This window comes from Candoia aspera, chromosome 3 (genome assembly GCF_035149785.1).
Source record: "Candoia aspera isolate rCanAsp1 chromosome 3, rCanAsp1.hap2, whole genome shotgun sequence".
NCBI classification, from domain to species: domain Eukaryota; kingdom Metazoa; phylum Chordata; class Lepidosauria; order Squamata; family Boidae; genus Candoia; species Candoia aspera.
The window spans coordinates 103,556,803-103,821,919 of record NC_086155.1 but is presented as its reverse complement, the minus strand read 5'-3'; the positions used below and the strand labels follow the sequence as shown (position 1 = coordinate 103,821,919).

Genomic DNA, 265,117 nt, shown 5'->3' with positions numbered 1-265,117 from the left:
AGACGTGAAGGCCGAGCTTTCTTTATTCTGTGCAGAGCGGTGCAGAAGTGGAATCTTTCGAGTCTCCAATAACTGTTCTGAATGGACGTTCTTTTTCTATTCGTTCGAGGCAGATACGAAGCTGAATGGACTTGAAGCTTTGCAACATCTGGAAAATGCTTTTATTTCAAAGGATGTTTTTGGGCTGGTCTAAACCAATTTAACCCAGTAATTATATTGGCAACTTTGCACATATATATATACAGTGTGTATATACATATATATATACATATACATATGCACGCCCAATGGTTACTGAAATATATACACATGCTTTAATTTTACTTGTTTGAGTAATATACTTCCTAACTACTTTTTGAAAACATTTTGCTAATGCTCAATAAGTATTCCTACTTCTAAGAAATAGTGTCTGATTTGGAGATTGTGAAAAAAGGGAATTACTGGTCTTTTGTTATTTAATTTAGTTCCATACAGTCTGTCTTTATTTCTGAACAGGCATGTGCAAATGAAACGTGTGTACAATTTACAGTGTATAATAATATAGTGGCCTAAACTGAAAGAGAGAAGCATGAAATAGGTGATAAATTTGAGCATGTTAATGAAAGTATATTTACAACCGTGCTGTCACAGTTTCTTTGGGGGATGACACTACACAGATACACAGGATAGATTTTGACCCCAAGAACGGCTGTTATTACTTAAGTACATGATAAATGTTTTCTTACAAAACTGAATTGTCAGGTTTGTTCTTCTCCTTAGAAATCAGTGTTTATTCCTATAGTTCTATTTCTTGTACACACTTACATAGTTCCATAATCCTAGAAACCAGAGGCTGTGAGTTCTAGTCCTGCCTTAGGCATGAAAGCCGGCTGGGTGACCTTGGGCCAGTCACTCTTTCTCAGCCCAACCCACCTCACAGGGTTGTTGTTGTGGGGAAAATAGGAGGAGGAAGGAGTATTAGGTATGTTCACTCCCTTGAGTTTTTATAATAATAAGAAAGGCGGGATAAAAATAAAACAAATAAAATATTGTTCCTATATTTCTTTCCTTAAACCTAGATTTCTATTCCCATACTTACTTTCTTAATTTATGAGTATTTTTACTTAATTTCTTAATTTTATGAATATTTTCTATACCATTTATGATAGCTTATATCATAAGCTATTTGTTGTTTATTCGTTCAGTCGCTTCCGACTCTTTGTGACTTCATGGATCAGCCCACGCTCATGCTTACTTTCTTAATTTTATGAGTATTTTCTATACCTTTTTTGATAGCTTTAAGTAGCCCTTAACACTCCTTTTCTTCAGAAGTAGGTACAATTCCCTCCTCTTTAAAGTTGCAGCCACATGTGTGGGGTCTCCTCACAGCTCCCAGAACTGCATTGGTTTGGTTTGGCTGCCATTGCCACAAGCTGCTGGTGGCTATGCAGGAGATGCTGCTGTTGCTGCTGATCTGGTTTGCTAGCCTCTTGTTCTGTGGCCTTTGGTGTCTGCTTGGTTTTCTGGGAGTGGAGTTACTTCTGGTAGCATTGCTGGCTTGGCCCTGCTGCTTCTGGCAGTGCTGCTAAGGTACTCATTTATGCCTCTGTGTTGAGCCTCTTGGCTCTGCTGGATAGCGAGAACAGAAAACTGCAGCTATTGGCACCACCACCATCTCTGGCTCTTCAAGCCCTGTCCACCCATTGCTTTCTCAGATACCACCTACCTGTTTCCTTGGCATCACATTGCGTTGCCACCTTTGCCTCATTTCTGGAGTCTTCCGCAGCCTCTTTGACAATATTCTGCTCAGTCATTTATCTCCTGCACTTCTTGCTGCTTGCCATTATTGCTTGCCCTCTCTGCCCAGACATGTCTTCTCTTTGTCTTTGCCAAATAGAAGAGCCAGAGAGTTCCTGGAAGCCTGGCACTCAAAGGAGATATCACCAGATTATCCACTACTAGATAGTGGTTACCAGATAGATATGATCCACTACCCAGTCAGGCACCTGATTCAAACCATACACAACAGGCCAACTCCATTCCCAACCATCAATCAACCAATATTTCCCAAGTAGCATCCAATCACCAAACCCCATAGAATTCCAGTTCTGCACAGACTATAAATACTGCAAGGCAATCTGTATTTCTGAACCATTATGCTAAAGAAGCCTTGCCAGGATGCAAGGTGAAGTTTTGCAAAAAAAACCTTGATGTCTATTTTGATAAGCCTGGAGAACCCCAACTAAAAGTACATACTCCTGTATTGTCAAAATGCTTACCATACTGCTTGATCCCCAATGCCAGCAGTTACCTCCCTTGAGTACTAGCAGCACCACCTTAAAAGAGGGAGGAAGCAACATGAGCATTTTCTTCATTCCGTGTTCCTTCCTTCCACACATACTCTTATACCCTTTTGGAGTATACAGTGTTATACTGAACCCAGAAAAAGTGTCAACATTACTGAGCATATATAGATGGATGAATGGTGGAAATGAAAAGGAAACTTTGCTAAACCTAGTTTACCATTCACTATATACCTTTTTATCCTTGCAAATCATCCCTGCTTCAACTGTTTCCATATACTGCATTATGTTGTTTATTCGTTCAGTCGCTTCCGACTCTTCGTGACTTCATGGACCAGCCCACGCCAGAGCTTCCTGTCGGTCGTCAACACCCCCAGCTCCCTCAGGGACGAGTCCGTCACCTCTAGAATATCATCCATCCATCTTGCCCTGGGTCGGCCCCTCTTCCTTTTGCCTTCCATTCTCCCCAGCATCAGCAACTTCTCCAGGGTGTCCTGTCTTCTCATTATGTGGCCAAAGTATTTCAGCTTTGCCTTTAATATCAGTCCCTCAAGTGAGCAGTCTGGCTTTATTGCCTGGAGTATGGACTGGTTTGATCTTCTTGCACTCCATGGCACTCTCAGAATTTTCTTCCAACACCACAGTTCAAAAACATCTATCTTCCTTCGCTCAGCCTTCCTTATGGTCCAGCTCTCGCAGCCATATGTTACTACGGGGAACACCATTGCTTTAACTATGCGGGCCTTTGTTGTCAGTGTGATGTCTCTGCTCTTAACTATTTTACTGAGATTTGTCATTGCTCTTCTGCCAAGGATTAAACGTCTTCTGATTTCCTGACTGCAGTCAGCATCTGCAGTAATCTTCGCACCCAGAAATACAAAGTCTTTCACTGCCTCTACGTTTTCTCCCTCTATTTGCCAGTTATCAATCAAGCTGGTTGCCATAATCTTGGTTTTTTTGAGGTTTAGCTGCAAGCCAGCTTTTGCACTTTCTTCTTTCACCTTCATCATAAGGCTCCTCAGTTCCTCTTCGCTTTCAGCCATCAAAGTGGTATCATCTGCATATCTGAGATTGTTAATGTTTCTTCCAGAGATTTGAACTCCAGCCTTGGATTCCTCAAGCCCAGCACGTCGCATGATGTGTTCTGCATACAAGTTGAATAGGTAGGGTGAGAGTATACAGCCCTGCCGTACTCCTTTCCCAATCTTAAACCAGTCCGTTGTTCTGTGGCCTGTTCTTATCGTTGCTACTTGGTCGTTATACAGATTCCTCAGGAGGCAGACAAGATGACTTGGTATCCCCATACCACTAAGAACTTGCCACAATTTGTTATGGTCCACACAGTCAAAGGCTTTAGAATAGTCAATAAAACAGAAATGGATGTTTTTCTGAAACTCCCTGGCTTTTTCCATTATCCAGCGGATATTGGCAATTTGGTCCCTAGTTCCTCTGCCTTTTCTAAACCCAGCTTGTACATCTGGCAATTTGCACTCCATGAATTGCTGAAGTCTACCTTGCAGGATCTTGAGCATTACCTTACTGGCATGTGAAATGAGTGCCACTGTTCGATCGTTTGAACACCTTCAACTCTATATTGATGCAAATAATTCCATATACTAACAAAACAGCTAACCCCTTAGGTTAGAAGGCTAGAAGTATCTTATTTTCTCTCTCAGAAGCCCTCTTTTTCAAGTTGTGCTGAAAAAGAGCATGTGGCCCAAAGCTACAGGATGAGTTATACAAATTGCCTATCTTAAAGGGAAGCTAATTGGCGTCGGTTATTCAGGATGTAGCCAGTGTTGTTTTCTATTTATAACTTGACCTCAAACATGTGCTAAAGCTTTTTATGTACTTACTTTCACAACATATTTAAGTGAAACCTAGGTTCTATCAGGATGATTCCATGAAGTGCTGCTAATGGAACAACTAGAGATGAGTTTTAGGTGGAACTGTGAATGCAAACTAGAGGAAAAACACATTATCTTGGGTGACGTGGGAACAACATGAGAGAGTACAGAAAAAGTGATTTGGCTATTCAGAGACTCAATGAATGAGAACGATGACTGATTACCATCTGCTTAGAAAAGATTCTATTTGTTTAAAACATGTGTTTTAAGAGTTTATTCATATGTGCATATGGCAATGGGGTGAATATAATTCTAAAAAGATGATTAATTTGACTATGATGAAAGGAGGAGAAAGAGTTAGTGATGGATACATGGGTGATGAAAGGTTCTGAATGTAGGGCAGACCATTTTTGGTAGGGTCAAGAGTGGATCTTGGGAATTAAAATATAGCAGAGAAAGAAATTAGAGTGAAGGTAGAATGATTTCAGGAAAGTCTTTTAAGAAAAAGGAAGACAGAATAACATCTCAGATTGAATGGAAAGTTGAGGTAAGGAAAGAACATGTGGAACAGACTGAAAAGAACGTTACAGAGTTTCACAGGATTGTGTGCCATTACTCTATGGGAAGGATGACAAAAGATGCTTAGCAGAATGAATAAGAGAGCTAAAGATGGGGCATCCAGGAGAGGAATGGAATTTAAAATAAAAGCAATTAAATCATGCAGAGAGGGCATGCTGTGGACCCTGTCTTTAAGACAACTCCATTTGGCAGGGTCCAGGAAGTGGGCCTTCTCTGCAGTAGCTCCCACCCTGTGGAACATGCTGCCCCCAGGGGTGAGACTGGCCCCATTGCTCCTGGCCTTTTGGAGGAGTCTGAAGACCTGGTTCTGCTGCCTCGCTTGGGGTGGAAAGGGGAATAGATCTCCTCCCACACTTGGACTGTTTTTAGATTATTTCGCCACTTGGACTTTTTACCTTTACTCTTATTTATATTACTTATTATTGTAATTTTATATTGTATATTTTATTATTGTTGTTTTAATTGATTGTTGTAAACCGGCCAGAGTCCCCTGATGGGAGGAGATGGGTGGGGACAAATTGGATAAATGAATGAATGAATGAATAAATAAATAAACGGTTGGGATGACACTGAAGTAAGGAAATGCTGGAAAAAGTATTTTAGAGATTTGTTTGGCAATAACAGTAAAAAGTTGGAGATGAGTTGAAATTGATGTTATAAGTATTAGTGTCCAAGAAAAAAAATGATGAAAAGAAAGTAATAAATGCTGTGAGAATGTTGAAAAAAAAAGTTAGATTGCGGGTGTAGAGGATATAACTGAAAAAAATGTTAAAATATGGATGCAATTTGCTTGTGGCATAACTGTGCCTCTTGTTTAACATGTATGTAACATGCGTGCCTAATGATTGGGGAAAATGTTGTTATTGTTCCCATATACAAAGGGAAAGGCAGGAAGAGTGAATGCAAAAGCCATAGGGGGATTAGTTTGTTACGCATGCCTGGGAAGATGTTTGGTAAAATTCTAATCAAAAGGATACAAGAAATGACGGTGAGTAAAATTTGAGAAGTACAGTACAGCTTTATGCCAGATTAGCTCAGTCCCTCTGGGGGCAGCTATGGCACATTTACTGGGAAAAGACTAGTCCCTTTAAGCTAGAGGCAGAGTTTAAGGATCTAGACAGATGTACATGTTAAACCTCCTCCTTTTTCTGTGTGGTGCTAAGTCAAGTCTCCCTTACTTCTATGTACAAATTATAAAATTAAGTTTGTAACCTCAGCCTTTTATCAATCTTTCAAATTGGACATGAAAATATTTAGAATATTCTTGTAGTCTGTAATATTAAATCGTAACATTTCCCATGTCACAGGGAGAACATGCCATCTTGCGTCTGCCAGGAGTATTTCATTTTCTTCTACAAATTTTCTTTGAAGTTGGTAACTATTTCACGGGGATCTGGTTAGTTCTCTAATTTATCTTTTACCAATATGGACAATTTGCATTTAAATATTTACAGCTAAAAGGGGGTTATATTTTATGTTTTCTTCCTTTTTAAAAAAAAAAAATGATTTTGTTTATCTCTGAGATTTGTCAGTCTCCCAAAGAGGGGAAGGAAAGCTAAATCTTGTAGTCACATGCTTCTATGCAGTATAGCCAGGAGATTGCATTACTGAGATTATTTTACTTTTCCCCCCATTGTTAACTTTTAATCACCAGAAAGGCATCTTGAGCTGTGATAGCAAGAGGAGCTGGCTGAAGGTGGTAGCAATGGGAATGACCAAGATGCTACCTTAAAGGAGGAGGTGAGGCCAGATTTTAAAGATTCAGAGGGCTTCATGAGATCTCCCTTCACAACAACCCAGTAAGGTAGGTTGGGCTGAATTTGGATGCTTCCAAACTCCAACAAAATAATTATGAGATGGCAATCAGAACAAAAAAACAAACATAAAACGTCACAAATAGGGGTGTCCCATGCACCCTACCCCCAGGCCTGGGGAAATAGCTGGGTTTTCAAGGCCTTCTACAACATCATCAGGGTGGTAGCTAAAGGGATCTCATGGGGGACCTCATCCCAGAGAGCAGATACTGCTACAGACAAGATGTGCTTCCTGGGTCCTGAAAGATGTCGTTCTTTAATCAAGGGGACCCAGAGTCTGCCCGCTTTGCTGAACCATACCAAACAGGCAGAAACCATAAAAGACAGGGGGTCCCTTAAATAGCTGGGTCCTATGCCATGTATAGCACTTTGAATAGCACCCAGAAGCATACTGGCAACCAGTGCAGCTATTGTAGCAAGGGTGACATATGGGCATGCCAAGGGAAGCCCATCACTGCTTTCACCACTGCATTCTGGACCAGCTGAAGCCTCTGAATCATCTTCAAAGGCAGCCCTATGTAGAGTGCATTGCAGTTGTTGAGTCATGAGGTAACAAGGACATAAGTGACTGTCTGGAGGGCTAACCAATCCAGGACTGGGCACAACTGGTGTACCAGGTGGAGCTGGGAAAGGCCCCCTTCACCATAGCTGCCATCTGTTCTTCTAGCAGGAGCTGTGAGTCCAAGAAAATCTCCCCAGCTGCACACTACTCTTGACAGGGAAAGTGCAACCCCATCCAGGAGTAAAGACGGGAAATCCCCACATCTGCACAGCATCCGGGCATTTCAACAGTCTCACTTGGGTATGTATGTATGTATGTATGTAGTCCTTGGTTAACAACTACCTTGTTCAGCAACCATTCAAACTTACAACGGCGCTGAAAAAGTAGATACAATCGGTTCTTGACTTATGGCCATTGCAGCGTCCCCATGGTCATGTGATTGTGATTCAGGTGCTTGGCAACTGGTACACATTTATAACAGTCGCAGTGTCCCATGGTTACATGATTGCCATTTGTGAACTTCACAGCTAAAGTCAATGGGGAAGCTGGCAGGAAGTCACAAGTCATTGTCATGTGATGTCGTGCTTAATGACCACAGGTGATTCGTTTAACAACTGCAGCAGAAGTGAGGTCATAAGTCCATTGTGGTCACATGATGTTTAACTTAACTGCGTCACTTAGCAATGGAATTGCCAGTCCCAATTGTGGTTGTTAATGAGACTACCTGTACTTGGATTCCATCAGCATACTGGTAACATCTGGGACTTCTGGGGGAGATATGGCAACTGCAGACATCTCCGTGAAAGTGGAGCTGATGAATGCGGCAAAGACCAAGGAACCAGTGAGTAGACCAGTTCCTTGGAACTTTTCCGGATAAAGAGAAGACAGGAGATCATGTGCTCCGGACAGCTGCTCCTCATGAGGAGACCACAGAACAGTGGTTTTCCACGGGTTTGAGTGCCGGGAGACAAAGGGATTAGCCAACTTGCTCACAACCACAGTGCAGCCTTTTAAAGGACCCTAAGTTTGCAAACCTCAGTTTCTAATCACTTTTGGAAATTGCCTCATTTAACCATCTTAAAGCTATTGGAGATCTTTGGAACGACAAGTTTGAAAAATCATAGGGTGAGTTTTATCTTCAACTCTAAACAAAAGAAAAATTAACTATAAGCTTAAGAACTTAAAGAATTTGAAATACACAGCAAAAAGCTAAACAAAATTTTGATCTAAGAAAGTTATAAACAGACTAAGGGTCCAGTTAAAATTGGAATATTAACTTTTACTATAAGATTTTGGAATTAATTATAAAAAATAAATAGCTTCTCATGGGAAACAGAAGTTTTTTGACTCTTCTAGCTATTGCAACAGTCCCCAGTAGGGGCTGGGTCACCCTAAAGAGGGCCTCTGGACAATTATTGGTGGACGCAGTAAGAGTGGTGTACCAGATGGAGCTTTGCTGTCCTTATCACCACAAGGTAGTCCCTAATATGGGCTCTTACCCATATTCATGCAAGATGTTAGGCTAAAGTGTAGCTTAGGGTGTTGTATGCACGTAAGCCAGAGTAACATGAGGTTCTCTAGGTAGCAGTAGAATGACAAAGCTAGGAAATACATACATGGTTGCTTAGAAGCATTGAGGGATACTTCATGTTTACAGGGCAAGAGCTAATATAACAAGGCAAATGCAGTCAAACTCAATACATGTGCCAAACCTTTGCTGAAACATTATACATAAAATACCACACAAAGACCAGGGTACTTACTGAGGCAGAAAGGTATTAACAATAGGGAAAACAATTGTTATCACAGAACCTCTTGTCCTTTCCCAAGGCCTGAAAACACATATTTGTAGCCTCTTCACCAGCTGTGCTCTGAACAGTTTCTCTTGAAGACTTAGCAGAAGGTTAGCTAGTGCAGCCAAAGAGATTCAAAGGCTGCTCTGCAAGGCTTTCTGTTCCCATCTATTAGACTTTTTTTTGCAAAGCTCACCCTGCTTGATCAATGTTGGAGAGCATTAATGAAATGTTGCCTGTTCCCATCAGTCTGAAACAAGGAGTCCCAGAGATTCAGCAAAATTCTTCCATCTCATTGTTGGGAGGGAAAAGTAGCAGTTGCTTCAGACCAGGGCCTTTTGATATCTCCCTGGAGTTCCTGGAACAATAAACACAGTCTCCATATCAACCACATCAATATCTCACCTTTGGGGGAGTGGTTCTTGCAACTGCATTTTAGAAGCATGGAAATAAGAAGAGAGGCAGTGCCAATTCATACCAAACAGTGTTTTCAGGAAATGCAGAAGATATTAATCAACATTTGCATTCCTTTCTAATGTCTTGAATGGTTTCTCAACAGAAAATGCATGTTTTGACAAAGCCTCTTTTGTCTGTAATTTCAGGCTGCCAAGCTGTATGCCGCCACATGAGGGCAGTCAGTCCATCTTTTTCCTTATTGATTAGCTATTTGCTTTTTAGAGAATGAAAGCTCTCTCAGCTAGCCTTCTACTTCTTCTAGGACCAAACTGCATGCAATAGCCACCATCACACTGTCTTTTAATGAGTGAGTTGCTTGATGTTTAAACTAGATTAGAGTAGCAGCAGGAACAAAGGTAGAGACTTAATATAACAGGAAAAAATGCACAAGGTAAAACAGCTGTATTGAGTGTAGCAGGAATATAGTGTTTAAACAGAGGACATAAAGAGGCACCTCCACTGGAAAATTCTGATTTAATCCAGTGTGTGGGTCCACCACAATGAGACATAAGTCTATAGTTTCTTGATATATTTTAAAGAACATGGCTGTTTTTTGTACATAATACTTCCAGACATAAGAAAATGTGCCATCCACCCACCATGAAGTAGAAACAAAATCCCTGAAATGATCGAAGTGTGTATACAATATGGAAATCATAGTGGATCTTTTTTCTCACTGGAATTTATACTTCTTGGGAAAACAGGCAATAAAAAAGCTGCACAAAGAGCCTAATAGGTTTTGCTGAGTTAGGCAAAGGAGATGGCTAAAGAATCAGAGAGCTGTGCTTCCATCTCACCTGGAGGACACCAGGGAAAGTACCTGCTTTCAGTGCATCTGTTGAATGGGTAGGGAAAGGTATGCAAGATGCTGAGAGAGGCGGGACTGGATACCACTTAGGACATGAGTGCGCACTCTAAGAACCTCATTCAAAGTTGCTGCTGGAACTTACGTTTATTTATTTATTTATTGTGGTGATTTCAAATCATTTTTTACTCCTGGCAACATCCCCATAGTTTTCTTGGCAAGCTTTTCAGAAGTGGTTTGCCCTTGCCTCCTTCCTAGGGCTGAGAGAGAATGACTGGCCCAAGGTCACCCAGCTGGCTTTATGCCTAAGGTGGGGCTAGAACTCACAATCTCCCGGTTTCTAGACGGGTGCCTTAACCACTAGCCCAAACTGGCTCTCTTATTTATGTATTATGTATTATGTATTACTTATTACTTATATTCCACCGATTCACTGAATACTAAAACAGCTAACTCACATAATGCAACATTACAAAGACAAATGGCAGAAGAGATGTATCTTGGCCACCCTTCTCAAGGTAGGGATAAGAGGAATTGAGCATAGTGGCTCCACAAAGAAATCATTACTCCCATTGAGAGTAACGCAGAGACTCCTCACCCAGAATAAGCCTCTGGAAGCACAGAGTGTTCAGAAGGGTCTCTCTTGCATATCTTTAACGTCCCAACAAAGGTTTATAATAAGAAAGGAAGTCCCCCAGAGACTTAGGATTTAAGCCATTAAGAATTCTAATATCTGCAACTTAAAAATTATAGCCAGAAATCAATTGGCAACCTGTATAGTTTTTTTTACTTTAACTTCATATGATCCTGATAGCAGGCACTGATTACCAGTCTAGCTGCCATACCTTATATCAATCAAAGCTTCCAAACACTTCTCATGTAGCCCCATGTAGAGCAAATTGCAATAATCAAGATTAGATGTAACAAAAGTGTCAATAAATCCAACCAACTCAGGAGTGGCCGCAGCTGGCATATTAGACATAATTGCAAGAATGGACTCCTTTCTATACCGGCCACCTGGGAATCTGGTGACAGCCAAGAATTAAAGAGCACTCCCGGATTGAGGACCTGCTTTTTCAGGAGAAATGTGACCACATCCAACAAAGGATAAAATCCAAACCCTAAATCTGGGTTCTTATTTACTAACCATACCTCTGTCTTGAAAAAAAAATAATCTAGACTTATTTTTCCTGGATGTCATCAGCATATCCTTCTGCTCCATAGCTTCAGATGATCGTCCCCAGTAGTTTCATATAGATGTTGAAACCAGATACAAAACAATAGACATTCCTGGGAGATACCATAACTCAAGATATAGGTGCTAAATAGCATTCCCCCAGCACCATCTTTTAGAAATGGCTTGGTAGGAAAGGCCAGAATGACTGCCCTGAAGTTTCAACTGCATTGGGTTATCTAAAAGGATATTATGGTCTACGGCAGTGTTTCTCAGCCTTAGCAACATTAAGATGTGTGGACTTCAATTCCCAGAATTCCCCATGCTGGCTGGGGAATTCTGGGAATTGAAGTCCACACATCTTAATGTTGCTAAGGCTGAGAAACACTGGTCTATGGTATGAAAAGCCATCAAGGGGTCCAGGATTAATAGGCTGCACTTCCTCAGTCCAGTTCCCAATTCAGGTCACCCATCTGTGGAATTAAAGCAAACTCAGATCTATATCCCTGTCAAAAGCCTAAATGAAATGGGTTCAGGTGGCAACCATCTCTCCTAAAAGTATTTGCAGCCATGAGGCTGCCATCTTCTTGCATATCTTGCCTATGTTTAAGGCTGACTGTAGTTACTCAGATCTCCCAGGTTAAGGGTTTCTTCAATAAATGTGAAAAAGAGACAATTACAGAAAATAATCACACTAACTGGATTTAATTGAATTTACATGGCCATTTAAATTAAATTTAGATTTTGTCCTGGCCCCACCAATACATAAATAAAAGGCCAAATTGACCCTTGGTTCAAAAAGGAATATGGTAAGGTAGTGGGACATGTTTGTTAATAAAGATATAGTTAGCATATTATCTCAAACAAACACAGCCAACAGTTAACTTCATAAAAGTTTCCAGATAACATAGTTACAGATGAACACTTGCACCATTTCCTTTTATCCACTGTTTTCTTTTCTTTTCTTTTTGCAAATAAATCCATTATTTCTTGCAAGTAAAGAAGAACAGATGGCAAATAAATACAGTTTGCTTTGTTTTTATTTTGATCATCAGAACAGATTTCTGTACTGTAGAACTTGGATATGTGGTTTTTTTTGGGGGGGGGTGAAAATTCAAGAAGTCTTTTGAGAATATGCTTAACTCTTCATGAAGTAATAAATGTATATATGGAGTATAAGTGGAAATATTCACAAGAGGGAATATTTATCCATACAGTACCAAGAAATGCCTTCACATAGAAAGCTGGCAGGTTAGAAGAATGGGTTTTATCTAGTTTTTTCTCTGACATACCAGCAGGGAAAGTGGGTTTGCACAAGGGCTCCTTTCCTTCAGCCTGTAGTGAAGCTGCTCACTCACAGATCTGTAGCTTTAATGGGAACCATCCTCTTCTTCCACTTAAGAAAAAAAAAAGAGAAGAGGAAATATTTTTCCTTAGTTCCTCCCCACCCCCCACCCCCAATTTCTCATTATAAGGAACAAACTTTCTGATTCACACTAGGAAAATCCAGCTTGACTTTTTCAGCTCCAAATAGAATCCAATTACTTCTCCATGTGAGCGATGAATAAACATCCAAAGCCCAAAATAGACATTAATATTTAGAGAGAGCCATTGCTGATCCAGAAGTCTGGAAGAAATAAATTGCTTCCACTCAGGTTGCCCTGAGCACTGCCCTCCTTCTGTTTTTCCCTCAGCTAAACTAGAGTTTCACTGCACACCACTGCCTTTGCTTCAAGGGAATGCACTGCAGAATCCCCTCACAAATGGGATGGAGAACTTCCTAAACCATCTAGCACAGGCTTACAAACGCCTACACTGCAATCTGGTTGACTGACATGTCAAAGAGATATTGCCTTGTGGATCTCAAAAGACGATCCACAATTTCTGAGCATCAAAGTTCTATAAAAAGAGCTGAACAAAACTGGAGTTATCCAAACATCTGATAATTGAAAGCACACCCTATGTTTCACATTCACACTTGGCTTTTCAACTATAATGTATTTTTTTCATTGTGAAGGTCAAAGAACTGTTCACCCCTCCAGAGAAATCCATTTCCTGCACTTTTATGGGAGTCATTATTTGGGGTATAATCCCCCTCATTCAGAAATGCAAATAGGCAATACCATCCCGAAGTCTGAATTGTTTCTTTTTATCAGGAATTATTATAGAGACGTAAAATTCCCAGAAAGCCTCTTCTTTGGACCAGAGCTTTGGAAATTGGTGCTATTAGGACAGGATTGAGGGGCAGCTATCAAGGACCCCACTCAGTAGACTGAACAGACATTCCTACAAACACTGCACCCCAAAGCCATAAATATATCATGCAAATACACAAACAACCAATTCTTAATTACCATTAACTGAGAATTTAAAATAATCTTACTGTCTTTGGGAATTCTCTAGCATTGGGTAAATTTGGCAAACACCTGGAAATTACCCAGTTAAACAGAATTCTTCCACAGGCAGATAGTAGATTTTACTACATTTGAATATACCGTCTCTATCCCAGGAAAACCTCAATTTCTTTTCAAGGGAATGTAGTGGGAATTATGGGACTGTATATAAACATATACATGTTCTAAAACACACAAGGTCTTTAAACTGTTTCAGGATTAAGCCCGGTCAGCTCAAAACATATAGTTCTGCTTCATCCTTTGTCTGAATTGAGTGCCATCAGAAGTAAACATAGGTCACTCTCTGAGAATCCAGAACTCACTGTTTTTCTTTTCACTCCCTCTCAGAATTCTGCCTGGCACTTCTGCACCATTGGAGCTCCAGCAGAATAGCTGCTGATGCCTTTTATTTATTATCTTACCTCTTCCCCCCAAAAGCCTGCACAGTTGCAGTGCTCCTGTTTGGCCCCCTCTGGGACATTCCTACAAACACTGCACCTGATGGTGATGTTGAGCTCTGCATTTTGTATAGTCTAACTTGATGATTGGCCAACACAGTGTGAAGCTGGAGGAGCAGCTCCACTTCTGAAAGGGCTACTGTATATCCATGTAAATATGTCCAAAAGGGTGCACACCAGCAAGCAAATGTGCTGGCAGAGAGACGGTAGGTTGGGATACAGCAGAGGCCTATCAGCCACAGTATAATAAAGGCTCCTTTAAATCTCGTATCACTACTTTCTCAACCCTTTGACCCTGGAGGAACCCTTGAAATATTTTTCAGGCCTCAGGGAACCGCTGCACATTCAGGCTCAAATATAGGCCACAAATTATGCAATTATTATATTCGTTTCATGTGTAGGCCTGTATAGATGCATTAACAGTGTTCTTAAACTAAAAGTAAAGAATGAAACTTACTGCTTTAATGTGAATGCCTGAATTTGAAATAATTTTTTAAATAAACCGTGATCTCCCAGGGAACCCCTAGTGACCTTTTGCAGAACCCTAGGGTTCCCCAGAACCCTGGTTGAGAAACCCTGCACTACTGCATCAACCATCATTGAACAAGCAATGTCCAGCCTCTCTACTGAAAACAAATAGCAGGCAGGAATGGTTAGGCACCCAAAAGCTTCTATAGCTCTTCTCAGACCACATTTGAACTTTCTGATGCTCCCTCTAAATTAAAACAAAAAATGTTTGGAATCACTTCACAAGTTTTCATTGTCAGGCTGTATCCAGTTTTGAGCGCTTAGTTAAACCAAATAACTAAACTTGGGGGGTCCTCCTGGACTCGGGTCCTCCTGGACTCATGGCTCCTGCTCAAAGAGTCCAGGAGGGCCCTGTGGAACATACTGCCCCCGGAGGTGAGATTGGCCCCATCGCTCCTGGCCTTTCGGCGGAGTCTGAAGACCTGGTTCTGCCGCCTCGCTTGGGGTAGAGAGGGGAATAGAGCTACATGGGGATGGTTGCTATAGACCACTCCTCCCACACTTGGACTGTTTTAGATGTTTCATCGCTTGGATTTTTTATTCTTTATTTCTATTTATAGTATTTTTACTATATTTTACTTTTTGTATTATTATGATGGTTTTAATCGCTTGTTGTAAACCGCCCAGAGGCCTCTGACGGGAGGAGATGGGCGTGGATAAATTAGATAAATAAACAAACAAACAAACCAAGATGGAGAAAGGCCATCCCCCCTGTTTAGAACCATTAGACCAGCTTTTTCCTTAGTTGTGTCAGGCTGCTGTGCCATCACATCCAGCCACCAAGGCCATTAGCTGGGCAGGATTGGGATAATGGTGCTATTGTCTAACCTATCTAGAGCACCTGAGTTGCAATAAAGGTCAAGATTCTTTGCTAATAGACTAAACTACCAGTTTAATTGTAAAGAATCTCTGGGCTTATGCTTTGGAACAGCAAATCCTTGCAATCGTCTCTTGCTAACTCCCTCACTGGTGTTCCTACTGGTTTCCTAAATATAACAATATGGGGTGAACTCTCCCATTATTCTCTTGTGTTTTGGATTTTTATTCCTCTTTTTAATATAAGCAAAAAAATTGGTATTTCTGATGTTTGATTTTTCCTCTGATTTTAGGTGGTGACTTGTAGAATTCTTGGACATTTGGCAAAGCTAGTATCTGATCACAGCTGCAAGTCTATTCTGCATTCATGGCTCAAGCAGGAATATTGCATGTGATGAGAGCATATACAAGGAACAACAAATTAGCTTTAATCACCAGGTGCAATTTTTTTTTTCCTGGTCTCCATGGTGAATATGCCTTGGTTGCTTAGTTTCATACCTGTACAAAAATGCTTATAGTCATAATGTCACTCCTTCCCTTCCCTTCCCCTGTATTATGTCTATAACAAATTCACACTGCCATTTGAATAATGCAGAAAATTGTATAGATGTATAAGAATGGGACGGAATTTTAATTTTATTTTTAACTGGTGGGACTGCAAAAGTTAACTGCCTTTCTCCACAATAGAAGTCATATATATCTATCAAGAAAGTAATGATAGTATGTATAGAGTCTATATTTCAATTTCATGGGAAATTTAAATCAGAAGAGATTTTCAGTTTTGACTCAATCTATTTATAGTTTATATATAGCTTCTTGTGGCGCAGAGTGGTAAGTGGCAGTATTGCAACTGAAACTCTCCCCGTGACCCGAGTTCAATCCCAGCAGAAGCTGGATTCTCAGGTAGCCAGCTTAGGTCGACTCAGCCTTCCATCCTTCCAAGGTTGGTAAAATGAGTACCAAGCTTGCTGGGGAAGGTGACTGGGGAAGGCAATGGCAAACCACCCCACTATTGTCTGCCAAGAAAACATCGTGAAAGCGGCATCCCCCCAAAGGGTCAGACATGACTCCGTGCTTGCACAGGAGACCTTTCACCATTATAGTTTACAGCTTTTATTGGGTGAATCATACTGTGTTGACTATGGTTCTTGATTTTCATCCTTGCTTAGAGCCTGGATGCTTAGTCTGGTGTAGTGGTTAAGGAACCAGGCTAGAAACTGTGACACTGTGAATTGTAATCCTTCCCTAGGCACGAATCCAGTTGGGTGACCTTGGACCAGTCACTCTCTCTCAGCCCTAAGAAGGCAATGGCAAATCACTTCTGAAAATTTTGCTAAGAAAACTGCAGGGACTTTTCCTGGCTGTTGCCAGGTATCAACACTGACTCAAAGCCCCCACCCACCCAAAAGGTGGTATATTCAATTGATCATAATTCTTTAATGACATATTGGAAAATTACAGCCTCCTAGACAGTTTTGGAGTCATTGTTTACTTATTTGTGCTTTATTTTCTTATTCTCTATATCTGTCTTCTTTTATCTCTATTATCTTTGCTAAAATGTTGGATAAAAATAAAGAAAAAAGAAAGTAATGACATTAAACTAGGATTGAAGCCTGATTATAAATGTTCAATTAATAAGGTGACTTCTAAATAATTAATCTATTAATTGGATGTGCATTTAGAGCAAGAAGCCTATTTTGTTTATCGGAATGGGGAATGATTCTGCTTTTAGGGCTACAATCCTAAATAGAAGGAATCTATTCAATACTGCAGTTAAGGATGAAGCCAGTGGTAGATGTGGCAAAATTGAGCTGGGCCATCCCTTTTCTCACAAAAACCCCATTGGTGCCTTCCTTTTTCCCTGCAACAAACCATTTACAGGGTACCCTTCACATTTTATATCGAGGACAGCATGAAATTAGGACAGACCCCATACAGAGTGCTACCATCTCTTGTCCTGTTTTAAAAGATGAGCAACTGTCATTTCAGGAGACTCTTGGGGGAGAGATATGACAAAATGTTTCCTTTGAAAGAGCTTTGATCTCTAAGGAACTTTAGCAGCCTCTGTATTTAAAAGTGTGTTTTTGGAAGATGTTACCGTCTGATTTGACATCCCTCTTTACTTCATTCAAATGTTTCCAATAGGAACAATCTTTTATACTTTATATCCCTCCTCTCCCCTAAATGGGTGGAGATCTTCCAAAATTCTTGTGGGACATCTCCCACTTTTAATGATTTTACAATTTTGGGGGAGGGGGAATCAGGATAACTCTCTGGGAGGTGGCAGGCTGGAATCCTGCAGGTGCTGTACTACTCATGCCTGCTGCATTCACTCACTCTTAGTCCTACAAAGCAGCCATTGAATTTCCCTTTGCAGAAGGAAAGAGGAGGAGAAACAGGAAGAGGAGCTCAAACCTAGCCAACTGCAGAGGTAGGGCTGGAAGACCTCTGAAAAAGAAACGGGGGACTGCACCATTCCAAAGAGAGAGGGGAGCCTGAATGCCATATGACTATATATAGGCTGTCTTTTCCACCTGTTTGAATGCTCATTTAAGTATGAGCTGAAGATTTGCATCAAGAACCTCCAGCAAGTAAACAAAGGCAATGCCCTTCTCTTTAATCATGTTTTCCCTCTTCCCTTTCTTTTTTCAATTAGAGAGAATCTACCCTTCGGCCCATAATGGTAGAGCCAACAATTGTAAGAATGCCGGGGTCATGCTGATACACCACCATTTGAGGCAACAGCTTTGCTTCCAAAAAGAAAGGAGAAAGAAAAGGTTACAATTATCCCCATTTACCTAGGAGCGCCCTGCACAGCAGCCAAACACATGCTAGCCAGCGGCAGGTAAAAAACCACAATTGCAAACACTCTTTACATGACCCCACACAATGACAACTCTTGCTTTACAATAGCATAAATAAGGGCAAGTCCAGTGTGTTCTCTCCCAGCCTGTCATTTAATTTAGCTCCAAGTAAGCAGCTAAGACAACGTGCATGCTAAAACAGATGCAGCTTGAAAAGCTGGTCCTTGGAGCTGAAGCAATTAGAGAGAAGCTCTATCAGCTTTTAAATTTAAATCCAGCTGCTTAATCCTGCTAAAATAAATGTTCAAAAAACAATTAGGGAGGATGTGAAGCGTGTTTCAAACCTCAGGTTACTCTGATGTTTTGGAACACAGCTGCATTTTTAGGCCAGTTCACTAGTTCAACAGATTATGAACAAAATATGGGCGATTAAATGGGCAATAGGGTTGTGTACTAGGCATGCCCATCAGAGGCACAAACCCTTGCCATCAAAAAGTCAGGGCTGCTTTGCCCTGTGTGAAAGTGTTACTGTAACTATTGAAAGTTTTAAAATGTTAAAAAATCCAGGGTCCTGCTGCAGATTCTCCTGCATCCAAGTTCCCATAAGCCCACACTGCCCAAAAGAGAAAGGAATAGCCAGCAGGCATTGCAGGTAGATTCCACCAATGTGAAGAAAAGGTGGAAACTAACAACACTTGTCAACATCCCTCTGGATTTGCTGAGGATTCTCACAAAACCATTAAACTAGCTGGTTCAGGAGTTATGAAGAAAAATAAGGCTGAAGGAAATGGAGAAAGGGGAAATGGAGAAACATAAAAAAGCTGGCTTTTCAGCTTTAATGCATTTAAACTGGAGAGCAATAATCTCAGTGTTCCAACATTGCTAATGTCCTGGGAACACAGACATCCAAAGCTGTTTTCTAAGTGATGCCAAATCTTCTTGTGGAAATGCCCCTGCTTTACATTACATCAGTGTTTCTCAAACCTCGGCAGCTTTAAGATGTGTGGATTTCAAATCCCAGAATTCCCCAGCCGGTAGGCTTGAGATGAAGTCCACACATCTTAAAGTTGCCACGGTTGAGAAACACCACATTACTGGTTTATTTTTTTGGTTATGGATTGTGAATAAACCACAGTTGGATAGTTTCACACAACACATTAAGCCAAAACCAAACAAACCACATTAAAGCTTAGTGTATTATGTGAACTCAGCTAGGATAACAGACCTGAAAGATGGCCCTTCGATAGAACCTGCTTTAATTTTTCCCCTTAAGCATGCAATTCCCTCAATTTCAAATCCTTGAACTGAACAAAGCTTGACCAGAAAGCAAAACTAACAAATTGCCTCAACTGGAGCTAGTCTGTGGGAGTTTCTATGATACTGACTTGCCCTATAGCTGAAATCTAGTCTATCTGGGCAGTTATGCTTTAAACGCCACGTGGATCAGGTTGCACCATCCTCTTTATGTGCAGGGTCTGCATGCCAAAACAGTCCACAGTTTGGTGACCTTCAGCCATAATTTAGACACAGCGTGAATTAAGAAACCTATGAAAGGGACACTGGACTTCTGGGACATTGCCTTTTAAAAATTCCACATCTCCCCTAAATCGCAGCTAGAGTTGGAGGGAGCTGAACCCCAACTTCTCCAAGGACATCAGGTTCAGAAAGGCTGGTCTACACATTCAGTTGTGAGTCATTCTGAGTATTCAAAAAAGTACAGCTATGTATGAAGTAGCTACTATTCTTTTTTGTAATTGTTTTTGCTACCTGATGAAAATGTTCCTTTCCTTGAAAACAGATGACTGCAGAATGGCCCTTCCAGTTCTTCCCCTCGATTTACAGTCATGCCTAAATATATTCATATATGGTAGTCGGTAGCCAGGCATTTATCAGAGCTATTTCACAGTAAATCTATTATTAGAGAACCATCCTGGAAAAGTCAATGCAAAGATTAGGATTAAAAATAAAAAACCTAAAGCTACAGTATAAGGAACAACAACAACAGCAGCAGCAGCACAATAAAAACTCCAACAAAGAGTGCTAAGCATTATATTTACCCCATAGGAATAAAAATACCTTCATACAATTAACTTCATACGGTTACACAATGGAGTTTTGCAATCTCTAATTCTGCATTACAGAGGGAAAAAAGGCCTTTTCAGGGTTTAGGCTCTAAGTTGTTTAGAAGCAGGTTGAGGGTCCCATTTCAACTTTCCTTTCATTTGAGAACAAAGGTATAATTTTCAAACATTTCCACAACCCCAAACAGGTTGTTAGGGGAACAAGGTTGTTTTGTTTTTAAACCAGTTGGCTTCTGCATTCTCACTCCGCCACGTAGAAAAGGTAATGGTGACGGAATGCAGTTGGCTATGAACAATGGGATGTAGCTGTGCTCAGCAGGAAGAGGATGGGAGAAACAACCAATCGTACAATTCACAGACAGGTTTGTGTATTCAACTGAGCCATGGTGCATTGCCTTTGGCTTAAAATTTTGGGTGACCCCTTCTCCTGCAAACAATTGTCTATGATATGAATCTAATCACCCTGTTTTCTAAATGCTTCAAATGTAAGTGATGGTTCACCCAAAGTGAAACAATATTAAGGAATCCATGATCTATAATATGTAAAACAAAGCTGCTCATAAATAGTCTCTGCCTCTACTTTCACTACTCTGAATATTTGCTGAATATATGACATGTATTTGATACCTGATTCTGTTTATATCTAAATGTTTTTAATTGTGGACCAGCAGGGTAATTTTGTATTTGATAGTATTTGCATAATTATAATTTTTAAATTTGGTTTTCAGTTTAAAATATGGGCAGAATGTAGCATTTAATAAAGCATGTGCTTAATTCTGCTAAATGGGGAATGTGGTGGATTTGGATTATTCTGAATTATGCATCATTTATATTAATGTAGGGACCAGCAGTAGGGACGCGGTGGCGCTGCGGGTTAAACCGCTGAGCTGTCGATCGGAAGGTCGGCGGTTCGAAACCGCGCGGCGGGGTGAGCTCCCGTTGCTCGTCCCAGCTCCTGCACACCAAGCAGTTCGAAAACATGCAAATGTGAGTAGATTAATTGGTACCGCTTCGGCGGGAAGGTAACGGCGTTCCGTGAGTCATGCTGGCCACATGACCCGGAAGTGTCCTATGGACAACGCCGGCTCCAAGGCTTTGAAACGGAGATGAGCACCGCCCCCTAGAGTCGGACACGACTGGACTTTACGTCAAGGGAAACCTTTACCTTTACCTATATTAATGTAACTCTTTAAATTTCACTATTATTGCCTATGTCTAACTTAGCCTTTTAAAAACCAAAACTCTTTTATACAAATCCTCTTGTTTCCACACTTTTTTTTTTTTAAAAAAGCTATGTTTAGTTGCATTTTCCTATGCCAGCTATGCCTTTTGGAGGTAGCAAGTATTAAAATCCTTTAAGGTGAAGGTGTGCAAGATTTGAATCAGTTTAAAGTATTATTTGCAGTTAATTCTTGCCATCCATTAGTCAGCCTTCATAGCAATCAATGCCCATTTTCCTCTTTAAATTGACTTGTTCTGAAGTTCCTAGGATTCCGTAGTTACAACACTTCTGAAGACCACATTGACCAGTACACTAATTGAGGTGCTGATCTGACATAGTTTTCACCCAATATTAAACATAGCCACATGCTTTCCAGAAGCACCTTTGATTTAGGGCCCATTTGTCCCAAGCAGGCACAGCTATTTGCTCTCTGGAGGCATGTGGAAAATTGAATCTGGGAATGTACATCATCTGTTTTCTCATTGCTGTATATTATGGTAGAAATCAGTTATTCCTGAAAACAGCAGGTCTGTGTCTTCTCATCTCTGCTGCAATAATGTTATAAAGTGTGCAGTGTAATACAACATTTTGTGCATTCTTCTTGCCTTTTGCCATTGGCTTAAGATTTCTTTGTATTCTGCACAATTGGCACCAAACACACAAAAGGTGCAATAGCACAGAGACGGATGATGATGGATGTGGAGAAAACTGGTGATAGAAGGACTTAAGCATCCTGCATTTTAAGAAAGCACTCCATACACTGAAGATAGCTAATGCATACATCATCACAGTGCTCCATTTACTTCAGAAGGCAGGGAAAGCTGAATGCTTGCAAGCTTATCAGTGATTGGCCACCTTATAAGCAGAAAGGACAATCAATTATTTTCTTTACCACCCATCTGCAGATCCCTCCTCACAGCATCTCAGCCAGCTTCCATGCCACCAATGGCTTCATCCCTCAACACTCAGAAGCATTTTCACACCACTGTGTCTTTGTCCTCATCATTGCATCCATGCAATGGTCAGTGGTTCCTGGGAGTTAACTGTACTTCCTCCAGCTGACCAATGATGGAACACTGAAACTGGAGCTTTGTCATTGCCTTGCTGCATTTGTTGCCGCAGCAAGGAAAAAACAGTCATTCAATTTAAAATGTGCAAGGAAGTGGCACATGGTTATGGCTAACCCTGATTTCAACAGGCTGGAGGAGAGCAGTTTAGTTAAGAGTAGCAGAGTGAAGAAGTGGCAAGGAATGACTTCAGCAGGAGAGGGAGAACTGAGAAGGCAGGAGTGACAAGGCTAACCCTAACCCTAACTCAAGCTGTACATGTCTGATCATTGCCTTGGTGATGGCTCTTCCTCCTGTCCTTCAAGGCCATTCCCTATGCCCTCTTCAGAAATTGCCTGCCTTGCAGCTCCAATGTTAACACTACAAAACTACTTTTGCAGCTTTTCTTTCTGCTGTACAGCTGACCCTGAAATTAATTAGCTCAAGTGCAGAACTGCTGAGAGCTGTCACATCATAGGAAAAGGGAGTCAGTGCTGATCCCAGATTGGTGCAAATCTGGTGCGGAGAATTGGCTGCTGATTCTGAAGAACTCCTTCAGCACCGAAAGATAGGAAAGGAATTTCCTAACAAATGAGTTCTGAAAAGTGGGCTGGGGAGGAGAGAGATGTGACTAAATCAGAATCTGTGTGAATGAGAAGGCAGGAGAGACAAGGCAAGGATTTTTATGGATAGGAAACTGTCAGCCCTATAAGGTAGACCAGACTAAGAAACCAGAAGGTCTGTTCTGTAGGAAAGAACTATTCTCCAGGGAGGGAGAAAGATTGTGAAATGTCTAGAACTTTGAGTGATTTTAGGAATGGGACAGGAGATGGATACGTAATGGGCTGAATAGTGGATGATATTAGCATCATTCGAGTAACTAATAAATTGTGGTAAAATGGTTGTTCAGGAGACTTCTTGGACCTTAGTACCAGTCTATCTGAACATCCCACCAGCCGATCCTCCTACAGTTGAGATGGCCTGGTTCACATAACATGCTAAGACATAACGTGGTATGTTTAATTTTGATTTAGCCATTATATTTTCTTAACTATGGCTTATGATTAAATGTGTTCTGTGAATATACCTAGACTTTGTTTTGGTAGTTTGGTTGTTTTAATAATAATCATGTCTAATTTAGTATTAAATTAGCAATGTGGTAAATTCAGACTAGAATAATAAGATCCTTAAAAGTGTGTTCTCTACTCAGATCATGAGAAAGTTGATAAAAAATCATCTCAGATGACAATTTGTCAATTATTTCACTTAATTTGTATTTAAAAAATCTGTTTAAAAGCTCTTCTCCCTGTTCACTTTTATTGAGGTTAGATCTGGGGCAATAAAATTGATATAGCAGAATGTTAAGGTAGTGGAATGTGTATTATTAAAGTATTTCAAAAATGTGCATGGCCATAAAAATAAATGGAATTTTGTGTACCATTAGTTTTGGAGGAGAACCAGTTGATCAGCATGACTGATCTCTGAGCATGTACACATGTGGGGGAACGGGGGAGGCAACATAATAGTTTGACATTTTGTACATTAAGCACTCTGTTTCTGGAAACAAATATACAATAAGTGTTAGTATGAATTTAACTCATTGTAAGAAATCCGGAATCAGTACTGGAGTAACTTATGTCTGTTTTAAATTGTGCCATCTCTTCCTTTAACTCCAGTAATTTCAATGCTTCATTTGGCACAAGACATTGAAAGATGCCATCTGTGAGTTCGTTCATTCAGGTTTCTATAAGAGTGAGCCAGCACAGGTTTTGAGCACTTCCTTCCTTAATCATGTATGACAAGACAGATGCCATCCTAGCATTGCTTGGACAGCAGCAGAAACAGACAGGGAGGAAGACAGAACGTGGCGCCAAATGTGACAAAATATGTGGAATGCAGCCAGGCCTGGTTCCTTCACCTTCTGAAGACACCCCAGAGTCCAGTACAGCGAGTACATAATTTTTGTCTTGATGATAGCTGTAACAACCCTTGTACAATAGACAAGTAGAAAGGAAGGATTTCCCTAACTCTTGTGTTGTAAGCTATTGCTGGAAAGATAGTTGCAAAAATCAAAGAGTTTCCTGCAATTCAACAAAACGTTGGCTGACGAATTTAACTTAGCCATCATTTCTAAAAATGTGATGATGGCTGCTAGCTTAGATGACTTTAAAAGGAGCTATATTTATTAATCGCTGTTGACTATAATATATAGAAATGAATCATATATCAAGAGAAAGTATATTTCTAAATACTAATATTCACAAAATGCTAGCTGGGGAGCCTGAGAGTTGCAGCACAAATACACGTGGAGGTCAGCAACTGGATGAAGATGATCCAAGGGTATATGGTTAACCACTACTGAAATGGGAACTGTCTATGTAAATGTGAATCTGTCAGATTTTCATCTGTAAATGCTGAACAGGAACTATCAGAAGTGAAGGAAACTTCTAGGCACTTCCAGGAAGCTAGTCTCTCTCTCAGCAATTCTGAACCCAAGGTTCAGAATACCCAAGGAAATTGATCTGGGTTGTTTTGATTTTTTTTCCAGCTCTGTTCAGATCTTCCTCAAGTGTGAGAAAGAGGTATGAAAATATGAATTTGATCTGATACATCGCAGTCACTGGAATTCTTTCATAATGGTTTCTTAGTTTTTATACAGTAAATTATGTATCAGAAGTTCCTAGATTCTTGTGTACTTTAATTGGTTACAGCTCCCATGTCAGGGGGAAGTCTGACATGCTGCTGTGTCTGGAGCACCTCCATAATTAAAAACCCAGTAACTAACTCACTCTCTATCTATCTATATATATACTTTCTGTGTGTGTGTGTGTGTGTATACTATGTATGTGTATGTATGTGTGTATGTATGTATACACACACACACACACTGTGTGTGTGTGTGTGTGTGTGTATGTATATATATAGTTATATAGTTTAATAATACCTTGCCTGGTCATACTGGATAGGCTAGTGACGCAAATCTACTTTATGTGGGAAAAAATGGACAGCTAAAATTGGCAACAGTGAAAATATAGGAAGGCAAACATTTAGCAAGATGGATTCCCTATAAAAGTGAGTAAACAAAAAAATGGTAATCCCAAATGAAATATCCATTGTCTGTATTCACATAACATGCTCACCATGGTTAATTTAATCATGGCTTATTCAATCCATTTTTCTGGTTTGCTTGCCCTACTGAACTTCATGGACTGACTTCAGACAATATACTAGGCTAACATACAGTTGAGTCATTTCTGATTCAAGTGTGTCCTGCAAACACTGTATAAGGAACCAATGTGAGTAGGGCAGGAGAGTCATATCTGAAATTCCCCTCATTTTAGGTGACTTATGATCTGACTCATTTTTAAAACTGGATATAAAGATTCATAAGTGAAATAAGGCCATTCTTCCCTCTCCCCAGAAATTTAAGCACTGGAGCCAAGAGAATCTTATGATGGGTAGAAGAACCACATGTCTGGAGCTGAAAATAAATAGTGCAATAAAGCCTAATAAGTAGTATAATGGTACTTGCTGGAACTACAGCCACACTGTTACGTTACTGCCTTTGACACATGCTATATGCACATGCACGCATGTGCATGCAGATCTGTAATAAATATATGCTTGGAAGCATTTCTTTTCCCCTTCCTCTCTCTCCAGCATTTGGGTAAGCAGACAGCCCCAGGGCCCCCCACTCCAATTTGCAATTCCCTTGAGCAGGCAGCAAAGCACTGCAGTAACTATTCCCACCCCCACATCATGGTGCTGGTCTAATCTTGGTCCCAGGGCATTTGCAGCAAGGAGAATTTCTGCCTCATGTGTTTTTAACCTCTATCTATCTATCTATCTATCTATCTATCTATCTATCTATCTATCTATCTATCTATCTATCATCAATTTTTTATTAAGAATTTTGATTACAATAGTAAAATCTAATACAAGCCTCTAACACTTTTCCAGTTAAATCAGTTTTTCAGCCAATAAGACACATATACAGTATATTTCAATTTTGCTTCATCTAGCACCACTTAATAATGCCCTTGCATTGTTAAGACCTCTGTAGGCAGGAAAGCAAACCTTTTTGCTCTTGCTTAAAAATGGGGATTTAAGAGTAAAGAGGATGCTATATTCTCCAACAGAAGGGAAAATGTTTCCAAAGGCTCCCACCTCTGATAATTTCAGAACTAAAAAAAGGAAGTTATTTTCATAAATAAAACACAGGGTAAAATAGGGCAACCGGAAAAACCGTGTGTTTATTCAAATGGATCTGATTACAAGAGCCATATTTTCAGCTGTGCTAGCAAAGAAGGGGAAATATAGAAGTGACAAAAAGGTCTTACAAAGACAAACACTTCAAATTCAAGGTCCAGGGAAGTATTTTTGAACTCCAGAAAGAATGTACAGATTAATAAATGTAAGAGCAATTACAATTGTGCACAACCCTTGTCTGTTTCAGTTCTTACTTATTTCAGGGTGTCTGTGGGAGGGAAGGATGAGTGTGGCACAGGAGGAGGTTGTCATGTGCCTAAGAACACAATACACTATTGAGAGCAAATGAAAGTGGAACATAGCAGGACTGTAAGCAGCCCAAGGCCAGGCAAGACCTTGAATCTTCCTGCACAAACAGAGGAGACTTCAAGGCAGGAGCTTAGCCAGATGCCAAACAATATCACAAAAGGCCTTAACATCAGGCCATATAACATCAAATTGGCCAACAGCAGCGGGCTGCATGGATCCCATGAAACCACATGGAGATCTGTTTGGTTCCGACCTAGCATGGTTTGTGAAAAGTGGAGTGTAATGTTCATATACTGCATGTTGTTTGTTTATTACTGCATTTGTATCTTGCCCGAACTTCTTACAGCTCAAGGTAGTTTGCACAGTAGTAAAACCAATTCACCAGTACTAAAAATATATGGCCTCCTGGTGCATATGAACTGGACCATCGTAAATTCTTTAACAAACAAGGATGAAGATCAACCATAGTATACTGTGATGTATGAAAAGATGTTTCTGAGTTGGCCCAGACTAAACAAACAAACCCCACCTCCCCATATCTCATTTCCTCAACAACCAATTGCCACAAAAGCCTGAAAGAGGTAGCCAGCAACCCCTGGGAAGCCTGCTTGGCTAGACTCTTCCCTTTCCTCTCTTCTACCGCCAAACCATTGACATTATTGGCCCTCGAACTTTAAGGGTTTGTTTGAAATAATCCCTAGATTTTTATTTACAATGATTTGTATTGATTGTGAGCTACTTTGGGAGGACTGTTATCCTGTAAACAGGTGATAAATAATTTTGGTAAATAAATAATAAAAAGAAAGGCACTCTCCAGGACTTGATTTTGGTATGGCTGCACCTAGCTGTAGGAATTGAAGTCTTTTGCAGATATTGCCTGCACAGATTCAGTTACATTCCCTCCAAATCTTGAAATGTGCTTTTTTTTCTCCCCCTTTTTTCAAACCAAACCTTCAAGGACACATACACCATGATAAAAGCAAGACTGATTTTCCAGCATTCAGATTATATAGCTCTCCTTAATCTTTGTGGAGGAAAAGAGATAAAGTGCATTTCATCCTTGCTAAAATACTGTCAGAAAAGCTCCCAGAACTTTTTTCCCAATAATCCAAGATCTTTTAAGCAAAACCTTTTCCCATTTTTTTAAAATGAGCAAATGTGTATGGTTTCCATTTTTTATTCCCTCTGTGCCACTCTGTAACTCAGATTTTAGGTTTACTGTGTCATTCATATTGTTTACAGTCTTGGATTCCACTAAGGTGGATGCAGTACTTTAGATTTGTTGCAAATTAAGGAAATTAAATCAAGTTAGTAGGATTCAATGGCATCTGTGTTTCAAAGAATTTAAAAAGTTGTCATGTTCATTCTTGCCTACTAAGGTGTTTTTCTTGGTGTGGCATTTGAAGATGGCAGTAGTTGTGTTCATATATTGCACTAATTTGTATTTTGCTTAACCATAGTTCATTAACAACCACAACTGTCTCACTTTACATAACAATAAATTGTGGTATACAAACTATAACACCTGAATTCATACAACAGGCTAATCCAAAGCAAACAAACCACATGATGGCTTAAATGCAATGTGTGAACCCAGTCAATGTTGATCTTACAAAAATCTCTGTCTTGCCTTTTAGATGTTTATAGGTTTTTTGCTTTGAAGGGAACTAAGCTGAAGAATGATTCATAAATACTAAGCGTTCCCCTCTTCTCTTCTCTTCTCTTCTCTTCTTAATAATATCTGCCGGTTTAAAGCAAGAGAACTGGGAGAAGACTGCAATTCCACCTCACATACTGGTATAGCAAATAACACGATGACCCAGTATTTAGCTTTTTGGCAAATATGTCTATTACACAAGTTGCAAGGCTCAATTTATATTACAAATACTATGGTCCCAAGAATTTAAATAATTATAGTTATTTTCTGAAATCTGGGAGGAAAAGAGCCAGCAAAAAGGTGCTTGAATTGGGCTAAATGGTTTTCAACCTTTAAGCAAAGCATGTTTTACATAATAGTTAATTCATATTCTGTTAAAGAGTTAATGGTCAATGACATTTGAACAAGGTTGAATCAAGATTGGAACTTGGGTTTCAGAAATACAAAGCTCATATGTAATTGTAAAGTATGGACTAGATAGGGTTATCAGATCTGCACTGCAAAAATCCAGGCAACCACTAGATGAGAGCAAAGTGATACAGAGAAGTAAGTCTTCACTGCCACCTAGTACTCAGCCAGATGTTGACAGCTCAGACCTGGTAGTCCTAGAATAGGTAGGATGGCCCTAAGCCATATTATTATTTTTTGGCTTGTAATTAATGTGGTTGACTAGGTTATGGTTCTATATTTTGTGTAGTGTGGTTAGTTACAAGTCAGTATAGAGTGTCAGCCAAAGTAATTGTGTTAATTCAGTAAATCTTAGTCATATTAACTAAACATGTGATATACACCCAACTACTGTGGCTAGTTTATTCCTTAGTGTTCTGCAAACCCAGCTTGTCCTTTTTTCAGCAACCCCAACATAAAATGACCCATGTACTTAGGATTTAAATGTCTGATGGACATGTGAAAAATCACTCAATTGTTTCTCCTCTGCTGCAATAAATAACTTTGATTAAAGTTTACCAAGTTTTATCTGAATCATATCATAAAAGTTTAGCTTTTCTACTTAAGAGCCTTCTGCTGTATATGTTGGCTGTGTTTTGCATGAGATGTTTATCCATAGTTTACCAAGCCAAGGGTTACTCAGTGAGCCAATTTTCTGCATTTGCATGTCACACTAAACCATACACTAACCAAAGAGGCTGAACTAACACAACACAATGCTAAAATACAGTTATCTGTGGGTAAACATATCATGCAAACACAGTCATCTGGTCCTAACAGGGTCAAAATAAGCTCAAATTATCCAAGGAATCCTAAGAACAACTGAGGGATGTTATATTTTCAGGACTAGATTATTCATCTTTGGCTTTACCCTTTCACTGAAGAAAATAATGTCTTCCAGAATAAGGCTTCTGGCTTGGACCCTGGAATAACTTCTGACAAGTCCCTACAGACTCTTTGGCTGCACGACTGCGTCAGTTGCAGGCTGCATTGACGTTACTGGTGGAACGGTCACTTCCTCTGGAGCTTCAGCCTCCAAGGTTACAGACAATGGAGCTTCCAGCTTTATGGTCTTTTTTTTTTTTTTAAATTGAACCTTGTTTAGATTCCTTCAGAAAATTTCGAAGTTCTCCTTAAAATGCCTGGGAACCTGGAATATTTTAATCTGGCAATAAAAATACAGAACCTATGCTAATGCTTTTCCCCAGAGGCCATTTCAGATTGTCTCTTTTGCCCTCAATCTGTCAAAATGTGGTTCATCTATTGTTCTGTGCAAGGTTCTTCTGGTTTTATAAAATCCATCTACATTAATCCATAATAATTATACTTCATATTGTTATTACTGTGTGTGTTTTTAGAATGGGTTTTAATGCTGTAGGGAGATGTTGCTCTGAATCTGTGTACACTGGCTAAAAGAAAAAAAAATCAATAGAATGCCACTTGCTCCTTCCACCCTCACCATGATTAATGCAAATTATTCAACACTATTAGAAAAACTGCACTAAACTCTCAAAAGCACATAAATCAAACCCCAGCATATAATTAAATCTCTCCTATGGTTAAAGCCATCATTCAGCTGCCAGCCATTACCTCTACTTTCCCTCCCCAAAAGTAAGGGCTTTGTAGGGCAGTTTGGACAGCAACTTCCCTATTATTCCTATGCCCATCTGCAACATCTGGTCAAATGTCCAGCTGGACAAATGTCCCACATGGCCTCTGCCTGCTCTCTAGGTATATCCATTGCCAAATGAAGCCCATTGTTCTATCTTACACCATATGTATTGCTCGCTAGCAGACATTGGACAGCCATCGTTTGTTATTTAATTATCATTACAGCTCATGGCTGTTTTCTTCCCAGGAAAGCCCTCTACATCAGCTGAGAATGCATCTAAGCCCAGTTACAAGACAGTTCTAGGATCAAAGCAGGTCATGGTAATATGACAGCAGATGTGGGAATACAAATAGCACCTCTAGGACAAGATTGGCCTGTAATTTTTTAAAGCTTACTCCATGTCTGAAGAGTCAGGTTTCAAAGGTCAGAGTTGTGTCTGTTTTTCAGTCAGATCTAGTTGCTTCCTTAGTAACAGCCACACATGTTCTTGAGGGAACTAGAGCTAGTACATATGTCTATATATCTCTCAAAGGAGAGTTGGGCCAAAAGTCTGGGGAACCTGCAGAGCATGACAGGATGTGTACTGGTTTGGATGCAATACAACACACATTACAAATGTATTGTACTGTATATTATTGTAGCTAAGGTTGTGTGCTGTGTGCCAAAGAAGTCACCAGCTGAAATCTTATCTCAATCATGAATTAGGTCATCCATGAGAAGTTACTATTTTCTCAGCTTCAGCCTCACATCAATAATATAAGAATAATAACACAGGGCTGCTGTGTGAATTACTAAAAGCCAAACTGTTAGTGATGCAGAAGATTCGTGACTAGAACTTACCAAAAATGGGAATGAGGTGATTACAGATCTTCCCAATCTTACTCCCAGGTAATGTGAAATATTTTACACATGCCAAATTCAACAGCAAAAACAGGTTTTGTTACCTTCTCTCCTTATTCCAGGGGGTGATGTACTTGAGCATGCTAGCTTCTAGCTCTCTACCCCTTGCTTTGCATTCTTAGGGGCTGGGAAGCCTTGTGTCTAATTCCAAGTCCAAAGCCTCAACATTAGAGACAGGATTAATAGAGCCTGAATCTGGCTATTCAGTGTTAATAGCATGCGAACTATAGTATTACAGTGGATATTAATATTTTTATTCTATTTTTATTTTATTTTTATCCCACCTTTATTATTTTTTTAATAAATAACTCAAGGCAGTGAAAATACCTAATATATATCACAAAAGTGGCAAATGATTATGAATCATTGCATACTGAGCAAGAAAATATGATTTTGCCAGTGGAGTTCAACAGGAATAAGAAAGGAGGTGGTTTAGAAAAGCTTAGGAATGTGAGCTTAGCTATGAAAAGTAAAAAAAAAATGTAAAAAATCTATCTCCTAAATGATTGCTGGTCACAAAGGGTGTGTCCTGGGTGACTACCCAAATTCAGTCCCTACTGAGTAAGCAGAGACTGTAGGATGAACATAAGACAACCAAGTTCCAAGGAGCAAGCAAGTATTAAGTAGATATAAAGCAAGAGCAAACAAAAGTTTGCCAAGGGAATTCCTAAGAAATTTTCCTTCTAAATGAACAGGATATGCATGGCTAACCTGAGAATGGAATATGAAGACATAAAAACTTTCTACTGGTGAAACCTTAAGGAACAAAGGGAAGATGAATGGAGAGAAGGCTGCTATTATAACCTGCAGTGTTTGTGGTATATTTGTGTTCCTGACTGAAATAAAGTTTGCATATATGTGCAACAAGTGTAAGCTTCTAGCAACTCTTATAGGAAAGCCAAAGGATTGGAACAACATGTAACCATACTTCCCCCTCTGAAGAGAGGGAATGAATATTTATCAGATCAAAGAAAGGAGGCACTACAGCAGAAGTAACTCCACAAGGAAGAGAGCTAAGCAAAGGAGCAAGCCCAGCTGAGAGTTGCTATCAGAAGGAAGAGACTTCATAGAAATTTCATAGAAGAGTTAAGCAAAGCAGCCATAATTCATTTCATTTATTACTGAGCCTCCTCATAAATTCATAAATCAGTCTGTGGTCTTTCATCATGTTTGAAAGTTCCAGGTAGTTTACAGCATCCAGAATTTCAGAAAACGCTCCAACATTAGGTCACAGACATTGGTCAAGATGCCACATAAGGAACAAGAGACTCTCAGCACCAAAGATAAGCTAGCAGCCTTAAATAACTCAGTCCTCTATAATCCTCACCCTAGTGAAGTTGAAGCTCTACAATCTTGATTTTACTTGGCTGCAATCCTGCAAAGCTTCAGCTTTCATCTCAAATCTTCCTTAGTAGGCAGCTAACCCTTCATCATGCTAGCTTCTAACTTTCTACCCTTTGCTCTGTATTCTTAGGAACTGAGGCCTTGTGTCTAAATCCAAGTCCAAATCCTCAGCATCGTAGTCAGGAGTAATAAAGCCTGCATTTGTCCTTTCAGGGTTAATACTGGATCTTGGCTTCTTTGCATCTTAAATACCAGACTCCTCTGTGTTGCTGTTTTGAGGAAAATGAGATGTCTGGCTGGGCCCTGATAGTAAACCGCTTTGCAGCCTTCACAAAAGAAATAGGCTCTGAGCCTTCAAGGAGAAAGAAAAAGTCATTGCTCAACAAGATATAGGCTGGTGCCCTAAACTGCAGTGAGAATCCAGGTGCACCTTTCAAGGAGCCAACTTAGGTGATTCATTTCTATGAAAAACCAAAATAACATGTCTCAATGTTGGGCTCATTTGCTTGTGAAATGTGTGGTCTGTAAAGATAAGAGGGGTAAGAAATGTGACAGAACAATTCCTAAGATGTATTAATTCCGCTGACATTTATTGTTCAGTTGTTCTGTCACTCTGGACTCTTCATAATCCTATTATCATCATTTTACCAGGACACTCTATCAGTAACTGTTTCTCTGACTTCTTACAAGCTCACACTTGTGACATCAATCTAGCCACTTTTTTTCTGTCAGCCTGATATTAGTTCTTGAGTAGATTCTAGAGCAGATCATACAGATAAATCTGTATGCACAGTGGATTTGCCAACTGTATAATGAACTTCATCTCATTTTTTGAACAGGCTTCTTTAGCATATGAGAAAGCTATATATTATATATCTTGATTTCAACAAAGCACTTGATAACATGGCCCCATGATATTCTGGTTAGCAAATGTGGGCTGGATGACATAATAATTAAGTGAATACATAGCTGGCTCAAAGTCATGCTCAAAGAGTGCTTATGAATGTTTCTTTATCAAACCACAGTTTGATATCAACTAGAGTTCCCCCAAATACTGGGCTCTTTGAACATTTTTACTAGTAACTTTGATGAAGGGTGGAGGTAATACTTATCTGATTTGCAATGTCACAAAATTGGATGTGATAACTAATACTGTAGAAGACAAAAACAATCTTGATAGATTGGAAGAAGTAGAATGAAAATAACCAAATAAAAGTTAACAGAGACAAATGTAAAGTTGTTCATTCAGGAAATAAAAATCAGTGTACAGATATAGGATGGGGCATACCTAGCTTGGTAACAGTATTTGTGAAAATTATCTTGGAATAGTGATTGATTGCAAACTGAATATGAGCCAGCAGTGCGATTTGTCTGCAAAAAAGGTAAATGAAATTTAAGGCTGCATCAAAGGAAGTACAGTTTCCAAATCACAGAAAGTAAGCATTCCACTTTATTCTTCTTTAATCAGATCCCATTTCAAATTCTCTGCCATATCTGGGATTCACACTACAAGAAGAATTCAGAGAAGAAGAACAAGAATTATTGGGGGACCAGAAACTGAGTCCACTGAAGACAGAGTGGAGGAATTGAGAATGTTTAGCCTTGAGAACACTAAGTGGAGATACAGTAGCATTGTTCAAATACTGGAAAGGATGTCACACAGAAGATACTCAAGGCTTTGTTCTCTATCATTCCAGAGTGCATAACATAGAATAATGGATTAAAATTACCAGGAGGCAGATTCTGATGAAACATTAGAAAGTTTTGTATGTATTGTTACAATGAATGTTGATATGCTTCATCTTTCTTTCCTTCTTTCCTTCCTGTTTTTTATTCCACCTTTCTACTTTAATGAATGCTTGAGCGTTCAAGGCATACTCATTTTGGTTTTTATCTATATAATTTTTATTAAGGACGTTTTTTACGAAGTTAAAAGATAAACATGAAAAAATATAGAAGAAAAGTAAGAAAGACAGACAAAGGAAAAAGTGTTGAAAACAATAGAAAGTTTTCAGGGGGAGATGGGCAGTGATAGAAATTAGAATAATAAATAAATGAAGAAATAAAGAAGAAAAAGAAAAAAAAGATACTTAAAGAAGCAACTTCCAATCTTTTTTACAGCAGTTATAGTTAAAGGCATGCTTGTTGTATATGGTTCTGGAACATAGCCAGGAGATGAAAAGTACAGCTACTAACAGGATCATTGCTGGAGAAAATACACTTGATGGTGATGAAGATTCATTTTATTTTTATGCCACTTTTCTTCCCAAAGTAGCACAACAACTGATCACTTCCGCTTGCTAATTTTATGCTGAATCAAGTTGTTTTGGAAGTGAGTCAGGGTTAGATAAAGAATCCACCAACACTGTCTAAACATCAGAAACAGTGGAAGGTATTTATGTCCTAGACAGGAGGAAAACCCATTGAAGCATGCCATCACTGAAGAAGTCCAAGGGCAAGATTATAGCCAGACTATTGCTCCAAAACACTGTTCTGGAAATATGAATTCAGAAGGTAGGAACATGGAAGATATGAGTGGCACTCAGTGAGATTTTACAAAGTACTGTGGCATTTACAACACATTTGGAATAGCCAATCCAGGCTAGAACTGAAGGGTGGCCAGAGAGATCTGAGGATACTATGGCACCTGAAGAAAATGTTGATCCATGATACCACATGTCCTGTTTAACTCACTGATTAAAAAATCAGGAGGAATCTGGTAACACCTTTTCTGATCAACAAATTTTATAAAAGGCATAAGCTTTCGTGAACTGCAGCTCATTTAATCAGAAATTTAATGTTATTAAAATATTAATTTTATTAAAAGGCTTATCTTAAGAGAGAGAAAAAGAGAGAAAGAGAAAATTGTTCTATGCTTAAATGGAAAAGAATCTGACTGTATATGGCTGAACAAAATGGTAAGATAGAACTAAAGTAATTGTATAGTATGCTGTAGAGGTAGAAAAAGAGTGAAGGGGAGAGGGAGAGAAAACGTAATTTTTAGGAATAAAACCAATAGTATTAAATGTCTTTATTTAGTACTTTGGGGATGAGGCTATTTCATGAGGGTTGGGGTTAGGGGATCCATTTTATTCCTTCAGGAAGGTGTTTCACTGCTACTCGAAGGTTGATCTATAGTCTAAAATCATAACTCTGAGATCTGATTTCTTTTCAGGTAAGACTGTAGAAGTGCCTATTCTATGTGATAGATAGATAGATAGATAGATAGATAGATAGATAGATAGATAGATAGATAGATAGAGATTTCCTAAACATTCCCCAATTTTTATTTTAAGGGCTCTTATGGGCTTGCCCATGTAAATTTTGGGCATTGTATTACTATATTTACACTCTTGTATGTGGTAAAACTTATCAAGAATATCTGTGTCCATCTCCAAGTTTAATACAACAAATTGTTTTATTTCTTTGCTGCAGACCCAATGGCCACAAGGAGGTGGCTACATTGATAGAAGGTCCTATGATGGTTCTGCTCAATTATGAAATATTTTTTACATAAAAATCACTTCTAATATGTAACATTCTTGGTTATCCTCTATGCAAAACCTGACTGTGTTTCATATCCTGTTATGTTTCTAAGGAGTCCCCAATATTTTTTCAATGCATCTGTTGGTGAACAAATGCATGTCATGACATCAGTGGGTTTTCATTAATGGATAGTGTTCACTGTTGTCATGGTTGAAATAAATGACATTAAAGGCAAATGGTGATCAAAGAATGAAGGGTAAAAAAATGCTCAAAGAGTACAAAATGAAAGCACTGTGATTACACTTGCTGCAAGATCTGAAAAGTGTTGAAAGGAAGAGCTTATTATACTTGTAGAAGCAAGCACATACTTTCTGCTCAATTCTATTAGCAAATATTTACTGTGCAAATGACTTTTTAAAATCATGAACAGAAAATCTCCTGTAGTAGCAAGTACTGCTGCTGAGTTTCCAAGAATATTGTAGTTTCTACTGATGGAAATTGATGACCCAAAGGAACAACTGTAATATAATACATGACTTTTCCCACTTTAGTAAAGTGAATTTCACTATACAACAGAAGGTTTTTAATGTGAAGTATTGTGGTCTTACTACTCTACTTCCTATTAGATAGCTCTCTTGAATAAAAAGATTGCTGTAACAAGTGAGACTGTTAGAATTTTAATAAAGGTCATTATAACAGCTGATCAACAGAAGCGAATACTTATATGTGAAAATAAATCAAGGTTGCTCTCTCTTTTCCTGTTTTGATATACCTTTTTCTGCCTTTAATAATGCCATAAATGTAGGAAATACTGTACATCAGGAGCTACGTTTCCTATGACTTTAGTAACATGAAGGAAAGTTGTATCCAGTGGATTGCTCACTGCCATGACTCTTCCTTGACTGGAAATATTGAGGATCATATATAGGATCTTTTCTTTGTGGAGAAGTGGCCACAATACAGACTGACTTGGCTTTTCTAAACAAAGCATACTATCCACCATCTACCATGAAGCTATTGCCCTCCGTAATAGAACCTTCTCTTATTCTCTAGCAAAATGAAAACCACTAGGCATTCTAATTTTAATTGCAAAGGATAGAGATAAAAGGTAATAGGAAGGAAGGAAGGAAGGATCAGGCCCCTCCCCCTTGTGAGGAGGTATGTACCACTCAGTCAAGCTCACAAGAAAACTAAGAATTTCAGATACGTAATATCTCTTGAAGAAGGTTAGAGTCCATCCATAAGCAACTGGTACTTAAAACCACAGTTACTGTAATTAATCCACGTATCAATATAACTATATGCTTTTTCTTTCATTGCACTTTTATTATTTCTAACCATATCTTTTAGAAATTTTACTGAAAATTTCTAACAATAGTAGTCTAATATTTCATTAATACCACTTATGATATCTCTCCAATTTTTTTTATTTTTTATCACCAAATACATGCAAATGTATCACTGCACACATGCCTCTTTTTCATGTACTATATTCACTGGAATGTTTTTTTGCCGTTTTTACTGGGATACAATTAAAAAGCTTCTTAAAACTACATTAACAGTTCTTGAAGAACAATACCTAACAAGTTTTCTGTTTTCAGTTATTACATATGCATGTTTTTGTATTGCGACAGAAACTCTCCCCACAACTGAAGTTGGATCCCAGTGGACGCACACACACACACACACACGCACACTCTCTCTCTCTAAACATATGCATATGGGATGGGGAAAATATATATATTCAAAGGAATAACTATTAATTTAAGGTTACTTCCTTAGGTATAAGTCTAACTAAACATAGCTAGAGTTGGTTTCAAGGAAACCAGCAGAGGATTTTGCTGTTATGTGATAACTTAGGACTATGTTCCATCCCATGGAGAATATTTAGCATAGCTTTCCTCAACCTGATGTTGAGGAAAAGAAAAAATAAAACCATATAGGAAATACCCTAACAGTGGAGAGAGGAGGGACTTCTTTAACAAACCAGGGATCAAGTGGTTGTGGAGGCTGAGAGTTTGGGGAGGGGAATGAAAACTGGCTGGAGAAAGGGAAGATAAGGTGTATCCTGCAGAAGCTAGCTGGAACCTTCCTCAGATGGTTATAACAATTGTTGTAATAGAAGGTCGGCCCAGGTTTAAATCCTGGCTAGGTAAATCCCCCTCTCCCCCAGAAGAAACCCTACTGCTTGGCAGTGAAAACAATAGTAAGCTCAGCTGGATGGATGAAAGGCTCTCTTGCAGTTTAAGGCAAACTCCTGAGCAGCTATAAAAAGTCAGCCATTTTGGATGTTGTTAGCCCTTCAAGGTAGTCCAGACAGGAAGCACAACAATGAATGGCTCTATCTTTATTGTAAGGTTATATTAACACAATCTTGCAAGTCTGAAAGGGTTGCTCCCCTCCTCTCCCTTTACTCTCTGTAAAACTAGGGAGGGTCCCTTCTGAAACACTTCCCATGCCCCCTCTCCTTCTGCAGACTGAGATATCTTTTACATGTCACACGTTCAGTCTGTGGCTCTCCCTCCTGTCTCCCAAGGTCATTCCTACATACCATTACAGATGTATATTCAGGCAATTCCCCGCACAATCACTTCCTGCAGTTTGTTTTGAAAATGGCAAGGCCAGCACTGTCTGATGTGGAGATTTATATATTAGATTTATATCCTGCCTTTGGTTCAGAAGCTCAAGATTCATACATAGTGCTCCCTCCTCCCACCCCCACCCACCCCCCTGCAACAATAAACAACATATATTATACCAGCAACTCTAGTGGCTTTCCAGGTTACTAGCCTTCCTGGACAGTGTGAAAAGTGGAGGATGATCGAAGGGGAGGAGATGGGACCTAGGGGAAATAGCGCAGATGCAGCTTTTGTTAACCAAGAAAGAGAAGGGAGGTTGCTTTACAAGGATCTGGGATACTGGTGAGGGACAGTGGGAATATTATGGTGGTCAGAGGTAAAGGAAGATATTACAGGAGGCACTGGGCAGGCTATTTCAGGCAGGCCCGCAACTAGGGTCTCTGTCACCAGGGCAAACATGGATTCCACGCCCATTTTGGCACCTCCCCAGCGCAGCGCCCAGGGCACATGCCCTGCTTGCCCCCCACAGTTGCAGCCCTGATTTCAGGGAAGGGTGACCACTAAACTGATGTGGGTTATGACTTTTGGTGACCTTGCTCTCAGGCTTCTACTGGTAAACTCCAGTAAGCAGTAAGGCTGTATTTCAGCATGTCATGGACAAACACATGGATTGGAAACCTGGTTGGGAGACAGCACCAATATTGCCTTCTTGGAAATTTGCCCTCCTTCCACCAGGCTCAGTGTCAAGGCAGCGGGAGAGGAGTGATAATAATCCTCAGGGAGAGCTTGAAGGTGAATAGTTCTCTTATAGAGGTGGTGGGTTGTAAATATCTTTACGTACTATTGGGCTGTAGAGACAAGGCTTCTGTCTATGCATTGCTCACCTTGCTGCATGGCAGAGTTCATTCCTAGGCTCCTAGACCTCATTGCAGGGCTGATTTTAGAGTTTCCCCAGGGTTGGTGGGTACATATCCAGATGGATCAGGTGGATTATCAATGTCTCACTTGGAGTGGAGGTAAAAAACTCCTTTTCTACATCCAGCCATGTTGCTTTGCTCAGCTATGGAAAGTGTATCAGTTGCAGTCTTTCTTGGAGAAGGCCTTGGTGACATTGACTCATGCTCTTGTCACCTCCTATATATACTACTGTAGTTTGCTTCTATGTAGCTTTGACAACTATTTAGAAGTTGCAGTTGACACAAAATGCAGCAGCCTATCAGCTGGCAGGTAAGAACTGGTACTGTAGCCAAGTACAGACATAACCTTGAAGAAGGAATACAAGGGCAGTTACATAATATCAGCTTAGCCCAGAAAGAGAGGAGGAAATGAGAAAGAAACTCAAGGTTGCCCTGCCTTGATTCACTTTAGTATAAGAGAGGGGAGAGAGAGAAACTCTGTCAGGCTTTCAAGTTTCTGTAATTATGCCCTGCAACAATAAAGTAGAGCTCCAGTAATCTTTGTGAAGTCTGTTTCCTGCTCTGGCCTACCTTGAAGGGCTGACAGGCATTCACACATTACAACAATGCAATGAGTTCTACATTGGCCACCAAAAGGCTCCTGCTAGTTCAGACCTATAAAGTCCTACTATGGCTTGGAGTCCAGGTACCTGCAGGTCTGCCTGCTTCAGTTAAACTTATTCTTCAATGTAGTTTGTCCGTCCTACATTGGTTTGCTCTGGGTTGCCCCCATGAGAAACTTGTTGGAGAAGATACATAGTGCTTCTCTGTGATGGGCCCTAGCTCCTGGAATAATGTCCACTGGAGAATCCATATAGTGCCCTGCCTCTTAATATTTAAGAACGTGGAGCTGTTCAGGAGAGCTTTTCATGGTTAGATGTTATTATGGGGAGACACCTAAGTCACTATAATTCTGGTAATTGAAGAGATAATGCTGTGCAATTTTGTTCTGTGTTTTTATGCTGTACACCACTAGCAGCCTTTTGGGAATGTGGTAGTGTATATATAACTAACTCTTCACATTCTCAATCAAAGGCTAAGTTGACTGGGAATTCTGAGTTAAAGTTCCAACATATCTGTAGAACACCAAGTTGTGGAAGGCTGATCTAGAGAAGAAATAGGTGTGTCTTCACTCTGTTTTCCTCTTACTTGCTTTAAAACATAATGTAGCAATACCCAATATTAATCAGGGCTCTGGCTTTTTATTTCCATCCTCTTTTTGTTGTTGCTAACTCTGCTGTCGAGCTTAGCAACTTACCACACTAAAAATAGTTTCTTATCTTGCTTTCTTGGAAAAGGAAAGCTAGGTGGAGTCTTTAGCAGACTTAGCTTCAGTTCTTTGATGGCTGCATTTGTAGTTATTTCATTTTAATGACGTAACTATCTTAAGTGCATTTGAGAACAGGGTTGAGTACATCGATTTCTTGCTCTTTCTTCATCCGATCAGCAATTATTCATGCCTGAAAATGTAGTTTAGTATAAACAAGCTTCAAGAAAGAACAGTAATGTAGGGCTTTTTCTCTGTTTTGTAATAACTGCCATCTCATAAGCAGGGCTAGAAGCCCTAAGGTGAGCCTGTTAAAATGTTAAACTATGTAGCAATCCAGCCAAATGGTGATCAAGGTATGAGTTAACATCTTAAGGGCATCCTGGTCTTGGAAGGATCATATCTTCTGCATCAGCCAAAGCTTCCACCTTCTATTGAAGCAGGAGCCAAACATCCAGAGGGACGTCCAAATCACAAATCACAACCTTTAGAGGGAGTGTGACTTCTTCCAGAATAACTATGAGGACCAACATTGATAAGGTGCTCCACTATTGACAGAAAGCAACTTCACTGATGAATAGCAACTCTCTCTGAGAAGGATTTAATCTAAGCTTGTTTTCCCCCATCTAGATATTCATAGCCTCCAAGCCCAGGTTCAGAACTTCAACAGCGTCTCCAGCTCAGCCTGAGATGGCAGTGTAGAACTGAAAGTCATCGGCATATTGATGATGCCTTACCTTGGACCTTTGGATGACCTCTCCCAGTGGTTTCATGTATTTTTTGTGTTGGCATGGCTGGCTGCTTGGAAGCAAATTAGCAGCTATAAATCTGCCACAAGCCAGAGGTAAGCAAGGATTTATTGCAGCTAGCTAGAGCAAAACAGCCTTTGAAAAAGTCCTTTTGCAATATTTTGAGGATAGACTGTGCTTGTGGTCAGACAAGCAACAAATCTGAAGCAGCAGCAAGAGATGAGGTCAAAGGAAATCCCAAACACAGTGATGCAGGTTATTCATAGACAGGAGCTACGTTTTTGATAAGTTGTTTTCAGCATTGCCCCAGGTGAGTGTATGCAATAAATAAGCCATGCTGAGCCTCCACCCAGCACATAGCAGAAATGCCTCAAACAGCAGCTGCAGAATCCCCTTCTGTTAGCACTGGCCTCTCGGATCTGCAAAATTCAGCTTTCTGGTCCTGCATCTTCATTAAGCACCTTAGCCTATGACTAAGTGGTTGAATGTCTGAGTCTGAGCTACTGTCTGCGGTGCAGGAAAGAGGTCCTGTGAACTTGCTGTGTCTATCAAAGTTAGAATAGGGTTACTGGCTCCTGTACTTCTGAACCTCCAGTGGCAGAGCTGCTGCTGCTGGATGCCTCTGACTCCACTTCCTGCCAATCTTCCTCATTGGAAGGCATTCCCCCTAGTAGGCTTATAGCAATGTAGGTGTTAAATTTCATATGGATGTCCAAGCACTGTCTTGAGAAAGCCTACATATATATAACATAACATCTTTACTAATCAAATCAATACCAATTAAATTTTATCAATAGATTTGATAAAGTCAAGCTGCAAATGAAAGAGATCACAAAAAACACCTAGAAGATATTTTAAATGATGTTTTGGAGTCTGACAGCCACAGTGGCTAAGCTGGTAATGTGATAATGTTCCCTGAGTAGTCTCAGCTGAGATTTTTAGTCAATTTTTCAGTTTTGGGAAGTATAGGTTGACCTCGCTCATTTTCCTAGATGTGGTAAGATTATGGGTTTTATCTCAGTTCCCAGTTTTTCTTCACTTTCTTGCCAAAAATACTTTTGTCATTAAATTTGATGGCAGATTCTTAGGGGTCTCCAAGCAATGGGTTGCCCACTCTGAATCAAGAGTTTTTAATGTAAATGAATATTAATCCATACTGAAGAAATAGAGACCATTTTGAACATCAAACATTTGAGTAGGCTGTTTTTTTCATGGAAAGTTACTGCTTGGGCTAACTGTGCTGAAAAGTGGAACCAATTAGCCACACAGTAGAATGTTTGTTCTCCTGCCAGCTAATTTCTTCTGTGCAGTGACTTTTTCATGGCTGTATTTCATGGCTGTATAATCAGAAATAGCCACAAGGGAGCAAATTTGGCAATCATGAATGGTACCTTAGCTGAAGAGCCACGTGCTTGTCATTGTGAGTCATCTCTGACTACAGATCAGCTTGGGTGGCTTCACAGTGGCAAGGGGAAAGACAGAGCCAATTCCTGCAAATGTACATTACTGTAAGGGGAAATGCTGGGCACTTGGCTTCTAGATATACTGATGTATGCCTCAATAACACACACACTTAGCTAGATTCAAACTTTGCACTAACCTATGGGTGGGCAGCCTGAGGCTCCAGCTCAGCCTCAAGACCCTTTTCCATGGGCCTCATAGTTTCCTCTAACCAAAATAACCCATTCCTTAATCCAGAAAAAACAGCAAGCCCTGCTCCTATCTATCCTTGTAGAACAGTTTATCGCATTAGGCACTGTTGCTCTTCCCACTGTGTCCTTGCTTTCTTTTTATGCTTGCTAAATTATGTTAAGTCGATCAAAAACAAAAAGAATGCAAATATATACAGCAGCATTAAAGGATCAACATAATTTATGAACTGGTAAGCCCTGAGAATTACAACAGAATAACTCCAAAAACTTTGCCCTATTGCTTGGAAGTCTTCCTCCTTGCACTTTTGCTGAAAAAGACTATAATTAGAATGTTAATAGACAACACACATCAACAATTCATTGCTGCAAATCAAGTGTAGATTCCTCTTTCCACTATTGTATAATAATTCTCTTAGCCAAGTCCCATGCTCCCTAGATGCATAATTCTTTATCTGTTAATATATTGCAAATACTGGTGATATAGCCAAGAAAAACATGTGTCATAAAGCAATTGATTCAGAGCCACATTAACAATCCTCTTGGATAAGAGCATACCATATTAATTAATGCTCCAACTCCTGAGTTTCACGCCAGTGGCAGAGCAATTGTAATCAACCATTACTGAACATGCTTTGTGGTGTCCATATATGTTGTATTAACTTCATGTTAAGATCAAGGGAAACTGATTTCATGCTTTTAATGCAACCTTCTATTGGTATGCTATGATAGGATATTCAACATTGTTATTCCAAAGGACACATAAATAACTAGTACCTATTCCATTAACTTTCTTCAAACACCTATAAACAAGCCACAGTTAATTCCTCCAGAATTTCTAACCATTGTGGAATTTAAAAAGTTGTGATCGTATTTGGATCAGATAAACCAGATAACAAATGCTTAAGTTGAATAAACTGCCAAAAAAGCACACAAAGGTAAATCAGACTCATGTTTTAATTCTGCAAAATTAAAAAACAACAACAGTTTCTTCAGAGCTGTGTTCATCCAGAATAAGATAGATCCAATGTAATAATGTTGTGCAATGCTCAGTTTGCCCTGACAAAAAGAGAGACAATTTATTTTGTATTCTTTATTTTTGTATGTCTATTTATTTTAGTACATATTTAAAAATACTATCAAGAGGAAATACAAAAAAAAGTAGAAACATAGAAAGAAAAGAGATTTACAAACTGTATAAATTTAAAATTTCAAGCTAACATTAAAGCAGTGCTGCATACTGTATTAAAGTTTCTTATATTAATCTGAAATTTCAAGATCATTATTAAGATAAATAAGTAATTAAAGTGGCCAGTATAGTATGAGGCATAAGTCAGAATGAATTATTAATAAAAGTTTCTATTAAGTCTAAACATTCTATACTTATTTATCATTTCATGCAGAAGCTAATATATTAAAGCCTCCTGTTAAGAGAAATCCAAACTTTGGATGTAATACAAGTCATTTTCCAAGCTGAATTAAATTTTGTGCCAGACTTGTTTTTCAGGTATGGAAGTATTTTTCACATTGATGCATAGTTCCATACCTTAGTTCTCCTTTCTTCTAAAGCAGTGTTTCTCAACCCTGACAACTTGAAGATGCGTGGACTTCAACTCCCAGAATTCCCCAGCCAGCATGCTGGCTGGGGAATTCTGGGAGTTGAAGTCCACGCATCTTCAAGTTGTCAGGGTTGAGAAACACTATTCTAAAGAGAGAATTACATCGGATTTCCAATAAAAGGCATAAAGTGTCCCCTGGCAGCTGTTATCATATACAGAACTAACTTGTTATACCTTGTAGGAATATATGGGTCAGTAATGTTAACAGAAAAATAGCTGGCAGGAAAAAGAATTAAGCTTTGAAATTTGTTTCTTCTTCCCAAATGCTACAGAATTGCCATCAAATATGAAAGAGTGACCTGACCTAATAACTGTATCTCCAACAGTTGTTAGAAAATGAGTTATCTATTTTGGCAATCAGCACTGGGGCAATACACCAGTGGTAAAACATCTTGTACCAGTTTTCTGTAAGTGTAATTTTCATGGTGACTTTAATATTTTTCTATTCATATTGCCCTTGTTGCCTGTCAACTCTGCTGTTTAAATTCAGCAGCCATTTAATCATACAGCATTTACTTGTTTGGTTTCTGAATCATGTTTCAATAACATCTTGCAAATAAGCCCCAGCAAACGTTCTCAGTTCTGCATTACAATTTTTTTCCCCCAAATTCAGTCAAGTTTCTAAGTATATTGCCCTGTTTTTGAAATTCCTTTTGAACTATACTTAGTATTTATTTGAGATACCAGTAAGGTTATTCTGACTATTCCAAAGAAAGCATTCTGAAAGTGTTCATCTTTGTTTTATGAAGAATTAGTTCTTACAGTCTATACAAAATATCATCTCACAATTGATCAAATTATTATGTACATTCACCTTCATGAAATTAAATATTTAACACTGAAGCATATCTGGGCTGATTCTTTTTCTGTTTTTCCCATAAATCCATCTTGGAATTAGGTTCATTCTAATAACATTTATTTTACTCAAAGGAATTCTAAACCATATGTCTAGATCTTCTTTTATTTCTATCAAAACAGGGGAAAAGTTCAAATCTACCAGTTGAGAAGTGTTCCTGATGATTTTTGTAACAAGATAAACAAAGGAGTCTGAACATAATCTAAAAATCCAATCCTTATACTTTCTAGATTTCAGCAGTGTCTGGTCTGATTTTTTTAGACTCTGATGTATCTTCTATGCTTTTTAATTGATTGTACCCCACCCTCCTTATGCTGGTCTATGACTGTAATAAAGATTTGATCTGATTTGATATAGTTCAGTTTGTAGAGTAGTCAGACAGGTTTCCAAACACATGTTTTAAAGAAGTAAGTGTCGTGAGTACAGATGGTGAGCAGGAGGAGGCCCCTATCCAGGGGGGAAAATGCATGCGTAGTACTGAGGAGTTAAGCAGCCATTCAAAGAGACACAGATCAGACCCGCCTTGACTTTGGGGTTTATCTGTCTGGGTTTTCCCATGCTTCTTCAGTTTGGTAGGATTTTCTGTCTACAGTAGCAGTTAATAAAATACTAGAGACTTTCTCCTCATCTCGGTGTGGTCTTTGCTTAGTCAGGACATCAATCCTACCAAACTCCTACTCCCATCGAAAGAGGGAGGAAAAAAATTTTTTTTTGGCAAAATGTCTTCAGAAAACCAGGAGCTATGACAAGCCATACAACAACTGGAAGCAGCTTTGCAGCAACACCAGCAGCAAGTAGATCTCCAGGTCAACACATTACAAGCGGCTATGCTTCAACAGTTACAACAACCAGCTCTGATCATCCCACAGCCGGTGCCAGCAGCAGCAGCAGCAGCAGCAGCAGCAGCAGCAGCAGCAGCTCCACCAGTAGTCCTGAGATCCCAGGGCAGCTTACCGGAGAAGTTTGGGGGAGAAGCTGGACAGCTGAGAAACTTTCTTACCCAGTGCATGATGTTTCTCGACAGCAGACCTGCAGAGTTCCCAACAGACCGAACCAGAGTCACCTTTATTTTAAGTCTGCTAAAGGGTCCACCAGCCAAATGGGCTATTCCTATGGTAGAGAACAACGACCCAATTCTCAATGACTACCAGAATTTTCTGGCAAGGTTCCGAGCACACTTTGATGACCCGATCAGAGAGGTCACTGCCAGCCAGGAAATTCAGAAGCTCAAGCAAGGCAACAAGAGAGTGGGAATTTACATTGCTGATTTCAAGCTGATAGCAGGGGATCTGGACTAGAATGAGAGTGCCTTGAAAGACCAATTCAAACATGGGAGCTTAGAAGAGGAGATGGACTCTCATGAGACTTTGGAAGGAGGAGGAAACTCTGGAAGGGAGGGGACTGAAATGGAATGTGAATCTGGAGGGGAGGGTGATGTCATGAGTACAGATGGTGAGCAGGAGGGGGCCTCTATCCAGGGGGGAAAACGCATGCGTAGTTTAGAGACTTTGAGCTGTCATTCAAAGAAACCCAGAACAGACCTGCCTTGCGTTTTGGGGTTTATCTGTCTGGGTTTTCCCATGCTTCTTCAGTTTGGTAGGATTTTCTGTCTACAGTAGCAGTTAATAAAACAGCAGAGACTTTCTCCTCATCTTGGCGTGGTCTTTGCTTAGTCAGGACAATAAGTTTACAAACAGAGATTCCTGGTTCACATATACAACATATAATTTCCATAGGTATCTGCATGGAGTAGGGATACAAGTTACAAAATGGGCATCATGATGTCATGATCCAAAAAAAAAAAGATTTCATGTACTCTTATCAGACATTGGGATGTAAGCACATAAAGGCAGGGTTTGCACTGTGATATCACAATGCATGTATCACCAATTTTCCAATGTTGTGGTTAGCTGCAGACTCATCAGCATATAATAACATTTTATTTTCTCCACCCTCCACAGTTCTTTGAATTTCTAATTATGCAGGCAAGAAGTTCTAAAGCCAAATTAAAGAGAAAAGGAGAAAGATGGCATCTTTGGTGTGTACCCTGATATAAATTTAACCAAGGAGAAGACATGCTATTAATAATCATCTGTCATTTAGGAATTGAATAGGTCATATCAATCCAACACATAAAAGTTTGGGGAAATCCTAAAGAAATCAAAACCTCCTTCAGAAATGCCAAGGGACGATATCAAAGGCTTTCTCAGCATCCAAAAAAATTATAGCTGCTGGGTCTTGTCTATTTTGGGCTAAACCAAGAACAACAATTAAAAATTTGATATTGTCAGAATCTTGACTGCCCTGCATAAGTCTAGCCTGTAGTGATGCACTATAGTTGGAAGAATACCCTGTAATCTACAAGCCAAAGTAGCTGTTAAAATCTTAGCATCCACATCAAGAAAATGTATCTATAGTTAGCACAATGAGTAACATTCTTGGCAGCTTGAGAAATAAATGTAATATTTGCCTCATTAAAACTGAAAGGCAGAGGTTTATTTGCAAAGGCTTCACTGTAAACCTGTACTCAAATAGGACACAACATCTCAGCTTGCTTTTAACACCAATCATATGGAAAACTACCAAGATCAACAGTTTTCCTGAATTTCATGGATTTAATTGTAGTGGCAATGTCTTGAAGCAAAAGAGGTGAAGTCTTCCGTTCCTCCCAAATATTAACTGCAGCTCTACAACCAAGAAGTTGCCTATCCCTTCACTCAACCATATTATTTTTAACCATATTTTATTGGATGTAGTGTCAATTGCTGGTTCACACATCATGCTGAGCCAGAGGTCATGATTTAAGAACCATAGTGGCTACAGTATGTATACCACAACCCAGGGCTGGGGAGCCCCCACTAGTGGTCCTACCAGTGGATTTGGCCCACAAGGCAAGGGCATTGTATGGGTTTCTAGAGGACAGCGCTCCGATTATGTGCTTTGGCATCTCAAATGCTGACTTATTCCAGAAAACAATTTAAGACATGCCTGTTCACCTAGGTATTCATAAATAATAAGCCTTTCCAAGATAAGAATAATTTTTGTATTATTTTAAAACAGTGTTTCATCGTGTTGGTTTTAATTTAAGTCTCTGAACCGCTTTCCTGAAAATTTTCACCAGTCCTGTGGGAGGAAAAATTGCACTGTATAGCAAATACAATAAATAAAACAGATCTACATGAAAACCTTTCATGCCAGTTTGGAAACCCATAAATCTGTTCTCAGAGTCTTTGCACGCTGATTGCAGTTTAACCTTAATCTTAAAGCCTGCTCTTTCTTTCTCCTCAGGTACACAAACAGATAAATCAGGACTTAAGGTTGCTCTATTCAGCAGGTCCAGCGGAGGTGGCAGCAGCTGTCATTTACTGAAGATGCAGCCAAGTCCAGTGACTACTGGTCCCTCATTCCCAGCCTCTACGTCTCTGTCTATTGGAGAAGAGCTCTTTGCCTGGAGTGGGGGGAAAGGAGCTTTCTTTGCTTTATGAGACATTTCCTGACTTTTAGTCATTAAAATATGACCTTATTCTGACAAAGTAAACTTCAGAGAACAGGGCATAAACAACCCACTGAAGTGATATTATCCACAGGGTCAGAGTGAGGTAAAGAAAAGCAGCTGCTTCAGCTCTCATTAGAACAGCATGTTCTATCTCCTTTCTTTTCATCTCAAGCTATCATTCCTTGTCCTGTTTTTAGTTTCAACAGAACTAGTCCACTCGTTCTTGCATATATTTGTAAACTCCTATTTACTTCTTACTGTATTTGGTTTCCAAGAACCCTCTACAGCCTTGTACCTTCTCCATTATCATGTGCAGTTATGGTTCTAGTGCCAGTAATTCTGTGAATCTGTGCCTCTGTCTCCCTGGTACAGTTTAAAGCCCTCATCGTGGGGTTGCTAAACATGTTTTTCCCTGCCCTTTTTAGAAAAAGCCCACCGCTGCCTGTGAGCTTCTTATGCTGGTAACGGAGGCCGCAGTTGAGAAATCCAAATCATTATTGACTTCATAGCCAGGTGTTTATTTCCGTGCTCCTGCTTTGTCTTATCCCTTGATAAGGGATAGATATGCTTCCAGTTCATTTACCATTTTATCCAGGGCTTTATAGGTGGTAGTAATCCTCTGAAATATTAATCCTGTCCTAGAGGTGTCATTTGTCTCCAAGTCGATTGGCAGGATCGGATGGCAATCAGTCATTCTGATGAGCCTTGGTAATCTTCTGGGAGTGTGTATGGGGGAGATAAGAGACAATCAAAATATATTTTAAAAATGCATCAAGACACAAGGAAGCCTGGTGCAAGGACGTCACATGCCACAACTAGAGGGAGTGGGAAGAGCTAAGGAGCTGGGGACTGAGGACAGGAAGACAAAAGGCAATCATAGTACCTGACAATGTGAGACCCATTCCCAGGCCCTGCTGAGCATCAGTGCTACAAACCATGGCACAAGACCTGGATAGACAAGGGACCGCCTATCTCCAATCATTTCTGCCTACCCAGTACATTCTAGCAGAGTGGGTGCACTCCAGGTCCCCTCTACAGTATTAAATATTGTCATCTTACAAGATTGAGGTAGTGGGCCTTCTCTGTCATGGCCCCCACCCTCTGCAACAGCACCCCCCCAGATATGGATGACACCATCCTTTCTGGGGTTCTGAAAAGCACTCAATACCTGGCTTTGACCTCAGGCTTAGGGTTAATATGTTGTGGGACCCCGTTGTGATTCTTTGTTATTATGATGATTGTTTTAGTTCGGGCTGTCTGTGTTATATGTTTTTTAACTGATGTTATTGTTTTGGGGTTGTGTAAGATGCCCTGAGTCTACTAGAGTGGGCAGCTGTAACAAATTTAAATAAATAAATCACAAAACGTTGAGCTGCCTTTTGGCTGAGCCAGAATGCTCACACTGTTGTGTGGTTACAGGAATGCAGCACCAAATTAGATGTGCCACCAAAGCTTAGTGTGGAAGTGCCCAAGGATGGAACTGGCTGCTTAATCTTTGGCTCAACTGATTTGAATCCAGATTCAAGCAGGTCAGGTGGGAAGGTCTAGAAAAGAGAATATAGGAAACTTGAAAAGGCAGACTGAGAGAACAGTTTGCAGAAAGTGAGGGGAGAGAAAGTAAACTTGAAAGTGCAGCCTGATGGGGAGTGAAACAGCGATCAGCGATTTGAATGCTATATCAGAGCTTTGAATAGAGGTGTCTGTCTCACAGTTGCCCCATCCACAGAACCTGCTGAACCACAGTCTAGCCAACCACATTTTAGCCTAGGATATTGTACAAATCCAGCCCTGTGTGGTCAGTTTATGGTTTGGAATAGCATACAACATTAGAAAATTGGGTTAATTGACTAAATCCTGCTTACCATGGTTGAGTGGTAACCCAGCCACTATTATCACTTGTCTTCTGGAGGTAATGGGTAAGTGGAAGGGTGGAGTTAATAAAAATATATTTTTTTACCCTTTGTGTTTAGTTCAGGTAGTTCCTTGGTGGTGTATCTCACTAATTCCTATAGTAATTCCTGGCTCAGATCACTTGCTTTTAAAAACCATTAGCACCATCACCATTATCATTATTACATACATCAGAACCTCTTTGTTTCTAGAACTCCCATTACTCCCTTTAAGCCCAACAATTCTTGTCTCAACAGGCTGAAACATCTCCATAGGCAGGCATGTGGAAAAAGTATTTTCTTTTGGATCCCTGTGTTAATTTCTTTGAAAAAATACCCTTTTTTTCTGAGCAAGATCAGGAAGCTACATGGGTGGCAATGTCTATGATCCTTGGTTGGCCTAATGGGATACAATTGCTCAGGAATATTTGTTTAAACTTGAGCTTAAGCTTTGCTTCTGTTACCTTTTGTAATCTGTTAACTGTAATAGCAAAAACCTGGACCTGGATTTTTGAAATAATTTCTTTTTCAAAAACCACTTAAGTGCTTACTGCTGAGAAAATAACATGGGATATCAGAGATAGTTTATTATTCACATGGAGCAAAGACTTTGGCCTTGTGCTAGCTTTAGGGCTGCAACTGAGGCTGTCCCAATTCCCAGTTATCTTGGCAAGAGTCCGTGTTGGGGGATTGCGTAAACCTCAAGCTGACCTACAGTTAAACCTCAAGGAAAGCACTCTAGCTAGAGAAGAACAACTTGATACTTGCCTTTGTTCATGAAATACGGAGCTCAAATTCCTCCAACAGAGAACAGGAATTTCTAATCTTCCACTTTACCAATTGCCCTAGTCTACTTTCAAAATGAAGACAAAAGTTTCCCAGCAGTGCCAGAGAGCAAGGCTCCATCCTAGGCGCTGCATCTGGATATTCCTGCTTGTTTTCAATCCAGAGGCATGGGGACTAGATGTTCAGCATCACAATATTGCATTTCCTCTCAGATACCAGTGGAAGCCATGTATGCTCACTCGGAAACTCTTTAGCCAGTCCCTGCAGTCTTGACCCAAGTCCCTGAAACCCAATGGCTAGGTTTAGACATAATGCTAAGCTAGGGGTGGTCAACATTTGAAAGGTTGGAGGCAACAACCTCCAATATGTGCATGTGTGTGTATGTGGTTTTCTGGAAGATGGGGATATGCGCAGGAGATCTCCCATTCCCATGGTTAACATCATTCCCAAACCTGCTGAGTAGACTAAAATCATGCAGCCAAAATATAGCCCATTTGCCACTGAACTTTGATAGTGCAATCTCAGGTTGTTGTAATATTGCATGCAGCTGGGTTACTTTCCATTGGCAGGGATTCTTGCCTTAATCCCAACCATCCAAATCAAATCAAATCAAATCATTATTACGGTCATAGACCAGCATAAGGACAGTGGGGTACAGTTAATTAAAAAGCATAGAAGATACATCAGAGTCTAAAAAAATTATGAAAAGATAGAATATATAAAATATATATGTATTAAAACAGAAAGTATATATAAAAAAATAGGAGTCTAAAAGAATCTAAAAGAAGGGATAGGAGCATTAGATGGGTGTAGGGGAGCAAACAGGTTAGTATGTGGAAGACTATATCTATCAAATTACAGAGCACTCCAGTATGGCAAACTAGATGCTCATTACGTCTAATTTATGGTACAGGTCATCATCTGACAAATTTTAAGCACTGCTGCACAGAACCTGGCAACATTGTATGTAGTAGCAGGGTGGGTATCTGAAAGCAGCAGGGAGGTAATCTCAATCTTTAATCTCTTTCCCCTCCCCCAAGTTCAGCATCTTGTTCCTGAGGCTTCCAATTTCACTTTCAATATACATTATATAGAACTTATTTTTCCCCTTCTTCCGGTCTAAACCCAACAGCTACATGCAGCCATGCTCAGGGCTAAGGGGAAAATTGCAAACTGGGAAAGTGGTTGCAAAATTGCTATTATTCCACTTTCATAATTCAGAGAGCTTTTAAAAGTAAAAAAAGGAATGGCGAAAATGCTGCTGGGAAGACTTTATTGAATTTCAGTGCATTTATTTACATTTTTTACTACCAATCCGAGCAACCTCTCAGACTTCTTTTTAAAATGCCAGACGAATGAACACAAATGCATATACTGAAAAACTTGGAAGGAAGAAATACCTGGTGATTTATTTTATTTGTTTTTTTTATGCGGAGTGGGGGTGATAGGATTAATGTTACTGTATGACTGGTAGTAACTCACTGGCCAGGAAATTGTTGGATGACATTCTTTGCACTTCACTGGAGAGAACTTGGATGAGTTCTAATTGGCTCACAATATTCTCTGCCTTCTCTCTGGGTATCAAGAATGGCAGATGTGAAGATAATCATGGGTTCCATTTTAAAATGTTTCATTCATTCATCCATTCATGCATTCATTCGTATATCGGTATTTTTCAAACATTTAAACCGTCCATGGTAAATTAGGACTAATAATAGAAATAAAAATAAAATAAATACACATTCCCAATGAATCAGCATTTTCATTTTGTCAATAATACAATATATCCAGATAGCATGGTCTCAATTTATACATACTCTGCAAAAGTGATTTTCCGAAGGTTATCAAAGGGGAGCAAATTGAATGTCAGCTGGGCACTGTTCCAAAAATCAGATGCTGCCACAGATAAACAGTGCCTCCCAGATTCAGCCTTTCTCACTTCTTGGAAGTGGGGTATTTCAATCTGCTTTTACTGAGATGACTCAGTAGCCATTGGCTAAGATGGCTCTACTTGCAGTATATGGTCTTGAAGGTGCCTGTGTGCCAAGTCATATCAGACTATATAGGTCAAAACCAGCACTTTATATTCTACCTGGAAGCATCCTGGAAGCCAGTGGAGGGCCTGTGACACAAGTGTAGTATGGTCCTGTTGATGTGTGCCACTTAACACATGAGCTGTGCATTCTAGATCAGTTGTAACTTCTGAATGGCCTTTAAAAGCAGCCTCCATGTAAATTTGCATTGCGGTAGTCCAGTTGAGGAGTGATGGGGGCATGAGTTATAAAGGACTGAGAGATGGAAATGGTGTTGGTGAATACAGAGTGACCTTCTCCTTGGCTGGGTTTCTATAATATTGAACCACTGACTATCAACCACATTTTAGTTTAATGTGTTATGTGAACCCAGACCATGGCATTTAAGGTTCATGCGTAAATCCAAAAAATTATGTTAATTAAATGAGTTAACAAATGTTGTGAGAACACGGCTTTCTTCTCTGTCTCCTCTATAAAAAACTGTCAGCAAAACTATTTTAATTGGGATACATCAGGCCAGTACTCAATTCATTTGTACTGGTCATATCCTATAAGCTGAAAAGCAATAATTTAAATTTCATACATATACACACTTACCTTTATAATCCATATATGAATCCAACCTTCTTTAACATAAAAAGGTTTTTTTCCCCTTTTGTTCTCTAAACTACATGAACGCTCTAGAATTACTCGAAAGACTTATTCTATTTATAAAGGATTCTACATTAATTTGAAGAAGCAGGTGCAAGACAGGAGCAGGAAGCTGATTTCTCACCATTCTTTATATATATTTTTAAAAAAGCAAAGAATGTTTTTGTAGGGAAGAAAACCATAAAAATGAGCATTATTAAGGATGGGAGGGGCATAATAAGGATATGTGTGAGACATCTGTGATATACAGAGGACATTTTTACACCAACGTTATAAAGAAAACGTATATGACAGAGGCTTTGCTAAGCAGCATTTTCATGGTCTCTCCTCCCAGTTCATAGAATCCTAGAATGTAAGGGTTGAAAGGATAATCTCATCCAACCCCCTACTCAGGGGACAAATCCATCTCTTAATTGATCCATTTATTGGATTTGTTTTCTGCCACAATCAAAACCAACTCTATCCCAAGTCTATGGCAGTGATGTAAACTCTACTCTTTAAAAAGTTCATATTGAGAGATACTGAAGATCCACGTGCTGGATGTAAGGTGTAATTCTGAATTGCATAATTTATTCTATTTTGCTTTTTAATTTTTTAATTAGAAATTTTCAGTGTAGTAAAATCTACAAAACAAACAAGAACAAAGATAGAAAATAAGAAATAGAGAAACAAGAAATTAAAGAAAAAAGAAAAAAAAACATACAATTGTGCCTTCCGCCCTTCTTTTTATCAAGTAATTATCATCTTAAACTTTTCCCCGACTTCTTTGTCTTATTTTTAAGCCCCAAATCCCAAAATCATCAATTCGTTTTTTATTTCTTTCAGTCCATATAAGGGTTCCAGTCTTTTAAAAAAGCCTATGGTTTTCCTCTGACCAAACTGGTCAGCTTCGCCATTTGCATTGGATTTTATAATCTAATCTTCCACTATAGGCATTTCATTGCTTTTCTAACTTCTTGTGTACAATAATCATGCTGCAGTTACCATATACAATATTAATTTCCAAATTGATTCTAGTTTGCATATTTAGAAATAAAGGCCTGTATGGGATGTGCTCCTATGCCTCCTCCATTAGAGAAAAAATTACAACTGCTATAAGCATTGAGCCTGGCAAGCTAATGCTGACTGTTCTATAAACATGCCAGCTTTAAGGCCATCAAGCACTGGGCCATCTATCTGTTAATTCAAAAGGGTGGGAGGAAGAGGTCTGGAATTTAAACCCTTGAGGTAAATGTAAAAGTCCTTGACTTTGCACTGCAGCAGCCAATCTACTGTTGTGGGGCAAAATGTTGATTGCAACTTTAGCTCATAGGCTGCAGAATATGTTACCATCCCTCCAGCACAATCTGGTTTCATAAAAGGACACAAAGCCTCTAATAATATTAGATTACTTGCAGACTTTTTAACAATTCAGTCTGAGAATCCTGAAACTGCTGTAGTGGCAATTTCCCATTAGATATGGGAAAAAAAATTATATGGTATAAATTAGACTTTTAGAACATGTTAGGAAAAATGTGGATTTCTTTCATTTCCTGGGTTATTTCTTATATTAGTCCTTTTGCTTTGGTTATTACAAACGAGTCTATATTTTTACCCTCTAAGACATATTGTGGAACCAATAAGGATATTAAATCTGGTTTTGGAATTGTTGGCTTCTCTTTTTAAACAATCTGGTGTCATTCAAAGCATACAGATGGCTATACGTGAACATAAACCGTTATTGTATGCAAATGCTATTTTGCATTATATTAATCTTATATTCTAACTTCATAAATATTAATCTTATTAATCATTATCAATGTTATTTATTAATTCGATTTGATGCCACCCCACTCCAAACATCTCTGGGTGGCTCACAATACACCAGAGAATATAAAAACACTATAATAGGAAACAACAAACCCAAATTAGAAAAAAAGAGAAAGACAGAACAGCAAGATGGCAAACCCAGCAGGTAACCCCCAAACATGCCACCAACATGTAATATTGAGCGGAAGGGGCTCCAGCCATCTTAGCTCAAGGCTTGGGAGAACAGCCAGGTCTTTATGGCCCTTCAGAATGACAACAGGTCTGCCAAATTCCATGGAGGTTGCACAGCAGTATGGCATTCTGGATATACTATAAATTGGAGGAAAGCTAGGATTTTGCCAATTGGTAATACGGTTTCTATAGAAGTATGTAAAATGGCTTTTTGCTTATTGTTTGGATTCTCTTAAGTAGCTGGGATGATTATTTTTTTAATATTTTTTTAGAAGTAAACATGTTAACTTGTGTAACACAGATCAGTAATGATATTAATAGATGGCTGAAAACACATTGTGAGGTTTCAGCCTGCGTCTGACTCCGAAAATGAAACTTATCCGGAGTCAGAGGAGGAAAACGAAACTGATCAAGAGAGGGTTGAAGAAGCTGAACCAGGAAGTGACTCAGCAGAGCAGGAAAATTTGCAAACGTGGATTTGCAAACTCCTGTGGGGGATTTGAACTCTCCAATCAGCACATGAGACAGGACAGCTGGGAAGCACGTGAATCAGAAAGCAGCCTGATTGGCTGCTGGAGAGAAAAGGCGTGGAAAGGATCGGCATAAAAGGCAGATGCTTGAAGAGCAAGCTGCCAGAGACAACCGATCCTTCGTGTCCTAACAGCCAGGAAACACACTGAGACAAGGAACTGGTCTCTAATATTTATTGCTAGTACTTAACAGGAATCCTAACAAACTGAAGAAGCATGGGAAAACCCAGACATATAAACCCCAAGGGTTAAGGCGGTCCCGATCTGTGTCTCTTTGAATGGCTGACCAATTCCTCAGTGCTACGCATGTGCTTGACAGTCTGGATGGGAGCCCCCTGCTCGCCATCCTTATTCATGACACTTCGAGCTCACAGCCATTGCGGAACAGTCCTTACCTGAGTCGGATGCCTTGCCTGTAGCATGGAACCAGCACCAGCATCTTCTGCACAATTGCCTTCTGCACAAGCTGCTCCAGAGGATCCCCCTCTTGCTATCCCTGCTGAGCACAGCCTCACATCTAGCTCTGGACCTTGTTGCCACATTTGGAAACAATCCAGGTGTGCACCCAGCCTTGCTCTCAGTTCTCAGCCTTACCAAGGATCTTCAGTCCAGTCCAGTCATGCCTCAAGCTCTCAGCCTTGCTTAGGATCTCCAGTCCAATCCAATCTTGCTTCAAGTCCACAGCCTTGCCTCGAGTCTCCAGCCCAGTCCAGCTGAATATCCAGTCCAGCTCAGCTTAGCCTTCAGAGCCAAGTCTTGCCCAGAGGTTCCAGTTCAGTCTTGTCTAGCCTCCACGTGCCAGTCCGGCCCTATCCGCGTGCCATCTCACAGAACCTTGCCTCCAGCTCCTGCCTTGCCATGCACTCTAGCTTCACCACACCTGACAGCTTTGATCAGTGAGTTAGCTGAATTCTGCCTTGCTGTTCTGCCACAGTCTGATCCTGCAGCCTTGCCTGTTCATCCATCATTGTCTGGGTGGTCTTGATTGAAATTGCTTTGCCTTATTATTCACCAGGACTTTACTACTGTAAATAGTTGTTTTTAATAAAGAGTTTGATAATAATTCTGTCTGGCCGCCTCATAGCCTGAACAGGACATACGTGACTTTTTGGGGTAGAATAAATGTGAAAATGAATATAATTCCACAGTTGGTATTTAATCTAAAGGGATGTCTATGCTAATGCCACTTAAAGGTTTTAGACAGATTAATTGGTTAATGATTCTCAAGATTTTCTCTCTCCAAGCTGTGACTCCAATATGAACATGGGGGCTTTGAATTTTCTAGACTTTCCTTTGTACCAGCGGGCTTACATATTAACTTCTGGAGGTGGGGATGTTGGAATGAAAATGATATGGAATGGGTACCACTATGGGCAGAACTGGACAGTTATTATTTGAAACCTCTGAAATCTTGGCAAGCACTTTGTTCTAATTATAGCTGGAACTTTTTGTATTTCCAACATTAAAGGCAGCTAGACATATTTGGAAGCTATTGGGAAAGGAATTAAAATTTGACTTTTCTCCTCATGAGAGATTGATCCTTAATTAAAATAGGCCAGTAATGGCCTTTTTTCTTATGGAAAACCTGGGCTGCAAATGGGGTTAATACTCCAGACTAGCTTATTGCTAATGATACCTTTAAGACTTCTCTAAATGGATATATTCAATTAAAACATCTGTTATATTCCCAGTTTGGAACAGATGGTGGCCACAGAAATTCCTGTGATTTTGAATATATTAGATAAAATGTGTGTATGGGGGGCAGCAGAGTTTAGAAAACCAATAATTAAGTTTTATCAACAATTAAAATGTTATAAAATACTGATAACTTACAAGAAATTTAGAATACAGAAATGGAGTTTCCCATTCTAACAAGTCAATGGTCTCAGATATAAAAAAATGTTGAATGTTTCTTATGATCTTAAGGTGAGATTAATTCATCAAAAAATCTTTTTTGGATTCTTTAGATGTTTAAAAAGGATTGGTTAGCTTGTTGTTTATTCGTTCAGTCGCTTCTGACTCTTGGTGACTTCATGGACCAGCCCACACCAGAGCTTCCTGTCGGTCGTCAACGCCCCCAGCTCCCCCAGGGACGAGTTCGTCACCTCTAGAATATCATCTATCCATCTTGCCCTTGGTCGGCCCCTCTTCCTTTTGCCTTCCACTCTCCCTAGCATCAGCATCTTCTCCAAGGTGTCCTGTCTTCTCATTATGTGGCCAGAGTATTTCAGTTTTGCCTTTAATATCATTCCCTCAAGTGAGCAGTCTGGCTTTATTTCCTGGAGGATGGACTGGTTTGATCTTCTTGCAGTCCAAGGCACTCTCAGAATTTTCCTCCAACACCACAGTTCAAAAGCACCTATCTTCCTTCTCTCAGCCTTCCTTATGGTCCAGCTCTTGCAGCCATATGTTACTACGGGGAACACCATTGCTTTAACCATGCAGACCTTTGTTGTCAGTGTGATGTCTCTGCTCTTAACTATTTTATTGAGATTTGTCATTGCTCTTCTGCCAAGGATTAAACGTCTTCTGATTTCCTGACTGCAGTCAGCATCTGCAGTAATCTTCGCACCTAGAAATACAAAGTCTTTCACTGCCTCTACATCTTCTCCCTCTATTTGCCAGTTATCAATCAAGCTGGTTGACATAATCTTGGTTTTTTTCAGGTTTAGCTGCAAGCCAGCCTTTGCACTTTCTTCTTTCACCTTCATCATAAGGCTCCTCAGTTCCTCTTCGCTTTCAGCCATCAAAGTGGTATCATCTGCATATCTGAGATTGTTAATGTTCCTTCCAGCGGTTTTAACTCCAGCCTTGGATTCCTCAAGCCCAGCATGTCACATGATGTGTTCTGCATACAAGTTGAATAGGTAAGGTGAGAGTATACAGCCCTGCCGTACTCTTTTCCCAATCTTAAACCAGTCCGTTGTTCTGTGGTCTGTTCTTACTGTTCTACTTGGTCGTTATACAGATTCTTCAGGAGGCAAACAGGATGACTTGGTATCCCCATACCGCTAAGAACTTGCCACAATTTGTTATGGTCCACACAGTCAAAGGCTTTAGAATAGTCAATAAAACAGAAATAGATGTTTTTCTGAAACTCCCTGGCTTTTTCCATTATCCAGCGGATATTGGCAATTTGGTCCCTAGTTCCTCTGCCTTTTCTAAGCCCAGCTTGTACATCTGGTCCTTGCCATCTTTGTTTTTGATCATACCCATTTTTGCCTGGAATTTACCTCCGATGTTTCTAATTTTCTGGAAGAGGTCTCTTGTCCTTCCTATTCTATTGTCATCTTCCACTTCTGCGCATTGCTTGTTTAAAAATAATTCCTTATCTCTTCTGGCTAACCTCTGGAATTTTGCATTTAATTGGGCATATCTCCCCCTATCACTGTTGCCTTTTGCTTTCCTTCTTTCTTGGGCTACTTCTAGTGTCTCAGCAGACAACTATTTTGCCTTCTTGGTTTTCTCTTTCTTTGGGATGTATTTTGTTGCCGCCTCCTGAACAATGTTGCGAACTTCTGTCCATAGTTCTTCCGGGACCCTATCTACTAAGTCCAGTCCCTTAAATCTATTCTTCACCTCCACTGCATATTCCTTAGGAATATTAGTGAGCTCATATCTAGCTGATCTGTGGGTCTTCCCTAATCTCTTTAGTCTGATCCTAAATTGTGCAAGAAGAAGTTCGTGATCTGAACTACAGTTAGCTCCAGGTCTTGTTTTTACTGACTGTATAGATGTCTGCCACCTTTGGCTGCAAAGGATGTAGTCAATCTGATTTTGGTGTTGTCCATCTGGTGAAGTCCATGTATAAAGCCGTCTCTTAGGTTGTTGGAAGAGCGTGTTTGTTATGCAGAGTGAGTTGTCTTGGCAAAATTCTATCAGCCTATGTCCTGCTTCGTTTTGTTCTCCCAGGCCATGCTTACCTTTAATTCCAGGTGTCATCTGACTGCCCACTGTAGCATTCCAGTCTCCTGTGATGAAAATAATGTCTCTTTTAGGCATATTGTCCAGTAGGTGCTGCAGATCCACATAGAACTGCTCTACTTCAGCTTCTTCAGCATCTGTGGTTGGGGCGTATATTTGGATCACTGTGATGTTAGATGGCTTGCCCTGAATTCAAACTGAGATCATTCTATTGTTTTTTGGATTGTATCCAAGCACTGCTTTAGCCACTTGACTATTAATTATGAAGGCTACTCCATTTCCTCTGTGGTCCTCTTGTCCACAGATCTGGTGGTCATTTGATGTGAAGTGGCCCATTCCAGTCCATTTCAGTTCACTGACGCCCAAAATGTCTATCTTTAATCTTGATATCTCACCAATAACCACATCCAATTTGCCCTGGCTCATAGATCTTACATTCCAGGTTCCAATGGCGTGTTGATCCTTAGAACATCGGATTCGCCGTTCACTACCAGCACCGTCCCCAGCTAGCTGTCCTTTCGGCTTTGAGCTAGCTGCGTCATCATGTCTGGGGCTAGTTGAACTCATCCTCTGTTCCTCCCCAGTAGCATTTTGACCATCTTCCGACCTGGGGGGTCTCATCTTCCGATGGTATATGGACATACCTCTGGTTGTACTGATCCATTGAGTTTTCACGGCAAGAATACTGGGGTGGGTTGCCATTACCTTCCCCAGGGATCGCATTTAGTCTGACCGCTCTGTCATGACCTTCCTGTCTTGGGTGGCCCTTCATGGTTTAGCTCATGGCATCATTGAGGTGCTCAAGCTCCAGCACCACAACAAGGTAACGATCCTTTGCTGAAGATTGGTTATCTACTTTTCTATATTGTCTATATTTCTGTACTGAAGATCAGTCAATCTGTATACTAACGCATATGATCTGGTCATGCCCACTTCTTCCATTGCTTGAATGTTCTTAATATTATGAATCAGGTTTCTGGAAAAGATTTACAATTTAAAGAAGTTAATATGTTGTTAAATTATGCTCCAAAATTTTTGAATCTTTCTATTATAACTTTGGATCTACTGAGTCTGGATTGTTGCAAAAAGATTGTTAAATGTTCTTGGAAAGAGACCCAAGTCGAAAGGTTGACTTGACTGAACCCTTAATATCTGCACTCTTAAGCCTTTGAATTCCCTGTTTATCAATGCTATGAAAGAAGCTGAAAAATATGATTCTGTGTAGTCAAAATTTAAGTTTTTGTTTAAAAATCCAACTATACTATTGTATAGTATATATAATTGTTGTATTTTGTTGTTACTGGTGGTTTTTTCCCCTACTCAAATGTCTTTTTTTTTTTTATTTTAAATATAAGTCAAGCTGAGAAGTTAAGAATGACATGTCAGGAGATCAGTAATTTACCACTGAGCCTTGGTTTGAAGTTTGACAGCTTGATTGCTCTACTGTTACTCCCATTGCTACGGGAGGAGAGCCATGACCTAGAGGTCAAGGATTAACACAATGGCAACCAATCCTGTGGTGGTTCTATTAACCATCAAATTGCCAGTGCTTGCTCCAGTATTAGAACCAAGTAGTGACCCAGAGGGACCAGTTAATGCAGACAATGACCCAGTTAGCCCAGCAGGTGTAGTAGAATCTACTGGTGGTTACCATACCAATCCCAGTTACTGGAGCAGCTCCCCGTAGCCAGTCTTCTCCTTACCTAACAAATATGGGAATCTAAGCAAAATTGTCTTCTTTGCTCAATGTGAACTGTACATTTCCATGAGACCACATAACTTCCTCACCAACCAAACCCATTTAGGGTTTATAATCAGTCCCCCAACTGAGGGAGCTGTAAAGTGGGAAAGGGACCATCCCTAAGGAATTCAGATTCTGACATGTTCTGGGTGGCCAGAACATTTAGAAGCTCTTGTTACAGGCTTAGGATCCCATGTAACTGAGGCCTCATGCCTGCTTGATAGGCCAAGACTGAATCCTTGAAACAACATGGAAACCTAAAATCTGTATGGTACTGAGAAATAACACAACCAAATTAATACAACAGGAAGTAGAGTTTCCCTCATTAAGGGCCATTTTATTCAAATCTGCTCCCAATTTTTATTATGTCAAGAAAGTCATTCATAGTAGGTTGTCATTAAAAATATCCTCCTGGACTGAAATCATGAATACAGATGGTTAAACTTATTTTTAAGTTTATCAATTTTTTTTATATACACACTAATACATTTGTGTGTTTAATATGGCTTTCTGTCTTTTAGTTCTGTAATTACTCTTTAGAATAATAATTACCTTTAGAATAATACTTATTCTGTAGATTTTATTACTTCTCTTATTCTATCAACAACTCTGATAGTATGGTGAGATGCTATTCGCATTTATTTATTTATTTGTTTGTTTTTCACATTTCTATTACCGCCCATCTCTCTCCAAAAGGGGGACTCTGGGCAGTTTACAATAAAATTCTCCTTAAAACTTTATGATGTTGAAGTTTTAAGAAGAATTTAAGGAGAATTTTATTTGCATTAATAAAAAAGCAAAAGAAATGGCGGAGAACAGGGTTCACTGGTAGTAAAAATGGCACCATTTGTGCACTCGCTAACTGAACTTACAGCCAAATGTATTGTGCAAACATAGCCCTTAAAAATGCCCTAACTTTGCCAGGATCTATAGTGCCTATGTATATGAGTATGCATAAAATGCAAGTAATTGAATGCTAAGAACAGGGGAGATGATACAGGCTAAGATTTTAGTTTGTTATTTCTATGCCCTTAATGTTGGTTCTAGGAAAAACCTGATACATTGGTGCAATATCAGCATAATTTGTTTTCAAACAAACCAGTTTGACCCCTGAAAATTCAGTGAGACGATGCTGTTGATTTTCCTGACTCACATTTCTACAAAAAGTATATTAAAGTACAACTTGTTCAGGAAATGTGTATCAAGTAGTGATAAGATTTTGTTTTGTCTAAGGTCAGTATTTCTTCACCTGCTGATACTAAAGCTTGTTGAAAATCACTGAACATCACTCAAAAATCCTTCTACGAACCTAATATAAAGATAATATCATGCTCTAATTTAGCACAAGGTAATCTGCTATTGCAGTTGGTTCAGCCTCAGGAGGAGGAGATTGTTTGGTCACAGATTATAAGGAAAGAAAGTAAAAGCAGCAATGTTTGCAAAACTTATGAAGAAGTTTTGCATAGGTATATCTTGTTCCTCTGCCTCTGGCCAATACTTTTGTTCTTGGGACAGTGGGAACTGAAACAGAATACTTCAGAATACTTGTGTTCACACATGACACCTTGAATCACAAAGTAGCCAATCACATTTTACCGTAGCATGTTATGGGAATACAGCCTGTGTGGTTATTTATGCTTCAATGTTCACATAAAATCAGAATATTGGGCTGATTAAACTGTGATGAATTTACATATGGGTAAGCATGTCCTGCATACACAGTCAATATTTTCTAACAGCAGTAGCTTGAATAATTCAGTAATCTCTGATATCTGCATTGCAATTTTCAGTCTCAAGTTTATCAACCAGTGGTTTCAAGAACTTTTAAGAGAGAATATGAATACTGTAGTATTGTTCTCTTCATTAGATCCACTACATTACAAATGCTAATCAACTACTGATGGTGTGTCGTTTCACACTGGACTTCACTCACTTGTTTCTTACCTTCCCAAATCCTTTCTTCCTTATGCTTCCTCTTGTCCATCCTATTTCTCTATAGACAAACTAATCTGTGAGTAGATAAACTGATGTACATATGATGCAAAACATGGTAGAATTCTGAGCTGTTCTACTTCAGATGGAAAGGTAGTGGTGGTAGGAAGGAACTGACAATCAGCTTTTGCCTTAGCTCTCTCTCTCTTTGGCATGTGAACTTTGATTCATACCAAGGGAGAAAACATTCTACAGCATAACTACTCCCCTCTCCTAAACAGTGAAGCAATAGAGTCCAGGGTTCTAGGATCTCATTCTAGAACAGAATGAAGTGGCCAGTATTCCATACAAGATATAAAAACTGGTGGTCCCATTAAGTGTAACTGGTGGTCACACTGAATCAGTGTGAATGGTGTGGAGGAATGCGGAATATCCCTCAGCTTTTTAAGATCCTTATTTAGTTCCATCCTCTAAAACCCTTGTGAGGAGTGAAAAAAACAGAACAGGAAGCAGCTCAGATACTGCGGATTGAGTGGCCCTGTTTTTCTCCTTGAGAAACCTGAAGAAAGAGCAGTTCTCTGAGCTCCAAGGCAAACCTTCTGAAGAGGCCCTCCAATGATGAGAGAATTCAGATGCCCTCAGTCACAGAATACAGCCATGCATATGTGTACTCATACCTGCACCCCTCAGAAAAATCCCCTCTGTTCACTCACCTGAAAATCTTCTCATCCCTTATCAAGCAGTGTCAGCACTGTGAGGTAATTCAGACAAGAAGCACACCCAAAAGTATTAGTTCTAACTTTATTGTAAGGTTACATTAACAGAATCTTGCAAGTCTGAAAGTACATCTCTCCCCCTTCACCTTTACAGTCCAAGAAACTAGGGAGGGTCCCTTCTGAGATGTTTTTGCCATGTCCCCATTCCTTTTGCGGACTCAGCTGCCACTTATCTGACCTAGACCTTATCTAGTCTGCGGCTCTTCCTCCTGTCTCCCAAGGTCATTCCCACATATCATTACAAGCAGGAAGGAGGAAGGAAATGGCTATCAGGAAGCACAGGGGAAGCTGCCAGGACGTCTAAGGGCTCCAATTTCACTGGATGATCCAGCCTTTCCTCACGCCATTTCTAGGTAATCCAACTGAAAAGAGGAAGAGGAGATGGGTGGTGGTGCAGTTGAGGAAACAGCTGAATCAGGAGCAGCAGTGGAAGAGAGGATAGTGTGGTGGCAGCAGTACCAATTGTAGCTCCTTCTCTCTTTTCTTCTGTACTGCTCCTCCAGTAGGGTTCCTGCTGGTGCCACTAGCAATCAGGTTTGTTGAAGGTATGGCAAGAGGAGCCAAGGCAGGGCTTCCTTTGCCCCTGCAGACTTCAAGACTCCCAATTCCCAATTATCTTTGCTATTTGGACACCCCTAAAGGGGATGTCCTGGCCTTATTCAGATAATTTACTAAATATGGGTACAAATTGTGGCTAAGATGTAACCTTACCCCATGATTTAAGCCAGGGTTTGTCAAATGGGGTTCCACTGGTTTCTACCAGGTTTTATCTTATGAAACATCATCTTCATTTTACCAGCTAGTTTTAAGTTTTTTCTTCTGATCTTTACCATGAATTATCTACTTAAATAATCTCTACAGAGATACCATAAAATAGTTCCTGAAGACACAGCACTCTCAGTCTGGGAAAAGAAGAAGTATCAAGAAAAATGTGCTCATCATAGTTATCTAAGCTAGATGTATTTAATTCAGAACAACAAACAAGTGAGATGCTTTCCCGTATTATGCGACAGGTGGCCAGGCTGACACAAATGCATGCCTCACTTTTTCATGGCCGCAGTCTTTTCATTGCCAACACACTTAGCTCTGGACTCTTACTAGGAGGTGCAGATATAATACAAGTAGTCTTTGGAGCAAAGGAGAAAGCAAAGTCAACAGTGGAATAATGACCCTACATTTCGCATGTTTGTCACTGGATGTACTGTAGCCTGGGGCCGCCCCTGCATTATTGGTATTTATGGATAGACAAAATGACCCCAAGAAAAGGAGTTCTTAAGGTTGTCATCATGAAGGTAACAATCGACCAGGCCTCTCTCCATTTTTTGGAGGTTGGTATTTCATTATCATGCTGCTGCTTCAAGGCCATACTTTGCAGACGGCACTGATGAATTTAGGGATAAATTCTGGGACTATTACCTGGTAGAGGTCCTTCTTTGGCCAGGAGCAAAAACGTTAAATTTTCTGTATCTCCTTTCACAGTACTGAGTGCTGCTTGTGAACGTAGTGACTTTGGGATGGAAAGTCTACCTTTCATATCTGAAACACCAAAGGTGAGGACTGCAAAGATTTGGAAGCAGAAGAGCCAAAGAGGAAACTCTTTCTTTAAAATGATTGCACTAGCTAAAATATATATATGGATATGATGCATTCTCAATGGAATTGTATTCTTTTGTTCCTCTTATCCTTGTAAAGGTGAAGCTAGATAAAATAATGTTTTATTATGCTAGTTTTCCTGAATGATAGTTTTCCTGAATAAACCCATTTTTAATGAGCACTGAGGCATTTATTGCATTAACCTAAACAAAGCAAAGGCTTTATTTATTTTAAAGTACATACCTGTATACATCATTTTTCAATGATAAGCACTCTCTAAAAATCCTTAAAATGATACAGTTTAATACAGATCTGATGCAAACGAATTTAGTCTGTTTGAAGGCTGGTCTCCAGCTGACTTGGAAACATTTCATCAGAATGCCTACCATGCTATGAAAACCAGTGCAACTTAGTAAAAATTGTACTTGAGGTGACATTTGACATGGGAATAGCTTGGCAAGCATTCTTCCCACATATACTATGCCAGAAAATTCTCAAGAAACACAGTTGAGCAGACCTGGTTAAAAACAGCTTTACAATGATACTTCCTGTCTACTGTTTGAGCAAGAAATTGGGATGAGCATAGAAGGAATAAATATCAGGCTCCCTCAGTAAAGAGGGAATGCAACAAACAGTTCCAGTTTCAGCCTGGTCTCCCGTTAGGAACACGACCCAAACTGAGAAAGGAAACTTCAATACAAGAAAAATGTGGCAGGGTAAAATAGAATTTCCTCTAGGCTATTCCTTTGTTGGAGAGCCAGTTTGGCGTAGTGGTTAAAAGGCACCAGGCTATAAACCGGGAAACAATGAGTTCTAGTCCTGCCTTAGGCACAAAGCCAGCTGGGTGACCCTGGGCCAGCCATTTTCTCTCAGCCCTAGGAAGGAAGCAATGGCAAACACCTTCCAAAAAACCTTGCCAAGAAAACTGCAGGGACCTGCAGTCTCAGAGTCAGACACGAATGAACGGATTAAAAAAAAATCCTTTATTACAACAGCATACAGATTGCTCAGTTATGTTCAGCTGTGTGCTTATGATGTATAATTTGTAAGTAACTTATACAATTTTTATGGCTAATAATTATAATGATTAGAATGAAACCTGCCCTCTAAAATTAAGAAAGTGCAAAGAGGTTGCACACAATTCCAGAGGCCATGTAATTCCATAGTGAATCAATGACACCCAGAGAAGCAGCTTAGAGGGGAAAATCCCGAGTCTATGCCTACATTTTGACTCAGAGCTGAATGCCTGATCAGCTGAGTGAGCCTGTCCTTGAATTATCCTAGAAAAGAACTGTTATTAAGTCCCTTAGAGTTGAATGAACAGAAAGTGACACTGCCCCAAAACATGAAACCATGACAATAATAATTATACTGCTGAGCCTTCTCCAGCCTGCTACGTTCTAGTTCCAAGACTTTCCAGAAGCTACTATTAGCACAACTCTGATATATTGATGGATTTTTTTTCAGGAGATGAGAGAACTCTACTGGGTAGAAAGAAAAACTGGAAACAGTGGAAAATATCACTCATACGGGTTGGTCCTGCAGGTCTGTAATATTATATCTTCAGCAGAGGAAGCATGAGGTGTTACAAAGTGCCATGCCTCACCAGATTTCATTTTTTGATAGAACGGTGATGATGATGAATTAAATATACAGTACTTCCAATTATCTATTCTACCTTTTTTTGCAGGAGCTCAAACAAGCTTACATGGGGATCTTCCCAGGAAACAGGATGAATAACTAGCCCAGTCACATAACAAGGTTCCATTACTGAGTGTGGACTTGAACCTCTGTTTCCCTAGTCCTAAACCAACTTCAAGGCAATTGTGCCACACTGACTTTTAGGAGAAATATTTTTAAAAGTTCTCAAACAATTGCAAATATGAAACAAACATATCTGGAATAATGAATTCTGTGCAATATTTGCCACTGCCATCATCTGTGACTCTGGTGTCAGTTGAGAGTCAAGCAGCAAACTGCTGTCCCCCTCTTTTAGTGGGATTGTAACTGCATCTAGCTTAATCTGGACATCAATCCCAGAACTGGTTTCCTATTGACTGATAACACCTCATTCTGTCTGGTTTTAATTTCAGTTGCTTTACCCTCTGCACCAAACTTTTATCATAGGTCTTTTTCTGCAGGGGGGATGGTAGTGGTATTGATAAACTTTGATATAGTTTACCCATCATGTTAAGCCATAGTCTGTTCAAGCATGGTAATGGCATTCATATTATACAGAAAGCCAAACAAACCACATCATGGCTTAGCACAATTGGAAAACATAGTGAAGTTCAGTGTTGCCAATACATTTATGTAATATCATGTGGCAATGCGGTCCTGAGCATTTAGAGCTCTTTTTAATCTGTGTCCCCAAGGCAGCTTCTAGAAACTTTGGCAGCAGTGACTTATTTGCAAAGATAAAATCACTTGCAACTGTTCTGACTTAGATGCCAAAGAGTTTGAAGATTTGATTCAGGACATTTACTTGCCTCCTTGCATTTTCTTGCATGGATTTATTTCCCATATATCACAGGTTTATCTGTTGGTGGTGGCAAGCTGTGATTGATGCAGTGTGTCTGAATTAGTCTGGATCTTATATTTGATTCTGGTAATAGTTGGGTTAGCACATGCTAAGGTAAAATGTGGCTGACTAGTTTGTGGTTCAGTGTTTTGTGGGAACTCAGCCAGTATACTCTCTGTAGGTTTTGGTTCAATTAATTGGGTGGAGTCATGCAATCAAATGAACTGAATAATTCACAGTTCAGATAGCCATGAATTAGAGTGTTGTACAAACACAGCTAGTGTAATTAAGCAGAGAAGGATGAAAATGATTTTTTCCCTAACAATCACTTCTGAAGTTGGTGCAACAGTCACCAACACTGATATAAGGGCTGAAGCTGGTGAGGTGGGAACCAGTGGTTCCCAGGCTACAAAGAACTGTTATGTAAACATATCATGATTGCTCAAGGCCATCAAGTGACTCACCAAGTACAGGTTAATTCAGAAAGGCATAAAAGCTAAATTTCTGCTCTTCAGCGGCAATCAGCTCGTGCTAAGGCTTCATCCTCGTGTGATACAGATTCTAATCTAGCTGGTCTTATCAGTCTCTTGCCAGATCAAGTTTAGCACTGAATAAGGGGTTAATTGTTGGGAAGGTGATTTATTGCTGAGTCCTGGTATGAAGCCTGACAATGGGGTAGTATCAGAATTTGATGTGTGTAGGATTCACTATATGGCTGCTCCTCTGCTGTCCCTGCCCTGATTTCAGTACTCAACCAATGGAATTTTTGCAGTCATGCAAATAAACCATTTTAGAATTGCACTCACATATCCACAGAACGTATATCAGCATATCTCCACCAGTGGAGGTATATTTCAGGATAAGTGGGCTAATACATTTTCATCCACATAATCTAGCTAGAGTACCTAAGAGTATAAGATTGTGCCCTAAACTACCTCCATGCTCTTCCTTTGCTGCTAGGGAAGATTTTGATTGCTTTGCCAATATGAAAAACTGCTCTTATAGATAAATGAATGGCTTTAATTCAGCAAGATAAGAAATAATTTAGATAGCTTAGTTGATCTTTTTATGCTACTTAAGAGTTCTTTTACATTCGGGCTGTTTCAGAAGGATTATAAAAACGTTAATCCACTCAAAATGTCTTTTGCGCAATGAGAGCCATAAGGTCTTTATCATATATTGTGCTCTGTGTAGCCAGTAAATCTCCTTCCTCAGTGTTGTCCCCCACCCGGGTATGTCAATAGCTATGTTGGTTGGAAATTCTAGGGGCTGAAGTCCAATCCATCAAGAGAGAATGAAATTGAGAAAGGCTGCAGTGTAACCCTCCCCACCCCCCCGTGCTTCCCATAAATATGAATTTAGATTTTCTTGCACAAATTAGGACAACACTAAGTGGCTATAGTCTTCAGCTCATCTAGATATAAGCACCTAACTAGCCATGGCTGATCTTGGAAAAAGCTAACCAGAATTAGATATGATTAGTCCTTGGATGGGAGACCACCAGGAAGTCCAGGACTTGTAGGCTTGACCCAGAAGTCAGAAAAACTTCCCAGAAGAAGGTAACAGCAAACCTCTTCATACTGTTGCCAAGAAAACTTCACTGAGCAGTCACTCACCAGCTTGACTTAAAAGATGTTTGCCCCTTTCAGTGTCTATAAGAGCCCACTATAAGAGCATAACACTATAGTATTCAAAGCAGGTCATCAACCTGGTTTAAGTTAAATCATGGACAATATGGCTGTTGGGGACTATTATTCATGGTAGCTATTTACTAACTCCTTTACTAGAAGCTCTAGGCCTCTCAGTGACAGTAGTTGAGGGAAATTAGCAGGAAAATTATATTATCCTTATGTTGTGCTTGTATTAGCAGTTGAGAGGTTATTGGAGACACAGTGCTGGGCTAATACACTGCTTAGTCTGATCTAGCAAGCTCTGGTTGTTTACATGGGGATGAGCAAGGTTGTTCCCCTGGGGCTCATCCTCACACCCTCCTAATCACAGCCCAAACATGCCCTGCTAATTGTTTTTATATGACATTGCTTTCATTTGTCTCATCCCCAGCCCACAGCTGAAGCAGCTTTAAGTCATCTTTAGCTGTTCCAGCTTTAGAGTGGTGTTTCTCTTCTTTTGGAACAGTTATTGCTGTCAACATGACTTAGAATGGTTCACTGATGATACATCAGTGGTTGATCTGCCCAACTACTTTGCCCACTTTAAGCTGCTGTGGGCACATCCCTTTCCCTCCAGTTCCTGGGCAGGACTTAAGTTAACTTAAGAAAATTGAGACAAAATCCAGAACTGCCTGCACTATTAGCTGCAGCAGATACTGTATCTTCCTCTTCATGCTTACCTATTTGTTCTAATGGACTGGAGTTTAGGGATGTGTGTGTGTGTAATTTCATCTGGAAGGAATGAAAGATCCCGTGTAATAATTACACGTACAGAAGTCACTCTCTGGAACCAGTATCTTAATAACATTATTTTACAAAATGTAGCTTTCCCTCCCTTCAAGCGAGGTTTTCGGGGAACGTAACCCTAGGATAAAGCGAGGGGAACCTACTATTCCAAGTCCACTTGCTTCAATGTTAGCCAAGGGCGCCGCGCGGAACATTTCCGAGCGTCCCCAACTCGCTGCTGCACGGCAGAAAAAGGGGTAACCAGTCCCTAAGATCCCTTTTTGTTTGAAAAGCCGCTACCGCTCAGGGCGTGCCGTGGGCGGTTCGGAATGACAGCTCCGCCCTCTTCGAGCTTCTCACACCCCTCTTGCTCCGTTTGTGTAGGATGGGAAGAAAGGCGGTGAGGAGGGAAAGTGGGCGTGGCCGGTGGCAGTGTTCGTTTCCCCCCCTTTGTTTTCGCCTTACGTCTGCTCTTTGGGAGGGAGGCGGTTCCTGGGGCGATGACGTCAGGTGTCTCAGTGTGGAAAGGCGGGCCTAGGCCAACCGAGGAGAGGAAAGATGGCGGCGGAGGTTGCCGCTGCTTCAGGAGCGCAGGAGGAAGCTGCGGGGCCGCAGCGGGCGACAGTGGCAGCAGCGCTAGGGCATTCCTGAGTGGGAAGTGGGAAAGCGAACAACCCTGCGTTGTTGGGTGAGAGGGATTCAGGGACGGGGCTCATGTGCGGCGGAGGTCGCAGGCGTCCGCCGCCCGCAGCTGAAGCGCCGACAAGAGGCACCTCAGCCGGCTCCTACTTCTGCTGAGCAGGCTCTGGGGCGCCCGAGCAAAGCTGAAGAGGGAGGCAGCGTCTCCGCCAGGCAAGGCTGAGAAACCCAAGGGGGTAGCGGTGGCAGCAGCAGCAGCATGAAATTCGCCGAGCACCTTTCCGCGCACATCACTCCGGAGTGGCGGAAGCAATACATCCAGTATGAGGTACCTGCATTTTGGAGAAGGAGGGAAAATAAAGGACAGGAGCAGCCTTGGCGGGAGAGAGCGGGAAGCATCTGAGAGGCTGGCTCTTTGGATTGCATTCGGGGCCATGGAAGAAAATGTGGCTAAAATGCGCGCTTGAAAGGCGGGGCGGGGGGGACTCACCTGGTGCAGAGATCGAATACTTAAAAATGGTGAAATGTCTTGGGCCGAAAGAGTTGAATGGAAATACAGTATTGCGATTTTGGTGGGAGGTGGGTCGGATGCAAAGGCTTTCAGTAGTCTCCATTTGATGTCGTTGGAGCCCTCGCCCCCACCCGCGGTTGGGCGTAGCGATATCGCAGATGCTTCAGTGATCTTCCAGCTCATCGTACCTTCCCTAGTACGATTCCACCGTTCCCTTCCTGAGCTGCATTCTGCTGTTTTGTTTGGGCTCATTCAGTTCACATGCATTTACCAAGTCTACAGGGGCAACCTTGCTTTCTTCCTTAACTTGTCCCCATTTCAGCTTTCTTTACCACAGATTGCCTAAAATAATGCCCCTTGTGCTTTGATGCTCCACTTTGGGATGCTGTATTAATGAAGACAGAAAGGAATATGAAAGAAGTGCAGGAGCTTTTGCTAAGGAGTCTTTCTTTTGTTGAAGGCCAGAAGACTTCTGCTAGTAGGCAGTTGTAGCAGATCTTCTGTTGGGATATTGCTATTCCCAAAGAAGACAGGATGGAGAGGAAGGCACCTGAAAAGGCTGTCTGTGAACTGCTTTGGAAGGAAACTAGATGGCACTGTATCCCAGGGTTATTCAGTCTCCACTTTTGACATTTGGGGTTTTTCTCTATTAACTACTGATGATTGTCCTTAATTAGTCACTGAATTTGCTATATGCTGATGGAATTCTGAATTTTAAAGGTTTTCATTTCTTGGACTTGAAGTTAAGGTGTAGAGATCCTGGTCATGGTGTCCTTGTGGGTGTGGTGATTCCTAGAAATAGTTATAGAACAAAGCTTGCATAGCTCATAGTTTCAGCTTTTCCGTGATATTTCTTTGGGTGTGATGGATTGGGCATCAGGTTCAAGGTTTGCATCAGTTGCTCTAGTCCTATTTTTTTTTTTGCAGTTTTTTCATTATGTTTTATTCCTTTGAAGCTTTCAGTGATTAAACATTTCAGTTTCTCATTTATATATCTGGCATGCTTTTTCTTACCAAAGTAATCTGATATATAGGGTTGTTTTTTTTTGGTGGGTAGGGATCCTCTGTTCTGAGCTTTAGCTTTCCCTGATCTTAGTGGTTTTTATTGCACTGGACTGTGTAAGTCCTTTTCCTACTGGAATCATTAGCCTCTGAACTAATTGGGAGAAACTGGTTCTAGATTTTTTGGAGGGTTAAGGAATGAAATGGGTACCTTTATCATAAGGTACTGTGGTGCATAAAAGTTTGTGAACCCTTTTGAATTTTCAATATTTCTGTATAAATATAACCTAAAACATCTGTTCTCCACATAAGTCCTAAAAGTAGATAAAGAAAACTCAAATGAGTCAAAAATATTATACTCGTTTATTGATTTATTGAGGAAAATGATCCAAAGCTACATATTCGTGTGTGGCAAAGGTATGTGAACCTTTGCTTTCAGTAACTGGTGTGCCTCCTTTGGGCAGCAGTAACTGCAACTAAATGCTTCCGATAACTCTTAATCAGCCTGCACATCAGCTTGGAGGAATCTTAGCCCATTCCTCTTTACAAAACAGGTATAACTCAGGGATGTTAGTGGGCTTCCTTGCATGAACTGCTTGCTTCAGGTCCTTCCACAACATTTCTGTAGGATTAAAGTCAGGACTTGGACTTGGCCAAAACATTAACTTCTGCTTTAACCATTCTTTGGTCGTACAACTGGTGTGTTTGGGGTTGTTGTCTTGCTGCATGACCCACTTTCTTTTGCGCTTCAGTTCAAAGACAGATACCCTGACATTTTCCTGTAGAATTTGCTGGTACAATTTAGAATTCATAGTTCCATCAATGATGGCAAGCCGTCCTGGTCCATAGGCAGCAAAGCAGGCCCAAACCATGATATTGTCCCCACCATGTTTCACAGGGATAAGGTTAATGCTTTTCATTCAAGCCATGAAGTTCTGTTTTGGTCTCATCTGTCCACAGAACATTCTTCCAATAGCCTTCTGGCTTATCCATGTGGTCTTTTGTAAACTGTAGACAGGCAGTAGTGTTCTTTTTGGAGAGTAGTAACTTTCTCCTTGCAACCCTGCCATGCACACCATTGTTTGAGACCTCCCAGAATATTACATGCCTTGATCTTGGTTGGTCAACCACACCTGGGGAGGGTAACCTTGGGGTTGAGTTGCCTCCATTTGTACACAATCTGCCTGAGCGTGGACTGGTGGAGTCCAAACTCTTTGGAAATAGTTTTGTAACTTTTTCCAGCCTGGTGAGCATCCACAACTGTTTTTTGGAGGTCCTCAGAAATCTCCTTTGTTCCAGCCATGATACACTTTCACATGCCTGTATTGTGAAGATCAGACTTTGATAATGAATAATCAGAATTCAGTTCTTTTAAGGCAGGACCTCCCACACTTACACCTGCTTATCATCCCATTGATTGAAACACCTGACTCTAATTTCCCCTTCAAATGAACTGATGATCCTAGAAGCTCACATACTTTTGCCACACACAAATATGTAGCTTTGGATGATTTTCCTCAAGAAATTAATGAACAAGTATAATGTCTTTGACTCATATGTTTAATTGGGTTCTCTTTATCTATTTTTAGGACTTGTGTGGAGAACATACCACATTTTAGGTCATATTTATGCAGAAATGTTGAACATTCAAAAGGGTTCACAAACTTTTTAAGCACTGCTGTACATATTTTGCCCTGCAAAAGCACTCCAAACAGAAAGGTTAAAAATAGTAATGTTCACTATTCATTGATCCAGGAACAAAATGTTCTGGAGAACTCTGGAATGTTCTGCTTCCTGTGGACTGTGTCATTTCAGGAGTAGTTTGATGGTTTCTAAAGTTAATCCTCTGAACTAGAGGATGGTTTGGCCCTGAAACAGATGTGCTTCATCTAGAACACTGTTACCTGTGACTTAGCTGGTTTGAAACCGGTTACTTGTGGTTTATTCAGTAAAGTATGGTTAAACAAAATATTACTTACTAAGAGGTGTAAACTAGACCATGCCTTTTATGTCACTCAAATGTGTTCATGCTTGTTAAAGATTCAGTGTTTGCTGAAATGCTTGCTTATTCTTGATGTCCATTAAAGGGAAAGTGAGCTACTCAAAATGTCTCTGCTTTAAAGGGTACATTCACTTAATACAATTTTGCCATATAAAGGAAATTCAGGTTTGTTAGGTATGATGAAATTTTCAAGAAAATCATACAGTCTAAAAATTGATTTGCATTTATTTGTGAGCAAGGAGGCAGTTTGATTTGATTTTGCACTCTTAGTGGGACTACAGTTGAATTCTGTCCAGAAGCTGCAGTTGGTGCAAAAGAGGGAGGATGGCGAGAAACTCAGGACTAAGAATGTTGCATGTATTGAAGCATGGTTGCAAGTTGCTTTACAAGCAATCACCTTTTTTGTTATGAGCCTGTCTGAATATTAAGATTTTGAGAAGGGGGGGGTTCTGAAGATTCCCCCCCCCCTTCAAGAGGCTTGTTAATCATGCTTATGGGGGGAAGGCTTTCTCTTGCATCACTCCCAGACTGTGGAATGAATTCTCACAGGAAATAACATTTGACCCCAACTTGTTCTCCATTTAGAGGATTTATAAGGACACATCTCTCTTTCCAGGCTTTTAAGGGGCAGTGATTTTACTATTTGGGTTTTAGAGCAAGCTTGAGAATAGTCAGTTTGACTTGAAAGATGTATAAATCTATACATATAAATCAAATAAATAGAATAGATAAACTGAGATGTTAAATTTATCCTCACTTCTGGCCACTTTCTAATGGAAGGTAGCACTAGTGTAGACTGAGGTGTTGTAGCAATGTTGCTGTCATATATACTGTGTGGGATTTATCTCCTTTATTAAGACATAATCGTATTCAGTTACTGGGATTAAATATTTGTATCTAGTATTGGTCCAGAGAGAAAGTTCTATTTGTCTGTCAGTTTCCCTGCAGGAGCTATCTAAGGTATCCAGGTGAGGTATCAAAAAAAGTTATGTCAGTGGTCCTGGAAAACTGTAATACTGCTTTTGGCAACCATGAGATAAATATGTGACCAACCTGATGCATAATGCAGGACTCACTCTTGGTCTAGTGTTTTAAATCAAGAAATAGTAGATCTTGTAAAATGTGGAGTTTTTCATGAGCCTGTTATGATCACAACATTTCCTAGTGAGCTTTTTTATTGACCATACTCTTCAATAGGGATGATCCATCCTGGACACCTAAGAAATCTTAGAGATTTCTGGATGCTCTCTGGAACATTCTGAATGAAGTAGGCATTCCAGTTAAAGCCCTAGAATGATGAGGTAGAGTGGGCCATAGATCTGATAGTTCCCAATTATTGTTGAATTGAATTCATGAAGTGGATGGATTATAATCTGAATGCTGATGGCACAAACCTCATAGAGCTGTGCCTCATAGAGCAAGTAGTTGTGTGGCAATGATAGCTATGAAACTGTCTTCTATATCATTTAAATCTTTGGGAGCTGTCCAGGAACTTCCGGGAGAGGTGTGGCGAACTAGAGCAAATGACCACAGCAAAGATCAAGGAACGAGTGGGTAGATCAGTTCCTTGGAAACTTTCTGGATAAAGAGAAGACAGGAGATTACCGACATGTGCTCCGGATGGCTGCTCCCTGCTAGGAGACCACAGGACAGTGGTTTTCTGCGGGTTTGAGCACTGGGAGACAACTGGATTAGCCATCTTGCTCGCAACTGCAGTGGAGACTTCTAAAAGACACTAAGTTCACAAACCTCACTATCTAATCACTTTTGGAAATGGCTCATTAACTATTTCTAAGCTATTAGAGACTTCGGAATGACAAGTTTGAAAACGCCGAGTCTGCCTTTAATCCTGAATGAAGAGAGAAATGTTTGTAACTTTAGAGGGTAGAGTTACTAAATTTGTTTGTACTTGTGATGAAAGTTGGAAGTCTTTATATATTTCTCTTTATTATATTCTTGCTTTTCTTTTTCTTTTTCCTTGCACTTTTTATTCCTTTCTATTCTATTCTCTTTTCTTTTTTAAAGTTTAGTTTTTATTAGATCTTACTATTATAATCAAAATTCTTAATTGAAAAATCACACGAAGTCTTTGGTAGCTGTCCAGCAGAACATCTAAGTTGTAGATGCTGTTGCTGTTGCCTCCTAGTAAGAATATACTGGAATCTTTGGAAACTTACTCTGAGTAACTTTGAAAGCACATAGAGGAGTAAGTTTCTTACATTTATTCAACTCTTGGTTACATTATGGATACAGTCCTTATGGAAATGTCTGGAGCCCGCTCTGGATATATGGGATCACCTCTGGTTGATACAGTTTAAAGAGCTGGACATTTTTCCAAGGCTGATCAACTATACATATATTGGCTGTTAAGTAGCATTGATTAAGTGGACATATCTGGGATATTTTATTTATTTATTAAAAATTTTATACTACCCAAGTCCCAGCAGCTCTTGAGAATGGGAACTCACAAAAATGGTTCCTATGGAACATATGATCAGCCACCAAAACAAAACCTTTTGCTAGGATGTAAACTGGAAAGGTTGCTCCCTGCTATCCTTTGTGGCATTTTTTCCCCCTGCACATGTGGGCATATGTCTAAAGAAAGCACTGTGTGCAAATGCCCACATTTTCATTTTTTAAGGAAGTTTATAGGGCCAAATTAGGTCAATAAGTTTTTTAAAAAATCTAATGCTGAATGTGGTACTTTCATCTGCAGTGTGCTAACTTCTTTAATTTATGTAACTAAAACAAAAATAAATAAAATCAGGTGGGACATGGAGTATGACAGGCACCAAGGAAAATTTTGCTGGGTGTATTTGTAGTTATCACACAGCACCCTCTTCTACTACTATATAGGAAGCAGAGGCATTTTTTGTTCTACTTTAATGTGACAGAAGTTACTGTTTATAAATGCTGAAAAAAGTCCTTTAAAAAAATACTTTTCTTCCAGATAAAATTACTGATTTGTCATTACTGGTAGGCTGAAAACTTAACAATATACTTTCTTGCAGTCTAAATAATGTTTTTTTAAATAGTTTTTATTAAACTATTTTACATAGCTAGTAAGAAATACATTCAAAGAAAAGAAAAGAAAAATAAATGTGAAGAATAGAAAAGACAAAGAGAAAAGAGGGTAGGGAAAAAAAAATAAACAGAAAACATGAAAAAAATATAAAGTGGCTTCCAATCTTCCTCTCAGCAGTTATACATAGAATTCTAATCAAACCTCTCTAAGATTTCATCATAATTCCCTTCTTTCTATAATCTATTTTTTTCTAATCATCAAAACCATAAGTTACAAAAACATTTCTTATGCCAAAGGCGAAAGGGAGTTTCCGGTCATTGATGAATGTCAATAATGACCTTTCTCTAATTAAAGAAGTCAGTTCATCCATCTCAGCAAGTTTTGTCAATTTTACCAACCAATCCTCCATGGTGGATAATACCAAATCTTTCCATCTTTGTGCATATTGTAATCTTGCCACAGTAATCATATACTGAAATAATCTTCCATGGCTCTTTTCTAATTGTTTTATCCATCAGTCCTAAAAGGAAACGTTCTGGCTTCAACTGAATATTAATCTTTAAAATCCTCTGTATCAACGTATGTATTTGAATCCAAATTTTTTAGCTCTTTTACATGTCCACCAAGCATGATGAAATGTCACTTCATGTTGTTCACATTTCCAACATACATTTGAAATATCGTTATACATTCTGGATAATTTCTTTGGCATCATGTACCAATGATACATCATTTTATAAAAATTCTCTTTAAGATCATAACATAATGTAAATTTCAACCCTTTATCCACATATTTTCCCATTGTTCCATCTGTATATTATAACCAAAATTCTTAGCCTACTTTATCATACATTTTTTAACTTGTTCTTCGTCCATTTCAAATTTCAGCAAGAGTTTATACATTTTAGCAATTACTTGTTCATCATTGGTATACAATTGCACCTCATATTCTGTCTTACTTTGCTCCATGCCGTAAGTATTTTTATAAATTTTAAATCTTTCTATAACTGTAAATGAGAAAACCATTGACAACTATGTCCTTCTGCCATTAGTTGCTCTCTTGATTTAATTTTATATTCCCATTGGTGATTTTCCAATAATTCTTGGTATGTTAACCATTTGTCTTTGCCTGTTGTTTCTCTTCTATAGAATGCTGCTTGTGCTGAGATCCATCGAAGTATTTTTGGGCACAGCCTGGGTTTATATCTATTCCATATTCTCAATATGGCACATCTGATAAAATGGTTTTTAGAATCCACATTTTAACTTTATCGTACCATAAACATCCATGCCATCCAAACCTCAGGTCATGCCTTTCTAACTCTAGAAGTCTTTTATTTCTCAGCAACACTCATTCTTTCATCCAAACCAAACAACAAGCTGCAAAATACAATTTCATATTCTAGAAAAAGGGTTGTGTCTTTCAGAAAAATATATTCTTTTGAGTCACCATTTTCATATCTCCATTTGTCAACAAGCTCCAAATCAGTCTAAATATTGTTAATATTATAGGTTTTACATACACACATGTCGCGTCACGCGACCAGTCCTTCGCCCTTCGGTCTATGGGATTCCCTGGGGGGGAATGAGCCAACGATTCCCTCGCAAGGGTGAGGTCGAAAAAACAACGGTAGGCACAGGATTCTTTTGTGGTGGTGAGTGACGCTACATCTCAGGAGGTTGCTGGTACTGCCTCCTGGTGCCACGCCCCCACCTCCTTTTATTCAGCAGTTCTATCAGGGCGGGGGAGTGAGTACAAAGAGAATAGGGAAATACAAGTCATGCCCTGAGGCTACGTGAGAGACATGCAATCTAGCTGTGCAGTAATGGAGTCAGATACGTCACAATTCCACCTTTTTTATTTAATTTTGTTCCTCCCCCAGAGGGTCTGAGTCGGGGAGCCAGGGACTCTTCAGTCCAAGGAGACCCATCCCAGCGTCCTCTCTCGGGGGGTAGTGTGACCGGGGGTCCTTTTCCACTTCCGATTCACTATCGGAGGACCATTCCAAGAGTGGTGTTTTCTCCATACCTACAGCAGTGACCAGGTGTTGAACAGCAAGCTTTGTCTCGGATACCTCTGAGTCCAATGTATGAAGTCTCTGCTTTAAGAAGCGGAGAACGCGACCCAGCACACAGGGGCCTATGGTGCATACGAGAATCAATAACAGGAGGGGCCCCAACAGAGCGGACAACAGTGTGGTTAGCCATGGAGAAATGCTAAACATATTTTGATACCATGACATGGATTGTTGGCGCTCCAATTCCCTTGTTTTTAAACGGGAATTGAGCTCTTTCATAGAGTCCAATACTACTCCTGAGTTGTCGGCATAAAAACAGCAGTCTTCCTTTAGAGCAACACACAGTCCCCCTTGTTTGAGGAACAGAAGGTCGAGACCCCTACGATTTTGCAAAACCACTTCGGATAGAGAGGTAAGGGAATCTTGTAGCGCCACAATAGATTGTTCGATGGCGCGAAGGTCAGTGTCAATGATAACGCTAAGGTGACGCAGGTTCTGATCATTGACAACAAGGGCTGACACACCAGTGGCGGCTCCAGCCGCACCTAAGCCCAGTAGGACTGATAAAGTTACAGCAGTCACTACTTCGCGCTTAGCCTTGAGGGGATAATGAGGGGGCTCTAAAATGGAGAGAAGTTCGTCAGGGGAATAGATAGAAATCTTGGGGAGTAGGAGCACCTGAATACAAAAGGCGTTAGTTTGTAACAAGGTATCACCATATACACATGCGGTGAGGCCAGAAGAACATGCCCAAACAGAGTTGTTCCCAGGGATAAAGTATTGCCCTGTCAATCGGGCAGAGATATTACCAGAGGTAGTGTAGAGTACACCGTAGCCACCATGGCCGGTGTGACCGTTGATGTTCAAGCGATTTTTTGGAAGATAGAGGGCACAGTGATCATGAGAAGAGTTAAGGCAATATTGAATATAGTTAGCAGGAACACGGCCAAGGCAGCAGCCCTGCCCTATTATAGAGGTGATAGTCAACGTGGTGTTTTGCCAGCGGCAGGAGGCGGCTGAGGTAGAGTTTCGGATAGGGTCAGGAGAACCGACTGCTTCATAGAATGGTGGAGAGGAAGACAAACAAAGCCAACATCGAGATGTGTTAGAAGCGGTGTGAACAAGGGAAAAGGAGGAGTTAAGAAGAGAGACAAGGGGGTTTTTTTGTTTGGTGAGGGGTTTAAGAAAGGTGGAGTGAATGTCGTCGGCATTGGGCCCAACAGGTGGGGACTGAGGGAGAGTGACCTGTCGTTGAATGTAGAACATGTTGCCATAATGAAACCCGGGCCATCTGGCATACATACGACCTCCCCATTTTACACCTGAGTCCCAGGCATTCCCCTGAGCTTTTCCTGCAGCAGTGAATTGTACAATAACCGGATTACATCTATTCCAACCCCCCTGTCCTGCCGCATTCTTTTTGGTTGCGGTGCACCTAATGTCCTTTCTCAACCGAGTGAGGGTGATGTAATCAGTCTTATAAGGAGGGGTCCAGTAGATGTAGCCAGTGGAAACGCAGGACCAAGATTTGCAAAAGTAATCTGCTATGCCTCCGCAGTCGTGCACGTGATCAGGGCTGGTGTCATGTCCTGGGCACACATACAGGGGATACCTTTTAACGGTGGAGTGGCTGGGCTCTGGGAAGCCGGCCAGCCTCCTGTAGGCTGTCACTCCTAAAAGCATTTCTGAAAAGTCAAAATACAGGTTAGGGAAACAAGATATAATTGGGCTATAACAAAAGGAGGTATTCAGGATCTGTCCCAAGGCATCGCGGATTGTCCAGGTGATATTGTAAGGGCGATGCGATCCCTGGGCGTCAAATGCCAGTAGGCGTCGTCCCTGCCAACGGGCGGGCTCAGGAAGGGAGAGTAAAAATAAGGTGAGCGTAAGGCGAGATGAGGTGGCGAACCCCTTAATTAATTTTGTTATTTCACAGTGATATTGTCCTAGATCGGTCAACTGTACGTTGGTGATAGCAAGGGTAGTTTGGCGAAAGTGATAAGTGATGGAGTAGGAATCGCCATCTTGGAGAAGGGTGTTGTTGCGGAACCAGCGCCAGAAGGTGCCTTTTCTTTTGATGGGAGAGCGTTGAAGACATTCCATGGCGTTGGATGCTGAGCTGCGGCCAATGGTGGCAGGGTAGCGTAAACGATGGGTTCGAATGAGAGAGGTTGTTTTAGGGTTCGTTGTGAGGGGAGCAGAGATGGAAGAGAGATAACAGAGAAGGAGGGTCAAGAAGGTGCTTGTCAGGAGGCTGCCCATGATATGGCCGGATGCAGCGAGCAGGAACCCAGAGCACTCGATCAGGAAGTTGCACAGCAGCGTAGCCTTTTCCCCAGGTGACGAGTTGCGCAGGGCCTTTCCACTCAGGGCTGGGCAGTTGCCTAAAATAAACAAGGGGACGGGAAGAGGGAACTACTGGCTTGGAAAAGTGTCGAGATGCAGCCGTAGCAGGGGGGGTACCGGTAAGATTAAGGAAATTCAAGGTAAACAAGGTGAGATTAAGGATATTTTGTAACATCGGGAGGCTTGGGGGGCCTAAGGCCTTTTTCCCCGTTTGCCGATCAAGGGCATTCTTTAGGGTCTGGTTAGCCCTTTCCACAATAGCCTGACCTTGGCTGTTGAATGGTATACCGAATCTGTGAGTAATGGACCACTTACGGCAAAACTCAGCAAAGGGAGTGCTGACGTAAGCGGGGCCATTGTCAGTTTTCAAAGTTTTGGGACATCCCGATGTGACGAAAGTGCGAATACAATGATTGATTACGTTTTTCGTGGCTTCTCCTCTTTGCAAAGTTGCCAGGATGAATCCCGAATAGGTATCCACAGATACATGGATATACTTCCAAGGTGCAAAAGAGGGATAATGAGTGACATCCATCTGCCATGTGTCACAAGCATGGACACCCCTGGGATTAACTCCCTCAGGGATGCACTTTGCCTGCAAACTGCAGGTTGGACATTGTTGAAGAATGGCGGTAGCTTCTTGATATGTAATGCCAAATTGGCGCACCAAGGCTTTTTTATTTTGATGGAAATAAGCATGGCTGTCCCCTGCTGAAAGCGGCGGAGGAAGAGGGGAAGAGGCCATAATTTTGCAAGCCTCATCTGCCATGTGGTTGCCTTCGGACAGGAAACCGGGTAGCTGTTGGTGGCTTCTAATATGCGCTACAAACAAAGGGGATGTTCTGTCCTTCAGGAGAGTTTGAAGCTGCAAAAAAAGCGTCATGAGAGAGGGGGGGGTAACAGGGGAAATATATGCATCAAACATGGCCACAGCCATTTGAGTGACATACATACTATCTAATATAACATTCAAAGGCTGTTCTGGGAAAAGAGACAAGGCTAGCAAAAAGGCGGCTAACTCAGCCTGTTGGGCAGATGCTTGTGGGCCTGTTAGGCGTTTATGCCATTTGCAATTATTTTGCCATGTACAAGCCCCTATGGTTTTGGAGCCGTCTGTAAAAACAGTGAGGGCTTCCTTGAGTGGCTGCTGAACGAACGGCGAGGTTAGTGTAAAGGGTACTGTTCGCAACAGTTGCAATCGAGGATCAGGGGGAAGATGGCATGACACCTGGCCACACCAGTCCTCCAAGGCATCCTGCAGTGCAGTGGAGTTTTGTAGGAGGGGTTCCCATTGAGTAACCTTAAGGGGAATGTACAGGGTGGAAACATCCAGTCCCATTAGGGCTCTAATCCTCTTCCGGCCTTTCTCAACAAGAGAGGCCATTTGTGCTGCTCTGGTGATGATGGATGTCTTAGGTGTGTGTGGCAAGTGTAGCCATTCTAAAATATGTAGATGTTTGTTATCAGACGTTTGGACGATGATGGCAGTTAATAATTGATGTGTTGAAAGAATGGCAAGAGAGGGTGGTTTGTCAGTGAGCGCACGGTCCACCCATTGGGTCGTAAGGACGGCATTGACCTGTTGTAGGGCATGCAATTGTTGTTCTGTAAGGTATACCTTGTCAGCTGGGTTTGTCAAACCCACTAACGCTTGGAATAAAGGTGATAACATGGGTGTAGTTAAAGCAAGGTATGCGCGGGCCCAGTTAATGACCCCCAGACATTGTTGTAATTGGACCAAGGTGGTCGGCTGGGGAAGCGTGAGCATAGGTAGAAGTGGGGCAGCTGTGGAGGCTAAAACTTTGTGGCCTAGATATTGCATTGGATAACGAGACTGGACCTTTTCTGGTGCAACGTGCAACCCTGCCGTTGCTAGGGTGGCTAAAAGAATAGGAAAAGTTTTTTGAACTGTCCCTTTCGGGCCCTCAGCAGCGACTAAAATGTCATCCATATAATGATACACAAGAAAATGCGGAAATTGGGATCTATAGGGTTGCAATGCTTTATCGACAAAAAATTGGCACATTGTGGGTGAGTTCAACATGCCTTGTGGGAGGACCTTCCACTGGTACCGAGCAGTAGGCTTTGAATTGTTAAGTTCCGGTACCGTAAATGCGAAAATAATTCTGTCCTTTTGTGCCAAAGGTATGGAAAAAAAACAATCCTTGAGGTCTATTACAATAAGGTCGTGTCCTTCCGGAATCAAGTTGGGGTTGGGAAGTCCACACTGCAAAGGTCCCATGGGCTGAAGGATGGTGTTGATAGCCCTAAGATCCTGTAGGAGGCGCCATTTGCCAGACTTCTTTTTGATGACAAATACCGGAGTATTGTATGGGCTGGTGGAGGTTTCGATATGGCCTTCAATTAACTGCTGTTGGACCAAGATATGTAAGGCGTCCAGTTTCTCTTTGGTGAGTGGCCATTGATCAACCCATACCGGCACAGAGGTTTTGAGAGAGAGAGAGAGAGACCCTGAAGGGTCCTGTAAAGCCATTAGGGAAGTTGAATAAAAGCGTGGAACTGTGAAAGCAAGTCACGGCCCCATAGGTTACAGTGCAAAGGCAAGATATAAGGCTTTAGATACGCTGTAATATGAGAATGAGCAGTCACAGCAGAAAGCCAATGAGAGCTGACCTTAGCGGCCTGTGCTCCGCCTACTCCTTGCACCGAGGAGGCTTCAGCGATAGGCCAGGAGGAGGGCCATTCAGCGGAACGAATGACAGAGACGTCGGCGCCGGTGTCAATCAAGCCTTCGAAAGAGCGACCATTTAGTGTGACAAGGAGGGTGGGTTTAGAGGTTTGGACTGGTTGCTGCAAGGCAAACAATGATGGCATATCAGGAGAAGGGAGAAGTATGAGCGTGGCGACAATTGTTCCTTTATTTAAGGAAAAGCACCTATCTCCCACTCCTGCCAGAGCAATTTGTGTCAAATCTGATGAATCATACAAATAGGGAGCAGCAACCATCCCCTCAAGCGTAAGCGAGGAGTTGGGAATAAGCAAAGCAGGGGTAAGAGGAGGGAGGGGTTTATGCAGCGTGACAACAAGAGGAAGGGAAAGGACAGCCCCCGGATCGTCATACAAAAGATCCTCTGCCAACTCCACAGGGAAGCTGGTGATGGGTAATTCAGCCTTTGGGGCGGGGTTAGCTGACAACCCCCGATCTAGTTTTCCGAAGGCTGGTGAGGGGAGGAGTTATTGCGACATTGCGAGGCCCAATGATAGCCTTTGCGGCACTTGGGACAAGGAGTTTTAGGTTTGGAGGGGGGGGGCGGCCCCCTTTGAGTGGAAGGGGGAGCCCCACCTCCCCCGGGTGCACGGCATTGATTCTTAAAGTGGCCCGGCTTCCCACAATTGAAGCAATTTCCATGACGAGTGATTGCGAGGGCTTCCGGGGAATGGAGCTGAGGGGAGGGGTTAGTAGAAGGCAGCGAGGTGGTAATAGCGGCAGCGAGAGCGCTCACTTTGTGAGAGGTGGTACCAACGATTCTGCAGAGTTGCAGGAAGTCTGCAAGCTTTACACCCGGTTGATTGACTGCGGGTTGCAGAATGGTCTGGCAGTCATGATTAGCGTTAGAGAAAGCAAGTTTCATTAGCAGCTCATGTTTAGCCGTGGCATTATCAATTTGTCGGTCTAAAGCAATCTGAAGGCGACTTATGAAGGAAGCATATGGTTCATTTGGTTCTTGCATTATTTTCAAAAACGTTTGGGTGGATTGAGAGTCAGAATCATCCACTCTTTTGAGAGCATTCATGGCGCACATGTGAATAATAGCAAAACAACGACGGGGGGAGTTCTGTTGCTGGACTAAGGTTGCGAATTGTCCCTTTCCTAATAATTGATTTGCGGTCACCCCTGCGGGAAGACCTCTTCTAATTTCTACTTCCACCCCTTTGTCGTATTCAGATTGCCACACAACGTATTGCGCCGGGGTCATAAGCATAGAAAAAAGCATTTTCCAATCATACAATAACATAACAGTGTTAGCAGTAACTAAAGAGTCTAAAACTCCCCTAGTAAAAGGAGAGTGCAAGCCGTAGGTGGTTACAGCATCTTTGATTTGTTTCAAAACCTTAAGTTCAATATTGTTATACAAATTTCCTCCCGCCGCCCCTAGGCCGATGGTCATGGGAAAGGCAGAGGGACTCTCCATTTCCAATGAGAGGGGGGAGGAGAGGAGTTCAGTGATGGCGCCTCCTAGGGGGTGGTGTTGAGGGGATCCGGGGGTTGGAGCTGAAGGGGGAGGAGGAACGGCTGGGTATGGAGGGGGTGGTGTTGAGGCAGCATCGAGATGGGCGGCAAGAGGGGGTGGGGTTTTTGGGCCGGGAGGAGAAGGGCAAGTTTCCGGGGAAGACGGGGGAGGGTAAAGAGTGTTGATGGCCGCCATAACAGCCTTCCAGGCAGTCAGAATAGGCACGGGTGCTCGTGGGGTATCATGAAAATATTTTCCTATCCTTTCCCAAGTGGATGCTTTGAGCGACCCCTCTGAAGGATAGACAGGGCAGTGTCTGTCCATGTACAGTAGGAGTTGAGTCACCGATTTTTTTGAAATGGGAAAGATGGTCGTACCGTTAGCCTTTTGACAAGAGTTAGCCTTCTTCACTAAATCATAAAGTTCGTCCCTATGAACTGACGAAACTTTGGAGAGTGGGGAGCCCATTACTTACGATTGCAGAGCCTTTTCCAGGTGCGTAGTAACGAGAGTGAAGGCAGTGCACCTCTAGACAGAGATCACACCGTGAGACCGAAGGGATCCCGGACGAGCCCCCAGTTGTCGCGTCACGCGACCAGTCCTTCGCCCTTCGGTCTATGGGATTCCCTGGGGGGGAATGAGCCAACGATTCCCTCGCAAGGGTGAGGTCGAAAAAACAACGGTAGGCACAGGATTCTTTTGTGGTGGTGAGTGACGCTACATCTCAGGAGGTTGCTGGTACTGCCTCCTGGTGCCACGCCCCCACCTCCTTTTATTCAGCAGTTCTATCAGGGCGGGGGAGTGAGTACAAAGAGAATAGGGAAATACAAGTCATGCCCTGAGGCTACGTGAGAGACATGCAATCTAGCTGTGCAGTAATGGAGTCAGATACGTCACACACACACACACAGAAAGACAATCTGTTAGTAATAAATTCCGTTAGTAATAAAACTAAATATCAAATTACGGTTATATAATTATATTATCTTTAATGTATACTGTGCAATCAATTGCATAGAAGAACATCAAGCATTTGGTAATATTAGATTGGTAGTAGATGTACTTGATATACAAAGTAATAAATTGGATTCAGCTGTAGTTGTTTCATTGGATATAAAAAAGCCATTGATATGCAACTCAAATTCTTGGAAATGTTTTGGTTTTTAAGGCAATTAGGGTATTAAGTTGCCAGAGTGGAATATAAGTCATTGTTACATACAGTTTAGTGTAGTGGTTATGGCACCAGGCTAGAAACTGGTTGACTATGAGTTCTAGCCCCGCCTTAGGCGCAAAGCTAACTGGGTGACCTTGGGCCAGTCACTCTCTCTCAGCCGTAAGAAGCAGGCAATGGCAAACCACTTCCAAAAAACTTTGCCAAGAAAACTGCAGGGACTAGTCCAGGCAGTTATCAGGAGTCAACACTGACTCGAAGGCACACATACATATATACAGATAAAATACTGTGCCTTAATGATAACTATTAGAGTTTGGGGTTCTTTAACAAAATTTATGGATACAGTACAACACTATCAGTTTTATCCATTTTTAAAATTTATTAGGATAAATCTAATATACCTTCTTTTGGTTCTAAACATTTTATGGGTATTTGTGAAACATTGGGCCTCCCAGCTGCCATGTGTTAGCTGGAAGGACTAAAAACATGCCTCCCAGATGAGCAATCAAATGTGCTATTGGCCCATAAAGGTACATTAATTGACTGAGTGAAGGGATGACTGGATTCACATTTTAGGAATAAGATTAAGGAAAACAAAATGACTTATCTATTGAATAGGGTTTTTTTCTCAAGCTATAGCAAAACATAAACATGGATCAATCCACTTTAAGGATATTCCCCAGTTGATAACATTTCTTCTTTCTACCCATTAATTGACTGCATTCTAAAGTCATGGGTAAAGGGAGAAAAATTACAGAGTTGATACTGTCCCTACTTCTTGTTCTTCCCCTAACTGGGAGTTCTTGATGCACTGCCAATTTCCCACTGTTCTTACACTGACCACTAGTTAATGCTAGTTTGGTTTCTAATAAGTCAACTGAAAGAGGTCCAGCCTGCCTAGATAAAGCAGTGGGCAAATTATGGTCCAATTATATCTGGCTGGTTATAACTAATATCAGGACATCTGTTGTGACAAACATGGAATCTTCCCACTGGTCCACTTAAGTATATGACATGTTTTGTTGGTGGTTATGCTTACATGACATACTTACCAAACTTCAGTTAACTACAGTTAGCTCAATTTTATGGGTTCACAGGATGCATTGAATAATAAACTGTAGGCTGGATTTGCACAGCACTTTAGGCTATAAATGTGGTTAATTTGTACTTCAGTGTATTGTGTGGACACAGATTTTCTGTATAGGGGGAAGCTAATTGGGAAAGCAGTCCCAATTAGCTTCAGCTAATTAACAAAATGCATTGCAAACCATTGGTTCAAACTGGCTAGAAATGGCTTCATATTCCAGAAAGGAAGTACAGCAAAAGTCTGTGAATAAAGGGTAGGGCAGACAAGTATTTGGTTGGTTGGTTGATTAATTGATTGATATAGGCACCAAACAAGTAGAACAAAACTGAATTCTTATAGTGTATAAAATATGATAACACCAATGCAAGAATACTGCTAAAATATTATAAAGCTAATCAAAAATTCTGCCAATCCAGCAAAGAAACAATCATATCAGACAGAACCACAAATCATCCTGATTAAATGACTGGGGGAAAAGCCAGGTCTTTAAGACTTTAGAAAATACAGGCAGGGTCAGGGCCAGGCTATCTGTATCTTCCGGCTGACTCTGTTCCATAGGGCAGGTGTGGTGACAGGAAAGGCATGTCACCTAGATCCCATGGCATTAAGAGTTCGGACCTAGGGCATGCTGACCCTATTGAATTTTATTGGATGGGAAGAACTTATCAGAGACGGGTGGTCTGTCAAATAACCCAGCCCTATGCCTTAAACACTTTAAAGGTGGTAACTGGCACCTTGAAATATTGTTTCAAACAATGGCAAATTGAAAACAGTAACACATGGCTCATATTGAAGCATGAAGATTTGGCTTAGATTTGAAAATTGTGGAACATTTCACGCTGATACTCTGGAGACAGTGTCTAGGTCTACAGTATTGTGGTTCAATATTTATTTATCAATTTTTTTATCACCGCCCATCTCCCCCGCAAAGGAGGGACTCTGGGCGGTTTACAATAAAAACGGAGTTAAAATTCAACCAATTATAAATACAATAAATACAATAAGAGTAAAAAGAATCTAGATGGCAGAAAGTTCTCAGTCAGTCCGTAAGCATAATGGGCCCTTTTAGCATCATTCTGTGGTGCTAGCCATCCCCAGGAGTGGCTAGTCCCCTTCCTGCTCCAGGCCTGCTAGCAAAACCAGGTTTTTAGTTTTTTATGGAAGTCCAGGAGCGAGGGGGCCTGTCTCACCTCCGGGAGAAGAGTGTTCCAAAGGGTGGGAGCGACTAGAGAAGGCACGCTTCTGAGACCCCGCCAGACGGAATTCTTTTTGGGTGGGGTCCATAACATGCCCTCTCTGTGTGACTGGGTGGGATGGGTTGATGTGATGGGGATGAGACAGTTCATCAGGTAACCTGGTCCCATGCCATGTAGGGCTTTAAAGGTGATAACCAACCCCTTGAATTGGACCTGAAAGCAGACTGGAACCCAGTGCAGCTCATGCAACAAAGGTGTTACACGTGCAAACCTTGGAGCACCCAAGATTGTCCGCGTAGCCTCATTCGGGACCAGTTGTAGTTATTAGTATATAATTATACTATATTATTAAATATTGCAGAGATGTATTATAGGATAGTTATTTATATGATAGTCATGGCTGTGAGTGGCCTGGTTACTTTTAAAATTATTGCAGAGTTTGAATTACTGTTCATATATTATTACTTTTTTCTTTTTGCTTGTATTTGATTAGAGAAGAACGTATCTAAAACGATCTTCATGTTCTTGATTTAGTCCCTATGGAGAAAGTAGTCTGTCGGAGAGGAGACAGGAGTTTTCATGAACTGAGTTGGCTTATTTTAAGTTTAAGAATGAGAACCTGAGAAGGTTTAATTTGCAATACTTAATTCTAGCTCACTAATATTTAAAAATTGGGGTAAAATATACAGGTGATCCTCACTTAGCGACCAGTCTTTCAGGGACCGTTCAAACTTGCGACAGCACTGAATGAGTGGTACTTACTGGAGTTCTGGCTGTCACAGTGTCCCAGTGGTCACAAGATTGTGATCTCCGTGCTTAGCGCCTGGCTTGTGATTATGACGGTCACAGCATTCCATGGTCACATGGTGGCCACTTGCAACCTTCTTTGCCAGCTTCCAACCAGTAGAGTCAATGGGGAAGCTGGTAGGAGGTCGCAAATGGCAACCATGTGACATCCTTGCTTAATGACCTGCAGTGATTTGCTTAATGACAGCGTTTGGAAGTGTTAGAATTGCTATTGCTAAGCGGCATGGTCATGTGATGTGCTTATGACAGTGTTGCTTAGCAAAGGCAATTCTAGTCCCAATTGCTGTCGTTAACTGAGGATTACCTGTAATGGGTGAATGCTTCCATCAGCAGTGGTGGTGGTAGATTGTTCCTTCTCTCCTACATGTTCAGTTTGCCTCAGAGGATCTTTAATCCTTCAGAGAAGATTCTGAAGGAACATGGAAGATGGCAAGGGAAAGGAGAGAAGATGATGTCATCAGAAATCTGCTAGTACAATCTTGTCTTCAGCATGTGCCAGGCTACAAATTGAATTCTAAATATCAAGGTAGTTTTATCAGTTTTGTAGTTTAGCAAGTTAAGTTTCAGATATAGAACTAATGCAAGACATTATTTCTTCTTTTTAACACAATTTTTTCCATTGGTTATATGGAAAACAGTGTTATGTCTAGGCTGTTAAATGTCTTGATTTTAAGCTTACACGTACAATTTGTACAGAAACAAGGAAGTTAGATTATTTGAACCTTTGGCTACATTGGTAGTGTCCTTTTCTGAAAGATACAACATTGACAAGAGCTATGCAAACTAAAGCATGGAAACAAAATCCTTCCCACCCTTAATAAAAGCAGCCCTGCCCTGCCTGTGGTAATTAATTTAGTGAAAAATACTTCCATTGGCACAAATAGAAGTTTCAAGTCCTGGGAAATAGATTTGAGGCTGAGGCCCTATGTGCCCTTGCCTAGTAATTTCTATCCTTCTTTTCTATCTCTTTAAAAAGAATATAACAAAATGTTTTTGAGCCATTAGTAAAACTCAACAACAGATGTGGTGCAAATATACTGCTTGTTGAAGCTTAGTGTAAATTAATATTGCAAGGCATGGAGTTAGTGATAAAGAAAAAAAGTGATACCAATTTTACTCTGCTCTTTTTTCCTGATATAACTTGTTTGACTTGCTAAATGTAATAACAGTAAATGGAAATGTTGGAAATGTCCCAGCTGATGGGGAATTGGCTTTGGCTCTTGTAATTGTATAAATTTTTCATTTAATAAAGCATAATTCTAGAATTAGTATGAAACTGTTGTGATGTAGATCAGTATTTAGTTAATCGGTTGCAATTTGGAGGTCAGTTGATGAAGTTTTGAAAGCAATTTGTTTTTCCATTTTTCCATCTTCATTTCCAGGTGTCCTTTTAGACTTGGTATCTGTTTTGCAAAGCCATAAACTTCAGCTAATAATTCTTCAGAGCTGTTTTGATACTGCTGTTTGCTTCCCTCTAAACTGTGACTGCTGATCACTCATTGCTTACTTTTAGATGAAAAGCTAAAGCCTTAAAGTTTGATTTGTTAAGTTAAAATCCATAGTTCAACATTTAGTTAGATGCCACATGAGTTGAACTCAACTTCTAGTGACTGCATGGACAAATGCTTGCAATCTCACCCTGTCTCCCGCAATATTGCATACCTTTTCCAAGGACGGTCCTGTCATCTCTTTGATCTTTTCCATGTATCTTATCTGTTGTCTTCCCCTGTTTCTGGTTTTCTCAACACCTCCAAGAATAATTTTTCTAGTTCATCATTTGTTCACATCACATGTTTAAACTCTGAGCTTCTGCTTGCTGCTCACTAATCTTGAGGGAGCACTTTTTATGGCCCAGGACTGATTGTTTTTTTCTTGCATTCTATGGTGCTCTTAATAATAATCTCTAGATACACAATTTGAAGATATTTATCTTTTTTTCTCTCATCCCTTCTTAGTGTCTGGCTTTTATAACAGCTCATTATAATTGAAAGAGCATAGTGTTAACTATTTGGATCTTCATTATCATAGAGATGCCCTTATCTATAATTTTGTCAAAAGTTGTCATTGATTTTCTTTTTATTCTTTCTCTAGCACACTTACCATCTTTATTTATTCTTAAGACCAAGAAAACAAAACCATCTATCATCTCTTCACCATCAACTGGAAGTTCACTAAGCATGCTGGTTGACATTATATTTGGCTCTTAATATTTAACATTAACCTGGCTTTTCATAACCAGTTTGTCTGAGTCTTCCATATTTTCATCTAATGATGTTATCTTCTTTGCATGTCTTACATTTAAAGTTTTTTTTACTTTCTGATGACTTCAGTTGTCATCTCTTTCAATCCTGCTATTCTTACAAACATTATCACTAAATAAAATGTACCCTATTGTAATTTAGTAGAAAATGTACCCTATTGTAATTTAGTAGAAATATGACAGAAAAAATAACAGTGACCTTAATTATTTTAGTGAATAACATTATAGACTACTATTGTGGTCATTCATGCTGCTAATATAATCTGAGATGCTTCTTCTCTTCCTCAACTCCCAACTAACCTTTCAAGGCTTAATTTGAATAATCATAGGAAATGGAGAACCTTAAAAATATAGCAGAGCTTTGCTTTCTATGGCAATGTGTTCCTTGTACTAAATGTTTTTGGTCAATGTGTAGAATTTATCTCATTTGACATTGGGAATAAGTAAAATAACATTAAATTCACATTCCATGGTTTTGTTTGTTTGCCTTAAGGGATGAAAGGATTTAATTGCTAATTGATTTAAAGTAGGCAGATCAAAGTGACTTTGCTTGTGCTATCAAATTTAATTTTCCTCCTTTCTTGACAGGCTTTCAAAGAGATGTTGTATGCTGCTCAGGACCAGGCCCCTTCTATAGAAGGTAAGCAAGCTATAATTCTTTGAGTAATTTTTAGTTCAGTAGTTCCCTGTAAGCATTCAGATATTACCCTTTGTATAGACAAAATTATCTCGAACTGGCAAGGTAGTAGCGTTGTGCAAAACTTCTCAAATTTGGAACTTTTTGATTTTGAAATGTTCCATTTCACATTCAAAATAGTTGTTTCAAGTTCGTTACAGTGGTTTGGGGTTGAAATGGGCTTGTTGCATCATTGTGCCGGTATTGTGATTGTGTTAATTGTTGTTGGGTGGTCTTTTTATCTCAGCTGTATATGTTATTTATAATTTTGTTATGTTTTTATTCACTGTTAGCTGCCCAGAGTCATGTATTTGAGATGGGCAGTCATATAAATTGAATGAATGAATAATTAAAATAATACACTTAATACTTTAAAAAGTGAGTTGCTTCATTGTATACACAGGATTGACAACTGACCTTTAAGACTTACTAAAATATTGATTGAAAGGCAAATACTCTCTTGAATTGCTCCTGATGACTACATGGACATGTCTATGTAATTTTTGTGGCAACAATATGAAAGTAATTTGTCATTGCCTGTCAGCCTTCCCAGGTAGACCAGACAGGAAACACAACCAGATGAGCTAATTCTACCCTACTGCAAGGCTACATTAACAGAATCTTGTATGTCTGAAAGTACAAATCTCCCGCTGTCTCTTTTTACAGCCTGATAAGTTAGGGAGGATCCTTTCTGAGTTTCTTTCGGTGCCTGTTATGCAGCTGTGGGCTCTCGCCCTTCTATCTGATCGTTCCCTAGGCAGCATCTCTTCCTCCATCTCTGAAGGTCATTCTCACATACCATTACCTCGCCTTCTTCTGGGAAAAAATTAATTAACTGCAAAGAAAAAAAATGTGCGGTCAAGAATTCTGACCTCTAAGAGAGTGTGATAACAATGTCACAGTATCTGTGGCATATTAAATATTTAATTTGAAATGTTAAAACTTCATGGGAGCATGGTCTGTGGTTCTATTCTTCTCTCTGTCAATTTCTTTTAAGAGGAGCCTTTCTCCTTTCAGGAATAGAACTGCAATTACTTAAACAATGATACACCGTATGTGATGGTGATGCACTAACCTAATTTCTTATAGTGCTTCCTATGGTTCTCGGATTATCAATGTTTATTTCCTTACTGCTGTTTTCAAATTTCATAATTTACAGAATTTTCAAGGAGTTACTTTTGAGTGAGGTGGATTAGGAGGATTATAATTAAAAACAACCACTTGATAAAGGAATGGAGTATATACTACAACAGCATTTAATAGCTTATGAAATATCCAATTTTGCCCTGGAGCCAAAAGTTTAACAACCCTAATTATGTAGTTATAAGGTAGAGGTAGATTTAGTAAAAGCACTGTGTTTAGTTTGGCTAATGTTAGAAAGTCTGCTACTGTTTCCCCTATCAGTTTTAAATTTGAAAAATCGTGAATTCTTTTTTCCCCTGGTGAAATGCATTTATCTAAATACTAGTTTTCATCAAAAGTTGTACATATTCATATACAATAGTCACTTACTTTTTTGTTGGATTTGTATTACACCTTTCCTTCAGATGCTCCAGAATATACACAGCATTCCCTCCTCCCATTTTTTCCTAAAACAGCCATCTTTTGAGGTTTGGCTGAGCGAGAATGACTATCCCAAAGTTGCCCAGTAAACTACAAAGGTTGAGGGTGAACTTGAACCTAGATTTCCCCAGTGCCAGTCCAGTACTTTAGTCATTACCTGTAGTGTGTCTCATTAAGTAGTCTTGACTTTGGTTGCAGTAGGTATGTGGAATCTTTTAGTGGCTGGGGCTGCAGATTTTTAAATATTTGTGGACTGCAGGGGTATCATGGAAGTAAACTGACTTCATTTTTGCTTTTTGTTTTAGAAATGTTTAAGTGTTCTTTTTGCTTATATAAGTGTTAATATGTCATAAAATAAGGCCTCAAGAGTTGCATGTGGCAATCAGGTCATGAATTTTTATTTTTATTTTTAATAATAATTTAATTTTAATAATGATTGTTTTATTTCTCACACTCTCTTCTCACACTCACTTCTCACAAGAAGTGATACCCAGAGTCACTTCTTGTGAGATGGGTGGCCATATAAATTTGATTAATAAATAAATTATTCACTATAGTTACACTCCTCTTTAAATCTTTTTCACATTTCTATCCCACTGCAATCAAAAGACTCTCAGCAGCAGGTGATAGGTATTTTGCTTTCTTTGGCTCAAGAATAGATAGTATTCTGCCTTGCTTTCTAGATTTAATGACAGATATAGACAAGGTCATTTCAGTGACAATGAAGATTGGAGTTGTTAAAGCAGTGTTTTTCCATTGGTAATACTGTGCTGTGAGAGCTGGAGACTGAACATGTAAGAAAGAAATAGGTGTCTTTGAATTATGAATTTGGAGGCAGTTACTACGTTTCATGGATTGCAAGAAGCAATCAATCAATCCTGGACTAAATAAAGTCTGATTATTCCAGTGCTTCCCAAACTTTTTCCTTCATTACCCAAAACCACATATCAGAAAGTCCTTTTTACCCAATGTAGGTAAAACACGTTAAGTCAATTTAAATGTCCCTGTTGTGATTGGGTAATGGGTTAATGTCTTGTTACCCAAGGAAAAACCACTTTTACCCAATTTTGGGTAATTTACCCAGGTTTGGGAAGCATTGGATTATTCCCTTGAGGTAATGAAATTCACATAAGTTCAACAGGTGATGCAAGCAGATGATTATATTTGGCAAGGTTATGGGAAGTAGAAAGAAAAGTAAAGCAACCAATAAAATAGATGAACAGAAACAAGGAAATTACTGGGGTGGCCTTGAAAGAGCTGTGAGTTGATGTTAGAGACAAGTCGAGATGAAGAACATTTGTCCATGCAATCACTGGGTGTCAAGCCTGACTCAATAGTACCTATCTAAAACAATTACATATGAGATCAACCTGCATTTTAACTGAATAGACTAGAAAAAGCATAACTATCTAATTTCCAAATATTGACTGACAAACTTATGTAAATGGCTCTTTTGACTATAGTACATTAACATAAATTCAGAAATATTTGCCAGCATTTCCTCAGCGATGTTCTGACAGGCAGATTAAATGAATGTAATTCGATATGAACTGTATTTTGGAAGCTCAGAGATTTGATTGATTTTGTAGTTTTCTGCAACTTTGTGTGTACTTTTTAAAAGTCAAATGAGTGTTCTCACCTTGCTTTGAGAAAGTTATTAATATGCTTACAGCACCTTTGATTTGGCTTAGATGGGAACATGTTACAAAGTGGTATGAAGTGGTAGAGCGAGGGAATCCAATTCTATCCTTGCAAATGCTCTTAAGCTAGATGGCTTGCTGGACCCTGATTATCTTTATTTGGTTAGTAGAATACAGCTCTTCTCAGCATCAGGGAGAATATATAGCATGCCTGTATATTATTCATTCTAATTATCCATACTTGAGAAATGTCTTAGTATCTTTGTTGCTCTAATGGGACAATTGGATGGGTTAAAATGCATGTAAAGGAGCAGAGATGGGTACTAAGGGATGTGCTGCCTTGGATATGGTCCTAAATAACAGAGAGAAGTTGACTGACAATATTAAAGTCTTGGAACTGTGACTACAATTGGCCATGCATTGTTAGAGTTTTTGATTTTAACAAAAAGCTTGATTAAAAAAAATAACAAAACATAAACCATATATTTTTAAAAGGTTGATTTTAATACACTAAGAGAAATAATGAAGATGTAGTGGGTAAAAAACCTTAACGGCAAAAGTGTAGCCAGCTGGGATGTCTTGAAAAAGAAATTACAGAAGCACAATTTCAAACAGCACCAGTGTGGAAGAAAACCAGAATGCATCTAATGGAGCCAGTGTGATTGAAGAGGCAGCTTGCCAACAAACTGAGACTAAAGAAGGATGCTTCTTGGAAATGGAAGGAAGGTCTAACAACCAAGGAAGTTTACAGAGCTTGAGCTCAGAAATGTAAGAAGAGGGAATTGTGGAAGGTTTAATGCCCAGATTGGAGCATTGTCCCTATATATGTTTGTTAGAGCTATAAAAAACAAAGAATTCACAGCTCCCTACCCCATAAACCAAATGCTCACATGTAAGCAATAGAATTTTACTGATAAGGCATCTTAAAATTGCTGCTATTTCAGTAATTTGCCACTTCAGAATTAACATTTCTTTATGTTAATCCTATGCTTGGGCTTAACTGTCTATGTTTGTTAAAACTTGAAATAACTGTTCTCACTTTCCATTAACTATTTGTGGGACATTATAACCCTGCATCATGAGGATACAGTTTGTCAATAAACATTTATACTATCACTTCTGATTTTAGCATGGGCCGTCACTATGGGCACTTTTTTGCCTACTTTGTTAATGAGATGTTAGTGTTTTGCTGTAAAAATACACTTCTGTCACGTTTAATTAATTCACATTTCATCCTTTTCTCAGATTTAAAGACCCACTACTTTCTACTCTTTGAAGGATGATGAATATATTTTAACAGCATTTTGTAGCTTTTTAAATAATCAAACTATAGTTTGCCAGCGGCCTGTGAAATTAAGAGCCCTTGTACTAAAAATTAAGAAAATAGAAATGATTTAGAATTCTTGTAACAATATGAAAACCCTCCAAAGAAACCTTACTCTCCTGTGATGTAGTTCATGACATAAATGCCAGTTTCATTTTGTTGATTTGCTTTGCTGTTGTACCCCATGGTGGTTATTGTAGGAAGAATGCCAAAGGGAGTATTTAGGTAGCTGCTTTTACGATTCTGTGGTTTTAAAGTAAATAAATAAAGTAAGTAAAAACATACAGAATAAAAGTCAACTACTTCCTGTTGTCCATCTTTTTCAGGCTTGAACATTTCGAGATTAACCTCAAATTAACCTTTTCCCCCAGATGAACATGCCCAGTGCTAAATTAATTGTGACAGTGTATGGTTAATTTGTGAACCTGTGTTCAGGAGCTGCAGGAGTATCTATGTAATGACAAGTACATGAAACAGGAGCATTAATATTCTTGTACCCAAAATTGGCATATTGGGACTTCAGACATTGTATTTCATAGTGAAAACTATGCATTGGACATTTCATTGGTTATTAAGCATGTTAGGGGTTTTATGCTACTGTGAACAATAAATGTAGTTTATTGCATTAATGCCATCACTTTATACATAAGAAAGATGGGATATGTACAATACATTTTTAGTATATGTGTGCTTTGTTTTTCTACTGTGCAGTTAACTGTAGTGAGATGGCAGTACTTTGATTTATATTTCAGTAACATTTGCCCTGGGCAAAAATTTTTTTCCTTAGTATAAATCAAGTTTTTTTAAGTACATGGCATGGATTGGGAAGGAAGTTTAAAAGTTATGTACTGTATGATATGCATGTTATAATACTGCTAATCTTACTAGTATGTGAGTAATCAAGCATGAAGTTTGGTGATAAGCCGTTAGAGTACTTGTCTGTCCTAACAGCCAGGAACCACACTGAGACAAGGAACAGGTCTCTAGTGTTTTATAACTGCTACATAACAGAATCCTAACAAACTGAAGAAGCGTGGGAAAAACCCAGACATATAAACCCCAAAGGTTAAGGCGGCCCGATCTGTGTCTCTTGGAATGACTACCTAATTCCTCATTGCTACGCATGCGCTTTACAGCCTGGATGGGAGCCCGCTGCTCGCCATCCTTACTCATGACATTGTCCTTAATCTTTCAGCAATGTGAAGGATAAAAGTAACTAGAAGAATAAGGTTACTAGGTTCATCAGTTCATATATAGTTGAATCTTGCAAGGGCCTTGATTATGGCTGAAGTCCAGTAGTAAAGAAAAAGCTCAGTGCTGCACATTTTTATTTCATTTTTATTGCACTATCATACTTCACACTGAAATTTAGTGTCTAGGTTGTGTTTTGCAGCAGGTATCTCTGGTGGTCAGAATGTTCCTTCTTGTTTGCCCTTGAATGTAAAGCCACTTAAAAACATTAAATGTGACTTTGCTTCTAGCTGTCTGTTCACATCTTAGTTTGAAGGGAAGTCTGTGAAGACATGTGCTAACATGTAGATGTGCTAAAACCTTTCTCTTTGCTCAGGCTTGTCCAGCTGCAGCTGTGTTGCTACTGGGTTATAACTCTCCTTAATAATCTCTGTTTATATCAGACATGGTGTGTCAGTTTGAATATAACAATCCCAACTTGTTAAACTACAGTTGACAAAGAAACAAAAGTCAACTTGCATACTAACCAGGTTCTGAAATCTTTTTTTTGGGCGGGGGGGTTGTCTTTGAGTAAGTCTTGACTCCTGATGAATGCCTGAACGAGTCCCTGCAGTTTTCTTGGCAAGATTTTCAGAAGTGACTGGTCATTGCCTTCTTTCTAGGATTGAGAAAGAATGACTGGCCCAAAGTCAGCCAGCTGGTGTCCTAATCACTACACCAAACTGGTTCTCTCAGACATCATATTAGGCTATAATGTGACTTGTTTTGGTTAACAGTGTTATATGAAGTTAGTCATTATAATGTGCACAAGATAGCTTTGGAATGGATGAGTTACCTAGTAAGAGCTGTTTATCCTATCCTTGAAACTTGGAAGAGAGAGAAAAGAATACTAATAAGAAAAGAAGTGGTATTGGTGAGATAAGGGATTTCTGTCCAGTTTTGGCTTTGGACCACTCACTGTTTTTTTCAGCCCCCAATAGATCGCTGTTAAGGATGACAGAAAAAAGGTTATCCACTCCTCCTTTATGGCTTAGCTTGCTATATGAACCCTGCAAGTTGCAGCTTACCCTGTGAACAATATTTAAGCAGGTCATAACTTAATGCAGTGTAGAAACTCAATCATCTTCAAGTGGCCCGCCCTTTACATCTGTAGTTACAGATGCAGCTGGCATTTGTAAAAAGGGAATAGGGAAAGTGTACACTTACTTATTGTTAATAAAATGTCCTTTTGGGATGGTGGACATATTTGGAGTTTTGAGACTTTGTGACTTTTTTCATAGGGATGGGAAGTTATAATATAGGGAATATTGTAAGTTGAACATACACATGTTATGGCCATTTATGATCACAGCATGCACTTCAACTCCCCCACCTTCCTATTTCACCACCATCTCTGCCCTTTTGGCCACCCTGAACTCTGCTTCCCTGCTGCCTCCAGCTGACCTTTGCCATCTTCCTCCTCCTCCTGACGAGGAGCACCCAGCTGAGGCAGCTACCAGCCCTTCGTGAGGCTGTGGGGAGATCATGTACAGTGTTGCAGAGGCCTAGCGAGGCCCAGCAGTTGCCTCAGCTGGGATGCCTCATCATCAGCAGGAGGAAGATGGCAAAGGTCAGCTGGGGGCGGTGGGGGCAGCAGAGTGCAGGGCAGCCAAAAGGGCAGAGATGAGGGGGGAGATAGGCAGGTAGAGGGAGTTGAAGTGGAGGTGAGCATGGCAGGGCAGGAGAAGCATGAGGTCCTTGTCTAATGACGGAGGGGCCCTGGCCTAACAATCACAACTGGGACTACCAGAACAGTTGTTGCTGAGTGGTGCAGTCATGTGATGTTTTGCTTAGTGACCACTTCGCTTAGCGACAGAAATTCTGGTCCCAATTAGAGTTGTTAAGTGAGGACTACCTATATTTCCTGTTTGTCCACCACACCAACCACAGTTCTATATCAATGTGCAAATTCCCAAAGCCAGAAAGATCAAGATAAGCAATGAGTTGCAAGAAAATTATGTTAACCAATGTATCATACCTGGAACTCTTTTAAAGCAAAAGCAGTACTGAAACAAACATATTCTCTTTTGGATTATTCTGACTGAAACATGGCAAGATAGATAACAGCTGACTTGTAACAGAAGGAGCAAGTTGTTTAACTTTCATGGGAACTGGCATTGACTAAATTTTGCACAGTTTCTTGACAGAACATGATGTTAAGAACAAGACTAAAAAGTGACCTGATCTCAATATTTTATTTAACAGTTTAAGTTTTGAAGGCTTAAGTAACTCAAGTTTAAATATAATAAATCTCTGCTTATTTATTTATTTGATTGATTGATTGATTGATTTCTATAGCTGCCCATCTCAGCGAGTGACTCTGGGCAGCTTATAATAGTTCCAACACAAAATTGCCACCTAAATCAGTAATCAAATATATTTTAATAGGTAGACAAGATTATTAAAGTTTAAGATGCTGTTTTGTATAAACTAAAGTTCATCTTAATTGCTAAAATAATGCTGGTAAGTTGATTAGTCATAGTTAAGAAAGGACTTTGCTCTAGGAGTGAAGGAAATGCATAATTCTAAAAATATTTTCCAATTTGTTAATTATGTTTAGTTGAGGATTAAAGTAGCTCTCTACCAATCCAAACTATTGATGGAGGATCATAAATCACACTATTTCAATAAGGTTGTATGCAATGGTATCAGTTTATTGGCTGTTTCAGATAAGTTTTTTGCCCCTTATAGTATCTTCAGTTGCTTGTCATGCTGATTCACAATTCAAAATGCTGTCTTATAAATAAACACTGTGCTTAATAATTCTGGCTAGGAACTTCTTGCCAATGGGAGCAGCTACACCAACTTCTGTGGTTTGTTTCTTTAATATGATGTACAAAATGGGAACTCTCACCTGTTCACTTCCTAACAAGCCAGAATTTGTTCTTCATTTCCAATTTTTGCTTATTAAGAGGGAAACAGACTACAGTCCTCAATTTACGTGTCAATAAACAAGCTGTAAAAGAAGTTTCCACAATATGTTCCAAAATCTTTAAAGTTCAAACCTCCCAGTCCATGAGGCTTGTTGAATGGATTTCATGAAATCATATTAACTATTTGATCACTGATTGTTCTATTTGATTCATGATTGTGTTCTTCAAAATGTAGTTAAAACTGGAAAATTAAGCATATTAAATATATGAATATTTAAGGTTATTTTTGCTCTCTGGCATTGACATCTTTTCCAGAATCCTCTTCAATCTGGTACAGAAACTAAGGGAAGGATAAGGTATTTATGGGCATGGGCAGTGAGTGGGTTACATTGAAGTACTGTATCAAGCCAATAAAGCATTTAACTGAAAACGTGATAATTACATCTCATTTAGTGTAATCATTTCCCATCAAACACCCCTTCTTTGGTCTCCAAGCATATCAGGCTAAAGAAATACAGTTGAACAGGCTAGAAAACAACCTTGAAATATTAATATTTTAAAGGTCAACCTTCTTAAGCATGTTTGATAGGCAGTTCACTGCCTCCCCATTTGAAGCTATATCCTTGGGTATCAATAAAACCCATCTGTTTCAACAAAATAATCTTATTTTTTAGCAGGTAATGAAGCTACACTAATGACTTCTACTGCAGAATACATACTGATTATCTAGGGAATAAAGGAAACAACATCAGCCTAATAATCAGTGATTTTAATTTGAGGATACTTCAGACAACAATACTCCTCCACTTTTTTTCTTCTTTTTTGTGGTTACCTATGGCTTTTCTAGAGCAGTTGACATTAACAATAATCTAAATCCAAGCAAGGTAGTGTTTAATATTTAAAATACATTTGTTCCATACAAAGCTCTTGTAGTAGCTGGAGTTAGCAAGTTTGGACTTGAAGCCAGTATATAGATGGACAGTCCTTCATGTGATGATCATTGGCTAGTATCAGAAATAAGAGGGGATAGATGGCCAGTCATTATTTTACTCATGGTTGTATGCTTACCAGTGGAGAGTTTAGAACAGTTCATGTTGAAGGCAGTGCAAAGAGATGGAATTGTGAATATTAACTGCAAGGCCCAAGATTTTCATCTTGCTATGAAAAATGTTCTGGGTTTTAATACAGTGCAGTGGCTGAACATTTTTTTGCATAGAATTTCATTAATACTGCAGATCACTACAATCACAGCATCAGGAGTAATCAGCTTCTGTGTTAGAGGCAGTGTTTGGCATTCTACAGCCCCAAGGTTCAGATATGGGGAAGTCTGTATTTCTGACACTGGATTCATGATAGCAGAACAAAGACTTGTACATAAGTTAGAATTTTGATATGCAATACCCCGATTGTTCAGGATCAGCAGGATGCTCTATTGCAACTGATAGTGGTTGTGAAGTCCATCTTGAAAGCCACCAAAATCTTTACACCAGCACTATTTTCTTCTTTAGGTGATCTTCACTATTACACATGAATAACAAATTTATTTACTTATTTATTTAATTTTTATCCTGCCTTTTATTATTTTTTATAAATAACTCAAGGCAGTGAACATACTTAATACTCCTTTCTCTTCCTATTTTCCCCACAACAACCACTCTGTGAGGTGAGTTGGGCTGAGAGAGAGTGACTGGCCCAAGGTAACCCAGCCGGCCTTCATGCCTAAGGTGGGACTAGAACTCACAGACTTCTGGTTTCTAGCCCAGCACCTTAACCACTAGACCAAACTGCCTCCGTATTTGGGATTGAAATTCTCCAAAATAATTGACAATTGACAATGCTGTTTAGGTTTTCTGGGAGCTGGAGAGCAAAATAACTGAAAGGGACCTGAATCAAGATGGGTAGATAAGACATGTAGAAGTACCTAAAGCAGTTGTGATTTCTATGAAAACTCTCCACTTCAAACCAGAAGTGGGTCAACAAATGATGAAAGCATAATGGACTAATTTGAGCAGTTATCTAGGAAAAAGGTATACCAACTGGTCATTGTATGCAACCCTAAATTTCAGGATAATATTTCGAATGCCAGCCAGAGGATGAGATGGTAATCCTAATGGCAATGATGAGGAAGACCTTGGGAAAGAGGAATTTACCAAGAGGAGAAGAGGTATCCATTTTGAGCATTTCCAGCACAAATCACTAGTTTGTGAAGTCGCCCAGAAACAGTAAAAAAAAAAAAAAATGTAGAGAAAAAGACAAACTATCCCATTCATTAAGTGGTGGCATACAACTTGGTGAAGTATCCTCAGCTATGGGGCAGTTTGCAGCCAGAGGCTTATGATATGGCCACACTTGTCCAAGAGTCAGTTTCCTATCCACTAACAAGAGAAGATGGTATCTTCATGTCATTTTACTCAACTGAATTCATTTGGACACTGAGTTGGTAGATCACTTGGTATTTAGAAAAGGCAGAGATCTGTTCTTTGGCTTTCCTACTGAATTGCTGTACTTTCAGCTTAACAACTCATTTTCCCTATGCAAATTGCTTAAATTTTTCTTCTTCATGGGTTTTCCCAGCTTTCTGAAAATTAAGAAATGTTTTTGAGCTTTCCTTCAGTTTGAGGCTAGCTTTGGTTGCATTCCAAAAAGTTGCCTACTCACCTTTTCCCAGAAAGGGGGTGGGGGTGGGAACTATATTCTTCAAAATATTTATCCCAGCATGCATAGGATCCATCATACTTTGGATTCTACTGTTCTGCCACTATTTTCTACTTACATGGTTTATAGGTAGAAATGAAGAACTTCTTATCTTGAAGTTAATCATAGTTCACACTGAGCTTTGGTTTTGAACATTGGTTATAATTGTGCATAGCTATAGAAAGTTTTTTGTAGAGGAAATAGTAGCCCATGTATGGCAACCAGAGGCTTGCTGAGAAAGTTATAGCAGGCAAGGTACTTGTAGGTGACTTCAGGAGAAAAGAACAGTAGACAAAAATCTGCACAAAGACCTTCTAGTGCAAAGGCAGCAAGAAACAGTACCTTGGATAGCTCCTCTGGATGAGTTTTTTCTCTAACAGCACTGTAGACCGTATAATAATGTTATATGCTCAACCAGCTGGAACTGTATATAAGTAGCTGCATAAACTTATAGACAGTAACCTCTCTGAAGGAGCTTTTCTACTGTTAAAAGTCCTAACTTGTCCTGAATGCAGAATTGAGCATTCTTCTCCTGAATACTTCTGAAAAAATCCAAGGGTTACCAGTTACGATAGATAGTATTATATGCCCCAAGCATGTTGCAGTTCAATTGTTGTTCATCTCAGGGTCAGAAAGCAAGCCCCGTCATGTAGAAAAACAAGTTTTATCTATGAGTGTTCGGCCATTTTGCTCACACAGAGAAATTTTCCAGTGCTTCCTATTTTCAGTCTGCAATTTATTATAGGGATATGGATTCATACCGAAAATCATTCAGACTCCATCCATGAAAGTAAACACAGATTTTCCCCATAATTACTGTGGTAGTGATAGCCTCAGCAACTACCATCAAATGTTGATTGGCCAGCCAGACACTTATATATATAGGCAGTGTCACTAGATTTAGATTTATTTCTGTACTGTAGGATAAACAAACAACTATAATTTCCTTTCCATCTGAGGCAAAAAGATTTAGAATCCAAGCTATTGTAGATATTTATGTTTTGATTTAAAATGACATTGAATAATTTAAATCTTTTTATTGATGGATTGGATGATTAAAAGTAAGATATCATCCAAGCTTATACCGGATCAGATTTCCTTCTGCAGATAAAAGAAATGTTAGCATTAAGCAGATATCAGTATTTTCGAAAAGATATAAAAGTACTGATTGCATGGTTCAATCTTAGGCTTATAAATGTGCCAACGACATGATGGTGCGTGCTGCTCTGGATCTTTCTTCTATAGAACCAGCAGTGTGGTGTTACATGCTTCTTGCATGTACTTCTATGGACTCCTTCTGGGAGAAAAAAAGCAACTTGAGGACAATCCATAATTTCTTCAGAAAAATTCCTGGTTTATTAGCTGAGCCTACCCATAAAAAGACCCAAAGGGAGCAATCAGAGCAGCATGTTCCAGTATATTTCTTGGTATTGTCCAGTATATTTCTCTGGTATTGTGTAAATACTGTCATAGTCCCATTCACAGGGAATTAGAGAATTACAAGGCCACTTAAAAAAAGTCTCATACTGAAGCATTATTTCTTTTGGTAGCATAAGTGCCCCCGTTGTAAAAGCAGTACTATGTCTGTACTTTTATAATAAAGGTAAAGTCTGCTTCAAGTCAAGCTCAGCTTCTGTTACTTCATACTGTAGATGCACATTCAAGCAGGGTTGTTGATTTTTGGCAGCAACACAGAAGTGATTTGCCATTGTTTTATTCCAGGATGGGTGCTTAGTTGCTATGTGATGATATAAAATGTCAGCAAGTTTTCTTAATACACTGTTCAAAACAGTAGGTATAAACTTGATTTGAGAAATAATCTATTTCTGGAAGTAGGCTCCTGAAAAAAATGTTTTCCATTATTGGATATGAGTTTGCATCATATCTACAGATTTTCATAAAGGTTAAACACGAATATCTTTCTACTGGAGAGAGAGATAAAATAATATATACAGTATAGAAGCCTAAGTGAAATAATAATTGCAATTTATTTCATTGCATGGGAACTTTTGTAGAACACAGTCAGTGGCTACCTGTGTTATGCATGGAGAAGATAGATAATGAAATATATTGCATTAGCTGTTTCATATAGCTAGAGGAGCTACTGCTAATCCATTTTAAAAGGGTATGTTTCAGGTGAATTTGCTATATTCACTCACCAAAGATAAATCTCTGTGGTGTCTTAACACAAGTCTTTTGTTACAGATCCCATTATTTCAGCTTGCTTATCAAACAGAAAGGTATAACTTTTGTAGCATAATGGAGGCAGTCATAGGACTTGTCAATCTCATTTGTGTCTTCTTTCTTAAATTCATGCTCATTCATTAAGGAAAAAATAGTATCTCAGGTGATGTTGAAGAACATGAAAGGCTTTTATTCAGTTGGGTTCATGGCTATTGTCCAAAATTGTGTGCCTTCTCAGTACTGGAAAACATTTATCCACTGTTGCAGTTGCAGGATTAGAGCAGAATATTTGCTGCATATTTTTCTCAACTGTAATAATTATTTATGTATTGTGCAAGATGTGCTGTTAGCAACCTCTTTATCAACTACTCTGTTTTGCATTTGAGATCTATCATATTGAAGGTATGAGTGTATATAGCTATCAAATAAAGGTTACTTCTGTGAGTGTGAATTTTTATGCTTCTTAATTATTCTAATCTAATCCAGATGTTTAGAAACAGCTGCTGAATATAATGTAGATGAAAAGAGTTATGATTATTAAAAAAATGGGTAAATGAACATTACTTCCCAAATCTCAATCACTACTTGCCATCTTGATAACTGTCTTTCCCTTCTTTTTCTATATTATCTGGATAATGTATTTGTACAGTTTTTTAAAAAAAATCTTGGACTAAAAAAAGCAGCATATTCTTAATTATAACTCATCTGCTCAGTATAAACTACTCCAGAAAACCCCTTCATTTAGTTTGCATAGTTGTTGCTGAAATTCCAAATCATGTGAGTAAGTGCCTGACATAGATCATACCTGGCATGTTTACTGTAGAGTTGGCTTTTCTGGCTTGGAGTGTTATGATTTCTGGCGCCAACTTCAAAACTTAGCTTCCCGGTTTGTCTATCTAAATTTTTCTAACTAGTAATTTAAGTACACTTAATTGGTAGAGTGCAGTGAATCCTGTCTATATTTGACTGTTGCTTATTCATGTTAATTATAGTAAGTTGTTTCAGAAATAAAATAAAGACCTATGCTGCCCATATTGCCAACTTAATTTAAGTAAATCCAGTGTACTCATATCACTGCCAGACCTGTCAACAAATGCACATTTTCAGAATAAAGGCTTAGCTTTTTATATTTTGGGTTTACAGTTCAAGGAAATGATCACTTAACATTGGCAAAAAAGTAACTTTGGACTTAATGTAGTAAGACATTCATTAACTGAAATTGTTTTCACTATTTAAGCTATGGATGTATTTGAACAGAATCATAATCATTGGTATCTGTTACTTTTTTAACATAAGATACAGTAAGGATTTGTAGTTGAAAAATGTCATTAATAGGTACTTAACATTGTGAGAGGAGGGTATACTGACTTGTAACTGGAGCTGTGAAATTGTACACACATATAAATGCTGATTCAATAATAGAGCTATGGTTTGGTTTTGGTTTTGTTATACAAATGGATAGTGCTAACTGCTCTTTTAAGTTGGTATCTTAAAGTCTAGGAACTCTTTTGTGGTCTGCTTGACACTATTTTGTGTAATACTTTGTTCAAGTTCTTTTTTAACTGGGCAATAATCTTTTCATGGTGCTTCTCTGAACTGAATTTGTTCAAAGTCAAGCTGCTGCTTTCCAGGTGCTTAGAACGTCTCCTTCTATAAACCCTAACTATAAACTTCAAGGTATTGGAATAAATTTTATCTGTCTTAGCTGTTTGTGCACTTTGTGCCGCACTCTTTTTATGTAAATTGGACCTTAAATATTATACACAAAGGCTCCAATTTGCCTTGGAAGTTCTAGGTAAGATAGGAAAGAGTACTGAACAGCAGTCTGAGTTCCCATTAGGTTATGATTTATGAGCATGTTGTTGCACTTAATTGTCTGCTGATTACTCAGTATTTGTTTACCTAAGCATATGCTGTTAGTGTGAACAGATCAAGACAGTTTATTTTTGTAATTTACTAGATTTCTTTCTATACCGTAAACTGGGTTTTTCCTGAAAAATCTTGAAGAACAGGGCCGAATTCAGAAGTGTCTAATACTTGATGTCTAAACAAGTTTTAATCTAGAAGTTCAATGGTTAAGATCAACAAATCTCTGTGCTGTGCCCTGCTTTTCTGACCTTACTTTTCACTGCTGTTCATAATAGTGCTTCTGGCTGAGATTCAGGTGACTGCTATTGCAGCTGTTAAAAAAAAAAAAGAGAGAAAATCCCTTGGATTCTAAGTATGCTGTGGAACATTGCTCAAGTCTGAAGATTTATTGGGACAGGTTGCACTCAGTAGTATCTGTTTTGACATGTTTCATGAGATACACTGATGGGCAAGAGCTTAAGCAAATACTTTGTACCATACCCTATTTTAACACAATTATGATTTTAAGAAGTCAATTACATCGTCTTATAATAATTTTGTGGCTAAAAAGGCTTAATTATATTGTTAGAGTAAAATTATCACTTTGGTTACAGAAATATTCCATATTAACAATTAAATAATTTAAGTTTTATCATTCACTATATTTTGGATATATTTCCATTGTCTGCTTAATCTGTATCTTAATAGTTATATGATAGTGAGATCATTTGATTGTCACATAACTTACCTTGCCTTGAATAAAATAATATAAGATCTCTACTAGGTGAAGGAGTTGTCCAAATACAATTAGCAGCCTCCTGAAGCAAAATCTCAAAACTCAGACTGTAAGTTAATTTTTAAATGTTTGGAATTGTATAAGAAAAATATGGAAAGGGTTTACAATACTACATCTGATAATACTATTTGCAGATATAATTATTTATTGCATACATGCTTCACATGCTGAGGTGTGAACCTAATACCCAGGTGAGACAAAAATAAGGAAGGTGTGATTTTGAACCTATAAATATACAGTGCTGTACACCTATAGCATTCTCTCTCTCTGACTTGGAAAAGATGTTTTCTGCTATATTATGGAGAAGGAAAGAAATACTAAGAGTTCCTGTTTCTTTTTTTTGTCTAAAACACAAATGAAAGATTTGATTTTTCCCCCAAGAGCTCCAGAACAGGATTTGAACATTTTTTCTATTTTTTGTTAACATTTGAACAATGTAAACAATAGCAATTGGTCACAAGAAAAAATGCTACCTAGATAATTAAATGGAAACCCCGTCTGTTTTGATAGATCTAGTTGCTTGTGACCAGGATTTGGTATGCTTTTTAACACAGTGAATGAATCAAATGCTAGAATCTATACCATATATAGAATCTGTACCAAGAATCTATACCATAAAATATGGAACAGCCTCCTCACTGAGATTCAGAGGGCACTCAATTTATTAGCCTTTCAGAGAGCTGTGAAGATCTGGCTCTTCACTCAGGTTTTGGGCTAGGATAGTAGTGAAGCAGAGCAAGTTTGGTGTAGTGGTTAAGGCATCAGGCTTGAAACCAGGAGGCCAGGAGTTCTAGTCCCACCTTAGGCACAAAGCCAGCTGGGTGACCTTGGGCCACTCACTTTCTCTCAGCCCTAGGAAGAGGGCAATGGCAAACCACTTCTGAAAAACCTGCCAAGAAAACTGCAAGGACCTGCCAAGAAAACTGCAAGGACTTGTCCAGGCAGTCTCTGAGAATTGGACACGATTGAATGGATTAAAACAAAACAAAACAAAACAGAAGTGAAGCAAATGTAAGAAATAAATGAAGCAAATTTAAGAGCATGGGAGTCTATGTGATGTTGTGGCACTGTGCTTGGGATATGTGGTGTTGTGAGGTTGTTTTGTTTTATTTATTCTGTTTTTATTATTATTGTGAGCCCCCTAGAACTATCTTGTATAAGGTAGAAATGGCCATGTACATTTCAATAAAATAATATAACATAACATAACATAAAATATACAGTACTGTGTTTTCTTTCCTTCCTCATGCTCATGAAAAAATAATGTGGCGTTTTAGAGGAAAAATATGATTAATTTTAATATTTTTATCAGTTTAAAATTTCATTACCTACAGTATATCTTGTTTTGTATTTAATTCACTTTTTATGCTTGCAAGAAATAATAAACCATTTAGGCAGCATGTAAATCGAGCATGCATATTTTTGTGTTTGCTCAATCTCCTTTGGAATCTGTGTAGTGAGATATTTTCACTATTAAAGCTATTATACAACATCTAATGTCAGTCAGCTGTTTTGACTATGTACAGTATGTTTTTTAGAGCCTTGCTTTGGCTCTCATCCTATTCTGTGGTATACAGTTTTCTTAATAGCAATTGGTTTAAATGAAAACAGGCCACATCAGATTCCAGCTGAGACACTTAGCATTATTGGACTGGAAAAATAGTTTCAGGTTCTCCTGTCATATACTTGACTTGTGAAATTTGAAGAAATGACATAAACCATTACTCCCTCTTCATGCTTTTTGCATGCCTTCATGGGATGTCATTAAATAATTTGCCGCTAAGATTGTAATACAGTTACTTGTAAACAGGAATATGCAACTAAAAGCTCTATTGAAGTATCACTCAGATGGCTTTGTTGTCCTTCTTGCCTAGCTATTAGAAATTATTCAACATGCATAATGAGCCACTAAAAAGCTTCAGGTGGTAGAATATCATCTCATTATGCAAGTTTGAATGAGTCAGTTTAGCAGGCAAACTATAATTAATGGTAGAAAGTAACAGCACCCCAGGGATATTGAGAAGTCAATGTATATATCACTGTGCTGTGAGTTGGCTAATGCCATAGCTTTCTTTATTTCTCTTGACACGTTATTACAGTTTTTTTAATTGAGTAGGATTATTATGAATTTTGATAGCAACAAAAATATATGTAATATATACAACAGGAAAGTAAAAATCAAACAGTTAAGCGTGGTAGGCATAAGCTTCCTATATTGTGGTTAATGCCCCCAAACAAATCTTATGTGGAAGAAAAAAATGTTTTATGACTGAGCTAATTCATTTTCCCTTCTCAGAGTTTTCCCCCAGGCCTTATCATTTGGGGTGGGGGGGGGTAGTACTGGAGGTTGAACTACTGGCTGAAACAACAGCAGATTCAATAGCCAGGGGTCACCTTTTCTTTGCCACGTACAGGGGATCCCAGCCACAATTACAGCCAGAATATTCCAATAGAAAGCAAGCTCCCCATCTATTTATCTAGGATGGCTGAGCATTTATGCACAGTATTTGTTGTCTTCATATTTAAATGCATCCATGTATTTAGTTGCATCCATTTTTTTCTTTTTTGTTACTGTTGCTTGCTTTTCTTTTAATTTCTTAGAGCAAGATGGTTACATTTTCTAGCAGTCCAAAGTTTTACTGGAATTCTATACAACACACTGGATTATGGGCATTGAATGTGCAATTAACATCTCATAACAATGTGCAAACATACATAGCCCTTTTGTTCTTCTGATCTATAATATATTCTCACTAAGAAATCTCAGAGTACAGGTTAGATAGATAAAGCAATTTTAAGGCTCTTTTCAGTCTCAGTTTTTCAAGTTTTATTCCTTCCTCAGCAACAACTCAGTTATGTTATTAGGAGGCAATTTCTGCTTATTATTCAACACAGCATCTAATTTGAGTCAGTTTGTCTAGGAATTAGGAATTAGGGATGTGCAATACATTTTGAATCTGAAAAATTTTGAGCTCAAAACATCTCTCAAATTTGAAATAATTGTTTTGAGCTAAGGTAGGTGCATTTTCCAGATAGTTTAAGTTAATGTTGCAGACTTTCCACTCTCATAGCATGATTTCACCTCTGCTGACTGAAGGCATGTGAGTACCTCCTGAAGTTGACAGTAGATTTTTTTTTCCTTACACAAAGGTTTCCCATTAATAGTATTGTTAGGTCAATTAGCAAAGAGTCTATTTCTTAACTTACCTAGGAGAGGTAGTGATTGCTTTAAAAACCACTGTCATAGCTTGTTCCATTTTAGAGATGACTCAGTCCTTGATATTTGTACTTGAAAATTGTGTTTGTGTATCCATATTTCACTGATTTGTATTCTCTGTCCCATGTTCAAAAATGCCTAAGGAAAGAATATACATTTTGTGTGTGCAGAAATTTTGTGGGGTATATTGTAGGAAGATTAATAGTTTGATAGATCCCTGGGAACTGTCATTTCCCTGACCCAGTTACCTACAGTAAGTATTGTTTCACTATACAGGTCTTTGCCCAGTGTCTTTGCCTATTCAGTGGAGAAGCAAAAGTTCTGTCACTTTCATCTTAGTTTGATTGCATTTTATCTCTTATTTTTACAATAATTGTTTAATCACAGTAAGTCAACTCACAACATAAGGTTTTCACAGCCACATTATCAAAATAAATTCAGTCCTATGCTTCCCTTTCTGACGAAACTTTGCCTGTTGCTGCCCCAGAGAGTCACAGCCCAATCAATAAGAGATGCAGAAAATCTGAACTTCTTTTTCCAATCAGATAGGAGATTAGGAGATACATGTAATGAAGGAATATGATAACATTGGTTTCTTTATCTTCCTTTTTGTGGACATTTCCAAAGTTCTTTCAGAATTGCATCTCCAACCATTTCACTTCCAGTTACAGGCTTGAGAAGTGATAGGAGCCTCAAAGAAAGACCAAACACAGTTAGAACACACATCCAGAGAAAGAGAGAGAGAAAGTAAGTATCCTTTTTCATAGCTACAATGTCAGGTAGATGTCAGAGTTGCTGCCATATATCATCCAGGGAGTTGCTCTGCTACCTTTTACGAATACCCAGCCATTAATCGCCCAGAGTCCCCCTTTTGGGGGAGATGGGCAGTAGCAAAATTTGAATAATAAATAAATAAATTTCCCTTGTGAGGTTTTTTTTTTCCCTGCGAAGGAAGTTATCTACTGAACCAATCGGTGAAGATCAGTGGTTGTTCATCTCTAAATGTGCTTGCCTTTGTGGCTTCCTTTCTTCCATCCAACACTATTGCACTTCTACTAATATCAGTTACTTAACAGATTAAGAGATTGCTCTTGACTGTACCTAGGGGCTAGCGGTGGAAGGAGCAATCTGACTAAGCATGCCTTCTAGCCACAGTAAAAAAACGATTTCATGATAAATTGGCAAAAAATTGACTATTCTAAAGCCTTTGACTGTGTGGACCATAACCAATTGTGGCAAGTTCTTGGTGGTATGGGGATACCAAGTCATCTTGTCTGACTCCTGAGGAATCTGTATAATGACCAAGTAGCAACGATAAGAACAGACCACGGAACAACGGACTGGTTTAAGATTGGGAAAGGAGTACGGCAGGGCTGTTACTCTCACCCTACCTATTCAACTTGTATGCAGAACACATCATGTGACATGCTGGGCTTGAGGAATCCAAGGCTGGGGTTATAATTGCTGGAAGAAACATTAACAATCTCAGATATGCAGATGATACCACTTTGATGGCTGAAAGCGAGGAGGAACTGAGGAGCCTTATGACGAAGGTGAAAGAAGAAATTGCAAAAGCTGGGTTGCAGTTAAACCTCACACAACCTAAGATTATGGCAACCAGCTTGATTGATAACTGGCAAATAGAGGGAGAAAATGTAGAGGCAGTGACAGACTTTGTATTTCTAGGTGCAAAGATTACTGCAGATGCTGACTGCAGCCAGGAAATCAGAAGACATTTAATTCTTTGGAGGAGAACAATGACAAATCTTGATAAAATAGTTAAGAGCAGAGACATCACACTGACAACAAAGGCCCGCATAGTTAAAGCAATGGTGTTCTCCGTAGTAACATATGGCTGCGAGAGCTGGACCATAAGGAAGGCTGAGAGAAGGAAGATCGATGCTTTAGAACTGTGGTGTTGGAGGAAAATTCTGAGAGTGCCTTGGACTGCAAGAAGATCAAACCAGTCCATCCTCCAGGAAATAAAGCCAGACTGCTCACTTGAGGGAATGATATTAAAGGCAAAACTGAAATACTTTGGCCACGTAATGAGAAGACAGGACACCCTGGAGAAGATGCTTATGCTAGGGAAAGTGGAAGGCAAAAGGAAGAGGGGCCGACCAAGGGCAAGATGGATGGATGATATTCTAGAGGTGATGGACTCGACCTTGGGGGAACTGGGGCAGAGAGGGGAATAGTTCCACTTGGGGATGACTGGTATCTTAGTCCATGCCTCCTACATACAGGCTGTATCAGATTCTTCTGCCACTTGGACTTTATTCTTATTCTTATTCTTACTTTTACTCTTTTTTTTATATTTATTTATTAAGAGTAATGCTATATTTATATATCGTATTTATACTGTATGTTTGTTGTTTTGATCGATTATTTTATTGTAAACTGCCCAGAGTCCCCCAATGGGAGGAGATGGGCGGGGACAAATTTAATAAATAAATAAGTTCCCCCACACAGACTATATTAAAATCTTAGATAAATAAGTGACAAATTGTAATGATTGCCTTATCCCAACGAAGTCAGTCTCACCAGAGTTTAGTGAATAAAACTGATTTATTGAAAGGATAGTATGCAAATACGAAGAAAGCTGAGAATAAGCAAAAGCGCGCCAAATACAAACTAAAAACCCTCGCCTCCAAGCCGATCCCGCCCCCCACCCCAACATCGCAACCACCCCCTCCCAGCATTGGCAAGCGTCACACATCTGCCTGGGAAAGTAACCTTGAATACATGTCATAACCCAAACACACATTCCTTCAGGGTAACACAAAGATAACAGCCTGGCAGGGCTGGAATTCCCCACCCCACAGGTGATAGACACGGATCAGAAACATGACATGGGAAATGTTACGATGTATGCAAACCATTGGAACGATGAACATGACATATCACCCCCCTTAAAGAAAGGAAATGACTTCACGGAGCAGGTTTAGTGGGATAAGCAGCGTGGAAATGGGCAACTAGAATAGGGGAGTGAACATCGTGGGCAGCAACCCACTCAGGATGAGGGAAATGTTTCCAGCGAACCAGGTATTGTAAGACAGAACGACATCGTCGGGAATCCAGGATTTCTCGGACTTCAAAGTGTTGACCATCAATCATGATAGGTGCAGGGGGTGGAGGTTGAGGATGCCAGCGGGCTGATTCGTGGAAAGACTTAAGCAGGCTGCAATGAAAGACAGAGTGTAAGCGTTTAAGATTTGCAGGCAAATCTAATTTAAAAGTAACTGGATTAATTTGAGCAATAATAGGAAAAGGACCAATAAACTTAGGTGCCAACTGTTTTGAAGGTTGTGTAGACTTGATGAACTTGGTGGAAAGATACACCTTATCACCCACTTGGAAAGGTGGCGAGGTGGAACGTTTGGAATCTGCATGTCGTTTGTAAGTGGCTTGAGCATCAGCAAGCGCCTGTTGTATTGTTGGCCAGGCAGCTGCCAGCTGCCAGATGTGTAGCCCAATCAGCAGGTGAAGACGGGGGGGAGGCTGGCTGAGGCAGATCTGGGATCGGTATGGAATGGCACCTGGCCAGTGCTTTGATGAACAGCGTTGTTGTAGGCAACTTCTGCAAATGGTAGGAGGTCGACCCAATCATCTTGCTGATAATTGACAAAAGCACGCAGATATTGTTCAAGGGTAGAATTGACCGCCTCCATATTTCCGTCAGTCTCCGGATGCGACGCAGTTGACAATGCTTGGTTAGTACCCAGTAATTTCATAAATTCCCGCCAAAACTTGGACGTGAATCGTGTACCTCTGTCCGTCACCAAGCGGGCGGGGCATCCGTGAATTTTGTACACGTGTACAATGAAGAGGCGGGCCAGCTGTTGTGCAGATGGGATGGAGGTACATGGGATGAAATGGGCTTGTTTAGAGAAAAAATCTTTCACCACCCAAATGACAGTTTTCCTCTGGCTAGGAGGTAAATCAACAATGAAGTCCATAGAGATCTCCTCCCAAGGGCGGGAAGGATTAGCCACTGGTTGTAACAAGCCCTGGGGCTTTCCCACTTTTCGTTTAGAAGCAGCACATACTGGGCAGGAATTGACGTATTCTTTGATGTCGCGCCGGAGCGTTGGCCACCAGAATTGGCGTCTGTCATGAGTAAGGATGGCGAGCAGGGGGCTCTCACCCAGACTGTCAAGCGCATGCGTAGCACTGAGGAACTGTTCAGCCATTCAAAGAGACACAGATCGGGACCGCCTTAACCTTTGGGGTTTATATGGCTGGGTTTTCCCACGCTTTCTCAGTTTGTTAGGATTCTTGTTAAGTACTACTAATAAATATTAGAGACCAAGTCCTCGCCTCAGTGTGTTTCCTGGTAATCAGGACAGCGTCTAACCAGATGAAGGGTCTTACCAAACCCCAAATGCCCAGCCATTCTGTCATCATGGGATCGTGACAGAATGGTTTTGCGCAATGTCTCAGGTACATAGAGACGATCATGCTTCCATGCAAAAGCTTGTTTAAAAGTAACCTTGTTGAGGTTTGCTTGCAACCAAGTGTCAGTTTTCAGCTCGGAAAGAAACTGTTGTTGCAAGTCTGAGGGAACAGGCAAGCGAGGTGAAACTGAAGCGTCTGTACGTTGCGCTCGAGTTTGGCTGCGAGTCACAGCTGCCAGACTCATTTGGGGTTCTGTCCAGAGAGTTCCCACTAGATCTGGCACCGTACTGGCATCCTGAGGCTGGCGCGAAAGTGCATCAGCCAGGAAGTTGGTTTTTCCAGGTATAAATTTCAGTTTAAAGTCAAAACGACTAAAGAATTGAGCCCACCTAATTTGTTTTGGGCTCAGTTTACGAGAGGCAGTCAGTGCCTCCAGGTTTTTATGATCAGTCCAAACTTCGAACGGGTGGGTAGCCCCCTCCAATAAGTGACGCCAGCTTTCCAAAGCAGCTTTAACAGCAAAAGCCTCTTTCTCCCAAACGTGCCATCTCCTTTCTGTCTCTGAAAATTTATGGGAGAGGTAAGCACATGGCTTTAACTGTCCGAGGTTGTCCCTTTGCATTAACAGAGCTCCAATTGAGAAATCAGAAGCGTCCACCTGTACCACAAATGGTTTGTCAGGATCAGGATGCTGCAGAATGGGTTCGGACGTAAACAGCTGTTTAAGGGTCTGAAAAGCCCTCTGGCATGCAGGTGTCCATTTCAGCAGCGCTTCTGGATTTTTCACCCTCCGTGTGTCCCCCAAACCTTTAGTTTTGAGCAACTCAGTGAGGGGTAGCGCAATTTCCGCGAACCCCTGGATGAAGGGCCGATAAAAATTCGCGAATCCAAGGAGACTCTGGAGCTGCTTACGTGTGCGTGGCGGCTCCCATGCCAAAATGGCTTCAATTTTAGCGGGATCCATTTCAATTCCCTTATCGGAAATCCTATAGCCCAGATAATCAATTTGTGACTTATGAAATGCACATTTTGACAGTTTAGCATACAATTCTGCCTTTCTCAGTTTGCTCAGAACTTGTCTGACTAGATATATATGTTCCTCCATCGTTTCAGTATATATTAAAACATCATCTAAATACACCAATACCCCTTTAAATAGGTGGTCATGCAAGACCTCATTGATAAGTTGCATAAAAACCCCTGGTGCCCCCGCCAATCCAAATGGTAGCACTTTATATTGAAAAGCACCCAAAGGACAATTAAACGCAGTTTTCCATTCATCCCCCTCCCGTATGCGTATATGGAAATATGCCTCCCTCAAGTCCAGCTTAGAGAATATTTTCCCCTTTGCCAGATGTGTCAGCATGTCCTTTATCAGGGGCAAAGGATATTTATTTAATATCGATACTGCATTGAGCCCACGGAAATCTGTACACAGTCTCAAAGTGCCATCCTTCTTTGGTCGAAACAGTACAGGTGCGCCTACTGGAGAGCTGGCCGGTTCAATGAAACCCCTAGCTAGATTTTTGTCAATGAACTCTCGTAGTGTTGCCAGCTCCTTCTGGGTCATAGAATAAATTTTTGGACTAGGCAATTTTACATTAGGAACAAATTCTATGGCACAGTCAGTTTTGCGATGAGGCGGCAGCCAATCCACCACTTTTTCACCAAACACATCTGCAAAGTCCTGGTATTGCTCCGGCAGCCCTTCCAGCGGCTCGAGGACTTGCAGAGAAGTGGTCGCTGCCCGTCCCACCTCGTTGTCGTCTAGTTGGTCTTTCGCAGGGGCTTTATAAAATCCATCTGCGAACGTCACCGTTCGATGCACCCAGTTTATGGAAGGATTTTGCCGTACAAACCAGGGCATCCCCAAGATGACCAAAGGTCCCCCTACCGGTGCCACAATAAACGGTAATTTTTCCCAATGGCTGCCCATTTGCAAGGCAACCATCCCGGTAGAGTGGGTAACTGGTTTCCCCCCTGCCATGGTCCCGTCCAACTGGGTAAAGATCATCGGCCACTTTAAAGGGAACGTGGGCAACCCCAACACAGCAACCACGTCAGGGTGCATCAAGGACCGTGAACACCCCGAATCAACCATGGCCCACAGTTCTATGGTTCAGGTGCTGGACCCCAACTTCACTCTAATGGTCAGGGTAGGGAAATCCCCACTCACCGAAACATGGTCGCGCCCATCTTCTTCTTCTTCCACCTGCCCAACGGCACCCTTCAAAGCAGGTGGCTGGCGTTTCCCGCCAGCTCCTTGGTCTCCTGTCCCCTCTCTTCTCCAAAGAAGGGGATGCCTTCAGGTTCCGCCTCGGCCAGGGCGGCTTTCATCTTCCTTGGTAGGGATGGCGATTTCCCAGCCGGTTTAGCTGGGCAATCCTCGGCTCGTCTTTTTGGGCACGCCGCCGCCCGGTGCCCTTCCTTCCTGCAGCGCAGACATTGCCCCTTAGCAAAGCGATGCTCCCTCTCCTCTTCCCACGCACGCTGGCTGGGTCGTCCTGAAGAGATCGGAGCGCGGGCGCTTTTGATGGTTTTGCCTTGCTTCACCGCCTTACGATGTGCAAAGGTTTCCAGGGCGTTTTCAGTGCTGCCCGCTAGTTGAATCCACCCATACAAAGTCTGTGGGTCATCACGCCCCAGAGCCCACTGAAGGACCTCAGTTTCGAGCCCATCTTTAAACAGCTCTACTAGGGTGGACTGGGACCAATCCTCAACTTTTCCGGCTAATGCTTTGAATTCTAACGCGTAGTCTGCCACTGAAAACGACCCTTGGGCCAGATTCTTCAGAGCCCGTTTCGCCCTTTCTTGTGCCAGAGGGTCCTCAAAGTGTTGTTTTAGCACCCACAGGAACTCCTCGAAGTCTTCTAGCTCTGGGGCCTCTGCTTGACACCGCTGGACGTACCAATCCGCCGCCCTCCCCTTCAGCCTATTTGCAATGGCATTGATTTTCCCCCTCTCGGAGCGGAAGCTCTGCTCCCAATCCTCCATGTAGCTATTAGCATTGGTAATGAAGAAAGACAGCTTCGTAGGATCACCGTCAAACTTCACAGGAAAGGGGGGGTGTCTCGCCGCCTCCAGCTGTTCGGCTTTTCCAGTCACATCTAGGGTCGTCCTCCCTGTCGCTGACTGTCGGAACTGAGTCCGACCTCTTCTCCGCGGAGATCGGGGTGGTGACTCCGGGTTAGCGCTCTGATCCCTAGCGCCCTTTCGTCTTCCCTCAGCCGACCCCGACTTCCCACGGCTTTCCTTTAGCATCACCGCCAAAGACTCCAACTTCTCCTCTAAAGCCTTCATTCGCGCGGGGGTGACCGATTCTTCGGCCGCACCGGTTACCACTACCACTGTAGGTGACAGTGGAGGTCCTGGTTTCCGGACCTCTTGGGCGTCCCCTACAGTGGAGTCCTCGTCCCCCGTTCTATATTCGGCCCCTGACGTGCCCGTCGTTTCCGACGTTACCAACTGCTCGCCGGGTTGTAGCCCCAGCTGCTCTCGGCAGGCTGCCCTCTCCGCGCCACCCGCACCGTCGTGGTGTCCGGCTCCTCTTCAATCCACTCGGCTTCTCGTAGTACAGACATCGCTAGCGCTTCCCGTCACAGGTAACCTGGCTAGGGGCTAGCGGGGTAAATTTCTTTGATGATTCTCAGCTTTATGTAATGATTGCCTTATCCCAACGAAGTCAGTCTCACCAGAGTTTAGTGAATAAAGCTGATTTATTGAAAGGATAGTATGCAAATACGAAGAAAGTTGAGAATAAGCAAAAGCGCGCCAAATACAAACTAAAAACCCTCGCCTCCAAGCCGATCCCGCCCCCCACCCCAACATCGCAACCACCCCCTCCCAGCATTGGCAAGCGTCACACATCTGCCTGGGAAAGTAACCTTGAATACATGTCATAACCCAAACACACATTCCTTCAGGGTAACACAAAGATAACAGCCTGGCAGGGCTGGAATTCCCCACCCCGCAGGTGATAGACACGGATCAGAAACATGACATGGGAAACGTTAACGATGTATGCAAACCATTGGAACGATGAACATGACACAAATGCAAAAATGGGGATTGCCTTTCTTGGGAATTTCACAGGCAACATTCTCATAATTCTTTAGAGCAAGTGCTAAAGTGTTTTATGTTTGAGTTAGGAATTTAATATTTTAAAAAAAATTAATTTAAAAAAAAATGAAAGCAACAGTAAAAGTCTGTTCTCTGATCAACAGTTCCAGAAGCTAATCCTATATGTGATTTGACTATTGGTTATTATCTAATTGAATGAAACAATACAATCGTAACCACAGTCATAACATTTTAGAACCTGAGCTACTTAAAATATAATAACTAATGCAGACATTAAAAATAATTTCTAAGAATGGCCAAAAATTACAGCTCTAAAAACAACAAAATAAAGCCTAAAGCTACAACTTAACCTGGCATATAGTAAGATAAACAATTTTATTTGTAATTTTAACAGACAGTAAAATAAAGTATTTTTTTATTAATAAAAGCAAATATAAGGTGCCAGTAAAGAGTTAATGCTCCCTGTTTTAAAGGCTGGAGAACTGCCACTAACATGGCCTAGCATTTTTTTTCTAATTGTTCCATAGAAGGATAATTGTGAACATTTTTTTTAGAATAAAAAATCTCTTTGATAGTATCTGCTTATACATAAGTCTTCAAGACCCAGGTGAAAATGTCTCCTGACAATCTCTTATTTTTCCCCAGTATTAGTGCTAACTAGACAAACCTGTGACCCATTGGTCATCCTTTGAGAAAAAAGTAGTGTAGTCTGATGTGACCAGAATGAACATTAAATTTTAGGCTGACCGTATTGTTTTTTTACCCGAATGCTGGATGATCCTGTGATCATCTAAGAAAAGTATATATCTAAATAGAAAAATAATTGTAGTGGCAAACAAACTTCAGTAATAAGTCATTATTAACTTACCTAAACAGATAAACAGAATGACCACGGGCGGGCAAAAAAGCAGTGGGAGCGGGAGCGACTTCTGACTTCGTGCTGGCTTCTGCATTGGGTTTGCTTGTGGGAAGTTGGCAGGGGGCGTCAGAAATCATGATCACGTGACCACGGGGATGCTGCAGTGGCCACAACTTTGCGAATAAAACTGGTCTGAACATTGTAGAAATCTGTTGGATTTTTACTCATTCTTTAACTTAGTGGATTTTAGGTACCTTGTGTCATGCGCTGCCTACTACTGAGTAAAACACAGACACTAATTTAGGGAAGATCAGGTTCTGGTTTATTTCAGCATAGTGCATAGCTAGAAAGAGCTGAGAGTGAAGGGAGCGCGCCGGTACGGGGTTTAAATAGCCCGCGCCGGTCAGCGCCCCCCCCCCCCACCTTGGGTTGTGTCATCCCCCCAAGTCCTGTATGCTTCGTTGCCGGTAGGTGAGGGGTCGCGGGGCCCCTGCTGGTGCCCCGGGCTTCTCTCGTAATCGTTTTCTTCCCCCGGCCAGTGATTGCTTTCAGCTGGGCGATATCCTTTGCGTTCCTGCTGACAGCTTCAGGTGTGCCTCGTGATCCGCCCTGTCTTTGTCGCTCTTTCTTCCCCCTTTGTGTTCTCTTGACTGGATTTTCCGGCCGGGGTTGTTCCCTTCTCCTCGGGGTCTGTGTCTGTTGTTGTGCGTCGCTTTGCTTATCTTTTAATCCCTTGCTCTTGTTTCCGTGGTATTGTTATGTGTGCCATTGTGCTGATGCATTCAGCTCAACGGTGCTCATGACACCTTGATTCAAAAATTGTTGCGGTATAATGCACCGTTTGGACTAAAGGGTACAGACAAACAGAAAAACACAATGAGAGTTTTAGCAGTATATCGATTAACCAAGCCCAAGAAGATTGTTTCACTTAACTATCTTGCTCTTACCCTCTCTCCTGCATCCCCAAACAATATTTTGGGAACAGGGGAACCCTCTTTTTAATAGTGTTAGGTAGTTTAGCTTTGAAAAGTTCTGTACTGTACTTATGGTCACCAAATTAGGTAGCAAATTACTTGAATTTGCATCTCCTCCTACCCCCATTTCCATGTGCTTCGTAAGTACTAAGATTATTATTATATTTTTGCCATTGAGTTGTTTTGGTTGCAACTTGGCTAGTAGACCAAAGAACAATTAATTCTTATCAAAGATTAGTAATATGGCATACTATTGATAAGAAATAAGAGCCATATGCATGCTGAACAATAATTCCAGGCAATTTATTATATGGAGACTTTCTAGACAAATATGAACTTTCCTTGAATTATTATTAGATGTTAGAATCAGACTGAACTAATTTTAAGATAACTAATTCAGTAATTCCAATAAGAACTAGATTTTCTGTTAACTTAATAGATAGTTTATAATTTTAAAGCCAATACTGTAGTGTTGATTGATTGGGAATAGTGGGCAATGCTTCATTGACTGCAAATATCTAGAAGATAATTTTCATTCATGCACCAACTTTGACTATTGTGCACGTTTCCTGTCAATCTTACAAAAATAACAATAATCAACAGTGAAAACTACAATAAAATATAGAATTAAGGAACTAAGTGCAAGTATTGTTTACAGCTTGTTCATTTATCAAGGAAAACGGAGTAGTTATATTGGTGGCTAATGGCTGAACTAGATAAAGCTAGAAAATACTGTGTCATGTTCACTGATTCAGTGTAGTTTATACATTGTAACATTTCACATGCCATGGCGCTGATGCGCGTTTCTGTTTGGGAGGGAGCTGCTGTGAGACCTTGCGCCAAGCTCTGTATGTGAAATCAGTACAATGGAATGTGTTTGGGTTATTTTCTCTGCTCAAGGACTTTTCCTGCAGACCATCACAAACCGTTAGGAGCACCTGGGATTGTGGACTTGAGAAGATTCTACGGGGGGAGGGATTTCATTTGCACCGAGGGTTTTTAGTTTGCATTTGGCGCGCTTTCATCATTCTCAGCTTTCTCTGTGATCCTGCATACTATTCTTTAATAAATCAGATATCTTTGAATTCCTACTTATGAGTCTGATGGTGTTTTAGAATAGGCAACCATTACGTACTGTAGTTTTCCTACACATATAGTGCTATTGGTATGAACACCATTAAAAGGGTAACATTGTGTGCAGGCAGTAATGATATTATAGGGTTGGGGTTAGAGTTTGTGGTGAACTGGATGAAAAATTATTTTGTGCCATTAAGTTGGTGTTGACTCTTAGTGATCACTTAGATCATCCTTGTACACGATGACTGGTCCTCAACCTGGCCATTTGTGTCTTCCAGTGGTGCACCCATTGCCGTTGCAATCAAGTTCATCTCTTTTGCTTATGGCTGTCCTCTTTCCTTTTACCTATCCTAGCATTATAGACTTCTCAAAAGAGCCAGGTCTTCACATAATGGTGACTTCTTTTTAGTATTCTTTGGTTTTCTCAAATATCCAGCATGCAGTTCCTTGGCTTTTTCTAAAACAAGCTTGAACACTTGTCATCTCTGTTCCTCCAGTAGAAATATTTTACTGGATCAGAAGCCTTGTCTAGAGGGAAAGAGCCTTCCATTTGCAGAAAGTGACCCTGCATCCAGGCTGATGGTTTTAAAGACTTTTTATATGGTTTATTCCAGTGTGTTTTCAAAATATCTGAAAGCGTTGACTCTATTCTCTTTTAACAATAAGATCTTGATATTAGGTTACATGTTTGCCCAGATTTGATGTGTGTTAGCTTCTTTGTAGCTTGAAGACAGGTTCTGTACACCTATCTTGTAATTATTAGAGATTTGGGATAAAGTAGCTCTTGCTTTGGTTGTGAATAACCATACTGAATACTGAATGAGCATATTAGTATTTGAAGAACAATATTATGTAGATGTTAAATATCATATTCATTTGATTACTTTCATGAAAATGTGAATAAAGGAATAAATTACTGACTGAGGCAAAGTAGAGAATGCTGTTTATTAACGTTAAAGTAAAATGTCAAATTTGGGCCACCTACTTTAAAAAGCAGGGGAGGAATTTGGTAGAAGTTCAAGATTTTGTTTTTCCTGAAAGGGTTTCCAGCCTGGCTAAACTAATATCTTTGCAAACACGCTGCTGTTTACAGCCTACTTTTGTATCTGTAACAATATGACTGGACAGAGTGTCTCTCCAAAACATTTTTTTATCCCAGCTGTGGAATGAACTTTTCAAATTAATGCCACATTTCTGAGAAATATTTCTCCTTTGCATTTTGTTTTTCAAAACCTTTTTTTTTCTTCAAACAAGGATGTAGTTCTGTTATAGAACTGTGAATCTTTAGAACTAGTACAGTATAATTTTGCTTTGAGGGGAAAATGTTATTTTCTCCAATTATTTTTGTAACATTACAGTTTGCTACATGTTTGCTGAAATGAGACAAATAACCAAACTCCTGTGTTGTAATCCAGTTGGTATGAATGTTTCCTTCGGAGCTTCTTCTAGCTCACGTTTTCTCAACCTTCTGATCCTGGAGGAACCCTTGAAATATTTTTTCAGGCCTCGGGGAACCCCTGTACATTTAGGCTCAAATATAGGCCAGAAGTTGTAAAATTATTATATTTGTTTCATGTGAAGGCCTATGCATATGCACTAGTAGTGTTCTTAGACTAAAATAAAGAATGAAACTTACCTGTTTAATGTGAAGTTGCTTGAATTTAAAATAATTTTTTAAATAAATTGTGATCTCCCAGGGCACCCCTAGTGACCTCTCGTGGAACCCTAGGGTTCCACGGAACCTGGTTGAGAAACCCTGTTCTAGCTCATGTGAGTTAATACATTCAGTGTTGTTTTTAACAGTTTGGTAAGTTTCAGGTCACTACCTGGAGCTTTCCCATTTTTTAACTGATTTAACAATTTCCAAATGAGAGTGTGTGGCCAAAGGAGAATACTGTTTAGAAACATAGGTTGAAGCAAATGGCTAGCGAAGAGACCATGTATAGCATTCAAAGCCAAGTGGATTACTCTTCTTGGGTGGAATCTTAGTTTCCAGCCAGGTCACTCTTTTGGTTGAGATGCTTGCAATTATCTCCCCAAAAGGGTGGCATTTTTATCCTCTGTAGCTTGAATAAGTCATTCTCAATTAGATGGTATAAATATGTGCTTCTTTCTTTTTATTAGGCTGTTTAGCTTTTTTTTTTATTAGATCAAATACCTGATTGCTAATAGTGGGACCATTGCTGAACTTGTAATGTTTGAAAGCTATCATTAAATCTACCCTGGCTTGCATGCAATCTTGATCAAACCTGGGTTTCTGCTCAGGGAAATTTGCTCATGAGGTGCTGATGGGTTCATAATGGTTTCTGAAGGTGTATCAGAGCATTATACGTGGCTAAGGTTTCTTCAGGATTTGAAGTCTCAGGAATCCATGAAGCTCAAGGGACTCATCTGAGAAATGAACATATAACTCTTTCAGTCTTTACAGACCATTTAACTCTAGGAATTTATGTGAAGACCTAGCTCTCTGGAGATGGCTCTAATGCTGGGAAAGGTGGAAGGAAAAAGAAGAGGGTGACCAGCAGTGAGGTGGATGGACTCAGTTACAGAGGCAATGAGACCTGAAAGAACAGATTAGGGATAGATCGTCATGGAGAAAATCAATGTGGTTGCTAGTAGTTGAAAACGACTTGATGGCACTTAGGAATGAATGAACCTTTGTCATTGTCCTTAGCCCCGGTGGACTGTCCAAAGAGGTTGAATGGGGATGAAGTCCCAGATGAAAGGCTTCTTTATTCACACATATTAATAACACATTCCAGATGACTAAAGACTGGAATAATTCTATTACTGCCCATTTTTCAAGAAAGGTAACAGCATGGACGATTATCATCCAGTCAGCCCCATAAGTATTCCCAGCAAACTATATGCATGCTTTCTGTTCTATAGGTTTCTAGATTGGCTAGAACAGGAGACTGGAGATTCTTTTCATTATTCTCAGAATTCAGATCATATTTTCCTTTCTCCTGAGAATGAATACTTAGAATGAAGTATTGTTTCTCCTCCTCCTCCAACTTTACAAGAATATGTTAAGTCATACATCAAAAGCAAAGTGTCTGCTCTGGGGGCTATGGAATAAAGAACGATGGGTGCCACTTTCTTTTGTCAGTTTCAACTTATTTTATGTCAAATTGGGATTCTTTGGGAAAAAGTGGAGGAGTATTAATACTTTTGGCTGCATCATAAAGACTAGCACTGCAATGCAGGCAGCTGTCCCAGCTCCCACACACTTGCCAGTGGCCACCAGAGAAGGTTACCAGAGTAGCAATGAAGAGCTTGGAAACAATGTTCATATGGCAAATCAAATCAAATCAGGGATATCAGGTCAATCTACATTTTGCCCCTAATAGATAAATTCCCTGGGTATTCAGATAATTTTTATGTGAACTATCTACTTCAGGATCTAAAACCATACATTATGCGTATGGTTGCCAAATTCTGTGTTGCTGCAATGAAGATAAGACAAAACCAGACAAAGAAATAACTCCCTATTTTAAAAAGTACTTTTAAATTTGAAATATCTTAATAAATTGTCAGGGGATATAATTTTTTACTTTTATTTTATAATTCCTAATGTTCTAGGCTCATACCACTAAGGTAACAAATGTATTAATATAGTAATAGAGTGAATGCTATATTATTATGTGATATATCTTATTAGTAGTATATTATTGTATTTTTTTGTTTTTCTTTGTTTTTCTCCTTTTAAATTTTGCCGGTCATTGACTGAATAAATATGATTTGAATGTTCAGATGGCATGATATGTCCATCGCTACAAAGATCAGAATAGTGCAGGGGATGGTTTCCCTGTGACACTCTATGGAAGCAGAAGTTGGACTTTGAAGAAGCAAGATAGAGTATTGAAGCTTTTGAACTTGGATGTTGGAGAAGCCTCCTGAGAATACCATGGATAGCCAAAAAACAGATGAATCATAGACCAAATGAATCTAGAGTTCTCACTCAAGGCACAAAGTATCTGGCTCAGTTTACTATATTCTGGACACATCATACAAATGCCTAGTTCTCTTGAGAAGTCTATAATGCTGGGAAAGATGGATGGAAAGTGAAAAAGAGGATGACTAGCAGCAAGGTGGATGGACTCAATTACAGGAGCCATAGGTGCACCTTTGGAAGATCTGAAGGACCAGGTTAAGGACAGATCATCCTGGAGAAAATTGATTGCTAAGAGTTAACACCAACTTGATAGCATATAATCAATAAAAGGTAACAGAACTGGGGTGAGGGAATATATCTGATCCCCTGGTGAGTTGCAAGTGTGCACTTAATAGGTGGAGTCCGACACCAAAGAGATCTTCTCAAATGAAAATATATATTAATTATTTTTCATGATCTCCTTTACATATTTTAATTAATAGCCATAAAATACAAGGTTAAATATGTTAGCAAAACAGAAAAGCAAATCAATTAAAAAGAGATTGGTAAATATCAGCAGCAGCCACCAATTAAAATTTATTTCAGCATACTAATGTCAATTTAGAGATTAAAAGCTTGTCTTAATATGAATTTATGAGGCTGCCTACAAAAGGACATAAAATGAAATTAGTCTGTCTTCCATTGACAAGCACTTCCAGAGCTTGAAAGCAGCAAGTGATAAGGCCCTCTCAAGTGCTCCCAAATACAGCATAAATGATTTTACATCTATTACAGCTACATTAAAAGCATTAATGAGATTTCAGTGCAGTTGTACAGCCTACATATTGTAACCTTTAACTAGTTTGGCAAACTGTCTCCTAAACCAGTCAGTTCCTCTTCAGTGTGGCACATAAAACAGATCATTAATACATAGCAAGGTTGTGCAAAGTCTTTAAAAGGGGCTATTTGCATAGCACGTTGGCACACACAAATTATCCCTCCTCAAAATGTTGAGCAGCCACATTCTCTAGAAGGAGGATGGTAGTGGGAAGGAGTACTTTTTACCTGCATTGGCTGCTTTGTGAGCTGCTATTTGTGTTTGTTGCAAGTGGACTTTGTGAGCTTACCCATTCTTGCCACCACTTCACTTGCTCCCTATAAACACTGCCACTGCTGCCACTCAGTGCTCTCCTCTCTCTTCTCTTGGTGACAGCATAAATGTTGTGGTTATTCTGTGTCAACTTTCAGCCCATCTTTCTATGAAATGTCAAGGGAGTTGGGTCAGATTGCTGTTGAACAAATTTGATGAATGGGAAACTTTTAGAGAAGTTTGATCGAACTGCCACTAACTTGATATACTCAAATATGATTAGGGAAGAATTCATTCCTCTGGTCTTTCTACTACTGTAGTCCCTGGCAGTTTTTCCTTGCTACTTTCAAATCCATCATCCCCTCTTTAAAACCAGCCTGAAGCCATCACATTAGTTGGATTCAAGCCCTCCACTGTTTCTCTGGTGGCCACTGGCAAGTGTGTGGGAGCTGGGACAGCTGCCTGCATTGCAGATTTGATTACTTTTCCCTCTGATACAGCAAAAGTAAGGTTGCAGATTTAAGGAATGAACAGTTTTCAAGGGAGTCTTTGGCACCATGATCATGATAGTAAGGAAAGAGGGCTCAAGACCTTCTATAGCTGCCAAGTGTCTGGCGCCAAATGAGCTTTCCCTTGATCCATATCAGGCTGTATGATTTGGTGAAACACTTCTACACCAAAGGCTCAGAGTATGCTGTCATCAGTAGCTGGCTTCTTGCCTTGGGAGCAGGGGTAATTTCCCAGTTCAACAGTGTGGGGAAAGTGAGGTTCCAGGTCCAAACCAAATGGAGGCTGGCAGATGGTACCATTGGACATTGGATGCATACAAGACCACTGCCAGGGAAAAGGGGCTCAGAGTCCTCTAGAAATGGTATTTCCCAATATATCTCAAAATGCCACTGTGAATTCCACTGAATCTGTGACCTATGATCTAATCTTGTGTAACCTTCTGAAGTACTACCTCATGACAAATAACATGCCATGCCACTCAGCATTCAGAGTTGGCTTCTGCACCATTGTTATCGCCCCCTTAGGTCAGTGTAGTGAGATCCATTTATATGGATTCTGCTCCAAGCCAGTACAAAAGCGGTATGAATTGTGCCCTGGCAGTGCTCCAAGTGGTGGGATCCCTGGTTTTCCAAAAAGTCTTTACACCCTTGTTTCTTCAGCCAGGCTCCTGGAATGTGGTACTGTTTGTGACCAATGAACAGCTGAAGCATGGTCTAATGGTGTCTTTTAGACTCTCCCTTCTCAGCCAACTGGCAAAGCACAGCTTATCTCTTGTACACATGCCTGAATCCTATGAATGGATTTTACCCCTCTTGATCTACGTATTTTTATGTCTCCACAGAGCCTTCTCCATTTTAAAATACTATAATTCTTTCAGAATTATTTGTGTCATAACATGGTTGGAGCTGCTAATTCAGGACCTGCAGGAACTCCAGCTGGTTGTCTTTGTAAAAGTGACTTGTTCTTCCTATGCTGTTGTCCAGTCTTGTCTTGCTTTCCCCTTTTAAGATCTGCCTTTTGGATAAAGGCAATTTATTAAAATGCTGGAGAAACTAGAATGCCAGGGCTCAACACTCAGAAAGTTATCTGCAAGCTCCTGTTTCTGTGTTACTTGCTTTGCATACCCATTAAAAACAAATGGACAGATTGTGTTCAGTTGCCAATTAATTGGGAGTCCCCTCCAGAACTCAGATGAGAAGAGATCAGCTTTTCCCAGCTTGATATTCTCCCAGATGTCTTAGAACTGCAGTCTTTCCCCATCTATTGGAATTGGTAGATCTTTTAGAATTGCCCACTTGCATTTCAGAGCTTAACTGGGGGACTGGGGCTGCAAGGGAGTTTGGCTGCTGTCCATTTCCCATCCTGTTCCTCCATCCTTCTCTCTTTGAGCAAAAGCTTCCATTTTCAGCAGTTCTCTGGAGGGCTAATTTAGGGTTCTCACCTACCAGTAGTTTGTTTAGTTTTAAAAATTACAGAAACTGCCCCTATGTCTTCTTGTTTGTGTGAGCTTTCTGTGAAATCATTTGTGATGTTGCAAAATGATAACAGATCTGTTAAAAAGAATTATGTACTGTGCATCTCTCTCTCCCTCCAATAATGCTGATGCAGAAAAGTTTTTTTTTTAAGTGGACTTTATGCTCTGGTTACATCCAGGCTGGATTATTGAAACATGTGCTGTTTAAGGGATTCTTTTAAGGTGGGTTAAAGTACTTCAGATGATGCAGAATATTACATCAAGAACAAAATTAGGGATTATGTAAATGGAAATACTGCAGGTTTTCTGTATCTGTTACTCTGCTTGTCTTTTTCTCAGCATAATTTAAACTACCCATTAGTGTTCCCCCAATCAGGGTGCCTTACAGAAATCTACAGTTCTCAGCAGTAAGTATGCTGGCTAGGAATTCTGACCATTGATGTCCACTCTTTCTGGTTTGCGGAAGGCTGGTGTGGATACTGACCTTTAGACCCTGAATGTTTTGAGACCAGCTTATCAGAAGGATTGCCCGCATCCATTAGAGTCTGCCTGGGCTTTCCAATTAATAAATGAGGTCCTGCTCTTTGACCCATTGATAAAGAGAGATTTGCAAGACCTTTTTGTAGTCATAGACTGTGCCTTTTCCACTCAAAAGTAAAGAGCTGCTGCTTTGAAAATTTTAAATATACATTTACCTATTTGTTTCATTGTACTTCTTACTAATTGCGCTTATAGATTCTTATTGGTAGTCTTTTTAAAGTGTGTGTATAATATGGCTTTAAACTGATGGTATGTATTACGTTTTATGATTATTTAAAATACTGTGCATTGTCTTGAGAGGGAAGCATAATCGTGACTTGAAATATTGTTTATTCATTGATTAGGCAACAGTTTTATAAACAATTTGGGACTAGGTTCCTTTAAACACAGTAGAACTTACTCCTGAATAGATATCCATAATATTGCATAAATTGTGAATTCCTGCAGTGGCAGATCCAGTAACAATAAATCAGAGGTCCTGGTTTAGAGGTTTTAGTTACAGAGAGGAAAATCTGTATCTTACTAGTTAAGGTGTCCTAGTTAAATATTAAGTAGCAGAGCATCCATTATATTTTTAATTTTTATTTATTTATCATATTTTTATGACCGCCCATCTCCCCCGCAGAAAATGTTTAAGGCCTTCCAGTATGCACAAGTTTAGTTTTACTCTATGAACAGGTTATACAGTGCTGTCGCAAAACTTGTATCAAGTAAACTTAGCTTGGCCACATCTTGCTGCCTACTGTATGAGATGTTTGCAATAATAACTTAATCAGATTTGCGTAGTTTTTAAAATTTCCCTGGAAAATAAATTGTAAAGCACATCCTAAATAGCTTAATCATAGCTTTGAAATGTACATGTTTATAAAATATCTGTGTTATATTGTGCACAGATACAATAATAAACATGTAGATGGAGCTTTGTATGTTTAATAAATGCTTAGATGAGATAGGCTTTATAAATTTAAGCAACAAGTTATGGTACTGTTCTGATTGCTTATTAAGCCTGCCATAGTTTGCTGTTGTATGATTGTGACAATAGAAAAACCCTTGAACAATTTTCTAGGTAAATTCACCTTTAAATATAGCCAGGGTATTTATTCTAATAAAAACAATTAATTTACAGGATAAAAAGAAAGGGAACACAATCCCCACCCATTAGAGTGATTAGCTCAGTAATAAACTGTACTTTGTGCCTTTATTGACAGGTTTTCTGCTCTCTGTTATTAAACAAATAAGGGAGAAAATTCAGCTACAATAATTCTTGTGTCCCTGGCCCCTTGCTTTGTCATGAGTACCTTTTAAATGGCTGTAATAGAAAAACTAAGAGAAATACCCATTTAAATTTCAAGGCATTTTTTTTCCTTCAGGAAGTGTTATAATTTTATTTTTCTTGACAATGTTGCTGTTCCCAAGAAATGGCTTGTCTCCGGGGGAAAGGTTCCATGGATACTAATTGAAAAAACTAAGATTAAAATCAGGATGGATTTCAACATTCTCAGTCCTTTTACAAATTCTATTTCTTTCTCTTTCCCCAGTCACAGATGAAGATACGGTAAAGAGATATTTTGCCAAGTTTGAGGAAAAGTTTTTTCAAACTTGTGAGAAGGAGCTTGCCAAAATCAACACATTTTATTCAGGTAAGAAGTCTTTTGGACCATCAGATTCCTAAGAGGCATATGTCATATCAAGGATATGTACCATGTTCTGCAGTAGTTCCTCTTACCTTACCCTATTTCAGAAGCTCCTTTTACTCTGCCAGGAACAAGAATATATAGCATATACAAGAATTCTCTTGAACACTTCATTCTAGGACAGATTTTGCACATAAGTTTGTCTATTTCATAGGGTTTAGCTATAGATAGTAAAAGTTACAATATTTTCTGATGGAAGAAAAGTTCTTAGTAGATGTAGTGGTTGGTAGGTTTTTGCTATAAAGAAATGCTTATATGTAGATTGCAGTTATATTTTACCATCAGGAAAATGATTTTCTTCTGTGTACTAGGCTTTGGATGACAATAGGTGAAAGTGAGTTCTTACTTCCTGACCCCTTTTCAAGGAGACACATCAAAAACTTAGGAGTTACCACAATATCAGACAGATACAGTTGTAATCGAAATTATTCAACCCCCATTGCAAATCAGGTTGATTGTCAAAATATACAGACTTCCAGCTGTTTGCAATGAACAAATCAAACAAAAGCAATTGAAATAGCTCAACACAACGAATGCTTCAAGTGGTGTCCCCAGATTCAACTGAAAATGCAACTTATGACTTCTCCCATCTCAAAATTATTCAACCCCCTGAATAGTATCCATCACAACAGCACACATACAGTATGCAAAACAGGTGTTGTCTCAAGCACACCTGATGCAACTAGTCAAGGGCTTTATGAGTTGCACCAGGTGTGCTTGAGCTGGAACACATGAAATACCTGAAATGGCTAGGGGTTTGTTGACTGTCACGTTTGACTGCATGTTAGAAATACAGTATGGCTAATTCAAAAGAATGGTCCAAAAAGGTAAGAGAAGAGATCATCACCCTTCACAAACAAGGAACAGGATGCAAAAAGAAAGCGAAAGCACTGAATGTTCCTAGAGACACCATTGGAAGTAATGTTCACAAGTTCAAAGTTAAAGGAACAGTGGTGACACTATCTGGACAGGGCAGAAAAAGGAAGCTGTCAATGGCTGCAACCAGATTTCTGAGAAGGCAGATTGAGAGAAACCCTCGAGTGACTGCAAAAGACCTGCAGCAAGACTTGGTGGCAACAGGCACTGAGGTTTCAGTAAGCAAAGTAAGGCGCGTACTAAACACAGAAGGTTCCCATGCCAGAATTCCAAGACATACAGCACTACTGACCCAAAAGCACAAGAAAAGTTGGCTCCAATATGCTCAAAATCATATAAGCCACAGAAGTTTTGGGATTCTGTTCTGTGGAGCGATGAAACAAAACTGGAACTTTTCGGCCCGATGGATCAGCGGTATGTCTGGAGGAAGAAGAATGAAGCATACGCTGAAAAGAACACTCTGCCTACAGTTAAGCATGGCGGTAGCTCGGTGATGCTCTGGGGCTGCTTTGTATCCTCTGGCACTGGAAACCTGTAGTGTGTGGATAGCAAGATGGGTTTATTGAAGTATCAGGAAATCCTAGGAGAAAATGTCATGCCGTCTGTAAGGAAGCTGAAGCTTGGGTGTCATTGGACCTTTCAACAGGACACTGATCCCAAGCATACCTCAAATTCCACTAAGGCTTGGATGAAGAAGTAGTCCTGGAAGATTCTATAGTGGCCATCAGAGTCACCTGACTTGAACCCCATAGAAAATCTCTGGTGGGATTTGAAGGAGGTGGTTGTAGCACGCAAACCCAAAAAGATTACTGAACTGGAGGCCGTTGCTCATGAGGAATGGGCTAAGATTCTTCAGGAACGCTGCCAGAAGCTGGTGTCTGGCTATGCATCTTGTTTGCAGCAGGGAATAACAGCAAAAGGGTGCTCTACTAAGTACTGAAGATGCTTGCCATGAAGGGGTTGAATAATTTTGAGACTGGCGAAGTCATTATAAGTTGCATTTTCAGTTGACTTTGGGGATACCACTTGAAGCATTTGCTGTGTTGAGCTATTTCAATTGCTTTTGTTTGATTTGTTCATTGCAAACAGCTGAGAGTCTGTACATTTTGACAATCAACCTGATTTGCAATGGGGGTTGAATAATTTTGCTTACATCTGTACATTTTTATTATATCATCATGTAAAGTTGTATGTTTACAAGATTCTTAATGAGACATGCTTGCATTATGAGTTATGAATTAGTTATTCCCATACCCATTATAGTTAGATTAACTACAGCCCCCCACCCCATCAACTTATAGGGAAAAAAGCATCAAATGAGAGTTGAATTCTCTTTATTTCAGCATCCATATATGTTGTAAAACACCATGGCTGCATACTTGCTCCTTCTGGGGAAGAGCAACATGATTGTTTATGTTGAGCTTACTTAATATATTATATAAACATATTCTGTGTTTTCATTCCACAGAAAAACTGGCAGAAGCTCAGCGCAGATTTGCTACGCTACAGAATGAATTGCAATCAACTTTGGATGCACAAAAGGAAACCAGTGGTCTTACTACCCTGCGGCAACGTAAAAAGCCAGTCTTCCATCTGTCTCATGAGGAACGAGTTCAGCATAGGAACATCAAAGACCTGAAACTGGCCTTCAGTGAGTTCTACCTCAGCCTCATCTTACTGCAGAATTATCAGGTATGGATCATACCATTAAAGGATGTTTCTAGTGATTAAGATGGGATTAATCTTGATTAGAGTGTGATGTGCTGGAATTTTTGTGTTCCAGATTGCCATTTATCTGGTTCAACATATGGCTATTAGATAAGATTCAGTTAGTTCAGATTCTTCTTTACCCTATAGCTTGTATGGTTACAAATGAGCTGCAGATTTATATGAAGAGCTTGAGCCCATAATTAATTTCCAACATGCCATTTCACCTTTTAGACCAGGTTCAGATAAGCTTTCAATGGGCATGCTTTAAACTTAATGGCTAGCAAAATCTTCTTTTGTTTCCCACCAACATTTGAAAAATCAGGTATTAGGTTATTACTGCAGTCAGGAAATCAGAAGACGCTTAATCCTTGGGAGAAGAGCAATGACAAATCTCGATAAAATAGTTAAGAGCAGAGACATCACACTGACAACAAAGGTCCGCGTAGTTAAAGCAATGTTGTTCCCCATAGTAACATGGCTGTGAGAGCTGGACCATAAGGAAGGCTGAGAGAAGGAAGATCGATGCTTTTGAACTGTGGTGTTGGAGGAAAATTCTGAGAGTGCCTTGGACTGCAAGAAGATCAAACCAGTCCATCCTCCAGGCAATAAACCCAGACTGCTCACTTGAGGGAATGATATTAAAGGCAAAACTGAAATACTTTGGCCACATAATGAGGAGACAGGACACCCTGGAGAAGATGCTGATGCTAGGGAGAGTGGAGGGCAAAAGGAAGAGGGGCCGACCAAGGGCAAGGTGGATGGATGATATTCTAGAGGTGACGGACTCATCCCTGGGGGATCTGGGGGTGTTGACGACCGACAGGAAGCTCTGGCGTGGGCTGGTCCATGAAGTCACGAAGAGTTGGAAGCGTTATTTATGTTGGTATTTGATTGTTTTGCAAAGAGCAAGCCACTAAGTTACTATGGTAACAAATCACTCTGGCAGGGTGAACAGGTTAAACTTAAGTATCCTCAGGTTGGGGTGTGAAAAGAATGACCATATAAGGAAAAGCTGCCGATTTGCCTGTGAAAGGAACTTGCCTGGAGTTATTTAGTTTCCTTTTACACAGCCTTCCTTCCAGTCCTACTCAGAGCGTGTGTGCGTGTATGAGCTTATAAAGCTTCTGTGCCTATCCAGGATATCTGGATATGAAGCTGTTTAGGTTTTTATGCTTTCTGTAAATATGTTTATTTTTGTAGAAATGCCTGGTGTGTTTTTTTCTGATCTCAGGCCAAAAGCTTTCCAGCACTCTCAACAATTTATTGCCTAGTTTTACAGATACTGTCTGGAATAATAAGAAAGGCTTAATAAGAAAGCTGCATGCTTCTTCTTGGCCATAGGTTGCCAGATTCTGGTGTAGACATTTGCATTGCCACAAAGCCCTTGAGCTGGGTTATAATGGGTGTGAAAATGGTGTCATTGCAGATAATGGAATGTCTCTTCCTACCTATGATAGATATGGTCCCTAGTGCACACTAGAAGTTCCTTTGAATTAAAGAGATGGACTTGCTACCAATAGACCTTCATTTATATAAATAATTACATTGTTCTTTATCCTCAGGCACTGATTAGTTACCACCTTGTTATTTGATAAATAGGAAAAACTTTTCAACAGTGTCCAAATACATATTCTGGGAAGAGAGAGGTTGGGGAGAAGCTCTGTGATAGTTATGTCTGGTAGTATTCCATACCATATGGATTGCTTGAGAAGCAGTTAACTTTTTTCAAAAGTTTAATACTCTTTATGATTAACTCCTTATTGCTCAAAATCTACAGTTGGAGTAGAAAGATTCTGGCAAGAATTCAACAGCATAATGTAGTAAAAGGTTTGCTTGCTGTAGTTATTCCCAGAGCAATCAGAATTATTCAACCCAGAAAGAAAAATCTATGCCTGAAATCATGACTTCATTTTTTTCCATTTAGGCTTGTGAACAAGGTATAGCTCTCATGGGAGCAGGAAGGCAGAATGCTCGGTTTCTTCAAGATTGAATAATTAAAATTACTTATTAAAGATAATATAGATCATTAATATATTGGTTTCCTGTTCCCATCTCCAGATTGTTTCCTTGCCTTTCCATCCTACTGAGCTCCATTATGAAACCACTCCAGGCATGATTTAATTGAAAATAATTTCAGTCGAGCTGTTGTAACCTTTCCCATAGGCACCATATTTTGATGCTGTTCTTTGTTTTGTTTTGGAATTGAAATTGAAATTGAAATTGAAATTACCAACCTAGCCTAAATGGTATCACTTTCCAAATAATATTATCTTTTGGATGTTAGTTTATAAGGAACCTCTTTCCCACTATTTATATGATTCTTTCCCTCTTTATTTTGATTTTTTAAATTTAGTTTGGTTGTGTGTGTGTGTATTCTTTTTACCATATAGTTTTTTTAATATAACAGATTTGGTTTCTTTTTAAAACTAAATAGTTTTTATATAATAGTGATACAGTGATATAGTTTTATTGCTATTTAGTTTATATATAATGTCACAAACTATTAAGGACTTTTCTTAAAGAAATTTAATTGTACTACTTTTGAAGTTTAAATAAAAAAGACAGAAATGCACAGACACAGACACAGATATCTTCAAAATTAAATTATGCCTTCAAAATAAATTATACTTTTCCATGTATCTGGTGATTAAATGCGATATAATATGCAATATGATATGCCACAGCCTTAAGATGACGTAACAGATTTTTCTACCAATATTTTAACCCATTCCCATGTACTACAGTGAGTTAAAAACAAGTGAATATTGGCATATACTTAATATTTAGTTCTTTATTTGCTTTTTTGATAATCCAATTGCTTTCTTTTTTAAATACTTCCTGCAATAATGATTATTCCCAGTAAACAGCACTTTATATGCCAGGTGTTCTAAAAGGTATTCATCAGTCAGTGAGTTGGGAATGTCAGCTTGTTTTCTAATCTTGTGTTTCTGTCTGTATGAAGTGTGGAGTTGCTGTTAGTAACTATAATCAATTTTATGCATCTGAGATAATGTATAAAACTGAAAGACAGCCAAATGTGTATTAAAGGCAAACTGCAGCTCTGGAACTTTAATTTAAAAATGGAATTTTCAAGATGAGGTTACTCCTCTAGTAGCAATATCCTATGAGGGAATATATGATTTTTCAAAGCTGATCTTTTGTTAGTTTTTAAAGAAAAAAAAAAGGCTGGCTTTATTAGCATGGATAGAAAAAAGTAAAACATGTTTCTTTTAAAAGAAATGGAAAAGATTTTGTAATTTTTTCCTCCAGGTGATTTATTACCCTTCCCAATTCCCTGATATCAAACAAAAGGGAAATATGTACAGACACCAAGAAAATAACATGGTTGTGTTTTATCTTTACCTTTAGAATCTAAATTTCACAGGGTTCCGTAAGATTTTGAAGAAACATGATAAGATCCTGGAGACACCACGAGGTGCAGACTGGAGAGTGGCTCATGTTGAAGTGGCTCCTTTCTATACTTGCAAGAAAATCAACCAGCTCATCTCTGAAACAGAGGTAGAGTATTGTGTAAGGGTGTTTTCCTCTTCCAAAATGGGCCAGCAGTGGTTCATGTTACAGTATTTCCAGAAATGAACTGCCCAGACCACTATTGACTACCTCTGTTTCTAACCAGTCCACCTGGAAATAAACAAATCCCTCAGAAAACACTCAAATCAACCCATTCCAGGAGAATGAAATAGTGTGTTCATGAGCCAGGTTGTTTCAATGCTAATATGGTAGATTTTTATTTATATTATGAAATCGTATTAACTAAAGTCATTTTTGATATATTTTTAAATAAGCTTTTGAACTTTAGTGCCTCTTGTGTGTGTGATGGGATGACTACATTTTCTGTTACATAACTTGTATAAATGTGTGCTCTGTAATTTTTTGAAAAATTATTAGTTATAACTTTTTATCTATTTGGTTTTTTAGACAGTGGTAACCAATGAGTTGGAAGATGGAGACCGACAGAAAGCCATGAAACGATTACGTGTCCCACCACTAGGGGCAGCACAGGTGATGGAAATATAAGAAGTGCTTCACTATATTTCATTTGATAGATGAACACTCATTGAAGAGTTGGCATCCACTTCATATCTTGAGTTAACTTTCACTTTTCACTTTGTAACTTTCACTTCAAAAATCTTGGAAGTAGAGAGTACATTAATGTGTAATGGCAGAATAGAAAGAATGCTGGAATAAATGTGTGTTCAACTCAGTCCTTTTATTCATTCCAGTTCCAGTTAATTATTTTGTTGTTTTCCTCTGCTGTTTATTCCCATGAAAAGTCATAGGTGAAGAGCTCTGTAAAACAGCTACAGAGAGCCACAGAGGGTTTTATTTAGCTAAGCCATTCTTAGAGATTTCAGTCATTCATTCTAAGACATAAAATACGCCTTCAGGCCATGGATTTTTTCGATGTCTGCTGAGGCCAGTTGAGCCTGATTCCTTGTCCAACGCTGTTTCCCTTTCCCAATCAGCATTGTCTTAATCATGCAACTGCTGCTTTGATTTTGATTGGATGCTGGCTCTAGCACCATTCCAGCTGCTGGTCAGCTTCTCCATTCAAGAAAGGTTTTTCAGTAGTAGCATTGACACAATCATGTCATGAGAGCTAAATGGTTTCTTGACATTAAACAGTTGCCATGTTTTATCAACAGCAGTACTTGGCATCAAATGCTGTGCATAGCACTGTCTGAACTAAAACATGATAGATGTCTCAAGTCAATTAGAACTGAGCAATTATTTGATGCTTATCCCATTCAACACTGTTATTGGATAAGCCTGCCATAGAAGGAGAAGTGACTGTTGGTTACAGTTACTCCATTGTAAAGAAATCATTATAGTAATGGAGTATCACTAGTACAGTGCTAAGGCCCACACAAGCCTGTCAGTGACTTCAACTATTTGATTCCCTCCCCGGTGTTAGGAAAAGCTGTTTATGTATTATGACATTTCTGTTTATGTATTGCTGTTGCTTACATCCATATACAATAGCTTTGCAATATTTTACAAAGCAGAACTATGACTCGATCTTTTCATACATTTATTTGTACTTTGGAACAAGTAAACAGCTATAGTATTTGTAAGTCTTCAGTCTCCCTAAACTGGACTTGTTTTCATCCATAAAAATGCCAGAGTGTTGCTGTTTGCCCCGATAACTGCATTTTTTCCTCACTGGAACAAACAGCAGCTGGGACACAAACCTTGGAGAAAATTACACTGGGAGGAAAGCATTAATCTTCTTCATCCCATTCCTCAATATTGCTTTGCCAATCTAGTAGGACAGTTAGTTGCTTTTAAAGTAAAAGTAAGATTCAGGAGAGGCAGTCACATATCTTCTTCATAATATATAGTCTAAGATTAACTTTCATTAATAAGCATAGCAGGTGTATAAAAGATAATTCATTTGGCAGAAAGGGATTCAGTCATTGGCTTGCCTGTATCTTAACTCAAACTTACATATTGGTAAGTTTGATTATGTCAGCAAAAGGCTTTTAAAATCTTATAAGGAAGTTAAAAATGAATGAACAATGCTCTGTTCTCTCTGCAGCCTGCACCAGCATGGACTACTTTCAGGGTTGGGTTGTTCTGTGGAATATTCATTGTGCTGAATATCACCCTCATACTTTCAGGTTAGTTTTTAATAGTAAACTTTACTTGCAGTCTGGATTCAGGATTTTGGATAACTGTTTTTCTTGTAGGTTTAATATTAGCATAGGATGAGTTTTAAGCCAAGCTCACTTCATAATCTAAATAAAGGCATTAAACTCACAATGATATTTTGAATAAACTTTTTTTCAGTCAGACATTATTGACCCTGTAGAAACAGTGTAACTGAGTTCTCTGATAACACTCAGCTGTTCTCATACATCAAGTATAAATTAGTCTTAAGCCAGGGGATCTCAAACCTTGCAATACTGTAACCTCTTAAAATGAATTTCACAACCCTCCATGAATAAAGTGAATGCTGTCATTGGGTTTAGGGTTTCACCAAAAATAATATACCACTTAGTTTTAATAATTAAATAGTAATATATCAGATTAAACTATCACAGAGCCTTATAACTTTATAAACTTAGTACAACTTTAAAATAATATTTTTCATATGAGTTTTGTTTATTTTTTCATAATTCTTGAAATTTCTCATTTTATTTTGAAGATAGCTGTTCTTATTCACCAGCATTGTGAGAAAAAAAAAAAAAGTTATCCTTGCCTTAAATCAGTTTTTCTTAAACTGTTCTCTGCAATGATTTTTCTTTGGTACATTTTCATTCTTTAAAATCCAAGTGCTTGCTAGTTTCTGCATCTGATATCTAGAGAAAACTTTTTAAGGGTTGTGCATGCCTTGGAAATGTTTCTGGGGAAGTGTTTATGACCATTGGTGAAGACCTGACCTCTGCTATTTGGGGTTCCACAAGATGCTGCTCCTTTAAGGGATCTACTCATTCAAATTCATATAACTATTAAAGAAGTCACATCTTTTTTTCAAGCTTATGCAGAAACCTGGAAATGGGCTATTTTAATGAGTAGCAGAGAAATACTGCCTAAGATCTAAAGCTCTTCTTCTGAATCATTTTTGAAGCATGTGTATTTTTTTCCTTTATTCACATCCTGTGTTGCTGTTATTGACTAGATCATATGTTCCACTTGCCTCTCTTCATTTTAGTAAAATTTCCATTTTCCAAAAGAATATTTCTGGCCATGTATAGCTTCTTTGGTTCTGCTTATTAGCTATGCTGGAATCCTCTGGGACTTATTTTTCCCCCTATTACACAATATGCATTCTAGCAGTTTCAAATAAATAGCAAGCATTTGGATTTATTTGACTGTCTCATTGTTGATCCCAGAGTTTTGGGATCTTGTTCCCATTTTGAAATCAAATGTGACTGTGTTATACATCTCTGGGAATTTCCCATTTCTGTTTCTCATTTCTTGTGAGTGTAGTCATTCCCATTCATTTTAAAAATATTTGTATCTAGCATTAGATCTTGATGTGACCATGTAGGATTTGTAACAGAATTGCTTCCCTTTTGATTTTCTGAGCATCTGTTCTAAATCATTATCATATATAAGATATATAAGAATGTTGTCTTTGTGTCATAACCTGGCATTCACTATATGTAAAAATATTTGAAATTATCCATTTTATGCTTTGCCTTTTTGGTCTTCTTGATTTATTTTTCTATCATGAGATTACCTTCCATATTTTGGTTAAGGAGTTGAGAGGAGATAGTGTGTTCCTTGTGCCAAATTGCTACTTAGGTCTGCCACTATGTAACTGTACTCAGAGAGGCTCATTAGAAGAGAATTTGAAGTGTTCTCAGTTCTTTTGTACTTACTAATTTATAATCATCACCATACTTAAAATACTCATGCTGAACATTCTGAATATTCCTTATCTTTCCAAGGCTAGAATTATGTTCATTTTTCTTTCAAGGAGTCATAATTTAAGGTACTTGACAACATTGGAGATCTAAAGATATACAGAAGATCAATTATTTCTTACTACTGTTTAAAATTTTCAGACTGAAGTAGTATTAAATGGTTCAAGGGACAGCTGATGCCAGTCATGAGAAATCTAAATGGCACTAATTAATTCAGCTGTTTAGCAGTCTTCTCACTTATACCTGCTTTTTAAAAACTGAGAAGAATAGAAATACTGTTTTTCAGAGGCTCATGAAGAAATAAAAGTAGCCTATAAAGGGAAACAGCAGCAGGAGTAACACTCCTAAGTATATTCTTCTACATTCTCTTGAAAACCAAGTAAAGAAGTAGAAGAAGTAGTAGTCCTGCACCATTTGTTCTGAATGAAAACTCTATGGTTCTTACCATTTAGATGGAAATCCTGTGAATGTTTGTTCAGAAGCAAATTTTAAATCGGATCTATTACAAAGAAAGCATAGATAAGAAAAAATAAAATAAAATAAAATAAAATAGATTACATTTTTTTAAAAAATGAATTCATAGAATAAATGAATCTAGAACAATTAGCATTTACATTAATTACAAAATATAGTTTCCACAAAGTTTCAAGAGTAGTTTTATTAAGCATATTCCACTATGCTCATGTTATCCTACTTAGGATACAAAATACTATTTCTGGCAAGATGTATGTTGCAGTTATAACCCAAATTTTAAGAATTAGGCTAAAGCATACTGTAGGATAGTCAGGAATTCTTTACCTTTTGGGATTGCTGTGAAAAGTAAAGCAAAAGAAAGCCGTGGGAAGCTCCTCAGTTTGTGTGTACATTACTCTGTGAGTTACATATTCATGTTTCATGCAAAATAGAAATTCTTGCTAAACATATGCAGTTTGGAGCATGTACCCTCTGGAATTTTAGATGCACATATCTTAGAAGTCTGCTGTATAAATTGTAGCACCATGTAACATGTTGAGCTAACCTGTCAGTTGTGGAATAGGGTTCTGGAAGTTTTCATTTTTTTCATTTTCAGTTTTCCTCAAAGAGCAAGTGAGTTATTCGGCACAGAACACTTTTAATGTTGAACTGTTACTCAGACACTACAGAACATCCCAATTTAGATGAATGCCACAAAATTATTCACTAAACATCCTGGTGTCCTCTAGATGTTTTGAATAACATAACCTCTTGCTATGGGCCATGAAGGCTGATAGTGATAGGAATTAGGCCAAATATTTGGCATGTTCCAGATTGCCTACTAGATTGCATTATCACACATGACTTTCTGGAAATTGTCCAAAATTGCCAGAGTAGTTTTAGCACAGTTATCAAGTTATCCATTATATCCTTACTTCAGATATTTCAGGAACTATAAGGCACATAGTCACTGCCAGCTGACAAAAGCAAAACCGTCTCTTCCCAGAATAGCAATTTTAACTATTATCCCAAACATTTTGCCTTGCTTTACTTGTTATGTAAGGCTATGTGTTTGTTTTCTGAGAAATTTTTAAAATAATTTTTCTTAGATTTTTCCAAGATCATGCTCTCTTTTAATCCTTTTTTTTTTGCTCCTAATAGATTCACATTGTCAGTTGTCCCTCCTGTATTGCTTCAATTTGTTTTACTTCAGTACATGTTTTGTTGAACAATCCATATGCTAGCCTTCACCTAAAAAACTGCAATCATTAAATTATTTTGTACATTATATGAAGTTTTGTGATTAAATTATTAATACGCTAAGTAAATAAATTGGGGAAATTTAGTTAAGATCTATCATCAGCATGCCTAATATTTTTAAAACAATGTTATTATTATTGATGGCAATGAGTTCATATGGAATATGGTGGTATATAAATAAGATAAGTAAATGCATTCCCCTCTCATAATGCTACAACTAGAGGTCATCAAAGAAAACAGATTATTAAGGCATTCAAGGTAGAAAAGGGAGTATTTTGCATAATGCAGGTGTGATTTACTGCCATAAGATGGTGATAGGCATTATCTTGGTTGGCTTTAAAAGGGGATAGATTATATCCATAGCAACTGATCATGTGGACTGTATGGAATCTCCAGCTTCAAAGGTAGCATGCTTCTCAGAATCAACTACTAGCGAATGTTAAAGGGAAAGAACTTTCATACCCTCGTGCTAGTGCTGGTAGTTCTGTTGAAATGGCCATATTAAGAATTTTGTTCTTGCATGGCAGTTAGGACTCTATATTGTAGTAAATTGAAATGGGGAGCCATGTGTGAGTCACCTTCACGTTTCCACCAGGGTAATGAAACTTGCTCAGTATAAACATGGCCAAGGAGTCTGTGGCCTTTGCATCAAATGTTAAAAGGTAAAGATGCCCTCAAGTACCTCCTGGGGACTCCATGGACACAACTATGCAGGTTTCTTCCAACAGCATGGAAGTAGTTTGCCATTACTATCACCCTGTTATTCCCTAGTGGTTTCTCATCCTGGTACCAAGGCCTGCCCCTACTTACCTTCTAAATCCAGACAAGATCAGCCAGGCGTTACTACCTGCTGAAACTTTCCATAAGTTGCTGAAATATAATTCCCAGCATTCATTACAATTTCACATGTTGGGCCAGGCTGCTGGGAAGTGTAGTTCAGCAAATAAGGGGGAAAGCAGGTTCTCTGCCCTGATCAGAAAAGGAATATAATTGCTGAATAGGTTGAAATTAAGCAGGTGTGCCTTTTAAAGATCATTGCAGTATCTGGATTTTCTGGCATCAAATTTTAATACTTTTTCTTAGGCTGCTCAGTATTAGAATTCTAGGCATTGAGAAATGATTTCAGTAGCTTCAGGTTTTACATGTTATTGATACTTTAAGTATAGGGGAAGGAATATGTCCTTTGTTATAAAGAAAGAGTTGCTTAGATAGCTCTGATAGGTTGTCCATTTTGTATATGTTTGATTTGAGTCTTTTACTTGATAGGTGTGTTTAAAATGAACAGATCGAATGTGTGGCCACTGATAAGAATCTATCGAGGTGGTTTTCTTCTGATAGAATTCCTTTTTCTCCTTGGCATTAACACATACGGCTGGAGGCAAGCTGGAGTGAATCATGTTCTTATCTTTGAACTCAATCCCCGCAGTAATTTGTCCCATCAGCATCTTTTTGAGGTAAGTTCTATAATTTGAGGAAGGCTGAAATGCCTTAGTAGGTAATAGAATACACTTGCTCATTTTTATCTGATAAAACTGTAGCCTAGACAAGAAGAAATTGTTGAAGCTAAATAATAATGTTATATTTTCTTTAAAATAAGTATCATAGGTATGTACTTCCTCTGCTTTATCAGGAATATGCCTAGGTAACCATTTTTGAAATTTAAAAGTACGGCCTCTTTTACTACAGATGCAGGCAACATTTGCTATTCTATGCCAGGTTAATTGTAAATTGTAAAATTGAGGGTGGCCGGCATGGTTCTGCGCTGGTTCACCTCCTTCCTCCAGGGTCGGTCCCAGTCAGTGTTGATAGGGAGTGAGAGATCCGGCCCGCGGCCCCTCCTTTGTGGGGTGCCGCAGGGTTCGGTACTCTCTCCGCTCCTTTTTAACATCTCCATGAAACCACAGGGCAAGATCATCCGTCACTACGGGGTGAGGTATCATCAATATGCAGATGATACCCAATTATACATCTCCATCCCGGGTGAAGTAAGTGATGCTGTGGCCACCTTTTCTGAGTGCCTGGGGGCTGTGGGGGCCTGAATGGGGGCAACAGGTTGCGGCTGAACCTGGGGAAGACAGAGTGGCTGTGGATTAATGGCTCCTCAATTTCTGGGAAATTGTCATCTTTAGTTCTGGATGGGGTTGCACTGCCCCAGACAGACCCAGTGCATAACTTGGGGGTCCTCCTGGACTCACAGCTCCTGCTCGAGCAGGTGGCAGCCGTGGCTAGGAGGTCCTTTGTGCAACTTCGTGTTATGCGCCAGTTACACCCCTTTCTGGAGTGAGAGGCCCTTCGAACGGTCACTCATGCCCTGGTTATCTCCCATATAGACTACTGCAACGCGCTCTACATGGGGCTACCCTTGAAGAGTATCCGGAAGCTACAGCTGGTGCAAAATGCAGCTGCGCGGGCGATCTTGGGTTTCCCAAGATCAGCACATGTCACTCCTTTGCTCCGCGAGCTGCATTGGTTGCCAATATGCTTCCGGGTCCAATTCAAGGTGTTGGTTATCACCTTTAAAGCCCTATATGGCATGGGTCCAGGTTACCTAAGGGACCGTCTCCTCCCCATCACATCAACCCGTCCCACCCGGTTGTGCAGAGGGGGCATGCTATGGACCCCGTCTGCAAGAGAATTCCATCTGGTGGGGTCCAGGAGGTGGGCCTTCTCTGCAATAGCACCTGCCCTTTGGAATATCCTTCCCCCAGAAGTGAGATTGGCTCCCTCTCTCCTGGACTTTAGGAAACAGCTAAAGACCTGGTTCTGTTATCATGCCTGGGGCGGGAGGGAGAGTAGCCATTCTTGGGGATGGTTAGTTTCTTAGCAGGACCCAGCTCTGCCTGCAAATCATAAAGAACATTCAGCCATTGAGGTTTTTATTATATTTGTTGTATTATGTATTATAGTGCTTTATAGTTTTATATTTTTATTTATGTTTTATTGTAAACCGTCCAGAGTCCCTTTTGGGAGATGGGCGGTGATAAATTTGATTAATAAATAAAGCTTCTACTAACCAGACATATGTTTATAGTGGGGAAGTATACTTGTTCCCAAGTATACTTGTTCAAGGGTGTGTTTATTTTATCATAAAGACTTAGAAATTCTGGAAACTTTGCATTAGAAACATGTTTGGATGAGTAATAAGGCACTATTTTTTATATTAGCTCATTTGAAAAGCAACTGAACTTACCCATTAAGCAGTCATAAGTGTGTTACTTGCATTAGATTTATAAGAAGAGGGAAGTACAACAAAATAATTCTTTTCAAAATGGAGAGGAATATATCTCGTTTCTTTTCCATGCTTCCCAAAGCATTCCCTTGCTGTGGTATGTACTGTAATGCTACATGGCTCAGTTTTAGACTCTGGTGATCTGTTCCTCAAATGATACATTATGTAGCTATATAACTTCTGAGTATTTAGGGGAAGAGGACACTTATTTGTCCTAAAATATCCCAGTATAATACAGGAAAGAAGCTTTGTGACTGCACTTCATCCATTACGTCTCTCGCCACCCTCATGCTCTTCCAGTGCTGTATGTGCCACTTATTTTTAATTACTTCAGTAGGTCAATTTCTCCTCCATCTTCCCCATCTCCCAGTTTCTTTTCCTCCATGCCTAATGTTTCAATACAATACACTCACAACTCCTTGTTAAGCTTTTCTGGGGGGAGAGGGGAGGAATATGTCTTTATTTTACAAACTTAGGGTCCCCAGACTACAATCTACTACTTCATAGCAAGTGAAATCTTTAGAGGATATTCTAAAATCTTATAATACATGTTCAGGGTGTATAAATATGATTTTAAAAATAATGTAATTCATGCTGGAAATTGAAATCTTGCAGTTAAGGTAGCAATTATGAGATGAGATGCTCAGGAAAAGAGAGATGAAAAATTTAAAGAACAAAAGGCAATGTATAAGTCAGTGTATGGATATGATGGAAGCAAGGATGGTTTGCAAGGATAGAAGGATATGGAGAGGTATAGCAAATAGTGTGGTGTAAATTAGGTTTAATTTGATTGACTTTTCTCTTTTTTCCTGCCTCATTCTTCTGCTTATTGCTTTTTACACTTTTTCTGTTCTTTGCATAGCATTGCAGCATTGCTTGATGGGTGGATATTATGTAATTTTAGTAATTACAGCACTAGTGTTGCATTTGAATGGCTTATTGAATAGGTAGCATTTAAGATTTAATGTGTACAAATATATTACATTGCATAATACAGAACATCTTCAGGTATGTTTGCTTTGTTTGGGAGTCTGCCAAGCATATTCCTCTTGCAGTGTTTATTATGTGTCATGTTAATGTATTTATTTAAATGTATTTATAATTATGTTTATAAGGCCACCCAATTTAGGATGAATCTGAGTGACCTTATAAATTAAAATTATCAATCAATAAATAATTCTTTCTTCATCCACAAAATATGTGTTCCAGGGTAATGTAGAAAAGTAGAATTATATCAACAATAAAATATATACATAAAATTAAATTTGAGAGAGATAAAATAGCAACATATCAGTCAACTAAAAACAATATGAAACATTATAAACCAGCTTTGGTTTCAAGCTGTTTAGAAGTATAAACATAAGCAACAGCAACTCAAAATGTATAGGCAGCCAATGTAATTATTTCCAATTAGAGTCTGCATAGCTGCCAAATTCTGTATTAGTTGAAACTTGTAGAATATCTTTTTAGGTAGAGACATGCATGACATGTGGGAGCCAGTTTGGTGTAGTGGTTAAGACATCAGGCTAAAAACTGGGAGACCAGGAGTTCTAGTCCTGCCTTAGGCACAAAACTGGCCGGGTGACCTTGGGCCAGTCACACACTCTCAGCCCTGGGAAGGAGGCAATGGCAAACCACTTCCAAAAAACCTTGCCAAGAAAACTTCAGGGACTTGTCCAGGCAGTCACTGAGAATTGGACACAGTTGAAACCCCCCACCCCCCAAAAGCATAACATACTACAGTAATCCAACCTCGAGGTTACTATAACATGAAATTTGGTATTGAAATCTCTCTACCATCCACCTTATTATTAATATGCTTCAGATTCGTCCCATCTTCTGCATCCGATGGGGATAGGGATTGGGAAGAACTGAGAAATATTTTTTATTTATTTATTTATTTATCATATTTTTATCACCGCCCATCGTCCCCCACATGGGGGACCCTGGGCGGTTCACAGTAAATATATATACTTCCAGTCATGGGATAAACTAATAAGTTGAAAATCTTGAGCAACTTGTTCCAATTCATTAAAATTTCCATCTTTTGAAATCACAAATGTCCAAGTTAAAAAGTATGACTGTCAAACACTGATCTGGTTAGAGAAGAAAAATTAACTTATTCCAGTATTTTTGAGTATCTGTTTACTAGACTAGAGCTGCAATATAATGAACAAGACACAAGCTCATTATGGTTAATTTTATCAAAATTACATGCCCCTGTACTTATTTTGAAAAGCAGGACCTCATAAATTCCGTTGCACTGGTTTCCAGCAAAAGTATACAGGGTACTCGGAGCAAAAAAAAATGTACTGTTAAAAATTAAGTGTAAGTAAGAATGCCAACCTAGCAGTTCGAAAACATGTAAATGTGAGTAGATTAATAGGTACCGCTTCGGCGGGCAGGTAACGGCCTTCCGTTTAGTCATGCCGGCCACATGACCACGGAAGTGTCTACGGACAAATGCCGGCTCTTCGGCTTTGAAACAGAGATGAGCACCGCCCCCTATCGTCGGATACGACTGGACTTCATGTCAAGGGAAACCTTTACCTTTACTATATTTAGCTTACTAATTATCTTGTCTGTTTTAATTATTAGGATTAATTATTATTAGATGAGATTTTTCTTTAAAATAGAAGTATCTCTCATCTTTGGCCATACTGACTAGGTAATTCAGCATGGCCACAGGATTCTACCCATAGAAGTTTCTGTGTTAGATAATGCTATGGTCTAAATATTGGCTATGACTGAAATGTTATAATTGTCCTACCTTTCTGTTTTGGAAATAGTCTTAAAACAATTCACTAATCTTAGTAAAACATTTACATACATCAAAATGTACCAGACAATAGAAGCACATAAAATCATAAGCAATACAGGAGAATAGCATAATACAGCTTTTTGATTCCCATTAAAATTCTTTTTTAAAAAGGACTTTGTATCAACAGCAGTGAAATGAGCTGATACTTTCTTGGAAGGCATTCCATAGGTACACATACTACTATAATCTAAAATATCTTGCACCTACCCACTGAAGCTTAAGTGGAGGAATGAGAATTGTTATTCAGTGTGTTGGGTTGGTATGGATGGTTGAAGACATATTTACCAGATAAGTTGGTCCTAAGTGACATAGGACTTTAAAACTTAAAATCAAAGTTGGAGCTGGAAATAAATTAATAACCTTTTACAGTAATGTAATATTGCAGTAATATATTCCTTGTATATATTGTGTTCTGCCTTATCTGCACTTAAAGCTAATTTTGCATTATTTTAAAAATTTAATCCTACTAGATTGCTGGATTCCTTGGAACGCTATGGTGTCTGAGTCTGCTGGCATGTATATATGGAGATAGCACTGGATTTCCTATGCAGGCAAACCCACTTATCTTGTATGGATTTATGCTGCTGTTCCTTATCAATCCTACAAAAACCTTTTACTACAAATCTCGATTTTGGCTGCTTAAACTCTTGGTAAGTCGAGATCTGATTAATATCCATCAACAACTGACTGTCTCACCACTCTTCCTATCAAAACTATTATAATTAATTATTCTCAAATTTAGTTATGTGGGCTACCTGCATTGCTTATCCACAGGCAGTTTGTACATTAAACTTGGTATGGGTATTTAGAACAGCAAATGCTGAGTTGACAGAGTTAGAACATTTGTGACTGAAGATACTACAACCATGTCTTTGATAGCAAAATCATTACATTTTTGGGAATACAGCAGGTTCCCAGTTTAAGAATGTCCCAGATTATAGACGATTCCTAGGTAAGAATGGACTTCTATGAAGACTATTATATTAAAAATTCAAGTTAAGTACAATATTTCAGATTAAATACACAATAGTACTTTGTGTATTATTATGTTTAAGATATTTTAGTATATTTGGAAGTGTTTTTTAAGTGTTTTATGTGCATAGAAAGGTAAAATATATACTATATACTAAGACAAACATTTGACTAACTGCTGCTAAATAACTGTTCTGACTTATATACAAATTTGACTTAAGAACAGATTTAGGAACAGAACTTGTTCTTAAACCAGGGACTTGCTGTATAGTAGTTCTATCACCATTGCAGAAATAAGTATAATTTTAGATATGGCTGATCATATGTATTGTGAATTCTTCTGTTTTACCTATTGAACTCTTTAGTGGAAAAACTCTGACACTTGTAAAATGATTTCAGTGTACACTGGCACTTTCATAACCATCTCAGTGGCAGTGTTACTCTTTGAGTAATCTTGTCTTGATCATAAAAATGTAACAATTGTATTTTGTTCTTGTATCCAACACACTGAACGCCTGTAATAGGTATGACTTCTCATTGCTGCTGCAAGTGTAGTAGCTGAAGAACTCCTTTCCATTCCATTGTATCCTATACTTCCAGCCCTGAAAGTGTTGTTTTGCTCACGCATTCCCTTGTAGGATTTGACTCAGCTCCTTGAAGGAGCGAAATTCATTGTTAAAACTGAATCACTGAACTCTAGCTTAATGTCCATAACATTGTTAACTAACATTTGGACTGAGATTGACCATTTGAAATTGGTGGGGAACTGAAATTTAATGCAACTGCCTCTCAGCAAAACAGTATATAATGGATAGAAGGGGAGAAGATTGAAGGAGGAGAAAAATGGTTTATGAAATCATCAGTTCTTTACAGTTACAAAGTTCAAAATGATGGTACAATGTAGCCTAAACTGTAAATGAATGTACAGGTAGTCCTTGTTAATGACCACAATTGGGACCAGAATTTCAGTCGCTAAGCAAAGTGTTAATTAAGTGAATCTGACCTGATTTTATGACCATTTTTGCAGTAATGGTTAAGCAAATCACATGGTCATTAAGTGAACTGCATGTTCGTTAAGCAAATCATGTGGTTCCCTGCATGATTTTGCTTGCCAGAACTTGGCTGGGAAGGTCAAAAATGGTGATCATGTGCCCGTGGGATGCTGCAATGGTTGTAAATGTGAACCAGCTGCCAAGCTCCCAAATCGTGATCATGTGACTGCAGGGATGCTGCAACAGTATATATATTTCTGAATAAAGTTCTTCATAATTACATTTTGGCAAAATGTGTTTAATTTTTGAGTGGAGGAATCTAAAAGACATATGCTTGTTTGTGTTGTATAGATCTTGGTGTTGCCATTTTAGCATTTGGATGTTGATGTTCTAACTAACCATGCAGGAAGAGCTATAATCCAAGATAAATGGAGCATGAAATGGCCTAGTTTGAGAAGCACATAGCTGAAGGCAGAATGGACTGAGATGGAGAAGCATCTGTTTTTACTATTTCCTCCATTATGGTTGCAGAAGTGTGTGAAAGCAAACATTTCCACAGCTGTGGTCCTTAGTGCCAAACAGTTTTCCTACACTCGATGCTTAAAGATAGACAACTTAAAAATATTTTATAATTCGTTACAGAATTCTATAAAATTGTTAATGTCAACTAATGCTGTAGTGCTACTAAACCATTTCCCCACTGAAATTAATGACAAAACTCTTAATTATAATGCAGTTTTAATTTGAATGCCTATTATGATACTGTAAATGTAAAGCAAGATTTGAATACAAATTCCCAGTCCAACACAATCTGCAAACTTCCCATACTTTTTATTTTTGTCATTTATAATAGTGAAGTATAACAGTGGAGATGATCAAAGCACTTTAAAAGTTATGTACTTCACCTCCCTCAGTCCAATATCTTTGGCCATACATACTGAGACTAGTGGGAGTTTAAGTTCAAACTAACTAGGGCATCTGGTTGTTGTGTACTCTGCATTAGGACGAACCAGGCTCATAATAAATAAACTTGCTATTTACATAGAATTGCACTGAGAAGTCCTTTAGCTTCTACATCTGCCTTGTAATATTGAATGATAGAATAATTTCCATAATGCGGTTTTATCATTTAAGAGAAAATGGTTCAATTTTTTGGGTCTGTGTTTTACGATGTTATATTTGAACCTTCTTATTTTTTGTAGTTCCGGGTATTCACTGCCCCCTTCCACAAGGTGGGTTTTGCAGATTTCTGGCTCGCTGACCAGCTTAATAGTCTGGCTGTAATACTTATGGACCTCGAATACATGATTTGTTTCTATAGCTTTGAGCTCCAGTGGAAAGCTAAAGATGTGTTGCTGGAAGATCCAGGTATGTCAGTGAGAGGAGATTTGGTAACTGCCATATAGATTGGTGTGTACTATATATTTAAGACGAATTTGACCTTTATTTATTCAGTGAAGCCATACAATCACATTTATTATACATATTCAGTGTCTCTTTTACTGGGGGTGGGGTGGTAGAAATAAAGAATGGTTTTTGTTTGCTAAGTTTTCATTTTCCAAGATTCCCTTATCTGTGAATACATATATATTATGTGTGCCTGGATTCTTTAAAGTATTTGATTTGTATTGTTGAATCTTAACTGGAATTATTTATCTGCAACTCACAAGACCATTTTCTTAGAGATTTCTTGCCTGTTGAAAGGTGTCTTTTTTATAGGAAATGATATTTGCAACAACTATGCTTATGGTGTGCGTGCAGTTGTTCAGTGCATTCCTGCTTGGCTGAGATTCGTCCAGTGCCTGCGCCGATACCGTGATACTAAGCGGGCCTTTCCCCATCTGGTTAATGCTGGGAAATACTCCACTACCTTCTTTATGGTGACATTTGCAGCCCTTTACAGCACTCACAAAGGTATTACCTTAGTGTCTTTGCTGATGTCTCTGCTTTTAAGTGCCGGTTTATTTCAGATTTCTTAGAATTGTTGACAGTGTATCTTTATGAAGTATTTGTAGTCCTTGGTTAATGGCGATAATTGGGATTGGGAACTCCATTGCTAAGCAATGCAGTATTAAAGTGCGATATTACGTGACCACGCCAACTTAAGACAGCTTTTCCAATAGTTCCAGTTGTGGTTGTTTGGTGAATCCCACATGGTCATTAGGCGCAACGTCATGTGACCACCAATTGTGACCTCCTGCCAGCTTCCCCTTGACTTTGCTTGACACAAATGGCAATCACATGACTGCTAGATGCTGCAACCATCATAATTTCAAGTCGGTTGCCAAGCACCCAAATTGTGATCATGGGGACACTGCAGTGACCGCAACTTCTAGGACTGGCCATAAGTCTCCTTGTTCAGCGTTGTTGTGACTTCAAATGGTCACTGAACGAATGGTCATTAACTGAGGACTACCTATATATATTTAAGAAGTTTATATTAAATTTCAAGAGTAGCTTCTGAATAAATTAAAAGAAATTTACAGTACTTAATTTTTTTCCCATTCTGCTAAGGAATTTGATGAACTAAGCAGCAATGACTAAGTAAAACAAGTAAATCCTCTGTAGTCACTTACTAAACAATTGTATTTTTATTATAATTATATACAATCAGATCATTTAGTTCCTTTCTTCCAAATTATTACATATTTTTTCTATAGTACCATCAGGATTCATGATGCATAAACACACACATACACAATTTATATAAAAAGATCATTTCCTATTCCCAAAGGAGTTTTCAGTCAAAATTTTAATTATGAGGAAAACCAGTGGAGGAAGGATATCATCATCACCTTCATTTATTAAATTTATTATGTCTGCCTACTCCAAAAGACTCTGGGTGGCTTACAACATATCAGAATTAAAACAGCTAAAAACAGAACAGCAAAACAGAACAGCTTGGACAAAAAACCAAAACAAAACAGCTATAACAATCAAAGACACAATAGGAGCTCCACAATCTAACCTAGTCCTGGGAAGAGAGCCAGGTTTTAAGAGCCTTCCGGAATCCTAAGCTAATAGGTGCCATGCGTATCTCGGGGCGGATGCTATTCCAGAGGGCAGGAGCTGTGACAGAGAAGGCATGCTTCCTTGCTCCCACAACATGGAAGTAATAGAGATGGACACAAGTAACCATCATATATTTGCAATAGGAGTTATAAAGTAAGCTCTAAATCTATTAGGCTTGTAAATTGATTCTAATTGTTTCCCATCAAATTAGTTGCTTCGTGTTTATAGAGTCGGTGCCATTTTAAACATCTTTTAAAATGTATGCAAATATATTTTTTCGTTACAAACAAAAGCAGTTTAGCTCATAGATGTTTAGAAGAATCTGTGGTATTTCAAAAAGGTATGTAGTAATGACTACCCTTTTGATAGCAGTTACACTGCTCTGCTACCTAATGCTGAAATATATCAGTATCTGATGAATGTGAAGAGAAATACTGAGTTCTAGAAAAGTGCCTATTGATTTTACACACACACAGAAACAGAAATATACTCAGAATGATAGGAAATTGCTTTTAAATTATTAATCCACACTGAGATCACTGAACCATCATGTTCCCACATCTCTGTGGAAACCACACTGATTTCCTTTTGCTGTTCTCACAGAAGACTAAAGCATTTAGTAACTTGTGCTTTAGGCATTTACAGTATCTTTGTCCCCCCACCCCACCCCTTTCAACTGTTATGCCTGCCAGGAGGTTTAAATCTACTCTAAAATACGTCCTGATTTAACCACATTTGCGCATATTTTACTTACATATAGGTAGGCAGAATTGGAAAACTGCCAACTTTGTTCTACTATTTTATACCCAATAAACTTGTAATTTTCTTCAGTTGATTTATATTTTCTATAATTTTAAGATAACATCAGGCTTCATGCAGAACCCTGGACTACCTTGCCAATTTGATGGCAATGAAGTGGGATCAACACTTGAAAATCATAGTAAAATCCACATGTTTACATGCAAGTTTGAGGGAATTAGCATTACATTTGTAGTATCGAAATTAACAATATTGAAAAGAAATTGAATGGCCGTTCACTCAAAGGTAGAAACAGGTAGAAAAAAATAGGATGCAATTGTAGTAGAGGTGGAGCCTCTTTTTCTCCTTAGACATTGAGAAGAAACAAAATGAATTCTTTTTTCAAATATTTTTATCCTCATCAACTATAACTGTTAATTATTATAACAAGAATTATCACCAGAATTTATAGTTTATTTATTTGGGGACAGAAACAAATTAAATGTGTAGTCTAGCATGTATCTAAAGAGATGAGAGATGTGGGGTATAGAGCCAAAATCAACAGTTTATATTACCTATTTATTTTACAAATTATTATACCTTTTTAACTAGGACTACCCATGATAGCCCTAGGTAAGTTACTTTCAGAACACCAAAAGAATATATGTGAGGGTTAGGGACAGACTTCATAAAAATTAACTAGCTTTTCTTTCAGATGCAGAGATCAGTCCGAACAGGGTAAGGCCTTAAAGGAAGGTGGTACTTGGGGTGTATCTGTTTGAAAATGAGTAGAAAGAAAGTATTCCCTGGGGAAAAGCCAAGATGGAAGGGAATGGTGGATGCTGCTGCTTGAAGGTGTGTGTGGTGTTTTTAAGAGGAAACATCCCACTTTATCTTTACCTCCAGAAGCATAAAATACTTAACACCGCACACTCTAAATAACCCTTGTCTTCAGAAAGATCATGGCAGAATGTAGGGAAATAGTTTATAAGATTTATTCAGTAAGAATACTACATATGTCAAGAGAGAGAGAAATTCCTAGTATAGTGAATTATTACTGAACAGTATTTGAGACTTTAAGAGAAACTGTGTTCAGCTAGTTTGTACCAAATTCACAGGCAATGCTTTTTTATACAGGTCTACCCAGAAGTAAGTCTCATTCACTTTAGTAAAGCTTTACTTCTAGGTTAACTAGATACTGAAATGCAACCAAAATCTTTTCCAGAATTGCTACAATTAGAAGCAGTAGAAGTAGAGCATGAAAAATGGTTAGAAAAAAATTCTATGATTAGATAAGGAAGCCAGTTTCAAAAATCTGCATCCCCTTCTCTGCTGTTTTCCCTCTGTGCCTGGCCTGTTTATGGGGTACTGAGAAGATTATAGTTAGAGTTACCTGAATTCTGGAAACAACCCAGAGCAAAGAAACCTAATTCCAGAGTTGTATAAATGATTATGTAATACCTGAACATTCTAACAAAAAGAAAATAGAAGAAATGTTTTCATGACCTGTTAAAATCATTCTCAATGAGCAATAAACATGAATTAGACAGTTGTTTAACATAGGATAATAAATGGCAAAGATACAATGTTTGGAAGATTTTTCTCTTTGGAATAGAGTTTTCACTTGCCTCTTTGTGTGTGTATATGCCCAATATTCACTTTTCATATGCTTGGATTTTATCAAAACCTCAAGAAAATAAGTGGTCTGATTTCAGTAAAATGTCACGTTTCTTTATTATAGTCTACTACATCTTCAAAACAAGTATTTTATATGTCAATATAAAACAAATACAAGGAGTACATAATTACTGTATCAGAATTTATTTATTTAAAGATTTTTTAAGACCACCCAACCGATTGGATGACTCTGGGTGGCATACATCAGTCAAAATCAAAGAAAAGTAATAGAAACCAAAATAGCAAACCACGATTATACATATCTACATAATTGAGCCTAGGCATGACAGAGACTTTCTCAGTGGAATAGGCTCTGTTACCATCCTGTCCCAATGCACAGGAGGAAAGTCAAGTCTTCATGGCTCTGTGAAAGGCTAATAGGGTTGGACCATCTGAACAGGGGGTGGGGGCGGGGGCTCATTCCAAAGGGCAGTGGCAGCAGTAAGGAAGGCAGGTCTCTTAGGTCCCATTAGATGACACTGCCTCAGAGAGGGACATGGTGCGTGCCCACTCTGTGTGACCTAGTAACTTTTGTAATTCTTTACTTTTTATTATTCTGACTTAAAAATAATGTTTGTGCAGTTCTGTTATTACTGACACGTGGTGCGTTTGGCTGTCATTTTGGATCTTTAAATTGCCATTTTCTCATCATTGCAGTATCACAGAAGGCTGATTTTTATTCAAACATACTTGAATTCATGCCTAAAACTAACATAATTATTTGATAATGTATTTTGTAAATTTTAAGTTGCTTACATTCTATGATTTTTAACCTAGGCTTTCAAAAGCTTGCATAAAAGGCTTGGTGAAAAATTAGCTTGCTTAAAATTCGTTATGAAAATTGGTTAAGCCATGTGGCTGAAAGAACAATTTTATGCTGTGGAGTCTTTGGTGCTCTCTGAGCTTGGTTGTTGGCTTGCAGACATTTCATTACCTGAGTAGGCAACATCATAAGGAACTACCTGATTAGCTAGTTGGGTAATGAAAGGTCTGCAAGCCAATAACCAAGCTCAGAAATCACCAAGGACTCTACAGGTCAACCCTGAGCTACAGATATTATCTTCTATTGGAATTTTACGCTGGTCAGGAGCTGTTGTCATATATCTTGACTTCTATTCATTCTAAGGTAAAAATTATATTTTAAATAGATTTGGATTCAGCAAGTCAAAAAGTATAAGCACTCAAAGAGTAAAATCCCTGCCAGATAGTATCAAAACTTGGAAACTTTCCCTTTTAGTAATAATTATTGCTATCTGTTAAGTAACAGTTTTATTTTGTTGTAACCAAAATCCTCTTTCTTAGAATGCATATTTCAAAAATGTGTTTGAATTATCTTTTTCTTTCCTTAGTCTTTTGTTTAACCAAAAATTAACACTAAGATTAGTTTAGAGACAATTATGACGTATCAAATTAAAATCCTTAAGACAGATGTTCCAAGGCATTGATATATAAATGACCAGAAAAAAAGCATACAATGCTCTTTGGACTTTAGAATTGATGTGTTTCTGAACGGAAATTCACTTGAAGGAGAAGGCAGGGGGGGAGCAGGTTGCTTACTGTCAGAATACTGCCAAAGAACAGACCTGTCATGGTTGTTATGGTAACCAAAGTATTCATTTTTTTTAAACCTTCCTATCCCCATCATTGGCCTGGCCCCTTATACTCTTACATACCAGTTGCTGACTTCAGGAAGAAGTGAGGATGCTAAACTTCTACTCTGGAAATGAATACTACTTTGTGTGACTGCTGCTTCAACACATTACAATGGTTTTGATGGGCTTGTTTTCCTTCACTGATTTTTGAGGTTGAAATTTCTGGCTGTATTCCAAAGACTGAATTCATGGGGGTGGGGGAGACAGGGAGAGAGAGTAATTAGGTGTGGAGTTCTGTGGAATCAAATAAATAATAAATCAATATTGAATGGGCCTGGCTTCTATGATACAGCCTGAGGGGTGCTTCTATATTAATTAAAGAGATGGCAAAAGTAAGCATAGCACCGCGGCTTACCCTGTAGGATTCAGTATAGGATTTTGTTTAACCAAAACGTAACATTAAAATTAGTTTGGAGACAGTTATAACATATCAAATTAACATCTTTAGGACAGATATTCCAAGGCACTGATATATAAGGTAAAGGTAAAGGTTTCCCTTGACGTAAAGTCCAGTCGTGTCCGACTCTAGGGGGCGGTGCTCATCTCCGTTTCAAAGCCTTGGAGCCGGCGTTGTCCATAGGACACTTCCGGGTCATGTGGCCAGCATGACTCACGGAACGCCGTTACCTTCCCGCCGAAGCGGTACCAATTAATGTACTCACATTTGCATGTTTTCGAACTGCTTGGTGTGCAGAAGCTGGGACGAGCAACGGGAGCTCACCCCGCCGCGCGGTTTCGAACCGCCGACCTTCCGATCGACAGCTCAGCGGTTTAACCCGCAGCGCCACCGCGTCCCTTCACTGATATATAAATGACCAGAAAAAAGCATGGAATGACAGGAAATGGATGAGAATGACTTTCATTTCATTTTTATAAGAATTTACCAAAATTTGCAGATTTCTTCATGAGTGAGTCAAGTTAAAACTGAGAGCTCTGTCCATTCCTATTCTTAGGTCTTTTATGTATGCTTTTCTCCCCAGTTTAGCTCAAACTGGTGATCAGATAGGTGATAGCCTAACCTGAAATTAAATTGGATATAGCTTGGATATGCATATCCAAGCTATACAGGACTTACAGGTGGCAGTGCTGCAAGATTAATGTTAATTCAGGCAGCCTGTAGTACTTAACTTTAAAATTAAGGCAGATTTTGATAACCTCTCAGTTTCTTGGTCTCACTATCATGGTTCAATATTTAGCAGAAACCACAGCTATCTACAGTGGCTGACCCTCCCAGAAAACTTAGCATAGCCAGTTTTTGATAGCACACAGCATTGATTTTTTTCCCCACCTCAGCTACATTGAGCAGAATATATTGTTTGCCTTTCCTAGATAATTTAACAGTAAACAAAGAACATTCATTGGCAGCAAATCCAACATTAACAGTTCGTAGTATGGAAATGATTCTGTATGCATAGTGGCTATTTACATAATATATATACAGGTAGTCCTTGTGTGGCGACCACAGTTGGGACTGGCAAATCCATTACGGTTGCTAAGCGAAAGATGTGATCCCAATGAGCTTAAGACCTCACTTCCGCCACGGTGCTTAAGCGAATCACCCACAGTTGTGAAGCGAGACATCACATGATCACAACTTCCAATTTTATTGTTGCCTTCTCCATTGACTCTGCTTGTTGCAAGCCAGTTGTGAAGCACACGAATGGCAATCATGTGACTGCAGGATGCTGCAACGGTCATAAATGCCCGCCAGTTGCGAAGGGCCCAAATGTTGATCACGTGACCATGGGGGCACTGCACGGGTTGTAAATGCAAGGACTGGTCATAAAGTTACTTTTTTAGTGCTGTTGTAACTTCAAACAGTCACTAAACAAGGCAGTTGGTAAGTGAGGTCTACCTGTAATGAGAATTAAAAGGAATAAGTCACATAATAAGTTATACTGTCTAGAAGGAACTGTTAGAATTCAAGATATTCACCTGTGCTACTTTTTTGCCTTGTTAAAATACCACTGTAAACTATACCTACTCTATTAGACTTGAGAGACTATTGTTGGCTTGAGGAATGCCTCCATCCTTGCACCTCTTTTTGATCTTTGGTATTTTGTTGTGTTTATATATGTATTTTAGAAGTCAGTGAACATGTTTTGTGTGATTGTTCAGTATAGAAAAGAGTGAACCTTTCATTGCAACAACTTTCTGACAAATCCTGTCCACCAAAATAATTGTCGAGTAATGACAGCATGTAAACTTGTGCAAAAAAAAAGTACACTCAGATACTATTTCCTTTCAAAACTATTGTATAAAAGTATTTCTCATTTTGATGAGATTAATATCAAGGCTCTGTTAATGGTACAAAAATTCCTGCCAAACTTGGGAGAATTACCTAGACAGGAGGGCAGAAATGCTGAGAATGTAAAAATTCAAGTACCAATGGAAGGGAAAGAGAGAAGTGAGAAAAGGAAATTGAAGAATTCTCTTCATGGAAGAGATCCCATTCCTGCCATAAAAAGAAATGAAGAAATTGAAGTATGAATGGATGCAAACATCTCTCCTGCCTGCTCAGAGACTGTCAGCTGCCTGATATGGCTGCTAAATCCTATGCTCAATAAAGAGATCTTAGCTTCCTTATTTCTACTACCATTAGAACCATTGGCAAGGAAGATACAAGAAGAAAATAAAATTTTAGGAATAAAACTAGCAAATCAAAAACATAAATTAAAATTATATGCAGATTATGTTCTTATACTCATCCAAAGAATTCTTCAGAATTTACACACACGCGCGCACACACACACACACACACACACACACACAGACATTACTATTGCTTGGTATCAGGACATCACATTACCAAGAACAGGACCTAGATTTACAGCAAATAACAGGGTTTAATACTACTGTTAAATGGATTAGTTACCTGGGAATTTAGTTTACAAAAAACGACTTATTTAAAAGTAACTATTCACAGACTTGAAAAAACATAATGGTGGATATTTTAAGATGCAGAAAGCTAAAAATGTCCTGGCTGGGAAGAAGAACAACAGTCAAAATGAATATATTACCTAGACTCAACGTTTATTTCAAATTATTTTAATAAGAATTGAGGACAAGGTATTAAATGATGGGGAGAGATAAATAACTAATTTTATATAGTCAAATAAAAACCAATATTTAAGATTTTACAAGACCTGAAAGAATGAGCTAGATCATTAGTGACAAATTTCAAACTCTATTATTAAGTCTGCTGTCTAACTCAGATTGCAGTGTGGATTGTATTGCTTTATGACTGGGTTGCTCCAACTGAGGGCACAAGTCTCCCAAATGGTTTCCATATGTATCTTTGGCATGATACAAATATAAATGCACAGTCTATAAGAGATTATGCAATCACAAGCAATGTATTAAAAGTATGGAATAAACTTAGAAAAAAATTACAAAAGTGAATATACAAAAATAATGACATGTGGAGCAATAATAATTCATACAGACTGCAAGATTTAATTCTTAGCAAAACATAGATGAAATTTTTCAAGATTCTTTCCTCAGAATGGTCAGAATCACCTTACTGGTTTCAGTATCTTCAGTATCTTTATCTTCAGTATCACAGTTTTAAAAGAATTATATAAACAAAGCAGAATCCTTACAGACATGACCAAATTTTGGGGGGGAGGGCAATCATAACACACAACTCAGAACGTTTCTTGGGGCTTATTTACAAATTTTATTGAAATACAACTCAGAAACTGAACAAGTTAAAGGTCGTGTGATTAAATGAATCCAGAATTTAAACAGGACAATTGGTATACAACAATCGGAATATCAATGGAAGACAGGTATTAAATTTACCATGAATATTTTACTTAGAGAAAACTGGCATAAGCTGTTCTACCACTGGCATATTACCCCAGTACTGATTGCCAAAATAGATAATTCATTTTCCTGAAAATTACTGGAAGTACAATAATTAGATTGGTGGCAATGCTGATTATTGCACTCAACGGTTTTAGAAAAAAATGTATTACAGAACAAAACTAATGTTCTTTTTCTTGCCAGCTGTTTTTCTATTAAACATCACTTTGTATACCCCTCAAAGTATACTCAGTAGGCTTGTATCTATCAATTTAAAAAACAAAGACACACTTGAAAAACAAATCTGATACGTAATTTAATTCACTTTGCAAACTCTACATGGATTATAATTCTATAGGCTTCTATCACACTCAAATTTTATGCTTCTCCTAACATAATGTTTTATTACGTTATGTTTGTTTCATTAAATAAGGATAGAATTTTTAGATTAGGCAGAATTTTTTAAAATACTTCATTCTGGCATGATTCATACTATGCTGGCTACTTTAATTACTGAATATTGCATTGGTTTTAATAATGGTCCTGAAGTCTTAAATTAATGCAAGATACTTCAATATGCAGCACTAAATTAATTTTTATTCAACCTGATATTGTTTATAATCTCTTTTCTACTTTCTTCTTCTTTTTACTTTTTTTCTCGATTGTATTTTTTAAATACTATAAATATCCAAGCAAACAAGCAGCAGATTAGGTTTATAAAAAAGAAATATTTCCTAATAAAGCAGTCTTTGCTTCTGGAAGGGACCTGATAGCAGATTCATGTTGCTCAAAGTGCTTCCAGGCTGGCCAGCTTCTGGATTTCTTGCAACTGGATGGAGCCACCAAGCATATAAAAGTCTTTAAGCACATACATGAGAGATTCCAAGATTTTCTCCCAGAACGTAATGGAGCTACCTAACCTGGAAGACTTTTTCAGTCCACAGTACTCCCAAAAACACCTCAAAAGAAGATAATGGCAAAATATTTATATACGATTGCCAAGAAAAATGCAGGAACATACCCATGTAGTCCCCAAGATTCTAACTTAACTGCAAGGAATCTATTATATCAGTTACTTATTTAATTTCTAAGTATTATTAGTTTTCAAGCAGTTTAGAACTAGCAAATATATTGTTAATATAGTTATCAAAATAGTCACTTCATCAGGTATAAGTGTTAAGTTACACATTTTTAAAATGTCAAAAGACTTTTTTTGTTCTTTTGGTTAACACATTCTTTGCCACATGGATAATAATCATATAAAATGAATTAAGTATCCAAATCATAGCTAGAAATGTCATAGTAAAATTATTATAGCAATAGGAATAGAATTTCCCATGTTTCATACAAAAATCCCATAGAAATAAGGACTATGTTGAAAGAGATAAGAAAATAAATCTCAATTTGCTGCATTTTAAACTGATATTAGATGCCAGGAGTTAAGCATAACAACTTTTCCTAAATCTATTTTATCTAGTGTGTTGATTTAGTTTCAAATGCCTTTGTACATGGAAGTCCACAAGCCGAAACGCTCTATTTTTTAATACAGACAGACATCGTAAGTGCATGTACCATGGCATATTTCAACTAATAAAACAGGCATGTAGTGCTTGAGGGCTGTATTTGGAATGCCAATGCCCTGATTTTCTGAACAGCACTGAAGAGAATTGTTAGGATTCGCTAGTGGAGATTGAGATATAATTGCTTGCCTAGAGCAACAACATTTTAGTACATTACCTGAATACCAATGAGGAGGAACAATAGGGAAGAAAGGTGACAACGGAGTCCAGAAATGTGAATGTTGAGAGGGAAGTTAAGGGCATTGTAGGCAAACATTTGGAAGGTGAGACCAAATGGTTCAGGAACTGATACCTTTTTATAAGGTGTTTTCTTCGGATGCTTACTGGTTTCCTTATATTTCATAGTTGTTGTTATGTATGCACTGTAGTAATTCTACAGGACAACATCATGTTTCCTGATTGCTACTGAAGAGAAATTGTAGTCTAAGGATCCAGTAGAAGAAAATGTTGATTCTGCAAGAATAATTTAATAGATGTGTCTCCTGTTTTTCTGTTTTCTCAATTTAACTTAATCATTTTTGAAAATAATTTAAATGTGTATGGAGAATGGATCATTTGAATTCTAGATCCTTTATGTATTCAGATGTTCAGTGGTACAGTTTCGAAACATACAGAAAAATGTCGGCTCTTTGGGAAATTGGGAAAATTTGTGATCAATGTTTGTAATACTTTTTTAAAGAGTATTTTGTAAAAGACACAAGGAGTGCTCCCGTGGTTTAAAACCTGCAATCTCTTCTTAAAGTTGAATGATTCTGCTAATATTATATTCATGTAGCAGTTTATATTAAGTGCCTGAGCTAACTGTTTAGACACTTCCTTTGATATTTGACTAGTTTTCCTGTGGGCACTGCAGACACATTTGATTGCAGGAAAAACAGTTTGTACCCCAGGAGGGTTACGGTTTCATCTGTGATAGCTGGGGTGCTCTCTTAAAGCACATGGTTCCAGAATTATCTACTTTTTTTTAGATTTTTTTTTATCCCGCCTTTATTATTTTTATAAATAACTTAAGGCGGCGAACATACCTAATACTCCTTCCTCCTCCTATTTTCTCCACAACAACAACCCTGTGAGGTGAGTTGGGCTGAGAGAGAGCGACTGTCCCAAGGTCACCCAGCCGGCTTTCATGAACTAGGTCTCCTGGTTTCTAGCCTTGGTGCCTTAACTGCTAGACCAAACTGGCTCTTTTAGTTAGGTATTTTAAAAATATTTTTAGATCTTTTAAAATATTTAAATCTTTAAAAAAATTTTTTTTATAAAAGATCTTTTTACTTAGATCTTTTACGTAGATTTCTAAAATTGAACCCCAATACTAAATATGTAATATACTACTACAACAGGCAAGTGAAGCTCATCTTATTTTTCAGCTTTTGTTCTTTGTTTCCCCAAAATACAGGTTTTGAGAACCATAAGACAGCATACTTCATTTGTTTTGTTTTAGTTTCCAGTTGCAACTAATTAAATCTGTGCTTTATTGTTAATTATTATAAATGATTTTCAATAATTTAAACATAATTTAAGGAAAAATTAAAGCTTAGAAGTTCAGTAATACCTTCCTATTTTTCCCTTAATGTATTCAAATCCAAACCTCTCAAAAATTAATTTTTTTAAGGGTGTAATTGGATCTATATTAGTTTTGTCACCTTCCAAGGGGAAACTGAAGAAAAGTGTGCAGGGTTTGCATGTAACAGTAAGCCATAATTTAAATTTGTGTGTATGACCAGGAATTTGTGCAGTGGAGATGTTCAAGCATCCACCCTCCTATTTTCTTCTCTCAGGAAGGAAAAATGCAGCCAACAATAGCATAAAGCAGAAATAAGTATAATTTTAGCAGATAGTTATTATGGTTGTGCTCACAATAGTGGTAAGTAATACTGGGTGTGTTCACATATTAACTAAACTTCCTCCCTTTCAGAATAGGCAAACTGCATCATGGCTTAGCATAATGTGCAAACCAGGTATTGTGGCTTAAAATTAATTGTAGACAAATGCTAAACAAGCCTACTTCAAAGCTAGCATTGTTTCTGTGGTTTGTTTAGCAAAGTCAGGTTTATTTTAAATTATAGCTTCTGATTTTTATTTTAAAAACAATCTATTACAGTGAAACTGAAGCTCTTATTATTTGTTCTCCATATGCATGTAGAGAAAAACCGCTGTTGTGAAATTTTGGCACTCTGCATTGGATCACTCCCATACATTAGAGCTGATCATTAAGTGTGAATGCAGCCATTGTCATTCGTCTTTAAAGTCTGATGTTGTTACTTTATGGCTAGAAACATTCTTTTAGTAAAACTGGCGTGTTGAGCAGATATACAGTGTTGGTTTTATTTGTATCAAAAATATCAAGATGGTAAGTATACCAATTTATGAAAATATGCTGCAAGGTCTAATAGGGTGTCTTGATCTGTTTCAGCAGAACAGGCATATTTGTTAATTCAGATTTATGATTACAAAGTCAAAAACAAAGTACTCTGCTGTATTGTAGAACTGCCAAGTGGAATGATGAAATTCTTATTATTTAAACAAATTTTTCACATGTGACATTGAGTTTCATGTTTTGGTATGTGAAAGCATCCGTTTCCATCTACTGGAGAAAATGTGAATGACACCCTTATTGGTTACAGTAACAAAGGCAGTCTCCATTTATGCAATATTTTTCTCTAACAGCTTAATGCATTTCACATACAAGAACTTGGCTATCTTATTATTACCCTACTCTTGGAAAGTACCTGGCTGTCTCAGATAAATGTTTTGTTGTCAGATAAATTATTTCTACTAAGGGTATGATTATTTAAATCAGGTTTCTCATACATACTGCTTCATAGGTTTACTAAACAATGGTCCAGAATTAATCAAAAGCCATGTTAAACAAAGTTCACTTAAGTGCTTTGTTCTAACAACCAGAGCTGGCATCTCTGTGTTGCATGTGAACATCTTAAATACTTTCCTTTTTAAAATATTCCTACAGAATATTTTTACAAGTACTCTTAAAACAATATGTGATGTTTTAGATAAAACAATTGTTTAGATGATAATTGTTTTGTCTTCCTTTTGTTATTTCCAGTGTTGCTCTTTTGGGGTTCTTTCTTCCTTGACCCAACTCTTTTCCATAAAAAGAAAGAACAAACTTTGATGACTATAACTGAAAGCTCAAAGTAAATTCTGATAGTTTCTTGACAGAGTGGGGCAGTTTGATAAACATAGTTAGTTGAGAAATGTTCTTAATTTAGATAGAAAAGGCTTCCTTAATTAAAAGTTAAAGGTAAAAGCACTAACTGCATTAGAACATTATAATAAGACATAATTTTCTGGGATGCTGGCTTAAATGTGGATGTGCAGGATGCCATGTGTACTGCTGAGCTATTCCAGTTATTATCTCCTGCCAGTAGGAATTGATGAAAAAGCCCAGATGGTTCTTGTCATTTGTTTAGTATTATGCAGAAACAGGGAGCTCTGTTTCATTCCTAGCAAGCTAGAACTGTAAGCCATGGCTATTTATTTGCATATTTGTTTATTAGATTATTCATCTTTTCACTAGAAGTTTAAAGCAGCACGCATAGAACTCCCTCCTCAATTTTTTCCGTATAGCAACAATCCTGGGGTGGTTTCGCTGAGGGACAGTATCAGATACAAGGTAACTTAGCTTACTGAGGCTAGACTCAAATCTGCAGCTCTTTGATCCTAATCCAAACTTTAACTATTTCAGTACACTGGCCCTCAGTGATTTTTCTTAGAATGCAGGGGAAAAAAACCAGTGTAACTACAGTGGTGCTTAAAAGTTGTGAACCGTTTTGAATTTTCAATATTTCTGCAAAAAATAACCTAAAAAGTTATCTGTTCTCCACACAAGTCCCAAAACTAGATGAAGAGAATCCAATTAAACGAATGAGTCAAAAACATTGTACTTGTTCATTGATGAGGTCCAACTGCTTTTCAGGGGTCCTCAGAAACTACTTTGTTTGTGCCATGATGCATTTTCACCTGCCTATGTTGTGAAAATCAGACTTTGATAATGAATACTCAGAATTCTCTTCTTTAAATAAGGCAGGAGCTCCCACACTTACACCTGCTTATCATCCCATTGATTGAAACACCTGGCTCTAATTTCCCCTTCAAATGAACTGATGATCCTAGAAGCTCACATACTTTTGCTACACATTAATATGTAGCTTTGGATCATTTTCCTTAATAAATAAATGAACAAGTATAACGTTTTTGACTGAGTTGTTTAATTGGGTTCTCTTTATCTAGTTTTAGAACTTGTGTGGAGATCAGATCACATTTTAGGTCATATTTTTGCAGAAATATTGAACATTCAAAACATTCACAAACTTTTAAGCACCACTGAATCTGTCAAACCATAATCGGAGCTATTTGTGATTTGTTCAGCCATTCCCACTGGCATACTGCTCTTTCTTAATTAAGTAGAAATTCTAAAGAATTCTAACATCCATTTTAATTTGACATCCACAATGAGCATTCTTTTTATAAACTGCCAGACCAGCATAAATATATTCATATAATTTTATATTAACTATTTATTCTTTTTAAAAAATATATTTGCCACCTTAAAAATATGATCTGCTGTAATTTTGAACTATTTTTAATGAATCACTTTGCCATTCATTACTACACAAGCCTGTTCGTGCTCCACAGTTGTCATGAGATACTCACCTGTGTAACCCCATCATCTTGTTATCATTAAAACACACACACACACTGCATCCTACTGATCACAAGGTTCAGAGAGTCAAATAATATGTATTCTTCTTAGGAGAAGTAGCTATTTAAAATATTTGAACACAACAATGAATATCAGAGCCATACCCAAACTCTTGGTAGCCTCAGCCCTTTAAAGAAAAATAAACATCCATCCTCACAAATACACAGATGAGTTTTTATGAGCTTTATGGGGTGTGGTACAGAATGTCATTGGTAATCTTTTAAAGGTGACTTCCTTTTAACCAACTATACTTTCATAAGACGCAGGGTGGTTATTCAGATGTGAATAATCAAGGTCTATTTTTATAGATGTGGAAAGCAGATACCTAAAATTTATATTAGTATCTTTTAAGTGCAATATTAATGGGTGCTACTCAAAGAGAATACCATACACTGCCAAAAGGAATCTGGGATATGATTAACTGAATTCCATTCCGCAGAGTGAAGTCTGTACTTATATAACATTACTGTTTTTCTTTCTTGTAGTTCAAAAACACAATGACTACCAAGTATTCTTCTATCTGTGGATTGTCTTCTACTTCATTAGCTCCTGCTATACCCTTATCTGGGACTTGAAGATGGACTGGGGCCTTTTTGATAAGAATGCTGGTGAAAATACTTTCCTCCGGGAAGAGATTGTTTACCCACAAAAAGTGTGTATATGAACAGTGTTTATTTGAAAATGCTTATGGGAGACTGAAACTGTTACGTGTGCATGCTGATGAGGCCTCCTACTAATGATTTCTGTTTAAACTGAACATTATCTAAAATGTACAGTGATTGTACACATCTTTAAAAATATGCTTTGAAAGAGATAATTAAGCTAAAATAGATTCTACCTTAAAACCACACATATTTGGAAGATCAATAATAAGTAGATATCTTCCTGAAGAATTAGTACACGAGGAGGAGCAAGATTTGTTCCAATTTTCCTTCCTGCATCTTAGCAGCTGAATGTTTAGATTCTCTTGTATTTTCTCTCTGTCTCTCAAGCATGCACACATTTTCCCTGGTCATCCACTCCCCTCCTCTGTTTCTGAGTGTCATAAAGCAATAACCAGATGCTCTGAAGATGATCCTAGGTTTTGTTTGAACTGATGGGAGCATGTCTGGAATCTAATAATTGGTTAAGTTGTGGTTTGGCAAAAAGGGATGTATAATATGCAGAAGCCCTCATGTGCAGGAGACAGCCAGACTTTCAAGGCATCAAGGATACCAACATAAAATGAATGTTTGCTATATTTCTTGCAGTTATATTATTGTCCAGCAGAATGCACAATAAAACCAAAAACCAAAATTATTGTCGTCTTTGATTAATAATGCTCAGATTTTTCTTGTAAGTAGTAGTAGATTGTAAAGTACTAGTAGACTGTGAAGTACCAACATGGTATGGTATGTTTCAAGAGGTCTTTGTTTCCATGACAACAGGATATTTGGAAAAGAATATCAAAGTCACTTACTGGCAAACCATAAGAAATGAGACTGTTGCTGCCCTTTTAGTTAGCGTAATGTTTGTCCTTCAACCAATCCCAGCTAGAACTTCAGTTCACCTCCTATGATACTGTACTTACATCCCATATGAAAGATAATGACCATTTGACTGCACAAGTACCATAGTTAGCGGGCGGAGTCAGCGACTGAAGGACTGGATATCTCTTTGTAGGCATTTATTTGGAGGTTGATCTGGTGGATATTATTCCTCGATATTACAGCTGCCTATGCTGTCTGTCTGTCAGGCCTATTACTACTGTGCCATTGTAGAGGATGTGATTCTGCGTTTTGCATGGACTATCCAGATCTCTCTGACTACCATGGAAATTCACCCTTTTGCTGGTGACATCATTGCAACTGTATTTGCACCACTTGAGGTTTTCCGGTAAGATGCATCCACTAACAGAATACTTACTAAGCTTTGGAAGACCTATCTGCAAATAATTATGACTGCCATTTACCCTCTATAATTAAAAATAATATTTTATTCTCCCTCTACAGTTAGTTCTGATCTACAGATGTAGAGGGAGATCTACTATCTAACTATAGTAGATCTCCCTCTACATCTGTAGATCAGAACTATCTGTGGATGCTGCAAGGATGAGCAACCCTTGCAGTATCCAAAACAAATATTCTGTAACATTTTAAAAATGCAAGTGAAACCAGAAATCAAAAGAGACCTTGGATATGGTCTCTAGCAATCAGGATTTGAGACTTCCATGTTTATAAGTATCAGAAATATGACAATTCCATAGTACAGTTAGCAGAGGTTATAAAATATTACATGTATCTATGAAAGTGTAGTTTGCATTTTTTAACACAGTTTGAGAACTTGGTTTATCTAATGTGGATCATATATAGATGTAATATTTACCACTCTTGCATTTTACTGCTATATACAGTTCATCTTCACAGTAATACTTTGAGACATTTTTGATTAAGTGAGTAATGGAACTGAACTTCAGTGTCTAAGTTCAGCATATGTTCACATGAACTCATATTGAAAATCTGATCCCTTTTTTCCTCCAGCGTTTGACCTGTTACATTTACAGTATAAAAAATTGGTTGTCAAGTAATTAAATGTATTATTAGTCAGTTGGGAAATTAATGCAGAAGGTTCTCTAGTGTTAGTTTCCTGCTTTGTCACTCCTTTCGGGAGAAGGGGAAAATTTATTTCCCTTATATATTTATGCATTAGTCTTAGATCTACATTAATATTTTCAAATCTTTGTTTTAGTTGCTTATTATCTTCCACTTTTCAGGCGGTTCGTGTGGAATTTCTTCCGATTAGAGAATGAGCACCTGAATAACTGTGGTGAGTTCCGAGCTGTCCGGGACATTTCAGTGGCACCGCTGAATGCAGATGATCAGACCCTGCTTGAACAGATGATGGACCAGGAGGATGGTGTCCGAAACCGCCAGAAAAACAGAGCTTGGAAGTGTAGCCACAGTGTGTCCTTGCAAAGACCTCATCTTGCTTCACAGTACGTGTTACACCATAGCTCAACGAATTTCTTATTTGATTAGAACAGCTTTCCTCCACATGTTACCCTTCAGATACTGTATTCTTGGGACTGCAGCTTCCAGAATTCCCAGCTGGAATGGCCAAAGAGAGTGCTAAATTTTCTGAAGGGCATGAAATTGGGAGAGGCTAAATTAGATTTGATAGACAAACTTAATATGGGAGAAGTAAAAGAAAGCTGGCTGTTGCATCCATTACATCCCACCACATATGAAGCCAGTTTACACTGCTTTCTGATACCCAGCTTTCCTAGGGTTAAGAGTTCTTAATGCTTTTTTATTAATACACTTAATTTAATAATTTAATTTAATTTAATTAATACATGCACTCTTCATGTAGCCAGAAGTTAAAAGTCAGTGGAGATACAACTGATAAACTGGATTCTCTCTCATGTATGCATGCCTCTTCCCCACAGGCTTGTCGGAGTTGGAGCACCTAACTTTCTTAACTGTAGGAAGGTTAGAATCTGTGATAAGCATGTGATACAGTTCTTGCAAGGGTACTCTTACATCCTTATGATCATTCAGTATCTAATTAGATTGAACTATTAAGATGCAGAGTACAATGAGGATAATATAATTTACCAAGCTATATGCAGTATTTATCCATCTTTTGACCAAAGACCCAGTTCTAGTTTAAATCTGTTGCCCTGCTCAATGTATCTCAAAATCTGTTGCATACATACAGCATGGAATTAAGATTGTTCTAATATTTCCAGGCTTATTGAGCTGAAGCCTGTGCACCAAATCTGCGTGATCTTTACATACATACCAGTTGGTGTGACTCACTACTAATAAGTGATGACTCTAGCTGAGATAATACCCACGGGAATTATGAAGCAGTTGCTGTGATTCCAGCTCCCTCAGGGCTATAACTCTTGTAACAAGGCACCTTCATCAGTTTCTTGCATGAGCCTTAGTTTGAGCCCATAACCTCTTGCACAGACTCAAAATCTAACTCAGTCTTCTGATAATCTGTTGAAGCTACCACCTTCTATTGTTCCCACTGCCATCAGTGGGAGCCTGGGCATACTGGCTAGATGCCAGGCTAGCTGAAAGATCTTCCCCAACTGGCCTTCAATCATGTCCTCCAGTAGCTTGCTGTCTTGTGGATGAGCATATCCCCTAGTTATAGGATTGTTACCATATATTTATGGCCTTACACAAATATCAATTGGTTGTGCTGTCAGATTCATAAGAGCTAGAGATGGTTCCTCCTTTGGGTAAGTGTGTGTTTAATTCTAGGCAAGCTGTACTTGTGTCATGTTCATCTTTGTGTTATCCCTTCTTCCACCATTTTATGCTGGGTTATCATACCTCTGTTTTATCTACAGCAGCCTTGACCTTTCCCCACATTGATCCACTGCTGTTCTATTTGGTGGTCTTGTTGCTCTTCGCTTTATGGTGATGCTGAAGTTTATATATGTAATTTTTATTACAGATTTTCACATAAGTAAAAAGTAAACATGAAATTATATAGAGTGAAATTAAGAAAAAAAGGTAAAAGTTAAAAGAATAAGTAGAAAAGATAATGCAGGTTGAAAGAAAAGAAAGAAAAGATGGTGATGCTAAAGTTTTTAAATGATTCTGTAGCAGAAACAGCTCTTACTGGTATGCTTTTTAGTAGCATCAGTGTCAGCAGAATATGATTTTGCTCAGATTGGGGGAAAAATGTAAAGGACTAAAACATACCTTTTACTGCATTAAATTACAATTCTTGTCTCAGCCACTCCTGCCTCTCCCTTCTCTGTTTAGAGGAGTTGTATATAGCATAATTTGACCTTGAGAGTAATTGAGCTCCAGGTTTTATCTCCAGCTGATTATCAGTGTTATGAGCTCGTATTCTTTTCTGACCACAGACCTTTCCTACAGCCATAAATTGATTTCTGCATTTCAGTAAAGAGCAGATACAGTCATCTTTAAAAACCCAACCAGGAGTAATTTGAAATCACCTCAATAAAAACCCTTTTTATTCTGATACATCAAAGGCAGTGTACAGCATTAAAATTTAATGCAATTTCTCTTATAGCCATGGTAACTTGGGAGCTACATAGTATCTCTCAGATTGCCTTGGTATACCTGAATCACAGGAGAATGCATAATTGCTTTCCTTTTATGCATTTCATTCACAACAGTGTCATCCTGATGCAAAATATGGGAGTTGCCACTGTTTTTAGTCACATGTGCTCAGGCAAGGAAGATAATATACTATCTTTGTGAAGGTGTGACACCCAGGGATGGGGAATTTTTCCATCCCCTCTTACTGTCTGTTTTCCCTTCTCAACCTCCATTACTGCTGCGTTTGCCGCTGTCTTGTCCAGACCATTTTAGTACAATGCTTGTTATTCTGTCCCTCTGGAGAGTTAGCTTTTGATACCCCTTCTTGTAGTTTTACTATGTATCCCTCGAGGAGGATTTTGAATTAATTTGTTTTGTTATTAGCAACCTTTAGTTGGTTGTTGATTGAAATAACTGTTTGAGGTATTAATAAACAGCTTTTGGCTTTAAATTCAAGTGAGCATCCAAGCAAGGGATTTTATTTCCTGCTTCTCCTCTGTCCCCAAGCTGTAAGTGCTCTTTACTCTCCCAATCTAGCACAGCATAATTTATGAAATGTGAAGGAGTGCAATGCACTTGCCGTATAATTATGCTGCAGCAAATTCTCTTGTTTAAGTTCTTTAAAGTTCATCTGCAATTCAAAATTCTTCGTCACCTCTTTGATTTTTTTCTTGCTTTTTACCTTAGTCTTGTTACCATATCCTTATTAATATTACTCAAATTTCCCATCTTCCTGCTAGTATGGAAGATCACTTCCTGTTGGTGAAGGCTGCCTGGGAGATGACAGGTAGCTGGATACCCCAGACTGACCAGGCAGTACTGAGGAGGAACAGGCGTAAACTTAGGCTGTGGATTTTTGGAACTCCCTGAGACTGGCAATATTTCATTTTTAGTGCTTAATGGAATTATATTTTTCCCCCTTCAGGACTGGTGCCCATTTTAGGGGTCTTCTTGGACTCACAGCTCCTGCAGTGTCACCTGCTGGGACCTAAGCATGCCTTTCCTACCACAGCACCTGCCCTATGGAACACCATTCCCCCTACCAAGATAGATCTGGCCCCCACCCTGGCCATGTTCAAAGTGTTCTAAAAGTCTGGCTCTTTCCCCAGGCCCTGGGGTAACATGGGTGTCGGGTCCTGCATGTTACACTATTTTTCAGTGGTGGGCTTTCTTCCAGTGCTGGGCTATGGATAGCTTAATAAATAGCTTTCCTAGTGAGCCTAGTGAGACTAAAAGCAATTAAACTATTTAAGCTCCACCAGTCGTTTGGGTAGCTAAAATAGCTATTGTGCTCATGTGCTTTACTTCCATCATTTACCATTCTTATCATATGAAGCAGCCAACTTTCAACTCCATATTTATGCAATTTGTTGTTTATTCGTTTAGTCGCTTCCGACTCTTCGTGACTTCATGGACCAGCCCACGCCAGAGCTTTCTGTCGGTCGTCAACACCCCCAGCTCCCCCAGGGACGAGTCCGTCACCTCTAGAACATCATCCATCCATCTTGCCCTTGGTCGGCCCCTCTTCCTTTTGCCCTCCACTCTCCCTAGCATCAGCATCTTCTCCAGGGTGTCCTGTCTTCTCATTATGTGGCCAAAGTATTTCAGTTTTGCCTTTAATATCATTCCCTCAAGTGAGCAGTCTGGCTTTATTTCCTGGAGGATGGACTGGTTGGATCTTCTTGCAGTCCAAGGCACTCTCAGAATTTTCCCAAACACCTTCTCAGGGACACTAACAGACAAATTCCCTGTACCTTGTGCATTCACTTTTTCTACCTTTCCCTTTGTGTAGGAGAACTATAACAGTATTCTTCCAGTCAACAGTCACATGTGGAGTCTTTACACACATGGTAAACAAGTTGCACAATCACTCCGTAAGCAAACCACTTTCATGTTTAACCTTTCTCTAATTACACCATCTGTACCTGTGGCCTTACCATTTTTCAGCATTTTCACAGCGTTTCTTTTTTCTTCATAATGTTTTCTTGGACACCAGCATTTATAACAGGGGCTTCAAACTCAAACTGTCTTGAAGATCTCATGAAGACTAGTTCATTAACTTCAGGGCTGCCCACATGCAATTGTGAATGTGAGCAGCCATAGTGACAGCTTATGCAGTGAGGATTTGGGGTTTCTGTTGGCTTGAGCTGGGTATCTGTTGGATGAGTCTTGTGTAGAGAGCAGCTGGGAACAGCAAAGACATTACTGCACTCCTCATAAAGCAACTCCTGAGCTGTCACCATGCACTGAGCTGGTGGATCCTGCCACTGACCCTTTGCAGACTCTATCTTCTGCTGAATTTTCTTATTCCAGGATAATTTTCTTAGTCAAAAATGTATGCCTTGTATTTGTATTAAATAATGGGGTTTAATATCACTGCTAAAAGTTAAATACATTGGAATTTATTTGACAAAAAACAGTGAATACCTCCTTCCAGCATTCATTGCTTTTATTTTTAATTCCATTTACTCTGCTGGAGGCTCCTTCTTTAGCTCTCTTCTCCCACTTCCAGAATCATTTTTTATTTCCATCAAAATGTTGCTCATTTTCTCTGCCATTTTTAATTTTTAACCAGTCCTTATTCTCTGACTATATACTTGGAAATTCTTTTTCTGTATTTACTGATTTTATGTGTGTGTGTGTCCGTGTTTATATATACCCATTTTTCAAAGCAACCATTTTTATATGCATTTTTCTTATCCTCATCCTCTTTCACTTTATTATTCCAACAAGCACACTTTTTTGTACTCCCTGTTAGCCTGATTACGCACACTTGCATGGTACTTTATAACATGATTGTTTTTACTCTATTCGAGGAAGCTTCCACATCCTCTTTAAATCCTATCAATCCATTTTATATTACTTTTTCATATAGAACTTGTATCTTTCTGAAGTCATTCTACTTCCACTCTTGTTTCATTTTTTCCCTCTTCTTCCTTGTCCATTTTCCCCCACAGTCCATTTTTGATACTTCCAAAAAAATGATCTGTCTCACATTCAGAACCTCTCATCACTCTTGAATCCTTCACTAATCCTTACCTGTCAGTCTTTCATATAAACGATCAGTCTTGCTTTTAGATTTATATTCATGCCATTGCTGTTAAACATTAATAACAGACCTTTTTCTAAGCAGCTATTACCAAGTCACCATTCTCATTCCTTCTTGGATCTCTAAATGGTTCATCACTTTTTCAGTTCTCCCTCATCTTGTTCATGCCCATGTGTTCATGGCATCTAGCAGAATTTTTTTTCCTTCCAGATGAACCTGAATCCTACTGCTGTTGTATGCAGGCTAGAATCTAATCAAATTCTAGAATCTAGGGATTACTCTGCAAGCCAACATTCTATTTACTGCATGCCACCAACTGGAAGGTATATGCAGTGTCCTGGCATATGCTCAGATGCAGTTGGAAATTCAGGATGCTGATTTTGAAAAAAAAAAAAAAAGTTTGGAGACTACATTTGAAATCTCTATTCATTTCCTGATTTTGTCCAGGTTAACACATACATCCGGATGCTCTCACATGCACACATATACACAGCAAAAGCAAAATACCATTTTATTCCCAGTTACTCTCTCTACATAAATTTATTTTGTTCATGGTAACAGGGAAAGATGAACTTCAGGAGCCTGCCAGTTTGATTCTTTCCAGCAGAATATTGGAAAGAAATTAAGTAAAAGGGCTCAGGACTCTGTCCATCAGCAGGCTAGCTCTCTGAAAATGGAAAAGTTCAGGACCAAATTTGCAATGGGGGAAAAAGCTGGCAAAAGAAAGATCCAGTTCCAAAATGGCTGATATTTACGGTGACCATATTTTCTTGGAAAAAATAAAGGGCAAACCTGAAAAAGGGGCAAATCTGAAAGTGGTTCATAAGGATAAAAAAAATGTTTATGTTTATAACTTTGCTTTACAAAGGAAAATTCAAGAGCAAAGCCAAGTAAAACCTTACAAAAATGCATTTCTTGAATGTATCCCTATAGGAGGGGCAGGTGGTCAGCAGCAGGTTAGAATCTAGCCAGTTCCTCCAGTCTAAGCCCCCTTCCTTTTGGGTCACATGACCCAGACTGGAGCATATGCAGCCTGCCCTGTGCTTCCCAGTACACTTGCAGAAATGCACACGTAATGTAAGGACAGAAACATACATGTGAGTACTCAGTATATTACCTTGCTACATAGAAGAAAATACAGATGTGTCCTGTGACCACTGCTACTAATGGGGTTGGAATGGAACGAATTCCAGGTTGCCCTGCCTTGTTTTCTAAGTTTTGCCTCAAGTCAATGTGGCAGACTAGAATAATTATTGGAAACAAGGATGTCACTAGACTATACCAACAGACTCCGTGTTTGGGTTTCATTTTTTTTCCCTTGAATTAAAAAAAAAACATAAAGCCATTCAGGGCTGGGAGCTTGCAACAAGTGTAAAATACGTTCTGATTGTGGAGCATCACTGTTTGACTTAATGTCTGATTGATCACTTTGCTTATTCTGTGAGAACAATGAATGCCATTTCAGTAGAAATGCTTTGTCTTCTGGGTTTTTTTCATACTAGCAAGTACTCAGCAGAGGGAGCTGTTGAGATAAAGTATTTTTATCTTTTATACCTCTTACCTTCTTTCATCTTTTGTATCTTTCGTATTTTTATAATGGTTTTTTATGACTTTTTATTTGTAAGTCGCACAGAGCAACTTTTATAGTGAGGTGGGCGGTGTATAAATGTAATAAATAAAAATAAAAATAAAATGAATATTTATTCAGTTCAATAAAGATTGATATGCCTGGCCAAAATTCCTTTGCTTATATCTTGTTTTGAATGTGTGGATGGCTGTTTCCCCAAGGTCAGGGAGTAGATGAGTTCTGCTAGTATTGATGGTGAGTGGGCTTAATAGTTTATCCTTGGGTGCCAGGGGGTTATGTTTGCAGGGGGGCAGGGAAGTGGGTTGTTTCTTTTAATCTTGTAAGATGCCCAGTCACTTGTGTGAGATGGGTGGCTATATAAATCAAATACACAAACAAACATACTGTTAATCAGAGTTTAATTTCCTGTTTTCTCAGGTCGAAGATTCATGACACCAAAGTATTAATAGAAGACACAGACGATGAAGCAAACACATGAAATACCCACAGAGCCAAGTTCCACATCCCTTGTGTTCTCTTGCTTTATTACCTTCCCAACCCCAAATGCCACCCAGCCCATCCTCTGTTACAGTTCCAGCTAAAAACAGGAGAAAAATCTGAACACACTTTCTGAGCTCTTCCGGACCGGTTCCTATGGACTCCAACAAGCTCACTGTGTTTTCTTTTCTTTTCTTCTGGTTTTAATTTGATTTCTTGTTTTTAAGATATAAATCTAACTTTGTTTTGCCAATCAGAGGGACATTTAAGGAAAGAGCTGTCTTAAAGATTGTTTACAATCTCTTCAAGGACACATAATCTGGACGAAGAAGCATCATTTGGACTCCCTAATGGGACTTTACTGAGAAATCACTCGGTCTCTGCTCAGTCCAGTTTTGACTGGTTGAAACTGGACCGGGGTTTTTAACTTTGGCTCGCACTCTGGTTTTTGGTGTTTTCTTTCATATCCAGCGCCAAGGCACTGGCTGCACTTGCCGGGAAAGTGCACTTAGAGCAGTACCTTCATTCACGAAGCTACTTTTTAATTTGATGTAACTTTCTTATAATTTTTTGAAATATGATGTATTTGTTGCACATAGTTTTCACATTATTTATGATAGTTAACCATATGAGAATGGTTTTGAGTCCTGTGCAATGAAGGTGGTAACTCTTTAAAAAAAAAAAAAGGCAAGTGGTTGGGGAGAAGGGGATGTAGATCCTGGATCTCTCTTGCTGCAAGGTTAAGCCCTTTAAAATACCTCTTTGAGAGAACTTGCACCGGCTTAACCTGTCTGATTTTTTATTTTTATTTTTATGTTTCTTCTTCTTGATTGATTTTAAGCCAAAGTTGCTCTGTTGGGTTTTACTTGCTGCTGCTGGTCCCGCAGAAACCTTGTCACCTTCCTTAGCCAGATCTTTGTATGTGTGCCTCCACAGAAATAGTAACATGATCTCCAGATTTCTGTTGGAAAAAATTAGAGGTAACCCTGTGTAGTTCATTAGACATCCATGCAAGAAAGCCTTAGTTTGTACATTTAAGAATGGTTTTCATTTTAATGAGCTGAGTCTCCAGGACATCATCCCATTTTTAAATAGGGAGTTCCTGTATGTATGGTTCATTCACTTCAGCTAAATAATAGAGAAAAAAAAACTGATTGAGACAATGGTCTGTCTTGTAGGGGATATAGGATTACTCATTCAGCAGTATATACTGGGTTCAAGCAGACCTTAACAGCTTGTCATTTATGTCATCTGGAGGCTGTGTAGCCTTTAAAAATTGAGGAAGTTGGTATTGCTATAGAAAGGGCTCTTTAATTTTTTTTAATAAATAAAAAAAATTGCCATACTTTGGCAAAGACTTGTCTGACAATCACTGTCCAAGAACATCCTCAGGTTAACTTTTGTTTCATTTTTTAAACCTACCTACCCCAAGTCCTAGATTTCCAGTGTGGTGCTAGGCCTGACTTTTACAAGCATTATGAGTGGCACTGCTAATTGGACTTATGGTAGATGGTCATACACTTTAGTAAATTCTTTAAAAAAAAGTTTCCAGTTGATTTTTTTTTTATTATTCCATATTGGCCTCCAGCATCCATAGGATAGAGCAGCATGAATGCTTAAGATGACCACACCCTCTCCTTGTAGTAGAAAGCCTGTGTTGTGTATGCCAAGCATTTGTACTTCATATTAGCAAATGAAAGCTTATTGTGCTCTGTTATACAACGTGTGCATTTGTGAGATCACCACCATATAATGGGAGAAGCTATTTCAGATTTTCTTAACTCTGATTCTGATATAGGACTTCACAGCAAGGACTGTGTTGTTCTTGTTTAGGTTTTTAGATGGTATTAGTTCCTTTCTCCTGTCCAGTCTTCTTTGGTTTGCAAATCACAACCATCCATTTAAGCAAAGAGGATTTCTTTTTTAACCTTTTTTTTCTTAGTTCATAATTGTGTCTGTAAATTTATTTCCTTATTTTATCTTTCAAGTCATTCATAAAGACTTATTTTGTAAGGCAACTGTGACTTAAAGATAGTATGCATAATGTGCCTATAGCCATAAGGAACTAGAAAACAAATTTCTGGCAAAACAAATTAACTTCAAATCAGGGTCCCTTGACAGGCAAGAGAGCTGTAGAATGAGACTTTAAATCACAGTTATTTTTTATTGTGCTTTAACTTGGTAGAAGATTTAGGACATTGTGGTAGTAATGCAAGTAGATCTTGGAGTTGTGCATTATTTGTGCTTCTGCTGTGTAGCAGTTATTGCTTGGTATTCTAGTACCAGGCTGTTCTAGTAGAATATTGGGATTTTGGAATCCAGGAATCTCCCACTAAGCTGTTCCTGTTTTGTAGCAAGATACGGCTGCAGTTCAATGGGGTTTTTTTGTATTTTACATATTGCAATAATAGAGTACTACCAACAGCTTTATGTGAATAATGGCAACTACTTATACATTCAGTTAAACAAATATGAGAGGTCAGTCTACCTAAGGAATGCTAATCTGAATAAATTATGTGCCCCGTAAGTTCTTCCTGCCAAAGACATATAACATGGAAATATTTTTTCAGGGTATACAGAAGGATTCTGGCATTTGAGAATTAAGCAGAGGAAGTAGCCTGATGGTGGAAATTGAGCCAGTGAGCTCATGATAGTCTAAAGAGAGAGACTTAGTTGATAGTTATAAATATAATTGAAAAATGGAATATTAGAGGTTATATTTCCCTTTGGTATTGATTCAGAATTGTTGTGTATTGTTGTACCGTCACCTTTGACTGAACAAGTTGAAAAGTACTGGCAGTCTGAAATAATTTGCCTATCAGAATAGGAAGAGCATATATGCCACAATCAACAATGTTTTTTTTTTCATACTACCATCAGCTGACTGAACAAAAGTCACTGCCTTGTGCATAATACAGCATTTTACATGGAAGCAATAAATGAAGCTCCAGTTTCAGATTTATATTTAGAGAACTTGACTAACATTTGTACATTGTATATTGTGTTCTTTGAATCTATATAGTGATTAGCCAAGTTGGTTAACTAACAGTCACCCCCACCAGGCTGCTGTCATCAAGAAGTCCTACAATCTTTGAATGCTAGTACTTTCATTAAGCTAGTTATTATACAGCCCACATGGTTGTTCAGCATGGGTATTTGGAAGAAATATGCATCCTGAAGAATTCATGCTTGGTAGCCTAACTTAAGAAGTTGGGCTTTGCATCTCTTGCTAATGGAGAGGTTTATCTCCAGAGTTTATCATATTTTCTTGTGGATGGTCAGTGCAGAATTGTTGTTCATTAAAACCATTATATTGGAATTTCTCATGTAGCAAGCTTTTAGAATAAGTAAGATGGAATATTGAGATAGCTAGGACACTTTCCATCTTCCTGGAGCGTAGGGAAATGCCACGTAACTGGCCAAAAACATTCAAAAGATTTTTTCCCCCACAGAATTAAAGACTTGAAAGAAGGGTTGATGCTTTTGGTCTTTACACTTGACCCTTTCCATCTCTGGCAAATAGATTTAATGTAGTGTTACATAATGGTTTTGACCTAGAAGGACAAGAGAAATATATATGAACTTCATGGGAACTAATGGCTTTCTGAAGCGGTTTTCTCGTACTTTGGAAATAGAATGGAACTGACCCTCTGCCATGGAGGTTGGAGAAGCATCTTTGTAAGGATGCGCAGAAGTACTTTGCTACTTTTTATTTTCCTCTTTCAAAGGAGTTTTACCTTTCCTTTTGTTTTGTCAGAGGGAGAACAATTCGTTATATTTCAATTAAAATAACTCCCTTGCTCTTTGTCCATTCTCCACAAGGGTTGCCCAGTTGTGGAAAGCATTAGGAATCTTCTTGCAATGGAATCAGGCTCTATTCTGAGCATACAGCAAAAAAAAAAAGGCTTTTTCTCATGCTTCACTTTTTATTACCCCATACCCTGTTTTCTTTACCTTCTTGATTGTCACAGTCCAGTGGGCTTTCTAGAAAAATAAACAAAAGCTCTCATGCTGGAAGTTTAAGCATGTATTCAGGAAAAAGTATATAGTTCTGGGGTCTAAGTATCCTATGCCCTGCTATCATTCCTGCAGCAAACTCCATTGTGTTATTCTGGACTTTGGTTTGAAATTGATGACAAGCTATATGGAAGGGGTGGAAGGAGCAGCTCTGTATAGATCATTTACTTTTTAAACTTAAAAACAGACAATTTCATCATTAAGGAAGTCAGTCCCCACCCCCTCAAAAAACATCATTGAACAAAAATTTGTCCAGTATACTTATTTTCTGTGGATAAATGTTTTGTTTAAATTAAGCAATCTCTTCAGCATCTAGATATTTCTAAGCCTCTTCAAAAGATACACATGAACAGTTTTAATCCATGATTTTGTTATCTCATGTTTTCCTTTTCAAGGAAGCATTATTGATGAGGCCTCTAATCTTGCAGTATCATAAATCTGCAAAGGGCAAGGAAGAAAAATTTAACTTGGATAGAAAGATTTGCTTATGATATATAACAAACTTGATCTTTTGACTCTCCCATTTTTCTCTAAGAGTCATAAAAAGCCAGAAGGCATAAATTGAAATTCCAGATTTTAGACTCTACTACTGTAGTTAGAGCCAGAGCAATTCAATCAGTACAGTTGCCAGGTAAGACTGAACTGTTTCTTTTTCTAAGTGCCATGCTGAATTGGGCAATTACATTAGTCCCCTGTGCCATTTTTTAAAATCTGTCTGCAAACTAGTTGGTCAGTATGTGTTGGAAGAAATTGTCCTGGCTTAAATAATGTTTTTTGTAAACTGGTTATTAAAAAGGGGAAAAGGGGTCCTTTTTATGCTTTTCATACCTTCCCCTAAATTTTTTTTCTGCTCCTTATATCAATATGAGTGATTTAACATGAGAAAGCAACAAAATAATTCTGTCAGTTCTGATTGGAGAGTGTGCACTTGGATATTTCCTGCTTCCAAATCTTTATGAACTTGATGTTAAGAAACCACTTTTTTTCCTTTCTTTACACTGCTGGACTAGGTAGAGTAAAGGAGCTATAGGGTTGATAACTGGGCTGTGAACTGCAATCCTTGTATCTGTATATGCCAATAGATGAGTCCATTTGCCATGCTAAACTATAAATTGTCTCCACCTTGTTTAAGCCTTCGGCCTTACACTGTATGAATTCTTCAACTGGTAATTGGAGATGGCAACTAACTTGACTTTTCATTTCCAACTTTGCCCTGCTGCTATATTGAGCTCTATCTCATTCCCATTTTTCACCTTACTGGTGTGTTGGTCTAAATGATTATTATATATTACAAAACCCCGAGCTGTAGGTGTCAAAAGTAACTATGGAATGTGATATAGTCCTCTTGTGGGTGCTTTTTTCTTTACTTTCTTCCTTTCTCTGTCCCCTTCTCCACTCCTCTTTTGGTTCAGTGGAAAAGGTGAAGAAAAGACTTGCCGCTTGCTTGGACTCATAATGATGTTTTCTGTGATTGCGCTATTAGCTGTCTCCTTCTCCCTCCCCTATTCTCCCCCCATGGATATAAGACTTTTCTGAAGTGTGGAATTAACTTTCTTGATAAGTAGGTTTAAAAAATGCACAATGTGGTACTGTTTCATAGTTCTTAGATGGTTGTATAAAAAGAGTTAATGTGGTTTGTGCTTTTAAAAGGAATAAGTGATTGATTTATTAATCTGTCTTTTTCATTATTACAAGCTTTGTTTTCCAATGACTACTTGCCTGTTTGGTTTTGTATGCTATATGTGTGTTTAATGCTTGATTTCATTCTTAAATATTGATGCTGATCACATCAGGCACACAGATCACACTGGTGCAAGCCCTATGTACCTGGATAGGACTTCCACAATAATATTTTTACACATTTATTACGTACTGATTAGATTTCTATTCTGCCTTTAGAGCATATTGTAAAATAATTGTGATTAGGGTAAATTTCTATAATTGCTGACCATGTTTGTTTTCTTTTTAAACAAACAAAAAAGCTGATGAAATTAAGCTTTAGACAGCAAATACTGTTTTTACACTACCTGAGCAATATAATTGATGCTCCCCAGTAGTTCACCTGTGTAGTTCTCATATCATTGAACCTGAGCTGTTGCAGAAAAAAATCAAGAACATAATTATTTTCCATATTAATGTTGTCCAGGTATATTATCCATTAAATTCAATTTTCCCAAAGGATAGTAGCCATGTTATTCTTTTGCAGCAAAAACAAGAAAAAATTCCTGTGTCACCTTAAAGACATACGGTGCTTGTTTGTGTTCCCACACACTCCAAAGCACCTTTTTGGAATTCAAATCCAAAGTGCTGTACAGACCTAATACGAAGTATGTAATATGGTGCTAAAACAGACCCTTCCAAAAGCTAGGGGAGAAATGTTATTTTCAGATACAACAGTTGTTTGTATTCATGAAAAGCATTTAGCAATGTTTGAACAATGAAAACAAGTCAGGAAGAGGAAGAATAATTAAATCCAATGGTCTCATGTACTAGGATACTTATTTTCCAAATTGCTATCAAAGGAATTAGGCTTCCTCACTTTTTAATTGCTAATATGCTGGTGCATAGACCTAGAGTAAATAGTATCAGCACTAAGAACAAAACACATACATCTATACAGTCTTAAATATGTAAGATTTTATGACTATACCACATGTAGGGACAGATCAGAAGCATATTCACACTAGAGGAGATTGCATATGGTGTATCTCATACAAAAAAGGCTTACCATATAGGTCATTCTTATGCATTTCAGTGGTCATAATGGAGTTGATTATATTTTTAATTTATCAGTTGGGTGGAGTGGGCAGCAAACATAGTTCATCCTAAAATTTTTATTACTGGAAAATCAAAACAGAACAATTTTCAGGGCCATTTTGTTTCATAATCCCAATTGAAGTTGTTTCAATAGGGAAATCCCAACTGAAATAGGAGTAATCAAGGCCCTGTGGCTCAGCTCTGTCTCCTATTCTGTTACAGTAACATTAAATCTGCCATGGTTTACCCCATTGCCGTACTGTTTCTGGCAAGATCGGTTGGGATGGGAGCAGCAGAATAAAACATGTTCTGATCAGCATACTGCATAGAGGAGAAATGTAATCACTCATGTTTCAAGGTGTGCGAATGTTAAAACACCAATCACTTAGCAACTAAACATGGACAATGCACAGCATGAAATACATATGTAGCTGCAGACTGGAGAGCTGGGGAGCCTTGAAGTTTGCATTCCTTGGAGGTAAATCTATTTGGGAGTTTCATGCCAACTGTGAAAGTGTCCAGAAATTGGCCTCTGCCATCAACTTCTTCCTTTTAACCATTCTCTTTGCATATCTCACTTTCTTCCTTTTGTTAAACAAATCTCTTTGGCCAGAGTCTAAACTGTCTAAACTGATTACTTGTATAGTTTTTTTTTTTTAAGAAGCAGAATTTTCAAGCACTTGATAGGCCACAGATTGTGGTGAGACTTCTTTTTCCTTCAGTAACCCTGAATGTTGCAAAAAGTCATAATAAAAACTTTGTGGTCAGAAATGGGTACCTTATTGTACAAAAGATGAGGAAAACAGAAACACACAGGATGGCAAAGTGTGCATTTCTTCGACCACCTTTATATAGTAAGAACTCAAAACAATATTGTAATTTCTCCATCTGTTCTGTCACACATGTCCTCTGCCATTATAAGCACGCAGACAAAACTCAGTGCAATTGATCCTTGGCATCCTATCCTATTCCCACTTTGATTAAATGACATTTGGAAATCAGCATAATACTTGAAGCATTTTATTTGCCACTTAGAATTAATAACAAGGGGAAAAAAGACCTCACATTCAGCACAATTTAACAGTCGATATCAGGTGGCCATGTTTTTAGAAAGCAAAGCTGATTGGCAGCATTCATTGCTGCATTTCATACGCACTGAAATCAACAGCCATGGAAGGGGCAGGAGTGGATTAAAACAATTTCATAATCCTAGTGATTTTCTTTTTTTATCAGGATTATGAAACCAATCATGAATATCAAAAGCCACTGCTTAAACCAGCCCCTTGGGGCAAATACCTTGTAGTGATGGGTGCGAGCAACCAATAGGACAAGAATGAAGAGCGACTCTCCATTTTATTTATAGTGAGATTCTTCTTTTGTATTCATAGCAGTTTGACAGCTGCTGGATTTAATTGAGGTAGCTGATGATATTCAGGTAAGGCATTTCTTTAAATTAGTATGTTCTGCTTACCACAAAGCCAAGGCCAGTAATGAATATTGATTGCTAAATTGTTTTGTATTTAGGATTTAGGAAACCACCTAAACCATTCCATGAAGAGTGGTTTTTTGACCTCAGGTTGTCCATTGTGACAAAGCTTAAGAACCCATTGATATAAGCAAAATCTTTCTATACTGATACTAAAGAATAAGTAAAATATGTAAATATTAGGGTTATGTAAATATACTTCTTAGAAGTACTCTAGACTATATATTATAGCTCAAAATGTTGCTCCCACATTACAACGTGTTAACTGATCATTGACCATACACAAACATTTTTTAAGGCTGATCATATTAAATGTTTCCTTACATAAACACTTCATAATCCCTGTTTTTTTTTAAACTGCACTTTTACTGGCAATGTAGTTTTCTACAAGAGAAAAACACCATACACTAATTCACAGCAGATAAGAATGCTAAAGTGAATTAGAGTAAAAGAGAGGATGCATGAAAGTCACCTCATCTGGTCATTAACACTTAAAACTGTTTTCCAAAATAAAAAAATTCAATTTGAGCATTATTTGTACCCTTTTGCCTAATGTGAATATGAATACTGTCTCTATTGAGTTGCAGCTGCACTTAAAAGTTAACTCTCATAGGAAGTGTCCTCATCAGAGTCAATTGAACAGCACTGAAACCTCTCATTAGGGCTATATTAGGAAGAAATGTGTGTAGAAATTTTAAATGCTATTGTACATTAATAGCTCACCTTTTTCTTTGTATAAACACTCAAAGTGGCTTCCAAGAACTCTTTAAAAGATCATGCCAGTAAAATCAATACAATTAAAATCAGTAGCATTAAAATCAATTAACAGTTTAAAACTTAACAAGAGATGGGGTTTTTGATTTTTTTTAAGTACTAGGAGAGCAGGGTCCAAAAACACCATATTCCATTGCTTGGGAACCACCCAGGAAAACGCGCGCTCTCATGTACCAAATAAGCCACTTCTGGCAGCAGCAGGGGCATCTGAAAAAGAGCCCCTCCTGCTGATCCAAGGAATCAGGAAGGTTCATAGTGGGAGAGGGAGACCTCAGATAGTCAAGTGCTAAATCATCTTGAATTCTGAAGATTAACACAAGCATCTCAAAGTGTTCCTTACAAGCAATTAATAGCCAGCACAGATCATTCAGTGCAGGCAGCTGTCAGCTCTGTGCCTTGTCCTGCATTTTGCACCAACTGCAATTTCCAGACACTTTTCAAGGAAAGCCCAATGTAAAGTATATTGCAGTAGTCAAGGCAGGTTGCAACCAAGGCATGGGTACCCATTGCTGAGTCTGATTGGCTTGAGAAAGGTCACAGTTGGTACTCTGGCCATACTGCAAACACATCCCTTGCCGTAACTGCTACCTTCCCATCCAGAGATAGTGGATGCTCAAGGAACACCCCCAACTCAAACAAGTATCTAATGTTTGGTTATTATCCCCTATATTTTAGATATCTAGACATGGAGAAGAAGCTCAGTATGAATCATGAAGACCTTGATTTGAATCTTGTCTCTGCTGTGGTTTCACTAGAAGGCTAATAGACCTTTTGCATAACAACCCCAATACGCATGACTGAATGGTACCTAGTCTAAGTTTGTGCTGCTGAACCAAATGCATTATTTCTCTCCTGAATACTCTCACCCCCACTTCCCTTTCTCAGTAATTTCATTTATCTTTCATTTTTCATTGTAAGTTCCTCAGGGCAAGTCCAAGACATGCCAGCTTGTACTCTTAAGAGTTCCATACACAAATGTAACTTTCTTTTCCATTTACATGCCTGATATTGCTTTCAAAATAAGCAGTTTTAACAGATTTTCAGATTTTCTTTGCAAAGAGATCCCAAATTAAGATGTTACGGATAAATGCCTGCTCCTTTATAAATTTTAGAAAAAGGTTAGTGTTGTATTATATAAACAAGCCTAGGTTGTTTCAGAGCACTACACTTTTATTTGAAATGAAGTCTCAGAGTTTTGTGTATTGTTGTCATTCAGCTGCTTCCAATTCTTCATGACCCATGGACATATTTCACCAGAATTGTCTATTAGTAACTCTTCTTGAATTTTTGTAAGCCTATGCTTGTGTCATCAATGGTAGAATCTAATGTAGAAACCTTCTGTCAGACTCTCTTTCAATTGCCTTCTATTTTCCCAGATCAGGATCTTCTCTTGCCTTTGCATTGCAAATCCAAAATATCTAAGTTTTAGCTTCATTTAGTAGTGTTTCCTGGGAGAAATCTGGTTTAATGTCACTAGTACTGAATGATTTGTTCTTCTTGCAGCCCAAGGTATTCTCAACAATTTTCTCAAGTCCCATGGTGTAATTTTTTCTTTATCCAACTTTCAGTCTTATGCTACAACTGGGAAAACCATAGCCTTGTCAATACGTACCTTTGTTGTCAGTGTGATATCTCTGCACTTTCATATTTTGTCTAGACCTGCCGTAGCCTTTTCCCCAAATAACAGACATTTCTTTATTTCCTGGCTACAGTCATGATCCCTATGAACTTTTGAGCCTCAGATAAAAGTCTGTTACCACTTCAACCACTTCTCCTATTTATTTATTTATTTATTTATTTATCTAATTTGTCCCCTCCCATAGGAGGACTCTGGGCGGTTTACAACAATCGATTAAAAACAACAACCATAAAATACACAGTATAAAAATACAATAATAAAGAATATAAATAAAGGTAAAAATAAAGAATCCAGGTGGCGAAAGAGTCTAAAACAGTCCAAGTGTGGGAGGAGTGGTCTATAGCAACCATCCCCATGTAGATCTATTCCCCTCTCCGCCCCAAGTGAGGAGGCATGACCAGGTCTTCAGACTCCACCGAAAGGCTACTTCTCCTATGTGCACTGGGTTGGCTTTGTCTACTGACATTTTCTTGGGGGTTGTTTTTGATTTAGTTTTTGATTTATTTATTTGTGTTGAGGAATGGACTACCTTTTGCCCTCTCTCTCTCTCTCTCTTTTTTTAACTTTCCAGAAGAGATCTTTTAAGTCTTTCTGGAAGTGGCATCAGCATATCTGGTTTTTCCCAGCAATTTGAAATCCCATTTCTTCTACTTCTCATCTAGCACATCTCATGGTATATATTGCATATAAATTAAATATGTGTATGAGGCTCATTACATGTATTAAGTTCACTTTCCTCTCTGCAAAACTGCCTCTACATCCTGTTGCCCCTCTAAATCTTTGAAGGTGTTTAAAATTCTAGCCAGGTCTTTACAAAAAAATGGAAGCTAAACAAAGGGGAATTCCTGAATAGCACCCAGAGATGAACTAACTTCCCCTCTCTGCCTCCTGTCTGCTTTCTCTTCTCTTCCTCAAAATGCTCTTCGGAGGACTAGGAAAGAGATTGGGCCTTGGAGTATAGAGTTACATACCGTAAATTTGTTAAGAATGTTCTCTGGCCAGTTAAGTCACGGGAATATATTTGAATGAAATTTCCCTGGGCCACATTGGAGCTTTTTCCCCACCCCAGCCCTCCTCCTGCTGGACGGCTCCACTGAGCCGTAGCCATGGCAACTCAGAGCCCCGCTAAACAGGCAAGGCTTTGGGAGCAGCCTGTTCTTGTGGTTAGCTGGAGTGATTGTTGGTTGGATTCCCTGGTATGCAGCTTCCAGCAGCCAAAAGCCTGTCCTGGCTCCCAAGGCGAAGGCTTTCCTTGTATACAGCTGGCTGGCTGGAAAAAGCAGGGGGAGGGGTGGGGAGAAAGTGGGAGGAGAGGTCATATTGCTGCTGAGAAGAGTTACTCTAACTCCAGGCAGAGGCGTTACCCCTCCTTTTCCTTTCTGTGCATCTAGCAATCTGTGAGGGATGTGACGCTCCAAAAACCCCTGCAGGAAGCGTTTCTGCTCCTAAAGACAGGCTGAGGCCTAACAGGGCTCTCCTGGTTTGGATGACTCCAGCTGAACTTTGGCAGAGCCGTAGATCCCACTGAGGATTGGAGGCTTAAGCTGCTCTGCTCTTGCTTGCTCTTGGCTTCAAATGCAGCTTTGAGGCCTCTTGCCAGGATTGTAAGCGCTTTTTCTAATGAGCAGCTTGAGCGATCATAGCTTGGGTCGTAAGAAAGCAGGAGAAAACATATCTTGCTCCGCAATATTAATTTGAAAAGATGATCTGCGCCTCGGAAAGCTGGAAGGAGCAAGCTAGAAGAAAGTCTTCTCTTTTTTCCTAAGAATTAACGAGGTTTAACTGAACAGGCTCCTTTTTCAGTATCTATTCTCTGAGAAATGGGCTGCCATTCTCACAACCCTTTTTGGCTTGGATGGACCTAGGAGAGATGTCTTCCCAGGAAGGTGGGTTTCAGGAACAGGCACTCGTACCCTGCTTCTCTTCCCCACACCCCCACACCCCACTCCCCAGAAGGAACTTCAGAAAGCTGGGTAAGTATCTCTCTTGGTCCTCTTAGGACGTGGTAACGTTGTTGCTCTTCCACTGAAACCTTTTATCTGCTCCTCTTTTCTTGCTAAGTGCATGGAGAAGTTTTCCCCTAGTTAAAATTTGGGTAAGCATTGGAAGGAGGGTGTCCCAGCAGTTTATAAATCAAGGATTTGAGCTCAGTGGGCTCTCTAATCAAAAGGTGTTGAGTGTTAAACCAATAATTTTGCAGTATTTGATAGAAAAAGGAGTCTCGCTAGTGCTAGGACGGTTGACGTCTTGCTTAATTTGGGTGTAGGCAAATATCCCCTGGAACTTCCTTGGAAGGCAGCCTGGCTCCAGAGGCAGAGCTGCTGAAATTATCACTGGGCCAGGTCATATTTACAGGAGTCGGGCCCTTATTTTTAATCATTAAGTAGAATTCCTATAAAGCAGTCTTCTCTCTGCATTGCCTCCTCTGCGTCACTTCCATACTTTCACACATTGCTTCTGGAATATGCTTGAGGGCATGCTTTCTTTACCCTTTTTCCAATAACACCCTTTGTTGAGCTGGTAAACATATTTAATCCCAAGGCATCTCAAACATCTTGCTTCCAAGCCACTCTACCTATGAATGAATCTGTTTAATTCCAAATTACCTTATAATACTGTGGCCCAAGGCATTGTGTCCAATGGCCAGAAGCAAGCTTTTGTAATGTAGTAACTACAGATGCATACTTGCTTCAGTAACTATAGATATATACTTGGAACAATGCCTGCTTGGTTATGGAGTGTGAGAGCTGAATATGGGAAGAGTTTAGGGCCCTGCAAAACCTCTTGTTCTTCCAAATGATTAGCAGATTCAGAAAAGACTAGGTAAAATATTAGTATGCAAGGTAAACATGCAAAATTGGTAACTTTTAATTTGCATAAGCTGTACAGATTGTAAAATTCAGATTTTCTTGGCCAAAAAATGGATTAGGTTAATGTAGTTATTTAATTATTTTAGCGTGTAATAGATGCATTCTTGACAGCAGTAATGAGAGAGGGCTTTAGTGCACCACAAGTTTTTCCCTTCTCATTCTTTAAGGAAATTAGAATAGAGTGTACACAATTAATGAAATTTGTAAATTTGCTTAAAACTGCAGAAGGTCAGATTATATTGTGCAGAACTTTGCATACTTTGAGAAGTACTCATATTTTTAGTGTACAGCTCTGAACAAAGGTCTTTCCCCAGACAGAAGGTGTCAGCCATTCTAGCAGATATTATCTGTGGAAAATGTTCCCAAGCCAAGCAAGCAGGTTTTTGCTCAAACAGTTTTTGTTTTCCCCCCAGAAGGTTTGTTACCAGCTGGACACAAGACCATGGAGGGAAATTTCTCTACTGAAAAAAGAAAGGGCTGCATAAAGCAGTGTGTTAAAAATACTTCTAGATCCAAAGAGCCTGACAAGTGCCCTGAACATGTAAACAATTTTTCTCTCAGTGGGCCAACCTGGATTCCAGTGGGACAGAAATGGTCTATAAGTAAGTCCACCTCTGTTTTGGAGTCCAAGGTTAAAGCTCTGAAAGAGAAGAGGAACCTCATGAACAGGCAAACTGAAGCAACACCTCAGGAAGAGGCTTCTCTAAAGAAGGCTAAAGCCTGGAAGGGAAAGTCACCAACAGAGCCTGCTCTTCAGAATGCAGTAGTGGAGCCACAAGCTCAGATCCGCACTTACTTGACAGATGTGCTGCTGGACAGCACTGACTATCCACATCAGATGCAGGAGGAATCTCAGGGAACAATCCTTCCACATCCATACATCAATGATCTTCAAACACAACCTATGGCAACAGAAGAACCAACAGGCATGAGCTCACCAAAAGAATTTAGGAGGCTCCCAGGAAAAAACATGCCAGATAAAAAGAGCTCGTTAGGAAGCACCATGAAAAAAGCATCCTTAAGTGCCATTTGTGGAACTGGCTCTTCAACAGACCTTTCCTTTACCCTGAAATCTTCTGAAGAAACAGATGGCAGAGAAGACCATCTAATTTGGCCTAAGGAGCTTGAAGGCAATTCCTCTATGAACAAGAATGACACCTCTGAGATGGCACCAGCTGGGAGGATTTGGAGAACGGAGAGCTGGGATAGTCTTGGTGGTGGCAGCAGCAATGTCAGTACTTTGTCTTTAGCAGAGAGAGTGGAAAGAAACCGGTCTATGTTGCAGGAGATGCTGAGCACATCACAACTGAATAGCCATTATTCACGGGACCCACATACTCTGAATAGTTACAGGAAGGAAGTCCCAGACCTTAAAGATGGGCCTAATAATGGTATGTTTATGTGATGAAAATGGGGTGATAAAAATTGAAATATCTCTGTAACTTGGGTAGGTGATAAAATGTCTCAGAAAGTATTCTGACAGCAGATAATCTATAACATAACCACATCTCTCCTTCCCTTTCCATTTGATCTTTGCAGCTCTTTCTCCAAACCTTTTGCATATTTCATCGTTTAGGTTATCCCAGTCTCAGGTTTTGATCTAAACTTGGGATTTTTAACCCCTTTCCCTGCATCTCCAAGAGAAGGAAAAGTAAAATCTGATGATGAAACCAAAATCAAGGGAGGCAGGCCATTTTGCCTTGGATTTGAGCTTCTCTCATGTGTTCCACTCTTCGTTCCTTACATCCATTCATAATAGTAATAGAGTTTCTATGGGACTGTAGCAAAGAAATGTGACACTAATTACATCTTCATTGTGGTCCTGACCAATCCCACCCCTATCCCTGCGTTAAAAAAAAAACTGACATGATTGGTTCTAAACTCAGAGGGTAAGGAAAGGAAGGGGCCACACATGCACATTATGAACTTGCATCCTGACATTTCTCTGCATCTCTCTGTTACTCATGTTATTTAGGGAATACTTGGAAATATTAATAATTAGTTAAAATCCTCCAACTCTTTCTAACAGGCAGCACATGTATATGTAAGTGCGCAAGAGAGTTTCTATAACTGAAGTTATCAGGGAGATAATTTGAGTGAAACTTTTAGATCTGATATTGGAAGCAAGTGAGTAGAAATGTGAACTGCTGTTTGAATTTTGATTTATTGGCATGGCTGGCAATTCACATGCAATGTTCTATCTAATTTGATACTTGCACTACATTTCAATTCATACCATTGAAGACTGTGCATGCTTCGGCCCATGTCCAAGCATGACAACAGCACCTCTTTCCTATTCATTCAAACAGCCCAATGTTTTCCAGGTTCTTATGCAAGCCTTAAAGAAGGCACATGGTAGCCCAAAAAAAGTTGGACTGCTTTACAAGGGGAATCCTGCAAGGTCTGAAGCACTTCTGAATAATTTTCAAAGTATCAACAGCTCTAATAATTTCCATGGGGAAGTTGGTAGTCTAATGATACATCTGTTCTCATTACATGGTCAGACCATTTTCTGTAATTCATTCTGTAATTCATTTTATTAAAAGGCATCATCACTGTGCATCTGATGAAGTGAACTGCAGCTTATGAATATTCATGCCTTTTAATAAAACTTGTTAGTCAGAAATGGTGTTACCAAGCTCTTTTTTTTTTCTGCAATAATAAGCAGAAGTTTTAGAAGTTTGGGATAGATACTCGGTGGAGAGGCAACAAATCATATAGCCTGTAAGATCTGATTATTAATAAGGCAAAGATAAATTCTTTTGAGACCCACTCTTCAAAATGGTCAGAGCCACCGGACCAATTTTGATATCTTGCGAATAAGCAGGAATTGCAAAAATAAGGGGCAACACTTAGAGATTTGACTGAATTTGAAAACTTAGTAACACAAATGTTGGTGCATGTCTGGACCTTATTTATAAATTGTTGGTGAAATATAGCTCAGAAACTGTACAAGTTAAAGAGTATATGATTAAAAGGAAGCAGAAGTTAGATACAATATTTGATGTGCCACAATAGGAATGTCAGTGGAAGAAGAATATTAATTTCTCACACAATATTATACTAAGGGAAGAAAGACGGGTATCCCATTTTTACTGTTAGTATGTTACTCCAGCATGGATTGCTGAAATTGACATTTTATTCTGTAAAGTTTTTGAAACTGTAATGGTTGGGTTGGATTATTTTTCCAAATATGATAGCAATATTGTAAAGTTCAACAATTTGGGGGAAATTATTAATAACAGAATGAAACACATTCTAAAAGCTGAATTTCAACCCTTTTATTTTTCTATTACATATTACTAAATCTCACATTCCCACAAAGTATACTGAATTAGTTTTGTATATGGTAACCGCTACAAGGATACTCTACATTTACTGTTGAAAAGTATGCTCAATTCCTACTACAGAAGAACGGTTAATTTAGCTGTGGGAGCATGCCTCAATATTTAAAAATAACTTTGTATATCACAAGTAAATCTGATAAGATTTTAACTGGGAAACAATTTTTGGGTTATAACTTCATATACCAGTTTGTACCACATATGAAATTTGCATTTCTCTTTACCTTAAAATCTTTTTCTCAGACAGAACTTACTCTCATTTTTTATTTATACTGTATTGACTATAGCTGTTGATATTTATATATTACTTGATTTTGCAATTATCTCTAGTTTTTAAAATGATATAGTATATTCAATTTAATTAATGAATATGGAACATTGTAACCTAATTCTATGAGGTTTATACATTCCCTGTTTATCTACTTTGTGCTTTATTTTTTCTTTTCCCCCCTTTATCTTAAAGAAGGAATAAATAAATGATTTAAATGATTATTGTTGGTGGCAAATACCTCCTTTGTAAGGAAAGTTTTGAGCGGTGGATGACCAGAAAGATCACTAGGTCCACATTCACATGAACAAATGGATAAAATATGTTGACACTGAAGAACACTGAAACAAACAGTATCTGTTTAATGTCCTGCTATGTTTCTTGTGAATAAAGCTTACAAAATTAATTACACATTTCTCTTGTCACTTAATTACAGAGACTCTGCTGAATGATGGAGACTGGGATTCTAGTGTCTCGTTACGGGATTCTGAAGGCTACCGGTAAGATTCCAGAGCTACTAAGCTAAGGTTTGATTGATTGATTGATTGACTGATTATGTGCCATCAACTCATTTTTGACTCCTATTGACCACATAGATTTTCTCTATGATGATCTGTACCAAACCTGATCTTCCAGGTCCTCCGGTGGTGCACCCATTGCCACTGTAATTGAATATCCACCTTGCTGCTGGTTCCCTTCTTTGTCTTTTTCCTTCCACCTTTCCCAGCTTTAGAGCCTTCTCCAGTCTTTGCATAATGTGTCCAAAGTAGGATAATTTGAGCCTGGTACTTTGTGCCTTGAGTGAGCACTCTGGGTTGATTTGTTCGATGATCCATTTGTTTCTTTCCTTGGCTGTCCACAGTATTCTCAGGAGTCTTCCAATACCAAAAGATGCTTCCTATCCTGCTTCTTCAAAGTCCAACTTTCGACTAAGCTTAGGAGCTATGGGTTTTTCTTTGCTCTGTTAGGGCAAGAGGTGTTTTTCTAAATGACAATAGCCATTACAACCAACATATTTTAGAACTTTCTCTGCTTGGCATTTGCCCTGAATATGTATTTATCAAAATAATATGCAGAAAAAAATGTCTGTCTTCTTTCAGGCCATACTTGGGTAGCTTGGTAAACAGAGAGAGATTGTTGGTCTGAAGGGCACAACTTACTTTGTTTTCTAATCTTTCACTCACCCTTATTGCTTTCTTTGGTATATCTAATCCTAGGAGATAATCAGAACTCTATATTTAATTGAGAGCTGAAAGGCTCTGCCCCTGTGATTCTGGAGAGGTAGAAACCACAGAACATGTCCTTCTTCATTGTTCCTTTTACAGAGACACCTGAACCAGATCTATCCTCCCTCTGATCAGCAGATACCCTGGTTGCTCAGACTAGGCCTATGCCCAGATGCTGCTCATAGATGAATTGCCTTTTATTACAGCACATGTGGCTGGTTTTGTGCAGCAGCATGTAAGATCTGCTGGACCCTGATGGGCCAAGTTTCTGCTACACAGATGTATTTTATATAATCTTAGATATTGTTGTTTTTTTGGTAATTTTACATATCACATTTTACATAAATTTTAGATACCATCTGTCATGTTCATCGTTCCAATGGTCTGGGTCCATCGTAACGTTTTGCATGTCAATTTTCCTGATCCGTATCTGTCCTTTGCGGGGAGGAGAATTTCAGCCCTGCCGGGCTGTAATCTCCTTACTGTTACTGTGGAATGTATGTTTGGGTTATTGCATGTGTTCAAGGTTACTTTCCCAGGCTGATGTGTAACGGTTACCAACACCTGGGAGGGGGTGGTTGCTATGCTGGGGCGAGGGGCAGGATCGGGAGTGAAGCGAGGGTTTTTAGTTTGTATTTGGCGCGCTTTTGGTCATTCTCAGCTTTCTTTGTATTTGCACACTATTCTTTCAATAAACCAGTTTTCATTAAGAACCTGCTTGTGAGGCTGAGTATGTCAGAATAGGCAATCATTACACCATCACATTTTTATAATTTTAAATGTTACCACATTTTATATAATTTTAGATACTATCTTATAACTTAGACATAGATTGCTGTTGTAGCTGTTGTTTTTAATCCCTGTTTACCACCCAGAGTCATTGTTGTGAGATGGGTGGCCATATGAATTATTTCAATAAATAAACAGCTAAGCTAGATGAATAGAATTGCTTGCCAAACTCTGGCCTCTATTCCAAGCAGTTCTACCTCCATTCTTAGGGCTGCATTCAGAACACATCTTGGAGTCAGAAAAATGGTTCTTACAAAGCCAGGTTGCACATTTTCATGGGAAGTGAAACTGGAACCAAGTCCCACTCGAGCCCCATAGAGTTGCAAGCCTTGCCTCATTGCTTTCAGAGTTGGAATTGACCCAGCCAATTGCCCTGCACTATTTTGTCTAATTCTGACACTTGTGTCCTAATACAGTTTGGTCATTAATAACAGCAAATGTTTGTTAGGGTGAAAGTTTTGAGCTTTTCCCGGAGCTTCTAGAGGTAGAATCAAATTTGAAATCAACAGAGTTGTGAATTGGTGTCCCAGGTACTGTATATTTATTTGCTAAATGCTGCAGAATCAACCAGTGATATGTTGTAGATCTTCCCTGAAGCCATCTGCTCATCTTCTAAAATATGCTCACATTCTGTACAATCACAGAACTTCCAGTATAAATACCTTGCATATAATTTGCTGATAATATTTAGAAGGTATAGGGCCTATAATTTGCCAGCTTGCTTTTTTCTCCATTTTTGAAAGTAGGGACAACTATTGCAACATCCTAATCTTCTGGGGTCATGCACTATATTGTCAATGTAGATTCATGCAGATGTAAGAACTAGGGGTCCACCAGTCAATAGTAGTCCTAATTGATTTTTCTGGGACATAATTATTACCAAAGACTTTCCCCTACTTTAGCTAATTAATCAGTTGCTTTGCTTTAGTGAAGCCGTAGGCCAAGCACTGAAGATCATATAATAATACATATGAGATAGGGATATCTGCAGATAAAGAACATCATCTTCATCAGAAGAGCATCTGCAGAGCCACTGTGAAGATTCTTCTAGCCATCTGCTGGATAAAATTGCTTGGACCTGGTCTCAGTTGGACTTTGGCTGTGCACGTCTTTTTGAGGTGACAGATGTATAGTCTAGCCATTTATTTAGGAAGAGATTGAGCCTGTAAGTCTCAAGAAAATGAATAGGGTCCTTGAGGCTGTGAGGATGGCCACTTATTTATTAGCTCCATGTCCCTCCTGGTTGGTTAAGTCCTCTTGGGAGACATGTGCTTGTTTGGTTCCAAGTGGTGGTGAATTCAGCCTTGAGTGAGGGAGTCGTGCCACTGGCTCTTAAAGAGGCAGTGATCCCTTTGGTGGGAAGGTTGTAGAGAATGGCATTGGGCTCAGCTTCAGAGGACCCTGGGGGAAACAGATTTATCTGGACCCCTTTCAGTTGGGCTTCAGGCCTGGGTATAGTATTGAGGTGGCTTTGATCACACAGGTATATAATCTTTGGCAAGTTCAAGATTGAGGTAGTGCATCCACTCTGGCCCTGCTTTATCTCTTGGTAGCTTTCAGTAAGTATTGGTGTACTTTTGGACCAGCTCAAGGAATTGCAAGGGGAGGGGCACAATTGTCGAAGTGATTCTTCTCCTTCTTTAGAGCTGGTTCCAGAAGATATTAGTGAGGGGAAGAGATCTAGCCCTAGGCCCTTGCAGTGTAGAGTTTCTCAGGGCTTAACTCTCTCTCTCCACTCCTATTAATATGAAGTTGTTGGGCAAGGTCATCTGATGACACAGGCTTAGGTATTATCAGTTTGGTGATGATACCCAGTTTACATCTCAACTCTGGGCCGATCAAGTGATGCCATCAGTTTCTATCACTGTGCCTGGAGGCTATGGGGCTCTGAATGGGGATGAACTGGCTTAGGTTCAACTCTAGGAAGGCCAAGTGCTATCGGTTTGGGGGCTGCCCAGCTCCAGAGATATTCCTCCATTAATTCTGGATGGGGTTGACAGAACTCATGCACAATTTGGGCATTCTCCTAGATTTCTGAATCCTGCTGGAAGACCAATTGGCAGCCATGGCTAGGAGGGTCTTTATACAAATCCATCTTGTATGCCAATTCTACCCATTCCTGGATTGTGGGCCCTTCTTACCATCACTCCTTAGTCACCTCTCTGAAAGTCTTCCCTTAATAGTTTGTCCATTCCTTCCCCATTTCCAAGGACAGGTCAACATTCCTTTTCACCATGTAACACCTCTGCTACATGAGCTGCACTGATTACCATTCTGCTTCTGGGGATAGATGAAGCTGCTTTAATAAGGCCCTGCAAACCTGGTTCTTCCCCCAGACACTGGACCAGGAAATCAAATGAGTCCACTGTATGTTGTGAATTGTCTGGTCCCTGGCATAGTTGTACCCTATTATGTTTCATTGTTTTAACATTTTCGTTACTGGATGTTTTTAGCCCTCATTAGTTGCCCAGAGTCATTGGCAAATGGCCAATCATATGAATTAATTAAATAAATCCAGTGCATCATATAAGGCTTGGAAGAGTCACCCCCATGCATCCACTGGTATTCAACATGCCAATCTAGACAGGCTTGTGTCTATGTGGTTCATGGTGAATTGCCAGAAAATTGAGAAGTCTTTCAGCTTTACAGCCTATATCAGGTGATGCCATCCTGCTGTTGCTGCCAACTTCTTTTGTCTTATTCAAAAGATATATTTCTTTTGGTTTTCCATTATAGCCCTGCTAGAGCTGTTTGAAGGATCTTTTTTATGATTGATGAATGCATTGATCAGGTCATTTTTGGCCATTATGCATCAAACCACCTCTTATTAAAATAGTCCTGCTGGCTGCTTTGAGATTTTTCTTTGTGACATATGGCTGTAGACTCTATACCAACTTGTCATATCAATTATTATTTATTTATTTATTAAACAGATTTATAAGGCTGCCCAACTCACACACGTCGACTCCGGGTGGCTTACAGAATTAAAAACCATAAAAACACTATAGATACCCCCAAGTGGCAGTAAACACATTCATACCAGCCACTTGATTGGCTCCGAAGCAGCGTGAGGTCCCCAGGCCCATTGACAAAACCATGTCTTCAGGGCCTTCTGGAACAGGATCAAGGAGGGGGCCAATCTTACTGTATATCTGGTGGAATGATGTTCTAAAGGGGGAGGGAGTCACTACAGAGAAGGCCCTTTTCCTTGATCCCACTAGATGTACAGTATCTCCCTAACTGAAGAGACCTGCAACATGCCCTGCCTCCCCACTATGGTGGGCCAGGTGGCTGTAACTGGGGAAAGGCAGTCCTGCAAATAACCTGGCCCCAGCCATGTAGGGCTTTGAAGGTTATAACCAGCACCTTGAATTGGACCCAGAAGCAAATCGGCAACCAATGCTGCTCCCACAAAAGAGGTGACACATGGGCAAGTCTAGGCTTGTGCAAAACTATGTGGGCTGCTGCATTTTGGACCAACTGAAGCTTCTGGATACTTTTCAAGGGCAGCCCTGTGTAGAGCGCATTACAATAATCCAAATGGGAGGTGACTAGGGCATGGGTGACTGTGAGAAGGGCCTGTTGGTCCAGGAATGGGTGTAGCTGGCACACAACACGAAGTTGTGCAAAGGCTCTCCTGGCCATGACTGCCACCTGCTCTTCAAGCAGTAGTTGTGAGTCCAGGAGAACCTCCAGGTTACACACAGGGTCTGTCTGGGGCAGTGCAGCCCCATCCAAGAACAAAGATGGTAATTCTCTGGAAACCAGAGAGCCCTGAACCCACAGCAATTCTGTCTTGTCAGGGTTCAACTTCAACCTGTTGCTCCCTATTCAGACTTCAACAGCCTCCAGGCACTGGAAGAGGGTGGTTGTGGCATCGCTTGACATGGGCAAAGATGTACAACTGAGTATCATCAGCACACTGATGATATCTCACCCCATGGTGACAGATGATCTCACCCAGTGGCTTCATGTAGATGTTAAACAGGAACAGAGAGAGCACCGATCCCTGCAGCACCCCACAAAGCAGGGGCTGAGGGTGGGACCTCTCGTCCCTGATTATCACTGACTGGAAATGGCCCTGGAGGAAGGAGGTAAACCAGGACAACACAGTGCCCCCCAACCCCAACCCCCGAAGCCGCTCCAGAAGGATACCATGGTTGATGGTATCAAAAGCTGCTGAGAGGTCAAGTAGAGCCAGGATGGTTGCACACCCTCCATCCTGCTCCTGCTAGAGATCACTGAAAAGCACGACCAATATTTGTCCCATATCCAGGCCTGAATCCTGACTGAAAGGGGTCCAGATAATCTGTCTCATCCAGGATTCTCTGGAGCTGCAGTGCGACCACCTTCTCAACAACCTTCCCCAAAAAGGGGAGGTTGGAAACAGGACAAAAACTGTCCATCAGGGTGGGATCCAGCAATGGCTTCTTAAGGAGGGGGCAAAGCACAGCCTCTTTAAAAGGCTGGGGCACAACCCCCTCCTCCAGAGATGCATTAGTCACTGCCAGTACCCACCTACACGTCACCTCCCGGGAGGCTTTTACTAGCTAGGAGGGACATGGATTCAACACACAAGTGGCCGAGCTCACAGTCCCTGGGACCCTGTCCACTTCCTCAGGAGCAACAGGGTCAAAGTGTTCCCAGATAACTGAGCAAGAACCTACCCCAGACATCTCCACCAGACCATTATCCACACTGGCATCCAACAGGGAACGAATCTGAGTGATTTTATCTGTCAGAAAATCTGCACATTCCTCAGCATGCCCCTGCAGGTACACCCCCTGAATCCTCCTTACCCAGAAGGAAAGCCACCAGGTGATTATCTGCAGATGCAATTTGTGTGGAGCAGTATTGCCTCTTCACCGCATGAATCACCACAAGGTAGGCTTTAATAGCAGCTCTTACCCCCATGTTCGGTTGGATTCCTTCTTCGTCTTCCACCAGCAACGCTCTAGACATCTCTTGATCCATTTCATTCCTCTCAGTTCCTCCATATATCACAGGGCCCGACGAGGTCCACAGGTAGGAGAGGTTGCATGGGTGCAATCCTGCCTAGAGCCTCAGTCACCCTCCTATTCCAGGCGGCAACCAAGGTCTCAGCAGGACTACACAGCAGATCCTCAGTTATAACCCCTAGCTCCCTCTGAAACTCAACTGGGTCCATCAGTCACCAGGGGTAGACCGATCTAACAGGTCCTGCCTCCCTGAGGAGGGGTGTGGCCCTAGAGGAGCTCATAGCCACCAGGGCGGGATCTGACCATGACAGGGGACCGAAGATAGGTCCACCAGTTGCAGATCACATAAGCAATGCTCCAGCAAGAACACCAAATCAGGAGTGTGACCACTATTCCTAGTTGGGCCCTGGATGACTTGGGACAGGCCCATGGAAGTCATGTTTTCCATGAACTCCTGAGCTACCTCTGATCCCACTCCCAGGGAAGGCAGGTTGAAGTCTCTCAGAACCATAAGCTTGGGAAACTCCACCGCCAACCCTGCAGTGAGGTCAAGGAGCTTGGGCAGGGAGGGTGCTATGCAGCAGGGATTGTGCTGGTCTATGACCATAATAAAGATTGATTTGACTTGTTATACCAAGCCACTACCTTCCTTCAAGCTTGAGGTCCCACAACTTTCCAGGATAGCAATAAGGAATGACGAATGTTGACTTATGCCTGTTAACTATCTCTTCTCTGATTTGCCCATTCCACGTTAACCTCACAGATCTGGATTTCAGCAATTCCATTAGGATGGTATCTCAGAGAGATTCATGAGGTACCATTTGGGAACTACCTTCTAATACTAAAGGTAGGTGATCACTCTCAGATCTGGCTAAAATTTCTGGATGGATAGACTTGGAGACCATACTATAAACAATTACACTGTAATCTGTGGTTGAAAGTTTACCATCTGAACATGGTGAGAATTGGCCAGAGTGGTCACCCAGGATAACCTCATTCAGAATAAATAAATCTAGTCTGAACGACACAACCCACATTCTAGATTACTCCTCTTCTCCAGGAAGGACCCTGAAGATAGAGGTGGGTCCTTTGCCAGCTCTGGGAACCAATTCTGAAAATGCATAAATGACCTCATTTGGGAGGCCCATTTAGTCACTGATAATCATGTGAGCTTGCAGGTGCAGATCTTTTCAGTATGTAATATTGTATATCACTCTAGGTCAGCATTATCCAAAAATTATTGCTGTGGAGGGCTGAGGCTAGAAGTAATGGCTTGCCAAATGCCACAATAGCTGGTTTATGGCTAAAGCAAAATTTGAATCATGACTTCTTGAATTATTATTCTACATCAATTCTAATGATAAATCATTCTGTAGGCCTGAAGGAAGCAAACTTTTTGTGTTTAGAGTCATGTATAGTTGTCCATTCCTAAACACAAAGATGAGGGAATAACAAGATCTGTGTCATGTTATTACAGTGCAAGCTTCACCTTTTGTACTTGGGTTGTAACATTGCAAAATAGATTTAATCACTTGCCCCATTCCTGTGATGGGTCATGTTCTATTTTGCATGGCATGCCATAGGCCCTACTCAAAAATGAGCAGGGCAGAGCAGGGCTAGAGGGGAAAAAAAGTGAGGCAAAAAGAATACGGGTTAGAAATTAATGTGTAATAAACATAAACATATTTATTTTAGATGCTCCCAATCATCCAGAAGAAATGCATGAAGTTCTTAGCACACAGGTCAGCATGTTCCCATGTATGAATGTGTGTGCAAGTATGCACCTTATTTTTTATACATATAATTGAAGCTGCAATATATATATATATACAAAATACAAATCAAATATACCTGATCCACTTTGTCATCAAATAGGGCATTTGAAAAGAAGAAAATGTCCAATTTAAAAGGCAGAGAGATCAGTTCCAAAATATTTTTGAAATTTTATATAAAGTTCATCCTAAATGTTCGATCAGGGTCAGTTTGGTGCAGTGCTTAAGGCACCAGGCTAGAAACTGGGAGACCATGAGTTCTAGTCTTAGGCACAAAGCCAGCTGGGTGACCTTGGGCCAGTCCCTCTCTCAGCCCTAGGAAGGAGGCCATGGCAAAACGCTTCTGAAATCTTGCCAAGAAAACTGCCGGGACTTATCAGGCAGTGGCTGGGAGTCACAACTGAGTCAAAGACTCATACATGCACAAATGCTCAATAGATACAAACCTTTAGAAAGTACTTTATTGTGCCAAACTAAATAAAGAGAGCAAGACAGAGCTAATAAAATAATATCCAAATATATATATTTTAAAAAGAAAAAGGAGAGGACAAAAGGGACCTGGAGATTCATTTCATATAGAAAACAATTCCAGAAATTTGACCAAATTGCTTGATCTTCTCCTTATCTCTTTGGGAAAAAAACCCAACACCAAACCCAAAGTTAATAGAGCATACGTATCAGCAGTGCAGTGCTGCAGAGAGGGTTAGGCCTTTGGAGAGATCTTTGATTGTTTCTTTCTCTCTTCTTGAATCCCTACAAGGAAGTAATCTACAGTGCAATGGCCTATGAGTTCAATTCCCAGTAGAGGATTTGAGCCCCATAGATAGATCTGTGGCTACGTATGCCTGATGAGTCCCAAGTCAGGACAAAACCAGTTGTATGGTGCCTCCTGGTGATCAGCGTAAGTAAGGTGTAAAAATGGAGAGATCCCCTCCCCCCACAAGGAGGGAGGGGGAAATCAGGTAAACTCTTGTAAAACAAGGGCATGACGTATGTAACTTCTGTATGTCTCTGGTCTGAGAGCTTAAGAAAAGGAAGGTGGACTGTATATATCATTCTAAAGATAGACTCTACAAAACAAAGCTTTCTGAAACTAAATTCAAGAAGGTAGGAATCCTAGATAGTATAAATGAAGCTAGAAAGCAAGTCATAATACAAGCTGGAGCCTCTTGTGTGCTTTTTTTTTTTTTTGGAAAGAGCTTTGATACAGGTACCTGAAATGTAAAGTGGTTTGGGGGAAAATGTGTCATTATATGCTTTATTTTCTAAAGAATTTGCTTTATCAGAATAATGTTATTTGGGACGATAAGGCTAAGTCTCCCACCCAGTTAGCCTTCTGGAAGACACAGCTTTGGTCCATTCTTTCTCTCAGCCCAACTTACATCACAGGAGAGTTATGTATGTATTCCACCATGAGCTGCTGAATGAAAGGCTAAATATTAAATAAATACACAAAAATAAACAGGTACTCCTGGATGCATAAAGTATCTCATTGGGGTTTTTTCTTTAGGCCCAAAGTCTGAGGTATTTTAAAGGAAGTATGATATTTCAGATGGGTTGCTGGACATCACTGGGGACATGCTTCATCTGTATGAAAGACCTGAAAAAACAAGCTGTATGCATATTACTAGCCTCCATGTGCAATGCACATTCTAGGCTGAAAGAGTTAAGCTTAGATCAGCTGAAGTGACTCACTAAGCCGATTAAAGTAATTGTGAAGATTATGATCAAGACAAATGGGAAATGTTTGAGTGAGTGTGCTGGTAAACTCAGTAGGTAGAAAAATGGGTCACATGATAAGAACAGCGAAGCACTATAGAACAAATGTTTAAGGAAGCAGCAATATCAGCTCCTATAAATTTCAGGAACACAAAAGGCTGAGGCAATATTGATAGGAGACGAATTAATTTCCTGAAGAAAATTTGTAATTGTAAAAAGACATTGTAATTTGCCTTAATGAAAATAATGGATTATGTTGTTTATATTTTGCTGGTTACAGAAGTCATATCTTTTTGGAAATGCGGAAGTAGGCAGGATTCAGAAGTTCTCTTTTACAATTTATCTGTGGGAAAACCATTTTCCCCCCCACTTTTAACTACTATTTTATGTCTGTACTCTTAAGAGCCCTCAGACCTCAGAAACGCATCACGTACTGTGTTCAGTCATCTGTTGGCTGTTGTGGACATATACAGTACTCTCTGTAAAATACCTGCTAAAGAATATTTCTACCCATTAACAATTTGTTAGTGCTTTGTTTGTTTATTTAGTTAAAATATATGTATGCCGTTTCTCGCTATAAAAATCCTGAAGCAGTTTACAACCATTATGCCATTAGCAGAATTCCATGATGGAAGTCCCCCTCTCATGGTTTAAAAATGTGTATGACTACTCTACTTGACCCTGGCAGATCTCAGAGGGAAAGTGGGGTCAGCCTGGTTAGTATTTGGGTGGGGGACTGGGATGGGGTAAAAAAAAGGGTGCGTGGGTGCGTGTGTGGGGAACAAGGCAGACCATTTCTGTAAACAGTGCCAGGAAAGCTGCACAGATGCTGTCGTAAGGAGTCAAAGCCAACTTCAGGCCATCTTTACCTCTGCTTTTTTACTAACAATAATGGGATGGGACACAGCTCTTTACACTATTATCATGTGCAACCTTTTACTCTTTTTAAAAAATGAATGTCTGCCTTAACATTTATTTTATTAATTTTAGGCATTGATCTTTCTTGAACACTTTGGCATCTCTACAGTTTTCTTACAGTTGATGTTCTAGCTAGTCTAATGTCTGATTACTGGTCTGCTTAAGAATATATTGGCGAAGAAAAATACCACCTATTTTAAGTCAGGTTACAGTGGAAGCCCTAAATCCAGCCTCTACAATTATATTGTCTCTCCACAATGCTGCCACTCTCACTGTTAAACCACTCTTAATCCTTATTTTCCCCCTCCCTCCTAATCCACCACTCTTTGTTCCCTGTTGCCTTGCCTGCAGGGTCTTTGTTCCTAACCAGGAGCTGGAGCTGAGCCCCAGGCATGAACAGGCCAAGCAGCTGCTGCAGAGAGCTCGTATGAAGGCCCGGACAAACCCCCTCCGAGCTAGCCATAACATCCTGCCTACTGCCCCCTCAGAAAAAAGGTAAGCTCAGTCATTTCCATCTGATAGCAAAAGGATCTAGACCTGATTGGCGTGAGCAGGGAGGAGCTGGTAAAGAAGGCTTGGCTTATTTTTCCAGCATACGCCATTCAGTTCTAGCTGCTTTCCGGCCTCTTTGTTCTTCACACCTGTAAACCATTTAAAGTTTTCATCTTATAAATGAAATGCTGTGCAAGAATAAAAAAGATAGATTAAAGAAATGTATGTGTGTTGATTCAGAGCCCCAAAATTATGTACCTGAAGGGAACAGTGAAAGTAAACGTAAACATTTGATTCAGATATAACTATGGAATAGAGTGAGATTCAAATGAAATTCATTCATTATCATGTGGCTTGATGTCCTTTGCAATAAAATGTATAAGGATGAGCATGCATAAGAGTTAAATGTTTTCAGATAGCATAGTAGTCTTACCAAATACAGTTTTTCAAAAATTTTGGGCAATTTAGACATTGTAAAAATTGCTGTATGTACTGTGAGCCACATGCTTCAGTGCTTCAGTTTTCTTTCTGCATTAGAAAAAGATATGCACAAACTGTCTCACATGCCAAATGCATCAGAAATTATTACAGATACAAATGAAATAAATAATATTTATTTATTTATTTGCTAACACTTATATCTCACTCAGCTCCAGAGTCTCTGGGCAACTAACATCCAATAAAACTCATAAAATAATCCTAACATAATTATCACAATAATATAAAGATAAGGAAATGGAAAAAACAAATATTAAAGATAACCCATGTTGCATATCTTAATCTCCAAATGCTCTTACTTAAAAAGATCTGTGGAACATGGAGGCTATACGGATTTCAGGAGGCAGCATATTCTACAATGACAAGGCAGCTGGTGAAAGACTATTTCCCAGGTCTATTCTCCTTGATCTGTTGAGGGGAACCCAAAGCATGGAATCAAGTAGATTCCTTCTGAAGGAGATGATCCTGTATGTAACCTGGACCTAAGCCATGTAGTGTCATGTTCACTGATTCAATGTAGTTTATACATCGTAATGTTTCACATGCCATGGCGCTGATGCACGTTTCCTTTTGGGAGGGAGCTGCTGTGAGACCTTGTGCCAAGCTCTGTATCTGAATTCATTTCAATGGAATGTGTTTGGGTTATTTTCTCTGCTCAAGGACTTTTCCCATGGACCATCAGAAGCCGTTAGGAGCACCCGGGATTGTGGACTTGAGAAGATTCTATGGGGGGAGGGATTTCATTTGCACTGAGGGTTTTTAGTTTGAATTTGGCGTGCTTTCATCATTCTCAGCTTTCTCTGTGATCCTGCATACTATTCTTTAATAAATCAGATATCTTTGAATTCCTACTCATGAGTCTGATGGTGTTTTAGAATAGGCAGCCATTGCATGTAGGGCTTTATAGTTCTTGAACTGAATCTGGAAACAAACTGGTAACCAACACAGCACATGTAATATTGGTGTAGCTCTGCTGTAGCGGTTCTCAACTACCAGGTTATGGGCTGCTGTATTTTTCACCACTTGAAGTTTCAAGATCAGACCCAAGTAGAGCATGTTGCAATAATCCAACTTTGAATGCTCAAGAGCAAAGGTTTCCTGAAAGTTAGGATGAAGTAAGGAGACACTTAAGAGGCTAGTGATACATCAAGATAAAATGATCTTGTGCACCTTCATTTATGAAATGTGGATTGAGCAGTAAGTGTTTGGCTGCCCATGTATGCTGTAGGTCCAGCTGGTGCAGAAATATCAGAAATAACAGGAGTGCTATTTAGCAACAGCAGGGAGTCAGTTGGTAACCTCAACTTTGTATCTGAGTGATCTTTGAGCTGTTTATATTTTATTTGGCATATTTGTGAAATGTTGACTGTTCTTTTAAGTAATTGAATGAATTAAGTACTGGGTATGCAAGTGAAAGGAAAAATTCTTTTACTTAAAGGGACAGTGGCAAGTATAGAAAGATTTTATTAGTAGCCATTGTCTTAGATCCTGAGTTCTGTAAATGGAACTCTGCTCAAAGGACATTCCTGCTAAAGAGAGATGAGATGAGTGCTTTCATTGATTTCTCTTTAGCAAAAGGGAAATAGAGTAGGCAAAAATCACCTTTTCTTCCATACCTTTCAGTAAGAGCCCTCACTGCATCTTGGCCCCTTCTTTAAAAATGTACAGAACACTTTATAGTTCTTGAACTGAATCTGGAAACAAACTGGTAACCAACACAGCACATGTAATATTGGTGTAGCTCTGCTGTAGTGGTTCTCAACAACCAGGTTATGGGCTGCTGTTCCTATTCCTGGAAGGAATATTTTGGAACCCAGCAAGTTATGAAAAGCAAATCAACATATAGTTGTAAAATGCACTACCTTAAATGCATTCACAAATACTGCCCTTTCAACATTGTAACATTTATTCTACCAGAGCTGGATAATTATTTACTTTTGCCTGTAAAAATAAATAGATATGAACTTGGTTTGCAGCTGAATGGGGAACCTACTTGGGACTAATTTTTGACCTCAGGTATTACCTTATTATGTCTTATATTACCTCAGAGCAATTTCAACTGCTTGTTTAGTTGCTTTCCACAGCTCATCACTGCCATTTTCCAATCCTATGCTATTCTTCATTTTGGAAGCATAAATCCATATTGTTGATTTGTTACCACTATTCAGACCATTAAAAACAGCTATAGAATGCAAGCACTGCTCCAGACCCAGTCAGTTATTTGGGTCAGCGTTTTCCCACAATATTAGAATTGTAACAAAATGCTAGATCTCTTGTTGATCTGATGACTGTACAAGCAGTTAGATGCACGTTACACTTTATTTTTGCTAGATGGCAAATAGGTTTAGATAGAGAAGACTTGAGCAATTATTACTAAGCTTGGGTCTTCATTAGGCTGCAATAAGTGGCCATTAAGATAAACGGTGCCTTCTGCTAAAGATTTGAGCATAGATGAAAAGGGTAGCAAAGTGGATAATTTCACCAAGTAAGAAAAAAAAAACTTTTCTTTTGTTCATTAGGGGTACCTGTAGATTCTCTGTTGCAGATGGAAAAGACTTTGCTTTGAAGAATGGAAACATCCATGCTAGTGGAAACCAGAGTGATTCATCTAGTGGAGAATCCAGCTGTGGGCAGCAGAGGAAGCGAGGGCCATCTCCTTCTCGAGTGCGTTTTGAGGATGAATCTGCAAGAGATGCTGAGGTTCGCTATTTGGAACGCCTGCAACAACGCCAGAAACGGCCCTTAGATTCAGTTCTCTTATCTCTCGGCCAGGGCCCACTGCTCTCCAAACCAGATGTTTCTGGGTATATAAATGGTGATCTCCAGTGTAAAGAGAGTAACATTAGCAAATCTGGCTGGGAACATCAAAACATGGAACAGGCAGCAAAAATGCTTACTCACCAGAGCAACAGAGGGTGCTCTGAAAAAGGGAAGCCTCTGCAAGTGAATAAAGAAAGGAAGTGTAGTGCCTGTGGGTCTTATATCAACAATTCAGCAGCCGCTAGAGTCAAGCAAACTGGGAATGGCAAGCATGAGATTGCTAATGTCCTTCATGGAGGCAGTGATACTGTTCACACTAATGGAAGCAAAGAGCTTGGGTCTTCCCAGGAGAACTTACAAACAAAGCCTCTGGGTCCCCAAGGGACTCCATTGTGGATCCTTCCTTCTCGGCAGCGTGTTTATACAGAATGCCTCAGGGAGACGTATATTGGGGAAGTTACTTGCACTGAAGATGTGGACTCAGCTTTAGGCAGTACTACTGACACATCAGACAGCTACAGGACAGACAGTGAAGAAGCTGGCATCAGTAATCAGCAATTTGGAATCAAAAACTGGCATGGTGTTCCTAGGCCATTGTGTCCTTCAGAGAAGAAAGCCAATACTGTTACCAGGGACAGGCACCAGGAAAATGGCAGCTGCAAAAATAGTGAAGACATTATCTGGGATAACATTCCTCATGTAAACAGAATGGAAATTGAATTAAGTACTAATGGAGCAAACAACTGCAGCTTGCAGGAGGACTCTGAGGTAAAAGTTGAGGTGACCCAAATGGCCATTCCCAGAAGCAACCAGCTGGTAGGTCTGTGTCATATGACAAAGGAAGACAAAGCCAAAGCACAAACAAGGGTACCTGGTGCCCAATTGAGGGAACCCATATCTCCCATCTTTTCTCACCAGCTGCTTTCCCATGATGGTGTAGAAGATCCTATGAACAGGCCAGTCAATAATTTATGTCAAACCAAGCAGCAAACAAAGCCGGTGGCCACTGGCTACAATTTAATGAACCTAATACCAGCCCCCCCTACTACTGGAAAAGTCCACTCCTCCCCAATGTCTTATAGGAGAGCTGTTTTAACAGGCAGCAGCAAATTGATCAAACAGGATCCTGGGCATATGAACAAAACCAATGAATTATCAATTTCAGCTGCCTCTAGTGGTTTCCAGGATGTGGATGTATCTGGGATGGAGGAGCATAATGGCCAGCCGAATCCAGGGATAATCTCCAAACATCTGGCTTTGTCCTCCAATAATCACAATAACATATCTACCAAGCCAGAGCCCAAAACCTTAATAACTGGGAGAGATGAGCAGCTTCAGGAGAGTGAGAAGATGGGAAAAAATCAAGGTAAGAGATCATGTTGAATTGATTGAAAAAAGTGGAATCTCTCCAGCAAGGAAATTAAAAACGTATGCTCAAGTTAACATTGTTTTATTGAAAGCTGCCAAACTTATTTGGGCTGAATGGGAAGATTCAGGGTATTTGCACAAATTCAAACAGGAAGGAATAGTCAGGTTATAAGAGGTAAGCAACAGTGAGAAAACAAAGTTAGTGGAACATATTTACAGAAGCTGGAAGACCATCTAAAAGAATGTAAAATTATCTCATATCTCATTAACATCTACTTTCCAGAATAGCTAAACAAATCCTTAAGAATGCCCCAAAGCAGGACACAAGGGCCATAACTTTCCCTTTCTATTGACTTCCAATATGCTGAGACATGTAGCCTGATTCTGAAGATGACATCACAATGAGTAGCCATTGATAGCCTTATCCTCCATTAATTTGTGTAATCTGCTAACTGCTAATTCTTGTCGCAGCATACCCTGTTGTGTAATTATGCACTATACACAGAAGTACATTAAACAATTTTTTTGCAGTTTTAATGAGTATTTCAATGGTTTTCCAATTTTACTATTACAATCAAAATGACTAGAAAGCTATCAGAGAAAAAGAGCTAAAGTAAAGATGCTGTCCAAACTGCACATCTGTGAGACTGTGGAAGATAATTAAATGTGGAGAGTTCAAATTCCAAAGGGGTAGTTAGTAGCACCAGTCTGTTATAGCAGAAACAACCAGGAATATTGTGGCTCCTTAAAGATTACCTAGTTTATTATTTTTTTATTATAAATGCAAATAGTAGTAATGGTATTTTTATTAAGTATGCTCTTAGACTTAAGTACAAAGAAGGGCATAATTTGTAACACTGCATAAACCAATGTAAACGATAAAACAGTATCATAATCAATTTAAAACATCTAATCCTGACACTCCAATACTTTAACTGTATGGTAAAATAGTTAAAACTATGATGCTTTAACTAGCATCAAGTACTGTCACTGGAAAGTTCTTCCAATTTCATAACGGTCCAGAAAAAAAGAAGCATTTTGAAGTATTTTTAAGTCTTAGAAGATCAGATCCTAAGTATAGTTCAAGGGGGAGTCACTTCCAAAGAGGAGGAGCTAGGAAAAAGCTCAGAAAAATGAGGTGGCTATTCTGATGCAAAGAAAAACTGGGCAGCCCTGGTTACATGTATGAATTGAACACACAGAATCATGAATTGTAATCAGGTTATTCAAGAACTGGATGTTCCTGTCAGCACCAGCAATTTAAACTGGTAATGCTCCCGAAGACCTAGCCAGTGTAAAGATTGATGAAAGAAAACATAGGGGTGACTTAGGAGAGGTCCATAAACTACTCAGACCATTCTAGACCCAACCAGAGGCTGGAGAGCAGCATCACGAAGGACTGCCAAAAAAACTACTTCAGGTATGGACAAACTTGTTAGCCATTTCAGTAGTAAGAAACAAATGAATTCAGAAGATGTACATTACAGATACTTGTAGTTTTATCAACTTTAAATAAGTTTCCCATTAATAAGAACTCCCAAATATTGTTCCACAGAAGATCCCTGCAGCTGACAATCCTGAACATAAAAGACATAAGAGAAAAAGAAAAAAGAATGTCAATCAGGATGAAAAACAGTTTGGTTTTCTCAAAATTTAATTTAAGGCAGAAGGAACAAGTCCATCTGGAAATCCCAGTAAGGTAGCTGTAGATGGAAGACTACAATGCATCATCCCGGACTAGAGCAGAATAATACACTTGGATGTCACTGGTATAAATATGATAGTTATTTTTAGTTATTGATGAAAAGAAAGCAGAAAACCAAGTGACAAAGTATACAAAGGGGGACCTAGAAGTGAACTGTGAGGAACACCCTAAAATGAAGGGAAGGGCTGAGAGCAAAGACTCTCCTACTTAACTGAAAATGTGTGATGCAAAATGTAAGACTAGAACCATTAAGAAACTGCAAATCATTGATAAGTTCAGTCAGTCCCAGTCCAGTGGATTGATCTTCACAAAGCCATGATTGAAATGGGTTAGTGAAATTATTTGCTGACAGGTAGGGAAGGAATTGTGTGAGAACAACTTGTTGGATAATCTTAGGCAAAAAATAAAAAAGAAGACCCTGGCCAAAAACGAATAAATCTTCTAGCTATCATCTGTCTGTCTGTCTGTCTGTCTGTCTATGCAAAAAAAAAAAGCAACTCCAAATTGCAGTTATACAATAATTCAATCAGAGCTATGTTCCTCAAAATGAAAAGTAATTAGTAATATTCAAGTATTTGCTTCCCTCACCTACATTCAGTTATCATCCTGCTATTTCTGCTTATTCCATTTGTTGGAGGCTGAAATTTTCCAGAGCAAAACCTTTTCTACTTGAGTGTGTAGGAGCTCCACATAATTTCAAAATTGGATGATCAGAATTCTAAATTGGATAGTTGGCCTAATCAAGAGAAAGGGTTTCTTGTTGCAGAACACCAGCCCCCAGTATACTGCATGAGGCCAAACAAATGGAAAACTGACTTGTCCCTATTCTCCTCCTTATGCTAAACAAGTGCTAGACAGAATCTCGTTTTCCAGAAATCAATGAAATTTTGTATGCTAACACTTTCTCTATACATTTTTTTACCTTTGCCAAATTGTAAAATTAATTGATTGACCAGTTGGCTTCAGTAATATATTTCCATGCATTTATGCAACCCTCCCTCTGCAATCTTGAATCAGCATGGGCTTGCATATTTTCCAACTTTTCAGGGAATTTTTAAAACAAACTTCAGCTGAAAACATTTTAATGGGCTTTTTTTCTTTTTTTTGGAAGTAATTTTTCTGCAGCTCTTATTATACTCCTCCATTCCATGGAAGAGAATACTTGGTGTTAGCTGTCAGAGATTTCTCTATATCCCATAGGTTGTCTGTGTTATCATCCTGACAGCCACAATTGTTATGTGTGTTGTTATGATACTGTGGTTATGTAGTTTGCCTAGTTTTTATAACCATGATAGTTGTTAAACTACTGTAACCCCCTTAGTTTTTGCATATTTCTACAGAGTGTTGCACTGAAGTTCTTATCTTCATATGTGAAAACCAGCACTAAGTGTTAGAGAAATCTTGATATGGAAGCTGTAGGTGAAAACTGAGAATAAGACATAATAAAGTGACTTCTTTTATTTTTTTTCTGACCTTCTGTATAACAAATACATTTTAAGCCTGTTTCTGGAATATTCTGGAAATGAAAAAGTGAGAAAGTTGCTGTAACTATTTAATAGTATGCCTATATTGTTGTCAAATTGGATGAATTATTACTACATTTCTAGATAATTTATTTTATTTTATTTTATTTTATAAATTTATTCACTGCCCATCTCTTCCCTATGGGGGGACTCTGGGCAGCTTACAATAATGTGGACAGTTCAGAAGGATCTAGTGAAATTCTAAGTATCCTCAAAGAACTACCATTTCTTAGCATTATTTTGTGTTGGGGGAAGAAGGTATGTGTCAATGTAAGATCTCTTCTTAGATTTTCCACTTTGAATCTTGCCACTATACAGGGTGGCATCTGATATGTGTTAAGAACATTTTCTTTGATAAAAGGATGTACACCAGAAATTATTTTATGTGCTAAGCCGCAATTACTTGTTATGTCCTGTCATACTAGCTGAAGGTGGAAGTCCACCCCAAAGGTGTTCTAAGAACAGCAATTGGAAGTATCTGTATCGTTGCAGTAGGTCCATCATCCTCAACGTGTGGTGTTCCCCCTGTTGCTCCCAATGTCATCAGTTCCACTGCTATTAATCTCACCCTGACAACTGAAGAGACCAACTTCACAATCTGCACTCAGTCAATCAGAGAAGCTCCAGTAGCAGAGACGCAGAAGATAAAACCTGGGCAAGCAAATATTATTCAACGGTGAGTAAAATATATATCTTGTTGTCAGGAAGATTAAGTGGGGGTCTCATAGAGCAGGGCTGTTTGTAAGATAAAATGTCATTTTTCTAAAGCTAAAATAAGGCTTCCCCAAATTAATCCCTCTTTGTATGTTGGAACTTCCCAGCCAGATGGCCAAATGACCTGCTACTGAGAGATCCTGTCCATCAGCCTTTCCTAACTTGGTATCCTCTAGGTCAGCTGAACTTCATCTCCCATAATTCCCCACCAGGTTAGCCAAAACTGAAGCTTCTGATGACCAAGATGCATTTATTTATATTTATATTTGCTTTGTTCCTGAGTTCTTTGTTTGCAGTGGCATATACTAAAGAAAATAAAGAGCAGCCAGCTAATATACATTCATCCCCCAGCTCCCCATCTCATTCCCCACCTCAATGTAGCTGCACTGTATGGCCTAGGAAATGGAAAAGAAGCAGGAGAATGACTCGTCAGTTTCTTCCAATCCAATTATTTCTTCATTACTCCCCAGTCTTTAAAGGTCCAAAATGATACCTATGTATATGGACATCACCAGATGGAGTACACAGAAATAAAATTGACCATATTATTGGTACAACAAGGTTAAACAGCTCAGTTACAGGGGCTGAGTGTGGAACAGATCATGAACTGCTCATGTGGAAATTCCAAGGCAAGCTATAGTGGAACAGCAAAGCCAACTGGATTCCACAATATAATCTTAAGCTTATACCTACTACTTTCAAGGACCACATCAGGAATTGTTTTGAAGACCTGAACCTCATTGATTAGGAACCAGAGGAACTGTGGAATTAATTTAAAGAAGATGTTAAGGATGAATGTGAAAACAGGCTGCCCAAGACCAAGAAACAGAAGAAAGCAAACTGGATGTCAGAACAGACAGTGGAAATTGAAGAGAAGAGAAGAGACAAGAAAGGTCTCAGGAAGGAATTTAACAAAGAATTTCAGAGAATTGTTAGAAGAGACAAGAGCAGTATTACAATGACATCTGTAAAGACATCTGTAAGGTCTGCTATTCTCAAATCCCAAACAAAGTAACTTCACTCATTCTCATTGTAGAAAATGAAAGCTCTTTAATTAGGGGATTGAAGTAACAGTCCAAGGGAAAGCTGCAACTGTTGAATTTGGCGCACAATTTCTAATTAAAACATTCCTCTCTCAGTGAGTTAATCTTCCCCCTCCCACATCTGGCTGGAGCCATTGCTTTGGCCTTGGTTCCCAGCATTCCACTCCTGCTGGAATCCACCCCTCCCTCCATGCAGCACAAACAATCTTGACAAGTGTTTAGGCTTCTCAGTCTGACTGATACTGACAGGAACCAGCAATCAAATGCACACGATCCTGACAACATCGAAGGTGGAAACAGACACAGAAAAACAAGGAAAGTCTTCCAAAAGATCTCTGATCTCATAAAAAGGCTCCAACCACAAATTGGCATGCTGAAGGAAGGAAGTGGACAAATAAATAAATAGCAACTGATTAAAAAAAAGATCAGACATGGAAGGACCATACTGAAATTCTACAGTAGAAATCTCAACAGTCAAGATACATGAGAAGATATTCTCTATTTACAAGAACCTCTGATAGAAGAGAACACTAGATAGCACTTCAGTCATTACCAAGTTGGAAAGCTACAAGAATTAATGGAATAGCTACAGAAATATGGCAAGTAAAAGAAGAAAAATCAGTAAAAGCACTAAGCAAACTATGCCAGTAAAGGAGAATGGCATGATGGCCAGCAGTTTGGAAGAGTTCAGTCTACACTTCAATACCAAAGAAAGGAGATTTAACAGAATGTGTGAACTATCATGCAATATCATTATTTTCATTTGGTAGCAAAAGGATGGTTAGGATCATCCAACACAGATTAGAGTCCTGTATGGAAAGAGAGATGGCAGCTATTTAAGCTGGTTTTAGAAAAGGCCAAACAACAAGAGACATTATTACTGATACATGCTGGATAGGTCTTTGATTGTGTTGACTATGTTAAGCTGTGGAATGTACTTAGAAAAATGGGAATCCCAGAACATCTCATTATCCTCATGCAAAACTTAAACACAGGACAGGAAACCATAGTCTTGATGGAACATGGCAAAACAGACTGGCTCCAGGGTTGGCAGAGGGATGAGACAGGCCAGATACTGACTGTCTCCTTATTTATTCAATCTATATGTGAATATATATTGAGGGAATCTGAGTGGGAAGAAGATAGTGTCATTTTAAATGTGGAGGAAGAAACAATAATTTGCACTATGTTGATGATGTTACTGCGGTAGCTGAAAAGGCACATGATCTGGGAGCTTTAATGATGAAAGTCAAGGAGCACAGTAAAAAAATGAGGCTAAGATTAAATTGAAGATTAAATATAAAGAAAACCACACTAATGAGAATAGCAACAGCAACCAGCCCTAGAACTCACAATGAAGCTATTGAAGTGATAGGTGGCTTCTGCCTTTTAGGATCAATTTTCCACAGTAAAGGAATCAGCAGTCATAATAAATGCACTAGCACTTACCGTGATAGAATAGCAATAAAGGTCTTGGCAAAGATATTTAAATGCTGTGTTTATACTTAAAAAGATCAGAATTGTGCAGGGCAATGGTTTTTCTTTTGATGCTCTATGAAAGTAAACTTTTTAATCTATTTATTTCAGATAAATAAAGTTCAATAAATAAATACATAACATGATCAGGCTTAAATTAACATAATTTGGACACATTATGCAAAGACTTAGCTCTCTTATGAAGTCTATAGTGCTGAGAAAAGTTGAATGAAAGGGAAAAATGACCATCAGCAAGGTGGATGGAGTTGATTACAGAGGCAATGGGTACATCTTTGAAAGACCAGGTTGGGGACACATCAGCCTGGAGAAGGTCCATCTATCTATGTGGTTGCTAAGAGTGAATACCAACTTCCTATGTTCATAAGACTCCCTGGTTCTTTCCAGTAATTCATTCTGCTGGTTTTCTTCCCAGGGAATGCAGCAGTACAGACTGAATAGCTCTTTCAGTTTGTTAGCAACTGATGCTTCCCGCCTGTCTGCTCTCTGCCTCTCTGTGCTACAGTCTTTCCTCTGCTGAACTCCACTTAGGTCTGCTGCACTTCTCCCCACAGGTGCCTTCAGCTTTCTCAGACTTGGCTTTTCACTCTCACAGCAGGCAAATGCTGCCTTGTTGGTGCTGCCAGCAGGCTAAGAGCCCCATTGCCTTTCCTGCTGTTTTCCCCTCCCTCTCTGCTCTGAAATCTGCTTTGACCTACTTCTCCCTTCCTGCCCAAATCCCCAGAAAATTCTTGCTATGGCTAGATATCTCAGTCCACAGAAATTAAGCCTCTTTCTAATCCAGGAATTATATCTAAAATGCTAAAATGGCATATTGCTGGTTTCTTGCATATACCAAAGTCCATTTTGATAGCTCAGGTAGCCACATTGTTTAGCAACATCAACAACGTGCTCAGTTTGGATTCTACTGCTGTCTAATTATTTAACCTGATAAATAAAATAATTTGATCTGATGAAATTCTGTCCAGCATTGCCAGAAACAAATTAATCTAAGCCAGCACAAGCCTGGTGGTTTTACTTAGGATCCCAATAGAGATGCTCAAGCTGAGATGATCCTCAGAGCACATTTTCCTGGAGAGGGGGGCCAGGGGAGTATGCACAAGATGCATTTGGAAGGTGCAAAAGAGAAAAGTAGGGACGCCCTTGATTCTGAAAGCCTTTTTTGGTTTCAGAATCTGTGTGTGTGTGTGCCTTCAAGTCAGGGTTGACTCCTGGGCAAGGCCCGGCAGTTTTCTTGGCAAGATTTCAGAAGTGGTTTGCCATTGCCTGCTTCCTAGGACTGAGAGAGAGGGACTGGCCCGAGGTCACCCAGCTGGCTTTGTGCCTGGCAGAAGTTTTTTTGTACACAAAGAGCACAACATTCTATATTTCTGTATCATGAAAAAGCATAATTTAATACAATGGGGCTTATTTCTTTCTGGCCAGTGTTTGGCTGAACAATTGGTATTTCTTTAATAAAGAGCAGATGAAAAGGTGAAGTCTGATTCTCAGTAGCGTCTCCTACTCCAGTGAAGACTCTACACGCATCCCTTTTCATTCTGCAGGATAAATGTCTACCATTTGCCCTTACGGAAGGCGAGGAGATGAACTATTGCCCTTGGGGACAGTGTTGCTCTGTTCATCCCTGACATAGTCGCACCTGCCTTTATAGAAGTAGCTGTCGTGGAAATCTGTAAGAATTGATTTATAAATCTGAGAAATGTGTATAGAGGTGACATTATCCCTACGCACACCATTCAATGTGCCTTGTAATTTTGCTAGCCAGCTCCCAACATTTTCTACTAACTCTTGAAAATCCAGAATAGCATCACATCAAGGAACAGAACTCAAGGCAGGGTGATGTAAAGAAAGGTATTTTATTTATTTATTTATTTATTTATTTGGATTCACAAGGCATTTGTTGTGCAACTAGCAGTGGCAAGCAGGAGTGGCAGCAGATAGGTCTACTCAGTTTTCAGCAGTTTTTATTGTATTACATGGAACATTGGACTGTAGGAAAGGTGGAAGATTGCTATAGTGGGAGCAGATAAGAAGAATAGCACATGAGTCTGCATTACAGCCCACAATACCTTCCTTTCCTGGGCCCTGTAGGCATTCCTTCCTTCATAAAAGATCATAATGATGTATCATTTGCTTCGTTGGCTTGTATAAAAAAAAGCCCCAACTATAGCTTAAACTCCTTCAGCATACCCGCTTGATGATGTACCCCTTTCTCTGTCTCACTCCCTTCAAATTTCTGGGTGAGGCATATGGATTTATTGCTGTTGATAACACCTTGTTTTCTTTCTTTCTTTCTCTCCCTCCTATTCTCAAACTGCTTATAAGCTCTTTGGGGTACACCTCTATCCTTGACCTATGTCAAGTTCCCTACATATTAATGGTATTACATGGTATTCATTGGCCTTCCCCAAACTGGTGTTCACCAGCTGTATTGGATTTCATTTCCCATAATTCCTGGGCAAAAAGGCTGATTTTGATAAGTTCTGATCAAAAGACCATTTACTGTAATATATTTCTAATATTCACCTTTTGATGGCACCCCAATATATTAGTCCTTTTTGACAATAACCACACAGTTTATAGCAGTCTACGAAGTATGTTTACCACAGATACAGTACAGTATAGCTGCTCTCTTTTGCTTTGTCAAAATACTGGTGGGATTGGAGACCAGGTCCTTTACTCTTTTCAATGCCTCCTATATGAAATTCTTGACCTGCAGTCTGAAATGGACAAATCGTAGTTATAGTAAAAGTAAAAACTGAATTACACAAGGAATGAATTTCACAGAAAAATAAGCTATAATTCTCCACAGGAACTTTGCTTTACAGTTTATAAAACAAAAACAAAGCAGAAGTTGTGCATAAATAAAATAAAAATAAAGAATTTAATGTTAACTTGGAAAGTTTTTTTAGATTAGAATTGTGAAATATATTTATAATGATAGTTGTTTCTCTGTTTTTTGGATCTTAATGTGGTTAATTTGAAGGTATAGGTAAATTTGTCTACTTTGTTTATTAATGTTTATTTAATGCCTTTAAGTCCTTTTAAAACCCTTTTATCATTTATTGTCCTCTTTTTTTGTCTGCCTTCAAGTCAGACTGGCAAGATTTTTGGAAGTGCTTTGCCATTGCTTTCTTCCTAGGACTGAGAGGGAGGGAATGGCCCAAGGTCACCCAGCCAGCTATTTTCCTGAAGGCAGAACTGAAACTTAGTATCCTGGTTTCTAGCATGATGCCCTAACCACTACACCAAACTGGCTCTCATTATCCTCATTTGGGCACTGCGAATTGTAAATGAAGTTGAAGGTACTCTTGCTTTATAATTCTCTTGGCTGGCTTGTTTTGCCTTCCAGCAAACACTTAGAAGTCTACCCGCAGCCAAAGCAGCAGCAATCCACCAAGAAAGGAGAAGTCTCTTCTACATCAGGATTAAAAAAATTCTTCACCACTCTGGGTCAGAGCACCAAACAAAGATTAGGCAGATTCCGATGTTATAGCATGGAACAGATCTCTATGCTAGAATCAGGAGCTGCAATGCCCAATGTGGAACCTGGTCCAGATACCATCTGTTCTCCAAAAATGAAGAAAGTACCTTCCCTACAGTCCTTACAGATGGTGAGTTGAAACTGTTTTTATTACATCTTATGAGATAAGGCAGCAGTAATTTAGCTTAGTTTTGGTGGTACTATTCTAAAATTATTTTCCAGGGAAATACGAGTCTTATAACTCATAAATGAGATTGTATCCCACTGATTTTTCAATGTTGCTATTTTGATATTAGATTTATGCACATCTATTCTTCTGTACAGTGACTGTTGGAGTGAACAATCTAGTAAACAGAAACTTAGGTTTCTAAAGACTTCAAAAAGACTTTTTATTTTATGTCTACGTATAACAATAGAATATTGTTTGCTATTCACTGCGTTTTGCATTAAACAGCTTCATGAATGTTTAAACATTTTCAGACCCAAGGTCCACCTGTAAGCCAAGTGTGCATCTGGAGACCCATTTCATTTTTTACAATATAATGACACCACTGAAATCCATCTTAGACCATCTTAGTTTGTAATGCTTCCGGGTCCTTGAGGCAGTAATGAAGCCCAACAGTCCTAGCTATTGATTCAGACATTCCTTACACTGATTCTCTACTTTTCTGTAGTTCCTGCTTCTCAAATCTCAAACACGGGGACTCAATTATTTTTCCATTGAATCAAAGGAACATTAGAGAAAACCACCTCATAAATTATCTAAGCCTAGCTGTCCATGAAAAACATAATGCACAGCAAGAAACTGCTCACATAGGAAAATGTTCTAACAAGACCATCTCTAAGGACTACAGAAGTGCTGCTGAAGTTTCATATGTTGAAACAGTAGTAGTAATATGCAGAGTTTCCAAGGAAAAAATTACTTTTCTTCAGTAGGCAAGTGAGAAGGGAAGAACAAAAACATACAAATATACGGTTGTCTCCCGGATTAACACTGATGTCATCTGGATGACTGGTAAATGTTCTAGTAGCACTGTCATCTGAACACCCACTTCGAGTTATTGGCCCCTGCTAAATACTTATTATTTGCCAAAAGTAATTGTTTCATAAATGCATCTACATAATATTTCATTATATGATTATGTTGTGACAATACAATATTCTTGAAGCATCAGAATTTAGATCTGTGAAACCTATTTAATCTGTTATGTTAATGAAAGCAAATCCAGTACCCTTCCCCCCCCTTTTTTTTGTTTTACTTTTTCTGGTTTCCAGAAGGAACAAGCAAATTCAAGGTTTACAGTCAGGAAACTTCATTCCTCTTTACCCAACATATCTGCAGTTTGATTCTTCAGTACTCGTTCTAATTTGCAGTATTTTCTCCCACTGTGTGGTGAAAGGTCCCCTGGGCAAACACCGAGTCATGTCTGACCCTCTGGGGAGACACCGCTTTTGCCACATTTTTCTTGGCAGACTATAGCGGGGTGGTTTGCTGTTGCCTTCCCCAGTCGTCACCTTTTCTCCCACTAGGTGTCGCCTTTCTGCCAACCAAGAAAAGCCTCTTCTGTTCAAAATCTGCATTCCTTTTTGGGCAAGAATAATCGGTCTAATGTCTACCTGGTGGGAGAGCCAAAGGATGAGGAAGCTTTTCCTAACAGGTGAGAACGGGGATGCTTTAGGTGACTATTTATGAACATATCCTAAATGCTTTTTTTTTTAATGTGTTGGGTGGGGGGCAATCCCTTATTTCTTTTGAGACACTGAATGCAGCAACTCACCTTTCATCCTGCAGGATCTTCTTATATATTTTGTAAAACCAATTCATGGTATTCTGAATATTGGTTCACTTTTCTGCAGTAGGCACAAATAAACAGATCCAGTCCTGTCTCTAACTGCTGTTTCTCAGGAGAAACTCAGGAGACATTTTAAATACATACTGTACATACAGTAGGTATGGCTGCATCATCCTGTTCTCTCTTCATGTTTCTATTGTACGTGATTAGTTATAAAGTCAGGTTCATCTTGTTTCCATGTTAATGTGCAGAACTAGTCCATATATGCACATTCATATTTTCCACGTTCAGCTATAATGCTAAACTATGGTCTAGTGTTCTGCGCACAGAACGTGGGCTCTTGTGCTTCATTTCCGATGCTGATGCAAATAAGAGATGGAAGTCCTTGTTTAGCTTTCAGTTAGTCACATTTAGAGTTATATCCAAACCGTAAATTATAATAGTAACTTTGGTTTACAGCTGAACCTTGAATTATTAATACTAACTTTGGTTTATAGGAAATTAACCATTTTCATAAATAGGGTGAAATTGCTTTATTTTGCTCTACCATAGTTAAAGTAACCATGTCAGACATTTGAATTGCTTCATAATGCCTTCTTGGGAAGAAGAAAAGTTATAATGATACGTAATTCAACATGAATATACTGTACGTCTGAATGAATCCATAAAAATATGTCTGGAAATGTGTGTCTTAATATATATTTTCTCATACTTGAAATACATATCAGAATATTTGAGAATGTGAAGCCTGGTGGCTAACTAAACTCTGATTTGCTTGCTATTCCTGGATATGCAGCTCAAATCAATTTATACTGGGAATTCTGAAGGATGGAATCTGAGTTCCCTAGCAGAATGCACAGCTGATAGAACAACATACATATTTTGCCTTTTACAATCAGATGCTTCTAGAATTGACCTTAAACAATTTTTTTAAAATGCCCTGAAGTGGGGGGATGATGTGGTGAGAATTTTTAAACACAGGATAGCAAAAAGTAAGTTTGCAGAGATTGCAAAGATACTAATGAATAATGCTGTAAGCTTAGCATATTTCCTTTTTAGAAAGCCTCCTTGTACATATGGGACATGCATAGGCAGGGTCTGCAAAGCTTATTTCCCAAGATCCAAATTACCTTATGCTCTAGGTGTCACCTTCACTTTTTCATGCATTTCCCATCATACTGTAAGATGGAAATCTGCTTTCATTAAAAACCAAGATGTTATAAAGGAGTTAGGTTTGATGATCAGTAATACAATAAGCACCTGTTTTTTGACTTTGGATTAGACATCTTTCTGAGTATGACAGAGTATTTTTCCCATTCATAGGAAAACAAGAACTCAGCATAGAAGATCCCTCAGTGTGGAGGACATTGGATCCCCCAACTTGGTGAGAACTGTTGGGCGTGTGGTAGCAGTTTTTCCAGATGGAACTAGCCAATTAGAATTGCAGCGCTCCCAACAAGGCCACTTTGGGTTTCGTGTTTCTTCAGGGAATGGTCGGCCTGATACAGGTATGTGCTTTGTAGCCAATGGCCTGAAGCCTTGAACAAATGGACCTCAGCTCACTTTTAAAAATAATTTGTTGGAGTATCTCTTTGATTTTTAAATTGTACGTTCTACTGTTACTTTTTTTTCTTTGCCAGGGTGGGGAAGGATGCTGGCTTACATTTGTTTTATTTTACAGTTGGTGTCCTTAGCCTTTCAGTTGAGAAACCAAACCACACTTGCATTATGAACTTAAAAACTGGGTTTAAGTATTTTTAATATGTTTTATTTATTTATTTATTTTCAAATTTTGCCGCCACCCATCTCCCCCCAGAAGAGGGACTCAATGTATTTAATTGTAGGAATAGTCAAAATATTCTGTCTTTATCCACTTGAGCTTTCCAGCTAAAGGAAACGAAGCAGGATAATGTAATACTCATCTATATTAGCCCTTCAGCTAGTTTGGGTGATAGAGGGGAACCTCTTATCCTTCCCCATTAGTATCCATTGTGCTCTGACATTTTGATGATCTTCTGCAATCAACTGGGAATGGAATTATAACTGCAGGCCACATATAAAATACTTTATTCCTGTAAACATAGTGTATCTGAAATGTACCACAAAAGCATATTAGCACAATGTTGGTAGACCTGCTGTGTATATTTACTGTATTAAAAGCCCATTCCCCCTTTTTATTTTCAAAGTTATGTACAAAAGTACTAGTGCACGATTCTGTCCAATTATATAAATAGAAAATGCAACCTGTGCAGGAGAAGTCCATGTGGAGGTAGTACAAGAGATGAGCAGAAAGTCTGGGAATAGATAGCATCCTCAGGCATTATCTATTCCTATTATGGAACCCTTTACTTTAAAAGATAAAACAATAGCACTACCCCTGTGCACACATGCAAAACAAAGTCATGCTTTGGGGGAATGGAAACCCTATGGTGGGCATGGGATGGCAACAGAGAAAATACAGGGCTGTAACAATATCACATAATATTCTTTGTACATACCCTGACAGGTTCACAGATGCTGTGATTCCTGAATCATAAACTCCAATGTATATGTGAGAGTGCATTCTTGGACTTGTATGACCCTACTGGATTTCTTCTGATATCTGTCTACCTTGACTCCTCTTCTCTTGCGCAAACTTATATTCTCATGACATTTGTGAACGTGCTATGACCCCATAGAGTAAGAATTGCCTCTTTGTCAGAATCCAAGTGTCTACCACTTCCTGAATATAGGACTTTGAAATAGGAATTCATCTTCTATGTAGCATCCCAACTACAAGCCAAAGAACCCAAGCTACTGTAGTTAATAGCCTCTGGAAACTCATTTGCAAAAGCAGGTCCTCTATGTTATTCCCTGCCCCCTATAAAATCTTCCAGAGGGAGACGTGCTCAGTATTCCGCCCAGAGTCTCTCTTCTCGGGGCGAGATGGGCGGTGGCAAAATTTGAAAACTAAATAAATAAATTCCGAGCAGCAAAGAGATGTTCCTCCTTGTGATAGGTTTTCTTTCCTTCTGCACTGCCTTCTTCATGTTTATATTACAAAGTAGAAAAACAAGATGGGACATTTCTCAGAGGCATTCTTAAATAACCAGTTTCAACCTAGCCTCTTCATTGACTTGTGCATTCTAAGTTAATGTAGGCTTAAAATATTCTTCTGGACCTGGAAGTTATCTTTGTTGTTGTTGTTGTTTTTTGCACATGGACTTCAGAAGCTAGGACTTAGGAGAATTATGATGACATTACTCCTTTTAAAAATGCTTTGCCCTCAAAGCCAAGGATGGTAACTTCCTAGCCACAAACTAGCTACAGGATATATGCACCCAAGCACTGTTTTTGGGGTGCCAAGATTTTCCCTAGTTCACTTCTCTGAGTTACAGCAGCAAAACACAGTGATGTTGTCCTCTCAAGCAAAATAGATGTGTCAGGCCTCCACAAGACTCAGCAAACCTATTTCATTTTTTCAAAAATTCCGGAACACCAAAAAACATCCTCTCAAAGAACAGGTAATTTTTTTAAATGGCACCACTTCCACTGACATGGCTGCATGACCCCCTGCAATCCTTGCTAATTATGATTTGATAGAATGTTGAGATTGACAAACCACATGTATAGCTCTGTAACCCTGCAGCCATACGAAAAAAAAAAGGAATGCAACACAAATGGAAGGTAAAAACAGCCATGCCATTCAAAACCAGGGTTGCCCGTATCAGTTACACAGTTCGCTGCACATGTGTTATTGCTTCATCGACTGCTATCATTTCCCTAAACGTTGTCCTTTGTTTTTGAAGAAATACATCTGAAATATTCAGCCACATACGTGCTGCTCACTAGGCTCCAATCCTACTTTGATATACTGCTCTACAGCACTAGTTGAAAAGCAGGCTCTGAAACACAACCAAATATTTTGTTGTGCTAGAATCTCACTATGGTGTTTTTATGTTTTTTTTTTAAGAGGAACACTCTAGGGTAGGTCAGATGGCAGGAATAATTTGAAACATGTGTTCTCAGGTTCTTTTTCCCAGGCAAGCTCCTGGGAACGTTGCAATATTTGTGACGGAGATGACAAATGTTTATCCTGGCATTAAGCACTCTGGTTCCAGGAATGTACTGTTTCCATTACACCCCGTAGATTCCACCTCCACCCTAAAAATATTTCAGAATGAATTGGGGTACAGCACAATCAAACCATTTCTTGTTCTGAGCTCCCCCTTCCCAGGAAGCTTTGAAGTCACTAGATATAAATCTAACAAATGGATCTAGACTATTTTTTCTTAACCATTGTGCTGCTTTTCTTACTGGATTTTTTTCTTTTTTCTTGTGCTAGTATACTTGAGTCCTTATTTACAATTTGCCTGTAACCAGCTATAAAATAGCTTTCAGCACAAACAAAAACATAAGTTACGTGTTGGTGTCTTGACAAATGTGGAGCTGGTTTTAATAACTGAGCCTATGAAGGTATTTGGCAATTTCCATGTTAAGAGGGCAAAACATTTCCTTTATGTTCTGCTGTATTTTGGGCAGCTCGAGATAAAAATGAACAACATTTCTGAATAAAATGTTGTTGTTGTTAGTTGCTGTCGAGTCGTTTACGACTCATGGCGACCCTATGTATAACAGAACGAAATGCGGTTAGGTCTTGCGCCATATGCCTGACTGTTCCAATGTTTGCATCCATTGTTGCAGTGATCGTATCAATCCATCACATTGAAGGTCTTAATGTAGAAATATACAATTTTCCAGTTTAAATATACATAAATAGCCCCAGGTTTAGCTGACATTTATAATGTAGAATCCATAGCATTATGTTTAGTATTTATCACTAGACATTTTAGCATGGATGGGATTTGAAATTTTGCCTTTCAAGAATGGATTTAATGTGGCAACAGCACATCAAAACAGTTTATTTGGTCAGAAATAGCGTAATTCCTTCTGACTATAATTTGGTCAGAAGGGGCATAATATACAGGTTCCCCTCACTCTAAACTGGGGTTATCTTTTATTTATTTATTTATTTATCAATCATTCAAATTTTGCCACAGCAAAAGGAGGGACTCTGGGTGGTTTATTCCCTGAAAACCTTGCATAAAGGGAATTTACATAAAGCGAGACACTGAATCAGTGGATAAAAATGGTGGGTTGCAGGATATGATATTAAAATTTTGTAACCCAAATGTGCTTATAAGTTTTCAGAGGCTTATTCTTAAGCAGTACATTACTATATTCTAACATACAGTGAAAAACTTTTCTCCATCTTTTCTACAGTTGGATTTCTCATGCACGTGGTGGAATGCATCACGGCAGTAGAAATAGCAATAATCATAGCTATTGCAAATTCAACAGTAAGAGGGAGACAGAACACACAACTAGAACAATTGCACAACACAATGGTAAATGCATGAAGACAGAAAGGGTTTGGTGGGCAAATGTTCAAGTGATTTTGGTGGGAAGAGGTTTGATTTTGTTGGCACAAATCACATAATAGCAGGTTGTGGGGGCTTTTTGCATCAAGCAAATTCTTGGATGAAAATGCTCAATTGTGAATAGTGAATTCACATGAAGCAGGGAAACCTGTGACTTTGTATAACAAGATCTAAATGATTAATGAAGGTATAATAAGTTTAGGTTCAGTGAAGAAGTGTTATATGTCTCAGTTTTCCCCCAAACTCTTCCCTGATTTTGAGGGAAGAACATTTCCCCCATTCCATAGCTGTAACATTTCAAGAAACTGTTATCTTACTAAAACACTGCATGCAATTTTATGTTATTTTTTTCTTAACAGGTATCTATGTTCAGGAGATGGCAGACCCCAGTACAGCTAAACTCTATGCTGGACTCCTGGAAGTTGGGGATGAGATACTTGAAGTAAATGGTGCCAAGGTGGCTGGGCTGGGCCTAGCCCGGATCAATGAACTGCTCCTGTGGGCAGAGACTCTCTCCCTCAGAGTGCTGAGGCAGAGACCTGTTCGGCAGTAGCAGAAGGGAGATGTTGGTGAGGGAAGCTGGAGTGGGCAGCTTGTCTTGTGAGCAGTGCAAGGAACTTCTGGTGCCTGTTACACCTGCCTGAGACTTGGAGTTCGCATCTCTGTCTCAGCGCTTTCATGACTTGGATGTGGATGGAGGCACAAGCCAACCCCATGGGTTATTCTGTAATGGAAGCTGGTGTGCATTAAATGTTTAATTTATGCAAGGATTGGCCATGCAATCTGGATTCTCTCCATCACCAAGGAATAGGAATTAGATATCTGGCACGTCCCCGCACATAAAATCGGGGGTGGGCGGGTCGGAGATCAGGTAACAATTTGTGGTTAAAGACTTATCTTTTGACCACCAGCATCCCCACAAACTCTTTACCTAAAAATTGGAGGATGCTGGATCATCTTAAATTCATACTGTAAGCATAACGAGTTGGATATGTTCATAAAAGCTGTTTTAAAACATTCAGGCTCATAATTAGCTTTTGCTCTGAATATTGCTCATTGTTTGATTGTCTGTTCACTTTGTTAAAGAATAATGTGGACGCAGCCTCAGCTACTATTCTCCTGGGAAATTTTCTAGAAATGCAGAGGTTGTTGACTGAATTGGGGACCTGCTAGAGCATTAAGTGATTCCAATTGTGGAATTTCTATTCCCCCCCGCCCTTTATTTACAAGGAAAAATTCTAAGATTTGAGATTCTTTAAAGAAGTTTAGATCTCTTTGCCAGAAAATCTACAGTTCCCTTACAAACCTCAGGATTCTTTACAGGCATCCAGAAAATAATAAATTCTGAATTAGTTTGTGTGTGTGTGTGGGTGTGTATCCCAAACTCACATGCAGCAGTATCAGTAGACAATTCTGTCTAATTGTTCTATATTAAGTGTTTTATGTTTGCGGTGAAAGCTATATGACTTTGGGGTTTTTTGCTCCTTCAGCAGGCCAGAGCTGAGAATTCCTGATGTTTGCAGATTCCCATAGCTTCTTAAAAATATTGAAATTATTTTTGGAGAAATGTACAACCCAATTTTACAAGTCAGCCTGAACCTCATATTCCTGTACCTCTCATGTTCAGTTCTTGACAAAACTTGGTTCTCATGAAGTGGTAAACCTGTGCCTGTATCATTCTAGAGTGCACATGGAGTTCTCAAGAAAAAATGATCTTTGATTTGATTGTTTGTAGGAATATTCAGTTATGTAAGTTTCTAGCTGTAAGTCTGAGATGGTAGTGCTCATAGCCAGGTTTATCACCAATCATCATCTTTTGTCTCTGTCTTAGAGTCTCTATAACCCCAAAGACCAGGTTCTCTCATGAGCTTTGTACCCAGGAAAAGATTGTGACAGGAGAGGCTTCTCTTTTTGATGACTGATCTGTATTCAGCCATGACCCACAGCCAGAGGCTGCTTTTGACAACACTGGAAAGCCTCTCTACCTTGGTTCACTGTATTTCTCTGATTAAATTATTTATTAAAAGCAGTTATGTGCTCTTGGCTTGAATCAATGATGGGAGAGCAGATTTATGAAGTTAGTGAATTACATAATGTTATATGAAGTCAGGATGGCCTAATTTTAGGTGGTCTCCACCCCACCTAGTTTCAAGAGTAGCCTGTAAACACTCAGGAAAGGGAGTGGCAGCCCAGTCCATTTAGCCTTGGCCTCAGTCCAGTGCTTACTTCAGCTCCAACACTGATGTGCCTTCCCCAACAGATTAACTCAAGGTAATGTGGATTTCAACATGGCGGGGGGGGGGGACCCCATGCTTTAGAGGAAACCAAGGTATTTCTGTGTTCTGCTCAAGGGAGATAAGGGCTTTCAAGCTATGGGCTTTTCCTATCAGCTGAGAAAAGGAAGGAAAGAGTAAGGAGAAACTGCTGATGGGCAGGGTAGGCTCAAAACATTGTTGTGTCTGGGCAGAAAACCTAAAAGACACACCGTTTTTTCTATTCTTCCTATACATATTTCAGATAAAGCAAATTTCAGTGGGAAAAAAAAAACAGCCTCACTGAAAATAATTGAAACACTGTGGTCATAGTGGGAGGATTGTTAATTACAAATCCTGAAGTATGATAACACCCCAGTATCCTAGGCAAATGCCTTTGCATTACAAAACTGAGCTTCTAAAGGGACAACTGTGATGCCTGTCAACGAAATGTAGAAATATGTACCCAGAACTCTCACCACCTTGGGAGTAAAAAAGATCTGTCCAGGCCCCCTCCCTGACTGGATAATTGGGGACAGCCCTTTGGTATTAGCTGAACTGTTTTATCATGCATGACTCAACATACCAAGAAAATGGCATATGTGGAATGGTGTCTGTAACAAGCCATGATGATGTCAGCATGGTAGCCTGTACGTCATTGCACAAATGGTGTAAGTTGGTGTCCCCCTACTCCAATAACTTTAGCTTGGGGAGGTCGGAGAGCATGTGGCTCCCTGGGGTTCCGATAGATAGATGATGGATGGATGGATGGATGGATAGATGATAGATAGAGATTTTAAACGCTGCGACTCAACTGCTGGCCTACCATTTTGCTGTTTTTTTAAATGTAAAAAGTAAATTGTGTAGGTTAGAATGAATTGTACTGTGACAGTTCTGTATTTTTTGCAATTTTTATGAAGGGGTTCCCTGAGACCTGAAACTTACTTCAAGGGTTCCTCCTGGATAAAAAGGTTGAGAAAGGGTGGGTTTAGAGTCAGTGCAAAAGCAGAATACAGTATATGCTACCACTTGCATGCTATCTGCCTGCATTGCAAAAAAGATACTGTACAAATATAAGGAAGCCACCTGGCCACTACAGCAATTCTCACCTTGAAAGAAGGCAACTGCGGAGCAGCACTTCCTCCTAATGGGGCAGAGATGCTAGTGGCCTGGGCAAAGAATGCACGAGGAACCCCCTCTCAACCTCTTCCTTCCTAGATGGCCATGAGACAGCAGTTCACAATGCCACTCCAGCTAATCAGCTGCTATCAGTGACTAGCCCAGAGTCAGCTAAGCCATGGTTTATGAAATGCATTAGTAGGGTTTACACACTGCATTGTGCCACAAAGCAGCCAACAGCATCTTAGCCTGCTGTATTGTATAAATAGTAAAGTAGTGGTGTTAGATAACCAGACGTTGAAGAACATACCCACTGCTGTCTCATATCATCCTCAGAATGACTCATGCTCTCCCAACACAAGATACTGATAGTGGAATTGCTGTTTTAGATGTGATTGGCAGAGCTTCTGAAGTTGCATTAGCTCTGATATTTGAAACATCCAATGGGGTGCAGCTTCTGTCCCTCCCAGTGCATCAGTAGGAGCCTGTAATGACAGGAGAAAGAGGCAGGGTATATATGGATTTTTCTTCATGCTGATGTTCTGAACATCATATGCATGACATACATCTACTGCAAACAATGTTTTTATAATCATTTTATAATTGGGTCAGGAGATACGCATTGTATCTTCCCTCCCTTGAGAAGCTCCCTCAGGCTTTAGTATGGATTGCAGAACTGTCTTCATTTGTCAGTGAAAATTATATTTGAAACTATGTTTTAAAAAAGTGATAAAAAATAGGATAGTATGAACTTTAAGTCACATCTTTTTTGCCTTTTTAAATGCTGCTCCCATGATTACAAAATCTAGTGTGTGTGTTTCTGAAAAGTGTATCTTCAATTCTCAGAAAATATAGGCAATGTTGGCATTGTGTATACACATATATACGTAAGCATGCATACACACACACACACACATACATACATGACTTTATCCTATCCTGTCTACAAAGGCTTTTATGTCCTCCTTCAGGACCTTTTGGAAGCATCTGGGTAGCCACTATCAGGGTCATTGTATTTATTCATTCAGATATTTAATCCATTGCAATCTTGCAATTTGGACACATTGTGCAAAGACCCTGCTCTGGAAAAGGCTCTAATGCTGGGAAAGGTGGAAGGAAAGAGAAGAAGAGGACGACCAGCAGCAAGGTGGATGGACTCAGTTATGGTAGTGATGGGTGCACTGTTGGAAGACCTGAAAGACCAGGTTCTGGACAGATTGTCATGGATAAAATCTTTCTCTGTAGTTGCTAAGAGTTGGCAACGACTTGATGGCAGGTAATCCATTAATTCGTTAAATACTAACTGTTGTTCAGTTCTGACCCTGCCCATTTTCTTCTGTGAGTGCTGCACAGCACACAGAGTACAACTCTAAGCCCTAAATTATTACCACCCTCTTTTAGAAGTGCCAGCCAATCCTTTCCCTAACTTCTCCCTTTTCTGTTCTAGTCCATTCGTTCACGGCCTTTCTTAATTTGTTTTCTAGAACTTTAATTATTCCTGCTGTTATTTGTTAGACTGGCTCAAGTTCCATGTTATCAAGCAACCTGGATGCATGCCATCCATTACAGAACAAAGTGATGTGAGTGAGCATTAAGTCCTTTTTTGGTTTCCTGCTGCAAAATCAACTTAAGTGCCTAACACTAAAGCTCTGCCCTCCCCTTGTAATTTGGCAACTGAAATTTTTACAGAAATTACTCATCAAACACTAGAGGGAGGGATTTGTTAACTTTTTTAGCCAACTCTAAACTATAAGCATAAACCTTGCTTATAACAGAGTATCTATAGTGCAATCTTTTTTCCAAGCAGCCAACTATGTCTGCATTTTATCCAATTCTAACTAATAAACTTGTTTTTTCCTTTTAAAATACATATAAAGAAAGGGGCCTTGCACACCCCTCCCTACATGTATATTTATCTGAAATTTGCCAAGATTGCCCTCTCAGAAGGGTTTACCGCATATGCAGATTTCATCAAGTTCAGTTGGTTTATTTGTTGGTTTATTTAAAATTACAGATTCACTCTAATACTGTAGCCAATAGAAAGCTTGACATTTCAGATTTCCAAATCAGATGAGGTGATATTTATATTTAAATTATAAATATTTAATATTTATAATTAAATATAAAAAGGGCCAAGCACATACACTGTTAACCACAGCACAACTCTTGTTTTATTATGAGTTGACTAGGGGTTCTTTTGGGCAAGAATGCAGTCCTTGTCATATCCCATATAACTCAGTGGAGTAAATAGATACCTTTATGACATTGGGTACATTTGATAAATTTTTCAATTAACTGTTAGACTCACTCAACCTTGAGCAATTTGGTGTAACTGCTGAGAGACAGCAACTGGCCAGGATCACCCAAAATGTTTCACTGGTGAGTAGGTAACTGATGGGATCATCAGAGCTGCTCTTGCAGTTACATAATGGTGAATTCTTGATAATTACCATCTTTCCCTCTGTTGGATCTTCTCAACTCTGATGGTGTCACAGTTTGGGGGCCTGGCAAACAAGAACATTGCACAAACTTGTCCTGGACCTGAAATATTATTTATGCATTGAAACAGGCAAGACAGGTTCTGTAATCAGAGGTCACATTGAAGGATTCTTAGGGAGTGTTACTTTTAAGTGTACCTATAACTTTTCAGTTTACAGTACCAAGAAAGAAGGAGCAACCTTACGTTATACTTCTAATGATTAGCTGATGACACTCCCTGGAATGAGAAGCAAAGGCTATAATACAGGGGCTGTGCTTTTGAGCCAGATTTTTTTTTCCTGAAGATGTGTTAGATTCTTTCGACCACTAGATCTACCCTGTCCAATCAGGCCAGCCCATGGCAATACAGCACTTAATTACCTTTCAGCTGGTACTTATTGCCACATCTTTTCCTAAGAAAATACTTTTCCTTTTCTTTAAACTGAGAAACAACCAGACCTTAAGCCCAATATCTGACAGTCAATCTGGAGAGGCCTAGGCTGTCTGAAGCACATTGCAACCTCCAAGACACAAACTGACACCAAAAATAGCTATATAAAATAAGCTTTGTTTAGCTGCTTAGCGTTTATTAAGAACACACCACAAATAATGTATTTACTTTTTCAAATGCCAGCAACGTATCTTAGGATGGAGTTAGAAGAATTTGCAGAAACATCAGGTTTAACAATACATTTTCAAATGTCACAATTGATGTTCTTCTATACTCTTCCTAAAATACAGGAAGAGATACCTAACATTTTAAATATATTGGTGCTATAGAAATCCTTTAAATACATAGGAATAAATATTACAATAACAATAGCAACAACTTTATTCCAGTTTGAAGGAAAAGAAAAAGAAATGAACATTTGGAATAAGAAATATTTAAATATTGAATTGATTGAATTGCAGAAGTTAAAATGATAGCTCTTTCAAAATTATTTTTTCTATTCAAAATTTTCCAGTATAAATTATTAATGCTATGACAAAGAAAAATCAAAGCTTTTTGCATCGATACTAGAAAATTAAAAGTTAATAGATTCTTTAAAGGCCTGAGAAACAAGGAGGATGCAGGTTTCCAGGTCTAAAATTGTATTATCAAGCAGCATACTTGGGACATATTGTTCCATTTATAAGGTAAGATCCAAAAAGGCAGTGGATATAGATAGAAACTATGTAAAAGCTTGATAAATCTATGTGTCAAATCATTTTTCTTGCTTATAAACATAAGTAATATAAATAATCTCCGCAAAGGATCGTTACCTTGTCGTGGTGCTGGAGCTTGAGCACCTCAATGATGCCATGAGCTAAACCGTGAAGGGCCACCCAAGACGGGAAGGTCATGACAGAGAGGTCAGACTAAATGCGATCCCTGGGGAAGGTAATGGCAACCCACCCCAGTATTCTTGCCGTGAAAACTAAATGGATCAGTACAACCAGAGATATGTCGGTATACCATCGGAAGATGAGACCCCCAGGTCGGAAGATGGTCAAAATGCTACTGGGGAGGAACAGAGGATGAGCTCAACTAGCCCCAGTCGTGATGACGCAGCTAGCTCAAAGCCGAAAGGACGGTTAGCGGCCGACGGTGCTGGTGGTGAACGGCGAATCCGATGTTCTAAGGATCAACACACCATTGGAACCTGGAATGTAAGATCTATGAGCCAGGGCAAATTGGATGTAGTTATTGGTGAGATGTCAAGATTAAAGATAGACATTCTGGGCGTCAGTGAACTGAAATGGACTGGAATGGGCCACTTCACATCAAATGACCACCAGATCTACTACTGTGGACAAGAGGACCACAGAAGAAATGGAGTAGCCTTCATAATTAATCGTAAAGTGGCTAAAGCAGTGCTTGGATACAACCCCAAAAACGACAGAATGATCTCAATTCGAATTCAGGGCAAGCCATCTAACATCACAGTGATCCAAATATACGCCCCAACCACAAATGCTGAAGAAGCTGAAGTAGAGCAGTTCTATGAGGATCTGCAGCACCTACTGGACAACACGCCTAAAAGAGATGTTATTTTCATCACAGGAGACTGGAATGCTAAGGTGGGCAGTCAAATGACACCTGGAATTACAGGTAAGTATGGCCTGGGAGAACAAAACGAAGCAGGACATAGGCTGATAGAATTTTGCCAAGACAATTCACTCTGCATAACAAACACTCTCTTCCAACAACCTAAGAGACGGCTTTACACATGGACTTCACCAGATGGACAACACCGAAATCAGATTGATTACATCCTTTGCAGCCAAAGGTGGCGGACATCTGTACAGTCGGTAAAAACTAGGCCTGGAGCTGACTGTAGTTCAGACCATGAACTTCTTCTTGCACAATTTAGGATCAGACTAAAGAGATTAGGGAAGACCCACAGATCAGCTAGATATGAGCTCACGAATATTCCTCAGGAATATGCAGTGGAGGTGAAGAATAGATTTAAGGGACTGGACTTAGTAGATAGGGTCCCGGAAGAACTCTGGACAGAAGTTGGCAGCATTGTTCAGGAGGCGGCAACAAAATACATCCCAAAGAAAGAGAAAACCAAGAAGGCAAAATGGCTGTCTGCTGAGACACTAGAAGTAGCCCAAGAAAGAAGGAAAGCAAAAGGCAACAGCGATAGGGGGAGATATGCCCAATTAAATGCAAAATTCCAGAGGTTAGCCAGAAGAGATAAGGAATTATTTTTAAACAAGCAATGCGCGGAAGTGGAAGAAGACAATAGAATAGGAAGGACAAGAGACCTCTTCCAGAAAATTAGAAACATTGGAGGTAAATTCCAGGCAAAAATGGGTATGATCAAAAACAAAGATGGCAAGGACCTAACAGAAGAAGAAGAGATCAAGAAAAGGTGGCAAGAATATACAGAAGACCTGTATAGGAAGGATAACAATATCGGGGATAGCTTTGACGGTGTGGTCAGTGAGCTAGAGCCAGACATCCTGAAGATTGAGGTTGAGTGGGCCTTAAGAAGCATTGCTAATAACAAGGCAGCAGGAGACGACGGCATCCCAGCTGAACTGTTCAAAATCTTGCAAGATGATGCTGTCAAGGTAATGCATGCTATATGCCAGCAAATTTGGAAAACACAAGAATGGCCATCAGATTGGAAAAAATCAACTTATATCCCCATACCAAAAAAGGGAAACACTAAAGAATGTTCAAACTATCGAACAGTGGCACTCATTTCACATGCCAGTAAGGTAATGCTCAAGATCCTGCAAGGTAGACTTCAGCAGTTCATGGAGCGAGAATTGCCAGATGTACAGGCTGGGTTTAGAAAAGGCAGAGGAACTAGAGACCAAATTGCCAATATCCGCTGGATAATGGAAAAAGCCAGGGAGTTTCAGAAAAACATCTATTTCTGTTTTATTGACTATTCTAAAGCCTTTGACTGTGTGGACCATAACAAATTGTGGCAAGTTCTTAGTGGTATGGGGATACCAAGTCATCTTGTCTGCCTCCTGAAGAATCTGTATAACAACCAAGTAGCAACAGTAAGAACAGACCACGGAACAATGGACTGGTTTAAGATTGGGAAAGGAGTACGGCAGGGCTGTATGCTCTCACCCTACCTATTCAACTTGTACGCAGAACACATCATGTGACATGCTGGGCTTGAGGAATCCAAGGCTGGAGTTAAAATCGCTGGAAGAAACATTAACAATCTCAGATATGCAGATGATACCACTTTGATGGCTGAAAGTGAAGAGGAACTGAGGAGCCTTATGATGAAGGTGAAAGAAGAAAGTGCAAAAGCTGGCTTGCAGCTAAACCTCAAAAAAACCAAGATTATGGCAACCAGCTTGATTGATAACTGGCAAATAGAGGGAGAAAATGTAGAAGCAGTGAAAGACTTTGTATTCCTAGGTGCAAAGATTACTGCAGATGCTGACTGCAGTCAGGAAATCAGAAGACGCTTAATCCTTGGGAGAAGAGCAATGACAAATCTCGATAAAATAGTTAAGAGCAGAGACATCACACTGACAACAAAGGCCCGCATAGTTAAAGCAATGGTGTTCCCGTAGTAACATATGGCTGCGAGAGCTGGACCATAAGGAAGGCTGAGCGAAGGAAGATCGATGCTTTTGAACTGTGGTGTTGGAGGAAAATTCTGAGAGTGCCTTGGACTGCAAGAAGATCCAACCAGTCCATCCTCCAGGAAATAAAGCCAGACTGCTCACTTGAGGGAATGATATTAAAGGCAAAGCTGAAATACTTTGGCCACATAATGAGAAGACAGGACACCCTGGAGAAGATGCTGATGCTAGGAAGAGTGGAGGGCAAAAGGAAGAGGGGCCGACCAAGGGCAAGATGGATGGATGATATTCTAGAGGTGACGGACCCGTCCCTGGGGGAGCTGGGGATGTTGACGACCGACAGGAAGCTCTGGCGTGGGCTGGTCCATGAAGTCACGAAGAGTCGGAAGCGACTAAACGAATAAACAACAATATAAATAATACATTCACAAAGCTATGTTTCAGGTTTGGAGGACGTGATACGCAACATTGAGAGTATCTCCTCTCTAACACCCTTAATGATATATCTAGGACTTTAAAATAAATATAGGAATGTTCAGTTGAAGTCATGGGAAAATTGCAGCTTTTACAGAACAAGATTTTTTTATAGTAATATAATGCTATATAGTAAGGAAGAGTCTGAATCATAAATTAGTTGTCAGTTCTCTTGGTTTGCATTTCTTGTTTTACATTCATATGTTTTTTTTTAATAAGAAGAATGTAAGATGTTCGGCATCTTGCTGCTTAACTAATCTTGAGAAATTAATAATTAACTTCCCCTACTAACCAAAAAGAACAATCTTGAAGATGTATATGATATTATCAGTAAAAGTAAGTGATCTTCTAGATCTAAAAGAAGCTTGGGACATAGACTTAGGGAAACAAATGGAAGAGATGAAATGGCAATAACTTTGGAAATCAGGTTGTTGTTTTATCACCTTTATATAAGACTTGCTGAGGAATATAGTATATTTTTGGCATGTAACTCCAGTAAGACCAGTGCAAACATCTCACAATTATTAAATAAAGTTTTGGAGGGGTTGTCAAGAGAAAGGAGTTTTTTTCCCTATCTGGTGGATATGTGAAAAAGTTGTACTTTTCTGGAGGAGAATATTAAAAAAAGTAAGAATTACAACTAAACAAAGAGTAGAAGGCACTCCAGAATTCAAATTTTTACATATTTTCAAGGAAGTAAATGCTAAATCACCTAATAAGAAACTTATTATATTTTAATTCTGGGAACTAAATTAACAATTGCTCAATAGTGCAACTTCCTAGATAAACTAACAATTGAAAGGTATGGTGATCTAATTGATCAGAAAGTTCTTAATCTCTGATCTGATCCACCAGCTAATCACCACTCCCATAATAATACTTTCTCTCATTTTGGATGCAGTGGCTGTGTTCTGCATGTGCACTTGCTTTACAGCTGGAATTACAACTGCTCTTCCTAATGTGCAGTGTTGAAAGGGAGAAACCAGAGAGAGGAGAAAGCCAAAAAGGAACCACTGGTTTGTCTAATCTCTAGAACAGCAGTGGGAAGCTTTTCAGTGGTTAGAGGCTGCACTAGCTTTCCTCCCTCCCTCCCTCCCAAGCTTCACAGTGGGCACACCATTGTTTGTTTGTTTGTTTGTTTTATTTATCAAATTTGTCATCACCCATCTCCTCCCATCAGAGGGATTCCCCCCACCCCTGCCACCCAGCCCATTATACAAAGTAGCTGAGGCCAGGGAGATATTAGAAGTAACATCACCTCATTCAAAACCAATGTTCTACCATTAGAAGAAAGACAGCACAAGCTTTTCTGCTCTCAAATTATGTTTTAAATTCAGTAGCCTAGTAAGGCAGTTTGGTCTAGTGGTTAAGGCATCAGACTAGAAACCAGGAGACTGTGAGATCTAGTCCCGCCTTAGGCACAAAGCCAGCTGGGTGACCTTGGGCCAGTCCCCCTCTCTCCGCCCTAGGAAGGAGGCAACAGCAAACCACTTCTGAAAAACCTTGCCAAGGAAACTGCAGGGATTTGTCCAGAGACTCGCCAGGAGTCAACACTGATTTGAACGCACATACACGATTGGAGGGAGTGGCAGGTCACAAAAGAACAGGTACAGATAAAATGAAGGAGGATCCTCCTATCACTTTCTCACTATAAGCTTTACAGAAGTCTAGAAATACCAGTATAAAAAGCTGCTTGGACCTTTTTTTTTTTTTTTTACACTGTTGCAATGTAAAGGGTTCCTGTTCAAGGTTTCATCCATGGCGTTTTACAGCACATTTAATTCTTCTTCTCAGGGTTCTCAAAAAGTGATCAGACTTCATTCTGTGCTGACTAAGCATGCTTTGCATTCAGTCACTGAACCCTTTGGAGTGTCTTCTCCATTTTCCCCAACATTTTTGGGGAAAACGTGTTGCGACATTTCTCTTTGCATTGATTGTGGACACATCTATGGAGCTTTCTTGGCAGAAGCTTCTTCCAAGATGGTTTTATGACCTCCCATGTGTCATATCCCCCGTTGCAATGTATACATACATCAAAACGGGGAACATGCCTTTCCGGATAAGGGAAGGAAGGAGGAAAGAATCAGTGCTAATCCTTTAAGCACTGAAAGACAAATACAAATAAAGGACAAAGGAGCCATACCTTTGCCCTGACCCAAGAAGCCATCATCCTATCTCCCTGACATCTCTGAATTACCCCGGGGGACACACCTGCGCCGGACACAGGAAGAGGACAGAGGTAATCAGCACTAATCCCCCTGATCGCCCATCGAGACTCCGGAATCGCACCCTGATCACCCATCAAGACTCCGGATCAGGACTTTGGGATAATGGGGGGTGGAGAAGGATCAGGTCTGCACCGTGGGTATTTACTGGCTACCTCGCACGCCATGTGCTCATTCTCGTCTTTCTTAGTGTATGCATTCTATTCCCAGTAAACCAGAAATCCTTAGCCTGGCTAGTGAGTCTGTGTTTTATTGGAGTAAGGGCAACCATCACATAAAGACGGGAATCGAATTTTTTTTTTTTCCGCTAGCACCATTCCAGATTTCGTCTGTGAGGGGTCCAAGCTGGGGATGGAAAAACTCAACCCACGAAGAGGTGGCTACCAGAGGACCGGCGATGGGTCACCCGACTCCCCGGCATGAACGATCGGTGAGAACCCTATTCTCTGACGGTACGAAGTCCAGGAGGGTTCGGGATCAAGCTCGGAGGAGGAGGAGACCGGGAGGAGCAGGACACTTGAAGCCACCAGAGAGTCGCAGGGTGAGTGGGTCACCATGGACGAGATGCCGGGATCCCTGTCCGGGACGCTCGGGGCATCTAAGAAGCAGTGGGACCTGCTGTCCTCAACGATGTCGGGAGCCGAGGGAAGACGCCAGAGCGGACGAACCAAGGAAGGCTCACAGACAGCTGAGAGGCTGAGCATCGTGGAGGCGAGGCTGGAGTCAATCGAACAGCTGCTCCTGAGAATGTTGGTGGCGTGGGAATACCGAGGAAGGGGTGAGGTGGAATCAGGCACCAGAAGTCCGTCACCCCCCACCCCCACCTCTGAGACGCGACAGCTGGGGAGAGGAAGGAGATGGCAGGAGGCTGAGGCAGCACCGGGCAGAGTTCACCTCGCGGAACCCGCCAGGAGGTCATCTTCCCCCCCTCCCCCCCTGGAGACGCGACCACTGGGAAGAGGCTGGAGCCGGCACGAAACGGAGGCAACGCCGCCCGGAGTCCGGCTTAGAGAATCCCCACAGCGAGACCGGAGAACCCCAGCAGCCCGAGGTACGCCCAGATGACCAGATGTGGTTTGGAGCCCACCGGGAGCGGGAGTGAAAGACTTCGGGGTCAAATTCGACAGGGACCCAACAAAATTATCCTTCTTCCTGACGAACGCAAAGAACTACATGGAAGAATTTGGGCCATATTTCCGCTCGGAAAAGGGCAAAATTAATGCCATTGCGGACAAACTTAAAGGAAGGGTGGCTGACTGGTATGTGCAGCTATGCCAGGCAGATGCCCCAGAGCTCGATGATTTTGATGAGTTCCTCTGGGCACTAGATCTGCACTTCAGAGATCCCTTAGAAAAGGAGAGAGCGAAAAGATCCCTAAGGGGAATCAGCCAAGGGCAACAATCTGTAGCAGATTATGCCATGGAATTTCAAGCACTGGCTGGAAAGGTGGAGGACTGGTCGCAGTCTACCCTAATTGAACGTTTCAAAGAGGGCCTGAACTTGAACGTTCTGAGGTGGGCATTATGCAGAAACGACCCAAACACTCTAATTGAGTGGATACTGCTGGCTGGTAAGGCGGAAAATACCCAGGAAACCTTCCTACAAACCAAGAGGGCAGCGCAACAAGCAGAGACGGTAAAGGGACCCCAAACCGCTGCAGGACCGGTGAGACCAGCACCCCAACCCTGGAGAGAGGAGAGGGAGTGATGGTTCGCCAAGGGGCAGTGCCTTCGATGTGGGAAAGAGGACCACAAAGCGGCAGCATGCCCGAAACAAAGGCAGTCGACAGGTCAGGAAAAATGCTGGGCAAACCACCCACAGCACCCAAAAAGATGCCAGCGGCCAGTGGAGAGATCGGAGCAAAAGAACTACCTTACTCCATTGAAGAGGAGGAAAGTGACCAGGAAGAACCGGCGGGAAACGCCAGCCACCTGCCCTGAGAAGCGCCAGAGGGCAGGTGGAGGAGGAGAATGGGTGCAGCGACGTCTGGGTGAGTGCCAACTGTCCCACCCTGTACATAAAAGTTAAGCTAAAGTCCATTGAGAAGTCAATTGAAGTCTGGGCCCTAATAGACTCGGGCTGTTCTAGGTGCCTAATGCGCCCGGACGTGGTTGCCGATTTAAATCTCCCGTACTTTCCACTTCAGCACCACATAGTTTTTATGCAATTGGATGGTTCGGCAGCGGGAGGGGGCCTGGTCACCCAATTCACCGGAGAAGTGGCGCTGCAGTTAGGCAGCCACCGGGAGAGACTGAAATTTGTCGTGGCACCGGTGGGCCACCCCTTAATCATCTTAGGCATTCCGTGGCTGGTACGAAGGAACCCATACATAAATTGGGAAACCAGGACGATCACTTTTGCAGACGGCTTCTACCAAGCACCTACGGGGGACCGAATTCCCCGTGCTACGGTGGGGAGGGCAGCGTCTTCAACCATGCATCTGGCTGCAGCGGCCCTGGAAGGCTTGCCGGACAAATACGCTGAGTTTGCAGATGTGTTCGGGGAGAAAGAAGCCGACAAACTCCCACCCCACAGAAAGACCGACTGCGTGACAGAACTGGTCCCCAACACACCCTTGCCAAAGCCGAAAATCTATGCAATGACCCAGAAAGAACTGGCAGCATTGCGGGAGTTTGTGGACAAGAACTTAGCACGAGGCTTCATCGAGCCTGCAAACTCGCCAGTTGGAGCCCCAGTGCTGTTCAGAGAAAAAAAGGATGGGACATTAAGACTCTGTACGGATTACCGTGGATTGAATGCAGCTTCCATATCCAACAAATATCCTTTGCCCCTAATCAAAGACATATTAGCACATCTGGCAAAGGGGAAAATATTCTCTAAACTGGACTTGTGAGAAGCCTATTTTCACATACGCATACGGGAGGGGGATGAGTGGAAGACGGCTTTCAATTGCCCACTGGGATCATTCCAATACAAAGTGTTACCGTTTGGTTTGGCAGGGGCACCAGGGGTATTTATGCAATTGATTAACGAGGTCTTGCATGAACACTTGTTCAAGGGGGTCCTTGTGTATTTAGACGATGTATTGATATATTCTGAGACTGAAGAGGAGCACGAATGCTTGGTTAAGCAGGTGCTCAGGAAACTCCGCAAAGCCGAGCTATTTGCCAAGCTCTCTAAGTGCGAGTTTCATAAAACTCAGATAGATTATCTGGGCTACAGAATCTCTGAGAGGGGCATCAAAATGAACCCTGGGAAAGTCCAGGCCACCTTGGCATGGGAGCGCCTGCGCACTAGGAGGCAACTACAGAGTTCCCTCGGATTTACTAATTTTTACAGGGGGTTCATCAAGGGACTAGCGGAAATCGTTTTGCCCCTAACCAATTTACTCCGCACCAAGGGTTTGGGCGACACGCGCAAGGCATGAAACCCGGGAGCGCTACCTAACTGGACACCTGAATGCCAAAGGGCTTTTGATCACCTCAAAAGCCTGTTCACAGCCGAACCGGTTCTACAACACCCCGACCCCACCAAGCCCTTTGTAGTCCAAGTGGATGCCTCTGATTTCTCAATTGGGGCACTCTTGCTTCAGCGGGATTTAAATGATCAGCTGAAGCCTTGCGCGTACCTCTCCCGCAAGTTCTCCGAAACAGAACGGAGATGGCATGTATGGGAGAAAGAGTCTTTTGCCATCAAAGCTGCCTTAGAGGCATGGAGACACCTCCTGGAAGGGGCCACTTGCCCCTTTGAGGTCTGGACGGACCACAAAAACCTGGAAGCGCTCAGCACCCCGAAACGCCGCAGCCCCAAGCAGGTTCACTGGGCTCAATTTTTCAGCTGCTTTGATTTTAAGCTGAAGTTCATACCGGGACGAAAGAACTTCTTAGCTGACGCTCTCTCTAGGCGGCCCCAGGATGCCAGTCAGGCATCAGACATTATAGGTACTGTGTGGACCGACACGCAGCTGGGTTGCCAAGCTGTCACACGCAGCCAAACTGGAGCGCAGCGCACTCCGGCACAAATGCCCGCAAGGGGAGGGAGACGCATGTCAATTTCATCGCAATTGCAACAGCAGTTCGTACAAGCCTTAAAAACGGATACATGGTTACAAGCCAATAAAAACAATGTTTCTTTTGAAAGTGAATTGGCCTGGAAACAAAATAGCTTGTACGTGCCGGAGCAATTGCGAGCAGAGGTTCTGAGCTGTTCTCACAATGACAAAATGGCAGGGCACTTTGGCTTTGTAAAAATGCTACATCTGGTAAGGCGACAATTCTGGTGGCCTACACTTAGGAGGGATGTAAAAGAATATGTCGCTGCTTGCCCTACATGTGCTATGGCCAAGCGAAAAGTGGGGAAGCCCCAGGGACTATTGCAAGCCCCTCCCACCCTTGGGAGGAAATCTCAATGGACTTTATCGTAGACTTGCCACCCAGCCAGCGGAAAACGGTCATCTGGGTGGTTAAGGACTACTTTTTGAAACAAGCACATTTTATCCCATGCGCCTCCATTCCCTCCACTCAACAGCTGGCACGCCTCTTTTTAAATCACATTTACAAATTACACGGTACCCCCTCCCGCTTGGTCACAGATAGGGGTACACAATTTACTTCACAATTCTGGAAAGCATTTTTGAAGTTAATTGGCACCAAGCAGGCATTGTCCACTGCTTGGCGCCCCCACACGGACGGCTCTATGGAGATCCTTAACTCCACCCTGGAGCAATTTTTGCGCTCCTTCATAAGCTACCAGCAAGATGATTGGGTAGACTTACTCCCGTTTGCTGAGGTGGCATATAACAATGCAGTGCACCAGAGCACGGGTCACACCCCCTTCCGGGTAGTCTATGGCCGAGACTTCGTCCCGATCCCGGAGTTGCCACAGCCAGCGGCCCCGCCTTGTTCCCCAGATGACTGGGCTGCTCAGCTAGCCAACATTTGGCCAATCATTCAGCTGGCTCTCTCCGAAGCCCAAGCAACCTAGAAGCGGTATGCGGACAACCACAGGGCTGCGCAGCCAGACTTCAAAGTGGGAGATAAGGTCTACCTCTCCACTAAGTTCATTAAGTCGCTGCAGCCCTCAAAGAAGTTAGCCTCCAAGTTCATTGGCCCTTTTCCAATAGTGGAAACAATCAACCTGGTAACTTTCAAGTTAGAATTGCCACACAATTTGAAACGCATACACCCGGTGTTCCATTGTGCCTTACTGAAACCGGCTATCTCCTCAAAGTGGCATAACGAAACCCCCCCGCCTCCTCCCATCATGATCGATGGGCAGCAGCACTTTGAAATAAAGGAGGTCCTAGATTCCAGAAGGCTACGGGGCACCCTCCGGTACCTGGTCCGCTGGAGACATTTCCCTCACCCGGAGTGGGTGCATGCTCGGGATGTCTCAGCGCAATGGCTTGTCAAACGCTTCCATGCAGCGTATCCTGCCAAATCGGCGCCTTGAAGTTTTTTGGGGGGAGGCAGTATGTCATGTCCCCCGTTGCGATGTATACATACATCACAACGGGGAACATGCCTTTCCGGATAAGGGAAGGAAGGAGGAAAGAATCAGTGCTAATCTAAGCACTGAAAGACAAATACAAATAAAGGACAAAGGAGCCATACCTTTGCCCTGATCCAAGAAGCCATCATCCTATCTCCCTGACATCTCTGAATTACCCCGGAGGACACACCTGCGCCGGACACAGGAAGAGGACAGAGGTAATCACTAATCCCCCTGATTGCCCATCGAGACTCCGGAATCGCACCCTGATCGCCCATCAAGACTCCGGATCAGGACTTTGGGATAATGGGGGGTGGAGAAGGATCAGGTCCACACCGCAGGTATTTACCGGCTACCTTGCATGCCGTGTGCTCATTCCCGTCTTTCTTAGTGTATGCATTCTATTCCCAGTAAACCAGAAATCCTTAGCCTGGCTAGTGAGTCTGTGTTTTATTGGAGTAAGGGCAACCATCACACCATGTGAACAAATTGCACCCACTGCCTGCAGGGGATCTCTGGCTGCTCTGGTCTCGCCCCACTAGCTGGGAAGCTCCTTAGATACCTTTCCATCGCTCTCACTGCCCTCTCTGGCAGCACCATTTGGGCTGTTGTTTCTCATGTGCTGCTCCTCTCCCTCCTTGCCCCCACATTGCCTAGTTTTTCTGGCTTTCTTCAAAGCTCTTCCATCCCCCAGCAGGGCCCAACGGCAGGCAAGCATCTTGCTGCAATTGCCAAAGGCTTCCAATAACACAAAAGAGAGCTGTGATGCGGCCAAGAATTCTGGGCTGGCAGCCAAGCCGAGAAGCCACCTGCCCAGCTCCAGTTGTGCTTTAGCTCTTCCAGCTGCCTCCTCCCCCCACCCCCGCCACCCAGCCCACCAGTACGGTTCCTGTTCCCTGGACGAGTAACTTCAGCTTTTGTTCTTCCAATGCTAATGACTTCAGTGTGTCTGGACCGATTGCCTGCAATGTGTGTGGAGGGGAAGCAGAGAGCAGGACAGCGTTTGGCTTCTTGTGGTGCTTTTCTTCTCGGGCCAGAGCTTGTGAACTGGAGCATAATTGCCTCCCACTTTTCCCCTGAATGGCATTTGGCTTTTGCGGAGCGAAGCCCTCAGCAGGGGGGAGAACTGTTCCAACTCAAGCCGTCTAACTACCTTTGAAGAAAGAGTGGGGGTGGAGGGTAGAGTTGCCATTTCAGATTTCATTAGAAGCTACTGCGGTGGACTTGGCCATCCTATTTCCACTTCAGAGAAGGTAAACGGGTGAGCCGAAAGCTAAATAACTTGTCCAAGAACTTGATTGTAAGGCAGAGGTGAGAAATGAAATCCATAATACGAAACTGCTCTTTTGAACCTGATTTCCTTTCCCAACAACTACTCATTGCACAGAAGGTAAGGTTATTTTTCCCTCCCTCTCTGGCAGCCATCTCCCCCTCAAATTCTCTTTCTTCTTGGATGCACACACAGAAAGGGTAGGGATTGCCTGACTCACACAGACACCCAGAGAGAGAGGAAAATGTTGTATACCAACTCAGAGTAGCAAGTGAGCAAGAAAAACGCAGGCCTGTTTCTTCACCTAATCCAGGGCATTTACCTCCCTTCATGCCTTAGATCTGTGGACTCCCTTTTCCCTCTTTCTACCCCTCTCTTGTTCTTCTCACACTCCCCACAGGGTTCCACGTTCGTTGCCTTTCCAGGTTGCCATGCTCTGGATCAGCGTTTCTCAACTTTGTTAACTTTTCCACACATCCTAATGTTGCCAAGGTTGAGAAACATTGCTTTGGATACTTAAGTTCCAGCCCAGCCGCTGGGGACCTCCTGGCTCCCTTCCAACCAAATCAAGATGGCAGAGGCCCAATGGGAATAGCAAGTAGCCTTCCTCAGCTGGAGATAGGTTTTAGTTGAATTTTGGGAGGAGGATAACCTAGGGTTACAAGATTTGTGCTGCCAAAATCTAGACAGCACTAGTGGAAGCAAAGTATTATGGTTTCTGGTATCTCTTCGCTATCATCTAATGTTCCTTTGAATTTTTGCAGCACAGATCTGGTAGCCCTAGTCAATCTGTTAGAAAGCAGAAGAGCTGGCCTGGTGGTGCCATTATAGCATCCCCAGATGTATTGGGTCCACCCTGGTAACCTCAGATTTAACTGTCAGCTTTTCTTTCTAACAGACAATTCAGGTGACTGACTGCTGACAAGATGGAGCCACAGATGAAATGTGTAAAGGTACACATTAAAAAAAAAAAAAAAAGCCAAGAAGCCAAGATTTACTATTGCAGGAAAACTCCATGTTCATCATTTACTGATTTGCAATATTATGCTTTTGTACTGAAATACGGCAACACTGGCTTATGCCTTATTAGCTGCACTAATTAAGTAAAATATGCAACACAAATGACACTTGGAAAGGCAGATCTGATCAGGAAAAATGCCTAAGTATATATTGTATATTAAAAGGAATTATAATAAAATTAAAGCCTCACACAGAGTGGGTATGATCAGTAGTCTCTGCAAAGAAAGCCGTATTTGGGCATGCATCATTTGTAGATAAGGATCATCCAGTTGTTTAATAACATGTAGGCTCCTAAGGAATTATTTGAAATAGGTGCTTTGCAGAGAGTTTGAGTGCATGAGAAGAGAAGCAGAATCCTCCTTGAAGCATTAAAGCAGCGCTGTCCTTTGGAAAGCTTGCATGGCTGTTTTGAAGACAATCCTGGTTATCCATGAGTGCTTTGCCGGCAGCCCCAGCCATGTGAGCTTTCCAGAATTTGTCTATTTTATTACAACAAGAAACACTTTTCTACTAACATGTTTGTGAAGCACCTCTTTCAGATGCTTTGCACAACCTATTCATATATACAATGAGTCTTTGGAATCACCAGATGTGAGCCAGAAGAAAGTAAAGAAGAAAAATAACTGCAAAATAAGTGGCTAAGTCTTCTGAGATAACATGTTTTCCCCCCATTGGTCTCATAACATTGTAATCAGGAGAAAAGGGTTCCAAACTTCTTATGCCCCAGCATCATTTCTTCCTCTCAAGAAGTGTCTCACCGCTCCCCTTGGTCTCCCCATAACAATCATTCTAATGTTGCTCTTTTTATGATGGCTCTTTGTATCTGGGTAGGTGCCCCCCATGAGATTTCTCCACAAGTCCCTGCCATATCATTTGCATTATGGAAACAATTCAGTAGCCCAAGCAATATTCCGCTTACTTTGCAAAGCACCCGATTGTCATTTTTCTGTGGCAGATGTAAGCAAAGGGATTTTTGTCTTCTTGCCTTGAGAGGAGGTGACCCAATCCAATCAGGTTTGGGAGCAATAGGCCTCTTTTGGTTTGCCCACACATTCTAGAGCCCTTGAAGTCTCCCTCCAGTTAACCTGGTGACTTCAGAGATGTAGTCACATAGGTTTCTTGGCAATATGGAAGCAGATTGCCACTGCCATCAGCAAGTAGGATTGTTCAAATTCTCAGCCTAGTTTACAGCTTGGAATTCCTGGTAGTTTCCCATCAAAGTAGGAACCAAGTCTAATCCTGCTAGGGTTTTTTTAGATCAGCCAAGGTCAGCTGTTGCCCTTCATGTTGTACCTAGGTGGTCTTTTGCTAGTTAGACAACTTTAGTAAGTACTTTTTTGTTTGTTTGCTTAAAGGGCAGATATGTAAATGAAATTATTTACCATGTTCAGATCCACAGATGATGGTGTGAACAGGCACAAAGGCCACATTGGTCCATTTAGGGCAGGGGTTCCTAAACGTTTTGCCATCACACCTCCCCTAAAAATCCAAACACCAAAACGAACACAAATGAACAATGAAAACAATACAATGAAACTTTGGGAAAGGTGGATTTATTGTAACAATGTATAACTAAAAGGTTCTTCACACCTCCCCTGGACTGTCTGTACCTCCCCAAGGGAGGTACACTTCAGTTTGGGCTTAGGGGCCCAGTTTAGGGACATAAGGACAGCAGTGTTTAATGCTCAACAACCTCACAATGTCAGCATTCATCCATGAAGGTATAACCGTTCTAAAAGAAATGAGCTGATTGTCTGGAGAACACCTATTAGGTTTTTTCCCCCGCACAAAATAATTACCCCTGAATGGTGAGGGTGGGGTCTCTTACCTGAGGAAAACACAGCTGATGACAAATAAGCAGGAGGAGCAAATGAATGCAGACACTGCTTCTGAAAAGCCTGGGAACCTTGGATGATTGACTATGGGTTGATAGGTGCTGTCTGTTGAACATTAAGCCTTTCTGTAGGGTCCAAATACAGTTTCTCTCTCTTTTCCAGTTCAGTTATCCTGGCCTCATCCCCATTCACTTTTGTTCCCCATTTTATATTCCCTTCTCAGGGCTGCCACCCAGCTCCCCTCCATATTTCTGTCATGCATATGACAACAGTTTGTGTACCACAGGGAGAAAATGTGCGGATAAGAAATCAATTTTAATAACGGGGTACTTTATTTTTCAGGAAATCAATTTTAATCGGTAATGCTTCTTAACTTATGGCCTGGCTGTACATGCTTTTGGAAGGTGGTTTCTGGCAAGTATATGTGTACGCATTAAAAAATGTGTCTTACATACACACTTATGATTGTGGGGAGAGCCTCTGGGACTGATTTTCTTTGTAGGTGGCAACCCAAAATTGTCAAGGTGGGGAAGGTGCAATATTGCCCAGGACTTTTTTTTCCCCCGTTTTTTTGTCTACCTTGGGGAGGTGGCTATCTTGAATTCAGGATTGCTATCCTTTCAGGTAAATAATATACAGTCTTGTGTCAATGAGTGCATGATGGTTGACATAAATTGCCTTTGGGACCAGACCTGAAGAGAATCTGTTTGGTGGTGTAATATTCTGGCAAGCTGAAGACTCAAATTCCCATTCAATGATGAAGAGGCACAGAACCTCATCCCATGGGATGCAAGAATATCTTTTAAAACATGAAATTGAGAACCTTGTATTCTGAAAGGAATAATTAAGACAGTATTATTATTTTCCAAAGTACTGGTATCATCTGAGACAATGTGAGGGTTTGATACTTGGTCCCCTCAAGTGCTCGGAACAAATGAAAAGAGCAAACCTGCCCCCAGCATATTTTCCAACCAGCTGCAACACTCCTGCCAGTTGAAATCACAAGTAGTAAGCCAATCTTTTAAATACTGAAGCAACATCCATTGGTTTTAATATAACTATGACCCAACTGCACAGCCAGGGTAGGAATCAGGGGTTGACCTTTTGGAATTGTGCTATTTCTGGAGCAGCTTCTTTGCCTTCATGCCAGGATGCTTTCACCTAAAAAATTGGGTGAAACTAAGCTGTATTCCTTGTATTCACCAGAGAAAGAAGGCTGTGTACAATTATCTCTCACCCAGATTTTCCCACTGGAAATGATGGCCACAGATTACTGTGCAAATGTTTCTTCTGCAACGTTTGAATTCACTGCTAAGAAATTTAGAATGTAAAGTGGACAAACTGAAGGGTCCTCTCAATTCCTTTTGGGTGGATGTTAAGTAATTAAGCAATTAAAAGAGCAAATATGTTCCCAGTGTAGTAGAGATATCCCAACTGCTTTTTAAAGCAAATTCAAGGAAATTTAAGCAGGCCAACATATAAATTGCACCATCACATCCATAATCAGCATACCAGATTAGCTTGCCATGTAACAGGTGAATGTAACAGAATGATCTACTTCCAACAAAGATACAGTATACAGGACATCATAATACAACCACAAACGCATTCATTAGTTTTGAAATTATTTTATGTGGGAGGGAGGGAAAGATTTTAGTCTCCAAATTTTAGATAATTTCCTCTCCTTTACAAAGAATTGAAGATAGCTCAGGCTGATGAGCATTGTCTTCCAAGTGCCTGTATTCAGGTTGTGATAGGCTGCTGAGACTCTTCAAACCCATTGATAACTACCCCTTCCTAATGATTCATGGGGGGGATGAATGACACTGCCAGAAGAGGCCTTGAATGGATTTCCAGAAGCTCTGAGTTTCTGGGCATTAAGAAGGAAGACTGGGAGCAGACAGTGTTGTTGTCAATTCTTCCAGTTGAGGATCTAGATGTAAAAAGAAAAACAGGATCCTGGGCATGAACAACTGGCTCCACAGGTAGTGTGGCTGAGAAGGGTTTGGGTTCCATGTCCATAGATGGGGCTATCTAGATGAAGGGCTTCTGACAAGTTACATCTCATGAAGACTGAGAAGGATGTGTTCAGCAGGCACCACACCAACATCGTAAGAAGGGTGCTAAAGTAGGGCAAATGGAAGAGGATGGCAGCAGCCCAGAACCTACTACACTGCCAAACCCATGGCCAAAAACCACAGGGGAGAAAGGAAAAAGTGTAAGGCTGGAGTGGGAGACTTAGAAATTGACAGGAAACTACAACTGTGAAGCCAGTAGGAGATCAAGAAACTTGGTGGGATGATACATATGATTGGAACAGCCTGGAAAACTACAGCTTATTCAAAAGGAACAGACTCAATAAAAAGGGAGGGGTACCACCATGTGTATAAAGGAAGCATATGCTTGCATAAAAATTCATGAATTAAAACATAGAAATCCTTTTGCAAATGTTTAAGAATAAAAGGAAAAGCAAGTAGTACTGTAAAAGTTAAACAGCAGGTGGAAGCTGTGGCTAGAGAGACCTTTGCCAAGCTTTGACTTGTGTGCCAGTTTTGACCTTAACTAGACCAGGCTTTGACAATGGTAATTCACACCTTCATCACAGCTTGGTTGCATTACTATTATATACTGTATGTGGAACAACTTTTGAATATACCCTGAAAACTTCAATTGGTCCAGAACACAGTGGTAAGATTGCTGGCAAGATTGCTCCTTTTGAAGTCACTGCATTGGTTACCAGTCAGCTTTGGGCCCAAATCAAAAGGCTGGATATAATGTACAAAGCCTTAAATGGCACAGCACCAGGCTACACCAAGCACTGTTTGCCAGAATTGATTCTGCCCAACCAATGGGAATATCTCAGGAAAGCCTTTTATGAGTCCCCTTCCATCTAAGGCTGGGGGATACAGACAAGACAGGCCTTCTCCATGGCAGCCCCCCCCCTTAGGAATTCTCTAGAGATTCAAAAAGCTTCCTCCCACCCCCATGGCAGTTGAAAAATCACCATGGCTCTATTTTACTGAGCATGAATCTCAGTTGAGTTTAATGGTGTCCCTTTTATGGACGCCAATGGGTTGGTTTATATTTGTACCCTATTTTATCTTTTTATTCTATTGTAACTTGCCCAGAGTCTGTGGATTGAGACGGGTTATAAAAACTACAAATGAATGTGATAGTTTAAATACACTATAAAATAAACTGCCCATATAGGCAGGCAGAAGATATTTTTGAGCCAGATGACTGAACTTTCAAAGAGGCACATAATAGGGACAATAGATTTCAGCTACCCTGATATCTGCTGGAAATCTGGGTCACGAGTCAGAAGTCCAACAAATTCCTGTCCCTTCTTGGTGACCACCTCATCTGTCAGAACATAGAAGGAGCAGAGTCGGTTGGAGTTGGACAGCATCAAAAATAAATAAATGTATATATGTAACAAACGGAGGAAACAATTGAAGCGAAAGTAAATAGAACTTTGGAAGAAATTAACCATTTTACTGAGTTCACAATATCAAGGGAAGTAGTAGTAATCAGCCTTGTGCACTGAATTTCAGAAAAGCAGATTTTGATGAACTCCGATGGAAGGTGGGTCAGATTCAATGGCTGGAGATCCTAAAAGATGGGAAATCCTGAAAAACAAGCTATTGAAAGTGTAACCACACACAATTCCTACCAGAAGGAAAAACACAAGACCGGTGAGGTCACACACAGAGTTTTCTAAAATGCTGAAAGAAAAAGGGATTTGTACAGAAAATTGGAAGGACGGACACGTAACCCAAGGAGGACATAAGGCAATTGCCAAAAATGATAGGGATTGTGTCAGAAAAGCTAAACCTGAGGATAAGCTGAGAAAGGCTTGTGAGAAATGCCACCAACAAAAGCAATAGACTTTTCCAGGCACTACAGAAACAAAAGAAAATTCAATGAAGTTGTAGGTCTGTTGCAAGGAGAATGGCTGAACTGGAAGTGGATGATGGTGAGAAAGCAGAAAATCTTAACTTGCATTTTACATTTGTCTTCTCTCAGAAAGGAAACAAAACCCTAGCTGGCCATCATTGTGTCACTTGTGAAAGAAGGGAGCTGCAACTCTAGATAGAGGAGAAAAAAAAACTAGTTTCACTAGTTAAAATTAATTTAACTACTTTAACCAGTTTTAACTAGTTTAAATTAATTCAGGTCTCCAGGACTAAATGAATTACATTCTGGAATACTCAAGGAACTAGCATGGACTTCCGGTGGGGAACATGGCGGACTGAACAGCCTTGCCCGTGAGCTCCGCGGACAGATCTGGCAATGTTTCCCCCCCCCCCCCCCCCGGGCTCAGGCTTTTACCTGAAGCCCAGAGCTTTTTCATGAGTCAAGATAAAGCTCAGAATCATCCCATTTCGTCCTCCAAAATGTTGCCTTGCAACCTGAGAATCTCAAACAGCGAAGACCTGGTAAGAGACGACAGGAGGCTGGGGAAGCCATCATGTCCAGCCTGCATTTGTAGTCTTAAAGGAAAATAGGTGAAGCCCCCCCTTCTAAATAACCCAATTTATATTTTTAAGTTTTCTTACCCTGAAAGGCTTTCTACAACAAGAAAAAGTGGATTCTCTTGGTGCCTATCATTTCTGGATTAACTTTAAAAAACCTTTTGTTTAGTCTTTGGCTTACTTCCCATTTAATTTTAAGGTGGATTGAGAATAATTACTCATCCCCCCCTTACTATTTTTGTATTTAATTTGAAGGACTTAATTTTTCCTACATGTTGAATTTGCTGTTTTGATTTTTGATTTTTCTGTTCACTCTCTGTAGTTGCTGGTTAGCATTTTTTTTGGGGGGGGGGCAATTTCATTTAATAACTTTGCAAGTCTTTCATTAACTCATTAGCTCCGATCTACTTAAGTATATAGAGGGCGCCGTAATCTACTGCCTGAAACATGGATGACTTTAATCAAATGTTTGCAGAGCTTTGTTCTGGGCTTCGTTCTGATTTCAAAGAGATTTTCTATGACTCTCACCAAGCCATTATGCAAGATATTCAGGTTATTGTAGAAAATATCAGTGCTAAAATGTGTCAACCGGCTGAAGATGCTCTGCAGCGGGACGAAGTTTATCAAGAGGGGGATTTTTTTCCTGACAGGGAGAATGGACTCTTTGAAGAAATGCCAGGCAAAGAACACACTTTAATGAAGGAGTTATAGTTTAACTTGCAAGATACTGTCCAAGCTGCTTTCCTGAAGGATTGTTTTGAGAATGAAGCTATGTTGTGTGGGAGGTTTTCTACTTAAGAAATTGATTTTAAGGGGGCAGTTGGATTGTTTAACTTTAATATGAAAAATGCCTTAGGTGTAAGATGGAGACAAGTAAATGCTCTGGTATATTTTGATGTAGGATAAGAAATTAAGAATATGTATTTGGATTGATATTAAGGCTTGTATGATTCCATTTTTCTTTAATGATTTAAAGTCTGCTTGATTTTTTAAGATTTATAAGGTATAAGTGTTTGGTTTTAGGTTTAATAGGGTTAAGATTGCTATAGCATTATTAAGTATAAAAGTAGGTAATTCAAATGTTTTCATAATTTGATTTTTACTATAGTGGCCAGAAATATATAGAATAGTGGTAGGAAGGAAATATTTAAATAAATGGGTTCCTTTGGGGGCGGGAAGTCGATTTAGAGGTTTATATATTTATTTTTCTTTATATATAAGGGGAAAGAGCAATTGTCTTTAGTGATCTTTATAATGTGTTTATGGAATGATTTATAGAAATAATATGATTTTGGTTAAAGCTAGAGTAAGGGAATTATGGAAATTTCTGTATATTCTTGTTGTTGGTCTTGTTGGCAGTCGGAAGTCATCTTGTAATTTCTCAAAAGATCTTTTTTCATTTTCTGTTTTTTCATTTTTTTGTAGTTTTTTGCTTTTTTGTAGTTTTTATCTTTGCTTTAAACTTAATAAAATTCTTATTAAAAAAAAAAAAAACTAGCACGAGAGCTCCAGGAGAACTAGTGAGGTCCCAGAAGACTGGAGGAGAGCAAATGCTGGGCCTACCTTCAAAATAGGGGAAGATCTGTCAATTTGATGTGAAAACTGGGTACAGTCCTCAAGCTGATGATTAAACAACTTTATGAGCCCTATGATAGGAGTACAACAAACAAGAGCCAACTTGGATTGTTACAATGTTAAGACTAACCATACCTCCTTTTCTGAGTTACTAGCTTACCACAGAATACCACAGGAATGGTGTACTTTGACCATGGCCTCTGCTTGATAAAGTCTCTCATATCCACATTAATAAAATGGTAAAATATGGGTTAGATGTTACAACTCTAGGATGGATTCATATTTGGCTAAATTACCACATCCAGACTGTACTCATAAACGGCTCCATGTCAGATTGCAGGATAGTATAGAGTGGCACGTCCCAGTGCTCTGTCCTGGGCCCTGTCCTAAACAATCTTATAATAGTCTGCATGAAGAAGTTGATGGGAGGATTAACAAGTCTGCCGCGAACACTTAACTAACAGGGACAGGTAATGCTTTAGAAGATACAGAGAAGATGCAAAAAACATCTAGACAGGCTTGAACAGTGGGCCAAGATGCACAGTATAAGGGGAAATATAAAATCCTTTTTTCCTTCTTTCTTTTGCTACCTACCTACCCATTTTGCTTCTGGGAAGGAAAGAAAAGGGCACAAGTATAGAAGGGGGAGACCTGGTTTGGTAGTTGTACATGTGGAAAGGAGTTGGAAGTACTATTAGATCACAAGTTGAAACTAAGTCAACAGCATGATGCAGCTGCTAAAAACAAGGCAAATTTATTTTGAGATGTATTAACAGGAGCACAGCATTCAGGTCACATGTCCATTTGTCTCTACTTTGACCAGGCCCAATTTGGAATACTACGTCCAGGTCTGGGCACTGCAGTATAAAAGGACATTGATAAATTGGAGCAAGCTTAGAGGAAGGCCATGAATATGGTGAAGGGACTGAAACCAAGTCCCAAAGAATGGTTAAAGGAACTCCAGAAGACATATGATAGCAGTCTTCAGATACATACAGGGTTATCATATAGAGGCGGCAGACTTATTCTCTATCACTCCAGAGGGGAAGGTAAGATCTAATGTGTTCAAACAACAGAGAAGTAGATTAGACATTAGGAGGAATTTCCTGACACTAAGAGCTGTCAACCAGTTGAATTGTTTGCCTGATGAAGTGGTATTAAGCCGTTCACTGGAGGTGTTCGGAGCTGGACGGCCACCTGTCCAATATGCTTTAGTATATCCTGCTCTGAGCATGAGGTTAATCCAGATAGCCTTTGAAGTCCCATTGAACTCTGTCAGGGAGATGTACGTGAGATAAAGCAGCTTCTTTCCCTCGCAGCCTCCTAATTCTATACAAGTGGTAACACATAGCTAAACTTGACCCATCCCACAAAGCGAAGCTTTTAAGTACTTGATGGGACACCATCAAGAAATTCCAGGGTTGCAGGACAATCTTAGTAGTTGAAAAATATCCTGGAAGAAGACAATGCCAAAGAACATCTACACTGTTGCCCAAAATCTGTTCATGAAGTCACCAGGGGTCAATCTGGATGTTTAAGATCAGCTTGCAATCCTTACAGCCGAAGAGTGATCCAAATTGGACTCTTCTCAAACTTGCACTTCAAACTCTTAACTATGTCACCCCAGCTCTTAAGGCAACTTTTTCATGTGTAGCTTTTCCAGTTCCTATATGGCAAGCTAAATGAGTCACACTTGTCAGCAATCCCTGATAATTCCACCGTTTCTCCACTCTACTTCCATTTTCTGTCCAGCTAGGTGGGGAGACACCTAGAACCCAACAATTGAGAGAAAAGACACCCCCTCCACCTCTATGAGCTGTTCCTGGCATCTGGTCAATGTCCTTTCAATCCAGCTGAATGAGAAGGTAACTCTGTTCTCCTTTTGTGAGATCTTCAAAGGCAGTAATGAACAGGCAACAGTAATTACCAATTTAAGCCAAACAGTAGAAGAGAAAGTAGTAAATTGGCTTAAGCAGCATTGTATACCCCTCATCTTGCAAGACCTCACAGTCACAATTCAGCATTACTGTACTGGGAACAAGCTTTTTCTGCTATAGTCAAGAAGATAAAGGCCTCATATACAAGAATGCGCATCTGCTGTCTACTACTGCTGGTAGTGTCCTTGGACACACCAATTATGCCTGACCATTCCTGGAAAACCTGCATGAATATACTTTATTGAACTGTTGGGATGTACCTGCTTGTCCCTAAATTCTATTACATGACACAACTCTCAGGATTTGCATATTTAAAAGCTACCAAGCAGAGACACCATGTCTGAATTAGAGGCCACTCATATGCCTTATTTTTAACAAATGGAAAAAGACATTTCCATAGCAAATCCTTAAGCAGCCACCTTCACAAATAAAGGAATCTGGCACATCTCTGCAGTGAAAGGGGCCGAATGGTATCACATCCAGAGTACAAATCCCGCAAAATCTGTCATTAGGGAGTTGATACGGAAGAGGCACTGACACTCAAAGCCTGGAATGATGTCATTGTCCCAGTTTAGTAGTGCTTATTGCAAGTTATATTTAAATGACCTGGCACACAATCTGGAAATGACCGTATCTTTCTAAAACATGTTGTCTTTTTTCCTATAAAATCCATGTTCACTCCAAACACAGAAAATTAAAACAATCATTTTCTTAGGAGTGGGTCCATTTATGCTGTCATCTTTTAGACTAATCAGTTTGCATCCTCTGTTGTGGAAGCACCTGCAGCAATGAAGCTTTGTCCTCCTGTAGAAGTGGCATGGGATGAAGATACTTCTTGTTGTTTCTCAAAGCAGCACTTCTAGCCTTTTATCTCAAAAGAGTTGTTTCATGGAATTTAGTTCAAAACAAAAACCCGGCTTGTTCTGAAGTAGCAGCCGTGCCAGAATTGTCCAGATATACAAAGATTCCCTTTGTTATAGCAGTACTGAAAAGGTAGCCATTCAAAGGAGGACATTCAGAGTTACAGAGACTTTTGTTAGCTCAATACTTTCCCTCTTTAAAGAAGTGTAAGGGGGTGGGGCAGAAGAGAGATTAAGTACAAGCATGATTTCAAGGCAAAAGCCACATAATTGACACAAGCACAGCATTGCAGAAAGGTGGAGTGTCAGCACTCCCTTGAAAATATTAAGAGCTTGAGCATTACAAAAAAAATTTTTTTTAAAAAGCATCCAAATATTCTGATGATACATGCTGCAGAATGTTAAAACACAGCTTTGAACTAGGTTCAATTTTTATTACTGACTAAAAGTGAGTCTGTAACATATTTTTAAGTAATGATTAAGAAAGTACTCAAATTTTAAACCCAATGCCTAGAGAACGTTCAAGAGATCATGTCTAAAAGCATTGTTTTCCAGACAGATTTACTGCAAGACACAGGCAGTTGGAGTAAGGAATTAAAATTATGTGAGTGAAGGGGAAATTATGGCAACTAAATAAAATCACAGACTTCCTATCTTCAGGGAGCCCTCTCTAGGGAGGGCTTTCTTAATGAGAAACCTCTCTGTGCCTGCTAGGGAAGCCTGACAATAGGTGTGCTATTTTGGTCCTGCAAGAATCCATATGACCACTAGCTGGCAATGAAGAGTGAGTTTTCTATTTGTTGCCATCACATGATTGTCCGGAG

The 265,117-nt window shown here is 39.6% G+C and overlaps 3 protein-coding genes and 2 pseudogenes across 3 annotated transcripts in view; 4 read left to right on the top strand and 1 right to left on the bottom strand.

Annotated features, from left to right (window-relative positions):
- Positions 1-66,966: 66,966 nt before the first annotated feature.
- Positions 66,967-67,531, top strand: LOC134494639 (mpv17-like protein 2; annotated as a pseudogene).
- A 5,505-nt stretch (positions 67,532-73,036) lies between these two features.
- On the top strand, positions 73,037-188,636 carry XPR1 (xenotropic and polytropic retrovirus receptor 1). Its single transcript, XM_063298456.1, has 15 exons — positions 73,037-73,454; positions 95,336-95,387; positions 135,207-135,308; positions 137,707-137,930; positions 141,318-141,467; positions 141,888-141,971; positions 143,509-143,590; positions 148,322-148,509; positions 153,576-153,755; positions 156,272-156,437; positions 156,789-156,983; positions 172,744-172,910; positions 173,994-174,133; positions 175,011-175,232; positions 182,382-188,636. Exons 1-15 carry the CDS (start codon positions 73,386-73,388, stop codon positions 182,440-182,442), a joined length of 2,082 nt encoding a protein of 693 aa, XP_063154526.1. The 5' UTR covers positions 73,037-73,385; the 3' UTR covers positions 182,443-188,636.
- Positions 130,276-132,661, top strand: LOC134493003 (dicarboxylate carrier SLC25A8-like; annotated as a pseudogene).
- Positions 188,637-194,454: 5,818 nt separating the features above from the next.
- KIAA1614 (KIAA1614 ortholog) lies at positions 194,455-235,301 on the top strand. Its single transcript, XM_063298455.1, has 10 exons — positions 194,455-195,000; positions 196,398-197,375; positions 200,033-200,096; positions 211,330-211,473; positions 214,488-216,094; positions 219,817-220,000; positions 225,928-226,189; positions 227,590-227,717; positions 229,176-229,360; positions 233,632-235,301. Exons 1-10 carry the CDS (start codon positions 194,970-194,972, stop codon positions 233,823-233,825), a joined length of 3,777 nt encoding a protein of 1,258 aa, XP_063154525.1. The 5' UTR covers positions 194,455-194,969; the 3' UTR covers positions 233,826-235,301.
- A 28,351-nt stretch (positions 235,302-263,652) lies between these two features.
- The window catches only part of STX6 (syntaxin 6), a 23,974-nt gene continuing 22,509 nt past the window's right edge, over positions 263,653-265,117 (bottom strand). The window contains exon 8 of the mRNA XM_063298454.1: positions 263,653-265,117. This exon is cut by the window's right edge and continues 3,044 nt beyond it. The gene's annotated coding sequence lies outside the window, so the exon portion shown is untranslated.

Bases quoted from the DNA above. Each gene is read 5' to 3' on its own strand.
- XPR1 (XM_063298456.1), top strand. From the start codon at position 73,386: ATGAAATTCGCCGAGCACCTTTCCGCGCACATCACTCCGGAGTGGCGG. The intron at 153,756-156,271 runs GTAAGTCGAGAT...TATTTTTTGTAG, and splicing joins TTTGGCTGCTTAAACTCTTG to TTCCGGGTATTCACTGCCCC. The intron at 156,984-172,743 runs GTATTACCTTAG...TCTTTCTTGTAG, and splicing joins CCTTTACAGCACTCACAAAG to TTCAAAAACACAATGACTAC.
- KIAA1614 (XM_063298455.1), top strand. From the start codon at position 194,970: ATGGACCTAGGAGAGATGTCTTCCCAGGAAG. The intron at 195,001-196,397 runs GTGGGTTTCAGG...TTTTCCCCCCAG, and splicing joins AGAGATGTCTTCCCAGGAAG to AAGGTTTGTTACCAGCTGGA. The intron at 226,190-227,589 runs GTGAGTTGAAAC...TTCTCCCACTAG, and splicing joins CCCTACAGTCCTTACAGATG to GTGTCGCCTTTCTGCCAACC.